The sequence below is a fragment of the Hippopotamus amphibius genome, chromosome 1 (assembly GCF_030028045.1).
Source record: "Hippopotamus amphibius kiboko isolate mHipAmp2 chromosome 1, mHipAmp2.hap2, whole genome shotgun sequence".
Lineage (NCBI taxonomy): Eukaryota > Metazoa > Chordata > Mammalia > Artiodactyla > Hippopotamidae > Hippopotamus > Hippopotamus amphibius.
The window spans coordinates 181,913,445-182,201,802 of NC_080186.1; the positions used below are offsets into that span (position 1 = coordinate 181,913,445).

The following is a 288,358-nucleotide window of genomic DNA, read 5'->3' on the forward strand; positions in this document are numbered from 1 at the left end:
TGGAAGAAGTGCATCTCTCTTGGCACTTTTCTGATTTCCCACGTAGAGGTGATAGGAATGGGCATCTCTACAGAGCAGGCCACACCAGGGTCACAAAGATGACAAGTCACCATCAGACTGTTGGGCTGATGCCCAGGCACCCTCTGGAGAAGTGTGACTCTGTGTCCTTCAGATCTCTTAAGAAAGTCCAGAACAACTCCCTGCAGCTCAGCAAACTCATCAACCCACATCTGCTTTGGGAGCCAAGTGGCCCATAAGTGCAGAGCTGCTGTGTCTCACAGACTCTCCAGGCACAACTCAAAGAGCCAGGCCCCACTGCTCAGGCAGTTTGCTTCTGCCTGATCACATGCAGGATCAGGTCCTGCAGTTTTAGGCTCAGCGAAGGCCAAACAGCCATAGGCCTGTTCAAGTCATCCTCGGCTTCTAGACAGAGAGTAACTCTGCATCAGTCCTAGGGGCCCACGCTGACTAGGATTGATCATGGAGGCACCCTCACTGCCAGACCCTGTGAAGAAGTTCCTTCTCAGTCCCTAGTCTTTATGTAGCCAGTGTCCACTGGATGCGGAACACCAGCTTCAGTGCTTGGGGAGGGTGAGGAGGGGCTGTTAGAAAGGAGTTACAGATCTTGCTGTCCATGGGTTAAAGAATAGAACCTGCTTATGGTTCTTAGATTAGAAGTGGATCGAGAGACCAGACTGATGAATTTTTTTCCCTTTCTTTTCTTTTAACTTTCTATTTTATATTAGAGTATAGTTGATTAATAATGTTGTGTTAGTTTCAGGTGTACAGCAAAGTGATCAGTTATGTCTACACATGTACTTATTCTTTTTCAAATTTTTTTCCCATTTAGGTTGTTACATAACACTGAGCAGAGCTCCCTGTGCTATCCAGTAGGTCCTTTGGTTATCCATTTTAAATATAGTAGTGTGTACAGGTCAATCCCAAACTTCCAATCTATCCTCTTCCCACCTTTCCCCCCTGCTTACCATAAGTTTGTTCTCTAAGTCTGTCACAGACCTCCTTTCTTTTCATATTGACTGGATCAATTACAGTTTGAGCAAATATTTCCTTGGCTTTCCCTCTACATCTTCCATTGTTACTTTGGCCTCACAGGGCTCGTATGAGGAAGTATTTGTTTGCATTTCTCATTAATGCAATAGTTCTATTTACTAAATTCTAGAAATCAATAGTGTCATTTGAAGATGTGGCTCCTGCCTTGCTCTCCTGAAGATGGTCTCTCAAAGCACAGGGATGCCTCGTGCACACACACAGCTCTGTCACGTCTTCGTCCATGGACACATGCAGTCTTAACCAAACCAGGTCAGGCAGTGAAAGTAACTACAAGGAAAATGCTTTCCGTCAGAGCATGCCAGTGCCAGGCTAAGACACGTGGGTGTCCCAGAGACTAATAATTTGCTTTCTCAGCCAATGGGTATTCATTAAATTATTGACAAAAGAACACCCGCTGGATGAATTAAGAGGAGAAGAGAATCCCTGTGGCCTCTTCCCACCTCTCCGCTGGACTGAGCAATTCACCTCTGGCCTCAAACTTGCACTCACAACTCGGCAGAACAAAAGCCCAGCAATTAACCAAATCTATGCTCTTTAGAAGGCAAATTAGTAACTTTAGGACCTGCTGAAGGCCCTTAGGTTCCTTACCCACCTCCACACAAAGCACTACACCAAATTATTCCAACAATTCGATCCAAACAATTCTCACCCAGAAAGGAATTCTGGTCGTTATGAATTTCCCCCTCTCATTACATCTCCAGGGATGCTTTTGTGTCTTCATATATCAACACCCCAAACAGCTCTTCAGCCCTGGGCAGTACAGAATAGGAAGCACGTGGAAAAAAGGAGCGGCCGTAAGAGGGCAGCTGTGCTCAGCCTCAGAATAGGCCCTCTGGTGAGGAGGGCAGGACAGAGGCATGTGTCCTGTGAGAGTGAGGCCATTTTGCAAAACAAAACAAAACCCTTAAGAGTCTAGGAGATGAAAGGGACCAAGAATGTAGAGTTATGGTGAAGTGGCAGCTTCAGTCATATGTAACACCATTCATAGAACTTACAGGGATTTAGTTTCCAGTTTTCTAACTTTCTCCCTTTGCAAGCTCCTTAAAACAACACTTGAGTCGGTCTCAGGGAAGAGTCCTGGACTCCCCCTTCTCAAGCAGTGCTGTCCAACAGAAACAAATAAGAGCCACATCATGTAATTTTAAGTCTCCTAATAAACACATTTTACAAAGAAAAAAGAACCAGGTGAAATTAAACTCAATAAGCTTTGTCACCCAGTATATCCAAAACAGCATCATTTCAACCTATAAATAATATTAACATTTATTATTTTTTTCATACTGTGTATTGGACAATGCAGTTTTTAAAGCTCCCTGCTTCCAGGGAGTTTTCAGTCTGAAGAGACAGTGAAAGTCTGAAGACCATCCGCCTATGAGGTAGAGTTATCTGAAGGCTTATTCCAGAAAAAAAGAGGTGGGATAGTTTAGTGATTTATGGTCGAGGAGGCTCTCAAGTCAGATGTAGAACCTCTACTCTGCCTCTTAGTAGGGGTGTGACTTTGGACAATTTACCTAACCTCTCCAAGCTTCAGTTTCTTCACCTCATAGGGTTGTTTTGAGGCCTGGCCCTAATTAGCAACAGAGAAATATTAGCTCTAATGACATAATTATAAATTCTTTACTATCATTGATACTTCAATTGAGAATTTGGTATATTCTCTTATCTCCAGATCCTTGAAAAGGATCTAATTGATCAATGGCTGACAGAGCGCTAGGATGAGAGAGAGAGACAGATAAAGAGTCAGATGAGTAGGGAAAGAGAAGATGGAAATGGGAACCAGAAGTCCAGCAAAAGGAAACAGGGATTCCCTGTAGATAGAGACCCAGACACTGGGTTTGCCCTGTACTACGTCTGAAAACATTGAAGAAAGAAGAATTCAGGGTTTAATGAGTAGGGGCATTTCCTGAGTGCCATATGGCTGGCACACGGGGAGCAAGACAGCCACATCAGCTCAGAGCACAATTCCATGGTTTATGGAGAAGAAAGGAAGGGAAGGAGCAAGGAGAGCGGAGGTATGCAGGTACCCCAGAAGGTACGTCACAACTCAAGCGCTTTCTCACTGGGCATCAGAGGGCTCCTCCTAATACATTTCCTCTTTCCTGCCTGGATTTCCTGGTCATAGGGTCTGTTTTCAATACAATATAATAAAAAATGGTGTGAATGAGGACATGAATGGAGGGAACATCCAAGTCTCTGAGGTTGTAGACCATAATCTAATCTCCCATCTTATCCCTCAAACCCCCTTCTATGGGTCCTAACAAGATCTTTTACTCTCTACTTGGCCTTCTGTCCTAGTAAGCTCTTCAGGTGACAAGGCCACTCACAACTGTCTAGAAAGGTCCCCCCGTACGGAGACACAACATGCCTCAGCGGTAAGCACCAGCTCACGCTCAGCTGAGTTTGCCCTCTGGACACGTGTAATATCTCTTCTACAGGCCAGTCTTCCAACACATGAAGCAGTCATCACCTCGCCCCTTGACTTTTTTTTGGGTGGTGAGAAGCTAAACAACTCTGGTTTCTTCAGTCCATTTCTCAGTAGTCAAGGTTTCCAGGCCTCTTCCTGGCCCTTCGCAGAACCTGCCACATTTTTTGAATGTTCTTTTAAGTTGCAGCACACAGCCTGTGCTGAGCGGTGTCCCATACAGTGGCCTATTGTTGGGAACACTCCGCCCGGCAGCCGCACTGCACGCCCGCCTTACCATCCCCCAGCTGATCAACCCTCCCTCTTCCTCTCCCACAGTACATGCTGTCTGTTCTCCGTCCACGATGCTTCTCATGTCTTCCCCCACCTCGCCCGCCCCCTCCCCAGCCCTGCCGCAGCCCAGGGCCTCATTATCGCTCACCTGGATTATGGAAGTGGTCTCCAACGGCTTTACTATTTTCAGCCTTTCACCCTTGCAATCCATCTTTCATCCTGTTCACCCTTTCTGACCCATAAACCAGTTCATATCACACTGTTATAAAGAAACAATCCTTCTGGCCTTCATAATAAGTCTTGAACGCCACAGTCTAACCTCCGAAGCTCTCAGTGATCGAGCTTTAAGCCATTTTCATTGTCCTCTACGACTTTCCAGCCATGCCAGCCCCTTTGCCCTTGCCCTCAGCCTCAAATATTTCATACTTCCTCCCTGGCTGTAGAAAGTATCTGGTTATCCTTCAAAGCCCAGAGAAAATATCATTTCTCCATGATTCCTTCAATGATCTCCTCCTTGGAAATCCTACAGCATATTAGTTGTATTTCCTTCCTGAATCTTTCATGTATTATTTCTTTTGCTTTTTTTTCCTTTTCAGTCAGACACTGTCCCTGTGCTTGAGGAGGTTCCAATCTAATGAGAGAAATAAACAAGCAAAGAGCAAACAGAATTATGATGCTCTAAAGGGAGATGCCGTGGGAACCCGGGGTGTGAGGGGTGGGCATTTAACCAGGCAGACTTTGGGTTCAAGAAACACTTCACAGAGAACAGGACATTAAAATTAAGTCCGGATGTGAGCGGGAGCTCCAGGCAGAGGGAGTTATCTGTGAAAAAGCAACATGACAAGTGAGATCATGGGCCATTTCGAGAAGTGAATGTTTAACTTTGTGGCTGCTTTGTACCATGAGGATGGGGTGGTGTGGGGATGAAGCCTGGAAACTGGCTGAGGTCAGCTCAAAGGTTATTCAGTTAATGTGTGGGAGTCATTGCAGGGTTTAAGCAGGGGATTGACTTGCAGAGATTTGAACTTAGAAATACTGTGTTAGCAACAGATTGGAGAAGAGATGAGAGCCAGTTTAGAGTGGACACAGAGAGACCTGTTATGAGGCTAGAGGAAAACTACAGATATGGCAATGGGTCCAAAGATAGGTGATCAGATTCGACATCTACTAGGTAGAAACTTCAAATGGTGGACTTGAATGTGAACAGAGAGGAAGAAGGATAAATGCTGGGTCTCTATTTAGCTTTTACTTTATTTTGTCTTATTTTGTATAAACTGCCCCCAAAGAGGTAGCACTACCCTCAACAAAGTTTAAAGTCCCTGATAACAGGCAGATCTTTCAACCAGCTATAGACACTTCATGTTGCCTGCAACAGTGTCTTACCTAAGTACAGTCTAAATAAGCTTCACCGAATTTGCCAAAACACCTAATTTTTGGTAGGCAAGCTTAATTTACGATGTCAAATAGGGCACAGTTTTTTCAAAGGAGTACTTCTATAGGAAGATCACACCGAGAAAGGCCTACTATTGGATCATTCCACGTTCATCCATCCACGCCAGGCATTGTTTCGGGTGTGGGGATACAGCAGCAAACAGAACAAGTTTTCTGCCTTGAGCTTATTCTACCAGGGGAAGACAAAGATAAGGAAGCAAATACAATATAAACGCACATAGGTATGATTGCCAAGGGAAGAAATGGAGTAAGAAGTGAAAGCAACCGACTGAGGAGGTAATAATTAAGCTAAAAACTGGGTGACAAGAAGGCAGCAGAGATACATGAGAAGAATATTCTAGGCAGAGAGAAGAATGACATGCAGATAGCATCTGTATCTGAGACTTATAGGGGAGGGGAGGATAGAGCCTGGAGGTGAGTTCAGAAAGGTGGGAAGCTCATGTAGGGACCCATAAGTCATGAAGGAGAGTTTGGATGTTTAGCAGGAGATTGGCATGATCTGACCATGAGATTTTTTTTTTTCCCATAGAGTTGTCCAAGCCTGTTCCTTATACCCTTGGAGGAAAAAGGAGCAGTTTTCCGTGATTGTGCCTTTCCTGGGAAGGTTCCACAGGGAGCAGACCAAATCATAGCTGTGACCTTCCTTTGGCAACATCTCACTGGGCTTTGCTCCAGCATCTTTAGCAATCTTAGGTATTATTTATCCAGGTACAGGAATGTACACAGCACTTGGTCCAACAGGGGGAACGGAGCCTAACAAAGAACAAAGTCTCTCTTGTGCGCCTGCTTGTGTAGGGAGCCCTTCCCACTGTCACCTGTGTCTCCCTGGAGCATGAGGGCCAGGGACATGGCAGTGGACCAGGGTAGAGCCAACAAGGCCCACTGTGACTGCAGCACCATTCAGAGGTGCTAGAGAAGAAATGGAAGGCAGAGCTCCAGAGATGCCAAATGGCAGCAAGGTGGAAAAGCAATGCTTATAGATGATGAGTGTGAGGTTGCAAGATGGGGAAATGAAGGCCAAGGAGAAAATTTGGCTTTGAGATTCTTACAGTGAGAGAGTAACAGCATTAGAATCACAGTTGTGAGACACTGGTCTCTTCTGGTTTCCCCAAGAAACAGGTAATTATTTCTGAAACTCCAGTGGGAAAAAATTAAATAGCCAAAGACAGAAGTTAAATGATAAAGCAAAACTGGATATATCAAGCCCCCATTTACCTCCACCCCATTTTCACACCCGGTCTTCTTCTCGAAACCTTGAAGAGCCGAGACAACTTCTTAGAATAAGTAAAAGAGAACTCAAACTCATGTAAAGAGGGAAAACATCAATGGCAAAAGGGCCTCTGGTGAGCAAGATTTGTTTTATTTTCTCTTATAAAGATTTAAAATAGGAGGGCCCACTATGGTGTTTTACTCACTGCCATTCGCCCTCTGTCCTCTCCCCACAAACAAAAAAAATTCCCCATCCTTAGAAGAAGCCTGTCTTCAATTATCTGTACATTCAGAGATGATTGTTCCTTTTGCTTGTTATAAATGTGGTTGGGAGCATACCATCCACTCTGGGGTCTTGGGCTCTTTTGCCCAGTCACTAGAATTTCATCAGTGCCCTCACAGTGGACTGGTGCCCATGTGCTAGTGATCTCACAGATACATCATCGTAATGCTTCATTACGGTTTTCCTTGGAGGAGAGACTAAGGGATGAGGGTGTCCTGCACAGGTTCCAGCATGCACAAAACACTGCTGTTAGAACTTTTCCCATAGTAGTAGCCTGAGCATGTCACTCTAATCACAAGGGAACTGTATTGGCTCCTGGTCAAATGTTGAATTGATTTTAAAATTGCTTTGATGACTTATATATTCAGTGCACAGTTTGGGGCCTCTGTTTATCTCTCCATATGAGCCGAGTCACAGCTTGAGAGCATTTGAAGCTTGTTCTATTGGCCATTTGAAAATACAGGTTTAAGTCACATAGAGCATGTGCTTTCAGTTGCTGTCTCACATTTGGAGTTCATTTCTGGCTGGCCTCCAAAGCACTAGATGAACAGATCTCTTTAAGATGAAATTTCAGTTTTATCTTTACACAGAATGCTTTTGAATTAAACATACACATAAGTTGTGCATGGTTTTATTTGGGCTTATATGGCATAGGAGAGAGTGAAAGAATAGAAGCGGAAAGAAAAACAAAAACATCGCCCAGCCTACCAGTTACACTGCTCACATGTTACTTGGTTTCCCTTCCAAGTTCAGCCAGGTGTTCCAGCCAGCAGGAGGTCTGACTTTTGCCCAAGCCTCCCACCAGGATAGATAAGACAATCTTGCCAACATAGAGTGAAAATTCAGAATTAGACCAGAAAGATGAGACTTTTGTTCGCCTAGGAATTGATTCATGAAAGAAAGGAGGAGGGAACTGAAATAAAAACCAGGAGGAAATCTGAACTGCAGATCTGGGGGAATGGCTCAGCTTGTGCGCTATGTGTTAGATTAGTGAGGAGGATAATTACTCGAAATTAGGAAAACGAAAAGCAAGACAGGAATGTGACAGCCTGAAACACCAGAGTCCCCAGAGCTCTACTTGTCCTGTCTTGACTGCCTGATCTTGCATATTTTTTCCCAGGGTGGGTGTAACACAGAATTCTGTATGCTTATGGACATGTTTGATGGATTAAACTAAAATCTAACCTGGGATATCCATTACATTGCAAGATGCATGCTTAATACACATGGAGTTGGTAGAAAATGTTTATGATGAGAGGCAGAGGTGAGTCAAGCCTGCTTTTTAAAATTCATAAGGTTAAGGCTCATGTGATTCAAGATCCAAAGAGCTAATGATTTCACTTTCTGATCATGCTTAGTTCCTATCACCACTGGAAAGATGTCAGTTGTTTCAATCCTGTCTCCAGAGAATTAAAATATCCTTAAGTCATTGCCATGAGTGTAAAATGATAGCAAGCTAGCCCTGAATCAGCATTCCTCACCCCTTCCAGGGTTCAGTGTCCACAGAAAGGAAGAAAATGATGTTGCAGCCAATCCCGGCCATGCTCTATCAATACCATCATTTCATTTTCCAAAACACAGGGCCTACATGATGAATACAACAGAGATAAGTGTATTGAATCTGGATCAAATGACCAGAGACATGAGGACAAATGAAGTATCCACATCTCTAAGGTTGCCAATCCAGGTCATAAAGGGTGAAGACCTAAGGTCAAGGCAAAATGTGATTGGCCTGTCTGGGTCAGTCAACATATTTCAGAATAATGGTTTTAGGCCCGAGCATCAGAGGTAGACTTCCAGTAATACTGAGGGCACAAGGTCTGAAGTTGGGTCTTGAAGGCACAGAGTCTGAAGTAACTTTGTGATATGAACCTGTCCACAGTGCCCAGCACCAAAAGTTCATGGGTGATAAAGAAGAAAAATGTTTTGCAATGCATGAGGCCAGAAGGTATTCCGGCTTCTTTTCTGGATTTGTTGATGTTTCTCGTATCTGATAGCCTTTTGAAATGTACAATATAATTTGTTGATTTCTTTTTGCATTCTAAATAGAATCTCTTTTCATATCTAATTTATATTGTAGTTGTGTAGTATTTTTCCTAAAGAGTTCATCCCTGCCAATCACTCAAGGTGGTGTCCAAGAAGTCACCAGATAGCATAGCATCATAGACAGTAGACAAAGGGTTAGTATAGCAAAACTTTCTGGAACCTGAGATTTCAGAGGCTGAAAAAGGTATATGATCAACATTGCTAGAGATTCTGGGGTAGCTCTGACTAATTCTGCTTGACCAGTTCTTCACTGAATTCTGAAGAAGATCTTTCACTATGAACACCCTCTTCATATGAAGAACAAAGTATCCTTGAAGAAGAGCCCAGTTTCTCCTAGTGTCATAAATTATGTGCCATGTTTTTTTCCCACAAATGCTGTCATCCTCCAAGGGCTGGACAGAGTACCCTGCTGAAGAAACTGTAATAATCTATCACATACACTAGATTAAACTTCTATTATCACTGAAACTCAAGTATGAGGTGTCAAATCCAGGAGCTACTCCCTATCACCTCGAATCCCTGTTTGTACTCCACCAGGATGCCAAACTCCTCCTACCTGTCACGATAAAATAAGGACATGAAAACCAAGCTCATTATGATTTACTTAATCACTAGAACACATTCTTTCTTCCATTCCTTAAAACCCTTGAGTATTCTTCTGTATGAACACCTGGCTTTTTTAGTGTCCTAACATGATTTTATTAGATCTCAACCACTCTACTTCTTTCATAGCCCATCTATAAACTATACTCCACAGGATGTTAATTCACAAAAAAAGTAGCTGATGAAATACAGTGTGGTATCAGGACCTATTAACACACAGATTCCTTTCTGCTGTACAAGGCGTAATTGGGACACTGAGGTCTCAAGCAGTTTAAGTCCATCATATGGGTTAAAGTAAGGTATTTTCAGTACAGGCAGGCTATTTGTGTATTTATTCTTATGCAGAATTATAGCAAACTGGATACAATTCAAGAAAAAAAGATCTAATAACTCAGAAGGAGTGAAGAATAGGCAAGTTTAAATCCCACATATTAAAACTGACCAAAAGTTTCTGAGTATTTAAAGCTACTTTCAAGCATACACACAGTATATGGATACCTTACACCATTAATATTATGCATGTATCAGTAACTAGTTATAAATTTACCTTCTCTGAGACATGTCGTCAACTATTGGTTTAGTAAAATTTAATCATGTTCAAAAGCATCAGACAGCAAGCATAATAAAACATAGTTCCATTATTTCGAATGTCACAAGTAAAGACAACAGTCAACATGGACATCACTGAACACCCTATTCTTACTCTATCCTTTACCAACACAACACAAACACTAAAGTTTTACCAGAAAGTTACTCAAATCATAAACAGCATCCTATGATATCCAGTCTTCAGTTGGCCACTGATGATCCCTGCCTCCTGGGATTCACATCCCTGTGAAGTCTCATCCCTCATTATATCAGATTTGGTCTGTGTGGTCAGTAGAAAATGGCAGAAGTGATGATATGTTACTTTTGAGATGAGGATATAAAAGACGGTGGCTTCTTGGGTACCCTCTTGCTTTTCATTCAATCTTTCTCACTCTCTCTCTTTCCCTCCCCCTTCTCCTCATCACTTTCTCTGGGGGAAACAAGCTGCCAATGTTGTGAACAGACCTATGAGGGCTGCATGTGGTCATGAAACTGAAGCCTCCAGCTAAGAGCCAGCAAGGAACTGAGGTGTGCTAACACCCCCCTGAGTGGGTGGAGATTTGACTGGTACATCCTACGCTCCCAATACCAAGTCACTATTGGTAGAGGACCTATCTCTATGACTCATAGAGATGAGAAAAGCCTGGGTATGGACTTAAAACTGAGAAGGTCACACACTAAAGAATATCATCTCCCTTGTTCAACCAAACTATAAACAAGTGTACTTTAGAGGCCATGAGAATGGGATAGAGGACAAACAAAACCATCAATGGTTCGGTTCTGTTCCCACTTGAAGCTCACATGCCTTCTTATTCCAAGAGAAAACTACAAGCTCAAGCCCCACATTTTAGATGCATGTTTAGGACTCCCCTGGTGGAGCAGTGGTTAAGAATCCACCTGACAATGCAGGGGTCACAAGTTCAAGCCCCGGTCCGGGAAGATCTCACATGCCGCAGAGCAACTAAGCCTGTGCACCACAACTACTGAGCCTGTACTCTAGAGCCTGTGAGCCACAAGTATTGAGCCCATGTGCCACTAATATTGAGGTCCAAGAGCCTGTGCTCCACAACAAGAGAAGCCACCATGAAAAGCCCGCGCACCGCAACGAAGAGTAGCCTCCACTCTCCACGACTAGAGAAAGCCTGTGCGCAGCAACGAAGACCCAACGCAGCCAATAAATAAATTAATTAAACAAATAAATCACATGGCTGAATTTCTCACAGTAGATTTCTCTGAATATGACTTTGCATTTGCCGTGCATTTAGAGATTGTTTCTGATAGGTCAATTAGAGCTTTTCAGAAACTGTTAACTTGTGCAATATGTCAAGTAAGAACAGCATTTTTTAACCTACCAAGGGAACAGAATATGAAGCATTCAATTCTGAAAGTTCCCAAGGTAGAGGTCAATAGTCGCTAATTCACTGATATTTCTGGTGCTGATTCTATTAGACAAGAAATCTATATTTCTAACCCTAAACTTTGGAAAGACAGAGTAAATTTCTAAGTGAAATCAGAAATTTGATTTCTAAGCAGATTTCTTATATTTTAAGATGCCCTTTCCTTTTTCTTTCCTTCTTCTTCCTTTTGTATAAGACTCTCATTGGTGACTTTTCTGCTACTATAGTCTGGGGGAATAGATTATGTCTAGTCATTTCTGAATCCCTCTCACACTGCTTATTACAACGCAGGCATATATAAGATGTGTCAAATGGTTTGATCTTAAGCCCTTCCTTTCCAAGCCAAACCTGATGAGATCATATAAAAGAGAACAATACACAGTAAAATTTAAAAAGAGTAATATTCTAAGAAAGCAAGAGAAGTAACACGTAGGCAGACTGTAATATCCTCCTAATGAATTCTGGCTTGATTCAAAGATGAAATATACTCAGTATGCTGAAGTAGAACCAGAGCTGCCGTGTAATCAAGGAAGATTTAGAGCCAAAGTAACATATATTCCTTTATTCTACTAAGTGATCAGAGCAAAGCAGGGATTTTTTCTAATTCCATAGAAATTACCAATCTTTATACATTTTAAACAATGAAAATAAGAAAAGTGTTATACTTTTGCAGGTAACAGTGAGTAATTACTTCCATATATGTTCCCACTGAAAATGTTTTTCCATGAAGTATTCATTGCTACTCAGTCCTGGAAGTTGTCTCATAAAAGTCACACAGAAAGCCACTTCATCTTCCAGGAGGTAGTATAAGTCATAACTTCTCATTCTAAGCAACCAGGAAATAGAACTTTATTTACAAAGTTAAAATAGAAGCTGCAATAAATAATTCCTGCCAGAAATCTAAAAATATATTTTACTCCTAATTACTATAAAAATAATACAGGGAAATGTTGGAGCCCTATTTCTCAGCACTTCCTGGCTATGCAAATGTCAAAGTGTCACTTGGCAACAGTTGGACAAACAACAGAGTTTTGTGTCAACCAAGACAAAGCAACTGGCATCACTGGGATGTCTTCGGCTGAGGATGGGATGGGGGCGGGGAGCTTCAACTCCTTTATGAACAAGATGATTATCTGTAACCTACCCCAGGCCTTCCATATTTTTTTGCTTTCCCCAAAAGTCACTTGTTAATTTCCCATTAGACTGAATTGAAAGGAACCATTCTCAAGTATTGAATAAGCATCTGGCCATAACGCAAAACAACTGTGTCAGTGAATCAGCACCTTTCTAAAATCGAATTTGACCAATGAAGCAAGCAGTCTGTAAGAACTTTTGTGTTCAACATCTGTCACTAACTGAGATATTTCCAACTGCTCTAAATTTCCTATTCGCTAAATAGTTCCCACATCACTAATAAGTTCAATCTGACTTTGCTAAACTAATACTCTTCTGTGGAATCAGATGCCAAGTATTGGTGGAATTACCCAGCAGAATGGACTGCCTGGGTTTGAACCTCACTGTACCGTATATACCAGCTATGTGTCCCTAGGCAAGTAACTTAATCTGATTTCAGCAGTGGCAAAGAGGAAATAACAATGGAACCTATTTTAAAAGGTGGCTCTGAGTGTTAAGAGGCAATGAGCATGTCACATGCTTGGCATAAACTAAGTGCTCAGGAGGTAGTAATCTTCATCATTCTTGTTGTTTTTTCAGTCCTATTTCTACTGTTAACATTATTACTGTTGCAAAACTATGAGAGCTGATTTCCTAAAATGAATGCCCAGTGGCATACTCACATGTAAACGTTTGACTACTGTCCACGCATTAAAACACAATGTTATTAGAAAGCCCACTTATCAAGCCATACATGTGTATAGGCTTATAATAAGTACAGAAGAAACAGAGTATTGGCATTACATTGTCAGAATTAATCATGGGTACTCTGCTGTCCCATTTGAGTCATGGAGCCACTTCTCCCAATAATCTGCATGCTGATTATGTTACTTCTGCTATTAAAACCTATTCCAGTCTCTTCTTAAACCCAGACTCATACTCTGCATAGTAATTCTCAACTTCTCCAGTGATAGAATTCACAGGCTACATGATGAAAAGAACTCATCTCCACTCCAAAGAACAAAGCCATAGCCAACAGGGAACCTATAATTTACTCATGTCCATATTCAAATTAAGATAAGGAGACACCAATAAGGAAAACCCAAGAAAGCTGTAGGCTAAATAACTCTTCCAGAAGGAAAAAAAAAAGGGGGGGGGGCGCTCTGAAATGAAGTCTTCTTCATAAAAGCAAAATCCCTGCAGGGCAAGTCAGCTGATTGGTTTCTAATGGAGTGCAAAATTTAATCCACTTACAAACTAAATCACACCAAAATCAAGTCAGGATCCCTCTAGCTGACTGTGAAAAGAATCTAAGAGGGTGCCATCCCTGGTGCTTTCCTAAAGCTCTCACTCCTTCCTTCATGCTACAGTCATCATCCTATACAGAGATTATTTACAGGCAACTCTGAGTTAAGATGTACGTTTAGTTAACTGCCTTTTTGGAAAAATCCCTCTTCTCTTTCTATAGTTACAGAATAATGAAATAATTCATTTGAAGTAATATGAGGCAATACACTTTGCAAAAGGGTTATGAGTAATGCAAAAGTCAACTGTCGTCTACTTGGAGCTTAGCAAAAATAAACCAAATAATTGATGTATTTGAAGTTCTTACATAAGTAGAAGACTAACATTTATGTCCATGGATGGAACTCATCTGGTCACGGTTAAGAAAAAAAAAAGAGAAGAAGTAAAGAATAACCATTCGTTGAGAGCCATCATGAGTCAAACAGTTGTAACTTATGTAGATTAATTTACCCCTCATAACCATCTGATGGTGAGAATATTTTTGCCCCCATTTTAGGAAGATGAAAGAAACTGACATCGACGAATGTAACTGACTTGTCTAGTGTCCCACAGCTACTAGGGATTCAGCCACCAGAGAGCCAAACTGCTCACATTCTTTACACCACGCATACCATTAAACTGCAAGCGGGCCAAGTTATTTCACACATACACACAGAAGTCAACTTGGAAACAAATTTTTAAATTATTAACTTGGGTGTTGAGAATGGTAAAGTGTGTCTTCATATGTAAGTATCATTATAAATGACAGACTGGAGGACCAGTGTGTAAACAAGTAATGACACCAGAATGTCACATAAGTGCTTAATCGCTGCTGCATTAATCATTGGTTATTTTGTTTTTCTTTATTTCCTTGGATTAGGTGTTTGGGTTTGTTGTGGGAGAAGGAAGGCGAAAAATTGCAATTCATCACTCTAGATATTAGCCAGGGACCGTCTGATTACAAGGAATAAAAACTCATTTAAATTAGTTTAAGTAGGAGGAACACAAGGAATGAGGCTCAGATGGGAAAGCGAGCAGAACAGATATTCTACCTTCTAGCACTGGGGGGTCACTTCTGCCTTTGCTCTGCTCTGTGAAGCTGCTTCTTTCTTCTTTCTCTCTCTCTCTCTCTCCCTAAGGGTAATTTTCTCTGCCTCTCCATACTCAGGGGAAAAAATGTCCCACTTTATATCATGTCCCAGTTCAAACACATCCCTTAAAAAAAAAAAAAGCAACCTTTGAATAGGTTTGTAAATACTCTCTGGAATATCTGGTTCACTGGAAACTTGCATCTGTTTTTTGCTCCAGCAGCAGAAAGGGGCTCTCCAAACTTTCAGAGCATCCATGTGTGTCTTAGTCTGCTCAAGTTGCTATCACAAAATGCTGCAGACTGGGTGGCTTAAACAACAGACATTTATTTCTCACAGTCTCGGAAGCTGGGAAGTCCAAGCTTAAGGTGTTGGTGAATTTGACAGCTTGTAGACAGCTGCCTTCTCACCATGTTCTCATAAGGAGAGAGCGCTCTGGTCTCTTCATCTTCCTGTAAGGGCACCAATCCCATTATGGGGGTACACCCTCATGACCTCATATAAATCTAATTACTTCCCAAAGGCCCCATCTCCAAATGCCATCATATTGGGGGTTAGGGCAGGGTCCCTAACCCGCAGGATCTAATGCCTGATGATCTGAGGTGGAGCTGATGTGATAATAATAGAAATAAAGTACACAATAAATGTAATGCGCTTGAATCATCCTGAAACTATGCCCCATCCCCACTCCCTGCTGCTTGGAAAAATTGTCTTCCACGAAAATGGTCCCTGGTGCCAAAATGTTGGGGATCGCTACGTTAGGGCATCAGTCCGTAACAACTTGTGTCAATGCCACCTTGGTTCTCACATGCACTCCCCTACGACCATCGCCAGTGTCCCCACATTTCCTGGCCAGCTCCTTCTTCCATTCCTAATCTTTCCTCTGCTGCTAGCACTTCTTTTTCTCTGCTTCATTAACCAGCAAAGCCTTGGGAAGAGTTGTTGGCCAAAGACTTTGGAGCGAGAGTAGTTTGCGCACTGCAAGCTCTAACAGCATCTGTAGATCTTCTGGAGGGGTCCCTGATGGATGTGGCTCCAAAAGCAGCATCGTAGGGGCAGACGTAGGGATAGCCCATTCTGGATTCTACTTCAGGCACGACCATCAGGTACAGTGTCATGGACAAGCCACTTCTTTCTTTTAAACATCATTTAAAAAGTGGGAGGATCTGAGTAGATGACCCCTAAAGCCTAAATTTCTGTGACCAGGACACTACACCAGCTTTGCCATTCCTCAGCTTACTATAATTTAAAGTCTATATAAATATACTTGATGCTTATGCTACATTTACCCTCCTACTACAAATTACTTTATCTACCTACTTGTGAATACACTTACTTTTAGTTCTTCAAAAATCATGATCAATCACAAAGTTGTGTTGTTTTTACAAGCTCTTCACTGGTTTTAGCGCTTCAGGGGATTCATTTATTCATTCATTCTTTCACTGCTTAGTGAGCACCTCTGCCAGACATGAAGAAAAGTGCCAGACATGCCAGGCCCTCAAAAGAAGCTGAATCTCAAGAAAATTGATCATAAAACAACAGCAAAAAATACTAGCAGCTTCTATGAGGGCTAACCAATACGTCAGGCTAAAATATCTTTAAAGTTCAGTGTAATGGGAGGAAATATCAGTGATGGTTGTCAAGTTCCTCAACTGGCTGAGAAAGTTCATTCCTTACCAGAGCAGATTCATTAAGCTGTCTTCTAGACAATTAACAATGTCACACACAGCTCTAGTATAAATGTGCAGAAAGGGAATTGGGGGAGGAGGGGAAGGAGTTGATGACTGGTTGGTTCCTATCCTCCACATGCCTCCATTCTGATTTTCTTGCTAGAAGTGGGGAGGAGTGTGGCAGAGAGGGGAAGGGTGTCAGACATCTGTCATTCATTATACCAAAGCTATAACAAGGACAATCCCATGAAGTCCCAGACCAGCCAGCCAGCTGTGCAGGGTCTTCCTGGTCATTTCATTAATACCTGTCACCATCACCACCACCACACAACCCAGTAACAGAGACCTGTGTTTTACATGATCGAATTTTTCCCCACCTATATGAGTCATAATTCTCCAGAGAAATGGAAAAAAACTTTTTTTCAGAGAGAGGGAGAGAAAGAGATTGATTTATTTTGAAGAATTTGCTCGAGCAATTATTGGAGGCGGAGAAACCCGCATGATATGCCCTCTATAAGCCTGAGACCCAGGAAAGCCAGTGAGGTAATTCAGTCTGAGTCCAAAGGCCAGAAAATGAAGTGAGCCAATGGTGTAAATCCCAGTTCAGAGGCAGGAGAAGATGAGATGTCCCAGCTCAACATCGAGGCAGGGAAAATGTGGCATATTCCTCCTCCCCCCGCCTTTTGTTCTATTCAGGCCCTGGACAGATTGGATGATAGCCACCCACACTAAGAAGGGCAGTCTTCTCTACTGAGTCCACTGACTCAAGTGCTAATCTCAACCAAAAACACCCTCACAGACACACCCAGAACTAATGTTTAATATGCTATCTGGGCATCCAGTAGCCCAGGCAAATTGACACAAAAAGCTGACCATCACACCACCTATCACATTATGATGGGGTTGTGCTCTATGTGAATAGCTCATAAGGAGGGGTAAGGAGAGATGGGGCCCAGAGTAATTATAGAAATGTGATGTAAAAGCAACCACAGAATTCCCACAAGCAAGAAAATGTGCTGGAATTCTGATCAAGTCAACAGGAAGGATGATCTGCCCGGCTCTGCTTTTCTTTCCTAATGTCTTCATGTTCCTGTTTCCTCTCCATCCCCATGCCACCATCTTGCCTCATTCACAGCAGGGCTCCCAGCTGGCCTCCCTAAGGCTGTGTTTCCTGTTCTTCAATCCTATTTTCAAAACTTAGTTTATCTTCTCCTAACTGATTCCATCACATCCATCCCCTCTCAGAAACCCGATTCAGTCTATATCGAATATCTGGACCTAGCGTTCAAAGCTTCCTGCTCTCCATTCCTGTCAAACTGGTCTCACTCCCACACATGGCGTGCTCATTCCTGCCTCTCTGCCATACTCCTATTATTGAATATTTGCCTACCTCCCCATCACAAGCTTGAACCTCTCAGTCCTTCAAGGTCAGTCTAGTTCTACTCCCTTCACAGAAATCAGCTGTGACCACTCTGGTCCTCCCCAGTTGACAGTCCTTTCACTGAATACCTACAATGCTATGTCAAACAATTTTGCAAGGAATGATGTATCTGAGTATCTTTTAATCTTGCCTCTCCAGTTAGACTGTCAACACCTGGCACCATACCTATCATATAGGCTCTATAAGTTCTTAGTAAATAAAAGAATAAATGATCACACTGGCCATATCATCTATATTATTTATCTCACATATTAAAAGTCACCTGAGCTAGTACCAATTTTTAATCCAAAAGCATTTATTAAGTGGTTTCCAACTATAGCACCTGGAGGAGTCCTGAAGTGACAATAATGTAGGAAAACTCATTCCTTCACAGAGCAGAGCACATAAGAAAGATGACATGAAAAGCATAAACGGTCAATTGAAAACTCTGGATATATAGAAGATGATAAGACAGTTGCCATGTACAGGCCAAGGACTCACGTGAGTAGAAGAGTGGATTTTAGGGTAGTGTGAGACAGAGGCAGAGAGCAAGAGCCACTGGATTAATAATGAAGAAGGACATGGAGAAAATTGTCCACATCTCAGCTCAATTAAGAGAAGGGGTAATGTAATAAAGGAAACAGGCACAAGATGTATAAGTAACCTGGTACCCAATGAGATCTGTCCCCAAAATGTGATTATGTGCCTGTCAGAGTTGGAGCAGGGGCTTGGCTGTGAATTTGTTGATTCGAGCTCCAAGTATCAGAATACATAGTATCTATTCATCGATCCCAGGTGTTATGTGTGGGTTCTCTTGGTGATTCATTGGTTCATTTACTATTTTATTAGGTACGTATTGTTTGTTAGATTTCCTGCCAGCTGATATTAAAGCATACAAGACATTGGGGCAGCCCTTCAGGTGAAAATAAGACTGATGAAAAGGAATAAAAATGGTAATGCAAGAAAAGTAGTATCTGAGTCTCTGTGGGCGGAACAAGAGTAACCCTTCAAGTGTCCAGAGAAAGAATAGCCAGTTTCAGATGCAGCTTGTGTTGTGGAAATTGTTCTACACTAAGAGTTGTTCAAGCCAGCTTTTTTTTTTAATGAGTTTAAGGTGTACATTTTTTATTTTACGTTTCACTGTATCTGGTATCAAGCTAATAATAACAACAGATACTTACTGTGTGCTGGGATACAATCTAGACGGTCTTCAAATTCATTTAATCTTCACAACAACCCTATGAGATAAATACTACCATCAGCCCCATTTTACAGATGAGGAAACTAAAGAAGAGTTAAGGCCCTTGCCCAACCAAGGCCACAGAGTTTGACTGTGGTGGAGCCAGCACTCATGCTACAGAGCTGAGCTCCAGCATCCATGCTCATTAGCAATACATTTAAGAGAGTATCACACACGGACATCGAATATATTCACCCCCAAACACTACTTAAATCAAAGGTGCATCTTACAATCAACAGGTCCTAAAAATTCAAGAACTCTGTATGATACCTCCATACCTGATATAGTGCATTGAATTGGAGGTGGGAATTCAGTTTGATTTAGCAAATATTTATTTAGCTGTGGAGGATTAAGAGATGAGTAAGATGCAGTCACTCTCCTTAAGGAGGTCAATATGTAGTGGGAGATACAGATAAGCAAACAGCTTTTCCCAGTGTACTGTGCTAAGTGCTGTGGTAGTATTTCTATTGTGTCAACAAAGCTTGTGGGCTGCTGAAGACAAAGGGATTAATGCTGTCTGCCAGGTCTCACATAGGCGGTAACCACCGAGCTGAGGCTTCACAGAAGACAGGCTGCACTCATGCGGGGAGGGTTGTGCATGGGACAGAGGACTTTCCAGGGGCGGCTGCGCAGAGCTGGTAAGGGGCGATAATAAAAGCTTCCATCATAGTCCCTAAATTCTGCTTTGGCTGTGCCAGCCCTTTTCCTCAAGGTCCCTGGGGGGTAAATGTGCACAAAAAAGGGCAAAGTAAGGCCAGCTAATATTTTCTTTTTAGTTTCCTGAGCTCAGTAAAAACTCTGAGAAGCTAAATGAGACCCATGGAAAATGCCTTTAAGTTAGGATGGCTGAAACGTCCTAGAATCCCAACATAGTATAGAAGGCTTACTCTATCTTCACCCCAAACCCAAATCCAACGTGTATGGCTCATGACTCTGGCTTGAGGAAAAGCTACTCCTGAGTATAGCACTGAGTAAGAGGAGCCAGTTACAGAGAGCAGGACACAAGGACTTGGGCGGTGTGAGACACACAGAGATGGAAGCCTCCCAGGCTGTAAACAACTCCAGCCAAGGAAGGGGAAGCCAAGGATGCAGGAAAGAGCAAGAGAGGGAATCGGGCTGTGGCAGGGAGTGACCTCCGTCCCCGTTTCCACTCCTGCCTTGTGGGATCCTTTGAAGTGTTTACAATACATACACTGCTGCTTTTATTTTTTTAAAATACAGTGTAATAAAATCTTCAGCCACTGGCAGTTCTTACAAGGGACTGATTATAGCACCTACTCCTCCTTGGAGGGGAATAAGGGTAGTGAGGGGGAGACTGTGAGAAGCAACACATCACATCACACGGAGGCATAAGATTCCACAGTGGATTCAGGACACAAGTCTAACTCAGCCGTGCAGAGCATCAAGCTCACGATGAAGAGTCAAAGCAATGAGGTCGTGTCTCTCTGACAGTTGGTTTCCCCATTTGAAAATGAAGGACATTATCTTGGCATCTTAGTAGTCACCATTTATTTCAGACATCTAACCATTTTTGCTCATAGCTAGGGTGACAGGGAAGGCTTAAAGGAAGAATGGGATTTCACTTCCTACCCTTGTGGTCTTAGGCAATTTACAGACCTCCCCAATCCTCTATAGACAGAGACCTCAATAAAAGGGCAGTAATGTCTGCCTCCTTAGGTGGTTGGGATGAGTCAATGAGACAATGTCAAGGGCCTCACCAAAAGCCTGGCCCATGGAACTCACTGATGGTTACTGTATGAGGACCATCTTTGCCCGTAAACTCTATGGGAGTGGATATAATCAATGTTATTTATAATAGGGTCAGCACAGGAACCAAAATTCACCCCATGTATTTTAAGCAAAATGCGTTTAATACAGAGTCTGAGGGGTTTATAAAACCACTGGAAAGAGTGAGATATGAGCTTCTCAGGATGACTCCCAGAGCGACCCAGAACCAGCCTAGCAGAGCAGATGCTAACTCAAAGGCACAAGCAGAGTCATGGTCAGAGTCTATTCTGAAGCCCCTACTGCAGCAGGAAGCAGGAAAATGGACATGAGAAGCTGCACTCAGAGATTCGTCTTCAGATCAAGAGGGGGCCACCGCTGCTTCTTGACAACCAGGAAGCTAGAGGCGATGGGAAGCCAGTACAGGAAACCAACAGTCTGGCTGGTCAATGAAGACAGTCAGGATCTAAAAGCAGCCCGTGTCTCTCTTCTTCTAAATCTCCTGTGAGAACTTCTATCGGTGCCTAACTTATAGGCAGAATATTAGCTGCAAGGGAGCCTGGGAAATGTGGTTTCTAAGTAGGCAACCCTGTGCTAAGCCAAAACTCTCTAGTTATGAAAGAGGGAACACAATTGTGGAATTCACACAAGGTGGGAGGAGAGGACATGTGAGGGCAGAGAAGAATGTCACTAAAGACCCATGGCAAAGGGAGAGGAATCAGCAGAAATAACTGGGTAAGTCCAATGAAGAAGGATACAAAGGATCCTGTAAAGAAAGCTAGAAACTAGATATCTGACATTGTCTAAAAGCTAAGAGAGACCATTTCTGACTTTCCATATTTTCTCCCTTTAGAACAGTTAAAACTTACGATCCTTTCTTGAATGTGCTTCTTCCCCAGAAGTCCAAAAATCCTATTTAAAGTCTCATTAACTCGTCACTATTAAACACAGCATCATTAACTGAGTCTGGAGAAAAAGAGAGGTCCCTTCCTCAAATGCCAGCTCCACATGGAGATGGTCCCAGCAAAGCTGTACTATGTTGTCTGCTTAGGTTCAGTTAAAGCACAGAGTCATTAATAGTTACCTCCCACTAGGTTTTCTGAATTTCTCTTTTAAAATGCCATTTATTGCTATTGTTAGTAGTAGTAGTATTCAAGATGTACTCAAATCAAGAAGGAATTTGCTTAGAGTTGACTATTGAGTGAAAGGAGAGAAAGCAGACAACAGGTGATAATTACATTTATAAGTAAACGTATTTAATATCTCAAAGTGCGGCCTTTTTCTCTGTTCATGCCCATGGTTCAGGGAAGGGCTCTAGTTCTTTACTGTCAAAATAGGGTGGCAGAAGCCAGCAAAGAAGACAGTATTGTTTTCATTTTGCACTCATGTCCCCAAACAGAAGCTTGCATTTCTCACATTTGCTTTCTCAAGGCCTTTATTGTCCTAGCTTCCTGTTAAAAATCAAGCTAGTGATGGCAGACCCATGCGATCCCATCAGAATACTGAAAGCCGTGTATTACAGTACCAGGCAGGAAAGTGAGGGCCGGACAATAGATATAATAGGAAAGCATTAACCCCCAAAGAAATCGATAGTGAGCGGCGAGCCATCACCAGTGCACAGCCCAGGCTACGCCTACGAAACAAAGACACAAGTATCATTGACAGAGTTTCACAAGCAAGCAAACCAAAGAGGCTGCGGGCAAACAGAGAAGAGAGAAAGGCTGAGGAAACCCAGCTTTGTCCCTGCCAGCTCTCCCAGGGAATTTACCAGGTCTCTCTGGTTTAAACAAGCCTGTGTCACCAGACACAAGCTTAGCTTGGACATTGAAAGAACACTTTTGAACAAAGCTGTGTGAACAAGGAATGCTGGAGCCATCAAACAGATAAATATGCTTGGAGTCTTTGATTTTCTTTCTTGTTTTTTTTTCGATGCATGCCCCCTGGGTGCGTTAGCAGCTGTAAAAACTAATGATAACTCCTTTCTTTGCCAGAGCAGGAGGGGCAAGAAGAAAACGTTTTTCAAAAACACAGAAGATGAACTTCCGGGTCAGTCCTTACGGGCTTATGGCTAGACTCCCTTGACCCTTCAATGAATCTAAGAGGCAGCAGTCAAGAGAAAGAGCAGCAAGCAGATAAACATACAAGGTTAAGGATGAGTGCCTCTTCTGCTGGGCCTTGAGCATGTACCAGCAGAGGAATTACGCTGGAACATTTCCAAGTCATTATAGAGTGTGTTGCTCAAGATGCAGGTTTACAGCCATACATATATATCCTCTGCTCACATTCAACATTGTACTAGAGAAGGCAGGCCACCACTTGCAGAGAGATTGATTCGAAATTCTCCATCAAGGTATTTATTCCAATAAAAGAAAAATTTACCTTACCCACATCCTCCTGCCTGGAACAAATGTTGAACTTTTTAGAGAGAGAGGACACATCTCAATCATACCAACTGCTCAAAATTATCAGCCACGATATTCTTCACAGAGAAGATGGAACAGATATTTTTAAATATACACACAACTGAAGTCACGAAGTAAGAAACTCTAAGATAACCCAAGTCAAACAAAATACTTTTACCTTAAGATCTATGTGAATAAAAATATAAAACTTTACTGAAGGACATAAAAGAAGACATACAGCATTGAAGAAATGGAGAGATATACCACATTGCCAGGTAGGAAGACTCAATGTTGTAAAAAATGCCAATTCTTTCTAAATTTATCTATAAATTTACTGCAATCTCAAGTGAAACACCCACAGTTCCTTTCATGAAACTGACAACCTGATTCTCAGGATTTCTGTGGAAAAGAAAACGTACGAAAGGAATACAAAATATTTTTAAATGAATTAAATAAATAAAGCTATACTAATTAAAACAGTGTGTGATTAGCACAGGAGAAGTCAACTAGAACAATGGACTAGAATCACATACTGAGCCCCTGCCACATGCGTGTGTGTGTGTGTGTGTGTGTTATGAGGGTTTACTTTAAAGTAGTGGGGAAAGGAGAATAAATGGTATAAAACAATTTTTTACCCATCTAGAAATACAAGGTCAATCCCAACTTCATAACATACCCCAAAATAAGTTCCAAATGAATTTTAAAAACCAACTAAACAGGGATTTCCCTGGCAGCTCAGTATTTAAGAACCTGCCTGCCAATGCCAGCACACGGGTTCAATCCATGGTCCAGGAAGATACCACATCCTGTGGAGTAACTAAGCCCATGCGCCACAACTACTGAGCCCGCCACGCGCCTAGAGCCCGTGCTCCGCAACAAGAGAAGCCACCACAATGAGAAGCCCAAGCACTGCAATGAAGAGTAGCCCCTCCTCAGCAAGGAAGACCCAACGAAGACCCAATGCAGCCAATAAATAAACAAATGAAAAAACCTAAACATTATCATAAAGGCACAGAAGACACAAAATTGAGAAGAAAAAGACTGATGTATGTAACTATGCAAAATAAACTGATTATCAAAAAATATAAAATAAAATTAAAAGACAAGGAAGAGACTAGAAGAAAATGTTTGGAACATGTAACATAAGAAAGAATAATAACCACAATAGATAGATATATCCTACAAATCAATAAGAAAAAGAGAGCACTATAGTCAAATGGGCAAAAGGTCTGAAAGTCAACCACAAAAGAAACTAGGGAAACAGAGCCTCCCTTGACTCCTCTCTCTTACCCCTCACATACAGTTCATCACCAAGTTCACTGCTCTCCAGCTCCAACATCGCTACTCTAGTTCACACTAACAGCATCTCCCTCCCCTTACAATGACAGCCTCTCATTTAATCCCCCTGCATCCAATTTGCCCCTTTCAATCAGTTCTCCACACTGAAGCTGGGATACGCTTCATGAAACATGCACCACCTCCATGTCTGAATCACGGCTTCCGCTACTCTTAAGGCTGAGAACCAAGTCCTCTGCAAGGTCTACAAGGCCCCACAAACTCTGGTTCCCTACTCACCACATTGTGCGTGTCTCCCGCTGCAACAAACTTATTCTCTGGACGTTAGCCGAGTTTATTTTCTCAAATGTACATGCTCCCTGCTCTCTCAAAGTCTTTAATAAGCTTCTCAGCTACTCTGGATCCCTCCTTTCCCTTCACCCAATCTTTTTCTAGGTACCATCTATCCTCTGACTCTTCCTTGAAATCTAAACTCAGTACCATCACTTCCTCAGTGAAACCTTTTCTGACCTTCCAGATTAAGCCCTTGTCCCCTAATGGAAGGTCTTACACTATGTACCTCTTCTTTACGGCACTTGCCACATTCACAACATGATATTCAGTTACACGATTCTTTAATTAATGTCTCTCCCCTGCAGTACACTGTTAAGCTCCACGAGGGAAGGGACCATGTCTGTTTTTGCCCACCATGGTATCCCATAGCCAAACACATAATAGGTGCTCAATAAATAATGCTGAATACATGAATGTTCATTAAAAATGTATTTGCATATATTTGTATCTGTGATTTGTATACATTTGTGTCATATAGAGTGTGCTGGAAAAATAGGCATTAAATTTTAGCAGATTTTTCCACTGGGGATTTTTACCTAATTTGAATTTTTAATAGTATCCATTGCTTTTAGAGGCTAAAAAAAATAAAGTTATTGCCATTTGAAAAAAAATACTTAAAGGTAAAATTGAAAGCTCTATAACTATATAGCAGCTGGGAAATTTTAAAATATCCCAAACTTGGGATAATGAAGATTTTGTACTCCTTTATTTTTTATTTTATGTTAGATGACCAAAGAGCCACTGCTCCAGCAACTCTCTTATCTACACCTGCAGGATTTTCAGGCTACCTCATAGCTTACTAACATAGCTTCATTTCCAGGTTACTTCAGTTTTTTGCCTGCATTTGTTGTTGCTATTGTTGTTTTGCTGTTGTTATTATTAGTCTTTTTTTAATTCAGTAAATCCATTTTAATTACTTACTGCAAATACCACCCACTTACCTGGCAAAAGAGACTCCTCATTCTGTTTGAAAAAGCTTCCTAATTAGCAATACTGCCAACAAGAAATGGGAAGGAAGAGGATGGAAGAGACAAGGGGAAGAGAGAGAGAGAAAGGGTTTTACACAGTTGAGGGGAGGGGCTCTAGAAAGGAGAAGATGTCCCTGATTTTTGAGTGATTTTGGGGCTTCTGGAAGATGATGCCTCGTAAATAATTACCAGGTGGAGCCGGGAAAGGTGTAAATTGATTTCCGTGATTACAGCCTCTTTTCACCTTTGCATAGTTACTCAGAGTAAATGCAAGGCAGTTGTGGGCTCTCCAGGAACCCAGCAAGGGAATGAGGTTGTGATAGATGAGAGTTAATGAAATAAGAAATTTGAGATTCAAAGTTTTAGATTTTGTCTTCAGCACTTGTAGGCTTTCATTCTCCTTGAAACATTGAGCACTGTCAGGCACTGGACCACATTTTGACAAAATTAAACCCACGGACCAGTTTTAAACCTTCGAGACCCTTAGAAATCCAGACATTTGCTCTGATTTTTATAGCTATTATGAAATTATTACAAATCTCACCTTAAAAATTAATAAGTGACACTCCATGAGCATAATTACATTGTTCATCTTTCCATAATCCATCATTCCTCTGCATGTAATCACATGTGATCAGTCCTTCTTGTAACCCAGCGGCTTCACATAATTGCCTGCTGTCCTACTGAGAAAAACTTTTAATAACTAACACATTAAGCAAAAGAGTGCAACTCTGTTCTCATAGCTACAAAATCAGAAATGGTTTCTCCCCCAGAATTAAATCCTATGATTCTTTCTCCCTTTTTACAACAGCACTGGGTGGGTTGGGGAGCAGAGAGGATTCAAATATTTCACTTAGAACCCCCACAGTTCTTTATCAATACTACCAGGATTTTGCCACTAATTGAAGAAATATATAACACGTGTTTTTCCCTCAGTGGCTCTTATTTTCTTAATAGACATTTTTTTCAGCAACTTTAAGAAACGTTTCCCGTTGAAATACAACATCACATAATGGGTCCCATCTGGAATGGCAACTTTGCACACAAACGAAGAAATTGGAAGAAGAAAAATGAATATTTTTGGTCTTTGTCTTGGGTGAATAATTGCAGTTAGCTACTTCAGTCTCTATATATCTTATTGTTGCAGAAATCAGTCCGTCGAGAAACCAAGCACCACACTCGGAGGGTTGGAGAACTCAGGTTTATTAAGCCGGCAGCCCCAGATGAGGTAACCCTCCAAAGTTCTGGGCTCTGAGCTCAGGGTGAGCTTTACTTTTATAGTGCACATGTTTACAGAGCATGGAAGTTTCCAAACAGAAACTTACAAGAGCAGGTGCAGAACATTCCATTTTTTAGCAAAACATCTTAAAGTTACATTGGATTGTTAGGTCATCCTGTTTTTCTGTTTTTCTCCATGCAGCAAGCATATTTCACAAAAGCAAAACAAGCATCGGGTTATTTTTAGCTGAGTGTACCCCCTTTCTAACTTTCCTCTTCATTACCATGATAGAAAATGAGCAAAGCTTTCCAATGATTAGACACTCAAAACCTTGAAAAGGCTGATATTCAAGTAAAGAAACTAGTGAATTTTGTTTATTCAAACTGGAAGCATTTTGCTTTCTATTTAGTTCTATTTTACCTTCATTTTTTGATAGTTTGGCTTCTTAAAAATATCCATTTTTAAAGAAAGTTCAGAATAACATCTGAACTTTCTAATCCCCTTCTTGAAATTTGGATGAATTATTCACGGAAATATAAGCATTTTTTCTTTAAGTCAAAAACCATGGAGAATTTCAAAGGGAAAAGTGACCTCTGAAAACTCATATCCTAGTGCTGGGCTAAATGAAGGCTGGAGTAAGCAGAAGAATTCAAGACTTAGGGACAGGAAAATATTAAAACGAAGCTGCTGAATCGCTTCATTCAGTAACAATTTCCTAGGTCTGCACTCAAGGGAACATGAGAAATACAGGTATAATTTAAAACACTGAATACCCTTGTAATGCGTGAAAGCTAAGGCCCAACAAGGGAAGGTTATGGACCAAAGATGAGGGTTGCAAGGAAGCCATAGATAAATACATAATGAGATGGCCATTATCTTCAAACCAAACCAAAGAGGGGTTCCTAATCCTGTGTGGGAAAGGGCCCCAAATTTCAAATTATGTCAGTGGGATAAAATATTGAGTTGGGTTAAGTGAAATCCTACATCCCAACTTTGGCAGATATTCAAAGTTAGGACTGCACTAGTTACGACTTTAACACAATTTTGTGTTTGCTTTGCCTTTGTTGGCCATCAGCAGTATGTTTAGTGGGACCAGCCCTGGAAAGCTGTTCCAGGCTGAAGCAGCCAGTTCAACCCTTTCCTTTAGTTCTATTTTATGATATGATTCCAAATCAACCATTTTTCATCCAGTTTTGGCAGACTTTTCTCCCCCAAGAAATTAAGGAAAGGTATGTTCCTTGGCAAATGAAGAAGAGAAAAGCAGGTTAGTTCTAATTAAAAGCAGAACATGAAATTGACTTGAAAGCATTGGGTTATGAGCTCTCCCTGTCATTATATCTGAAGTCCTTTGTAAACCCAATCATCATCTATGACAGCCAGAATAAGGCTTCTTCCAAAGCTTTTCTATCAAACAGTCTCGGGACTGCTGACTGCTGAAATGTAAATCCTATTACAATGCCCTTACGTGGAAATAGCAAGTGTCTTCCAAAAGAAAACAATGAGTGCTAAGCTCAAGAAGCATTAAAAGGAAACTATCGGTATTTTCAGATCTCAAAGGACTATGTATCTTTTGACGATAATGACATTTTGGACACAAAAAGCACTTTACAATAGAAATCTCTGATATTCAATCTGCCTCTGTCAACATATATTTAGAGCCAATGCATGCTGCTTATTAAATCACTATAAATCTGGGATTGAAATCATCATACTGCTACATTACAATGCCTTTTTCTAAAGCATAATGTTCCCCACACGTGTTTACTTTCATTCTTTATTCTAGGCCTCTATCCTACTCCCCTCTCTATGGCAATTATCCATGACAATAAGAATTGCCTGATTGTGTCACTTTGTAATCCAGGAATTCAAGGGATCATGCGAAAGTTTTAGAATTAACTTTGGAGATAAGATCAAAGACTCAACTGTAACACTCTGTGACTGAACAAACATCCATCACCACAGAAATAAGGTAATAACTACCTTGGCAAAATGGAAGGCTTAACAAGTAAAAATTCCTCCATTTGTGTGTGGTTGGGATCCTCGCAAGGTGTTGTCCAGCTGCCAGAATCTACAGGCCAAAATAATACCTTTCCCTAAACAAGCAGTGGATCCCAAGGGGTTCCTTTGAAGACACAGATATCTCCTGAGGATGACATGCCATGTCATTAAAACTCACGTTCCCAGTCAACAGAGGTGACCCCAAGTAAAAGTAATGTTCCAGAGTCAGTCTTTCAGGAAAGGTAAAGCTAGAATCTCTATAATTAACATTTTGCAAATGTTTCCTTGGAGAAGAAAAGAATTAGATAAATACTCTACAAATTTTCATAAGAAAAAATGGAACTGGTCTGATTTCAGCCCACCCACCCACCACATAAACAACTGACAAACAGGGCACCATTAGTAAGCTCCTCTTAGGCTTGATTAAAGGCACTCTGCACTTTTCCTAAAATCTCCATGTTATGACACACTCTCTGGCAAACTCTGAACCCTGTCATTACCCTCCTTAGTTCAACAACACTCAGAAACCTTGGTCTGCAGCGATGTTGTCATGTTTCACAAAGGGCCACATTGTGTCTCTAATTCCTACTCTCTTCGTGGTTCATTTCATATGCTCTGTGTGTGCGTTTCGATTTTCAGAACATGACTCACGCCACTTAAGTTACTCTGCGAACTTACAGATGGAGAAAGGGAGTAATGGGATGGCTGATTGGATGTGAAAGAAGATGTCCTTCGTCCCCTGGACAATATGACTTTGTAAAGACGGCGCTAAGTGACTTCCTGGCTGACCTAAATCAATGGGATGTGACATCTGAGAAAGGACAGGAATCGTGGGTGTTCTCCTTACATTACTTTTAGGCAGATGATCATTTTTTCACTGACAGAAATAAAGCTTTTTTCCTCCCATCTTTCTCTCAATAGAATAACAGAGTAACATAGGATGTCAGAGCTCAGCTAGATCTCCAAAACAATTGGGTCCCACCGAAAGCTTTCACTGTGACCTATTTAAAGTTATAGTCAAAACATATTGGACATACCTTTAAAAAAAAAAGAACATTATTGGACATGACTCTGTAATAAGTCTTCAGCCCTGATGGGCCCCCAGACTTAGGTAATATGTAAGTATTTTACACTTTTGGAAGGAGGTGAAGACTGTTTATTCTCTAGATTCACTTAGGAAGATCCCTTCATTGTTTGAAAGAAGGCCTTGTGGAAGAGAGGGAGCCCCACCCACCATCAGAGCTGGCAGGGGGTGGGAGGCCCTGCTTGAGATGAGGAAAGGAAATCTGTTATTTGACTCCCCTAAGGGGTTAGGGATGTGGGGTGTCAGGAGGTAGAAAGAAGTGAGGAGAGGGAGGAAGAAGAGGAGGGCTTTGGAAACAGGTTCTCAATCTCCCCTGAAAGGGGGTGGTCAATACCCCCTGAACTGATTCACACTGTCTTCACTGTTGCCATGTGAACTCAGTCCCACTGCACACCCGCTGCCCTCTCACTCAAGCCAGCACAGCCTACTGGTATATTTGCGATGGATAATGGTGATTGTTTAGATCAGCCAGGGGCTGAGTTTCTCGGTGCTGCCCAGGTTAAGCAGCAGTCTTCCTACAAGATATGGGAACCCAAGGACAGAAATCAGAACTCGCATAACCAGAAGAAACCTGGGGAGCCTGCAGAAATCATGCAGACTTAGGATGCCTGGGGCTCCCCTGCTGCAGAGTTAGAGAGGGAGGTAATCAGATCCAGATCTATAAGAGCAGAGAAGTTCCAGCTACATCCGGATTATACTTTTTCCCTCTGTCAACATTTACACAGCATTTATGTATTTCTTACACGCGTGACTGGCGTACATGTAGGTGGGAGTCTGTATATCTGTGTGAGAGAGAAAATTCGGGATAGTGTATGACCCAAAATCTGAGCTCACTGCTCTTTTTCATTCTTCTTTTTCCCTAGCTGAGAAAGTGGCCAGTTTTAGACAAATCTGCTAAAAACTTGGGTGATAATCCTGGGGCCTGAAGAGAAGTTGGCTTGTCATCGACAGCCCTGACTGTCCTGGACTGCAGTGCTCTGACATCATAGCAATCATAGCACTCTTTGTTCTTTTATTATTTTGACTTTTGTTTTTATACTTTTCAAGGGACTTCCGTATCCATGATGTCATCTCATACGGATGACGTTCCTGGGAGGTAGAAGGACAGGTATTATTATAACTCAGCCACTCTCCTGCCAACGGTCATGCTTCATGACTGAAGCCATTTTTTTCCCACAGCAGGGAAAGCAACCCAACACTTTCTGGTCCTCTCAGAAAGGTCCTCCGAGGCTGACAATGTGTCCAGGCTTTGCAAATGGCTGAAAGAAAGAGTCCTGAGAAAAGGGCAGCCTGCCCAGCGGGCACACGCCAGCAGCTCTGTCTTGCAGGAGTGGGTTAGCTGGGGATGAGAGCTGGTCTCCTGCAGGACCACTTTCCCTTCTATCCCCTTTGGAGTCTATTAGGGTCCACACGGTTTGAAGCCTTAGGGGGCTCGCATGAGTCTTGACTGTCTTCACTCCATCTGGGAGATGATAATGCAATGGGATAGGATGAGAAAGAATGATCCCTCTTTTTTGTTTAGAGCTCTTTCTTTGGTAAAGCAGCAAGAAAGCAAAAATCTCTAAATCTCAAGGAAAGATGCATAATATTCTTTTTGTTATCTCAGCCAGCGATGGTCAGGTTTATATGTGCCAAGTGGCTGGACTATTTCATGGCCAGATGAGTCATATTATCTTCCTCAATAACGTTTATGTTTACAGCATGAGGTTTAAAAACAAGATATACAGTTATCGGTCTAGCACCTGGTACACAGTGCAAGTTCATTAAATGCAATCTATTATTGTAATATTATGCAGAAGATCTGCAACAGAGAGTATAAATTGGCATGTCTGTTGAAACGGCTAGATAGTACTTAAGTGCCTAGGCCTGTATAGATAAGGCTAATAGTTTTAAATATGCAAGATAAAGGTCCTGCCTGTCCAGAAAACTAGGTAAGCCAAGTGTGAATGGAGAGGCCAACATGGGTAGAATTACCATCAACCTTTCTCCAGCAATCAGTAAGTGTTCCTGCAAGCAGAAGACCACCTCTACCTGGCACTCACATGTGAACTAGCTCATTAGAATGAGGGAAGCAGCATTACTGGATCCAATATGCTTATTGACATTTGTTTGATAATCTCCCTTATCACACACAATTTCTAAGGCAAGAGCCTAAAGTGATTTTAAAATGTATCCAATTCACAGCCAAATGAAAATGTTTCTGTACCAAGAATAATCTTACGTTCAACTCTTTTTTCCAGCAGCCTAAATTTAACCAGTGGGAATTCTTTTTTTAGATGCTATTCTATTCAACCTTTCAAAAACGAAGGCTCTGATTTTAAAGTGAAAACTGTATTTCATCAAAGATGGGACACAGTGTCCTTGGCTTAATTATTCTTTAGAAATCAAACACCTTTACTACTGCATGCTTAACAGGTTGCAAGAAAAACAAATTGCAGAACCCATGATTCAGGTATAAAGGACTGAATCCACTGATTCCACCTGCCCTGATAAAACCCAGGGAATCTACCTTGCATTGCTATTGCTCCTATGCTGAAGTAGTATGTGGTGTAATAGTCAGTGATAATGTACTACATGCCTACACATATAAGGAGAATTAAGGGCATGGATAAAGTGATAATACTTCACAATTACATGACACTTTGCTTTATAACTCCCCTGTAATATCTATCCCTCCATCTTACTCTTATATCAGCCCTGGGAGGGACCAACCAGCAGGGCTCAGGTTAGAGAGCCTGTGATTGTGACCATCAGCTTGTAGGTGGTAAAGCCAAGCCTTGAATCCTCCCTTCCAAAGCACTTTTCTTCCCTCGTGAATGTTGAGACTTTAGTGAGTAAGAGGTGCAATCACCGTCCTTAAGGAAACTGCCTCATAAAAAAAGAGAAGGAGACGGATGGATGAATAAAAGTCAAACTCGGCTGGAGCTTTGACTGTTTTTAAGACAGGAGGGTGACCTGGGACAAATGCCTTAAACATCCAGCACCTCCGGTGTTCCACTCTCAAGAGGGAATGTTAATCCTAGTTCTTTCTACCTCATCAAGTTTTTAAGAAGGAGCTAATGCATAGGAAGCTATTTTAAAAGATATTAATTCCTTTCAAAACATGGGTATAGAGATGATTTTTAAAATCAGGTATATTGCTAGTTAACAGAAACACCTGGATTGAATGAATGCACTAAAAATCTATGGGGTCCAGTCTGCTACTGGCCACTGAGAGGACTCCAGAAATCAACAGTGGGGTGGACCGCTGCTGTCTGTGCTGCCTGACTTTCATTTCCCTTCAGATCATAAAAGGTACAGATACACTTAGGGAAATGCCTCCCACTGGATACAGACAAGAAGGGAGCTTCATTGAGGCACTCGCCCTCCTCGGGCCAAGTCATACTTCAGGGGAATTAGGGCTGTGAGCAGAAGAACATGGCACCCAAGAACAGTTGGAGCTCACTCACCTCCAGGGCAGGGCTTAGACGGGGTTTCCCACCTCCTCTATTCCTGGAGCTCCTTGCTCCTCAGCTTGCCCTGCCTGATTCTTCAGCCTTCCCTTTACTTCTGGAAACACTTTCAGATCCTTGCAGTAAATCCCATCAATGCCCTCTTGCTATTGATTTTTCCTGAGTTGCTAGTGTTGGGTCCCAGCTAGTTGCAAACAAAGCACCTTAACTGTGAAAGCAGCAACACTAACAGATCTATGCAGCCAGAAGAAGGTAGACAGGGGAGAGGAAATCAAGAAAATCAAACCAGTTGATCACCTATTAATCCACTGCACTAGGAAAGGTAGGGAAGGCTAGCCAGGTAAATGAGCCAATAAGTATACAGCCACCATACTTTAAATATCTCCCTTTCTCTTCTTTTGGTAAGTCAATAAAAAGTTTAAAAGTTCAAGACAAAAATAAAAAGATTGGTGTGGTTACAATAAAAATTAGTTTTAAAAGTAAATTATATAATCTATATTCTACCAAGTTTTTTCAGGCAACCATGTAAATAGTACTGTTTAGTACTGTTAGTTTTATAAGAAATATACTAGTAACTCTGTTAATGAAGTTGTCAACTTTTTGTATGAAAGTTACTCTCTTCAAGACCTAGGTTCTACTAAAGTGTATCTGATGGTGCTGTGTCATCACAAAATCAAATCACAAGGGAGAGCTGCATTCCAAAGTCTTCATAAATGTTCTGAACTCAAATAAATATCTAGAGATATTTTTACAAAAGTGTTTAATAGCCAGAATATCAAATGTGAAAGGGAAATTCCAAGCGTTTCCTCCACAATAAATAAAATCACCAGCCTCATTTACTATCACATTTTCTTCACATCTAAACACTGACTCGGTTCCAGTGTTCCCTCCTGCAAGAAATCTGCTATTAACTACTGCTACCCGACAAATCCCTCTAAGACACAGTGGTATAAAAAATCCGTTGTATGATGCTCAGAGAGCCTGTGGGTCAGGAACTCGGAGAGTGTGTAGCAGGGACAGCTTGACTCTACCCCATGATGTCTGGGACCTGAGCTGGAAAGACTTCATGGCTGGGGGTGACTCCGCAGCTGGGGGCGAGAATCGTGCGGCGGTGCCTTCTGTCACGTGTCCGCTGCTGATGCTGGCCACTGTCAACCAGAGCACCTACAGGCAGCCTCCCCTCGTGACCTGGGCTTCCTCACAGCATGATGGCCTTAGGGGAACTGGACTCCTCACACGGAGGCTCTGGACTTTTTACACGATGTCCCAGCAAACAGGGCGGAAGCCAAATCTCCTCTCTTGGCCTAGTCTCAGAAGTTACCTGGCATTTCTGCTGGGCACTGTATTTGGTTATGAATGAGTCACAAGCCCATTCTGGAGAAGACATCCGCTCCCACTCTGAATGGGAGGAGTATCAGTGTCTCATCCCGGAAGAGCATGTGGGATGGGAGATATTGTGTGGCCACCCTTGGGAGGGACACTGTCACGTCTTCAGGGATCTCTCATTTCCAGCTAGGAACAAGCTTTCCTTCTCTCAGTTCTCACAATGCTCTGTTTTCAAATTGATGCTCACCAATTTCCATCTTATAATTATCATAGACATGTTTCATCTTCACCGCTCCTCTATGAGCATCTAGGGTCTTTGTTTGTTTGTTTGTTTTGGTATCTTCATGGTACCTAACAGAGCTCCTGGCACTTAGTAAACACAACGTTTACTGAAGAAATGGGGATCGCTTTAAACTAGTTTCAGATATGATTATTATATACTTAGGAAATACAAGTGTTTTGGAAGCAAGGCAGGAAAGAAGGAAGGAAGGAAGGAGGGAGAGAGGGAGGATGCAGACAAATAGGTAGGCATAATTGTTTGAAGTGGCTCTTTCATTCACAAAACATTTAAATTGTTGCATTTTTAAAGTTTTCAAAGGAGAAAAGGTCCAATTCTACACCTTTTATGTACATCAGCTGTGCAGATGAAGATCCCTGGAGAAAAGCACACAATCATGCTGACAGGTTTCCTTTAAAATCCATGACCTTAAACCTCAATGCTGCCGGCAATTGTGCTGTGCTTCCCTAGTTCATTCATGTCCTACTTTCCCAGACGTCTGTTTCACACCTTCTCCCCTCTCCTCAATCATCAACATCTTCTCCTACATCCTCATTTTCAGTTAATGACCTTCTTACTTCTCTGAAACAACAAAGCAATTCAAAGAGAGGCCCTGCCAACCCCTTACCCTCTCATGTTCCAGGCACCAGCCTCTGCAGACGGGCCCTCTGCCTTCCATACACGGACCATACATGCTCCATTCGAAAGCCAGGCCCTCTGTTCTAACACTGGATTCTATTCCCTCCCACCACAGTGCCCCCAGCAGTGCAGCCCTCTGCCCCCATACAGACAATCCCATCAGCATATTAAGATGCTGTTATTTCCCACATCTTAAAAGATACTTCTCTTGACCACACTTCTTCCACCAACTCATTGATTTTCTCCCCTTCTTAAAAAAAATTACTTGAAAGAGGTGTTTACACTCACTGTTTCATCTACATCTCTTCACATTCTCTCTTAAATTCACCGCAATAAGGTGTTCACCCTCCCCACTCCACCAAATCTGTTCTAGTCAAGGTTACCATGAACCATCTCGCTGCTAAGTCCAGTTTCTCTTTCTCAGTCCCCATGTTGTTCTGACCCATCAGCAGCATCTGATGTAGTTGACATTCTCTTCTCCTTCACATACTTTCTTCACTTGGTTTCCAAAACACCACACCTTCCCCCAAGGACTTCCCTGACACTCCTATATCTCCTCTCTTGGTTCCTTCTCCTCTCCTTCTTTACCTCTTAATGTTGGGTGCCATAAGCTCAGACCTTGAATTCTTCTCAATCCACCCCCACTGCTTTGTTAACTTTCTAGTCTGACAGCTTTAAATACCACCTGTATGGGGGATATTTAAACTCCCAGAATATCCCTCGACTGAGAACTCTCTCCCCAGCTTCAGACTCAACATCTCTACTTGAGACATCTAACAGGCACCATGCACTCAACGAGTTCCAGCATGGAGCTACGAAACCACCTCCTGTTCCATTGCTCCCGCAGTCTTTCCCATCTCAGTTGATGGAAATTCCAATCTTCAAGTTGCTTACCGTGAACACACGGAAGTCATTCTTGGCTTCTCTTTCTCTTTTATTCCACGTCCATTACATCATGAAGTCACGTATCCAGACTATGATCACTTCCCCTCACTGTTCTAAGCTACCGCCATCCACCACCTTGGTTATCAAAATTGCCTCCTAATTGATTTCCCTCTCTGTCTCCCACCCACCTACTGCCTGTTCTCAACATGGCAACCGAAATGACTAGTTAAAATATAAGTCACAGCATGTGTCTCCTCTGGTTAAAGCTTTGCAATCCTTCCCTCCATGTCAATCAGCAGGAAAGCGAGAGTCCTAACAATGACCGGCAAGTTACTACTTGGTCTGACTCCTGGATATTTCTGTGACTTCACCTTTTATGGTTCTCCTCCTCTCTCGCTGATCTTCTACTTTACATCAAACATTCCAGGCGTGTTCCCACATTAAGGTCTTTGCCTTGGCTTGTCCCTCTTTGTGGACTGCTCTTCTTCCAAATAGCTGCATGGCTTATTGCCTTTCCTTATTGCCTGAAAGTCTTTATTCAAATGCCACCTTGTCAGTGAGTCCACTCGGAACCCTCCATCTGCAGTGACCTGCCCCCACCATTCCCTATCCTTCCTACTCTGCTGTTTTCCGTATCAATTATCGTCATCAAACAGACCACGTAATTGATGCACTTATCACTTATAATACTTACTGTTGGTTCTCTACCCTCCCTTCTAGAATATAAGGCTCACAAGATCAGGGACTTTTGTCTGTTTTGCTCATGGATGTGCCCCCAAGCCCTCAGAGTATTGGCCAGCACTTAGTAAACATGAAGACAAGATCCATACAGAAATGGAGTAGAAAGGAACTTACGTGGTGTGATTTTTAGGGACCTCATGGGGCTTTTCTTGTCCCAAAGTAGCTTTCCCACCATGATACCAAGGCACCACTGCCCCAAGTCCTACATGAGACTCAGTCATTATTAATCCAGAGTAATGAAACCAAATAGCTAAAACACACACTTATTGTGAGATGCTGGTAGAAGCTCAGAGAAAAGTCGGGTTGAGGTTGGCAAAGAGGTAAGGAAGACAAGAAGCAGGATGATGAAGTCAAAGGGCACTGGGCCTTGGAAAAGTTACAAAGTCTTCCTGCCCCGTCTGTAAAGTGAAAGTAGCGGATTATGATCACTGTTTCATCCATGCAGTGGAGTAAACAATCACTGGATTGGGAATCAGACTGCTAGATTCAAATTCTAGATTTCTCACTCAGAAGCCTGAAAAAACTACCTAACCCCCCCCTCCACCCTGAACAGTGAGCAACATGAAGGCCCCCAGGCCCTGAAAGATAATATTCAGGGTGTGTCCTTGGGAACAGAAATAGAAGATTCTGGAGGCACAAGGATGAACATGGCTGCCTCCATCATGAAGCCTGACTCTGTAGTGTGAATACGGCCATCACAAAGATAGTCTCCCTCTTCTTTAGAATGTCCTAGTGTTACAAAGAGGGTGCGTAATGTGTAAACGAGGTAAGATGCTAGTATCTTGTCATCCATTTATCATCTATCACTACAATGAAAACCTAGAAGGAAACGTGTTCCAACAGGGATTTCTTCTAGACCCTGGGCAGATGGCTGGGGTACAAGACTATAACTTTAAGGCAAAGGAGACTCACGGGCAGTACTGTAAAATCCAGCCAGGCCAACACCCTGGAGTCCTCTTAAGGTTCACAGGTATCAGGCCCACACGTCCACATCCCCACTGCACAGTCAAAGGAAGTCAGTTCAACAGTTTCATTCAGATCCAGTTTACTTTCTCACATAAACAGGATCTAAGGTAGTCAAAGACTGGCTAATACAGCTGGTTTATATTCTCCCAAAATTATTCATGGGCCGCATCACTTTCAGAGTAGCTACAGACAAATGGTACCCACACACATTCTCCCTCTCATTCTCTTCCCCACTCTCCCTTCTCCCTTCCCTGCCTCACTCCTTTCCATTCCAAGAATTGGTTTAGAAACCATCACAGCATTATTTGCAGAATTAAGAAATTAGAGAGGTGCTAACTGAAAGAAGCCAGATCCCATCAAGTGCACACTGTGTGATTGCATGTACATCAAGTTCAAAAACCAGCAACACTGGTGTGTGATGTGAGAGGTCAAGGTTGTAATTTACTAGGTGGGGGCTGTGATTGGGAGCTCTGGGGTGCTGGTAATGTGCTCTCTCTCCATCTGGGTGCTGGTTACATTACAATGTACCTTTCTGTATGTTTATTTTACTTCCTTTGAAAAGCAAACTGTGAGGCGCTTTTAAGGGAACAGACTCCATTTCATCAGCAAGCCCAAAGTTCAATCACACTAAAATGAATATCATGTTCGTTTCAATCCAAAATCGAGTATAGAAAAAAACAGTCACAAAAATAAATGAAAAATCTATTACACCATCACATATTTTAAAGTCATCATGAATGCCTATAATATTCTAGTATCAAATTATTCAAATATCTCAAATAGCAAACCTCAAATGTTCATATTAATATAGTAGCTATTCCCCTCTAAAGTTCTAGATATACGCAGCACAAGTTTAATTAGCATTTGAAATTTTTGGCGGAGCAAAAGCATGGTCTGAGGGCAAAGGAGAAATTGAATTCTAATAGATATTCTGAGATATATTTCTCAGGTAGATCCCATAGTCTAATATTTCAACAAAAACTGTGATATAGAACCTGCCTTCCCAGCCCAGATTCTGAACCAGTGAGTAAGGGGAGCGGCCTCTGCTGGAACAGAAGAGACCATGTGCTCATGGTAGCTGACAAGCCCCAGGAGAAAGAAGAAAGCAACAAGAAACTCACCAAATAGGTAATTTCATACTCTTCTCTTTCCTGGGGGCGGGGGGGGGGGGGGGGGGGGGGCAGGAATGAGTGCCCGCAGAGATACCACAAATAGCCCAATTCCACCCTCATAGAAGGAAACAGTGAGTCTAAACTTCCTCACTTACATATAAGATGTAATTAATAAATGTAAAAGTGCCTTTTAATGAGGTGGTTATTGCTAAGAAGACCCTTTATAAGCCAGAGAAAGCTGTGTTAGCCCACATCACAGGCCCAGCCTCGCACAGCAGTGATCCAGCCCCAGTGCTGCTTGTTCCTATGATTTTCTGCATGTCCCATGTCATACTGGGCTTCACATCCAGGACGCAGTTAAGGCACACAACCACCCCCAAAACACCGGTGCTATTATGCTCACGCTACACGGGAAGTAACTGACTTGCGGAAAAGTTAACACGCCCATAGGTACTAAACGGTGGGTCCTCTTCTCCTGTCTGTGGGACACACCAGCCGCTCTGCCTCACTGCAGCCTCAGCACCACTGTTTTAGGAAAGCAGAAATGAAGCAGAGACACTGTGCAGTGGGGTGGACAGCACGTTTGTGGGGTGATTAAACCAGGTGCCTCCACGGGGCCCGCAGGAGCACCAGCTCAAGAGAAAACTGACGATTCTTATCAAGGACCGTTTCTTTGTAGTGAGACTGGTACTGGCAGTTAGGAAGGATCAGGCTGCCTGCCTGAGGGCCCCCATTCCAAACTGTTGGGTGCAGGGACACCCTGGCCTCACCGCAGTTGGATCAACTCCTATACTGCTTCAAGGGGACCATCCTAGAGTACAGTAAGTGTGCCCCTGTGGAACCCAAACATATCAACTTGTCTGGCAGGGAAAAAGTTAGTAGGTCAGGTTATAAGAGGGCAGTGAAAGGCCTATCGTAACAGGGACTCAGGAGCCAGAACAAAGGAGAGGCAGTGTGATGTCATGGTTACAAGCCAGCCCTGCTTGGGCTCAGAGTCCTGCTGCATCACCTACAGCTGCACCAACACAGGCAAGATGCTGAAACTCTGCGCCCCTCACCTTCCTCATTTGCAAAGAAGACAAAGAGAATTATCTCATAGGTTTATTGGAAAGTTTAAATGGGCATTATATATTGGGATTATTATTATTATGCCATTATAAATGGGAATTATATAGTAATAATATATTAAACCATACATTGTTACTTAAATGGGCAAAGCATTTAAAACACCTGGCACATACAAAATGTTATGTAAGTTTTAGCTGTTATTAATATGTATCATAAATAATAGATAATATAATATAAAAGGTAAGGCAGATTTGGAAGCCTGGAAATACACAGACTTTAGTTGTGTATATTTGCTTTGATTTTTTTTCCAGTTGATCAAGCGAGAAAATTAAAAGTGATACCCAAAAGCAGTATTAGTTGAACTACATGACATTGCTGATATGCAGCCATTTTCTTTTTGCCTATGCAATAGCAATTTCATGTGGTTTGAGCTATTATTAAGAGGAGAACAAAAAGTTTGCTTCCCTGGTTGTTGAACTGTCCAGACCTGCCTTGAACATAAAGCCAAGAACCGCACACGGACTTGTAGACTGGGTGGGGGCTCATATCCTTACCCTCAGGTGGAGCACACAGACTCACCGGCAAACATACGTGCGATTGGCCATGGCAGAGTTGGGAGACGCTTTCCTCTCCTCTGAGCTTCCAGGTGGGCAGGGAGATAGAGAATGCTCGAAGGCATCAGCGGTGTCACCCAGGCTATCTGATGGGGCTTTCCTCAACGTCTGTACATTTACACAAACTTTAAACTGAAAGGAACCTGAGATGGCCTCCTTTTATCACAAATCCCAGAGCATTGCTGGGAGTGCCACCACAGTGCTCCTGAAAGGTAAATACCCAGCCTGTTTCAATGTGAACAGTTGTTTTTTAAAATATCCACCCATAAAGGTAAAAACTAAATACTGTCTTCCTCACCAGCCTTCAAGAACTGATCCCATCCCAAAATAACATCTTAAGAGCTTCTTAGATATTTTACCAGAAAAAAAGTTTTTACCTATATTTATGTTTATGCTTTTGAAAACTTACACAAACGGGTTCTTACCATGCATGCTGCTCCTTTACTTTTTTTTTAACTTCAAGATGGACTTGGACATCTTCCCACTGTGGACGCACAGGGAGCCATCCTGAAGGGCGGGAAGAATATCCCTGAAGAGTCAGAGAGACCAACATGTCTGTTGAGGAAACAGTCGGTCATGTTATGAGAGCAATGACAGTTCTATCATAAAATTAGCTAGAAGCTTCAGAGGAAAGAAAAAAAGAGAATTTGGTCATGATTTATAATTTTAGAGTCAGCAAGACAAAGAAATATGCAAAATACAAAAATACAGGGGACCCAATCAAACAATTTCAGATAAGCAATGAATAATTTTTTTTCAGTATAAGTTTGTCCCATGCAATATCTGGGGCATAATTATATTTAAAAAGTAGTCATCGTTCATCTTGAATTCAAATTTAACTGGTGCCCTTTATTTATCTGGTAACCCTACTCCTAGGTTTCTTCTCTCAGCTAAAAATGTCCAGTTCCTGTGGCTATTTCTCATATGATTTTATTCCTAGATGCTCTAGCACTGGAACATCCTTAAACCATAACAGAGAACTCCAGAGAGGCCCAGAGCGGGTCCCTCCTGCCATTACCCCATGCAGGACAGTGTCAGCCATTTCCATCCATCCCATAAAGCTTATGTCTCTATCGCAGACCTATGAGTAAAAGAGCAGACATTTGGATCCTCCCACATGGGAGAGAGGAGCATTCCCAGAGTAAAGGAGAATGAACATCTCTACTGTCTAAAAAATGTGTCATCAGAAAACAGCTGAACCAGGAATGCTGCTTTCTTGGGTCACAATTCTCTCCAATATAAAAGGAAGCCATTAGACTAGAATTCTTCAATTCAAATAATCTACATTCTCTAGTAACACAAAATACAATGCTACTTGCACTTTAATGCAAACACTAGACTTTTATTATTCAACCCACAGTTGAAGTTTCTTTCATATATACATTTTTTTATAACTTTGTCAAATTGTTGGTTTATCTTTGACGCTTTTAGAGTAGCCAAGGCAGGCAGGTTTCCATAAACAGATCATAATGCTGCCCAGTTAATTATTCATCAACGCGATCATGTGAGCTGGGGCACAGGCAATGCATCCATTTATTCTGACACTTTAACTACCAGTTTGGATTGGCCATGTTGTCCATCAAGTGAGTTCAACCGCTTGTTAAAGAGAGTAAACAAAAACAGTTCACAGGATGTACACTTGGCTCCAATGTTAACCCATGAAACGCAGTGATTGAGAGGGAAGAACGGGGGTAAAAGGGAAGCAGAAATGGTAAAGGAACATGGGAAGAAGTGGCTAAGAGAGGCAGGGCAGAGGAGAGGACCAATCACTTTCTAGACTCCCGCTCCTCTTTCCCCAACCCAGGTCATTTCTATTAAGCAATTATTTTAATGGCCCTGATAAAATAGAATCAGAGTACATTTATCATTCTGCAACCTCCCTTTTCACACCACAATACCTCCTGAAGATTTTTTCACATTAGCACTTACAGAACCACCTCACTGTGTTCACTACTGCACCCAGTGTCATTTTAAAAATAACACCACAATTTCTTTAGACCCCTAGTAAGTTGCCTACATTTATGGCTATTATAAACACTGCTGCCGTAAATATCCTTGCTCATTCGTTCTTATGTGTATTCAAGAGGCTTTCTTAAGTATAACTTCTGAAAAGTAGAATTTCCAGGTCAACGAAAATGAACAACTTTAATTTAAATAGATACTGCCAATTTGGAAAAGGTCTGGAGGGTAATAATTTGTCTTCTGGGAGGGGATTGGTGTGACAGCCAAAAGGAATTTTAGCCTTATCTGTAATGCTTTAATTATTTTTTAAACAAAGAGAATGAACTCACTTATTAATTATGCAATGAAAAAATAAATTTTAAAAGGAGAGATTTTAGATACAGAACACATCAATGTCTTAAATAACCTTGAGAATCAAAGAGATTCAATAAACCCGCTTATCCTACAGGGCCCTGTCTAGGGGGAGGGAATAGCTGTCCTACTAAAAGGAGGCCAAGCTTGCTAGATAGCCCTACACACACACACACACACACACACACACACACACACAGAGTTAAAAAGGTACCTTTGAACAGGCCAAACACTTGGCTGTTGCATCTAAATCTGGTATAAGTTGCACTCTTTGGGGTTGGGGTTTCTGAGGGAGCCACCAATGAGAATTTCCACACTTGTGTTATGAATAATTTAAACACAGAATTAATGGACAGGCTAAAATATCTCTATCAAGCTGATTTTTGTAGGTTTGAGAATGCAGATTCTGTCTGTGGGTAGGGAGTCCTACTGATACTGAACCTCAGAAATGGGCAGACTCACCCACTGGTCGGGGGATCCAGTCCTGGAGCAGGCCTGCCCCATGTTGCTGTGCCAGTCAGTGAGGCCCCAGCAGGGTTCACAGGGCCCATTCAAGTTAGGATAATTCAAGGAGATGCCACCAAAAGTGGAGGCAGGGAAAGTACTCTGAGGTGAAGAACAGCACTGTCTAAAGTCAGTGCCCCAGGAAAAAGGCTCTGAGAGAGATCAGCATGCAGGAAGTTTACTGGGGCATACACGCAAGATCACCACCTGTGAGGAGTGAAAGAAGTGGAATTGGTATTGAACTGCAAAGAAGTGGCCTCCAAAGCCTCATTTGACCCAGAGATTGGGATGAACCTTCCCAGATGTCCTGCTTGATGCAAGGAAGTTGGGTCTTTACACTGACCACACACTGGGTGGGGGCTGGCCCTGGGAGTGGAGTGTGACCTGGATACGGTGTGACCTGTGGCTCTCTTCAGTGGAAGGCAATTCCTGGGGAGGCCTCATCTGAGAAGCACAAGTCACCACCATTCTCAGAAGCTGGGAGGATGATCTCCTTCGTCCTAAAGGGGGATCTGAGCAGAGCCCCCACAGCACTCACGACGTCACCTGGATTCACTTTCTTCAATTGTAAACTCTGAGAACAGCTTGTCCAGGATCCTGGCTGGCCCGTTTTCTGGGTAAACTTACAAGAGGAAGGTTAGTGACGTGAGTTACAGCCCCTGTTGCTGCAGCTGCTTTCACGGTAAGGGATACACATCATCTCTCCACTCTGCTACTCGTTTTAGATTCCTCTCCCCCTTGGCTAGCACCTCTGTTGGTCTAAGTGGCTCACCTACTGGGGTCACCCTGACCTTCATCAGTAAGATGATCTGAGCCCCTGGTCACTATGCCCTTCTCAGGCTATGGCTACCCCTTTGTCCATTTATTGCTAAAAGTGGGTAAGGGAGTTCCAAGAGATACCCCAGGCTGTGACAGCAGCCCTACCTCCTCCTAACCATCAAGGTCAATTTCTCCTACTAGGATGGAGACTACTTCCCTTGTTTGATAGATTTTGGCACAAGGGTCAGTCAGCAGACACAGCTTAAAACTTAATGGGACCCCTACTGAGTTTCCTGGTAGACATGTCCTCCCACTGGAAACTAAACCCAAAAAGCCTAGAAAGGCAGTAAAGGAGGTACAAATTCCCTAAGTGGGTCCCTGAGGGCGACATAAGCAGAGCCACACCTCCTTCTACTCCTAAGTTCCCAGATTCACACTTGCTACCTACTGGGGACACAACCCCACACAATGGCTGTGGATGGAGGGTGTACACTCTGTCCTAGGGGATGGTGCCAATCCTCACAGTTTATCATCTCTAAGCTGGATCTTCGGTGGCTGTTAAGAAGCTGTTTCATCACAGCCAACAATTTCTGGATGATGCCGCATGTAATCAGGCCAGCAGACTCCACGGTCACGTGCCCACGGCCACACCTCCTGGTCCAGCACTAGGCTCCTCAGCTCAACGAGACCCTGTGGCAGGGAATCAAGCACTCTGCAAGCACTTTGCCTGTCATGCTGGCAGATGCTCTCAGGCAATCTTGTGTCTGGTGTGCATGCTGATTCAGTCAAGATGGATGGCTGCTCCTTCCAAGATGGGAGGGGTCTGGTGTAATCACCTGCCACCAAGTGGCTGTTGGTCTCCACAGTGGCTGGTGCTAAGTAAGCAGCTCAGTATTCATCTCTGCTCCTAAAAAAGCTGGGCTTTCGGCAGCGGCAAACCAGCCTTGGTGAGAGGGAGCCCATGCTGCTGGGCCACGCGTAGCCTCCATCCCTGCCACCGTGGCAGGAAGCCCACCTTGCCAGCAGTGGAGTATCCAAGCACTGACTTCAACTGACTAAGTCATTTCATCAAGTTGGTGGTTTAGTGCTTCTTCCATGGTGAATAAATGCTCTCCACTGAGCATTAATACAAAGTTTGTCACACATCACGCTTCAGCCCATACATGCTTCCTCATGCCTCTTCCCCAGACCTCCTGGTCCCTAATCCTCCAATCTTTCTCCTTCCAGGCCGTGATCAATCAAATAAGCCATTGATTACTGACCATGAGCCCATATTTATTGTTACTTTGGGCTACTTCTCTTCCCACACAATGTGAGTCATCAGATATAGCTCCCAAATCTCTGTTTGGAGGACTTCTCTTCCCTTCTTCTTTCAGGGACAGCCCTGAATGGAGCTGTAGTAGAGCGGCCCATTTTCAGTTTACACCAACATAAAGAGCCAACCCATCTATCAACCAGTTTGGCCTTTTCCCTCCTTCATCAGCTGGTCACAGGGGCCTAGTTAAAGGAGGCCATGGAGAGGGTCTGACCTCCGGTTGATCAGAGAGCTGGACGTGGGCAACGGGAGGCACCTCACCCCCTCCCCGTCCTTGGAATGTATGTTCTACCCACCATTCCCACAGTGGGAGCCATTTTCAAGGATGCAACCTTGAGAGCACAATGTGCTGCTGAGACCATGTGGCCATGACTGAACCCAGTTAAGGCCTCCATATAAGCTTTAAGATTCTGGCTGTCAGGTCCATAGATCTACTCGTCTGGACAAACCTCCTATGTAAATTCCCTTGCATATGAAAACTACCACCTACCAATAGGGAGCGGTCTGCCTCTTTCTTCTCTCTTTCCTTCTTCTTCCTGTTAGGGGACCAGTTTGTTAACCAACTGACCTCCCCCACGTGCCTGCAGACAGAAGTGTGAGCTGAGGGAGAGGCACCGGTGGAAGAGTGGTAGGTAAAATGGGTCTAGGTTACCTGCTCGCGTCTCTTCTGTGCCCCAACCCTGCTGGTGTCCACTTCCAGTTGTAGCCCTTCAGTCTTACCATAAATTGGGAGTGTGTGATCTTATGATGTGGTAGGTCTGTAGACCTCATTCATGGAGGTCACAGAGGTCAGCCTCCTGGAGCCCAGAGCAAGGTGGAGAAGGGTAGAGAATGGATTTAAAGGCAAACAGGAGGCATCAGGGCCCTCCCAAACCATGCCCACCACAGGGGCAGAGCCCTGGGGCAACAGCAGATCTTGTTCTCAGTAGGTAGCTCATTTCCAATTATTCTTCCCAAATTAACCAATCAGTAAAGCATCTCCACCTCCCCAGAGTAGACTGAGAAAAAAGAGGTAGACAGAGGTCATAAATGTGCTTAGGGAAAACCCCTCCCAATGGAAACCCAGAGCGGGGCTAAAATGTCTGCTTTAATAAGCAGGATGAGCTGGATCCTCAGGCCCAGGAGAATTAAGTGCAGCCCCGAAGGGGGAGGTCCCATCAACAACTAGAATGTTCCACCTCCACTGTTACCCAACAAAACTTTCTGTGAAGTTGAAAATGTTCTAGAAGCCTGTGTTGTCCAGAAAGACAGCCACTAGACATGTGGTTACTGAGCACTGACATGTGGCTAGTGTGACTGAGGAACTAAACTAGTTTATTTTACTGTAATTAATCTAAATTTAAATGGCCACACATGGTTAGTAGCCATGAGACAGCACAGAGACCAGGGTGTATGGAGGCCTTGACCCTAGCGGTAAAGACCTTTCGCACCTCAATCACACAAGGTCCTATGGAACTAATGAAGCCCCCGAACACTTAACCTAAATCCCTTGAACTTGACGGAGTAGAGCTCTTGGCCTGGGATATGGAATAAGCTCTGAAGACTAACAGGCCCCGGCCATACTAACCAGCTTTGTGATTTTAGGCAGGCTGCTTTATCCTTTGAGACTCAGTTTCCTCCCCTATGAATGAGAATACTACTTACTTTATAAGGCTGTTGTGAGTATATGAGAGGATACCTATAACGTATCTGGTTCACAGGGGTCCGTTCACTAGTGCGTCTTCTGATACCAGCCACCAGCCTCAACTCTCTCCTATGCCTCCTGATATCCTTTAGCGAATCCCCAGCACATCAGCCCCGTTCTTCCGGTCTGAGCTTGCTGTCCCACTGCAGAAGGGTGAAATTTTAAGCAAGGCGTCCTGCTTTGGATACTCACATTTATTGGCCTCAGAGAACTGGGGCATGGATTACTTACATGGAGGGCAATTTAGGTACTCTGGGGGAGGGGGAAATTCATTCTATTATCTCACAATCATGGCATTTCCTTGCAACACCATCCCAAGTACACTAACAACAAAATTACCTAATAAAAGTCAGCAGCCGGACTGCATCAGTGGAAGTGAGATTCTCACCTATTTTTGCTGCCAGCTCTCAGGAGTAAGTCTAAGATGAGAGGCTGAAATTCTGAGTCGAGGGCCCTTGTCTGGGAATTACGTAATTCCCGCAGGGCAAACGGCCAGAAGCCAAATTTGGCAGCTCACCAAGGCTTGCTGGAAGCAGAGCCGCCTCTGTTTGTTTGGCTGTTTGGTGCATTGCTTTTGTTTTGGTTTGGGATGTTGTGAGTGATATCTTCAGGCTGAGTATTCTCAGGTCTGCCTTTTTGCCTGTTGTTGGGGGAGGAGAGAGAGTTTCCTTTGTTTGTGGAGCTCAGCAATGATCATGTTATTTCCGTGGCAGGAGGTGAAATCCAGGGGTTCAAATGTTAATCTAGCTCCACTCTTGGTCCTGCCGATGAATTTATGTTTCAATTTCTCATCCGCGTCTCAGCACAAGAAATCATATAAATAAATGAATACATAAATAAAATTCATGAAGCTAGCCTGGGGATTTGAAGCTGAGAGGTCTTGCTGAGTTTCAGGGACGAGTTTGAACATCAGAGCTTTCTCATCCTGTTATTAATACCTATGCAAAATCCTGTAATGAAGGAACAAAGTAGGTCAGTCCCAGCTGTACCAAAACAGAACAGTGAAGGAATTATCAAAGAAATTAAAAAACCTGCTGTGGCCATCGAAAAGCACACTTTTATAGGTTTTCATCCAGTGGTCGTCCTGCAACTCGAACTCATGGCAGCTGGTTGACTTTTCGTCCTTGTCAAAGCAGCAGCATTAAGTCAGTACTCCTAACACAGTTTGTGAGGAAAAGGGCGGTGTGTTCATGATAATTAAGAGCATGGAAACCTAGAGAAACTTCTACTCCAGTCTGATGTTATTCTTATATCATTTTCTGCTCTTTCTTGAGGTTTTGTTTTCCTGTGTAAAATAATAAAATAACTGGTTTCCTCTGAACTCCAGAAAGTCACTTTGTATTCCCCTAAAAAAAAAAAAAAAAAATTCATGTTTGGATAGAATAAACCAACATTTCTTCAGATTACCCGCATTTAAATAGTTCTACCAGTTTGCAAACCTTTGGAAAGATGAAGAAAAAGTGTTTGGTATTATGCCATCTTAAAATGAGCTAAAGTCAAATCCCTGGAGATAAAGAAAAAGTGGGATTAATTATAGTCCCAATGTCTTAAAAGACAAACGGACTGAATGAAGGCCCAGATCAAGCAAAAGGAAAGAAGAAATTATATGCTAGCTAGATTATGGGTTTTCCTCTTCAGAGGTTTTCCTCCAAGAAAAGTCCCACATTAGAAAACATTTTCTCACAATCATCTTAGCGAACCAATGCAGAGCACTCGAGTCAGTCTCCTGGGCAGAGAGGAAGCGAGCACCATCTTCTCCGGTTCTGAAAATGCAGGTGAAGCTGCGCGCCTTGCGCCTGACACGCTGCACCCGGACAACACTTGTAAATCCCCTTCTCACTCATCTCCCTTCCCACCTCCATTCAGAGGGCCACCTGGGGAGGAAACCAGCCTCTAAACAGATATCCAGAAAAAGTGAACAAAAGCACTCAACAGAAGCACCTTCTCTGCTAAGGGCGTGAGAACTAGTGGGTATATTTGCCCAACAGGCCGGGGGGCTTGAGTTTCAGCCCCGTAAGGAGCAGAAGATGCCTGCCCTGTTGCTCTCCCCACCCCGATCCCCACCCAGGTCCCTGCTAGCCCTGTGCAATCAGGCCACTTATGCAGCATGTAACACTGGTGTCATTACTCATGACTCCTCTGCAAGATCCTTTTTCCTCCCAATGTCACTTCAGAGGGGAAAAACATCCTCAAAGTGGAAAGAAGGCAAGAACTAGGGCAGGTGGTTAGGAGTCATGCCTGCTGAACAGCAGAATAGCCTGTCTCACCTGTGTTTTTGTCCTTCAGGACTAACAAACATACATACATACAGCCCCTCCCCTGAATCAAGGATCAGAGATGCTAGGCACTGGCTGAGAGCACTGGCTCCGCCCCTCATCCCACACGCACAGCTTCCTATCTCTAGAGGCCAGGGCGGTGCTCCACGCAGGGCCCTAGAGATGTGATATAATGGCACCATCCTGGGCCAAGTCAGACGTAGATCCCGATGCCAGCTCCTCCCAGATGTGCAATCGTGAGCAAACCTCTTTGAGTCTTCATAACTAGGTGGATAATAATAGGTAGTTCACAAAGCTGATAGAGCTGATATGATATGAATGGGGGAGTGAAAAAAACACCAGGCACTGGTCAGAATGGCCATATCCACCCTATTCCCAGCAGTCCAGCTCAGGAGGGTAAGACAAGTCTTCCTACCTCCACCCCTGAAGTGTTTAGGAGACTTGAGGCCCTGGGTTTATGTTTATACACTTTCTACCTCAGTGTATAATATAGGACATGAAGACACTGAATTCATCTCTAGCTACCCCTTACGTAAGCTAATTCGTCCATGATAAGTGAATGCAGAATGGTCAAAGAAGGAGAATAAAAGAAGAAAACATGCCAGATGTCTTTTAGGATAGGTGTCTCTCCTTCATCTTGAGTTGGAGACTAGAAGATACCTGGGTGGTAGTCAGAGACTGGGTGGTCCTGGAGAACCGCCAGCGACCCACCCATTCAGCGCCCGGGAGATACCCTAAGCAAGCAAAATCTCTTACATTTTTGAAAAGGGTGTTGGCTTTCAATTCAAATTCAGTTTACTTCAACAACACTCTCTCCCTTGTTTTGTATGGTCCTGGCGGGGAGTTGAAGGTTGCATTTGGTGCCTTTAGTTGGAGATTCACAGAAGTGGGCGATTTTGTTTCCCTAACCCCACGCATTATAGGTGTTTGTGCTTTGGCGCGAATGCGTCAAGGCAGCTGCACTGGACTCACTCATCCTGAGGCTACAAGGCTCTGCACATGCGCTAATGAAGCCTGACTCTAGCCAACGAGCATCACACAAAAGGACGCCAAACAGTTTTTTGCTGGCAGGTTGAAAAAAAGAGGAGTGGTATTCGTTCTCAAATATATTTCCTACACTATTCGAGTTCTTTGCTTTTATCTCAGGTGAGATGGCTGTGGTCTCATTATGAAAGTGTAGGAGAGTGGGAAACACAAAGAAAACAAATTTCTGGTGAAAAAAGCATTGTGGAGGCGTCCCCCACCCATTCCCCATAGCTGTGATAGAAGACATGAAATATCTTTTACAATTTCCTCAAATTATAAGTCTGAGGCGGTTCACTTGATTCACTCAAAATTGGACCCCCAACCTGCATGCCCCACATTCCAACTCTGTACCAGACTATGTCAGCTGACAGCGTTCCAATCGTCACCCTCGAATGCTGGGACTTTGTAAGGAGCCCAGTGGCATGATTTTACTCTGCACGGTCTGGTCTTTCTTCAATGTGTACTGAATGAGAGAACAGTTGATAGAAGAGAGTTCCCCTCCTTTGTGTTACCTCCGAGGTCCTCTTTACTTCCCATCGAGGCTTGCAGAGAGGCTACGTCACATGACTGAAGAAACCAGATCAGGTACCACAGTCCCTGGCAGTTTTTCCCTCTGGAGATGTAGAAGGAACACACATGTTTACCATTCTGCATTTTTGCCAATGAGTTCTCCACACCCTCCCCAAGCAGATCGGACCATTGTAAGAGTGAACTCTGATTAGAATACCAAAGCCCAAAGCTGAGGTTTTTGCTAAAAGAGAATCCAACTCACAGACTCTGCAGGGTCTCAGGAGCCGCATGAGCTTGTTTGATTTAATGGCAACACCAATCTGATCCTTTAAATTGTTTCTTAGCAGAATGTAACCAGCTCTTTTGAAAGTCAGTCTGACTGTAATTTGCTACTAATTGTAGTTTAAAATGAGCTACTCTGGGCCCAGCTAATAGCAAAGCATAAATTCAAGTGGCTGCTCTTAGGATGTCCTTGGATTAAGGTAAGCTTGAGTATTCTCACAACCTGAGCTTCTGGAACTAGATCATTTCCATGTCTATCATATATATCACCCTACTCAGCAAATTAAGGTTTAAGTCCCTAGATGATGGGAAAGCTAAGAATTATTTGGGTACTGTTTAAATTTCATCAAAGAGCAATGTCACAGTGGCTAATTGTGCAGTTTACTTCTATTACACATGCCTTTTGCTGGCTGCCCATCTTCTAAGTTTTGTACTGCTCCTTGGACCACTTATTCCTTAGGGCAATATTTGCAAAGTGTGGTCTATGGAGCACCTTGGGTTCTTGCAAAAATGCAGCTCCGTAAGCCCCTAGTCCTATTCTAGGGAATCAGAACTTGGGTGTGGGGTAGGGGACAGGTCCCAGGAATCTGTATATAAAATAAGATCCCTGAAGTGTGCTGGTGCACACTCAAGTTTGAGAACCACTGCCTTGCAAAGAGATCAGGCTGGTTCATCAATGGGAGTTTTCAAGTCAAAAAATTGAGTGCTGACTGTAGTGAAATTGAAACCAAGAGGAGAGTGTGGCATGGAGGTGCTATAATGTGCCCAGGTAGCTCCCTCCAAACTCCACTACTGCTCCAACTATTGTCACTGCCACCCTGGGCACCAAAGTCCCAGCCTGACCAGACTGGGTCAAGATCACACTCGGTGTTGATCTCCTCCTCTCTCTCAAGTACAGTCCACTCTGGTCAGGTTAGTGGCCTCTCTTGTCCTCACAGAAGCCATGCTCATGCCAGTCCCCATGTCTCCGCTTTCCATATAGAAAGTCTCACTCTGCCCCTTGGTAATCCCAATCCTACACATCTTTCCTGCCTAAGTCCTAACTCCATATGAACCTTCTCTGTCCATTTCAGAATACCTTCACCTCTCCATTCTCTGAAACTTTACTTCCCTCGGAATCAGTCTCAGTTTTTTGGTTTTTTATCTTTTTGATTAGCCTGTAATTATGATATTTGTAAGAGACGCATCTTGCCAGCTAGGTTTTGAAATTCTCCAGGCAAGGAGACTATTATTCTTTTCAATATTTCCCTCGATTTTTAGCACGTAAGCATATGGTGCAAATCTAATAAATTCTTGTTAAAGCTGCGACTGATGGGACACTTCCCCGGCTGCTAGAGGGTTATGTGGTAACATCAGCCACCCCCACCCCCCACGTGTCTGGCCTCAGTCAGCACCAGCTGAGTCAGTGGTATTACAGACGACGCTGAGAATCGGCACAACAAACGTGTACAAAGATGAGCGCACTCAACCAGTCATTATTTATTAGGTACCAACTGTATGCCAGGCACTGGATTGGGTATTGAGAACAGTGATTAGTAAAATATTCTGCTTATAGAGTTCTAGCCCTCCAGGTAGAGATAATTATTTGGGTGATCACAGAAATTAATATAAGATTACAACATGATACATGTTAGAAGACAATGATATACGTGGGCTCTGAAAGCAAGATACAGGAGGACCTGGCCTTCCCTGTGGGATAAGAAGGAAGGGAACCATCCTGGAAACAGAACTGTGAGCCTCCAGGTTAAGACTGTGGAAACCTCTCCCCCGTATCCACCTACCCCAGAAATTCAAGTCATATGACCTTCCCTTTGGGGGCTTCCAAAGGATTAAAGAGCTGCTTGAGTCCACATGGCCAAATTGCGGCTGCTGGGGGATTAATCTGCCAAGATTGGCTAAATCTCTAGAATTCTCCTTGGACCTTCTGGCAAGAAAATGGGTATAATAGAGCCCTACTAAATGCACACTGTGAAGATTAAGGAATGGTTGTAATGCATTGGAAATGTAAAGCAATCATGGCCCTAAACTAGCAGAGATTTATCCCCAAATTTCTTTGCTAACCAATCCCAGAAAAAATGTAAAGGAATGAGGCACAAGGACTGTGTGTGTGCACATGTGTGCATACATGTGTACACAGAATAAATCTCAGTTGCACAGTTCAGCTGCTCTCTTGTGACTTCAACAAAAGGACGCTTTAGGGGGTTCCAAAAGAATCCTCTTAAGGAAATTTGGCCATCTATCAAATGACAGAGGATATTGTTTAATCCTGAATAGCTTTGTCAGCAATAGGCAAATTTAACAAGATAGTTACCCTGAAAACTCAGTGTATAGAAAAAGCAACAACATATGGAGACAGAGATGTGTTTTTATTATCTTTCTTTCCTGTAGAGCTTGCATAACATGTGCTACATGTCCCTCTTGAGAGCATGTGGGAAGGGAGGGAAGGGTGGGGGGGAGCCCCAGGGAGTCTGGCCAGCCACTTAATATAGCCCTATTCAGTCAGATGGTTGTATTATGCAAACTCACACGGTGAAGACATTCTCTTCAACCTTTAAAACATGACATTCAAAATAGCATTGTAATACGACCCAGAAGATTTAAATAGATAATGCCTCTGATTTAAATTTAACCACAAACAAAACACTTTCAGTGACTAAATCTAGGATCACCTTTAATTAAATCTGACTTGCTTCTCATAGCCATTTTAATATTAATCAAACCATAAAAGAGAAAGATACCTGTTTTTACAAATATATGCTTTCCTGGTCCATCTGGATGTCTTTTTTTCCAGTACTCAAATATTACACATTTGCAAGACAATTTAATAACAAGAAGATGTACTTACATTTTGCTTTCCATGCGTCAAGCAACTTCTAAAATCTTTGGGTATCTTGACTCATTTACTACTTGCAACAACCCTGTGAGGAATGTATGAACTTTACTTCGATTCACAGATGAGGAAACTGAGGTACAGAGGTCAAGTAACTTACCCTACGTCACAGAGCTGATAAGTAATAAAGTCATCATTTGAATCCAGGTATGTGGATGCCAGCGTCCACACTCTCGCCCTCTCTGCCATATTTTCTCTCCAAGGCTTATGAAGAGAGATGGCTGGTAATAACTATAATTGTCTTGGCATAGGTTGGAAAAATATAGTGTTTCCCTAGGCTTTGCACAGGTTAATTTTTAAAACTCTTGTTTAGCTAGATGGTTAATGATAAGGTAGTCACAAGTTAACATCAAACTAAATGTCATAAATAAATCACAAACAGCTCATTCACACTACCTAAGTCAGAATGTGCAATGAAAGCGAGGAGGAGAAAATGAGAAAACTATCTTCAGAGAAAAAAGAAGTAAGTTAAAATTGACTCCCTAAGGTAAAAAGACTTTACTCTTTGCAATTTACCCAAGTGCTCGAGGTGACTTACAATTCCCAGCCTGCGCTCAGATCTGAGTTTAAAAGCGCTTCTTTTAGCAGCTCTTGCAGGATGAATTATGACTTCAAAGCAGAAATGTCTCCATTCACAAAATGGGTCGCTGACAAGAGCTCTAGGGTGCAAAGAAACTATAACAAGCAAAGAAATATGGCAACAAGAAAAATGGGTTTTTACCCTGGGTCCTGCTTCCTCTTATCTCTTTCACATTATATTATAGTGAGCCTCGTTTTCCCTCTCATCACAGTGGGAGGAGCACAGGAAAGGGAGCAGGCTCAATTAACACCCACAGGTCTGGTCCACATAGAACGAGGCTGGGAACGGAAGAGGCATCATGTACATCTTCCAAGGCCTGTGTGACTTCCACAGTGAGAGCTGCTGCCCCATCACAGTGGCGGACCAAGACCTGAGGACCAAGCTTGAGGCTGGGAGTCTTGGCCCCATACAACACGGAAACGCCCTTAAGAGGCTTCCCGTGGAGTCTCTCTGAGATAAGAGATTCCAGGTCAGCTGAGGATCGGCATAGGCCTACAGCCATTCTTGCTGTATAATGCTGGCTACCTCTATGTCAAGGTGTGTGGGAGAAGCCAGTGTTGAAATTTTTACGTTGCACACACAGAATTAGCTTTGGAAATGCCAGTGTCTACATTCTCTGGGCTTTATCTGGTTTTGTATTTGTTTTTGTTTTTTTAAGAACTTTTATTGAGATACAGTTGACATACAATAAACTGCATATATTTAAAGTGTACAATTTGATATTTTTTTTCTTATTAGTAATGTATACACGGCAATCCCAGTCTCCCAATTCATTCCCCCCGGGCTTTATCTGTTTTTGAGTTGCAGCTCTCTCTGAGAATTGGAGCGTAGCTGGGACTCAGACCACTTGACTGAGGCCCTGACATCCAAACTAGGTCTTATCATCTTCCTCCTTCATCCTCCTGGGAGTATGAACTTTCTCCTACCCCAAACTCCAGGGAAGAAAATTTGTTGAACCAGAGCTGCGATTCATGACTTCTTGGTTCAGAGAGAATTTGTGAACCTTCCCAAGAACCTATGTCCTGCCTACTAGTGCCACTCAGAGACAATCGTAACTACCTCCAGGCTAGGTTTTGTGCCAAGCACGTTAGTTAATCCTCACCTCTAACCTGAGAAGGAGATATTTTTGTCCCCCTTTTGTAAATGAGAAAACAAGGCACAAAGGGGTCATGGCTTACCCAGGCCTGCCCTAAAAGGCAGAAGGGCAGGGGATCCAGTCTTGAGAGTTTCCTCTTAAGTGGCACATTTCTTCCAAGACATGCTAGATACATCCCCCCACCTTGCACTGCTTGCCCCAGTCCCCCATCCTGCTTCTCTCCAACCGAGACGCCTGTCTCGAAGAGCAGGTCACTGGGTGAGGCAGTGGAAAGAAAACATGATCTGATCCACAATTAGTTCTGCAAGGCAACTGATGCAATGGGAAAACCTCCTCTTAGAACCAGGAAGACACTTCTCCAAAAGAGACATACAAATGGCCAAAAAGCACATGAAAAGATGCTCAACGTCACTAATCATCAGAGAAATGCAAATCAAAACTAAAATGAGGTATCACCTCACACTGCTCAGAAAGGCCATCATCAAAAAGTCAACAAACAATAAGTGCTGAAAAGGTGGAGAAAAGTCAACCCTCCTACAATCTTGGTGGGGATGTAAATCGGTGCAGCCACTATGCAGAACAGTACAGAGGTTCCTTAAAAAACAAAAGTACAGCTACAGTATGAATTAGCAATCCCATTCCTGGGCATATATCCAGAGAACACCGTAATTCGAAAAGATACGTGCACCCCAATGTTCACTGCAGCACTATTTACAATAGCCAGGACATGGAAACAACCTAAATGCCCATCGACAGAGGAATGGATAAAGAAGATGTGGTACATGTATACAGTGAAATACTACTCAGCCATAAAAAAAGAATGAAATACTGCCATTTGCAGCAACAGGGATGGACCTAGAGGTTGTCATACTGAGTGAAGTTGAGTCAGACAGAGAAAGACAAATGTCATGTGATATCACTCAGACGTGGAACCTAATTTTTAAAAATGATACAAATGAACTTATTTATAAAACAGAAAGAGACACACAGATTTCAAAAACAAACTTATGGTTACCAAAGGGGACACATGCTGGGGGAGGGATAAATTAGGAACTTGGGATTAACATACACACACACTACTACATATAAAATAGATAACCAACAAGGACCTACTGTACAGCACAAGGAACTCTACTCAATATTCTGTAATAACCTGTATGAGTAAAGAATCTGAAAAAGAATGCATCTATGTATAACTGGATCACTTTCCTATACACCTGAAACTAACACGACACTGTACATCAACTATACTCCAATAAAACTTTTTATAAAAGGAAAAAAATAAAATGAGACCTGGAAAAAAAAAAGGGAGGGAAGAGTTTCTTACCATGATTTAAGATTTCCCTCCCCACCATCCTACCTCCCCCAACTTGCATGGTAAAATAAGAAACAAGACAAAGTCAACACTTCTACTCTTCCTGCTGTCTTGATTCAGCCAGGAACACATTGAAAACAGATCCATCTCCCTGGGAACAGAATAATGATAAGAAAGGATGGAAAGAGTTATCTGGGAGCCCAGTGGGGGGAAAACTGGATGCATCAAGAGAAATAGAAATGAAAACAAAAGTGAGTTCTTTTATCACTACTAATATACACAGTGTCAAAATACAGATGAAGGAAAACATATGGGGAAAAATAAACAAAAAAAGCAAAGAAGGGGGAAAATTTTTGTAACCGTGTCTCTTTCGCCAGTGGGAAGACAACCCACTGGCAGTCAGAGTTGACAGTCTGATCTTGGTTAGGCTACGAGTTGGCTGTGCGATACTGGCCAAGACACTGCCCATTTATGGCCCTCAGTTCCCAATTTTGATCCAGCCACCATCCAAACAAACACATCCAATCAGTTAATCAATTCACTGGCACTTACCCATCATAAATTGTTCCTATGTTTTTATGTCCATAACATACAAAGAAGCAAAAGGGAAAGAAAACAGTTATACTAAGTCACCTGCTTTCTTACAGGAAGATTATTTCATTTCAATACTCTTATGAAATAATTTAAAAGTCGGCTTTACATATTCTCACACACAAATGCTTTTTGAAAAATTTTGTTTGTACTGATATTCAAAAAATAAACTAGTAGGTGATGTACTGTAAAATTAATATTACTGTGCTTCAATTCTGCCATCATTAACTATAGTCAGGCAGGATACAAACAGAGCTGACTAAGCATATGGGCTTGTAAAATAACAATGCAAATTTCACTTCCAGAAAGAGCACAAATCATTTCTTGCAGATAAAACAATGACTCGGGGCCTTATCTTACCTTCTTCTCCCTTTCTAGAAATCAGTGAATAATCTAGGCACAATCACGAAGTCTAAGGATATGTCTCCAGAACACACTCTTTCTTAGCTAATGAGACTAACACCCACATTTTTAAATGTTAAATGCACACAGTGTAAAGGGGACAGGCATAACTATATGGTCTTGTTTCCACAGTTAATGGGAACTCTGAAGATTCTCTGAACTCTGTGAGTAATTTTTGATGGAAGCAGAAAACTTGAAAATGGTAGATGATGTCCATACTCTCCACCCTCACCTACCAGATGCGACGTGGAGAAACCCAGGGAGTCACTGATAACCTCTACAGTGACGTGCTCTTGATTTAATGCTCGCAGCTACTAATTAGTATGCCAATATCAATCTTTAACAAACTGTGGGTAGAGTCAGCAGGGGGTCTTAGTCCTGATGTTATTTTTCCTACAGCTGAGTAAATGATCTTCCCCACCACCACCGCACTTGCAGGCTTGTCCTCATTAGTATGTATGAAATGAGTGGAATAAGCATCGAGAGATTTATACTATACCATACCCAACTTAATTAATAAGAAAGGGAGCTGATTTCCAGAGGAGGAAGTACATGCTCACAGGTTCCTACATACCTCTGTTTGATTAATAATATAAATCCATCATAAGGAGACTCTAAAAGCGGCCTCTGCATTTTCCCTACCGCATTTAACTATCTACTAGACTTTTCAGTAACTTACAGATGTTCAGGTGCCATGATCCTCAGGTTGAGTTTGCAACTTAATTACATCCTTAGCATCCCTACCCCACACCCAGCTCAGTCATTCAGGGAACAGTAAATAAGTGTCAACCCTGGCCTGGCAGTGTGCTGGGTACACGGGACACAAAAGTGAACAGGAAGAGACTGATTTTTAAGTAACTTTCAGATAAGCAGAGGAGACAAGGATATAAATAAATGTTATACAGGGAGGGACTGTCTGAAGGGGGATGTATGTATAAGTTGCTCAAAGAGCCTCAGGCAATTGTGATAGGGAGAGCAGATGGAGAGGAAGGCAGTTGGGGAAAGTTTCACAAAGGAGCTGATATCTGAATAAAGATTTAAAGGACAAGTGTCCATCTCCCTCTCAGCCCTTACTGCCAAGAAGGCAGGATTAAGTCTGGTCCGCCAGTGTATCCCCAGCACCTAGGACAGAGTACGTGCTCAATAAGATGTTCTGAGTGAATTAACTAAGTCAGCCAGGCTTAGAAGGACGTGACAGCATCTCAGGGCAGGCAAGGGTCAAATGGTCCTGGTATGTTCTGAGAATCACAAATAACTTGTTCCAGTGGAGAATGTGGTTTGAGTGAGGGAGAGATGAAAAGTGGGGCTGAAAGGGGATTATAAAAACCCTGGTTTATAAAATCAGGTAAAATAAATGGCCACCTTCCCAGAATTTTTACTCCACTAAAACCTAGAAGCGTCTGAGAGCACATGTCAACCTCACACATAAGTAAAGCCTAATGTGAGCAGTGCCTCGACAGCCATCCTGTATTGTTTCTTCACCTGTTAACACGGCCAAAAGAAAACAGAGCCAGGAGTCTCAACATTAAAAACATATTTCTTTCAGCTTGGAATAATGAAAAAGTTCCAGAGATGGACAGTGTTGCTGGTTGCACAACAACGCAAATGTATTTAGTGTCACTGAATGGTACACTTAAAATGATTTAAATGGTAAATTTTATGTTATGTATATTTTACCACAAGGAAAAATGTTTTTCGAATACCTACCATGCACAAGACACGCAGATTTTACCTACAGAATTTTGGTAACGATTGACACCAAGCTCACTGGGCTTAGCTCATTATTTTTTACTGAGATATCTCACATATACACAAGTCTTAAGTATACAGTTCAACACATTTTCGTATGTGTACTCACCAGTGCCGAGGTCAACTGCCCACAGCAAGGTGTAGACAATTGCCAGCAGTCCACAGAGCCAACTGCAATCCTGATTTCTAGTTGAAGAATTTTTTTCTTCTTTTGAAAATACTAGTTCATCTTCACTTTTTCCTTATTTTATTCTGTAGATTTTTTTGGCAGTTGTTGACATTGCTGTTTCATTTTCTATTCCAGTATAATTAATGACCACTAACTTAGTGACTTAAAACTACAGAAATCTATTCTTTCTCCATGCCCAGGTGTCAGGAGTCCGGGCATGGGTTCGCTGGGTCCTTTGCTCAGACATCACCAGGCTACAAGCAACGTGTAGGGCAGGGCTGCCATCTCCTCAGAGGTGTAGAGCCCTCTTCCCAGCTCACTGCAGTTGGCAGACTTCATTTCTTGCAGCTGAATTCCTGAGGCCCCTGGTTTCTTGCAAACTGTCAGCCAGGAACGGCTCTTGGTTCTCAGCTCCTAGAGGCCGCCCTCCAGTCCTGGCCACGTGGCTCCCTCCTCTCCAAATAGGGCAGCTTCCTTCTTCAAGGCCAGGAGGACACAGCTGCTGCTGCTGCTTCTCCTCTCTTGTAAGGGCTCACCAGACGGGCTCACTTCCAGCCAGGATCATTTCCCTTTTGATTCAGTCAAAATCAACTGATGTGGGGCCTTAACCACATCTGCAAAATCTCTTTTGCCATATAACATAACGTAATGATGGGAGTGATATCCTGTGAGAGTCACAGCCCCACCCACCCTCGGGGGAGGGGACGGTACACAGCACGTGCACGGAGGGCGGGAGACTTGGGGCCATCTTGGAATTCTGCCTACCACGACTGCTTTCCAGTCGTCTCGCCTGACCAGGCACTGAGAGAATTATTTTTCTATTTAAGGCAGTATACAAAATTCGGAAGATACAAAGAAAAGTAAAATAAAAAGTGTAATGCCACTCATTATTATAACTAGATATAATCACTCCTAGCACTTCAGTGAATCTGTTTCCAGGGTTTTCCTACGTATTATACATACACATATGTGGGTACTTATGGAAAGGAGATCTCACTGTGTGGACTGTTTGATAGCGATTTAAATTGAGTTTTCCGGCTGGTTCTTCATTGTGTTCTTGATGGACTATGTTCGTCTTTTAGGTTTGAGCATACATTATAGAGTAGCCCTATGTTTATCTATGCAATATGCTTGTATGTGTGTGTATATACACATACACACATACAGTTCTAAATTCTGCTAAACCAGAATGTGCAACAAATCAGCATCAGCAAAATATCTAAAAAGTTCATCTTTCCAAGTAGCAAACGTAGAGAAAATGGTGCAGGAAGCATCTTCCTCAGCTTCCAGGTTTGTCCAACAGAGTTTTATTGGATAGCAGGAGGTGCGATTAATGAGCAAGGCAATGAGGTGTGACAGGACTCATTTGTTACCAATAATTTTTCTTTTTAAACCTATAGTGGTCATTGGGCTTTCACATCAGCGTATGATAGGACCACTTTTTGCTGTCGGCACACTGCATGGCCTATGTGACTCATCTTGGTCATAAAATGGGAACGAAAGTGATGTGTGTCACGCCAGGGCAAAAACATGAAGAATGACTTTGTGCTTGGTGATGCAGGCTTCACCCAGCTCTGTGACTGCGTGAGCTGCTTTGAGATGGCATCTGTGTCAGTGGGGTCCCTGGCTGATTAGCAGGGACCCCTCCACTGTAAGCTCACACTGAGAAAGAAGCAAAATGTGTTAAGCCACCACAGGTTGTTTCACACGGTAGCATAATCTAGCCAAACCTGCGTAATGCAAAGACGAAAGTTTAAGAATCACTCTTCTCTTTGTATAAATTAGAGCAGATTCAACTTTACACCTGTAAAAATGCGTCTCACATTTACTTGCATCCTGATGAATTTTTGTTTCAGTGGAAGGGAACGGTTAAGGAAGCATCAACGTACTGCGAGGGGCACGTGGGAGCCCGTCCTCAGGGTGAACATCTCCCTTCACGTGTGACTTGGTGGGTAAACAGTTGAGAACAGCAGATAATCACACTGGGGCTGGCAGGCCAAAGCGCTGAAGTGCCTGCCCCCTCGATCAGTGTGTAGCCACTGCTAATTTGTCAGCTTACTTAGCATCTGAAAATGAACTGTGTCTAAACACATATCCAAGCAGTGAGAGCCTAATTCCACCAACATTCTCTTTTCAAAGTAGGACACCATGAAGAATGACTTTAAAAATGTATGAATAAGCCTTTATGGGCACTCCATTAGCCCTTTAAAGTTATGTCTAATTTAATTAGCGAGGGGTAGAGTCTTCTAACTTACTGCTGTGGCCACTTACAATTCCAGGTGGTCAAGACAGGTATGAATCATGACATTGGCTGTTAACACAGAAAACAAACAGGCAAAAAAAACAAAAACAAACAAAAACAAAAAACTCAGTCCTTTTGAACATTATGAGCTGAAATGAGATTTTTAGCAGAGAGCGTTTAGAATGCTTTTAAACAAACTAAAATCTAGATTCTAGGCTTTCCCCACCCCATCCACATTCATTCCCCTTTCTTGGAGTAACATTTCTGGCTTTTTCCCAGGTAGCCCCTCCTCCCATGAGCACACGTGCTTTGAAGGAGTGAATGCCCCCTGCTCCCACCAGAGTGGGGTGTGTAGCACAGGCTTCAGCTAATCAGTGTGATCTCTTCCCCTGGCTACAGTGATGGGCTTAAGTAGGGATGGACAATGTGGTGGCCGAGAAGACCAGAGGAGATGTTTTCTGTACATTCCAAGAAGCATCACTGCCCTTCTCTGAGAGCTTCTGAATATGACCATCTCTCAGGCTGTCTCCAAGGATACATGTGAAAGCAAGCATCCTATGAATTTGTTAGCAACCAAATTACCACCATGAGGCAAGATCCGCTCCAAGGTGAATCCACCATGGTGGTGGGCAAAGAGAAGTGGAGAGAAACCTTCATGACATTGATGAGCTACTGAATTAAAGAGGTCTGTCTTACCTGCAGATTGCCGGTTATGTAGACCAACGTACATGCTTCTAATGTTTGTTTAAGCCAGTTTTTGTTGGGTTTTTGATTCCTTGCATCTGACACACTTAAACAGATACAATTACAGACTGATTGGAAACCCAGCTTCCTGAAGACCTGGATGGAACACAAAAACCAGAAAGCAGTTGCCCATTTCAAAGCAATGGCTTTAAGCAGACCACAAGCCCAAGTTTCCTAAAATGACAGATCATAGTAAGTCACTCTTACAGTTCCAATCATGTTGAACAGAATGGTAAACTGTGAAGAACTTAAATAGGGTCTTTCTAGTGGTTTTTTGGGGTAAAAGGTGTGATCAGGAAGGGAACAACAGACAAAAAAGAATATGGATCTGACAATAATAACACTATATTATGCTTACTGTATGCTTGGCAGTGTTTTAAGCAGCAGACAAATTAACTCATTTACTCTTCATAATAGTCTTATAATACTATTACATATATCTCCATTTTTTCAGAGAAGAAAATAGAGGGACCAGAGGTTAAGTACGGTGCCCCCACCCCAGGTCCCACAGCTCATAAGAGCTGCGACTCTCAAGCCAGAGGTTGGCTCCGTTGCTGGCCCCATCACCCTCTGCTGCCTTTGCCTTTTTGGTCCTTAATTTAAGGCTGTGGTAGAAATTTCCCACTAGTGATACTGGGCATGCCCTGAATACTCTTTGTTTATAACTTCCTTTGAAACTCAGCAGGAGACATACCTAGGGTTCAACTGGATGAAGCAAGATGTTCAGACAGGGACGTACCTGGCAGAGCTAAGTGGACAGTGTTTGCAAGTGACTCATGCCAAGGAATCAGGTAAACACAGAGCGAGTTCTCCTGCCAATTACTTGCACAGACTTCGCCGCCACCTACTTACCTGCTGATGTCATTGAGAGCCCAAGCTCTTCTCTGTAAGCAGATCCTACCTTTCTTCCTCACTCCTCTCTACAGACAAGGATGTGGTATGAGGACGAAAAAGCACCCATTTGGAAGAGGATATCTTTTTGCTTACATGGTAACAATGTTAGTTCAACCTAATCCAGCTATAAAAGTAAACAAAACAAAATAATGCATTAAAATGTCAGATGCTAGAAATGGATGCTCCTCTTGTTTTCACTGTACGTGTAAATCATGAGCTCCATGGGTTACATGAAATAGTCTTTATTAAGCTCTTTCTGCGTCATCACTAATGTTGGGAAAGCAGGATAGAAAACAACAAAAACTGCCTGTGGATGGTTACTATTTTAAAATATTCACTTTTTTTCTCTGTATTTTTCATTTTCTCCTTCTTTCCCAGTAAACCTTTCCCACCCCACCCCATTCCAGCACCAGATCAGATCTCCCCTCATTCAGAAGAGGCACACAATAGAGTGGAAAACAGGGCAAACCACAAGCTTTTGTGTCTTTGTTTTCCAAAAGTCTCAACCTAGGGAGAGATTCTCTATTCACATCCTGAAGAAACAGGAATGGAGCAGTTCCTCTAAAGTCTCCCAGTTTCCTGGGCTTGGGGAAGCATGGAAGAGGCAGGGGCTCGGGCCCAGTCCCAAGAACAGAGAGTCGCGCCTTGCATTAAGCAGCCCACTAGGAAGGCTGCCAGCCCCGAGAGGGATGGCTGCATTGTGCACATTGACAGAAATATAAGCAGCCTTCACGAAGATTCCTGGGCTCCCAGCATGACATGGGAACAGCAGAAGACCATTAAAGCTGAGGACAGAGACGACAGGCTCTCAGGCTTACCCTGTCTGGAGCACTAACAGAGGGCCCAGTGTCCCCTGCCTCCCCAATACTCAGCTCTGCGGAAGCTCCCAGAACTGTGGCACAGTTCCAGAGGAAGGGTTACAGCAGCCCAAGAAGAACTAAAATTTAGCTGTGTTTTGCTTGTTGGCTTGATTTTCCACAGGCCCAACAGAACAGGCAAATCACAGTCCGTTCTCAAGTTAAGCTGCAGAAGGCGAAAAGATGAAGTACTGCTTGTATAGCAGAGTTTGTGGGATGGATCCCACGGCTGCTGAGGCAGAATGCATTACTCTACCCTAAGGCTTTATAATCTTCCAGCACACAGAGTACAGAGACAAAATGAATCCGAGACCAACAAACACAGAAGGTAGCTACGTGAGAGAACGTGGGGTAGGAGATATGATTTTGAGCTGGGCGCCCAAAAGAAGCTCCCTGGAGAAGGCGGGTACCTGACGTGGTACCTCAGCAGGGTGTGCGACAGAAGGATGCATGGGCCTGGAGGCAGGACTCTCCAGGCTACGGGACAGCACGCGCTGGACTCAGATGGAGAGCAAGCATGTGCACTCAAGGGTGACGATAAGAAGGAGATGATCTGACAGAATGAGTTGAGGGAACAGTGGATAACTAGAAAAATAAAGGTGAGCAGCCCTGTGGAAGGTCTTGCGAGCCTGGCTCAAGTCTGTACTGGACAAGACGCCAACACAGAGTCTCAACCTGGACTGTGAAACTGTTTTGCTTTTTTTTTTTTTTAATTATGTTCTAAGATGAGCATGAAATGGATATGAAAGATTATTGATCGTCAGTGAGACTGGAAGGCGGCAGAATATACGAGATGCCATTTCAGTGATCCAGGAAAAAAGGGAGTAAAGACCTGCACTGGAGGTGGATGGAGAAAGAAATTAGTGCAAAAGATAGTGGAAGAACACAGTTGGAAGAGTGGAATTCCTTTCGGCAAGTTGGGAACTATGATGTAGCATCCTCTCTAGCTGAGCCCACAATCATCTGAGCACACTGGGCAGAAGATAATTCACCCTATCTAAGTAATGTTACAGGCCCAAATCGTGTAATACGCTGTAGTTTGCTATTTTAAGCTGCTGTTCACCTCAGTCCCCATGGGAATGTGTTGTCTTGGTTTGGGCTGGGATGAGAATTACAGAAGTGAAGAGAAAACAAGTCTTTCCATCCTCAGAATGTTTTCATTCTTGTAACGTTTGGTGCTTACTGCTGTTTTACCTCTTCTGACACTTTGACACACTGCTGCACAAGGCAGCTACGAAGACAAACAGAGCTAATTGCAGGAACAAAGCCACCTTAGAGTACTTGCATCTGTTAGTTCTCGGGAAGGAAGACAGAATTCATAAATAAACAAGCAAGATGAGTGCAAAAATTACCTCTGGAACATAAAAATCTATTGAACAGGACACAAGGAATTGTTTCAACAGTATAGCAGAGTGTTTAGAGGGAAAGTCCTGGGTTCAAATTCTGATCACCCACTTAAACACCACGTCAACTTGAGCATGTTACTTGAAAGACTGGCCCTTATGGACAAAGTAGAAACAGGCACCCCTCTGGGCAGATGAAATCCCAGGGAGGCTGAGGACCCATTTCTGACTCACACCCACCCACTCACGTGACTAGGTGCCCACATGCAGTAAGCAATCCACACAACTGTACACAGTGGCTCTATTACTCGAAATCTCAGAGTTTTCATCTCCTCTTTATCTACTGAAGGAAATGAGGGTATCCATCTCATGGAGTTGTTTTCAGGATTAAACTGCCAAAGAACAAACACGGAAAATGTTTAGTACAGTGTCTGCACATTTTAAACACACTGAAGATCTTTACTGTTATAATGCACTTTCATTCATCTAAATCTCCCCTATTTTAGGGCAGAGGTGAGCAAACTACCCTGCTTTTATACAGGTAAGAATTGTTTTTATATTTTTTAAAGGTTGGAAACAAATCAAAAGAAGAATATTTTGTGACATGAACGTTACATGAAATGCAGATTGTATTGTCCATAAGTAAAGTTTTCCTGGAGCACAGCTACTCTCATTCATGTACGTACAGCCGACAGCTGCTTTTATTGTGCAGCAGCAAAGTTTAGAAGTAGCATCAGAGATAGTAGGCACCACAAAAGCCTAAAATATTTTCTCTCCGGCCCTTCGCAGAAAGGGTTTGCAGATCCTTGTTTTAAGGTGGTTTTTTCACCAGCTCCAGGATTTGCTCTTCAATCTTTCCCAAGGATTAGAATTAAATCAAAATGATTTTTCAAATTCTTGATCACCAGTGAACATCATGCTGTTGAAAAAGAGGCATTCGTATTCTTTCCAAGTATTTTGCAATATCTTTCAAAACACTGTCACCTCTTTTCATGGGTAATGACAATGTGCTTAACATTAATTCTCCTTCCGATATACAAAGATAGTGGCAGCACAGTGCTGTGTTGGAGCCAGAGCAAACATGTGCCTATAGAGCCTGGCTAAGTGTTGTTATATGTTAAACAGGTTCAAGTTGGAAACCTATTTTATATTTTACGTGGACAGGCACCAAGCAATCTTTGGCCGTTGCATGATGTCAACAGCTATATATGCAAAGCAAAAAATTCAGTAGATCATTGAGATGTTTTAGCTATTTGGTGCCAAAAACACAGATATTTGGAAACATCTGGATAACTCAGGACATTTTTCACTTTTCATCTGGATTTGGCAGTCAGCCTATTTCAGCTAATGAGAACGGCCAAATATTAGCTATTTTCTAGACACTAACATGGGAAAAGAACTGCTCTCTTCCTAGCTTTTCCCAGATAAGATTTTTGGTTCTACTTAGTCCTTTTTCAGTGCATTCACTGTTTTCTTCTATTTCCCCCTTTGTTTCTCACCTCCTTTCTGGATCTTTTTTTATTTTTATTTTTTGCCTTGAATTTCTCTCTAGCACAGTCTCTACTGTGAAACTTTTAAAGTGTCATCTTCTTTCCGGTCCCTTTTATGCCAAGAACAAAAATGACTGGCTTCATGATCATTGAAATTAGCCGTTAAAATCCAGGGTTCAAGCCTCTGAAGGTGTAAATGGTTTCTCCGCTGCTGGAGCCTGCCTTGTGTCCAGTTGACCAGGGTGTATCCATGGCAGGATTCAAGGGAAAGGTCACAGAGACAGCTTTTGATTCATACTTTTTCTATTATTCTCAATTGATCTTTACCAATCTGTTCAATGTTATAAGTGTATGTAAAACCCCTGTGATATAATACAGAGTTCTCTGGGCCACTTATTTACAATTATGGCAATTACACCCTTTCCTTGACTTCAGCTATTCTGGGAGGCACGGTTATGGTTTACACTGGCCCACAGTCTTCTTTTGTGATAACATGGACCTTGCCAAGACAAATGCAATCCTCTCCCCCTGCTCCCCTAAATTCCTGATTGGTGCTCTGCCTTTATGAAGTCTTGCTGTGAACACAGCATTTAATCCATGACGCTCCTGTCAGGATGTCTTTTGCACATTCCCAGTGAGAGCATTTTCTTCTCTAAACAACACTGTAGGGTTAGCTGTAGCTCCAGATCACATAAACGCGGATAGCAGCTGCAAAACTGTGAGTTTTATTGTCTTTGGTCCTAAGTTGCCAACTTCATATTTAAAAAGAAAGAGCATCAAAAAGAAAATGGAAAACAATTTTAAAATAATTATTGCATGATATCTGTAGGCAGTGAAGTGTGTTATGTTCATATAAACACTTGGTTTCACTTCTGCTTAAAGATCACTACAAAAAATTCCATTTTCCTGAAATCCTTTATATTTAAAAAATTATGCTTACAAAGCTAGGTCAACTGAATTTTAATGCTGGCCAAGATGACAGAAAATATTAAATACAAATATCCTAGAGAAATGTAAATAGTGATGATGAAATAGCAACCAATATGATTGTGTAACAGGAAAATCATAGCAGATCAATTTAACTTGCAGGTAAAATTACATTACAAAGTATACTGTTACTAAAATATTTCTGTATAGCTAAATTGCCTTAATATCTTGGGGGATAAGCCAAAATGACAGTGATTTTTAACTAAATTAAGAATAATCCTCTATAATAAACTATTTTATGGAATATACACTTTCTCTGGTCTCTGCCAGGAAGATTATATACCCAACTGTAAGCATCCTTTTGTCCTCTACCTATGTTAGAAAAACGTAGAAATAAAGGAAGACAGTCAAGATTATCTCACTTCTTTAACTCAGGTTTCTGTTAGGAAGGCGTCATTTTCAACTCTCTTTCCCACCCAACCACAGCCCTCAACACAGGAGGGAGGAGGAGATCTCACTCTTTTTCTGGTTTAAAATTTATGCCCTCTTCCCTCACTGATTCACCAAAGAGCCTGGGAAGCAGTTCTGTTGTTTTGAGCCATTACGTTTGTAGTTTTGCTACAGCAGCAAAAAAAACTTCTGCATACCCTACCTACAGTAACTGCCCCGCCCCACACCCCACTGGCTGGCTTTCAACACCTTACTCTGCTTTACTTTTCTTCACAGCACTCGCCACTACTAAAAATTATATTACTTTCTCATCTATTTGTTTGCTCACCTGTCTCCTGCAATAGAATGTAAGCTTCATGAGAGTAGAAACTTTGCTTTGCTCACCTCTGGATCTAGGTAGACAAATACCTTTGTTCACCTAGGTATGCAAATACCTACAAGGTTACTACTGCAGAGTAGGCGCTCAACAGGTCTTTGTTGAAAGAATGAATAAATGAATGGGCAAACCAATATTCATTAAAATCAGACCCCACTGAAACATAATTTGGATGGTTGTGGAGGGGGGGGAGGGGTGTGTGTGTGTACACAGTCAGAGTGGAGTAGGACTAGGAAAGAGCAGCAGTGCTGGTAGCGGTCGTAGCAGCATCAGTAGTGGAAGTGGTAGAATTGTGGAATTTGACCTATTTCTTGATGGAGCAATAACTCTGATTGATTAAAATGCATCAATATTCCAAGGAGACTTTTGATTAGATCACCATATAAAAATGTCCTCCATGTGTAAGCTCAAAATTGTTCTGGACTATGTTGTTACCCCTTAGAAAACACCCTCAAATGACAGGTCCTGCCCACAGGGCAGTATCAGTAATTCAGTGCCCACAAGGATTGCAAACCTTGAAGAATCTCCCCAAATTATATAACTAAAGAAGTCAATCTAGCTGTGATCAAAGCTGTAAAGAAAAATTAACTTCAAGAAAAATGTAGGTGAGTATTTACACGCTTGATTTGTAAACTAAAAGATGGTTCCCATGTGAAAAAAGAATAGAGAAAAAGGGAAATAAATAGTTGAGAATTTAATTTGTATTAAAAATAGACATTAAGGGAGCTTCCCTGGTGGCGCAGTGCTTAAGAATCTGCCTGCCAATGCAGGGGACATGGGTTCGAGCCTTGGGCTGGGAAGATCCCACATGCCAAGGAGCAACTAAGCCTGTGCGCCACAACTACTGAGCCCACGTGCCACAACTACTGAAGCCAGCGTGCCTAGAGCCTGTGCTCTGCAACAAGAGAAGCCACAGCAATGAGAAGTCCACAAACCTCAACAAAGAGTAGCCCCCACTCGCCACAACTAGAGAAAGCCTGTGCGCAGCAATGAAGACCCAACACAGCTAAAAAATAATTAATTAATTAATTAAAAAAAAAAAAAAAAGACCTTAAAAGAATTATAGGTCCAGTTAGTAAACTGGATCTCAGCTGACATTTCAGTTTCCAGTATAACGGTGTATTTATTTAACTACCTTCAGACATTCTTTGTACTTGGAAAACAACAAATTTCTTTAAAATACTGATGATCCTTCAAAGAAATAAAATGATAAGCTGTAACTTTCCTCTGTTCTACGTGTGCCCTGTCACTGTTCGTGCCACCCCAAATGAATCCTGGTTCCATGGGTTCAATCAATCTGCTTCATTCACTCATCATTCCATGCGTTTGGGCAGTGTGCTCAGTGCGAGGGATTCAGAATTAAAGGGCATAAACCCTGCTTTTAAGGATCTCACAAACAAAACGGCCACTAGGATAATACACTGTTATATGGAACAGCCAGACAGTGCGGCCCAGCCCTGGGGCAGTGGGAGGAGGAAGGTGGTGGTGGGAAGGACAGTGAGTCAGCGAGGCTTTTTCTAGGAATGAGGAAGCAGGAGCTGTGCTGGAAAGGGGTGGGGTTGGGAGATACCCAGGGAAGGCTGGGAGCACAGTGGGAGACACCCAACATCACTCTTCAACTTACACTTGATTTTTTTTTCTGTACTTAGGATATGTGAGGCTATAACGTATTCTTCTAAGATCTGTGTTAATATATATATACAGGCAGTTCATTCACGCTAAGTGCTGCTATTATTCTGGCATCTCAGGATAGTCTTCCCTCCCTATGGGTGGCAGGCTGGTTCCAGGACCCCCTCGGCAACAAGACTCTCTGTCAGAGAATGTGTTAAAGGTTCAAATTATCTTTAGCATAACCAAACTTATTAAGCAGAAATGCCCTTCTTAAAAGAGTTCTACCTGGATTATGAATAAGACATCTCAACATTTAACAAAGTGATTTTCCTTAAAGCTTAATCACTATATTTTCAGAGTATAGTTAAAATGCACCTATTTATTTGCAGTAATTTTCAGGAAATCTTAATATTTTTTCTACATAAATACATTCACATCAGTTTAATGACAACTACTTGAAAGAAATACACAATACTTAATTTTACTTAGAATGTGGCTAATTTTACTTTCTGAATCAAAAAGCAACAAGTTCGCGTACTGAATTAATTTTTTATTTACCACATCAGTGGTTCTTTTTACTACACGTGATGTTAGCCAAAAGGCCAAGAAGTGATCATTAGTGGTTCTTTTTAAATGGCATATATTAGGATTGGGTTCGTTTTATTAATACTTAACAAATATGTAGACCTGAGGAAACCAAATTTTCTGTCATTAAACAAAATGAAATAAAATGCTATAGATAACATAATCTTTTGATGTTCCCAGAAATGTTTAAACAATGCTTTTTAAAGACTATCTAAAAGATTATCACCTCAGAAGTTTCTATAGACCGTCCCTCAAAGAAACAGATGCAAGTTTAAGTGATATAGAATAATCAGCATTAAATTTAACCTATAGAATTGGTAGAATTGGTAAAGAGATATTATAAATTCTCAATTAGTCGCAGTGTAAGGATAAAATAAATCCACGGAAAATTTTAATTTTCAGTCTGTATTTCAGACCCCTTGGTCCACTGATTCTCTTGCAATAACTACTAAAAAGACTCAATACACTCATCGTGGGTGGATGGAAGGAATGAGCTTTGCTTTATCTTCATTAATATACCAACTTCTTCTTTTTTTTTTATTTATTTATTTATTTTTTTTCGGGGGTACACCAGTTTCAATCATCTGTTTTTATACACATATCCCCGTATTCCCTCCCTTTCTTGACTCCCCCACCTCGAGTCCCCCCCACCCTCCCTGCCCCAGTCCTCTAAGGCATCTTCCATCCTCGAGTTGGACTCCCTTTGTTATACAACAACTTCCCACTGACTATTTTACATTTGGTAGTATATATATGTCTGTGCTACTCTCTCGCTTCATCTCAGTTTCCCCTTCACCCCCCGCCCCCTCCCATACCTTGAGTCCTCCAGTCCATTCTCTGTATCTGCTTCCTTGTTCTTGTCACTGAGTTCATCAGTACCATTTTTAGATTCCGTATATGTGAGTTAGCATACAATATTTGTCCTTCTCTTTCTGACTTACTTCACTCTGTATGACAGATTGTAGTTCTATCCACCTCATTACATATAGCTCCATCTCATCCCTTTTTATAGCTGAGTAATATTCCATTGTATATATATGCCACATCTTCTGTATCCATTCATTTGTGGATGGGCATTTAGGTTGCTTCCATGTCCTGGCTATTGTAAATAGTGCTGCAATAAACATTTTGGTACAAGTTTCTTTTGGGATTATGGTTTTCTTTGGGTATATGCCCAGGAGTGGGATTACTGGATCATATGGTAGTTCTATTTGTAGTTTTTGAAGGAACCTCCAAATTGTTTTCCACAGTGGCTGTACCAACTTACATTGCCACCAACAGTGCAGGAGAGTTCCCTTTTCTCCACACCCTCTCCAACATTTGTGGTTTCCAGACTTTGTGATGATGGCCATTCTGATTGGTGTGAGGTGATACCTCATTGTGGCTTTGACTTGCATTTCTCTGATGATGAGTGATGTTGAGCATCTTTTCATGTGTTTGTTGGCCATCTGCATGTTTTCTTTGGAGAAATGTCTATTTAGGTCTTCTGCCCATTTGTGGATTGGGTTATTTGCTTTTTTGGTATTAAGCTTCATGAGCTGCTTGTATATTTTGGAGGTTAATCCTTTGTCCGTTGTTTCATAGGCAATTATTTTTTCCCATTCTGAGGGTTGCCTTTTAGTCTTGTTTATGGTTTCTTTTGCTGTGCAAAAGCTTTTAAGTTTCATGAGGTCCCATTCGTTTATTCTTGATTTTATTTCCATGATTCTAGGAGGTGGGTCGAAAAGGATGTTGCTTTGATGTATGTCAAAGAGTGTTCTGCCTATGTTTTCCTCTAGGAGTTTGATAGTGTCTGGCCTTACATGTAGGTCTTGAATCCATTTGGAGCTTATTTTTGTGTATGGTGTTAGGAAGTGTTCTAATTTCATTCTTTTACATGTTGCTGTCCAATTTTCCCAGCACCACTTATTGAAGAGGCTGTCTTTTTTCCATTGTATACTCGTGCCTCCTTTGTCAAAGATAAGGTGCCCATATGTGTTTGGGCTTACTTCTGAGTTCTCTATTCTAGTCCCTTGATCATTCTTTCTATTTTTGTGCCAGTACCATACTGTCTTGACCACTATGGCCTTGTAGTATAGTTTGAAGTCAGGAAGCCTGATTCCACCAACTCCATTTTTCCATCTCAAGATTGCTTTGGCTATTCGGGGTCTTTTGCGTTTCCATACAAATCGTAAGATTTCTTGCTCTAGTTCTGTGAAAAATGCCATTGGTAATTTGATCGGGATTGCATTGAATCTGTAAATTGCTTTGGGTAGTACAGTCATTTTCACGATGTTGATTCTTCCAATCCAGGAACATGGTATGTCCCTCCATCTGTTTGTGTCGTCTTTGATTTCTTTCATCAATGTCTTAAAGTTTTCTGCATACAGATCTTTTGCCTCCTTAGGCAGGTTTATTCCTAGGTATTTTATTCTTTTGGTTGCAGTGGTGAATGGGAGAGTTTCCTTAATTTCTCTTTCTGCTCTTCCGTTGTTAGTGTATATGAATGCAAGAGATTTCTGTGCATTAATTTTGTATCCTGCTACTTTACTAAACTCATCCATTAGTGCTAGCAGTTTTCTGGTAGAGTCTTTAGGGTTTTCTATATATAATATCATGCCATCTGCAAAGAGTGACAATTTTACTTCTTCTTTTCCAATTTGGATTCGTTTGATTTCTTTTTCTTCTCTGATTGCTGTGGCTAACACTTCCAAAACTATGTTGAATAACAGTGGTGAGAGTGGACACCCTTGTCTTGTTCCTGTTCTTAGAGGGAATTCTTCCAGTTTTTCTCCATTGAGAACGATGTTGGCTTTTGGTTTTTCATATATGGCTTTTATGATGTTGAGGTAATTTCCTTCTATGCCCATTTTCTGGAGAGCTTTTATCATAAATGGATGTTGAACTTTGTCAAAAGCTTTTTCTGCATCTATTGAGATGATCATATGGTTTTTATCCTTCAAGTTGTTGATATGATGTATCACATTGATTGATTTGCGTATATTGAAGAATCCTTGCATCCCAGGGATAAACTCCACTTGATCATGGTGTATGATTTTTTTAATGTGCTGTTGCAGTCTGTTAGCTAGTATTTTGTTGAGGATTTTTGCATCTATGTTCATCAGTGATATTGGTCTGTAGTTTTCTTTTTTTGTGACATCTTTGCCTGGTTTTGGTATCAGGGTGATGGTAGCCTCGTAGAATGAGTTTGGGAGTGCTCCACCTTCTGCAATATTTTGGAAGAGTTTGAGAAGGATAGGTGTTAACTCTTCTCGAAATGTTTGATAGAATTCGCCCGTGAATCCATCTGGTCCTGGGCTTTTGTGTGTTGGGAGATTTTTAATCACTGCCTCAATTTCTGTACTTGTGATTGGTCTGTTCATGGTTTCTATTTCTTCCTGGTTCAGTCTTGGAAGATTGTATTTTTCTAAGAATGTATCCATTTCTTCCAGGTTATCCAATTGATTGGCATATAGTTGCTTGTAGTAGTCTCTCATGATGTTTTGTATTTCTGAGGTGTCCGTTGTTACTTCTCCTTTTTCATTTCTAATTCTGTTGATTTGAATCTTTTCCCTTTTTTTCTTGATGAGTCTGGCTAATGGTTTATCAATTTTGTTAATCTTCTCAAAGAACCAGCTTTTAGTTTTATTTATTTTTCTTATGGTTTCTTTCCTTTCTTTTTCATTTATTTCTGCTCTGATCTTTATGATTTATTTCCTTCTGCTCACTTTGGGGTTTCTTTGTTCTTCTTTCTCTAGTTGTTTGAGGTGTAAGGTTAGGTTGTTTATTCGATCATTTTCTTGTTTCTTAAGGTAGGACTGTATTGCTATAAACTTCCCTCTTAGAACTGCTTTTGCTGCATCCCATAGGTTTTGGGTTGTTGTGTTTTCATTGTCATTTGTTTCTAGATATTTTTTGATTTCCTCTTTGATTTCTGTAGTGATTCCTTGGTTGTTTAGGAGTGAATTGTTAAGCCTCCATGTGTTTGTATTTTTTGCAGTTTTTTTCCTGTAATTGATATCTAGTCTCATGGCGTTGTGGTCTGAGAAGATGCTTGATATGATTTCAATTTTCTTGAATTGGCTGAGGTTTGATTTGTGACCCAAGATGTGATCTATCCTGGAAAATGTTCCGTGTGCACTTGAGAAGAAAGTGTATTCTGTCATTTTTGGATGGAATGTCCTATAAATATCAATGAAGTCGAGATGGTCTAATGTGTCATTTAAAGCTTGTGTGTCTTTATTTATTTTCTGTTTGGATGATCTGTCCATTGATGTAAGTGGGGTGTTCAAGTCTCCCACTATTATTGTGTTACTGTTGATGTCCCCTTTTATAGCTGTTAGCATTTGCCTTATGTATTGAGGTGCTCCTATATTGGGGGCATAGATATTTACCATTGTGATATGTTCTTCTTGGATGGATCCCTTGATCATTATGTAGTGTCCTTCCTTGTCTCTTTTAATAGTCTTTACTTTCAAGTCTAATTTGTCTGATATGAGTATTGCTACTCCAGCTTTCTTTTGACTTCCATTTGCATGGAATATCTTTTTCCATCCCTTCACTTTCAGTCTATATGTATCCCTTGGTCTGAAGTGGGTTTCTTGTAGGCAGCATATAGAAGGGTCTTGTTTTTGTATCCATTCAGCCAGTCTGTGTCTTTTGGTTGGAGCATTTAATCCATTTACATTTAAAGTGATTATTGACATGTGTGTTCCAATGACCATTTTCTGAATTGTTTTGGGTTTGTATTTGTAGGTGTTTTCCTTTTCTTGTGTTTCCTACTTAGAGAAGTTCCTTTAGCACTTATTGTAAGGCTGGTTTGGTGGTGCTGAATTCTCTTACCTTTTGCTTGTCTGGAAAGCTTTTGATTTCTCCCTCAAATCTGAATGAGATTCTTGCTGGGTACAGTATTCTTGGCTGTAGGTTTCTCTCTTTCAGGACTTTCAGTATATCCTGCCATTCCCTTCTGGCCTGCAGAGTTTCTGTAGAAAGGTCAGCTGTTATCCTGATGGGTTTTCCCTTGTATGTTGTTTGTTGCTTTTCTCTTGCTGCTTTTAATATTTTTTCTTTGTGTTTAATTGTCGTTAGTTTGATTAATATGTGTCTTGGTGTATTTCTCCTTAGGTTTATTCTGTATGGGACTCTCTGTGCTTCTTGGACTTGGTGAATTATTTCCTTTCCCATGTTGGGGAAGTTTTCCACTATAACCTCTTCAAATATTTTCTCAGACCCTTTCTTGTTTTCTTCTTCTTCTGGGATGCCTATAATTCCAATGTTGGTATGTTTAAGGTTATCACTGAGGTCTCTGAGGCTGTCTTCTAGTCTTTTTATTTTTTTTTCTTTTTCCTGCTCTGTGGCAGTTATTTCCCCCATTCTATCTTCCAACTCACTTATTCGTCCTTCTGCCTCAGTCATTCTGCTGTTTATAGCATCTAGAGTATTTTTAATTTCAGTTATTTTGTTATCCATTGCTGTTTGTTTTTCTGAGTTCTTATGAACTGTTTCTTGTACTTTCTCTATTTTGTTATCGAGATTTTGTATCATTTTTACTATCATTACTCTAAATTCTTTTTCAGGCATTTTTCCTATTTCCTCCTCATTTATTTGGTCTTGTGGGTTTTTTTCCTGCTCCTTTGCCTGCATGGTGTTTCTTTGTTTCCTCATGGTTGTCCAAGCTTTTGGGGTTGCTTGTCCTGGCGATAGAGGTGTTTATAGAAGACTGTCCAAGCCTCAGACTAATGTCCAAGAATTGGATTAAATGAGTATTAAGTCTAGGAAACACATACATGTATAAGACACACAATTACTGAATCCATTAGGACATAAGGCTCTAGAAAGACCTGACAGAACCCCAGTGTGCTATCAGATATTCAAAGAGAAACCCAGCAGAAATTGACAACTGAAACAGAACAAATCAGAGACAAAAGCAAAAGCAAACAAACAACAAATAACACCCTACACATACAAACATCAATCCAGGGAGATTTTATAAGCTAGGATCAAATATAGAAATGAGCTGGAGTACCACCAGAGAGAATGGAGATTCTCAGAATGTAATTAGACAACTGTACTAAGAACTAAGATAAAGACAAAAGCCTAATATTAAATACCAAGGCAGTGCGTCATCTGGAGAATAGAGCAAGGAGTCTGAGCAGACTGATAGTGTTGCTTATATGTATGTTAAGATAAAATAAACTTAAAAAGGCTGGAAAAAAGGGGAACAGAAGAGCGTAATGTGGTTGGAAATATGCAAATAAAAAGAAAGGAATAGAAGTGTATAAAAGATAAGGATGAAAGGAAAGTATGAGAGATATTTTGTCCGTACTACCAAAAACTTAGCTAGATATAGAAGTATATAAAAAGGCAAAAAAAAAAAAAAAAAAAGAATAAAAAATATCATTAAAAAATTATGTTATAAAACTTGTAGATCCCTTAGGGCTAAGATCGTATTTAATAAATAAATTTAAAAAAAAAAAAAAGAGCGAGAGAAAGAAATAAAAAGAAAAAAAAAAAAAAAAGTCCAGAACTGATCCCAGAATGGACCAGTTCAATAGGTATTGATACTATTATTTCTGTTTCCTTAGCGTCTCAGCTGTAAGTGTCCTCCTTGCCTTGGGGTTTTTTTTGCGTTATTCTGTGACCAGCAGAGGTTCCTTTATTGTTCGTCTGTAAGCCTCGGTGTGTGGGGAGGGAGAGGGTACAATAGTGGCTCCTTCTCCTGGGAGTGAGTGAGCAGTGGAGCACTGTTGTTTCAGTCAGGCTTGGAGATGCCTGTTGCAGAGGGCACTGGTGGCTCAGGCGTTCCCAGAAAGTCTTAGAGTTCTGCCTCTCTCTGGGTTTTTTTCTTTTTGATGCTGGTTTTTTTTTTCTCTCGGCAGCCTCCCTGCTGCTGGCGTTGCAAGGAGTTTTAATCTAGCCCCGCCCGAGTGCCTGAGGGTGCTTGTTATCCCTGAGCGCCTTAGGTGGCCTGCAGGGCGTCTCTCCACTGCCTGTTGCAGAGGCATGGAAAGAGAGAGAGAGGCTACGCGCACGGCTCCTCCTCCCCGCCCGTGAGCCTGCAGCCTCCAGCTGCCATCATGGCCGGGCAGCTCTCAGGGACGGGCACTCCTCTCCGCGGACCTCCTCCCTCCTGTCCTCTCGGTCTGTCACCCTACCGGCAACAATGTTTCTCACCCTGAACCAGCTCTCCGGTTCCCACGCTCCCGCTCCTGGACCCTCCGTTCAGCCGCAGATCAATGTCTCGGTCCGGGAACGCTGAGCTGCGCTGCAGACCCTCCGTATGTTTCTCACTCCCTCCCGTCTGCCACAGCTCCGCCGCTTCACCCTCTTTGAGCCCTCATAGATGCCTCCCTACCGGCTATGTCGGGCTCCCCGCAGCCCTTTCTGGTGTCCGAGGCCGTCTGCTGGTGTTCAGCTGGTTCTCTGTGGGAATGACTGCGTCCTTCCGTGCATTCCCAACGCATCTGTGGAGAGGGATGCACTCCACGTCTCTCTACTTCGCCGCCATCTTTTCTCCTCCCAACTTCTTTTAAAAGCTCTATTGAAGAGCAAAACAACCAAAAGAAAGAAGTGAACTGCTGAAAGGCTGATAAAGATTACATAATCCACAAATAAGATCATTAGCTACAGAAATATCAAGTTTTAAAGCGGTATTAAATAAGTACAGTTGCATCTAGAATTGAACTAGGCAATAACATCTGTGGGAGGGCTCGGGCATGCAGGCATCACTGTGCTCTGATTCACTCAATTAAGACTTGTATTTACAGATGGCCGTTGGGCACGCAAAAAGATGCTCAACGGCACTAACCATCAGAGAAATGCACATCAAAACCACAACGAGATATCACCTCACACCTGTCAGAATGGCTGTCATCAAAAAGGCCACCAATAACAAATGTTGGTGAGGATGTAGAGAAAAGGGAACCCCTTTACACTACTGGTGGGAATGTAAATTGGTGCAGCAAGTATGGAAGACAGTATAGAGGTTCCACAAAAAAAAAAAAAGAAAAGAGAGAGAGAGAGACAACTAATATATGATCTAGGATCTCCACTCCTGGGTATATGTCTGAAGAAAGTGAACAAAAACACTAAATTGAAAAGATACATGCACCCCAATGTTCATAGTAGCATTATTTACAATAGCTAAGATACGGAAGCAACCCAAGTGTCTATCAACAAATGAATAGAAGATTTGGTGTGTGTGTGTATATATATATATATACACACATACACACACACACACACACACAATGGAATACTACTCAGCCATAAAAATATGAAATTCTGCCATTTGCAACAACATGGATGGACCTAGAGGATATTATGCTTAGTGAAATAAGTCAGACAAAGACAAATACTGTGTCACATGTGGAATCTAAAAAAAAAAAAAGAAATGAATGCATGTAACAAAATAAAAACAGACTCACAGAGCAAACTAATGGTTACCAGTGGGGAGAGGGAAGAGGGAGGGACAAGATCGGGGTAGAGAAGTAAGAAGCACCAACTACTATGTATAAAATAAATAAGCTACAAGGATACATTGTACACCACAGGGAATACAGTCAATATGTTATCACAACTTCAGATAGAGTACAATCTTCGAAAATACTGAATCACTATGTTGTACACCTGAAACAAATATTGTAAATCAACTGTAGTTCATTTTTAAAAAGACTTGTATTTAAAACACAACATTGTATTATTAACGGTGAGGTAAAGCTTGGACAGAGGGAAAGAGAAAGGACATGTATGGCTGGAAGCTTCTTAAAATGACAGACTAAACGAAGAGCTGGGCAGACTCAACTTCTCAATATTTTCAACTGAGAAATCAATCTGTAAGGACTTGTGATCTTTCCTCTGCCAGCTTCTAGAGGTTCCTTTTTTTTTTTTTTTTCCCAGTGGTTTCTTATTTAAATACCGCTTTCTCTTTCTCCTCTTCAGGATCCATTTCCTCAAAATATCTAGCCCCCGCAGGAGCATACACCACTGTGAAAATACATGGCTATTTCATGCTACTTTGAGGCACTCTTAAGTAGAAAACTATATGGGGAGAGGGAGTTGTGGAAGGAGCCTGCCAGGGGCCCGCAATTGTGGGTCTGTTCTATTGATTTTGGATAAATTTTTTATCCAACAGAACAGCCTGCTCCGTGCCAACCCTTGACTGAATGAGCCACTTGAGCACGTTCAGTGGTTTTCTGAAGAGGACAGCCCAGCAACTCTGCAGATAGACAGCCACAGACTTACATCCCGGCTCCAGCTCTTCTCTAGTAGCTGCGTGGCCTATGAAGGCAGTTAGTCTCTCTGAGCTTCAATTTTCTTATCTCTGAATCTGCCTTTCAGCTTCATGGTGCAGAGTAAGAATGGTGAACGTCAAGTACCTGTTTGGCGTAAAGAGCGCTCCTAGAATCCAGCTCCAGGCAGTGCATGGGGAGCCAAGGGATCCATGTCTCAGGCGGGTCAAGGAAGTTCAGTGCTTCTTCCATCCCCGGAGGCAGTGTACACAGATGGCACAGTCATAAGATGAAGGAGGGCTGCCCGCTCACATGGGACTTTGTGAAAGCAAGAGACAAACCTTTGCTCTGTTAAGCTCCTGAGATTTTAGTTTATTTTCTACTGCAGCATCACCTGGGAACTGGCTAGAAATACAAATTTTCAGGCCCTACCCCTGACCTGCTAACTCAGAAAATCTGGAGATGGAGCACAGGAATCTGTGGTTTAACAAGCTCTCCAGGTGATTTTGATGTACTCTCAAGTTTGAGAACCACTGCATAGACATCCTAACCAACCCATCTCAGCACATAACGCGTACTGGAGAAATGGTATTAGTAAGTCAAACCACTTGTGACAAACCAGTATTACAACTAAGTAAAAACACTCTGGGTTCTATTCCTCATGACAAAATATGTTGGTCATGTTTTATAAATGGAATCTTGATTCCCAGTAAATATCTGCTCCTTCCTCTATTTGGAAATGAAGATGGGGGGACTCTTTGGATGCTCCGGAAACCTGGGATGTGGAAATCCAGATGTAGAAGCCAGGTTTATGATTATAATCAAGTCGATATGTGAGATTCCTTGCTGAAGTCTAGAAATCAAATCCCCCAAAGTTATAAATATTTCATAATCAATTATGCAACACAACTGAAGTTACCAAACAGTAAACTTATAAGAAAAGTTGTAGTTGTATAGTGTTTTCAGAGTTACAGTTGTCTTAACTTCTACAACAAAGTGTGAGTGTGCATGTCTATCATAGTGACGTTGGCCTTCTTTGATAAAATACTTAAATTATGAGATTTATTTTAGTTTTGCCTTCTCACCTTTTCTTTGTTTATTAATGTCCGTTTAGACTTTCAAATTTTGTTTTGGCTGCACCAGTGCTTTAGGTGCTGGAATCACCAAACTGTGATTCTCAAACAGAAAAAGCAGGCTTTACATGCTCAGGCTGAATCATGAATCTATCATGTGATGACCTTGGAAATTTTTTAAATGGCCTAAAATCTTTACACTGTGTTGATTTCAGGACGATAGTGCCTCACTTATCATGCCCAGCCTCATTAATTTGATATAATTCATTTTTCTCTTAGAAGTGCTGCATAATACGTATTTATCTGTCCTTATTAAAATGAATTAAAACAGAATTTCCCTGGTGGTGCAGTGGTTAAGAATCTGCCTGCCAATGCAGGGGCCGCGGGATTGATCCCTGTTCTGGGAAGATCCCACATGCCGCGGAACAACTAAGCCCCCACTCCGCAACAAGAGAAGCCACCGCAATAAGAAGCCTGTGCACGGCAATGAAGAGTAGCCACCACTCACCACAAGTAGAGAGCGCTCACGCCCAGCAACAAAGGCCCCAACGCCCCAATGCAGCCATAAATAAATAAGTAAAATAAAATGAATTAAAACAAATTTTGTTTGAAGAAGTTGGTGGCACTCATGGAGCTTTCCTGGAGATCAGCAAAATCAGATCTGAAAATCACTTTTCTGAGGACACTGCAACTTGACCATTCTTAGCTAGCATGCACAGGAGGAAAGAACAATGGAACCATCCCCTTAAGGACTTTTCTCCTTTAAGAATTAGCGGGACACGAAGAATCAAGATGGTGGAGTAGGAGGACGTGTGCTCACTCCCTCCTGCAAGAGCACCAGAATTACAACTAACTGCTGAACAACCATCGACAGAAAGACACTGGAACTCACCAAAAGAAACCACCCCACATCCAGAGACAAAGGAGAAGCCACAATGAGACGGTAGGAGGGGTGCAATTGCATTAAAATTAAATCCCATAAATGCTGTGTGGGTGACTCACAAGCTGGAGAACAGTTATACCACAGAAGTCCTGAGGGTTCTGAGCCCCACATCAGGCTTCCTAACCTGGCGGTCCAGCAATGGGAGGAGGAATCCCCAGAGAATCAGACTTTGAAAGCTAGCGGGATTTAATTGCAGGACCTCCACAGGACTGGGGAAAATGGAGACTCCACTCTTGGAGAGCACACAAAAAAGTGTGCTCACCAGGACCCAGGGGGAAGGAGCAGTGACCCCATAGGAGACTGAACTAGACCTGCCTGCTGGTGTTGGAGGGTTGCCTGCAGAGGTGGGGGGCAGCTGTGGCTCACCGAGGAGACAGGGGCACTGGCAGCAGGGGTTCTGAGAAGCGCTCATTGGCGTGAGCGCTTCCAGAGTCTACCATTAGCTCTACCAAAGAGCCTGTAAGCTCCAGGGCTGGGTCACCTCAGGCTAAATGACCACCAGGTCATTGGCAGACCAGCAGATTAAAGTGTCACTGAGCTCCACCCACCAAATCACATTAAAGTTTTACTGAGCTCCAGGTACTCAGCCCAACCCACCATCAGTCCCTCCCATCAGGAAGCACCCACGAGCCTCCTAGATAGCTTCCTCCACAAGAGGGCAGACAGCAGAATCAAGCAGTATCAGCACTATTCCATCTTGTGGAACTGAAAACCACAGCCACAGAAAGACAGAGAAAGTGAAAAGGCAAAAGACTTTGTACCAGATGAAGGGACAAGATAAAACCCCAGAAAAACAACTAAATGAAGAGGAGATAGGCACTCTTCTGGAAAAAGAATTCTGAATAATGATGGTGAAGATGATCCAGGACTTTGAAAAAAGATTGGATGCAAAGATCGAAAAGTTGCAAGAAAAGTTTACCAAAGACCTAGAAGAATTAAAGAACAAACAAATAGAGATATGCAACACAATAACTGAAATGAAAAATATACTCCAGGAACCAATAGCAGATTAACTGAGGCAGAAGGGCGAATAAGTGACCTGGAAGACAGAATGGTGATAATCACAGATGCGGAAAAGAATAAAGAAAAAAGAATGAAAAGAACTGAAGACAGCCTAAGAGACCTCTGGGACAATGTTAAACACACCAACATTCACATTATAGGGGTCCCAGAAGGAGAAGAGAGAGAGAAAGGACCTGAGAAAATATTGGAAGAGATTATAGTTGAAAACTTCCCTAACATGGGAAAGGAAATAGCTACCCAAGTGCAGGAAGCACAGAGAGTCCCAGGCAGGATAAACCCAAGGAGAAACACACCAAGACATATAGTAGTCAAGCTGACAAAAATTAAAGACAGAGAAAAGTTATTAAAAGCAACAAGGGAAAAATGACAAATAACATACAAGGGAACTCCCATCAGGTTAACAGCTGATTTCTCAGCAGAAACTCTGCAAGCCAGAAGGGAGTGGCATGATATATTTCAAGTGATGACCGAGAAGAACCTACAACCAAGAATACTCTACCCAGCAAGGATCTCATTCAGATTCGACACAGAAATCAAAAGCTTTACAGACAAGCAACAGCTAAGAGAATTCAGCACCACCAAACCAGCCCTACAACAAATGCTAAAAGAACTTCTCTAAGCAGGAAACAGAAGAGAAGGACCTACAAAAACAAAAACAAAACAATTAAGGAAATGGTAACAGGAACATACATATCAATAATCACCTTGAATGTAAATGGACTAAATGCACCAACCAAAAGACACAGACTGGCTGAATGGATACAAAAACAAGACCCATATATATGCTGCCTACAAGAGACCCACTTCAGACGTAGGGACACATACAGACTGAAAGTGAGGGGATGGAAAAAGATATTCCATGCAAATGGAAATCAAAAGAAAGCTGGAGTAGCTATACTCATATCAGATAAAATAGACTTTAAAATAAAAAATGTTACAAGAGACAAGAAGGGACACTACATAAAGATTGAGGGATCAATCCAAGAAGAAGAGATAACAATTATAAATATATATGCACCCAATATAGGAGCACCTCAATACATAAGGCAAATGCTAACAACTATGAAAGAGGAAATCGACAGTAACACAATCATAGTGGGGGACTTTAACACCCCACTTACACCAATGGACAGATCATCCACACAGAAAATTAATAAGGAAACACAAGCTTTAAATGACACAATAAATCAGCTGGATTTAATAGATATCTATAGCACATTACATCCAAAAATAGCAGATTACACATTCTTCTCAAGTGCACATGGGACATTCTCCAGGATAGATCACATTTTGGGTCATAAATCAAGTCTTGGTAAATTCAAGAAAACTGAAATTGTATCAAGCATCTTTTCTGACCACAATGCTATGAGATTAGAAATCAATTACAGGAAAAAAACTGTAAAAAACACAAACACATGGAGGCTAAACAATACGCTACTAAATAACCAACAGATCACTGAAGAAATCAAAGAGGAAATCAAAAAATACCTAGAGACAAATGACAATGAAAACACAATGATCCAAAACCTATGGGATGCAGCAAAGGAAGTTCTAAGAGGGAAGTTTATAGCAATACAATCCTACCTCAAGAAACAAGAAAAATCCCAAATAAACAATCTAACCTTACACCTAAAGAAACTAGAGAAAGAAGAGCAAACAAAACCCCAAGTTAGCAGATGGAGAGAAATCATAAAGAACAGAGCAGAAATAAATGAAATAGAGACAAAGAAAACAATAGCAAAAATCAATAAAATTAAAAGCTGGTTCTTTGAGAAGATAAATAAAATTGATACACCTCTAGCAAGACTCATCAAGAAAAAGAGGGAGAGGACTCAAATCAATAAAATTAGAAATGAAACAGGAGAAGTTACAACGGACACCACAGAAATAAAAAGCACCATAAGAGATTACTACAAGCAACTATATGCTAATAAAATGGACAACCTGGAGGAAATGGACAGATTCTTAGAAAAGCATAACTTTCCAAGACTGAATCAGGAAGAAATAGAAAATATGAACAGACCAATCACGAGTAATGAAATTGAAACTGTGATTAAAAATCTCCCAACAAACAAAAGTCCAGGACCAGATGGATTCACAGGTGAATTTTATCAAACATTTAGAGAAGAGCTAACACCCATCCTTCTCAAACTCTTCCAAAACATTGCAGAGGAAGGAACAATCCCAAACTCATTTTATGAAGCCACCATCACCCTGATACCAAAACCAGACAAAGATACTGCCAAAAAAGAAAACTACAGACCAATATCACTGATGAATTTAGATGCAAAAATCCTCAACAAAATACTAGCCAACAGAATCCAACAACACATTCAAAGGATCATCCACCATGATCAAGTGGGGTTATCCCTGGAATGCAAGGATTCTTCAGTATACACAAATCAATCAATGTGATACACCACATTAACAAACTGAAGGATAAAAACCACATGATCATCTCAATAGATGCAGAAAAAGCTTTTGACAAAATTCAACACCCATTTATGATAAAAACTCTCCAGAAGGTGGTCATAGAAGGAACCTACCTCAACATAATAAAGGCCATATATGCCAAACCCACAGCAAACATCATTCTCAATGGTGAAAAACTGAAAGCATTCCCTCTAAGATCAGGAACAAGACAAGGATGTCCACTCTCGCCACTACCATTCAACATAGTTTTGGAAGTCCTTGCCACAGCAATCAGAGAAGAACAAGAAATAAAAGGAATCCAAATTGGAAAAGAAGAAGTAAAACTGTCACTGTTTGCAGATGACATGGTACTATACATAGAAAATCCTAAAGATGCGGCCAGAAAACTACTTGAGCTAATCAATGAATTCGGTAAAGTTGCAGGATACAAAATTAACACAGAAATCTCTTGCATTTCTATATACCAACAATGAAAGATCAGAAAGAGAAATTAAGGAAATAATCCCATTCACCATTGCAACAAAAAGAATAAAATACCTAGGAATAAACCTAACCAAGGAGGTAAAAGACCTGTACTCAGAAAACTATAAGACACTAATGAAAGAAATCAAAGATGACACAAACAGATGGAGGGACATACCATGTTCTTGGATTGGAAGAATCAACATTGTGAAAATGACTATCCTACCCAAAGCAATTTACAGATTCAATGCAATCTCGATCAAATTATGAATGGCATTTTTCACAGAACTAGAACAAGAAATTTTACGATTTGTATGGAAACGCAAAAGACCCCGAATAGCCAAAGCAATCTTGAGAAGGAAAAATGGAGTTGGGGGAATCAGGCTTCCTGACTTCAGGCTATACTGTAAGGCTACGGTGATCAAGACAGAATGGTACTGGCACAAAAACAGAAATACAGATCAATGGAACAGGATAGAAAGCCCAGAGATAAACTATGGTCAACTAATCTATGACAAGGGAGGCAAGGATATACAATGGAGAAAAGGCAGCCTCCTCAATAAGTGGTGCTGGGAAAACTGGACAGCTACATGGAAAAGAATGAAATTAGAACACTTCCTAACACCATACACAAAACTAAACTCAAAATGGGTAAAAGACCTAAATGTAAGGCCAGACACTATAAAACTCCTGGAGGAAAACATAGGAAGAACACTCTTCGACGTAAATAACAGCAAGATCTTTTTTAATCCACCCCCTAGAATAATGGAAATAAAAACAAAAATAAATAAGTGGGACCTAATGAAACTTCAAAGCTTCTGCACAGCAAAGGAAACTATAAGCAAGAAGAAAAGACAACACTCAGAATGGGAAAAAATATTTGCAAATGAATCAACAGACAAAGGATTAATCTCCAAAATATATAAACAGTTCATCCAGCTCAATATCAAAAAAATTAACAACCCAATCAAAAAATGGGCAGAAGACCTAAATAGGCATTTCTCCAAAGAAGACATACGGATGGCCAAGAAGCACATGAAAAGCTGCTCAACGTCACTAATTATTAGAGAAATGCAAATCGAAAGTACAATGAGGTATCACCTCACGCCAGTTAGAATGGGCATCATCAGAAAATCTACAAACAGTAAATGCTGGAGAGGGTGTGGAGAAAAGGGAACGCTCTTGCACTACTGGTGGGAATGTAAATTGATACAGCCACTATGGAAAACAGTATGGAGGTTCCTTGCAAAACTAAAAATAGAACTACCATATGACCCAGCATTCCCACTGCTGGGCATATACCCAGAGAACACCATAATTCAAAAAGACACATGCACTCCAATGTTCATTGCAGCACTATTTACAATAGCCAGGACATGGAAGCAACCTAAATGTCCATCAACAGATGAATGGATAAAGAAGATGTGGTACATACATACAATGGAATATTACTCAGCTGTAAAAAGCAATGAAACTGGGACATTTGTAGAGACATGGATGGACCTAGAGACTGTCATACAGAGTGAAGTGAGTCAGAAAGAGAAAAACAAATATTGTATATTAACACATATATGTGGACTATAGAAAAATGGTACAAATCGACCAGTTTGCAAGGCAGAAATAGAGACACAGATGTAGAGAACAAACATATGGACACCAAGTGGGGAAAGCGGGGAGGGTTGGGGGGGGAACGAATTGGGAAACTGGGATACCAAATTGTACACTCTAAATATATGCAGTTTATTGTAAAAAATAAAAAAATAAAAAGTTAAAAATATAATAAGAATAATAATAAAGGGGACTAGGATTACCAGGAAAACAGAACAGAACAAAAAAGAAAAAAAAAACAAAGAGAAAAGGACAAAGAATCTTTTATGGTAATATGGGACTGCCAAATAAAAATACAAGAAGCAGAACATGAGCCCACTATGCCACCTTTTGCATAAAAGAAATAGAAGGTAAATAAGCACAGCTGTATTGGTTCATACATACAGATAATGAAGTCTAGAAAGATAAAAAAGATAGAAACAGCTGCTTTCTGTTGGAGAGAACAAAAGTGAAAGAGGAGATTTATCACTATATACCTTTTTAAAAAGTTTTAATATTTATACCAAGGAAATAAAATAACTATCCAGAAAATAATTTTTTAAAATTTAGTGTTATAAACTTATACAGCAGAATCAGATATTATACAAAATGTTTCTAAAAACAATTCTTCCATGATGAATTAATGCATTAGAAACTAACATAACCACTTACAATGAAACAATCATACATCATTCCTAACTGATATTTAGCAAAGTGTAACAAGAAGAATAATTTGCAATGTAAGTGGGGCAAAAATACATTAATAAAAAGCTTCCCATTTGAGAAAAAAAAAAAGAATTAGCGGACAACTTTACACTCTTGTTTGGAATGTTTGATGCTAGCGGGACTCAGAATGTTCCTATTTTGTCTGTGCTAAGGACTTTTGTCTTCTTAAAGTACCAGGCTATGAGAGTCACATTTCCATCATTATTCTCAAAACGTTGGAGAGAATCCCCAACGAACAAATGGATTTTTGTAATACCTCTATGCTCTGTTTTGCGAGTCCTCAAAAATCCATGCATCTTCACCTTGGAGTTTCAAACCACCTGCAGCCTCCATTCATCAATCATTTAACAAACGTATTCGGCCTCTCTTACTTTAGGTATCTTTCTCTTTTATCTTATTTCCCATGCCCATTCCTCCCTTCAACAAGCAGCCATTCTGGTATGTTTAATGTACACCTTCTTATTTGTATCCTGAAAAATGTGTATTGCTGTTCTGCATATAGGTACTTGCTATTTTTTTAAAGGGCCTTGTGTTGTACGTCGAATTTTCTTTCACACCGCTCTCACTCAGCACTATGTTTTTAGATACAACTACAATGCCATATATACAGCCAGTCCATTATTCCCAATTCTTTCGGAGCCTTTTTCTAGTTATTAGGTACAAAGGCTCAAACAACAAAATTCATGGTTCCTGTTTCTACAGAGTTTGCATTCTAGTTGGGAGAACAGACATTAAGCAAATAACCGCGCACAATATGGTAAAGTGTTCACCATTCATCTTTTCAATGTGTATTTATCAAACGCATTCCATGTGCTAAATATTATGTTAAACACTGGCACTGAAACAGAGAATGAGAGAGAAGAGATGTTTGCCCTCCTGAGGCTTACATTCCAGAGGATTAGCAAAGACTTGCAGATGGTGGTTAGGACTTAATAAGGTCAGTGGCAAATGATTAAATGGTTTTCTGTGATAGAACAATATGATGACATTTGTATCTTTATTCCAGATGCAGTAGCAGTAATGGATTAGAGGGGTTTCTGGTCTGAAAAGTGAGAAGAGGAAGACTGAGTGTGGGCTGAGTTTGGGGAGGAAAGCAAAGCCCTGCCTGGGTCCTAATGTTTGCATGGCATTTAAATGGAGGTGTCAAGCAGTAGTTGAGTGTATGAATCTGATTTCCAGAGAAGAGCTGTAGACTGAAGATGCATACTCAGGACTCACCACATATGGATGGTCTTAAAGTCACAGAAATGAAGGCATAGGCAAAAACAAAAGGCGGTGGGTGGGGGGACACACACCGGGGGCATTCTAGGGCCCAAATGAATCCCAACATTTACAGATGGGATGAAGGAGGAAAAGTTATTCCATTATCAGCAGGAAGTGATAATGGGGAGCTCAGGATGGTTCTACTGTGTTAGAGCCACTTAGAAGGGAAGTTTGGATTAAAAAAAGGATTTACTTAGGTGGGTGAGCCTTGAGCATGATTAGAACATGATATATAGGTGCAAGGGATAATGGAGAGTGGAGAGTTGCAGAGAGGCAGCAGATGGAGTCCATGCCTGCACGCAGAAGAGGGCCCCTGCGGAGGAGAGGACGGGTGGCTCCCCTTGGATGGCACCTACTCCACACCTTCCCCTGGCTGCTCCTGCACCGACACAAGGCGGTAAGAGGAGGAGCCAGTTTGAGAACTCTGCAAGAATGGGTTTCACCATGAGCATAAGGAAAGGGGCCTAACTCCTTGAAAAGTAATTTGCTCAAAGGTCACTGTCAAAGAAAGTAGGCCTCAAAACAAGAAGACATCTATAGAATTTGGCAGAGAATCTGATTTTACATTGTTACAGGGCAAATTTGGGTAGGAGGAAGGCTGCCTCGCGGAAGAAAATTACTCTCTTCTGTCTGGGAAGAGACCATAACAGGTTTTGACAGAAATCCAGAGAAACTGTGCAGCCTTTACTTGTGCATGTCAAAAAGCTGAACGCTCCTTCCTCTTTCCAGCTTAAAGAGGCATACAGAGCAGAAAACAGATTCTCCAAAGGAAGTGAAATTCAGGAACGTCAGAATAAGTAGGGGGGATGAGAAACCCAATGAGTGGTGGTCAGAAGACACACGAATGCCTTTCAGCATCTGTTGGGCACAGGCCAAGGTGAAGTGCCCTCTGAGAACTTGTCTATGACTCTCAGAAGAGCTGTGAGAAATTTTCTACTTAGGCCTTCAAAAAGACCACGCACAGATTTAATATCTAACAACAGTATTTAATAACAGCTAAAGGATAGGTACAAATATAGTTATTTCTTTAAAGTGTAGGCTGAAGAGTACAGCTGTTTAATTCTCCTAGTCATAGTATTCAAAGCATTCTGGCACCTTCTGAGTTGACTTCTCATCCATAGTAATAAATTTACTGAATCACATCCTACCGTTTATTTTTCTGATCTCTGTGCCATGGAGAAGTGTAAGTAGTTGGATCACAAAGCCATAGCCAAGAGGCCAACACTGATCAGGGGCAACTACGTGGTAGGCAGAGTAGCCGAGAGGAACTATGCCATCCTACAGGGCTAGACTCTCAAACCCAAGCTTACAAAATAGCATCACAGGTAGCAAACAGAGGAGCAGTATACTATGTTGCAAAGAATGCTTACTTGGGAACCAGGCTTTTAGGCCCGCCACTAACACAGTGGTATAACATAGCGCCACTAACGCGCAGCCTGCCACTTGCCCATAGTGACTTTGAGCAAATTACTAAGCTCCCCATCATTTCATCTGTAAAGTACCTCCAGGTACTCAGGAATTTTTAAGGTCCATCCTAGTTTTAAAATCCCTTGATTTGATATATTAATCAGGATTAGTTTGGTTTCAAGTGACAGAAGCAGACCTCAGACTCACTTAGGTAAAAGGGGAGATTCATGGGTTCATATAACTGCAAAGTCATTGGCAGCCCACACAGCCCCTTCTGAGATATGGAAAAAGGCACTCCTGAGTGAGTATGTGGTTTAGCACGCAAGGAGACCCTTTGTGTGAAAACAACCACAGCAACAAAGAGAACAAAAAAACACGTCCTTTACTCTAGGTAGATGCCAACTGGCTCCAAGATCCACAAAATGGACTTCAGCCCCCTTCCCCGCTTTGGCTGAATTCCCCTGAATCCAAGGGGAATCTGGTGTCAAGCCCAGCTGATCCAGGGACTCAAACCCTATCACCAGGACTTACTCTCATTTACTCCTTCTTTCTCTGCTTGCCTTTTTATTGAATCCAGTCCTCTGCGTGTGTGCATGCGTGCCTGGGGCGAGGGGGAGGGGAGGGGATGTGAGAGAGGGGATGCACGTGTGCACGCTGTGTCACGTGCTGGTCTCTTGCATCTGCATGAGGGCGGGTGGCGGTCTCATCAAACCACGTGGATTGAGAGAGCTGAGGAGCTCAGGGAGCTGTTCCTAGAGGGGGGTGGGGGCTGAGTTGGGAAAAATAATCCTTTTCCTTGTATCCACCTCTAGAGGTTCAATCCGCTTACCAAGTAGGCTTGGAAGAGCCGAGGAAGCCCTCAACTTATTACATCCGCGGAAACCTTGAAATGACACCAGCCAATGCTGACAACACTAAGGTGAACATGGCATATGTGTACATCGCTGGGGCCATCATTAATCGGCACAAGGCTTTGGAAAACTATTGAGCAATTCCAATCAATAAGAATAAAAATTGCATGTATCATCTGGCCCTTAGTAATACCTCTGAGAACGTACCCAAGAGAACGAACTCAAATTTAAAAATTCATGTGTGTGAAAATGTTTATTCAACATTATCTACGATAAGCTGGAAATGACCTAGATGTCAACCACAGGGCAATGGATAAGCAAGTTCCAACATAACAACTGGATGAAATCTTGAGTAGCCATTAGAATGACAATTATGAAGAGTATATAACAAGTCTGCCACATGAAATAAGATATGAACAAAATTATATAACCCTTTAGTGACAACAGAAAAATATGTAAGCGTATAGATGAAGCTGAGAAACACACACCTATGGATGGAAATCGCGTTTGTGTTTACAGTGGAAGGTAATGGAAAACTATTTTGTCTTTAAGTTTTTTGCAATGTTATGTAGTATTGTTTTCTAATAAATAATATTTAGTGAGCAAATTCTGTGATTTAAGAATAATTATTTCAATTTCCTCAGAGGGGGTTTGTGAGGATTAAATGGGGTGATACATATACAGTGTTTATGGAGTGCGTGCCACATTCCAGGGATGAAATAAAGGTTGGCCATCAGTATTAAGGTAGCACATTTAAGACACTGTGTGCATACAATGTAGTGTTAGATGACAGAAAGTGACTTTCTGACTTGAGAGTTCTCCTTTAATTCTAAGAGAAAGCAATTTCCCCTTACTGTAAATCCCCTTCCCAATTCACACTGCCTTACTTTTTTGATCTAACCTCAAGTACCTTCTATGGCGTCTCCTCAGAGGTTTGTGGTGGGGGATCCTGACCTGAGGGAGGCCCTCTTGGAAAATTTTGCTGGGAGGCTCAGAACGTAAGTCTCTGCCTGGATTAATACAGCTCAGAGGAAGGTAAGGAGAAGGCGAGAAGGGCAGTTACAAGGGAAGAGGGGAAAAAACTGACTCTAAAAAGTCAGTGTTTTAACTACTGTATATAAAATAGAAAAACAACAAGGTCCTATTGTATAGCACAGGGAACTATATTCAATATCTTGTAATAAACTATAATGGAAAAGAATCTGAAAAAGTTTGTATATGTGTATATATACATACATATATATATATACATACATATATATATATATACATATATATATCTCTCTACCTGAATCACTTTGCTGAACATTTCAAACTAACACAGCATGGTAAATCAACTATATTTCGATTTTAAAAAGTCAAAGTTTTAATCACATAATATGTAAATACATCCTCATTCTAAAATATTAGAACATTACAGCTAACATGTCAGCTAAGGCTAAGACAATTGTCTTAGTCAGCTTGGGCTGCCGTGACAAAATACCAGACTGGGTGGCCGAAAAAAAGTCTTCTATTTTCTCACAGTTCTGGAGGCTGGAAGTCGAAAATGAAGGTTCCTACAGGGTTTATACGGTTTGGTTTCCGGTGAGAGCTCTTTTTCTGACTTGCAGAGGGCCATCTTCCTCAGCACATTCTCGCATGGTGAAGAGCGAGAGCGAGAGCGAGAGAGAGAGAGAGAGAGAGAGAGAGAGAGAGAGAGGCAGAAAGAGAGGGAGAGGGAGAGGGGGAGGAGGGGACAGAAAATGAGGGAGGAGGCCTGAGTGGGGAAGAGCTAGCTCTCAGATGTCTCTTCTTACAAGGACACAATCCCATAAAAGCAGGGCCCTACCTTTATGTCTCATTTAACCTTAATTACTTCCTTACTCCAAATATAGCTACCCTGGGGGTTAGGGCTTGAGCATATAAATTTTGGGGACACAGACATTCAATCCATAACAATATCGTCCCCTCCCTCCCCACCTAAAAGCCTCTTCCTCAGTTATGTCCTCTATTATCAGTTCTCAGGTACAAGAATGTTCTCGACTTTTTTCTTAAAACAACAACAACAACAAAAAGCCTATAGATTTTAGGAGGTTAATTCTGTCTAGTTTTTCACATCTTCCTGTGTGTAGATTTCTTCATATTTAAAAATAAAATATGTCTTGGTGAATTCTCAGAGTGGTATACAAGTATCTACTATATTATTTTTAGATGCTGCATGATATCCTAAAATATGATTACCAGATCCTATTAGCTATTTTAAATAACTATCACCATATTGATAACGTTTAAGTCATTTCTAGTATTTTTTCCCAATTACAGACTATCCTGCAATGAAAATCTTTATACCTGCCTCTCTGTGCACAAAAGTGAATGAATATTTCTGCAGGTAGATACCCAGAAGCTGAACTGCTGGATCATGAAATATGCACATTATCAGTTTTAATAGATACTGTGAAACTGTCCTCCAAGAAGGCTATCCCAGTTTACATTCTCACTAGTAATTTCTGAGGCTGCTTGCACATCCTTGTCACCATGTGAGATTATCAAACTTTAATATTTTTTGCCAATCTGATGAGTACAAAAGTTACCTTATTGTTTAAATTTCTACTTCCCTGATTAATGTGAAGTCGAGCATCCTTTGGGATACTTATTGGCCAGCTACATTCCCTCCTACGTTCTGCTTCTGTATGTATTTTGCCCATTTTTTCCTATCAAACTGTTAATCACTGTCATACTCAATTTGTCTGGCTCCTTTATATGTACTATATCCTTTGTTAGTTAGGTTGCAAATACTGTCTCCCAATCTGCCATCTGCCTTTTTATTTATGGTACACATTGTCTCATAAAAATTTTTATTTTGGAAATAGTCAAAATTTCTAATATTTTCCTTTAGAGGTTTTGCTCTCAAAGAAGGCCTTTTCTGTCCCAAGATTACAATCACGTTCTCTTATATGCTCATCCAACTCTCTTATGTTTTGTTTTTCTTTTAGGTCTTTAATCCATCTCGAACTTATTTTTGAAAGTGGTCTAAGGTAGGAACTAACTTTACTATTTTCTGAATGGATAGCCAGTTGTCCCAGTGTAGAAAATTGACTCTTTTTGTTAGAAGCTCAAGCTCTAAAAAGAGAAAACACTTCTGTGTCTCACTGTTCTGGACCCAGCTCAAGAGGAAAATGCACTTGTGTATAAAGACATACCCAACACGCCCCAGCAGAACAGGAACACCCCCTTGGAAGCATGGAACCCAGGGTGCTTCCATTCCTCATGCAACATAGGCAGTAAGTGATACTTTAGTAAGGTTAAACATTAAACTTGAATTGAGAGCTGACTTCAATATTGATGTCTCTCAAAAGCACATCACCTTTTCCACAAATCAAATTATCCACCCCTGCTTTATTTCTTTTACAATTAAGATTCTCTTCTAATTTTGTTTTGATTGAACAAGCACACATTTAAATTTAAACAATTTTCTGAAATTGTGTTAGAGGGAGATTCACCAGAACATTACACACATCAGAACCTCACTCTCCTTGGTCAAGTTAGCAGCAGCATTAAACACCACACGCCTTAAGGCTGTTTGGGACTTTCACAGTATTTCTTGAAAGGGCTGAAACAAGGAACCAGCTGCATGTAACTCACAGGCTTCCTCAGCCTGACTGCACAGTGCAGCTGGTGGCTGGGCACCCAAGGCCTGGCTCTGAATTCTGTCTCGGCCACGTCACAACTACAAGACACTGGCCACGTTTTCTTAATGTCTGTTTGCCTCCTTTGCCTCAACTGCTGAATGGGGATAATAATAATACTTAGGTATTAGAATCATTATAAAGACTAAGTGGGTCAATATCCACAAAACTCTTAGCAAAGCCCCCAGCATGACCAGTGTTCCACACCAGGGGGAGATTTCAGACCTGCAGGTTCTGCTTTCATAATGTTCCACTTTCCTCCTTCTTAAACGTTGCATGTTTTCAGATTCATTTCTCTTTTCCATTATCAGGACTTTCCTGTCTATTTTCAAAAATAGAGCCTTTGGCCCGAATGAATTGTCAAGGAAAGCTGGGAGGTGCCTTTGCCACCAGCCTGAGGAGGAGAGAACCCTGATCCCCACAACCAGCTTGATCCCAGGGGGTGCGTGTCCCAGCCCTTGACCCTTTCATAGTCCCCCAAGGCCAGCTCCAGGCCCACAGCCCTCCCCCAATGAAGCGTCAACAGCATCTCACCACGTTTACTGTCTGAGGTCCTTTTCGTGAGTGGCACTTTACTAGATTTCAGATATCTAGTCCCAGATTAAAAAACAAAAAAAAAGTAAGGCTCAGGATTGCCAGGGTCACCTAGGTGTCCTGGGTCCCACCCCTGTGCTCTTTTAGAGACGTCCTCCCCATGCACCAAGCTGTATCTCACCAGAGGCCCTCATGATATAACCCAGGCCTCAGTTCTCATTCAGGGGCTCCCCTGTCAACTGATCACCCGGCAGGACGATCAGTCTACGGAAAAGTTTGCATGTTTGGGGCTCGGCCCTGAAGCTAATGAAGTCCTCGTCACCCAAGAAAGCCTTTAAAGCCTGCAGGGTCCTCTGGTATGCCATACTGGGGGAGAACCAGAGGTGGAGGATCCGTCAGAAGAGGCTGAGGATATGGGGGGCACTGTTTATTCTGCAGAAGTCCAGAATGCGGCAAGAAAAGGGACAGGGAGGTTTGGAAGGAGGAGAGGAGTGGGAGACCCAGTCAGGGGAGAAGTACAGAGCGGTGTGGACAGTAAGACACAGGAAAGAACTGCTGGGAGGAGGGGCCAATGTCTGGATGACAACCAAGAGTGATAGGGATGGCTGGCACAGTGCATACAGTTCCCCAACTCTAGAAGGCAGTCCTTTTTTCTTTTTTAATTTTAATAACATTTTATTTAAATCAATTTATTCATGTATTATAATGTCAACAGGCAATCCATACAAATATTTATTAAAGAGAGAGTTTACATCACAGTTCACACCAGCCACACTTCAAGTGCTCACAGTCACATGTGGCTCCTGGCCAACATATTGAACAGAGCGGTTCTAAATGCTACGGGTACAGCAGTGAACAAAACAAAATACTTGCCTTTGTAGGGATTAATCCTTGTGGGGAAGACAGACAAAAACAAATAAATATAAAATGCCAGGTTGTTAACATGGCCTAAAAGGCCATGTGTGATCTGGCCCCAACCACCTCTCCAAACTCACCGTCACCATCACCATCTGCCACTGGTCCCCTGCACTCACTGGGATGCAGCCTCACTGCCCACCTGCCTGTCTGTAAATAAGCCTAGAAGGCAGTCCTTCTGATGTTGATAGAGGCTAGATGTTCCATTACACTAAAAGTAAGAAGCACTAAACCAGGCTTATAAGCGTTGTGCAAATATTTAATTTGTAAAATAACTATACAGTGAGGAAGGGATCAAGATGGCAGAGCTCACCTCTCCCACAAGCATATCAAAAATGCGTCTACCACAGACAAAGAAAACAAACTTACGGTTGCCTAAGGGGGAAGGGCGGCGGAATAAATTTGGAATTTGGGATTAACGGATACACACTATTATATATAAAATAGATAAACAACAAGGTCCTACTGTATAGCACAGGGAGCTGTATTCAATATCTTGTAACAACCTATAATGGAAAAGAATCTTTAAAAGAATAAATATATATACATATAACTGAATCACTCTGCTGTACACCTGAAATGTAAATCAACTACACTTCAATAAAAAAATTAAAATTAAAAAAAATACACCTGCATGTGGAGCAATTTTCACTGAAAACAAACTAGAGACTGGCAGAAAGACTCTTTTACAACCAAGGTTATAAAGAAAGATCCACACAGGGTCAGGGAAGAAGGGAAGAGCAGCGATCACAGGACCTGTGCTCCTAAGAGGGGACACAAAAGAGGAGGGGGATTATACATGCTCAGAGATCCTCCCCGGAGAGTGAGGGGTTAGAACCACACAGTGGGCATGCCAGCCCTGAGGTCTACACTGGCAAGACAAGTCCGCTTAGCTGGTTTGAAAATCAGTGGAGTTCACAGGAGGGCTGTAAGAAACTGAAACCCTACTCATGAAGAGTGGTCCTATGCCTCCTTCCTCCCAGGAACAAGGCTGAGGAAGCAGATGGACACTTCCCTGGGCTCAGGCTGGTTTCCTGCAACCATCCTAGCACATGCCCTTGCGCCTCTAAGCTCCAGTACAGCTCCCCACTAGGGTGAAGGCTGCCACTGCCAGAGAGGGTGCAAACTTTGGGCAAACAGAACTAGCTCGGTATCTAGCACTGCATCTGAACAGGCGAGGACAGCCATTACTGGTGCTCGTGAAGGCAGTGGATTTGGAGATGTCTGGAACTTTGATTAGCATGCCGAGATCATTCCAGCATGCTCCCTGGATCACACCTGGCACCTATTCCGGCTCCTCATGCTTCAGCACTGCTCACCTCTGGGGCAAAAGTGTCATGCCAGGAGATGAGAGAACACACACTTAGCAGGAACAGGACCAGCTCAGACCTGACCTTCAAGGCTTCTGCTCTAGCACCTTGGGCTCTTCCCCTACCCCTAATAGGGCAGTGACATCCACTGAGCATAGCAGAAGACCTGACTCATACCTGGCTCTGCCCTACCCCTCCATCTCCAGCCCCGCCTCCCCCCAGGGTGACAGCTGCCAGTACATACTGGGGAAAGACATGACCCGTGCTCAACTCAGATCCAGCTCTCCCACCAAAGCCAGCAGGCACACACAGACTGCATAGGGACATTCCCACACAGGACATCCCTTCAAGACAGGGAAAGGTAACTGGTTCACCTAATTTCACAGTGACAGAGAGAGTAAACATAATAAGAAAACAGGATTTGCTTCAAACAAAAGAATAAGAAAAAACCCCCAAAACAATTAATGAAACATAAATAATTTACCAGATAAAGAGTTCAAAGCATTAGTAATGAGAATGCTAACTGAACTGGGGAAAAGAATAGATGAACAGAGTGAACACAGTAACAAAGAACTAGGAAATAAAAAAAGAGCCAGTCAGAGCTGAAGAATACAATAACTGAAATGAAAAATACACGAGAAGGAATGAACAGTAGACTAGGGAATACAGAAGAACACATAAGTGATCTGGAAGATAGAGTGATGGAAATCACCCAATCATAGTAGCAAAAAGAAAACAAATTTATAAAAACCAGGATATTTTAAAGGATCTCTATGTTAACATCATACTAAAATTCACATAATAGGGGTCCCAGAAGGAGAAGAAAGAGAGAAGGGTTTGAAAATGTATTTGAGTAAATTATGGCTGAAAACGTCCCAAACCTGAAGAAGGAAACAGATATCCAGGTACAGGAAGTACAGAGGGTCCCAAAAAAGATGAACCCAAAGAGACCCACACCAAGACATAGCATAATTAAAATGGCAAAAGTTAAAGAGAGAATTCTAAATGCAGCAAGAGAAAAAAAAAAAGAGTCACATTCGAGGGAACCCCCATAAGAGGCTATCAGCTGATTTTTTTGCAGAAACTTTGCAAGCCAGAAGGGAGTAGCATGATATATTTAAAGTCTGAAAGGGGAAAAAAAACTGCAGCTTAGGATACACTATCCAGTAAGGTTATCATTAAGAATTGAGGAGGAATAAAAAGGATTTCTCAGACAAGCAAAAATTAAAAGAGTTTATTAATACTAATCTGACCCTAAAAGAAGTGTTAAAGGGTCTTTTCTAAGTGGAGGAGAAAAGGCTACAAGAAGTAAGAGTATAGGAAAGAAGAAAGTCCCACTAGTAAAGGCAAATATATAGTAAAGGCTGAAGATTAAATAAATAAGCTAGTATGAAGATTAAAAGACAAAAATTGCAAAATCAACTAACTATAATAAACAGGGGATAAAGATGAAAATGTAATATATGACATCAAAACACAGAACATGGGGAAAGGAAGCAAAAAAATGTAGACATTTTAAAATGTGTTTGAACTTAAATGACTATCAGTTTAAAACACGTAGATATAGTCAAAGGTCAACACATATGAACCCCATGGTAACCACATATCAAAAACCTACAATAGATACACAAAAACTAGAGAGAAAGGAACACAAGCACACCACTAAAGAAAATCATGAAATTATGAGGGAAAAACTAAAAGAAGAAAAGAACAGAGAAAAGCTACAAAAACAATGAGAAAACATGTAACAAAATGGCAATAAGTACATACCTATCAATAATCACTTTAAATGTCAATAAACTAAATGTTCCAATCAAAAAACATAGAGTGGCTTATTGGATTAAAAAAAATAAGATCCACCCATATGCTGACTAGAAGAGACTCAAATCAGAGCTACACACACACACACACACACACACACACACACTGAAAGTGAGGGTATGGGAAAAAGCTATTTCATGTAAATGGAAATTATATGAAATCTTAGAAACACTCATATGAGACAAGATAGACTTTAAAACAAAGTCTAGAACAAAAGACCAAAAAAAAGGACATCATAAAGAAAATCCATACAAAAGAGCATACAACATTTATTAACATATATGCTCCTAAATATACAAAGCAAATATTAACAGACATAAAGGGAGAATTTGACAATAATACAATAATAGTAGGTGATTTTAACACCCCACTGACATCAATGGACAGATCATCCAGGCAGAAAATCAATAAGGAAATAAGGATTTTAAGTGACCCATTAGACCAGTTGGACTTAACAGGTATCCATAGGACATTCCATCTAAAAACAGCAGAATATAAATTCTTTTCAAGCACACATGAAATGTTCTCCAGGATATGTCACATGCTAGGCCACAAAAGACAACAGAATTTAAGACAACAGAAATTATATCAAGCATTTCCCCAACCACATTAGTATAAAACTAGAAATCAATTCCAGGAAGAAAAATGGGAAAACACAAACACATGAAGACTAAACAACATGCTACTAAGAAACCAACAGGTCAATGAAGAAATCAAAAAGGAAATCAGAAAATACTGCAAGACAAATGAAAATAAAAGCACAACTTTTCAAAATCTATGGGACAAAGCAAAAACAGTTCTAAAATGAAAGTTTATAATGATTAAGGCCTACCTCAAGAAATAAGAAAAATCTCAAATAAACACCCTTACCTGCCATCTAAAAGAATTATAAAAAAGGGAACAAACAAAGCCCAAAGTCAGCAGAAGGAAGGAAATAATAAAGATTAGAGAGGAAATAAATAACATTAAGACAAAAAAAAAAAAATCAATGAAACCAAGAGCTGGTTTTTTGAAAAGATTACCAAAATTGATAAGCCTTTAGCCAGGTTCATTGAGAAAAATGAGGGAGGACCCAAATAAACAAAATAAGAAAATGAAAGATGAGAAATTAGAACTGATATCACAGAGACAAAAAAAAAGCATAAGTGAATACTAGTAGCAGTTATATGCAAACAAATTGGACAACCTAGAAGAAATGGATACATTTCTAGAAACATACAATCTTCCAACACTGAATCAGGAAGAAACAGACAATCTGAACACAATGATCACTAGTAGTGAATTGAATTAGTAATCAAAAATCCCAGCAAACAATAGTCCAGGACCAGATGGCTTCACAGGGGAATGCTTCCAAATATATAATGTAGATCCAGTACCTATCCTTCTCAAACTATTCTAAAAATTGCAGAGGAGGGGACATTCCCAAATTCATTCTACAAGGCCACCATTACCCCAATAGCAAAGTCAAAGACACAACAACAACAACAAAAAGAGAAAATTATAGGCCAATATCACTGATGAATATAGGTGTAAAAACCCTCTACAAAGTATTATCAAAATAAATTCAGCAATATATAAAAAGGATCATATACCATGATCAAGTGGGATTTATTCCAGGGATACGAGGATGGTTCAATATCTGTAAATCAATCAATGTGATACACTACATTAACAAAGAATAAAAATCTTATTATCACCTCAATAGATACAGAAAGAGTATCTGACAAAATCAACATTCATTCATGATAAAAAACTGTCATCATAGGTGGTATAGAGGGAATATATTCCAATATAATAAAGGCCATTTATGACAAACCCACAGCTAACAACATACTCAAGAGTGAAAAGCTGAAAGCTTTTCCTCTAAAATCAGGAAAAAGACAAGGATGCCCACTCACAGCACTTCTGCTTAACATAGTATTCAAAGTTCTAGCCACTGCAATTAGACAAGAAAAAGAAATAAAATGCATTGAAATTGAAAGGGAAGAAGTAAAACTGTCACTATTTGCCAATGACATGATACTATACATAGAAAACCCTGAAGTCCTCAACAAAAAACTATTTGAACTAATAAATTTAGTAAAGTTGCAGAATACAAGATTAATATACAAAAATCTGTTGCTTTTCTATGCACTAATAATGAACTATCAGAAAGAGAAAGCAAGAAAACAATCCCATTTACCACTGCATCAAAAAGAATAAAATACCTAGGAATAAATTTAACCAAGGAAGTGAAAGACCTACATTCTAAAAACTATAAAACACTGATGAAGGACATTGAGGGTGATACAAAGATATGGAAATATATCCTGCATTCATGGATGGAAGAATTAATATTGTTAAAATGTCCATACTACCCAAAGCAATCTACAGATTTAATGCAATCCTGATCAAAATACCCATGATATTTTTCACAGAATTAAAGTAAATAATCCTAAATTTACATGGAATTAAAAAAAAAAAAACAGAATAGCCAAAGCGGTCATGAGAAAAAAGAGCAAAGCTGAAGATATCATACTCCCTGACTTCAGAGTATACTACAGAGTTAAAGTCATCAAAACAGTGTGGTACTGGCACAAATGCAGACACATTGATCAATGGAACAAAATACAGAGCCCAGAAATAAACCCACACACCTGTGGTCAATTAATCTTTAACAAAGGTGGAAAGAATACACAAAGGGGAAACAGCAGTCCCTTCAACAAATGATCCTGGGAAAACTGGACAGGTACACATAAAAGAATGAAATCACAACATTTTCTCATAACATATACAAAAATAAATTCAAAATGGATTAAAGACCTATATGCAAGACCATAAGCCATAAAATTCCTAGAAGAAAACATAGACAGAACATTCTTTGACATAAATAGCAGCAATATTTTTTTGGATCTGTCTCCTATGACAAAGGAAACAAAAGCAAAAATAAATGGGATCTATTAAACTTTAAAGCTTTTGCACATCAATGGAAACCATCGATAAAATTAAAAGACAACCTACTGAATGGAAGAAAATATTTGCAAATGATAGGACTGATAAGGGATTAATATCCAAAATACAGAAACGGCTCAAACAACTCAATACAAAAAAATATTAAAAATGGGCAAAAGACCTGAATAGTCATTTTTTTCCAAAGAAGACACATAGATGGCCAACAGGCACATGAAAAGACATTCAAAGTCACTAATCATCAGAGAAAGGCAAACCAAAACCACAATGAGATATCACCTCACACCTGTTAATGGCTATCTTCAAAAAGACCACAAATTACAAATATTGGTGAGGACATGGAGAAGAAGGAACCCTTGTACAGTGTTGGTGGGAATGTAAATTGGTGCAACTACTATGGAAAATGATATGGAGGTTCCTCAAAATTTGAAAATAGAACTATCATATGATCTAGCAATTCCACTACTGGGTATACATCCAAAGAAAATGAAAACACTAATTTGAAAAGATACATACACCAGAATGTTCATAGCAGCATTATTTACAATAGCTAAGATGTGGAAATGACCTAAGTGTCCATCCACAGTTAAGTACATAAAGAAGCTGTGAGATATATATGTAATGGAATATTAGCCATAAAAAAGAATGAAAATTTGTCATTTGCAACAACATGGACCTGGCAGGTATTATGCTCAGTGAAATAAGTCAGACACAGAAAGACAAATACTATATGTTATCATTTGTAAGCTGATTCTCAAAAATGAAGCAATCAATATAATAAAACTGAAACAGACTTACAGATATAGAAAACAAACTAGTGGTTACCAGTGTGGAGAGGGAAGGGGGAGGGGCAAAATAAAGGTAAGGGATCACGAGGTACATACAACTATGTATAAAATAAGCTACAAGGATATATTGTACAGCACAGGGAATATAGCCAATATTTTATATCAACTTTAAATTGAGTATAAGGTTTAAGAATACAGGATCACTGTGTTGTACACCTGAAACTAATATTGTAAAGTAAGTGTATTTCAATAAAATAAAATGATAATACAGTAGTTTTATGTATGTTATATATATTTAATGTACTATATATCTTATATACATATACGTATGCTATATATAATATTTTTATGCATGTGGTTATTTTTATGGATGTGGTATATGTATGTATATGGACATTACTTGAAGACAAGGTTAAAACAGATCATGTGAGAACTTTCCTGAATGTGAGACCAGAACCCAATGGCCCTGCTGGACACTCCGTTATGTAAGCCTGCCTGGAAGACAGTAAGCATGAGATTTCCCAGGATTCGGCTAACCCTGGAAGGGAGGCTTTTAGGGACTAAGTACTTGTATTCCCCAAAATTCATATGTTGAAGCCCTAACCCCCAATGGGGCTGTATTAGGAGTGAGGAGGTAGTTAAGGTCAAATGAGGTCATAAGATTGGGGCCCTGATCCAATAGGATTAGTGTCCTTATAAGATGAGACACAAGAGAGCTCACTCTCTCTCTGTTCTCTGTTTGCACGTGCCCAGGAAAGGCCACATGAAGACACAGTGAGAGGGAAACATCTGCAAGCCAGGAAGACTGCTCACCAGAAATCGAATCAGCCAGAGCCTTGATCTTGGATTTCCAGCCTCCAGAATCAGGAGGACAAATACATCTGTTGTTTCAGACATCGAGTCTGTGATATTTCATTATGGCAGCCCAAGCTAATACAGAGGTCCACATAGAGGTTATGATGTGAGGCTAGCTGTCCTTTACCTCTTGGTCTTTGAAAGTGATCATCTGAAGTAACCAGCAAGTAGCAAGAAATAGACTCATCATCATACCAGGTATTTCTCATTCAGAACCTCCTAGCTCAGCATACCCATTCTTTACTCTCACCACCTAATAGCAGCACTACCCCAAAGAAAACTGTATTAAATACACAAACAAAAATGCACCAAGTGCTGCCTACTATAACAATAGACAAAGAACCCGTTAAAGAGAACTATGTATCTGGGAGCATTTCTCGACAGAGCACTACTCACTTTGCTTTAAATGTTAACGAGTATAGTCCGTGCACCCAGTGGTTCTAACATGACTGACATTAAACCTGGTAAGGTGTGGTTATTCATTCCCTCACTCAACAAATATGTATTGCATTTCTAGGATGTGGCAGGCACTGTTCTAAGTGCTGGGGATAGAGTAGTACATGAAAGTCAGTTCCTGCCCTGTAGAAGCTTAGTCTGAGTGGCAGGAAATAGACACTAAACAAATAAGCAAGTAAACATACACATGGTCATAGGGCAATAAGGCTATGAGGAAAATGAAGTAGGGTAAGGGTTATCAGAGGAAGTGCAATAGGTTGAGGATTTGTAATTTTATATATGGTGGTCAGGGAGGCCTGACATATGAGCAAAGACCTAAGGACGGTGAAGGAGTGAGCCCTAGGTATATCTCAGGAAATAGTGTTTCGGGAGGAGGAGAAACAAGAACATGAGGTGGGGTATGGAATGCATGGGGGGAAAATAGGAGATGAGCAGGAGAGGCGGAAAGCAGACCACAAGGCATGGGCTTTGGCCTGCACCTTGAAGGACGTGGGAAAGAAACCACTGGATGGTTTGGAGCAGAGGAGTGACGTGACTTTATTGAAAATGTTAAAGGATCATTCTGGTGGCAACATGGGGACTAGATTGCAGGGTACAGAATATAGCAAGTTCAGGAGCAGGGAGACCAGCTAGGAGGAGAGTCCAGATGAAAATGATGGTGGTGTGGACCAGTGTGATAATGGGGGAAATGAGAAGTTGTCAGACTCTGGGTATAATCTGAAGGTAGAGCCAACAGGATCTGCTGATGAACTGGATGTGACAAATGGGAGAATGAGAGGAGTCAAGATGACTTTAAGTTGCTGGGCCTGAGCAGCTGGAAGGATGATAAGGACCCTGTGACGTGATCTGGAGACAGCATGCTGATAACTAAAGCACCAATGCATCTGAGTCACCATCATCCAATAACACATTGATAGGAACCTGAGAGCAGAAGGCTAACTCTCCCTCCATGTGAGTGAGTCAATACTACCATATAACATTCTTATTACAGTTTAAATGGTGTGCTTTATAAGAAAAACAGCTAAACAGTTTTCTCTCCCCTCCAAAAAAAAGTGCTTGGAAAAAGTAATGTATTGACCTAGGAGTTAAGCAAAAGGGGAAAATTGCCTAAGGTAAGGCAATCTAGCAAAACAACGTCAACACTGGGCTATAATATTACAAAAATCTGCACTTGCAATCTTGTTCACAGAGTAGAGACGGTAAAGAAATGGGAAGGAGAAGGCGAGGGTTAGGGCCTTTCAAAAGTTTGCTTAAACAAGAACAAGGACTATTTGGAGAAAGGAAATGACTCAACTGCTTTGAGGCCTGGAGAGAAAGGGAGAGGAACTAAGAGGAAATCAACGTGTGTGTTTTTATAAGAGTCTTAATAATACAGTTCATGACACAATATTTCTTAAGAAAATGGGTGGGTAGGTTTTCAGTTCAAATGTTAAAACGTAACATTCTAGTTTAAATTAATAAGTACCTGGTTATGAATAAAGGTATATTTAAGAGGTTTCACAAAGAACGTGACATCAATTGTTCCACTTGTCTTAAATTTTGAAGTAAAAATTAAGCGCTAGTAGCTTGTGACTGAATCATCTGAAACTTTGGGGAAATGCTGAACAATATGTTATTTATTTTATAAGGTAATATTTAAGCTCATTTCCACCTAAAGTTATCTCTGAAAACATTCTTAAATCTAGCTAGTTATGTGTTGTCACAGTGTTTTATAGGACTATTAACTAGAGACTTGCCCAGGTACAAAATCCAAAGTCAGGTTAAGACATTGGGAAATCATCCTTTTATTTTATAATTATAAGTATAGAGGAGTTTTCAGAGGATAATTTTATATTCAAAGATGTCACTTTTTTCTACTTCATTTAAAGAACTACTTGAGCCAAGCATATCATTTTTTTAAATACTTTCATTGTCCGCAATTATCCAGCCTAAGTTTGATGTTTAAAACAGCTGTCTTCTGTTTCAAGGTTTCGATATTAAAACAAACAAAACACCCTTGTTGTCTCCATCTCTCTGGTTATAAAACTGTTCTTAAATATACATCCATCATAAACAGCCTGGAAAAAGTCTTTCAGTTGATATCAGTAGAGTGTTTTCTCACATAATCTAAAAATTAGACTTTGAGTGAATTTGAAGCTAATTTTATATTTAAACATAGAGAGACCTTCCTCTACCTGGAAGCAAAGGCCTCAAAAACAGTTCTCAAAAAATAAGCATATTTTACTTTTCATCATTCTTTTCGCTAAACAGCATATTCCAAAGTGGTGTTTCATCATCTGGTTTATCTGGTTGTGAAAATTATAAATCACATTCAGCAAACTGCATTTTTAAACAAACATCTCCAAGCAGATAACTTTTAAGTCTAAATGGTAGTAGGAGGGACAATTAAAAGAAGTTAGGTTGGAACCGAAAGATGAAAATAAGGTCAAAAAACGCAGCTTTTGTTCTGCGTTACATAACTAAAGAGTTCGATTAAATGTAAAGAGCTCTTGTGAGGGAAAAAATGGAGTTCTGGTTTACTTAACATTTATTGTTCATTCATGACCTTATTTCTAATTTACCATTCTCTTCATTTCCCAAACAATGATTTGATATCAGAACGGAATGGAGCCCAAGAGGTCCTGGGGGACAGTGGCACGATTGTTACGCAGGGAGAAGGAGCCACCCATGAAACTTCATGGAGGCGCAGACAGTAAATCACTGTTAGCACACTCCAGCCTGCTGGGAGAGTGGCCCCCAGGGACTGCATGGTCCCCCGGGAATTGAGATTGCAGTTTTATCTCCTTCCACTGGTGGTCTCTTAGCATTGTATTTACATTTTATTGCAATTTATTTTCAGGCATCTTGTTTGGGAATTGTGGTATTTACTCACCACTCACATCTGCAAGTCCTTCTTTCCTCACTCAGAAAACAAGTTAGACACCGTACTTTGAAAGTTCTACGTTGGGGGAAAGCCTAGATGTTGTTTATCTTGAGAAATGAAATCTCAAAATAACTTTCTTGTGGGTTTTTCTTCCTTTCCCTTTTTAAATGGTCCTATCCCATCCAACAGTCTATTTCTTTTCCTACTGAATCCTTAAAAAAGAACTCACTGCTTTCACTAATTCACCCCTGCTCTCAGGTACCAGGCCCCTACTGTCTGCTAGGTGCTAGAGATACAAGAGAAACAAAAGAGATGTAGTCCCACAGCTCAAGGAGCTTCTGATCTAACAGGAAAGAGAAGCATTCAACAAGCAATCGGAGCAAAACTTAACTCTAGCTTTGACAGATGCACTAATCTGGCAGGGTGCTCTAAGAACACAATGGAGGGGGTATGATGTCTTCTGGAGTATCAGGGAAGTCTGTCTTGAGGAAGACACTTTCAGGCTGAACCTTGAAGAATGAGCAGAAGTTAGCCAAGTAAAGAAGTAAAAGGGGGAGATGACCATGTTCCAGTGCAGGCCTGTAGTTACAAAGGAGCTTGGAACGTTCCATACGGGCAATGTTGCAGAGGGAAGAAAGTCATGAGAGCCTGGCACAGAGATGAAACCAAAGAGATAGGCAAGAACCCAATCATGCACAGCCTTGAAGGTCCTATTAAGGTTTGGGAATGTCGAAGTGTTTTAAGCAGGGCAGCAACATGAGCACATGTGCATCTTTGAGAGATTACTTTAGCTACAATGTGGAGAATGAACTGGAGGACGAGAGTAAACAAGATATTGTTTATGTTAATTTGGGGGAAAACACCCAAAACACTGCTCTGGGTATTGGTTCTGCGCACATATGATCTATGTAAAAGTATAGAAAATGAACTATAAAGATGCACGGGAAACTCATGACAGTGCTACTACAAAAAAGTGGAGAGGAATGGGAAAGAGTGTTGATTATAAGGAAGCTAAGCTTTATACACTGTCTTATTTCTTGCAATAAAGACAGGAAACAAATAAGAATATTAACAGTTGCTAATTCTAGGTGGTACAAATTGGTATGGTTTACTATTCTTTGAAATTTTCTGTATCTTTCAATGGCCTCCAAAGAAAAACAAGGTTAAAAAAAGGAGAGACCCAGGAGCAGAACCAGGAGCAAAGGGCATTTCCCAGAGGAAGGCATGGTCATGTGCATCCTCACTGGGATGTCAAACGATATGAAAACTTTCAAATGTCCACTGGGTTCACTGTTATGAATGTCACTGAAGACATGAGCAAAAGCCTTGGCAAACGCATGCTGGGAACAGAAGCCAGACAGCAATGGGCAAATGGGAGAGAAGGCAGTGGCGATGGTGACTGTCAACAACCCTTTGTCTTTAGAAGAAAGGAGAGAAGGGGTAGCTTAAAAGGCGAGGAAGGCCCAAGGAAGGCTTGTTTCTAAGATGAGAGAGTTTAAAGCCTGTTCACATGCAGATGGGAAGATGCAGAAGAGGTGGAGACAGGAAGGCAGAATTTCTGAGAATGTGTAAAGGACCTAAAAACAGGTGGAGGCATTGGCTTCAGACTGGAGGAGGGACACTGCCTCCACTGTAAAAGGAGGTAAGCAGGAAATGAGTACAGACGCAAGAAGTTCCCATCTGATGAACCCTTTTTTCAGGGAAGTGGGAGGCACTGAGGGCGAAATATCTGATTAGGAGAGAAAGTTAGAGACTAACGGAGAGAAAGGGAAGATGACAGTGAGGTAGTGTTGAGGGCCCAGGTGAGGCTGATGACTGAGCGTACAGCCTGCCTAGATGTGTGCTTGAAATGTTTTTTCTAGCAGGCTTCAGCTGCCCAGTGTAAGAGCCAAGAAGGCTGGTATTTCTGTAACTCAGGACGGGTTTTCACTCTGATGGGTGTGACCAAAAGAAAGAGGAGCCGGGGAGTTGAAACTGTTTGCCAGAGAGACACTGTTATTATGAAGCTCTGCCGGACACAGAGGGGAATGAAAGAGGCAGGTCATGGGTGGATGGAGAGAGTGGCAGGACCCACGGCTTGGAGGGCTTCCTGCAATTAGAGTGAGTGCAGGGAGATGCATGGGCAAGTAGGCTGGGATGGAGAGGAAGCTATGATTGGAGAGGGGACGTCAGAATTAGTGATTTAGAACATTGAGCCTTTTCCGATTACAAGGCCCAGCATGAAGCCCCGGGGTGGGGGTGGGGAAGAGGTGAGTAAGAACAAAGGACACTGTAGATGAGGCAGGCAAGAAGCTGAGAAAGCACAGGGTTAGTACTTAGGTGGGCGCTAACACTCCCATAAAAGGGGACAGGCGGTGGGACAAGATAGAAGGACAGTAAGCCTGGTGCTAAATCTTTAAAAAGTGAGGTAAAATGAGGTCTATGGAGGACAGTACCAATGTGCTTGTAGGGCATAGCCTTCAAAGATCTCAGAGTTTTTGAGAGAAGGAGAAGTAGGCTGAGACACAAGAAGGACACTAACCTCACTTCTTGACACTGGGATAAACGGGCAAGAGGGAAAACAACCAGCCTCATCAAAAAAGGCTGGGGTGAAGGGGAAACTGAGACGAAGCGAGAGAGTAGCACAGACATATATATACTACCAACTGTAAAATAATCAGTGGGAAGTTGTTGTATAACAAAGGGAGTCCAACTCGAGGATGGAAGATACCTTGGAGGACTGGGGCGGGGAGGGTGGGGGGGACTCGAGGGGGGGGAGTCAAGGAAGGGAGGGAATACGGGGATATGTGTATAAAAACAGATGATTGAACCTGGTGTACCCCCCCCAAAAAAAAAATTAAAAAAAAAATTAAAAAGGCTGGGGAAAAGCAGTGTTCTAGAACAGAGCCGGGATCATGGTGATGGTGGCTCTCATCCCTGGCTACACACCTGAGCTATCCAGGAGGCTTTAAAAAATATTCATGCCCACATCCCCCCACCCCAGATCAATAAGTCAGAATCTCTGGAGCCTGGGAATTTGTGCTATTCAAAAGCTCCCACCTAATTCTAATGTACAAATGGATTTTAAAGCCACTGATTTAAGGCAAGCAGGTGAAGGGAACTTTGGAGAAGGGACTCCAAAGATAGATACAGAGAGGTTTCCTGATCATAAGCAGTAATGCCCTGATTGTACAAATTGCACTTAAATGTCCTCCAGGAACTCATACCCACAAGGAGTTGAGCGATAAACACCAGCAGACACTTCTTCCAAGTTCACTACTCCCTTGTGGTAAAGCAGAGATTCTGATCAAATAGCTAGATGTGGTCTTTAAAAGGATCCTGGGTGAGTTCACCTTTTCACTTCCTCTTCCTGCATCATACTTTTTCCAGGTAATGTGGGGGAAAGCAGGTGTGGTCTTTTAGGCATTGAAGAGGAGTTGTTATGGGCTAGCTCCCAGCCCTGACACAAAGCAAGCCATGTCTTTCTTCTGCCTCCGTCTGACCCCTGTAAAACGTGGTGGGAGGACTGACATGGAGGATGACAAGGGAGACAATGATGCTAGTAAACCTTTACAGATGCTAGTTAACCTTTATTACCAGACCTGTGGTTTACACTCACCACCTCATTTAACCCACACAATCCCTGGGAAGAGAGTCGTAGCTGAATCCCTAATTACAAGTGAGTCCACCGCTCCAGAGAGATAAGGGACCGTCCCAAGGTCACCAGCTAGTAAGTTACCCTAACAACAGCTGGCCTCCAGAGACCAAGGCGTTCCTCACTCCACTTCATACCACTTAACTACAAAACAGTCCCAGCTCCCTTCTCGTTCTAACACTCGGTGATTCTTTAACTCCCATTGGCTTTCCTTCCCTGAAGAGACAGGGTAGGTTGCAGACTTCAAAGGCTTTGGAAGGGCAGCGGCTTTACTGAAAAGTTAAGGCAAGCTTCTGGGAGTGAGTCTGTGGCGCACAGAAGGGGAAATGACATCACGGGGTTTCACAGGGCAGCCTCCCCACGGGTGCTCCCCCGAGGGCTTCGGGAGCGACACAATAGCTGGCTTTTCTTCCAGCTCCGGGAGCATCTCTCCCCCTCCCCTGGCAGGTGGAAATGTAATCTCACCTGGTCAGGACGGTGGGTGCCTAATTGGATGGTGAGACTTCCGGATCTACTCATTGCCAGGAAAATTCTGGGTGGTATTTCTCAGCCGTGCAAAAGTTAACTCAAATTCTTTTCTTGTATTCCATAATTTTAAATTAGGTAAATTCAATCTCTTGCGTCTTGGCTCAGCGTTACTGCTAATTAAACATGCAAGTATTAATAAAGAAAATAATTTTCGTTTAAAAACATATCCTGAAACGTGATGTGTGGCATTTCCAATATATCCATAAAACAAACAAGACAGTTTAATTGTTTGTTTCTCCAAGGGAAGACGCTAAACCCGGAATTAATTTGGTTCAGCCTGTGAAACAATTCGTTTGCTCTGCCTAATTCTGCCAATTAAAGAACTTTTCCCAGACACAATCAGCATGTAAATCAGCGGCAGAGAAGAAAGAAGGGGCCTCGGCGACCAGGCCGGGATGGAGACACCGGGCGGAGAACCGCGGGGACCTCTTGGGCTCGACGTGCGTATGCACCGACAAGCTCAGGATTTAACGCCGAAGTCTGGGTGTTAAATAGCGCAGTCGAGGGCCGAGCGGTCGTGGCCCGCCAGGGCCCTTCCCCCGGGTCCCGACCACATTCAAAAGGGACGTCCACGAGCCAGTCCCCACCGGGGCCTCGGGAGCGCGCGGCCCGCCCGCCGCCCCCACGCCCCAGCCCGCCGCCCCCACGCCCCAGCCCGCTCCTGGAGCTGGCTCCGCGTTCCGCGGGGGCTGCGCGCGCATCTACGGCCGCAGCTGCCCCCACCCCCCGCCACCGCGGATCTGTAGTTGCTTTGCTTGCGAAAGGTGGGAATAGCGCCCCCTGCTGGCATCTCTGGCGAACAGCAGGGAGACGGACTTTTTCCCCCTTACCCTTCTCCTCACCTTTTCTAAACGGTTTGTGGAAAATATATCATGTATACAGTGTTGTCGCATGTGCACTTACATTATTCTTCGTGAGCCCTCTTTAGCAGATGTCTGTATGTATTTTAGTTCCCTGTAAGAAAGGCAAAAAAGGGGGCTTGGGGAGCTTATTAAGGGCCCTAGCCCCAAAGTAGGGAACAGGTACAGTTTCTAATGCATTTATATGAGGGCATTCGGCCTAAGGGCGACTGAGACCCTGATCTCCCTCCCAATGCTTTTCTCGGCCGACACCATGACTAGCACATACTGATCGGAGAACTGCTTGGCCGCCCCGTGTTACTTTCTTTAAAGGCTGTGGCCACGGCCCGAACCAAGTGAGAAGCCCACCCGGGGAGCAACGGGCCGTTCCGCGCAGCCTGCGGCGTGAGCAGGCGGGGAGCGCGCAGCGGCCGGGGGTCGTGTGGCCTGCCGGGTGGGCCCAAGCCTGTAACAGCAACGCCTTTTGACGACTGAACTTTCAGCGCGGAGGAAGGCTGTCCCTTCCATCCTTCTTCTAATGGTAACAAAAGCGCCTTGGAAGAAGCTGCGATTTACTTATTCCATGAAGCTGTTGGAATCTCATTGGAATTGCGTCTTACCTCTGAAGTTTATGTAATTATTTCTAAGAACACTCTACACACTTTCTAAGTTTAAAAGCAGATCGTCGTTAACAGCATTCTTTGCACTAGTTTATTTGCTTATTTAACATGCTTTATTAAGGTGTTGTGTTGTGTGTACGTTAACTTATCGCTGTGTTCACATCTTCGAAGTGTATTTTTAAGCGCACCGGCTTCTCTCCAATTCATCTGGGTGCGTAGAGCGTCCATCCCTTCGGGAACCTACCTCTTGATACAGTAATCAGAATTAGAAAGGCTCGCCGTTCACTTACCCTCATCCTTTAAAACTTTTCCATTTAAGAAAATCGATGAACAAATCCTTTCTTGTAACTCGCTCCTGCACTACCTCTATTTTTATTTATTTTTCTGACTTGGCAGGGCTCAGCAATGCTGTCCGGGATTTTTTTTTTTTTTTTTCCCTTACTAAAGCAAATGCGGGGGTGGGAGGGGAGTAGGCTGGGGCTGGGCTCCGGCCGGCGTCGCCCCCGCCGGGACCTCCGCCGAGCGCGCGGCGGAGCCGGCAATAGTGGTGGAAGGAAGCTGCGCTGGCTAGTTGGTCCAAAGCTCCCCCCGCGGCCACAGCGCGTAGGTTCTCCGTCTCCCCGCCTCTCCCGCTCGCGTTCACACACATAGACCACAGCTCTCCTTTGGGTCGGAGAAGACGCCAGCCAAAAGAGGCGGGGTTGCAGAAGGAGAGTCCGCTCTGCGCAATCCAGTCCGGGACTTGGCTCCGCCCTGGAGCGGCGGCCTCTCCGGTGACAGAGGAGTAGTGAGCCGCACGGGGTGAGGCTGCAGCCAACTCCGCTCCCCGCGCACTCGGCTGTCCAGGCGCTCCGGACGCAGCAGCGGCGCTTCTCCGCGGGGCCGACCGTCCGCGATGCCAGCTTAGGAGCGGCGGCAGCGGCGAGCACTGCCACACCCGCGGCGTAGCGCTCCCGGTCGTGGAGCGCGGCTAGAGCGCGCACCCCTGCCCCTGCCCCCACCCCGCCCCCCACCCTGAAATGACTTGTTAATCGGCGCAGACACGACCGAAGGGACTTGCCGAGTGGAATCCAAGTGGAATTTGGATTTGGAGAAGAGTTTCTTGAACATTTCCTCCTTTCTTGTTGGTTTCTTTCTTTCTTTCTTCCTCGCCCCTTCTCCGCCTGTCACTGGAGATGAATACAGCGCGTTTGCATCCCAGAAAGTAGTCGCCGCGACTGTTACCCCAAAGAGACAAGCACACATGTAGGAATGACAAAGGCTTGCGAAGGAGAGAGCGCAGCTCGCGGCCCGGAGAGATCCCCTCGATAATGGATTACTAAATGGGATACACGCCGTACCAGCCCGCTCCGAGCCCCGGCCGCCTGCCCGTCGATGCACCGAAAAGGTACGGCTGGGGCGCCCCGGCGCGCCCCACCTCCCGGGCGGCTCGACTCCCTCCTGCGGGTCCGCACGCCCTATCTCGGCTTTGTGGTGCCTGCGTTTTATTTTGTCTTGTGTCTGTCTGCCGAGCGTTGCCCGGCCCTGGGGGAGCAGTCGCGAGCCCTGCCCGCTGCTCCTCTTCGCCCTGCGCCCCAGAGACCTCCGGGCTCCGTGTTGCGAGCTTCCCCACCCGCGCCGCGCACACGCCAGGCGCCGCCCGGGACCCCAGTCGCGCGGATAACTGCCTGGCCCTGGGATGTGTGTGCAGTACCCGGGGGCTTGTCCTCACTTTAGGGCCAGCCGGCAGCAGAGAGGCCCGGAAAGGGCGAGATTCTCGGAAGCGCCCGGTCCTGGTGCGAAGGCAAGGGAAGAGGTTCTGCCCTCGAGGGCTGAAGGAGGTTGCGTAGAAGAGCGCTGTTTTCGCTCGGCACTAGGTTTGGGTTTAGGGGTGGGAGAAGGGGTTCCGCAGATACGGTGGGGAAGCAAAGAGGATCTTTTGTTGTCGACGCGGGGTTTGTGCTGGGCTCAATGGAGTGCGGGAAACTTGTAATCGCCCTGGCACCCGCGCACCCTGCCACTTGGTGACATCCCGGCTCCCACGGCCGCTGGCACCAGAGGTTCCGGGCTTTGTTTGCTCGAACGAGTTGCCTCCTCCCGGTGTGGCGCGGCGCGGCGCCCCCGCCCCGGGTCCTGTTCCCCGCCGCAGCTTCCTCCAGAGCGGCGAAGACAGCATGCGTCGCGTCTGCGTCCCCCTCAAGCACAGAACTCGCCACGCGGGGGCTGACGCCCGCTGAGCCCCCTTCCAGAATCTAGGAGGTCTCTCTCTGGAAAGGAGGTGTCCCGGGAGGGGGAAGGGTGGGAAGACCAGGCAAGAGATGGCTCAGTGCTTGCTAACCAGACAAGAGCTCTGCCCGGGCCCCAGGTTCTGAATTGTCCGGACTACTTGCTGCGTCTAGAGCGCTGCCTCGACTGGCAGTGGGGCGCTCTGGAGCAAGCCCGGCAGTGCCCACCCACTCTGCGTGACCCTGCTGGGGTGGGAAGTGTCTCCTCCCCAGATGCCCACTTTTTTCTCAGCTCCCCACCGTGTTACACGCTGCATAGCGTGATCCTGAGGTCCGTTCCCTCCTCTCACGGCCGGGACCCTACAGGGGAAGCCGGGGAGCAGTCCTGGACTTTGGGGTATCGGAGAAGGAAACGGGACTCCTCTGTCTTTCCCGCTCCCTCGCCTCCCCTCCGCCCAGCGCCTCCTCCTTTTTTTTTCCAGCGCGGGGTCACTCGACCTAGCGCTTCTGGAAAGTTTCTCTGAAGGCCAGGGGTGGGGGGCCCGGCAGAATTGGGGCTTAGCATGTGCAGCCCGCGGGAAAACGAACCCCAAGGAGGTGGGCGGACCGCCCGGGATACGGCTAGTAGGTAGGAGCCGGCCCTTCGCAGAGTGGCACCCCGGCCTGTGGTCAGCTTGGCTGGGGTCGCGGCGCTGCACTTGCTGGCCCAGTCTCTTAAGCAATCTAGTAAGGGGTGGGTGTGGGGAGGAGCGGGAAGGGGAAGTTGAGCGCAGTACTCGGGAAGCTGGTGCGGCCACTGTGGACAGCGGCTGGCGCGCAGGTGCGTGGAAGCGGGCCGGGGCTCGCTGGCTCCAAGCGCAGCATCCCCAGCCTCCTGCGCGCCGCGCGCCGTTTTCCAGCCAGCGGGTGTTCAAGGAGGAGCCGAGCGGGGAATCAGGTGTGCGTGGAGCGGGGGAGGGAACCGCTGTTTTCACAGCCAAGGCGAGCACCTCCAGGGGCCGCCTCCTGCCTGTATGCAGGGAGTAGCCCCGCTACCAGTGCGCGTCGGTCCTTGGGAGAAAGGCAGCTGCTTGGGGAATGTGGTGGCCAGGGACGGCCACTGTGGGATCGCTCTCTGCCTAGCCTGGGTGGAAATCAAGTTGCAATTGAATATGATCCATGAAAGGTTTAAAACATAGGCGCGCAAAGACACACACACATACAGACACACACTCTCTCACATGTACGCCCAACTTTCTTTGCCTCGAATCTGAAAAGACGTTTAACCCTGTTGCAGTGTTCTGCCAGCAGGTCACAGGATAGCTATTTAATGCCCCCCAGCGCTGGTTCTTGTCTTTCTGGGTAGGAAAGTCGAGTGCCTTTGCCTTGCCTTGCCTTTCTCTAATCCTGATAATTGTCTGGGCTTCCTTTCAACATACATTTTAGGCATTAAGTCCATGGCCTGCCACTCTGGTGGCAGGAAGAAGATTGTTGGTTCCAGATAACACGAATCCTTTATTAAGGTTTTCTTCCCCAAAGTAAATATACCGGTGCCCATTTCTGAATGAAAACACATTTTTTACACCTTTTCCAAATAACTACCAGAGGTCAAGATTGCAAGTATTTTGTATGTTTTTTTTTAATACCCTGTTTAGTCTGCATGGAGCAGTTTTTACAGTAAGCTTTGAATACAATACTCCAGGCACCAAAGTTAATTATTAACCTAACCTTAAATTACAGTGGCAACACTGTCTCCGCCTATTAACCTAAACTATCTGTTAAAAAAATAATTGCACTATTTGAATTTGACTTACCCATGCCTGTTTATATGATGACTTTTGACTCTTGAGTAACCTCCACTCTCTTGTTATTATTTTGGTTTTAGGACAGTCTTAACTTTGCAAACCATTCCAAAAGCAGAAATGAATGACCATCAGATTTAAACCTCCTTTTTGTGTTATGTCTTTTTTCAACTTGATATAAAGAGACATTCTAGTTCATGTTTCTTCTTTACATTCTTTGGTGACAATCTTCCCAAAGTGTTCTGCTTTGCAGTTACCACCCTTTAGAGATAGACCACACTCTCATGGTGCATATAATCCACGTATGTAAATGTTCAACAGACACCCAAACTCACAATCTCACTAGCTACCTGTAGAACATACTTATTGCATGAAACATCTAAGTTTAAATAGGTTAAAAACTCATGTAAGAACCAGTGTAGAAACTCAGGTAAATGTTGAATGAATAAATGAATGAAAGAATAGTCTCAAAGGGTTCACATTTCTCCACTTAGAGTAGACCTGGACTTTTTTTCCCCCTACCAGTGAAAAAGAAAATCTATGCCTTCGAGTAAGTGGTTGTCATAAAGTGGCAATAAGTGCGACTCTTTATTTACACACACACAGACACACACAAACACACAGCCCTCAAGTTCTTTCAAAGTCTAGTGAATGCCTTTTCCCATCATTAAAAAAAGATAGCATTTACATTCTGAGGAGATGGATAACATTGCCAAGTGTGTTGAATCAGAAGAATGGCAAGAATTAGGAAGACTGTTATCTTCACTGAATAAAAATAAGAAACCCAAATTAAGAACTTGTATTAAGTTCAAAATAAATCCTCATGCTTTAAAGGCAAATGGGTAGTTGCACCCCTTCATGAAATGGAAGGAAAAATACTGTTTTGGACAAGGAGGTAAGTTAAATACTTTAGGATGTGTACATAGTGCTTCAGCTCTTTTCTGAGCAGGACAAAAGAGTAATGATGGGAGAAAAAGTTTTTTTAGAACTAGATTGCCATGAGCTAATATATTCTCCCATCATATTTGTTTGCAGAAGGAATCACAGAACAAGCCAAACTAATTGCAAATGCTTTCATTAGGCATCTGCCATTTGCAGCAGTGGAAAGTCTAGGAAAGCCTGCACACACGTATCTCCGCACTGCCTCCCGCCCTCCACACACACTTTAACTTTCGACAGTTCATTGCCCTCCTCCCAGAGCAAGTGTTCCTTGGGTGTTCACATCTCCAGGGGAGAGGGAAGCCTGGAAGCATCCTGCTGGGTCCTCCTGTATCAGTGCCCCCCACTCTCTTGGGGTGCCGGGGAACCAAGTTGCCTCCGAGAGATTTCTATTCAAGAGTGAAGGCTTTTCTCCTCTGCCTTAAAATGTGCTGCAAAAGCAACTGAGCTATTCTCTGCTGGCAACCACACAGTTGCCTCTTGGGGATATGGTAAGGTAGAGAAGGGAGGGAGGCATTTAATCCCTTTGAAATGGGCAAGCAAGATGTCATACCACACAAACCTCAAGGGGAGAAGGGAGTTCAGAATACTTCTCAGCATGGGATTATTACAATATAGTTTATACACAAGGGTATCTTGCTTTGTGAAACAGATGAGTGCTTGCAAAACCTTTTTATTAGAATAATTCTAATTACAGTAATGGAGAATGTCATATACAGCTACCAATACTGTGATGTTTCCCAAATAACCCCCTCAGCCCAGACCTCTCTCCTGGATGTCTCAAATATTCAGTGTCACCAGGGGGTAGGATCTAACAGACATCTCAAACTGAAATGTTCCCAACACCTAGTTCTGGATCTTTCTCCTCTACATATGCTTTTCTTATCATCTTCCCCATCTTGGTAAATGGCAATTCCACCCTTTGAGTTGCTCAGGCCAAACAACTCCACAATTTTTCTTTTCTCTTTCTGGTGTCTGCATCCATTCGAGTTGCCACGTTGTTGGCCCCACCTGCAGAAAGCATGCAGACTCCCTCCAGGTCTTCCACCTCCGTGGCCCTCACGTTGGCCAAGCCACTGTCTCCTCCTGCTGGGGAAGCTACCAGGCTAGCCTCCCAGCTAGTCTCCTGGCTGTGCTCTTGGCCCCCTACAGTCTTTTCTCAACACAGCAGCCAAAGTGATATATTTTTTTTAAAGCAGAACCAGATCAGGTTACACGTGCTCAAATGCTTTCCGTTCTTAACCCAAAGTCCTTTCAATGGCCTTTGAGGCCCCACGTGGTCTGCCCTCGGGTCCCCACCTCTGTGACCTCCACTCCTCCTTGGGGTCACTTGACTGTGCCAGGGCATGCTCTCCCTGGGGCCTTTTGCAGGGTCTGTGCACTTGCCCTTTAGAGATTTGGAGCAGTCCTTTGCCCAGAGAGTTGCAGGATTTGCTCCGCCCCTCCTGCAGGTTCTCTGCTCACGTCACTTTCTCAGTGAACCTTTCCTGATCATTTTACTTACTTCATCCTTTTTCCCCAACACTCCCTACCCTCGTGGATGACCTCAGGTTTATTTCTTCCTTAGCACTTTTCACATCCTGACAAACTGTCTCCTGTCCTTGTTTATTTTCTGTCTTCCACTAGAACATACTGCCATGAAGGTACATTTTTGTTCCTTTCACTGCTGTATCTGCAGCACCTAAACCTGGCACATCACAGGCCTTTCCTAACAAGTATTTGTTGAATGATTGAAGAGTAAACCTTTTTGCAAACAACCAATCTTTATCTCTTTTGCCTGCTCTTGTTTTTCCATGTCACGTGCCCATCAAATGAGACCCCCCCCTCTGCCTGCATGAGTGTGTGTGGGTAACACTGTCTTTCGTCTGCACAGGCACTGTGTCTCATGCACCATCAGTGGAGCATTCACTCTGGGTTGTCTTCCCAGTCTTGGTGATGGATCGGAGCCTGCTCATTCCCATACACACCCAGTCAGTCCCCTTCTGTAACCAAGAGCATACTCATCTGTGGGACACCTGGTTGAAGCTGGAGGGAACATGAGTTAGATAGAATCAACCTTCCAAGAAACAGAGCTAAGAAGACAGCCAGGGATGGAGCTTTGACCTTGGACTCACTGGTTCTGCATTCTAACCACTGGCCACAGAACCTTTTCTTTTTGGAGTTTGCTATTAGTAGTTTTTAAAATTCCACTTTCTACCAGGAAGAAACAGTATGCCTGTTAACCCACATTTCTGCCCCGTCCAAGTGCAGTGATAACTGTTGTTGAAGATGCTGTACTTTAAGTTGGATCCCCTGGGTTCCAGACTCACTACCATGGATGGACAAGCCACTTCACTTTTCTGAAGCTGCGTTATTTTAAATAAAAATTGTGAACAGTAAGCTTATACTTTCTATCTAGGAAGATTGCTGGGAGAATAATATAAAATTATGACTGTGACTACTGTAGTTACTAAAATATAAAATGCACTCTGGAAATTTGAACAGTTTGATGCTAACTCCCTCCTGTACTCCTGAGACCCCAGGCCTAGCAGAGAGCCTGCTTCATTGTCTTCTAAATCATAAAAGAAAGATTATAGTCTGTTGATGTCATTTTAATGTAGACCACACTATGAAATTAAATGAGATCCTCAGGTTCACTGAAAATGCACAATCTACATAGTGCACGGATGGCAACTTTATAAATCAGGATGCCAACCGTGTCAACGAATGATTCTTTTCAATGTGACTGTGAAATCAGGTGAAGTCATAGGAGTGGCACTCTACCAGGCATTATAAAAAAAAAAAAAAAGTAAGGGCATTGTTTTTGTTCAGGTAAGTCCTAAAACAGTTCATGTCAACGAAAGCATTACTGTAGAACAGGCACGTTAGGGTGAACTAGGAGTATAAGGAAAGACGTTTTCATCTTTGCTCTTTGCTGCTTTCTTCTCCACCAAATGCAGGGCAAATTCATTAGGTTTTCTGGCATAAAGTTTATAAAAAATGTGGAAGGACTGTCAGAGGGAGGGCTGTAGACAGCTCAGGAGACGATGCAGAGGTCACACATCTTAGGCAGATGCAACACAGACTTGCATCACGTGTTTTGCCATGTACAGATAGTGTGACTTTGAGCCAGTTACTTTTCTGCCTCAGTTCCCATTTGTAAAATGCTAGTGTGATGATGATATTACAGTTGTCGAGGACAGTAAATATGACATCTGTAAGATTCATGGCACAACGCCTGACACACTACACACACTCATTAAATGTAAGGTGTTATTTTTATTTGGGTGATAGCTGTCATGGAGAGGGCCCTGGTGAGGCGAGTACGAAAGGAAATGGCCTTACAAAGCTGCAACATAAAGAGATGATGCAAAGGAAACGACCTTTGGACTGGAAAGGAACATTCACACCACAAGCTGGCCACAGTGTCAGGGTTTCTAAGCCGAGGAGTGTGTGAAAGAGTCACTTGTGTGGGAAGAGGAGTCACGATCCTTTTCCTAACTTTGGGAGTTGAAACATCACACCCAAAACATGGAAGAAGAAAACATTCTACAAGTAAAACAGTAGCGAGCAACTCAGGACCCTACATCAAATAAGAACCCAAAGAACAGTTGTTTTTTAAAAAAAATGATAGCCTTCAGTTGCTAACAATTTACAAGTAAAATACACAATCTGCACCCACTAAAGAATCTGGGAGCACCCACATTTGGAATCTGAGAGCTGCCCATAATGACTGTTTCAGGGATGAGTTGAATTGACCCCAAGGACCACATAACCTGTCACAGGGGTGAAGCTTGGCTGTCAAATCAACTCCTCCAGGAGGCTGTGGCTGGGGCTTCTGCCTGAGGGTCTTCATGGTGGCCATACACTTGCCAGGTCACTCTTCCCTCATCAGGCCTGAAACAGTGACCATTTGGGAAGACCTGAATCTCCATGCAGAAGCAAACCACTACCGTCCCCATCAAATGCAGGAAATAGTCAGCTGACGCCCCTGGAGACAGCCATTACTCTACAGCCGTTACTCTACTGCTGATACACTGCTGTACAACCTTAAATTTGATTCAAGTGATAGTCATACATGTCCTTATCAGTGAGAAGAATGCAGCTCCTCAAAAGCACAGCAAAAGGGGCAATAAGTTGATATGATCACTCCAGTTCCCTGAAGGAATAGGAGTCCTTCCATGGCTTAGAGTTACAGTTACTTGCATCTAGGAAGAAAATTTTCTCTTAAATTTTATACATGGAAAGAGGCTGTAGAGAGAGCAGAAGAAATCAGCAATTCACACACCGCAAAGACTGAAGGGCCAGGTCCCACGGAGCAGCCAGCGTGATGACTGTTGCTTTGAAAGTATTTCCACATACAGCCTTTAGACCTGAGGCTTTCATTTAATATGACTCAGCGCTTTCTGGTGGTTTCCAGCTAACCTATAATTGCCATCTGCAGAAACTGTAATTCATAGAACCCACGCCAACGTAAAAACCTTAGCAGAAGAATCTCTACAACTGATGCCATTTACCCTCTCTTAGCCCTTCTGCCCCCGCACGTGTGTAAGACCAAGCCTTTGGCCATGAGCGGATTAGAAAGTTTTATAGAACAGAACACAACATGGCATCGAACCCAGTGAAAACATGCCATTGGAAAATAAGCCTTTGAGGGACTGGGAAATAAGGAATCTATTCATTACAGTTGGATGTTATATGAGTTTTAAAGACAAGCTTTCGGTGGATCCATTCTTTTTTCCTTTCTCCTATTCCTGAGTCTTATTTTTCAGGAGTGTATTCAATCTTTTCATTAATATTGCAGCGGCTCCAGCGTTCCCCCCGCCCCCTGCCCCCAGACTCCTACCGTCCTTGAATGAGGAAACTTAAGAGAATACTGATGGAGCTGGTGAGTGGAAACGTTCCTTTCCTGAAAATGGAATGCTTTATGAAAAATTGCACTCCAAAAAAAAAAAAAAAAAACACCACTCAGAACAATCCAACAACTGTCTCTCCTCCTTTTTACCCCGAGAGCCACTTGAGTTCATTCACATACTCTGGTGTTTGAATGCATTTGTTCTTAGGCCTCAAATACCCAGGTGGAAAACCAGCCTATTTAGCCTTTCATTATTCTCAAAACGTGAGCATCTGAGTTACTAAGAACATTCTCATCTCTGCAGAGTGAGTGATAAATAGAAACCAGACTGTTCCCAGCATTCTAAACTGGAGTATAGGTAGCAGAATGGCAATTGGGTGGATTTTTACAAGAGGAATACTTGTTAATGGTTTCCGAGATAGATTCTGTGCTGATTCTTCTCGCATCATGAATGATGGCCCTAGCTAGACACTGTCGCTGGGATCTTCATCTATTAATCATGGAGGCTGCTTTCTTATTCGGTTGCCATAGTTTCAGGGCCTCAGATAGTGTTGGGGCGTCTTGGGAAAGGTTTGAGATATACTAGGCTTGCGAGCCTTGTGGTGATTTTGGCAGCTGTGGTCTTCTGAAAGCACTGAAAACTGCTTCTCGTATAATTCAGCACTTGGATTAAAAGAGGCAACTTTTGAGAGTGTCTCTCTGGACCTTGTTATGTGCACATCCAGCTGGTATTTACTCCAGGATTTGCCTCTTCCTCAGCCTTACTGGTGAAAAATTACGGTCCAGGGGCTGATGTCACTTTCATCTGTCGACAAGAAAGCCAAAGGGTGTGAACTCTTCATTAAGGCTGTTCCTAAATGTGGAGGTAAATGAGGCCATTCCTGATGTCGCTCAAATTTCAGCTTCATGATTTGGTTTTGGCTCTGCAGATGGCTAAATAAATAAAATGACCTCACAGGTGTTGTATGTTGTGCTTTGGTATAGCCATATAAATACTTAGTGCTTTCATCAGTTTTCACCTTTATTTTTTTAGATTTGACACACATTACTGAAGGGCTAGAGACCATTTGACTGTTTTGCAACAGTGGCCCAAAGGTCTACTGTTTTGCCAGCTCTTGACTGTATGAGCATTTTTTTCTTCCTGTAATTATATCTTGTTACTCCGGGTTGATGAGGAAAAGCTCTCCAGTTGTGGACATATTGTGTGAACTAGTCAAGAAAAGATTTGGAGGAGTAAACTGCTACAAGGGAGAGATACATGCACTCTGTGATTTATGTGCTTCGTGTGTGATGGAGAACACAGCGCTCCTTTGTTAGGCAAATTTGGCCTTGTGTAACAGATATTGGTACACTTCTTAACATTTTACTTCCCATTTCTCAAGTGGACTCTCAAGGACTCCTACTAGTCTAAGCCCAGCCATTTAATTCCTTTGTAGATTAAAACATAAAATAAAACTATCTCACACTTGAAGCAGACAGCACTGATTTCAGGATGTGCAACGCAGCGAATGAAAATCCAGGCAGATTCAGAAGAAAACCTTGAATTCATTACAAATGGGCCTCATCTAAAAAATTAGTCTTTTTTTTTTTTAACTAGAAAATGACCAGTTTTTATTTCAGGGTGAGCTTCAAAGCAGCTGTTTTAAATTTCCCCAGATCCAGCATGCCAAAATTTTTGTGTAAAATCAACTAGCGTTTTTAATGCACGTGCCTATTATATCGACCCCTCCCTTACTCAGCCACACTAAATGATTGATTTTAGAGGCCAATAATTTGAAGTAAATTAAAAGGATAACATGGCCTTAATTGCTACTGGCTTCACCAAGCTTCTGGGCACCGGAATTCCTTGTGGAGAAACACTTTTAAGGGTCACAGCAGTTTTTGATCATGTGGTCTAGCTCACCCATAGGCTGCAATTATCCACCGCCCCCCCACCGAGCCCTTCCCCACCTCCCTCTCAAATATCTCCACAAAGCACAGAAAATATGCATTAGTAAATTCAGTATTACAGACCCTTGATTATTTGGCAGGGTCAGAAAATAGGTCCTGCTTGTTTTAGAGCATCCTTTTAAGATAGTTGTTTAAAAAAAAAAAAAAAGGCATGGAGTGGGGAGAACAAGGGGATTAATATTTCAGATCAGAAGCTTTTTTTGTTCAAAGAAGAGTTTGCGGGAATTCAGTTTGCTGTCCTCTTGACAATGACAAGACTGTGATTACTCTTTGGTGTCTGGTCAGACACGACATTGCACACCGGAGCCTTAAGAAAAAGTAAGCAGTGCTTTTGTAAGGCTGTCAGTCAAATACAGTGTAGACTCTAATTAACCTTAATTAATGATTTCTGATTACAGATTTTTTGCTGCCTCCAAGGCATCAATGCCTTGGAGGCTGCATTTCGCTGGAATATTTTCAGACAGCGCTGACTTGAACGTGCTTCCATTATCTTGCCATGCAAACCACACTAGGTTCTTATTTTATGAGAAATGTGATTCTGTATCATTTGCAGAATGGTCATATAAAGAATGAAATATCACTTGAGGGACAGCTGAAATTTATAAGTGATGCAAGTGTTCTGAATCTTTAGAGGAATCATTTTTTATTTTTAAGGAATTTTTCCTATCAAAATTGTTGACTCCTCGCTGGATTTGAGGGCATGCCTTCCAAAGATTGAATGGGACTTTGAGCGGTGCTCCAGTTCTTTCAAATGAAAGCCACTTATGCTGGGGATACTGGACCACGTGCGAATTCCTTTGCCCAAAAGTACCCTTTACCGAGTGCTAACCATAACGACTAGAACACGACAGGCACTAGAGAGCAATAGGCCTTACTTTTGGTTTATGTACTCTGCCCTGTGTCATGAGCTTAGAACAGACACCAAGAGGCTGAACTATAATACTGTTCATATGCTGTTTACATTCAGCTTTTAACTAGAGGGCCGAATGAAAGTTACGTATAATACGTTAATGCCAACATGAATTACATTTCTGAGAGAATAAGCACTTTGCAGCTTATACAGAATTCTTAATAGCATATAACCTATCTAGTTTAGCATAATTTGTGCGTATGAATTATAAATGCTTCGCTTTTACAATTAAGCTTACCAATCTATAAGCATCTTAATGAGAAATTACATAAATTAAATTGGTATTATTTGCTGTACTGTGTTCTAGGGTAGTGATTATCTAAAATAATCGGCAAGATGGTTGTCCCATTGCATGCAATATAGTTTCACTTTTAATAGAAATAAAATCAACCCAGTGTCATGATCCCATGTTTGCCCACACAAGAGGAGATGCTACTGTTATCATCTAGAAAGAACGGAGTGGCTTCGCGTGTATCCAAGAGGAAGGTAACAGACATCCTTTGGATACCTTTCTCCTTTAAAGGGATGTGCAGCGTACAGGGAAAAATTTTCTCTTAAAAAGTCAACGTTTATCTACGAGGTGTTTCCGCTCGTTTGTGATGAGGGGAAGTTCAACATGTTGAATATGCTGATTAACTAATTCTCCTGGGAGATCTTGGAAGGTGGAGCTTTCGTTTTCGTATTTTGTCATGTCCAGAACACAAGACCTGTTAATATTACCCAAATACATCCATTCCCAAGAATGAAAAGGACACCATAATTGCCATTGCTGTTAGAAAACAGCCATTTCCAGTTCCCCAAGCAGATCCTGCCACATGCCAGGTGTGCAAGAGAAGGCTTTGAAATGTTGTGAATAGCTTGACATTATCACATTGTTATTGAAAGGCAAATTCTTCTGAGCAGAACTTGCAAAGGTTTCCAGCATTAGGACGCTGGCAGCATCTTTTCTTGCTGTCAACCACACCCCGTCTTCACTGGAGGGCTCCTTCTGTTAAAAGTAATCATAACGTATCTGCATATTTCATTGCTTCTCATTGCCTGTGTTTAAAGTGCCCACACGCCTTCCCAGGATGGCACCTTGTTGGCAGAGGACAGGCTGGCTTGCAGCGGTGAGGCACAAACCCAGGACCGCACTGCCCAGGAAGGAGTCTTGCCAAGTCCCGTACCAGATTTAGAAATCAGGCTTAGTGATGGTTTAGAAATCAGGCTTAGTGATGGTGATCAACACAACAGTGTTACTGCTACTAAGACCTCGTCATACAGTGCTTGTATTTTTCAAAGCGTGTTTATAACCACTGCCTCATATCATTACAACCTGGGTTAGGTAGGGCAGGTGTTATTATGCCCAATTTAAAGATGAGATAACCGAGGTTCAGAGAGGTCCAATAATTGGCATAAGAGTACATATCTCTGGTAAGGGAAGCGCTTGAGTCAAGCTCCCCAGCCTCCTGAATCTGAGTTTTCTATGCGCCATGTCACTGTACAGCTTACTCAATACTTTGAAATTTTTTTAAGCAATTTACAGTCTTCCAGCTGAAGATGTTTTTTTGTTTGTTTGTTTACTATTTGTGTTGGTTTTAACTTTTTTTTAATTAATTTATTTTATTTATTTATTGGCTGAGTTGGGTCTTCATTGCTGCACACGGGCTTTCTCTAGTTGCTGCAAGCGGCGGCCACTCTTCATTGTGGTGCGCAGGTTCCTCATTGTAGTGGCTTCTCTTGTTGTGGAGCATGGGCCCTGGGTGCGTGGGCCTCAATTGTTGCAGCACATGGGCTCAGTAGTTGTGGCTCATGGGCTCTAGAGCACAGGCTCCACAGTTGTGGCGCACGGGCTTAGTTGCTCTGTGGCACGTGGAATCTTCCCAGGGCAGGGCTCGAACCCGTGTCCCCTGCATTGGCAGGCAGATTCTTTACCACTGCGCCACCTAGGAAGTCCCTGAAGATGTTTTTACATCATGCCTACTATGCAGATTGATTACTGCCACGGAACAAGCTTAGAAGTAGCTTTCCGAGGACTCCACCCGAGGGTTCAGTGCCATTGGACCTAAACTCCTCCTTCTGGGTGGAATGCCATTGCAGGTCATTGCCTCTGGCAGCTCTTAGGGCCTTGAGTCTGTCATCCGAAAGGACATCATTTGAAAAACGGAGGATGTTGTTACTTAGCATTCTAGTCCTGTTTTATAGTAGGGACAAAAATAAACAGAACATAAAAGTGGAAACTTTGACCCTGGTGCAGGATACAACTGGAGGGAGAGAGGGGTGAACCAGATATTCCAGCAGGAATATCCTCCTGGGGCTTGCAACTTGAACCTATGAAACAGAAACACGCTTTTAGCAAGGAGGAAAGTGGATCGGATGGCTCAACATAAATGGATCTTCCCTCTAACCAAGGTCATTTTACTCCTCTGGTCCACACTGCTTGGTCTAGTGAAAGTAGCAGTTCCATATTTAGCACCTACTCTAGGCAAATTCTAGATACTGCAGAGACACAGTGATGACCTAGTTCAGAATTTACTGATTAAGTGCATACCCACTCAAGGCCAGACACTGGGCCCACGTTCTATAGAGGAATTTAGATTTGCAAAAAATCACAATAATGTCTGGGGTCTGACTATTCTCCGTCCCCAAAGCAGAGTGGTAAGGATGCTAAGGACAGGAAGGAGTGCTCTGTCCAGCTGGGGAGGAAGCATTTCAGCTGCATCCGAAGAATGAGTGAGATTTTGGTACACGGAAGGCAAAGGGCAGAAGAGCAGTGGGGCTAAGGGAGAGGCAGGCGCAAAGGCCAGAGGCAGAGAAATGCAGGACGTGGCCCCAGAGCAGCCAGGGGGTCTTCTCGTGACTGGTGATGTGGCCTGGAAGTCCACAAAAGAGGGATGGAGAGCAGCCTGTGGAGGGCTCTGCCCTTCTGAAGAGTTGGGACTTGGAGCTGCAGGAGTTGAACTTTTCAGCAAGATGATGATGTCATCAGATGTGTGTTTTAGAAATATAAATCTGCTAGCACTGTGAGTGGAAAAAAGGAAACAGATTCTGAGTGTGTTGGCAAAGTATAGCTGTCAGGACTTAGGGACCAGTTGGACGTGTGGGGTAAGGGGGTGGAAGGAGTAAAAAATGGTTCCAGGATGTCACATCTGGGGAACTGAGTAGATCGTGGTGGCACTGGCCGAGACGGGAACCCAGGTTTACAGACAACATTGTTAATATTTAACAGCTGTCATAAGCCATATGGAAATGACACATAAGAAGCCAAAGACCAGAGCCTTGGATTAGTTCTACTGTGCTCTTACCCAGCTCTGTAAAATGAGCGCTAAAGATTTTAAAATTAAGAGCATTTAAACTGTTGCATTTGGTCTGGCAGCTGGGACCACTTTCTCCAACATTAGTGAGGTTAATGCCATGATATGAGGTGGATAATAATGAGAAAGACTGAAACACCGGCCAGCGCATCTATAAAAACTGGCTACAAAGTGCAGGAGGAGCAAGAGCTGGTGATTCACTCAGATAAGAATCAGGGCCTAGATCGAGCCACCTGTTTCCTATTTTTTTCATTCTGAACAGTTTTACTTTATGCAAGTCTTTGAATTCTGAAATTAAATGTACATGTGTTCGTCCCTTCCTCCCCCCCCCCCCCCCAACCCACTTCAGGCATATTTATATGAGTGTTTATCTCCTAAGTTGCCTTGTGCAACTGAAATGTTACAGATGACGTAATTCACAAAACACAAATAACACCTCAATTGTGTTGTTTATTTAATAAGACAGTGTTAGCAGACAGCTAGGCCTTTTTTGCTGCATTGTGCTAAAACTGAACACTGCTTATGTAGTAGAAGAATAAAATGTATTGAGTAATATCTTATTTAAGAAGAAATCTTCAACACATGGGTGAATGAGGTATTACAGATTTCATTTTATGGTTTCAACCTTTAAGTAAGTACTGATATAGTATAGTTGTCCACAAGAATCCTCCAATGCCTTTAATAGTTGAAAATAACTAACATTTATGCTATAGAAAAGAACTCTACAAAGATGGATATTCTGTCTTTACCCTTCACATTTCATTTTTATTTCAGAGGTTTCCAAATGAAACTTGTAACAGGAAAGTTTTATTCTAAAATAAAGTTTTGTTTTATATTTTAACCAGAGGTTGAATAACAGAAGTGAAACAAAACAAGATTGGAAACATCAAGTATCTTCAGGGAGCTTTAACAAATAAGGGAGTTTCTAGAAGGGAGAAAACGTTTATGAAATTGCTTGCTTTGAAGTCTTCTTTTAAAGGCACATTCAAATTAAACATTAAGGAATGATTTGATGATTTTTTGTTTATGCTGGGAACACCATATTTGAGTTAGTATTATCTATTGTGCTATGCCAAATTACTGCATTGGTGTAGGATTACTTGTTTCTAACTTGTAGGCTGCCCTCTAGTGTTACTTAATCTCAACACAACAACTTTTGTTTCAATTTCAGGAAAGGTGAAAATACATACAGAGAACCTTACCACCTATTGATAGTTAGCAGCTAACTTAGCCCAGCTAGACACTGTCTCCAAATACAGTGTTAAGAAGTTTGATACCTGGTTTGAACAGTGGTGGACAAATTTAAATATGCCCATCACCAAAGCTCTTGGAGGCAAAGAGGACAATATTGTGTGAAAAAACATACACACTCATGACTGGGAATTGAAGTCCCACCCCATATACCAAGTTAAACACTGAACGAGAAGTTTTAAGACTACATTATCCAGTTAATTTCCCTTATATTTTCTTTTGGGTCGTGCCAGAGTGACATATGATATAATAAAGCTCTGTTAAATAAGCCTAAAAGACCTTCTTTAGTAAGTTTAAACTAAAATTATAAATGTCAGGAAAAGAATTTTCAACCACCAATGGGTGGGAGATGTTTGACTAGATAGCCTCACCTCCAACTCTATGGCGTAATTAGCCCACAGGGAAGAGATCTCTAACTTCAATACACCATCCTATTACAGACCTTCAAAGAGTAAATTTCAGCACTTTATAGATTATCCTCTGAATATAGTAAAATGTGTCTGCACTGCAGCCTAAACTATGGCATTAAGTACTTTCTGACAGTAGTGCCAGCTCTGCTTTTTCTCAGATGAAGAGTAAGCATACTCCAGAGTCTGCAATAAGTGGAAAGAGTAAATTTCAGTCTCAGTAGCTATTTTTTGCATGTGTATTGCTGGCATCCTCAGTGGGTTACAGAGGTAACGTTACAATGTCCCAGGTCCATCGAGCTCATAGCAGCAGAGTGACTGACATGAATTCAATAGAAACGTTGACTGACGATGATGACGTTTTCCCTAAAGTTTTGAGACTAAGATCAGGAAGAACAACTAAGATCCCATCACTGCTAGAAACACATAGTATGAAACTGAGGGTTAAAATTACATTGGCGAGGCAACGTTTCTTCTAGAGGGGTGACGTGATGAAGGAGTTAAAAGTATGAGCTCTGGAGTTTCCTGTTCTGTTGGCTGTGAGATCTTGGGAAAGTCACTTAACCTCTCTGTGCCTTGTTTTCCTCACCTGTGAAACGGGAATACGATTAGTGCCAACCTCATAAAGCAGTTGTGATGACTGAATGAGACCATATGTATCAGAACGATGTCTGGTACACATAGTAAGCACACAATAAAAATTATGTTATAATTTGACACCAAGTTCTCCTAATAGAACTGGCTAAATTCAGTGTTTCATGTCACCAGGAGGGCATGGTTGTTGGCATGTAGGTTAAAACTGAAAAGACAAGATGATAGTGTCCAGATGAGTCTTTCTGCCTGCTTCTGTCTCTTTCTCTATGTACTTTTGTGTGTCAGGGCCTGATTTTAAATAGTTGATTGAATAATCATTTATTTCTTCATTTTATGTAGGAAATAGTACACACCAACAGTATGCATCGAGCTATATTATATATTAGATCCTATCAGATAATTCCAAAATATTAAGTAAGGTGTTAGGTGAATAGGTTTTGATCCCATTTACATTTGCCTTTGTTAGGTCTCGTCTTCAGTGGGGAGCCTCTGTTTATCTGGTTCATGCCACAGCCTTCCTGCAACGCTGGGAACAGACCATGTAGGAACTCCAAGGGAATGATACTGAAGGGTTTTCTCACTGAGGGAGTTTTCTGTTAGACTGTAGTTAATGTTATATTTGGAATCACGATATTTCAAAGAGGGCGCAAAGGTCTCTGTTACTCTAACCTGACTCAAAATCAATGTGTAAATACAAAAAGTTTATACTTTATACAATAAAACTTTAAGGCATCTATGGCATTAACTACTTACACCAGTAAGCCGAAAATGTCAAATTGATTCACTGGCTTTAAACGCTTGTTTTTCACAAAACCCAAGAACTGAAGCACTGGAGAGCAAAGTAGATGGGTTCAAAAGTGAATCCCTATTCCGACCCAGCCTTCACCCCTTCTTCCCCGAGGTGCAATGAGAGGACAGAAAAGAGGTTGGGTGATTAAAGAAGAAACACAAGGGCCAAGCTGATCATTAGCTCTCAAGCAAACACAAGTTAATTCTGGCATTATCCATGCTAAGTACTTACTCCAGTGGGCAAAGCCTAATTCACAGAAATAAGGGAATTGCCGGTCAGGAGTTAGGTACTGTGTTGGAGACTGGGTACTTCCCGAGCCGAGGGATACTGGGAGCATCGGCCCCTCCTCCCCTGCGGCAGGGAGGAGTGTTTGGTGTTCATCCAATCTCAGGACCATCTAACAGCTGTTTGGTGTTTCTTGTGAAATGGACTTGGGCCCTGGCCAGATGCTAGTGGACAGATGCTCACGACACAAAACTATCATCAAAATAGGCACTAATTGACACCCTCGTAATGATGTGAACACACAAGATAGGAATGGGCTGGATCTGCCATGACCATCTCAAGGTCCAAGCCTGCCCCTCCCGGCTCAGGGAGGAGGCCTTGTTGCGAAGCCCAGCTTTCTCTGAGCTCAGGAATTTTGGGTTCTTGGGCTCTGTGACATAAAACCTCCACAATGCATATTTAGTGTTTGCTTTGTGGGTATGGATGCTTGCATGTAGGTGCTTAAGAATTGAAACCTTTCAAGAAGGTGAGCAGATCAGTCTTAAGAGTGCAAAGTTTTCTGCACAAATTTGGTTTCTGTGCAGTGTTTTCTTGAACAAATACTTGATAAAAATTAGTACCTGTTACCTTCACGTGACCCCTCAAACAGAACGTGTGTGCTTCACTTCATACCTCTGCTTGTACCTGGTTAGTAATAACTGCAGCGTCATTTTGTTCAAATATTTTGGATAAAATGGATTTTTTAAAAACTAGGTTAGAGTGAGTATTTCAGGGGCAAACTGGCTTGACAATGCCTCATTCATAATTAGGTGGAGTTGTTCCTACTTGTACAGGCTACAATTAACTGTCTTTGATTTCAGCAGTTAAACTGTCTTTTTAGTACCTGGGGCACTTTTTGAATAGAAATTCTCCCCTCTCTTCTCTCCATTTTGCAAACTGGGAACAAACTCTTAACTCCTGATTTATTACTAACAGAATATTACCTATCTGGAGACTGACAAATAATTCCTTCTAAGGCAGGATGTAGTTTTATGGTAAGAGAGTTAGAACATTTTTTTTTCTGCTCTTTCCCTGTTTTCCCTGGATTCAGCTCATACGCAGACCAGGACCCAGAGCAGAGACCCTGCCTAATGCTTCAGCCTCTGCAGCCCCTACTCCCACCCCCATGCAGTAAAGCCTTCTTTTCTCCACCCCTTTCCAGAGCTACAGATCCAAGACAGACTCATCCTCCACCCAGCTCTTCCTAAAACATGCTCTATACTAACCCACCTAAAGAGGCTGGACACATTTTACTAGTCCTTTCCATAGCTGTTTATCCAAAACATCATAGACTTGGTTGAGTGTGAAAAGGTTCTTTACCACCGTATTCATCCTGGTTGAAATTCTCTAGGTTTTTATCCCTAAAACCTTACTCTCCGGATTTCTCTAGCCCAAAAATACAACCCCTCCTTTACATTCTCTAGCGCCGCTCCTGCCCCCTTGAATGAAAGGCAGCGCCAACGAAAGGAGCTAGAATGTGCGCAGCAACCAGTGCTGGGTCCTACTGAGCCCATTGTTTGCTCCCAGCACTGTGGAGCCAGATCTCATGTGACAGCACAGTGTGTTCTAGGAATTCCACTTCATCAGTACAACAGGCCTTCTCTAATGCTTTCCTCTCTCCCCCATTTGCTGCTGTCACAGACAGCATCACACAGCCCCACGGCTGGCAATGACAATGCACTGCTCTCTGAGGCTCTGCTCGCCCCCATTTGCAGGGGACCACAGGGCATCAGCTGCCATGTTAAACAGACGCTAAGGACACCGGGCGTGATCAGCCATAGCAGTCGACGTGACGGCGTGTTTAGATTCAATCCCTTTGAGGGACTGGACTTGGAGTTCAGAGGTGGTCTCCCCACAGTGGTTACACGGAGGTTCGTAAGAAATCTGGCTAAACTTATACTTGGTGGATTTTCAAGCGCTTAACAGTCAATGAGGTGGCTATTTGTGTTCAAATTGAACATATTAATGCAAGTTTTCCAATGCAGTCACAAAAAATAGGCCTGATACAAAGTTACAGAATGTTATTTGAATGTCCTATATGCATTATTTTTAATCTAGTTTTCAAAGCAGTTTGCAGACTCGTAATATTTTCCTCATTTTCCCAATGGAGAAGTATCCTTTGCTTCACAAGGATTCTTGGGAAGAAAGAATGCTCTCCAGAGTAGTCAACTCCCCCTGGATCCTCATCTCAGGGAGATGCTTTTCTCCTGGAGACAGGATCTCCATGATTTCGTATGTATCCCTATATCCAATCCACATAAAGTTTCACTTTTTAACTTTCAAGTACATCTTGGCAGTGCTTGAATGAAAATGTTTTCATTTTTGTCGCCTCTGGCAGCACTTATGAAATAATTTTCTACTGGATGTGTAACACCACCCCATGAATAACACTTCCTGTAAGCAAGCATGAGTATAAGCAATCATCCGCCACTGATGTAAAAGGTTTTGAGAGAGGATCCGATCTGCACCTGAATGACAGGTGAGAATGCCCCTCCCAGTAGAGAGGATGCCGCCTAATGCCCCACCTAAAGTGGAGGCCAGCTCACTTCTCACCTTCCAGCTCCTCAGGCGCTTACCTGGCTTGCTCTATGGCTCGAGCAGCCGTGCTGAGAGACGGGGAAGAGCAGCATCCTCATAAGCCCAACCTTGGAGGATTTCATTTAGTACCAAGTCAGTAATTGACCCGGAGGCTGACCAAGTAATTAGTGTAGGGCTTTTAACACTCTTTTATATGCAGCATCTCACTGGATTCTCACAATACACTATGGCACCTGTCTTTGCCCTGGTTTGGAAAAAGAGAAGAAACACTCTCCTCTTGAATAAAAAGGCAGTCAGTGTAAAGTTACGTGTGCTTATTATTTTGCCCAACTCTTGTGCTTTATAATTTTCAGCTTGGCAAACTAAAACATGTTGAAAAGTATGATTGGCTACAAGATCCCTTTTTTAAACAGAAGTGTGAACATCAGAGGAAGCCTGAGGCCATGGCTGCAGTTATTTTACACATTCTGGGAAATTTTTCAAGAGCAGGAACAAAGACCATGGCTCACCTCGCAGTGCTCTCCAGGTTAATCAGTAATTCTCTGACTGCTGTCAGTGACGTGTGGTGGGTGCTGGTGGCCTGCCTACGTTTTTTATTGTCACCATTTTTTTAGGTTAATGTAGATCACTGAGTCAGAATCCACAGACAGGATCCTGTGAGACTCTCAGGAGAGTCCTTGTGGCAAACATCAGGCAGGTATTTTTAAAAGCCCTACCCTAGCTGTCAGAAAGTTGATGGCTCCTGATACTTTAAGTTGTCAGTTCAGACATACTAATTCCTCAGTGGGACTGTTGATGTTGTTGCTGTAGCGTGTCTGCATTTAACTGCAAACATGAAGCTGATAGAGCAAGCTTGCTGTGATTACATCCTCTGAGATACCTATTCTATCTGAATCCAATAATCAGGTCAAAACTTAGGGGTGGGTGGGAAGGAAATGACTTCAGCAAACGAAACCACGTGCGTGAGAGAAGAGAGGGAGCATGTCAGTCAGTGGTCACCGGCAGAGAGGCTGGAGCTAAGATGCAGATTCAAAGTGCGTCACTCACTGGGGTGTGTGACCTCAGGCAGACTTCTTAACCTCCCTGTGCCTCAGTTCACTCCTCTGTATAATGGAATAGTAATGGTGTCTGCCTCACAGGGTTGCTGTGAGGATTAAAGGAGTCAATGCGTGTAAATTACCTTAAGGGTCTATTACATACTAAGCAGTAGATAAGTGTTTGCTATTTTTACTCCCCCGCCCCCCAAATCTTCTGTTTATGTAAGCATGCTGATGAGGCATGAGCTACAAAGAATGAGAGTGAATGAGTGAGTGTGTGTGCACACACGCATGTGCTAGAGAATGTGATACAGAATTGATGTGACACGAAATGTAACATGGGCAAGTTTGCCCTTTTTGACCTGCCTTATCTGCTTTGACACCTTCCCTACACCCAAAGCTCCTGCTCTGTCACTCCCCTCCTGCACCTGCCCCTTTCAGATTCTTCTACCCATGTTCTCTTTGGTCATGGCCTGTATCTCATCTACGTGACATTGTTTTTAAAAAAGATGAATTGGCTTTTTTTTTTTTTTTTACAATTTACTTCATTATTTATTTATTTTTGGCTGCATTGGGCCTTCATTGCTGCACACGGGCTTTCTCTAGTTGTGGAGAGCGGGGGCTACTCTTCATTGCAGTGTGCTGGCTTCTCATTGTGCAGTGGCTTTCCTTGTTGCAAAGCTTGGGCTCTAGGCATGTGGGTTTCAGTAGCTGCAGCACACGGGCTCAGTAGTTGTGGCTCGAGGGCTCTAGAGTGCAGGCTTAGTAGTTGTGGCACACGGGCTTAGTTGCTCCACGGCATGTGGGATCTTCCTGGACCAGGGATCAAACCTGTGTCCCCTATTTTGGCAGGCAGATTCTTAATCGCTGAGCCACCAGAGATGTCCCTAAGTGACATTTTACGAATTCCATAAAGCCATTCAACTTTGAGGTCCTCAAGAACAGACTATACCCTAATCATCTTTGCATTCAGTGTTACTTGTCGAATGAGCTAATGGATGCTAATATTTTTAAATGGAGCTAACCTGAGTCCTCTTTAGATAATGTCGGATTTCTGTCCTTAAAGATGAGAATTTTAGGCAAGAGGCTGTTTGGGGAATTGAGTTGCCAAAGACCTACCTAATCAGAATCTCCAGGATTGAGGCCTGGGAACCAATAGACGTCAACTGTCCCTCAGATGATTGTGACGACTGGTCAGTTTGGGGAGCCTCTAATTTAGTGAATTGTTCTGAGAATAATGTTCCTCATGGTGTAAGATGATTAGAGTCAGACTTTTCTCCCAAGGTTTTCATGCAGATGTCATATCTGTTTTCACCCAGGGTGAAGCTCCAGGTAAACCGAAGGCACTATTCTTACTGTTAGATACAGAGCCCCTGGGTGCTCTGGGCGGTCCTCATACAACAGGACACAGAGGTGTCTGCTGGGCACACTGATAGGGCCTTCGGAGGCTGGTCATTGGCAAGAGTCTCTCCTTTGGCATCTCCTTGGCTTTTTGCTGTGATTCAGGAAAGCCAGTTAAAGGCAAGGTTTCAAGCCCATGGAATCAAACATGGGGTTCTCTGGATCATTAGATATTGTTAACATTCGCACTTACAGGGTATTATTTCACAGAGCTGGTTTCAAGTTCAAGAACTAAAAGGTAGAGTAATGGTGTCAGATAACCTTGGAGGGGATCATTCTCTTGGTAATCTCTCCTTTCTTAAAATAATTCAGACATTGCTGACAGCATGAAATTTGTGACTAACTTTCAGTAGGTATGTTTATTTGCTTTTAAAATAATTAAGGAAGCTTAGAAGTAGTCATGGAAGGAAATATTAGGAAATTAATGCCTTGAAATAATTGAGGGCTATGTATAAGAACATCTCTATATAAAATGCCTTCTAAAAAAAATAACTCTTTAACCATGAACCCCTTTCTATTCAAAACCTAAAGAGATACAGTTCCTTATCTTCTATTTGTACCAAGTTAGCCTCCATCACTGACTTAAACATGATCATAAGATGCTCATTTAGAAGGCCCATGAACAGTGGAACCAGTCACTGCCAAGTGAATTGAATGTGTGCTGTCACCTGTCCCAAAGCTAGCAATGGCCTTTGGCAGGGAGGTCTTTGTGATAGTGTATGAATATTGGTTAAGCATTTTATATAATGTTTGTATACTTTTAAATGCTCTGAAAATTGATAATTTATACACAGTATGAAGGATATGGGGGAAACTGTCTTGTGCATTTTGCATAAATGGTGTATGCATCCCTGTTGTCAGTGGAAGAGCACTCACGTGGCACACTCATTGCTCACAGGAATTGGATATTTATGCCTCACTAGAAGAGAAAAGTGTAATTTCTCACTTATAAATAAAATTATTTTTATTTCATGTCTCCAGTTTCCATCGCTGTTTACATTTTATTTCTTTGGTCAATGTTGGCAGCAGTGAAAAGAAAATTAACCTCTCTAACTCTCAGTCAGAGGGTGGGCAAAATGGGTCACTAGGGGTTCCAGCTGGAGCTCCGCCCGTGTCGGCTCCCATCCTTTTCCTCCCCTTCTAAATGTCACAAGGGTTTCACAGTAGTCTAGTCTCCTCAAGGAGATAAACATAATCATCAAGATCCTTCTGCTTCTTATCTCTCTTCAGGCTTTAGGCTGAATGGTGTTCTAGTATCTGAGATCTCCATATGCTGTGGGATGGTACAAAACAGAATGTATCTCATTGTTAAGGCTAACTCCTCAGACTCCAAGAGAAATTTTTATTTCTTGATTCAGTCCTCAAATGGTAGAGGCTTATGTAGTAACCTCTTAGTAGGTCCCTGGCTATATTAAGGGAATGTAGCATGTGATTTTTTTCCCCTAATTTTCAGAGACATTTAAAAGATGATTGATCAGGTCCATTTTCTTGTTTGCTTATAACGATTTTTGACTGTATTTTTAGTTGATTCATCAAGAGTCTGAAAAGTGCTTATTTGATCTTCCCATAAGCTAGTTCTGATAACCCTCAAATTAGTGGTGTACAATACTGTATCTACAAGGTAATGCTTTAGTTACTGTGCACTTCTTTCTAGAAGTAAAAACTGCCAACAGAGAATGGCAGGCCTGTTCCATTATTCCTTTAGTTTTCAAGACAGCATTCATGTAAGAACAGAGTTTTAAATGTTTTTGGATAGTGACAAAACCCTTTTGGTTATCTATCATGGTTTACAGAATGGAATTGTGTAGAGCAGTACTGTCTTAAGGTGAACTGAAGCTGTACATACAAAGAGAATAAAGTTGCCTTTGTATATATCTTCTGTTGACTTGGTATAATCTGTAAACAAGCCCATTTGTTCCCTGGCCTAAGTTTTCCCATAGAAAAGGGGATTTTTGGAAACATATCTTAAAACTCTTTATTTAGCTGAAGAAGCTATATTAATGAAAAATGTATTATTTAAGCACAACAGTTTTTGCATGGTATACACCATTATATTTCTAGATTAAACTGAAAAGAATGTTTTGTAATTCTTGACCAACAAAAACCCAGAGATATATTAGCAGCCCACAACAACCCTCCAGAACCCATTTTCAAAGTAATCTGTGTTAGAATGACACGCACAGTTTCTGCCCTACACGGTAGGAGCTTAAAACTTTTCTCCGTACACCACCCCAAAGCGAGTTTTCTGCTCCAGTGTGACAAGAAATGTGATGTTTACTGAAACACACCATGAGTCTTGAGAAACACTGTTGAGCTGACTCCGACATGGCAGCTAAGTGGGCAGTACTGGGAGCATGCCAGTCCTCCCTGGAAGCAAAAGCTAAGGTCCATAAATCAAATCTCAAGTATGGAAAAGAAAGAAAGAAGAAGGAAGGAAGGAATGAAGGGAAAGAGAGAGAGAGGGAGGGAGGGAGAGAGGGAGGGGGAGAGGGAGGGAGGGAGGGGGAGAGGGAGGGAGGGAGGGAGGGGGAGAGAGAGAGAGAGAGAGACAGAAAGAAAGAAAGAAAGAAAGAAAGGAAGGAAGGAAGGAAGAAAGAAAAAGTTGTCAAGGAGGGTGAAGGCATTATAACTGGCTCTCGCTGTTCTGTAGTGCCCAGCCATGTTGATACCCACGGAGCTTTGGAACCAATTCAAGACCAATCAACCACAAAGTAGACAATTAAGTTCCAGGGCTGCCAGACATCCCTGTCTGCAGGTGTGAACGTAAGTGATAGGGTAGATGGTCTTACACAATAACCACGACAGCCATGGGGGCCAGAGTCTTCCAGCACAAAAGGCATGTCCAGAGGTAATGATCAGCACTTTTGGAGATGGCATTAATTTGCAGCCCCTAAAATGCTTCTCACTCCTCCCAAAGAGAAGCTTACATACCGCAAGGTTCTGGTTTTAAGACACCTTCATTAATTGCGTTGATCACGTTCCCTCCTTATCTGCAGAATGCTTTACATTCATGGTGTTGATTCAAGGGATCATTTGGCTTCTTTTATTAAATATCAGATGTACAGGAGTTTACATCACTGGATTTCCTCCTCTGGTTTAGATCCAAAGACATTATCAGCCAGCCTGCATGCTGGCCTCTTAGTAATACTGTTATGAAATAAACACTTCTCTTCTAGGGGCTTCCTTAAGAGAGAAAACAAAGGCCTTTTCTTTATCAGTACATTACTTAAGAGAATACTAATTAAATAGTTAAGTAATGAGAAAAAATGCTTTTAAAACATCCCTTCCACCTTAAGAATACATAAAAACCACTCATTTCTGATAACATACATCCCGGATTGGCTGGCATTTTAGGAGTTAACTCTTAGGAGTTAATTTCATGTTTGAATATTGAAAAATAAACAAATACAAATATAGTGTGAATGTATTTCGAAGGTTTAGCACACTGGATGCCTCAGCTGGGAACCCAATTGGGATGACCTGGAAGTAAAGGATCAAAGCAAATATTTCCATAAAATGGAATGTGAGATTTTTCAGCCACATCAAAGCTGTATCTCTTTAGGACACTTGGTACACATGTCCATTTCTTTAATGCCACTAGAATAAAAAGGATAGACTTTTTTTTAAGGCTAACAGGTTTTTTTTCAGAATCCTTTTAATGTCTTTATAGAGTAGCAGGAAAAACTGATGCAAAGGCAGAGAGCAAACAGGATGACTTAATGGAAATCAGGCAATAAGCCTCAGGGAAAAAATAGGTTTAGAACCAAAAATAAATTGAACATCTAACACCTCTCCATTCTGTTCCCTTTTCTTTTTGTTTTTCATGAGAACCTATATTTATGGAAAAGTCAGTTGGTTGCTTATCAGGCTGAAGCTTGTGTTTGCTCAGACTAATGATGAGCAGTAAAAAGAGGTGGGAACGGCTAACGTGCGGGGAGATGGAATCAGGGAAAATGGGTGGACTAGGGATAGTTTTCTGAGCCTGAGTTTTGAAATCTCTTTCACTCCCCCTTGTGCTGTTATGCTCACTGGAAGGGGTCAGGATAAGGATCTGGGTAATGGTATGAGGGCTTTCCAGGCAATCTGGACAGTCTTCTGGCTGCAGGGAAGAGCTCCCAGACATCACCTACTTCCAGGCCTATGATCCAGTTGACAGGTGATCTATAGCCTTGCTCCTGGAAGTGTGGCCCACTGACCTTTAGCATTAGGGTCCCCCGCGAGCTTATTAGAAATGCAAATGCTCAGGCCCCCCACCAGACTGACCGCAGGTGAGTCTGTATTGTAACAAGATGACTGTGGTACCCAGTAATGTTGGAGAGGCTCTGGTTGAAAGGATTCACGGACATGAGCTATGAGGACACATAGAATATGGGGTGCAAAAGGGGGGTTGTCATAGAAAAAAGTGGAACAAAAAATTTTTAGCTTGCTAGCTAACTGTATTGTAGAGATGTGATGATATTTGTCGGTAGTTTTATCTTTCAAGATTTTGTAAAGCAGAATGTCTCAGGGAAGTCATTAACTTGGACCTTGACACGCTTGTACCTGTGGAGTCATGAGGGCCCCATATTTGTCTAATCGCCCCAAGCCCACATGGGCAAACAGAAGTGAGGTCAGAGTGCCGGGTGATAAGAAAAGAGACACTAATCTCAGTGGCCTTTAGGATTATGGCTGTCCCCAGGTTTCAGAGCTTTGACTCTAGGAAACAAGACTCTGCCCTTGGTTTCCAGCATGTACTTATTACTGAAATGACATCATTTTATTAAAACTTCCTGCTTCCAAAATGCTTTACAGCCCTTTAAAGACAATCTTCATCATCATAATAGCCAACCAGGATAGCTCGCACTGGGTTCCCTGATCCTAAGGCAAATGAGGATTTCTGCCATCACCTCCACGATTTTGACGGATGGCAGAACTGGATGGGACTGTAAAGATGGCAAGATAAAAGGTGCTCCTCTTCAGAGCAGACTGTCACCACATCTGAATGGACACTGAGAGACTAGATTGACCCTTGTCTCTTACTTTCCTACTCTGGGCCAGAGCAAGCCCAATAGATAGTATGTGAATAAGCCTCTCACAGTTTCCTGTAACAGCGGAGGGTGAGGCTGCAGATAAACCCTTGCCACTTCACCTTTTATGCCAAAGTCTAAAAGCTAGAGAAATATTGACTAGGAATGGTGATATCACAGTAATTGCAAATCTGTTTTTTTTTTGTCCTTATAGCATTTTGATGTCATTATCTCAGTCCTGTTTGGCAGGCAGAATCCATTCTGAGAGTCACGGGAGAGCTCTCCCAGGAAGTACACAAGGAAACTGCAAACTGCATCCGTGTCCTAGTCTGTGTCTGATCCCACGCTCGGGAAGGAGGGTTGGAAAGGAGATTCCTTAGTGATCTCAGAAATCAACTCTCATAAGGAGGGGCCACCCCTAGTGACAGAGGTTAGAAGGAATGCCTTCAGCAGTAATAAAACAGAAGTGTAAATATGCTGCTGAAAGAAGGACTGAAGTCCGTTCCCAGCTTTTCCAGTAGACAAGTAATTTCTTGGAAATATGGGGGAGCAAAGAGAATTCTTTTTTTCTTATCTCTACCAAGGCCCATTTAATCTGCATGAGAAGTACAGCAGAGAATACTGACTGTCATATAATCAAAGACCAGCCAAATGTATTTTAAGAGCTGCCTAAAAGGTTAAAGAATTTAATGACAATCAAAGGAGAAGAGAGAACCTATGTAGTCTACCACAGATGTAAAAAGGGTTAGTTAGGCATGGATCTGACCACACTGGAGACTCGACCAAGAGCACGGCGGCTTAACTGCAGTATCTAAACACATCTGTTTGCCTTATCATATTGTCCCATTTACTTTCTTTTTTCTTCTTCCAGCACAAATTCATGTCAGTATGTGGGAGTGGTATCTCTGCTGCCTAATCTGGGTGCAACAGCCCTGCAAAGCCAGGAAATTAGTAGGATTATAAACTTTGGGAAAAGATCAAAAAATTAGCACATGTTGGCCAGTCTTGACCATGCGGAATTAGAAAGTGAAGTTTTGGGCCTTATTTAAAAGGTTAATAAGTCTAGAGGTTAAGGAAGTTTTGTTTTTAGGTTAGAGGGTATTTCTATAGTATTTCTACAGTAGAGCCTATTAGGGTTGAAGAGGAATGAGAATTATTCTAGGGAAAAAAAGGTATTTTCAGCAGAAACTAGATCAAGAGAAAAACAAAAGACTGAGACACATCTGCAGCTGCAAAGACGATCTGAGAAAAGGTGAGAGTGGAGGGGTTCGAAGCGGGAGCAAACCTCTCCTGACCTGGCTTACCTGGCTCTCAGGCTCCATGCACAGGAGGGCACTGAGGGGGGGGGGGAGGGTTTACTGAACCACGGTTAATTTCTAAAGTCTTTCCAAAAACATTAAGTGAAATTTAATTAGGTATGCAATAGAAAGGCACCACTTCCGTGGCTTAAAGGAACGCAGGTATAGCCAAAACCGAAAAACCAATCATGACCCCAGTAGTTGAAAAATGAAATTGACATCACTTTAAAAGAGAAAAGCTAGTATTTTCAGAGCTTAGGGGGGAAAAGCTTCAACCTGATGATATGCTGCTTGGGCTTTATGAGCATTCAAACAGACCGACATTCATAGAATCTCAATGTTACAAATGGAAAATGAGGCTCTCTTCAACACGACAAAAAATATCAGGGAAAAGGTTCAAGTGGTGTTGAAGCAGCAGCCTCCGGAATAAAGGAAGCGGTTGCTAGCCTAGAAGAGTGAAGAGATGGAGAAATGAACCAACAGAAGAGGCTCTGGTGCCCTCACTTCCTTGCTCCTCGGAGCATGCAGCCACAGACGCTTCCTGTTTCTCCAAGCATGACACAGGAACCAGCTTTATGCAAAGTTTTAAAATGATGCTAAACCCTATAAGTTTGGCCTGATCACTAGTATGTGCAAACGGCCAAACTTCACCTTCAAAGAAATCCAAATCCTTTTGGCATCCAGTAGAGTGTGTTATTTGCCTTTGAAAAAAAAAAAATTTTTTTTTTTTTAGTTTCTTTGATACAGTAGATGTATAGATGGATATTGCTTTTAAATTCCCTGTAGTCTAAAGTAAACGAGAGGGGAGAAAATAAATATTTCCTTAACCCTGTTAATGAAAGACAAAGAGACAGTCAGGGTCCTTTAAAAAGGCTACTAAAATAGTATCTTTATGTAAAGAGGTTGGGGAGGCATCTCTTGGGAAGAAATAAAACACAACAGAGCAACAAAGAGGAAATGCTGTGCTTTAGAAAATATTTTATTTCTCAAAGAAGTGTCTAGATTTCAGACTTACACAAACACCAGAATACTGGTCAGTTATGGTAGTGGATTAGATGCATGGTTCCTAGACCTTAACACCATTTTTGGTTAGCAAAGAACAATGATAAAGGATATAAGAAATGATGATGTCAAACTCTATCCAAAGTCTCCTAAAAAAATCCCACAGAAACTCCTGTATCTCAAATAAAGATGAAATATAAAGAGACTCAGTTTTTGATGGCTCTCCAGGCTACCCTCCCAGCAGCAGGGACTGAATTTTCAGAAAACATAGGGAAGAAATGGAGTGGGCGTTTCCCAAGATACAACATGTGTTTCTGCACATGAGAAGCTGGATAAAGAACGCATCTTAAAAAGCTTAAGGTTTCTTCTGCCCTAGAAACCCATTCATGTGTAAGATGTTACCAAGTTCCTCTAACTATTAATTAGCATTTGAACTTGCAATGACAACAAAGTGAGCTTGGTACTGACAGGATGAACTTGTGTGGGTGGCCTCTTAGCGTAAGATCATGCACAGCAGTTAACCCATTGTTTGGTCACATCAGTCTAGGCTTGCTACCTTTTAAGAATGTTGCTTTCAAATGTCCCTGAATACTAGTTATCATTTAAAACTTAAATAATAATAATTTTGGTGACTCTACCTCCCCCTCCCCCACACACAATACTCATAATAGGACTTCTGAAAACAAACACAACAGGTTTACATCAAAGACCTGTGGTATGAATTTGGATTCTTATTTTGAATATTTAACACGCACTGGACACAGTGATCATCACTAATTAGCATTCTGCGCAGCCAGGCCAGCACATGATTCAACTGTTTTTGTGTTCACCCTCCACCCGCACCACCCACCAACGCTGATCCACATGAATGTTATCAAGCATTTAGAGCTTGAGAAAGACGTGATCCAGATGTGACTCCTCTATCCTGCCCCAGTTAGGATCAAGGGGGGCACAACAATCTCCACCGTAAGCCATTTACGTTGTCATCTTCCTATTATCATGCTTGTGAATGTCATTGTCTTGGGATGGATCAAGAGCTTTAACATCAGTTCAGTGCTGCTAATGAAAATATTATTTACACAAGACGTTTTCCTGTCTGCATGCACCCATGCAGAAATATGCTGTCGTCTAAATGCCAAAAGATGCTGACATGAAGGAGAAGTTGTTGGCTGGTATGGGTGCCAGTCAGATGAGAATAAACTGCCAGGGAAGACACAAGTGAAAAATGTTAGCTTGGGCTAAGTTTGTTTTTCTCTCTCTCTCTCTCTCAATATTAGGCATGTAACATGTGCATACACACATCGGTCTCTGAAATATGAGGGATGCCTGATTACACGCAAACGGGGAAGCGTGGGACAGAACTCTCGTGCACCCTCATGCCTCACCCCCTTGTCTTGCCACATCACGGTTCTGACAGGGAGACGTTAGAGTGACCTGTGGCAAAGACGGGGGAGTTCATCTCTTCTCTGTTTCAGGGAATAACAAGGGGCCAGCCTCTTCTAGTAGAAGTGGCTTGAAACAGAGCTACAGCCTGAAATTAGGGGGTCTTTGTGAACACCTGAAGCAGGAGTTTATCCAGGCATGATGGAGGGCACAGGGCAGGAAGTGGTCTGCGTGTTGCAGTCTGTGGTGACGACAGAATCCAGTTTGGCCTGCATTTACCATAATAATTTTTCACTCACGTACTTTACAAGTGGCATTTGAACTGATGGTGAATCAAAAGAATGATAATGGATACTTTTCCAAGTTAAAAAAACAAACTATATATATATATATAATATAGTGTTACAATAACTTCATGCCCTGAAAAGAGTATTTGGATCCTGTCTCCTTATCTGAAGTAAGTCAACCCAAGCATATAAAAGTAAATCTGAAGTTATATCAGCCTAAGCATATAAAAAAGATCCATCTTTTACCTAACCAAGAAGTTACAATATAAGAAAAAAAGTTTTGTAAAAATACAGTTTAGCACAAGAAAATGAATGTGATGAAATGAACTGTTAATGGAAAGAAGACTAAAAAGAACAATCAATGAGATCAGAAAATTTTCAAGAACACTTACTCAACAAACTAAAAATTCACCAAAGCAATATAATACGTTCTATAGCTAATGCTAGTTTAAGATACATCAGAAAGAACAGCTGATGGGACCAATGACCTAAAGAATTAAATTTTTATATAAAAACCAAGAGGTTAAGAAATTCCAGGACAGAAGTAAAATAAAAACTAAAATATAAAGTATCTAGACTTCAAAGACCTGTAAATCATTTAATCTGAACATCTACTATTCACGGAAATGGTGTTAATTCTAGCAGTGAAAATCAAGTTACTGAAGAGAAATCCATCAGTTTTATGTTTATGTGAAATTTGAGGGGAATTAATCAGGCACAAGTTAAAGAAAGGCCACACAAGTCAGCATTTGAGGAATTATGGAAATGTACTGTAGTGAAAGGTACAAGGTTACCACATTAGAATACTTGGAGCCATTTTCTGGCGTATAACCTAAGAGTACGGATGGCAGCTCTGGGCATTGCCCAGCACAGCTGCAGGGGCAAGACGATTCTTACAAGTAAGGACTATCAATGATTTGTTTTGTTCTTCGATTGCAAAACCAGGAGAATGCTTTTCATAGCATGTCAGACTGTGTGCACACTCCACAGTTCACAGATCTTTAACGCTCTTAGAATTAGGAATATGTGACATATACTCCAGGAAGAAAACCAAAAACTACAAAAAGCACCCAGTATTGCCTCCAGCGTCAGGAAGCGAACTACCACATAATGCTTGCCCAGATCATCACAGCTAAAACCCCACTGTAAAAAGCTGTCTAGTGCTGAAGAAGGAAATGCCACTTGTTCTAACTTCCATAAGTTGGGGTGTTGGGTTGTGGTATGTAAGGAAAAGGTGTAGCTGTTTAAAATTGCACTTTATATATAATGAAGAAAAATTTGCCTAGTTACAGAACATACAATTGAAAATGATATTTTCTTGGTTGTTATGAATGACTTCCATCAAAAAACACTACCAACTCCAAGTTAATATAAGTACATGAAAAACAGCTATTAAGTATAGTCTAACATATACACAACAGGTTAAATAAGATAACAGACAAAAATATTACTAACTGTTGTTGAGAGCAAAAGCACTATGAAATTCTGCTCCTCTGAACAGAACTATCCAGCGAACTCATGCAAAATGATTGTGTTAGAAGAGCTTTGGAAAACTTGGAATTTGAAGGACCTGAAAGTCATTCATTATCCCAACAGCCTGGGTGGCTCCACATGTGTGAGGCTGACTATCTCAGGACAGTAAGCGGCATTGCATCCTGGCCATCCAAGTTCATTACTTCCGATATCCACCCGTCATCAGGAAAATAAATGAAAATGCTTAGCAGTAAGTTATTTTAGGAAGGTAAAATGTTTTTAAAGAGTCAACAAATACCTATTACTAACACTGGGAAATAAACCCTCAAACCACTGAGCCTAAGTAGATGGATAAGAGGAAAGATACTCGTGTGAAGACAGCAGGTTGTTATTCCTACAGAGCCTCTGACCTAAGTTTTTTAAGAGCAGAGAAAGCAATTAAACATGCTGCTTTTGTGACCTGCCTGCATTTATTTCCCATATGCTAACTCATATACTCTTGTGGGTTTTCTTTTAAATATCTTCCCTGTTATTTTTTCTAAATGTACTAAAATTTCCAAGAAGGTGAAAATACAACTATTAACAATAGCAACAATCACAGCAACCAGTATTTTTTTAATGCCTGCTATTTGTTCACTTAATCTGTGCAGCAACCCTAAAGGCACTTGTTACCATGATCCCCATTTTTTAGTTAAATTAGTTGAGATTCTGGAGTAAAAGCATATTTCCCTAGGTCACACAACTGGAAATGAGCAGTGCTAGGCATCCGAGCTCAGACTGAACTGATGGCAAAATCCATGATCTGGTCTCCACTGACCCCTGAACACTGTCTCACACGCAAGGCATGTGAAAGTTTCTTTGTGAAGTATCTCTGTGTCTCTGGCCAAGCCATTTAACCTCTCCAGAAGCCCGTTCTTCCGGAAGAAGGCTTCTTCTCTGCAGGCGGAGGGACCGGATTAGATGTTTTCTTAGCTCTAACTTTTCTGTGATTCTGCCTTCTATTATCATACAAAAGGAATGCATTTATTATGACTACATGCTGTAGTTTCCTATCGAGACAGGTCTCTGAGTGAGTGAGTGTGTGTGTGTGTGTGTAAGACTGTTGCCAAAAGATTTTCATCAAAAGCACAGGAATCAAAATACTTACCTTCCAACGGCTGCTAGAGCTGCTTCTGGACAGGCAGATGTTCCAAATACTGGGCTGCTCTTATTATGGACTTGATTTTTAGGAACGCCTGTTCTTTTTCACACATGCTAATACATTGTCTATCTTGCCTCTCCTAATAGCCCATGAGTCTTGAACTTGGAGCCGGAAAAGTACTGCCTTTGTAAAGCACAAAAGAACACCAGTTTTGGTGGTTTTTTGTGTGACTTTTTTGTTTTTTTAAATTGCATGAGGCCTGACTAAAAAGCCCTTGGACCATTCAGAGGCCGCTTGCATTGTGCAGCTGTTCCTTGACTGCTGAGAACATCTCGCTGCCGACAATGCAGTACCTGAAGGAAACACTGCTCAGGGAGCTCTTCAGGAGTTGCAGGACCTGGGATTTTTGCCAGTGACCTCAGAATACTGGGGTCCTTTTTCTTGGTCAAACCCCAGTAAGCATTTTGCCATTTGTTGTTGATTGTTGTCTGCCAGCCAGCGTTTGTTTCACAATTTTATTGCAACCATGTCTTCCCAACATGCTGACACTTGGCGACTTTTTCTTTCCTGTTTTGGTCCCACCTCCGTGAAATGTACAGTGAGACTTTGATTGGTCATAGTCCACGCCCAGTTAGCAGTGCATCACTGTGTGAACTGAGTTCCCAGGACTCTGGCTCCTTAGGACAATGTCTCTTTCTTCACCAAGCTGATGGTAAATATCTGCTAGCCTCATCTGTTTAAAACCAGCCAAGCAGAGCTTCTAGTGCCGGGGAGAGGACTCTTTTGTTTGTTTGTAAGTAAACAATGGGCTCAGCTCTTCCTAACTAAAATTAAATTCCAATCACTCTTAAAATAATACAAGAAAAGGAATGTAATTCCAATAGGGGGGTGGAGGAAGAGGAAGGCAAATTTGCTGGTGCTGCCTGCTGCTTCCCCACGCTGCCTAAGGTGTGTTTTCTAACTGATGATTCCGGAGAACCTGTCTATGCAGAGGAAATAGACTGTTCCACGCAGGTAGACAGGGCTGGGAGAACTAAAAGCCAGATGGGCATCTTTATTTAAAATCATTTCCTTTGGGACATATAGGATAGAGTTAATTGAGTTATTTAGTACTGGCATTTAATTTTTCAACAGTTTTTTTTTAATGCCTAAAAACTAAAGGGCCATGCAAAATGAGTACCGTATGTTCTTGCTTTGGAATGATACGGAAGTCCCCTGCTGTCAACAGTCTTAGTATAGGAAAATCTGAATTGGAGAAAAATCGAGGGGAGTGGGTGTAACCTGTTTTACAAAATCATTTATAGGAGGAGTCTTAAGCAGAAGCTCCACTCCTATAGTTATAACATGACTTGTTTAAAGCCTGAACATTTATTGAAAGGTGCTGCGTATTTCCAACTTCTCCCTCAGCTCAGCTTCAGCCTGGCTTTTCAGGGTATGTGGCCCCGCACCGGCCGAGCAGGAGGTCAGTATGCACGGGAATGTTCTGTGGCTCCAGCTGAGCCCCAGCTGATGGGCTGCTCTCATTATCTCCCTCAGGTTGATGCCAGCTTTTATTCCTGCAGTTCACATTCCCATCTGATACTCGAAACATCATCAACCCAACGACCTGTGTTTCTGATTGGAAACAGAGTCAGGATAACTAATATTACCTGGATCACAGTTTCATCTTGTTCAAAATCCAAAGATCACGTGTCTATCACAGAATTCCTGCTGCTCACTCATATGTGTTCACAACAGCCTCCTTATGCCGCGAGCTTTTGCGCGTCACTGCAGTTTCTATTCATCTCCACCCAAATCCTTCCTGTCCTCTCTCTCTCGCCGTTGCAAAGGCAACTTTGCATTTGTGCAGATGTGTGGTTCTGCATCCCACGTGCTCCCCAGCTTCCCTTTCCCGGCCAGGTCAACAACCTTATTACTTGGTCCAACGTCAGTCACCCGGCCAGGGAACATCACCCCCACCGTCCAGCTCCCTTCTCCTTTGTGCTCCACTCGCCTCTCCTTTGTGCTAGCAGCCGTCCTGCCACCACGCTGCCCTCCTTCCTTCCTTCAGGCCACCCTAGTGCCTGCTCTCAACACAATGTCTGTGCTTTTCTTTAGACTCTCGCCTCCTTGTAGCAGCATGTGTACGTGTATGATGCTGAGTGCTTGTCCCTTCCTGGCTGAGTGGCCTGATTTACGTATAGATAAAGATGAGTAAGGCATTTCAAAGTCTAGAAAGCTGAAAATGTGAATTTTTTCAGTTGCTCTTTATTGAGTTATATCTCTGGTTAGGTTTCTATAACCTAGAAAGGTCCTACGTTGTAAGAGCAGAAAGTCTTCATTTGTTCATCCCAATAACTAGGCGCCCAACGCGGGCACAGCACTGGGTGTCTAGTGGTGAATAAAAAGGACGTGATCCAAGGACTCACGAGCTCAGAGCCTAGTGGGCACAAAAGATAACCTAACCAGTGAACAAATGAGTACACTGCCCACAACAGCCTGTGGTCAGAAGCACAGAGGGAAAGAATGGGGCTGCGTGAAAAAGAGCATTGTGCTGAGGAGGGGGTGTCAGGAACCCACATAGATGGTTTGGTCACAGAAGGTCTCAGAGGAGGTAGTATCTGAACTAAGGCCTGCAGGAGGAGGAGGAGCCAGCCAGCAGGGCCGGGGGGGAGGGCTCTCTCGCTAGAGGGAACCACGGGTGAAAACAGCTCCAGGCAAGAGGCAGCTCTAGAATATCTGAGGACCCCAGAGCTGGCTTGGGTGGCATGTGGTGAAAGAGGGGGCAGGGCTCTCAGGAGCTGAGCGTGCCGGCCTGTGGGTTCAGGAAGTCTGTATTTTGTTCTAAGTGCAGTGGAAGCAGTGAAGGGACTGACACGACCTTACTCATACTCCACACACTGTCAGCAGAACACGGATGGCAGCACAGGTGGAGAGAAGGGAAGGAATTCTAGCTGCATGTAGGAAGAATCAACACAGCTTGCTGAGATAAAGCCATTGGATTCCGGAGTTAGTCCCTGACGGCTTTTGCGAGAGCAGCTCTGGTGGGGTTACAGGTGAGGAGAAACAGGTCGCTGGGGAGCGGATGGAGGCCGGGAGGTAAATGCAAGCTGGAGCTGTACCAACCTTGGCGAGCCGTCTGGCAGTGAAGGTTAAGACTTTCAAGGGAAGGACAGATGGAGAGAAAGGTTTGTTTGGAGTAGGGAGACAGGCATGTTAACGGGTACGTCAGTGGGTTCGGAGAGAATGAAACTTCCAGAGAAGGGGCAAAGAGATGGGCAGCCTCCTTGGGGAGGGTGGAGAGAATGAATCTGGAACAAAGTGAAGGATGGGTGAGTCTTGCAGGCAAGTGGAGACCAGAGAGGGAAGCCTGGAGGTGTGTGAGGAAGGGCAAGAGGGGGCTAGTGGCCACCTGGCCTTGGTGGTGTGCCCCCGATGGGAAGTGGGGCCTCCACCTAGGCAGGGAAAGAGGTTTTGAAGAGGGTAGTAAGTGTCTGCAATCTGAACTGCCTCACCAATCCAGAGAGGGGCTGCTTTCAAGTAAGGACGGGAGAGCAGTTAGCAGCGTTGCTAAATTTGTTTTGCAGCCCTTCCAAACAGCTATGTACAATTTTTCTCCAGCAGAGCTGCCTCACTCCAGAGAAAAGTGTGCTGATGTACTTTGGAAAGATTTTCAATAACAAGAGCTTTCTAAATAACTTTCAGTTTAACCAGGAAACCATTCAACCAGAACCCCCCTCCCCCAAGTATTCCAGTTAGTCAAAGTTTTACTGAGACATGTCAGCACTGAAAAATGCACAAGGCAGCTAAGTAGGACCGACTAAAAAGGCATCAGAAATCCAACATCTGTGCACAGAGCAACAACAGACAGTCGCTTTAAAGGCTAGCCATTTAAAACCTGCCATCTCCAACGCATAAGAACACCACAGGTTCAAAACAGGAAAAAAAAAAAAAGGAGGAAATCCACAGCACAGAGTAGAAAGACAGTCCATTCAGAGTATTCCAAGGCACATGTGTTTATTTAGTTGACAGGGCATTTTGAAATGTTAACTTCAGAATTAACCAATAGCTTTGCATAGTTTGCATGAACAGTCAAAGAATGGCCAAAAGGTTACTAAATAGGTGTGACATAAGATTTATTTAAAAACAGTCTTGTAAAAATGTGTACAGTGCATATACAGGGCCAAGCTAAGGTGCTTGTGAGATGTTGGCAGAGGGTGTGGAGAAACCCGATCTCGCACTTTGTAAATTATAAACTGTTTACACCTGTCATCTCTGTCTGGGTCTCTGCTAATGACACTTTAACAATTGGCTTATGTGTGACAGAGTGCTAAGAGCCAGTGGTTTCAAGGCAACCGGATCCAAAGGCATTGTGACCGATGTCCACTAGAATTTGAGGGAAATTAACAAGGCACCACAATGTTACCACCAGGTTGCGGGTGCCTTTAGAAGGGTAATCCTGTAAATATCTCCAGTGGCAAAGTAGGCCTTTACACAGGTATACCATCCCAAGGGACTCAAGTGCCTCGACACTAGCCTCTGGGTCCCACAGTTCCCCAAACCGGAAATGCCAACTGGAAAAGGCAGGATTTATAATAGCAAATTACAGTCATTGAGTCATGTCCATCTGACCCACAAAATTGTAGGAAAAATTGTTTTTCTAAAACTTTGTCCCCCCTTTTCTCCACTCTAGACCGGAAGGGTCTAACCCCCAACCTCCAGTACAGTGCCTTGCACTTAGATTAATAGGCACTTATTAAATGTTTAATGAATTTAAGATTTAGGAAATGACCATGATTAGAGAACAGTATACAACAGTAATTAAGAACAGACTTTGGAGTCAGCTTGCCCAGGATTCAAATCCTTGCTCCTCAGCTTACTAGTGTGTGACCTTGGGAAGTCTCCTGACCTATAAGATGGGGATAATAATATAGCATGTGTCTGGAGATGTTGTGAGGATTAAATGAGTCATTACATACAAAGAGTGCCAAGCCTGATGCATGGTAAATGCATTAAATGTTATTATTTTGCAAAAATAAATTACTCTTGTGCAGAGGGAACCCTTCTGAAACTATACCACCTACAATAAAGGTAAACAAGTATTTTTGGTCACTGATTAAGAAAGATTCTACAACTGCTGCATTTTCAGTATCCTGTTCCTAAAGGTAAAGGTCTTAGATTAATATGGGTTTTTTTACTCTTCAGAAGTCCAAAGGTTTTTAAATAAAATTATGTACAATTTTATCTTTTTAAAAAAAATCAGTATGAGTCTTCTTTTAAAATAAGTTAAGCTTCTAAAATATTTTTTCCTCTAAAAAACAAAAACTTACCAGATTGTTTCTTTTTGGAAACAAATTCACATCTAAATTGCCAAATTTTACTCTTAATATGGCATGGGATAGCGAAGTTATAATTTTTTCACCTCCCAGAAAACACAGACTTGTGATGGGAACATGGGAAAGGACATTTATCTTTTCAGCAGCATGAAAATGCAACCCATAATATTTTAGTGAATTCAATGAAAAATACATATTAAAAATTAAGACCATGCGTAACAGGGAGTGTCTATACAGCTACAACATTGGAATCTGTACAGTTATCCTACTGGACAGATTATAATGTCCTTTACCAGTTACTGGAAGCAATAGGGTCTTTTATATTAGAATGAAAGCAATGAAAACAGTGATTATTTTCATTGTAAGATATTCAAGATTTACATTTAGCGCAAATGAATGTGCAGCCATATTGAATTACAGCCCCCTGGTGATTAGGGAAACAAACGCACTGGAAGAACAGGGGGAAATGCTGTTTAAAATGGCTCACCTAATCCCTAGGTTTAGGCCATACAACAGCTCTCTTTCAGATGCGTCTCCAGATACCAAAATAACGGGTTGAAATATAAAGTATTTCATTAATCACTATTCACACTAAATAGGTTCTTTATATTCACACTCACCAGATTCTTTTTTGTTTTTGTTGTTTTGTTTTAATCCCCGAAGTTAGTAACACCCTTAGAGACTGTCTACATGTCCACCCAGTACAGCAGAGCCTTGGTTTATTATTATGATGCCAGTTTCACAATCAGAATCCATTAGTTAATTTAACATAGAGAAAAACTCATTTGTCTCCTTCAGTGTGTTTCACAGTCAAAGTGACACAGGGTCAGGCATTATCTGGTGGAGGGGGACAATGAAATTGAAGTCCCAGGGTACCAGCCACTCACAGCGGTGAAACCAATGGATGATTACCAGGCTGGATATAATTATAGAGACACAGCAGCCCCCCACAATAGACTGGCTATCTGCCTAGCACAATGGTTTAGATCCTTCATTTGTTGCCAGCCAGAATATCTATGAAGTAGCCGTGTATTTTTGTGCACCATCAATCACAGCTTAGATAGGCAACTGCTGCTGTTTGCATTTTGGAAGTTTGGCAGCTGTAAAGCTCCTGCCTAGTTTTCAGACAGAAAGACAGGATGCAAGGCTGTGAGAAGGCTTTTAGTGGCAGAAGGATTACACCTCTGCCAGGGTCCTATGGCAGGCTCATTAGCTGAGTGGATATTTGAGCCTAGTCAGTTTCAAAGGTATACTTACATAGAGAGTCATCTGTTTCATTAAGTTAATTTACCTGACCTGGCTTTCCTGGTAATCAGCTGCATCTGCAGTATCAGCTCAATACTATAAAGGCAAACGAGGATGGGGTTGAAGTGGGAGACGGTCGGATCAGCCTGGTACAGGGGTCTAGGTAGGTGCACTTTCCCTTAATTGGGCATTTCCAGAAATCGGCGTCACAGCCGTCAGCAAGCGAGAACCATGGCAGGAAGTTTAAGAAGACTTGTTATTCACTTTTGGTTTCAAAGGATAGAGTTGGAAAATGAGAAAGAGATCATGAGCTATGTTAATCACTTAAGAATAGTATCCAATTGTTAAGAAAGGAAATGAAGAAAGGAAAGGGAAGCAGGAAAATGGCTACACATTTGTTGATTAGGTGTTTAACCTCTAGTGGTCCTGGAGAGGGTAAAGTGCTTTCCAGCTAGATTCACTTAAATGATAGGGCCTAAAGGAAATGGTATCTGCAACTTACATCCTGCAAGAAGTTGTTAATTAAAGAAAAATCCACATTTTCCTCCCCCTCCCTTTTTTGGTTCTCCAAGTTGCTGATTTTTAATAAGCTTTTGCTTTGTGGTATTTAGACTTGAGTATTATTAAATTAATGACACGCGTTGGATTTCAGCCTGTTAGATGAGTTGAGAGCTGTTTGGATGTTAAATTTTAATCTTATCTAAGGTTTTGTGGTTTCAGGGTTGACTTTTAACTGGAAGTTCTTACCAAGTTTCACGCCATGCAGTTAACAGACTAAGACTAATCATTAGACTTCATTAGAACCAACTGGTTGACAAGGACAGATGAAACAGCCCATGTTCCCTGCCCCTTTCTCCTAGCACAGAGCTACAGCATCAGCTCACAGGAGAAAGGTGGAAAATTCCTCCTCCAATCTCATTTATACTTTCACTTTTTCATGGCCTACTGGGTATATAAAAAGCCACTTTCTGAAAGTACTTTCGTGAGAAATATTTCCCTCCATATAGAAAAACATCTCGTATATTTGCATGCATTGGCTCCTTAGAAGCAGTTTATTTTACTTAGCAAGCCCCAAATCTATTTGTTTAATTTGGCAATAGTCATCTTTTGGCCACGTTCAATAGTCTTGATCCAGCATACTGGAAGACTCAACTCCACCCATTTTTAGGGCAGAAATGTTCAACTGCTTAGTTCTGGTGACAAAATGTTGAAAGCCAAGTATGACTGTGAAGAATTAACCTCTGTTTGAGTCGATATTTTGCTGGTAGGAGCTTTATATAATAATTTAAACTTCATTGTCAGGAGTAGATAAAATAAATATCATCTTTTCACACCCAGGGGAACCTGGGCCAGCTACCTCTTTCTCATTTCTTATTTCATTGTCCATATAATTGAATAAAGTATCTACTCTAATGCAATATTAAGATCACAGATTTAATAATACAGAACTTGGGGAATGCAAAATTTACTTTTCTCAAGATAACAATTTCTTTCACGTGCTGGGCATTACATGCACTTAAGCTATGCTTTCAGCAGTGTAACTAGGTCAGGAATTTCATAGAATATGGAGGTGTTCGTGTCACTGTGCGAATATCAGCATCTTACATTTCATGTATATTTCAAGAGCCTGTATTTGTAAATAGAAAGGCCAAGGCTGTGTTAGTCTGCTGCTGTGTGTTACCAGGGCATGTATACACAATAGGGTTTCTGAGGCCAGCTAGCACTAAGGCCTTTAAAAAAGGTCGGGTGCAATCTATAGTAACTCCTTCATGGCTCCAATCCATTATGAAGTGAACTAAGCTAGTAAATCTAAGCCTTTCTGGAAGAACTCAAAATGTGTGGCATTTTCCTTATAGTACATTTGTATTTGTACTTTACTTTGCAGTTTGTTATTGACGTATCTGTCTCCCCCATAAATTGTAAACCCTCTGGGGATAGAGATTGTGTATTCAATCGACTCATTCGTTGATCCATTTATTTACCCATCAAACCTTTGTTATATCATTAGCCCTTGCCAGGTTCACTGTCTAGTGGTGTGGGCAGATCAGTAAACAGATAATGTCAGTTTGATTGTTATGATGGAACTCTTTCATGTGGAAGAGAGAGACATTAGTGAGTAACTGTCAGTGGGGATCAGGAAAGACCTCACAGAGGAGGCGATGTGTGAAGAGCCTCTTAAGGGAAGAGTAGGAATTCCCAAGGCAGAAAAAAGAATGGGATAGAGAAGTGGGCTTGGCAGGGGAGGGGGTGGACAATGAGGAAACCATTGGGGGAAAAAAAACACCCCTAGTGGAGGGAAGAGCAGTGCAAGACAGATACAAAGGACGGAAAGGAGAGAAGAAAGCAAAAGAAAAACCAATAATGGCCAGTTCAGTTGACTTGTTGAGACGTTCTCATCCTATTGTGAGGAGCAGTTCATTAAAACCCTGGTATATATTCTTAGTCCTGGGCACCGGCAGGAAAACCAAGGCACTAGGGCAGGGCACTCACCGAGGAATGTTAGGTGAGAAGATGCCAGAAAGGTTCTTAATGCTGCTTCCTTCCCAAGTTCTTTCTTGTACATCAGCCATCCCTCATCTCTGCACTGTCCACAGTGCCTGAGACAGGACCTTGCTCATCAATATGGACAACAAATGCTCAGTGTATTGTCTGTTATAAAAGGGCTCCTTCCTTTGAGGTGTTTGTAAAGTAGCTGGGAAGAGGGTTATGAGCCTAGCAGATAATGACTGATACCAGTGACCATAGGCTAGTCCTCCTTTTTATAATGACATGGCCCTGGAAAAAAATGCATCAAAAAAGTACAGCACTCCCTCCCCCAAAGAAGTAATTTAAACCTCCATGACATTTTGGTTAAGCACCAAATTGCAGTTACCGTCTTCTCAGAATGGCAGCAGTGCGGAAGTAAATCAAAATGTGGGCAGCTCCAAGGCAAGACACAGGAGGTTATGTGTGGTTGGGAAGTTTCTGGGAAAGGGAAAGATTGAAACTGCAATGAGGAAGTATTTTTAGGAAACAAGTGATGCATAAGCACAGTATACAAAATTCAAAATGCGGAAACATGAAGATACCTGGAGTTTCCAAATGCCAACCCCAAGCACAAAGGGGACAGAGAAGAAAATGGAAGCATATATTAAACAGCTCTTCTGGGGCCAGAGGCTTTTAGTCCTAAATAACAACCGGATGAAGAGAAAGCATCACTGTCCCACTTTACGGAACCAGAGGCTTACAGAGATTAAACAGCCAACCCAAGGCCACATAGTCATTAATGGAAGGAATGGGCTGGAAACCCACTAGAATATACCTGAAAGCAGAGGAGTCCTCAGTGCGCCTGGCACACAGTACATGCTCAGTAAATCTTTTCTGAAACCCGTGGTCAGGGTGGAGTTAGTCACAGAGAGACAAATCCTGGGATAGAACAAGTGGGCAGACATTATAGACAAGTGGGCATTCAGTGGGAATAAATAACAAACTAACATCAGTAAAAGCGAACAAGATAAGGAAGATGAAGAGTTAAAGAGATAGTACTGCCTAGGTTTTCACCCAAAATATTTTTTCTTGTACTAGTCTAAAAATGCTGTCCTTGTCACTGAAACAATAGCGACGACAAAGAATAGAATATATGACCCCTAAAGGATATCTTCTAAAAATTAAGTATGTGAGTGTGTGTGTGTGTGTGTGTACAAGTAACCATATGCTCATACTATTGAGGTTGGGAACCTGTGAAAATAAGTGGATATGCTGAAAGCTGTCTTTAACCTTAGCTGTAGCATTTGCTAGTGGAAACTCTGTAATAACTGTTGTGTTTTTGGTGGTGACCGTGATTTTTTTCAAAAGTCTGACAGCTGCCCTCTTGATATTTATGTGTTTCTTGTTAGGGAGCCCAAGATGCACAACTCTGAGCTTGTAATGAGGAAAAGAAGACAATACAAATAACATGAAAAGGGGTATGAATTGGATATCACCAGAGAGACAAATCACATATTCTATGCTGCTTTAATTGGAAAACAGTTCTTTCAGGGGGTTACTTTCTCTTCAGCGGAGATAATTAAGTCTGGGCTGACACTGGTGACCAGCTCCTGATGATATATAGTCAGTTACTAACAATGCAGCAATCAGTAATCAAAATTTATATTTCCCAGGTTACCAGGGCACTGTCGAAGAGAAAAGCCGTTCTGATAAGGCTGCAAGATAGGCCTCCTAACGCAGCGTTCACGTGGCCTCTGCTGCACAGCATCTGGGTGGGTTAATTAGATCTGCTTTATTTCAACTCTGTCATAGAAGAGAACATACCTATTGTCTGTGTTTACACTAAAAATACTTTGCAAGCCCCATGCTGGGAAAGACGTTTCTGCGGGGCTCCCTGTGATTTTTAACGGATTAAATCACATTTTGCTAGTGGTTTGGCATGAGGGTTGGGTGGGCACGAAATAAACCTGGATGTTTCAAAAGCCACTCCATGTGGCTGGCACAAATACAAGTTTTTTGAATCGTGATTAATTATCCCTGGCTGTAGCTGAAGGCATTGAAATGAAAGGGATTAGGATTGTAATTTGGATACAATTTGTGTTTATATCAGCAGTTCCCAAACTTGTCTGCTGGCTTGAATCACCTGGGGATCTACTGAAATTTCCAAAGCACAGCTCACACCCCGCAGGCCAATTCAGTCCCAATCTCTGGGCGTGGGACACGGGCATCCTTAACGTTCGAAGCTCTCCAGGTGCCTGCAACGTGCAGGCAAGTTTGGAAACCACTGGTCTGTGCCCACAGTTTGGTCTATTTTCGCATATAGCTATGCGCAGGGCAGCAGGTACTAGTGGAGTGTGGAAAAGAGAACATGCACGTTCCAGTGGGCAACACTTGCCTCCCACGTTCAAGTTGGAGTTGAAATTTGAATCAGAAACTACTGTCTCCTACCCCAGTGAGAGATCTAGAGCCCCAAGAAGAGGAGCATAATGTGACCCACCCAGCAGGAGAAGCAACTCACAGTGGTTGTAATGGGCTCTTGGGAGAAGGGGAACCGAGGAAGGAAGAAACAAGCCTTTGTCCCCACCTCAGCACCTAGCTCAGTGCTTGCTGAGTAAGCAGGTGAGAAGAAGAGCGAGGAGGAGCCTGCCCCTTGTAACTCACCTCCTGGGGAGGGGTGCTGGGATAAGGGTGATGGACACTCGTCACCCACCATATTCCAGGAACCTCTCCACTCAACCCTCATGGCTCTTCTTGATGAAGTCTTGTTCTTTCTCTAATCCGTGACCTCTCTTCTCTGGGAGAAGTCATTCTGGGAGAGTCTAAGGTACCCATTCCCAGAAAACACTCATTCCACTTCTAAAAAGTTGGGTGTCCTTTGGGGATGCTTCAGAAGCAGCCTTTGGCCTTCTTGCTTCAGAGTTCACTTTGGAAGTGAATGCCAAGAAAGGGCGATGATGCCAGAGAACATGGGGACAGGAGCCTACCCAGATATGAACCTGCAAGTGGAGGAAAAATAAATTCCCATACACACCCCTGTAATCTTGCTCATGGAAAATAAAATTTTAAATATGACGGGTATTTGCTTGGAGCTCATCTGAGTCTCTGTATTTGACTTCATCATGTCCTGCCTTTCTGAGCTGGTTACATTTTTACTTGAAAGCTAATAAATTAGGCAGCCATTCACGTGGCATGCAGGCGGGTTTATGGTGTTGTGTGAACTGCCAGCCACTGTATATATTCATCTGGGTCACAGATGCGGTTACCACTACTGACACTACAATGCCGATAAACGTCCCTCACCCTCATTCTGTATTCTAGAACACTACCACTGGCTGAATATACTGTGAAGGGACGGGATCCCAGGGAAAACTGTGGGAATTGGCAGGTAGCAGCAGGCCTGCATTCCAGGTTTGCCTCTGGAGACACAGATTAAAAAAATAACTAGTTTTGTTTTGTTCCAAAAATGAAACACACACATAAGAAAAAAATTCAAAAAAAACATAAAAGGGTACAGCATAAAAAGTGAGTTTCTTCCCATATCTGACCCCCAGCCCTTCTCCCTCAGAGACAAACACTGTGAGTAGCTGCATATGTAACAGAACTGAAATAGTCACAACAATGTAAAAAAATCAGTCCTGACTTGTGTTTCTATTTTCATTTACAAATTTGCCCCTTTTACAATCACTGTAGCACTCAATGTACTGATATTTAAAAATACTCAAAGCCACTTGGATCAATATCAACAAATGTTTAACAAGTGCTTTCAGTGTACAAAACGTTGCCTAAGCAAGCCATTTCTAATGAGGATTTCACACATATATATTTCGTATTTTTCTGGTGTATAATCAACTCATCTAATTTTATGTCTTTGTCCTAAATCCTTTTCTCGGAAACAACGATCGTCTCTTCCTTGCCCCCCACCTCCACCCCCTCTTCTATCTTCTCATCCTTTCACACATTCTTTAATTTGAGATGTTTTAAGTCCAGACATCTGGGTGGGTGGTACGTTCTGGCCAGAGTACTATCTCTCATACCTTCTCCAGATGGATTGGCTCAAGGATCTAATATTCCCCAAAGGAATAAAACGTCTCTGAGTTGCAGAAGAGGAGGAGCTGCAGTGTTTTCTGCTCGAAGACACATATGTGTTGAAGGATGCGAGATGGCCCATGACAGAGCTGACATCTCCACCCACATCTTGTCTGCAAAGAGGGAAACAGCCCACTCTGTACCCCACCGACGCATTCTGGGCTGACTGCAGATGAGAGGCCCACAGCCCCCTCCAACTCCAGCCAGCAACATCTGTATGTCTTCTCTCCAGCTGGCTGGCCCAGCTGCTCTGGTGTCAGGAGAAAGTTATGAGTCACGGGTAAGGGATCTGAGACAAGAGTGGAGTTAAATCATCTCTTGGGGTCTGTACGTCATTGGCAATTGAGCCTTAGTAACAAGCCAGTGGATGACATGCATCCCCAGGAAGGCCACACACCAGAGCTTAACTCTGTATCCCACACGTCAAGAACTTCTGTAAGCCTTGCAGAGACGGGAAGCCGCAGGGCAGCGTGCACACGCTATGTTCCCAGCCCGCAAGGCTTCTCGTCATTGACCATAACGCTCATTAGGTTGTGACCATCTCTCCTTGCATGTCCTTTTTGGCTAATGACCTATAGCCTCTACAAACTGGTCAGACTGGGATCTTGAATGAATGAGGCTTGACCAAAGCCCGAGGATTTCTTCTTTGATCCTTTGATTGCGGGTACATTATTTCACCTAGAGAGCTTGAGTCAACAGCAGGATTTCGCTGGACCATCTGTGGTTTCCCGCTATAAGCAGTGCTTCCTCAGTACGTGGGAGGAAAGACTTGTCAGAGGATCCAAGAATCACAGGCAATCACGTTCTCCACGGGGACCTTAAACACTGTCTAGTCCAGCCCCACATCCGATGTCTGACTCCCATGGACAATACTCCTTCCACCCCAGCACTCCTCTGGCCTCCCGGCCCCTCAGGGGGCCAGTCCATGTTTGTGTTACTGGGACTACTAGAAAGTTCCTCCTTATTTTGAGCAGAAATTCTCTCATAATTTCTGCCCACTGATCTTAGTTCCACCCTCATAACTGTCTTCCAGGTTTTTCTTCAGATATCTGAAAATACCTATCCTTGCCCCTTGCATCTCCACTTTTCTTTGTTTTTGACACTGATCTGTCAGAAATTGTTCTGATGCTCCTCCTGGGACTACCATTTATTTATTATTCAATGAATCTTTGTTGGGAGTTCACTGTTCCAGAACGTGGAGATGCAGTACTAACAAGACAAACTTGCCCATACCAAGCTTACATTCTAATGGAGGGGAGGGACAGACAAAAACAAATGAGAATATAAGTGTGGAAATCTCAATCAGGGACAAGTCCATTACAGAAATGTAGAATAAAGTGATGAAAGAAAAGACACTGCGCTGTTTGCAGGGTCAGGGAAGGCCTGGTCAAGAACATGGCATTTTAACTGAGTTCTGAGGGACAAAAGTGAGCCAGCTACAAGGAGAGTGGGGCGGGGGGAGGACCATTCCGAGAGCAGGGGGCGGCAGGTCCGTAAGGCAGGAATGAGAGCTGTGCGTTTGTGGAAACCCAAGCTAGAGGTTGGAGCAGAGTGGGCAATGGTGGGATGGAACAAGATGGGGTCAGGGAGGTAGGTAAAGCCCTCCGCGTCCAGGGTAGAGAGTGAAACTTTGTTGTAAATGCAGTAAGAAACCACTAGAGAATTTTATGCAGGGGAGGACATGATCAGATCTATGTTGTTCAAAGACCATCGGTTGCTGCATGGAGAGTAAATGGACGGAGGGCCAAGTGGAAGCAGGGAGATTCATGAGGAAGCCACTGCACTAGTCCAGGCAGGAGCTGATGGCAGGTGAGATGATCATAGGTAGCACACAGAGAAGAGGACAGATTTGCCACGTGTTTTGGTTGTAGAATCAATACCTGGATGTTCTCTCTCAGTCCTAGGAACTCTTGTACTTCCTTTTATGTTTACATGCTTTCCATCAATACTTTGTTATAGCTGCTCGGGTACTATCTCCTCCCTCGGTCTGGGGACTCCTCAAGGGCAGAACCCATGACTGACCGGTGACCTGGGTCTCCCCCACCGTCCCAGCACTGTGCTTTGCTCGCTCTTATTAGACTCTTGAGTGAATGAATGGATTACAGAATGAGTCAAGGTGAACCACCAACAAAGGCAGCTTCTTATTTTATTTTCAATGCCTACACGCTTGTATGATATTTTCTCATGTCTCATATTCTTACTGGTAACTCCCAAAACATTAAAGAAATAATCTATGATGTACAGAAGCAATGCTCTCTTGGAGTAAAAGTACTTGCAAAACATGGAAAAATTACTAGTAACGACTCTCAACCTTCAAATATACCTTCTGTGTGAGAGAGGAGGAGGAGGCGTCCGTATGTCCCTCACTTTCAGATGGGGAAGCTGTGCCCCAATGGAGGTAACCTTGCCCTCGTGCCCTACAGCACCTTGCTCCCTCCTCACTGAAGATTCTGGAGACTCAGCCTTTCTTGCCCGTCTTAGTGCTGCTGGAAAGGGCTGATTATTAAATAAATATTCGAGGAGCACGTCTGCCTATTCTCGTCTAACACTTCAGAATGACTTTTCTGTCTTTACTCTGTGGAAAGATGAAGACAATGTTAACTGAACAGGAAGAATATTGCTATTTGCGTAGAGAATTATTCTGCCTTAGTCTTTTAGCGATTCAACGTGAACCCGGGGAATCTCCCTTTCAAGAAGAGGTTCACGCATTATCCCCTCTCCCTGTATTCCATAGCTGTGTTTTTTCCATCTCACTGCTCAGAACGTAGAATTCTCACCAGTGAAAGCCTGGGTGACCCAGATGGACCTCTGTACTTTCCAATAATAAGGGGATGAGGAGCTTTCAGAGCCATTTATGCATTTCCTGTGCCTCCACTTCCTCCCCGGAAAGGTGGGCCTGTGCGTGCAGGGCTCCTGGGGTGAGCAGCCGCCCGGGCACGCCTGCTGAGCTGGGCACAGGTCACACACTCACGCTCTCTCTGATTTATCCCATCCCTTTTGTCTAACCCTCAGCGCTTTAATTTGGTTTCTGCCTGTCACACTCAAGCTTATTGAATAATTTCACTTTCCCCCCTGATTCTGGTCTCTCTCACAGAAATGGTAATTATACGGATTGTCTGCTGTGCTATTAATTATGGGAATTGTGGTTTATTTATTTATTTTTAGATTCATAGGCTAATTGCTGATGGCCATGGGCTGTTTTCCCTCCAGATACTTTGCACTGCAGCAATTAACCTGATGTCCAGGTTATCTGCTGTTAACCATTTGCTTCCATTTTATCCCAGAGTTAGGACTGATTAGCATTGTGCCTCATGCCAGTACCCCTTTTGTGAGGAAGAAAGGAGAGGGACGGTTTGTGGAAGAGCCCCTCAGACAAGAGGGGAAGAGAGTGTGCTTTCCTCCTCTGCCACCCTGCCCGTTGCCCAAGATAATAGCTGTCCTCCCAAAATAGTCTTGAAATTCAGATTCTTCATTGTATTAATGGATCCTTCAACCGACTGGTGTTCTCCGTGAAAAGAAAATCGCAGGTAATTGAAAATTAAAGGCAGGTACATATAACAATGCAAAGGATAGACACTGCCAGCCCACAATTCCCTCTGATGACAGGGATTGGTGAGAGGGTCATTATGTGGTCATTACAAAGGTCATTCCATGGGGGAGAGCAAGATTATAGGCTGCAGACATTATGAACATTCCTTTGGAGAAACCACCACCAACTGCACAAAAAAGCCCGTGAAGTCTATCCATTTAACCTAGAGACAGGAAGGAGTGCTGAACTGCCGGCAGCTGGCTGTTCAATGGGAAGAAAATCCACATCCAGGCAAGGGCTGCTGTGCCTGGTGAGGCGATCGCCTTCTGCTACTGCCGGATGTAACCGCTCACTCACGAGAGCCTTGGAGACCCTCTCAACCAAGATCACCTCTGCTTTGTGAGCATCACTTATCTTACGGAAGCCTGCTCTTGTCAGTCCCTTGTATGGATAGGAGCCTGGAAGCCTGTCATTATGTGCACAGAATAGAGGAAATTAAGAGTAGATGACTCCATCAGCAGTTCCTAATCTCTGAATTATTCTTGCAAGCAAAGTATAATAGGATACATATTTTTTAAAAAATGAAATCAGATTACATTCTTTTAATTCTATGAGAATCTCACAATACACAAGGGATAATGAGAGAGCTCCTGGGCTTTAGCAAAACCGGTGTTGGGGATTCTGCTCTAAAGGGTCTCCTTTTCCCTCGTTTTTTATCCTGTTTTTAAATCTCTTCAGGAACAAGAGAATATAATTCCAGAGTCTCTTTTTTCAAAGCCTTTGGAACAGATTGTTTCAAAATTTAAAATTTTTCAGATTTTAGAAAGGTAACATGGGACCTATCTCCCAGTGTGGGCAACATCCAGTAATCAAACCCATGAGTGTTTGTGCAGTGAAATGTATAAATATTTATCCTAAGAGGAATAAAATGTTATGCCACTGTAGGCATGGTCTGTCACCAAATGAATAGGAAAAAAAAACGCTTGGTTTTTGGGATGGAAGGGAGTTTTTCTTGTTTTTATTTTGTAACTGCAAATGAGGGAGGGTGTACCTGTATTCCAAACACCAACTTGCTGGTTTTTCTTTACACTGAAGGAGACGTGAGGCATTTTTAAAAACAGCTACGACCACCAAAATAGTTCATCTGGATCTGCCCACCTAAATCTCCGTGGACGGGACTTAAAGTGTTTCTGTGCAGTGACTTAAAGTGACTTAAAGTCACCTGTGTAAGGAATCAAGTCACTACGTGGTAGAGACATTTAAACAAATCCATAATTTCCTGGAACGTACTCTCATTAGCCTTAAGGAAGCATATCTTCAGGGTGTTTGGAAATAGTTATTAATTTCAAGGGTAGGATTTCACATTAAAAACAAATGAACACTCTAGGAAGTGGGTAACTTAGTAAATGGTGTTCTCTCCACCCCAAGTCGAACTGATATTGCTCTGAGTAAATCAAGCCAGTCTAATGAGTAACTTTTTATGTGTCAAGGACAGGAACAAAGCCAATAAAGAAATCATTAATTTCAGAAAAATGTAGCGATATCTACCAGATGCAATAATAAATTGAAATAGGTTTAAATGTATGGCTTTGCAACTTCTTGGGGCATAAAGTAGACTTTTCTTTCCTTTTAATAAATGAAATGAATTTCCTAAAGAATATAAGAAAATTGTGGAAATTCAAGAGACAATGCTTCCATCTCATTTCTGTCCTGGATGTGTCTAGACAAAGAGACATACAGACAGTCCGCTGTGTAAGCAGATCTTCTACTGATGATAAGTACCAGTCAGCAATATCATGCTTTGTTAGGGAACAGATCCTGAAATGATATTCTCTCTACATACATACAATCAGAAGCTTGTCGTCAAATATAAAGTCTATTTTTAGCTTTCAGGGTACTGGGAGAGCATCAGAGCTCATTCAGAGAGACAAGGCATACAATGAAAGATGGCATGCAGTAAACACCAGAGAAACTGATTCCAAAGGTTTAGTTAAAGGACATGTTTTTCACTCCCTGATCTTGAGACGTTTTAGCAAAAAAGCAGTAAGAATTTGTAGAGTTCTGTCAAAGTTTCCATCATCCATGCTTGGTGATATTGTTATCTGGGACTGTTACTCAGAGCTCAAAGAAGAGACGTGAGGTTGTTTTTAATTCTCTCTGAGCCATGTCTGAAGTTGACTTCCACTCCAAAACCAGGAAGGATCACATTCCTGGAGCCACCTGAACCTGAGGGGTATGGCTGGGAGCTTCTGTTTTCTGTAAACTACACTGAGAGCAAACAGGAGAAATAATAAGGGAGAGCCATTGCTCTGCTTTGGTTTAAATCAGCTCAGGATTTTGACAAAGGTTCATGGAAAACTCCAGTCACTAATACCCCTTGTTTGTTCCCTTTAAAGTTGCTCTGCAAGTATCTTTCTAAGGGCTTGTAAAACGTGCCTTCAGTTTTGGCAAGTTATTTTTGCCCTCTTTAATTTTTAATGAAATTACAAATGTATAGAAAACTTGGGAGAGTAATGTGACAGTAATTCACAATACTTAGCACCTTGAAAGAATAAATAGCAATATTCTGAGCTTTACCTCAGAGTTTCCCCCCCACACCCCTTTCTTCTTCTGTCATATTCTTAGAAGGAAAAAGTAGTCAGATACCATCTTTACTCTGAGTTACATTCTTTAAACCGAACTTTGGGTGAAGTGAAAAAATATCCATCCGTTACTTCAGACAAATATTTGAAATTCCTTAAGCAAAGGGTAAAATGGTCCAGTTTGAGTGTCTGCAAGTCCAATGGACATGGAGTTGTCCATTTCAATGCCCTGCTCTCCAGACCTGGTTCTTCTACCTGAAACGTCCTCCCACCTGCCTCTCCTCTAAGCCCCAGCATCTACAGTGAGCAATCACGCAAGCTGCCAAGGCTTTCTCCAAACAGAGGCCTTCACTGAGCATCCCACCCACGTCCCTCTGCAACACCTTCACCCTCAGGGTAATATTCTCCCCAATAGAATTTTAATTTTTTTTGGAAAAATTCATGTTGATGTGTCCTATTTTTGGACAATAATCTGGAAATGTCAGGCCTACCTACAAAACAACAAAGTCCTGGGGGGCAAGGGGATCTATTTTTTCCATCTCTGTCTGTCTCAGCATCTAACACAGAGCCTGGCTCCTAGCAGAAAGCAGGGAATCAGTAAGAGGGAAAGCAAGCAATGGAAGGAATGAACATCAGGCAGCAAGCCAAGGAGAAATGAATGAGTCTTGGCTTCCTTTCTGAAAGCTGCGTAATGTAGGGACAGAGCTCGGTGCTGGAGTCAGGAGTCCTCAATGGCTGCTCAGCTTTGCCACTTTTGAGCTGCACTACATTTGGCAAATGATCTCACTTCTCAGGGCCTCAGTTTCCTTAAGAGCAAAACAAAGCGGGTATTTGTTTCTGTCTCCGGAGCAGATGTGTAAGGTCAGCACAAGTATAAAAGTTGAGAAAGATGGAGACGGCAAAAAGCTGGGGTGTGATGTGGGTAAACGTGGTTGGGACTGTGGCAGCTTTTTGAGATCAAGGTAGTTTGCCACAGTATTTTCTGCGCGGAATGCTGAGATCATGCCTATAACTGCAGAGCCCTAATGAGTCATGAGACTGTATCTTAAACGTCCAAGCAAAGTGCATTAAATGTATCGTCTTAAGCATTTACGGGGTAGGGAGAGCACTGGTAGAAAGAACGAAAACATCATAACAAACAATCACCTGAAAGATAGGCTTGTCTTCTTGCCTCAAAAGATCATCGGTTTATAACCAACGTTTATTTTCCTAAAAAAATTTTTTTTCTCCGAAAGGACTTCTGAATTCACAGCTGTTTTCCTGCTCCTTTGTGACAGTGGTTTCAGATCTAAAATGGAACATCTATTATACAATCGATATTTATTATTACACTCCATTGAATGCCATAATCCTTCTCCAAAATGTGTTAAGTTAGGTCTATGGCATTTCCCTTTCCTCTGAAATGGGAGCTTTTATGTCTCAATTAATGGCTGAGAAGAGGAGGAGAAAAATATCAATGCTTTATTTATAGACTAGAGCTGTTTTTCTCATTTGTATGAAACTTACATCTTAACGCAGCATCACCAAACAGGTAGCCAACATGGCCCCTGAAGACTGGGTACAGTGGAGATTTCAACTAGGATCAACAGGCCCAAGTTATTCCTAACTGCATCTGGGAGGGGTCCTTCTATGGCCTAGCCATGCAGGCTATGGACAGCAGCATCCTCTTAACGCTGCAGTCCTTCAAACAGGGTGGTCCAGGCCAGTGAAGGACACCTGCTGTTTAAGCACTCCTTGATTCTTGAACTGTCCTCCCTCTGGTGCAGGAATAACCAGCAGTCTCCAGTGTTCAGCGAGCTGGGTTTTCTGCACCCGCATCTGCTCTCCCACCTCTCTCTGGGCAGAGGTTCCCTACTTGGACTTGAGAGGTGTCCAAATCTGTTTATCCTCTCAGCTCCTAAAACAGGCAGCTTTGTTTTTACCCTTCCAAACAGACGTTGTTCTCTATAATGTATTTATTTTAAAACATCACTCTTGAGGGGGCTGCTAGCAGGCAAGTGCTTCCACTTAACACAGTGGTGTCACAAGATAATCAATTCTTCCTAAAACTGTGGTTGAGAAACATTTGCATCTTTCTATCACCTTAAGCCTGCAATCACAGGGCCATAAAGTGGAATGAGCCTTTGCATGCTTACAGGTTTGCAAGTGACTATGTACTCCTTTTATAGATTTTTTATTACTGAAGCCATTAGGGACTTTCAGCCACTCTGTTCACGTAAGCATAGATGCATCAACCTATATTCAACTACGATCTTAAGTGCAGTTTCCATTTATGCCAGCCTCTCTTTCCAACCTTCCTTCTGTTCCCCTTTCCTTGACATGCTGGCAAGGACATCAACTCTGGCATCACAGAGCCCTGGCTTGGCATCCTGGCTTTCCATTTTTACTGATGTGCTGTAAATATTGACTGGTCATATAACAACCTCTGTGAGCCTCAGTTTCCTCGTACGCACAATGGAGAGGATAAGGCCTGTCCCTCTGGATTGCTGTGATGTTTAAATAAAGTAACACACATGTGTATACCAGACATAGAAGGTGCTCAATAAATTTCCATTTCCACCCCACCCTTTAACCAATGTCCACACCCATGCTTTCCTTTGCACTTGTGCGAGTGCTGTGATTCACATTTTTTAAATCACACAATGTGAGCTGCGCCGTCCTGAGACAGACTCTCCTGCCTCTCCCAGACACCCATCTCCAGAGATAGGAATCTTCGGGGCCTGGAAGGAGGAAGGGAGGGAGGGAGGGAAGGAAGGAAAAGGTAGAGACAGCTGCTTCTCCCACTGAAGATGCAGAACCCCAGTTGCTAACCTGAGAATTTAAGGAACTCTAAGAAAAACTATTACAAGGCAATTTTAGTATCTCAACTGAAGAATAAACAGACATTTATGGAGGGCTACCATTTTCACGTGCATCATCTTACAACCAGTCTTGAGACACTGTCTTACCCACTGTGAAGATGAAGAAACTGAGGTTCAGAGACCTTCGGCATCTTGCCAGAGGCCGCAGCTAAGAAGCGGAGCCGAGGCATTCAAACCCCGTGTCTTCACCCTCTGCTCCCACTGCTTCCCGGTATTACTGGCAATCACTTGATTTCGTGGAAAAGCTTTTACACCAGTTTCAATTCAGATTTTTAAAGACAGTCACATTGTAAAGACAAAGATGATGAGGTCAGAGAGTAGAAGCAATAAAAATGAAAACGCTGCCCTTAGCGTAAAACCCGACTAAACTCCAAATATGATTCAGCGGTAACAACAGCGGTCTCTCTGGCCAGGTGAGAACTACTTATGGGACTGGACCTTTGTCCTGATGTTGAAACTAGGCAGTGTCACAGTTCTTTGCTCCAGCCTGAGGGACTTCCCACAACTTGCATGCTCTGTTGCAGTCCCCCAAGAACAAAGCTGAAGAGAGCCTATCCCATCCCTCCTGTCTGCCACACACAGTACCACATAGTGACATACTGATGGCGCCTCAAGGTTCCAATCCACATGCAGTTTAGGGGCAACCAGGAAAGGGTACAGAAAAAACCCAGCCCTGTCCTCTTTGGAAAGAGCACTGCCCAGGTGCATAGAGCTTGTTCTGCCCCCACCTCTGCCATCATCTCAAAGGGTGGCTGACACAGCTGCCACCAGAGCATCATCAAGAGCGTTTTGCATTTCCAAGTTTCCAGATAAATTTTTTTTTCTCATCATTACCACTTACTATTAAAATGTTCATTGGATACCAACATTCTGGAGGAATGGTTGTACCAAATCAGACACATGCTATATCCATGCAGCCAAGTCCAAGTGCAAGTACACTGATGCACTGTCTGCTGCAGCTGGACACGTAGACAGTATGTGGAGCAGCCCAACTGGGTCTTTAAAACAAGCAATGTCCATTCACTTGTGTGTGCAGACAGTTAACTGGGATTTCTATCTAGCCCCATACCCTTGCCGTAGTATAGAAGTCATTGTGTTAGCAAAGCACAAAGCGAAGGGGATGTCATGAGAACCAGGAATGATTTTGAAGTCAGAGAATGAGGTCACAAATGGCCACATCTTACTTCTGATCAATCAGGTTAATTCCACAAGAGCCACTAGTACCGAGAAGCCATGACAAGCCCGCCCAGTCAGAGTATGGCTCACACTTCGCCCAATACCAGTTCTAATCCTCTGCCCACTACTGCCCAAATCCTGCCCCAGAAAATTCTACTTGGGCTCACAAACTGGTAGGACTTGGCCAAAGCTGACTCACAGAGAAGAAAAAACTAAGTTCGTTGCCAACATTTAGAGAGGAAAAAAATAGATTTAACATACATCTCCAGATCTCTGGCTTCTTCAGAAAAAAAAAATCAGAGATCTGGCTTTGCAGGCCAACATTGCACAGGGCCAGCACTCCAGAGCTGAGCAGATGGCCCTCCCCTAGTGGAAACAGTCCCACCATTGTCTTAGGAAGCCTTTTTCACCCATTAACCTCACCTGCCTGTTCTTAAGATTTTCCAGTAAATTTTGTGTGGTGGAGAAGACTAGGAATATCACTTTTTAGTGACAGTGTATTTTACAGAGGCCATTTCTCTTCAAGCTAAGAACAATGGAAGGTTGAGACAATTTAGATGGAAAATTCAGACGTAATGAGCTTATTTTTTAAGTAAACATTTTTGTTTAGAATCCTCATATTGACAGACTTCCCATGATCTAATTTTCTGAGTAGCTGATTAAGTCTAAGTCATTTTTAGCCTATACAAGCACAGTCACAGAGAGGGAAATCGACAAGTGTCTGCAGATGCCTAGAAGTATGCTGTATGGGGGTACCACTTTACAAAGTTTCGGGATTACTTAAACAGCCTCATAGCAGCAGCCCAGTCAGCTCAAGATTTTGAAACGCAGTGGAAAGTTCTTGTTTGTTTTTGTTCTCCTGGGCTGGTGCAAGTCTGTGTGCTCTGGTTTTAGCTGGGAGACTCAGCCCGTGATCCACAGGATAGAAAATGACAATGTGATTGAATTGGGATCGCTCCACAAAGTAATCATTTCAACAGGAAAATATATTGTCTACATATTTACAAGGGTTAGAGCCCAAAGTTGTGTAGGAAGGGAATAATACATCAAAACCTCAGCTGAAGAAAATTATAAAGCGTTCATGTGGACTGGCCAAGATTAACCGGGACTGCCAGAAAACTTTCACCCACATGATGTACATGTTAACAACCTGATGGTATGATGATAGGAAGACACATAAAACAGATATTTTCCCTGGCATAGAGCCCTCCTGTAAACCTGGAGATATTTAAATAACCCATCTCAGCCATGATCCTGGCTAGGTATAAAGATTGAAAAAAGACATTGGATTGCATAATAGATTTCTTCTGCCTGCACTGCTCTTCCTGCCAGCTTCTGGGGTTGAAAATGTTGCATCAATCCATGCAATCTTAAGATGGAAAATTTTTAATTGGGAGAAAGACTGAAAGCAGGACTTTGTCTTATTAGCTTTAGGACATCTGTACAAAGATGATTGCAACTGTGGGAGGATGCAGACTCCTTTGTCATGTCAAGAAAAATTAATCTTTAAAAGTATACATATATTCCCAAAGATTTCTAAAGGAATGAGAATCAGCCTTTTGAGTCTCCATTATCCCTCCACAGCACGCTGTAAACTCTCCGAGGTAATAGGCTTCTGTATAATACTATAATACTGCTCTTGAGCCCTTGATAAATGTTGTCACTTCCTCTTTCCCATACACTTTCTGACTGGTGTCTGGTTTATGTTTTACTTACTCTTGTTATTGATTTCTCCTCTTTAATGTTATACTGAACAGAAGCCACAGCAAGCAAAATCAGGGCACCTCAGAGATTCTTCCCTTTGGGTTTAGATTCTCCAGAATAGGAAGAACTAGCAAATCAATGAATGAATAGACCAGTGCTTTTCACCTGTCTATAAATACATGTTTATGACTCTTGGTAACGGACTGCCCTTGTGAACAAGTAATTATTTAAAGTTTAATTTTAATCTACACATCAGAGATGGAGATATGGAATTGCTTAGGCTTTTCTCTCAACCTCTCTCCTTCTTTGATTTTCAAGATAAAGCAAATTAATTAATGTGCACTTTTCGACTGAAGAAATGATTAAGACCCAGCTGTGTCTGTGAAATTATCAGTTGCGATGCAACACTCAGGACTTGTTAATGCTTTTTTTGGCAATGAAGAAGAGACACACAGGTATCTAATATTAAGTGTGTTCTAAAAAGCATAAGTTAGCAGTTTGTTTGCCAAATTAACTTTCAAAGACATCTAAGTTACTAAGTTTGACTTTATTACACACCAATCTTAAATGATTGATGGACTACTGCGAAATAGCTTTGTTCAAAAAAGACAATCTTTGGCAGGCTACTTCAAAGGCCTTACTAAGATAAAAAGATATCCCCACTTTACATTAGTTTCCCCGACAGATCAACACTTATTTGAAATATGCCTGAGAGTTATGCAATATGTACTGTCTTATGAGTTTCCTTTCACAGTATCCAGCAGCCACGCATGGGAATGTTTTTACTTCTAAGAGTTAGGAGAATTTTTGCTACACATAAAGAGCATCTTTAAGAAAATGCAGATGGGTAGAACAGTATATCTGGCATTTTTATTCACTACTATTTCATTGCAAGGTAGTATTTGACACGAAAACATACAGAGATAGGATTTTTTTAAAAATCAACAATACTATTTTAGGATGTGGTTTCAGATGCTCCCTATGACATCCTCCACAGAGTCTGAAAGGATCCATTTATTTCTTTTTAAATGTAGATTCTGTGATTTTATTTACGTCTAAGGTCACTACAGAATTACTACAGACTTACATAAACCAGGAGGGAAAATCTCAACTAAAGGGTCAAGCAGGTAATGGAATCAGTGAACTGGGCCAGTAGAGGTGTTGTGGGGAGAGGGTTGAGGACCGTGGATGAGAGCATGGTGCTTGAAGGGCACTGTCATTTAGGTCACTATGTTAGATATTCTGATTTTTCTAAAGAAGGTCAGAAACCTAATTTTTCAATATTGGGAAACTACTTCAAATTTTTGAAAGATCCTGACAAAACAAAACATGTCTGGGGCTGGCATGCTGCTTGCTATAAACCTGCTGAGAAGAAAAAGACAGATATACCTTAAAGAGAAAAAAAAATGCTTTCTCAATCATCCACATTTTTTGGAATGCTATTTCGTGACTGTGAAATAGCCACCCATGATGGCCTAACTATGGCTCAGGACAAACGAACGAAGGCTCTGAGTCCCTTGTTTGGGAGAAGCTTCGCAAAAGGGCTCAGAAGCATGGGAAAGGAGGGTGCAGGGGTGATGCACACAGGTTCCTTATGCAACACACCATTATTGGTGAATTCACGATGGAAAAGACAGGAAACAGAGGCCCCTTTCTCTAAAACTTATCTTCAAGGCCATTTCATTTTATAAAGTGGAATCAAGCTGACGTGCAAAGAAAAAAAAAAATCTCTTCTTTGCTCTCTGGCAGGGTGAAGTAGAGAAATAAAGTCTCCCCGCTGAACTACTATGAGGTCAGAAGCCTTGCTGCTATATTTCACACTGCTACACTTTGCTGGGGCTGCTTTCCCAGAAGATTCTGAGCCAATCAGTATTTCGCATGGCAACTGTGAGTATCCAGTCTCACTCTCCTTCTCTCCCTCTGCGGGCACTTGAGCCTGCATCAACCGGCAAAAGATACAAATTAAACATTTCATAAAATAGGAAACTTGTGAGTCACTTTAACTTGTGTGGATAGCAAAGGATAATTCAAGCTTAGCTAGACTGGTGGGATGACTGTTCTGTAACTCCAGTAAACGTGGTCGTGTGGACACGTATGCATGAGGATTTGAAACATCCCTCAGTACTGCCGATGACGTCTCAGTTACTACAAGGAGACTGTGATCACGCCTGGAAACCAGCTGTGGGAGAACATCAGTGTCATCTGGGTGTTGCCAGAATTGCACAGTTTTTAGGTAATTAGTACAGAGGCATTGTTACAAGATAACAGAAAAGAAGAAGACTGTTTTGGAGTATTTAAGGGACAAAAATTAACTTCTGTTTAGACTTAGAAGTTATATCATTGCTATACTTGGATAGATTCTGAATTCACAGTGGACCTATTTTAACTGTTCATAACTTGCTTTTGATCTCTGCTTCACTGGCAAGGGTAGAAAACAGTGTGATGAAAAAGTCACTTGACTCCTCAAAAGAGGAAATTTCTACCTGTGTGTGGGATGAAATAGACCAATTAACTGCTTTTTTTCCTTCTCTCCAAAAGACAAAATATTTTATCCCAGTAAAGGTGAAAGCAATTTTACCCAAATATCTATCTTCACAGTAATTATCCCCAAACACTGAATGAACCATAAAAAGGCATTTGACAGTAATATTAGGATACTAACGAGATCTACCCAGCTTTCTGCTGGACAGTCTAGGTTGTAAAAGGAAATAATTTTACATGGAGGTGAGGTGGCGAGACTTAGCTCTAATTGAGAACAAAACTCAGGGTATGACTAAGGGCCAAACTGTGTAGTTTGAAATTATCATTCCTGAAGTGGAGAGTCCACCTAACTCAAGATACCAAACCTTAATAAGTATTTATTTGTATCCATTTGAGATAGGTTATCTATCTTTGGTGCCCCTGTACAGGAGAGACCCTAGGCACAAATGCACTGCTGAAAATCATACTTCAGTGAACACTCAAATCTTTGATAGGAGAGAGACATGAATTAATTGTTCTAGCACCCTCCTTGATGAATGGGTAAATGAAATTTCAGAGTACTGGAGGGGAAAGCACAAGATACTCCCATTCCAAGCTTGGTTGTGAGTAAAATACACTGACGCTCTCTAATAAGAGTGAGTCATGCGCAGATGCTACAGGGGGTTAAAATGTAGGGTCCTGAGCATAAATCTGTGAATGGATTTCAAATCATTATTTACACCCTTCTCACCCCCAAAACAACTGCCTTTTAAATATAACTCATCTTTCTTTCCTCCTTCGTTTATTTGGAGGGCTGCCAGTGCTCTGGAGATTGTAGATTTAAAGGCAGAGAGATTTTTGAGATGTAGGTATTTCCAAAGGTCAGATATTATTACAAATTGCCCACTCTCAGCTAAGGAGAATTGCAGAAAAGGAGAAATATGCTCTCTGACTCTCCAGGTCAGGGAAAATTCCAGATCACCCAACTGGCTACACTCAGTTTGACCCTGTCCTGTCAAAGCCCCCATTTCTGTGAAATCAGCCAATTGCTCAACTCAAGAGCGAACTTCCCACAGTTCCTAGAATGCCAACCAACCTAGCAGGGCTGCCTTCAATAGTAGATTATTCCAACTGGACGCCTGTGGAGACTGTATTTTTCTTCTGGCTCCTGGATGAGGGCTCTTGCCTCCAGACCACATTGCCTTTGTGGTGATTGATGGGAAGGCTGCTTTGAAATAGTTTTGTCCGGAGACAAGATCTTTGGCAGACTGCCTCTCAGGCTTAGCACTCTAAAGAAGATGAAAAGAAAACTGTGGAAGAAAAGAGCACCTTCATGTAAAGGGTTCAGTGGCAAGTTTAACCCCCAGAAAGAAGGACAAGTCAGAAAGAGTGACACTTAGAAATCTAAGCCCAGGCTTATTAGCATCAGGAAATGAAACTGTAACGTGATCATCCTTAAAGAGGACTCTTCTATCACAGCATTTCCTAAAATAACAGACTCAGTGGAGATGGAAAAAGGTGGCGTGGTCGGACTTAAATATGGTTTTGTTTTGTGGCCGCCCTCCCTCCTCTCCCTGCCCTGTCAATTCTTGGCTTGATTTCCTTTTCCCTTTCTTGCCCCATCTCCTCTTTTCACAGATACAAAACAGTATCCGGTGTTTGTGGGCCACAAGCCAGGACGGAACAGCACACAGAGGCACAGGCTGGACATCCAGATGACCATGATCATGAACAGAACCCTCTACATTGCTGCTAGGTGGGCCACCTCTTCCTCACATCCGCCTTCGGAGCATCCAAGGGTCCTGATACCTAAATGTCCCCACTGTGCATCATTTTAAAGATCATGATGTCCCCAAACAGAGTGTTATTTAATTTAAAGGCTACTTTAGTTTGTCAAGCAATCATTCTTTCAAGATTTTCTGGTCTGTTTAACTTCATTATGTAGATTCAGGTAGAAATAATTGCATATTTTGAAGCTTAGACTCAAAGAACCCACTGTTTATCTTGAATATTGTGTGTATATTTATATATATACACACACAAATATTTATTCAAGCACAGGGTAAAGTGCTTCTCTCCTTGATACTTGCTAAATTAAGTTGAATGTGTAAACATGTATCAAATTAAGTTGAATGTGTGTGTAGGTTTGTGTGTATTAAACCTGTATTTTTGCAGACAATATATAGTATATATCATTACTTTAGCAGAATGGCAGTAGCCATCCATGTTAGAAGTTTTTGATTTGGATCTAGTCAAGAAAATACTCACCCACTGGGGAAATGTCATTTAAACCAGCAGTCCCCAACCTTTTTGGCACCAGGGACCAGTTTCATGGAAGAAAACTTTTCCACCGACCTGTGGCAGGGATGGGGGGCGGGGGATGGTTTCGGGAGGATTCAAGCACATTACATTTATTGTGCACTTTATTTCTTTTATTATTACATTGTAATACATAATGAAATAATTCTACAACTCACCACAATGCTGACAGGAGACGGAGCTCAGGCAGTAATGTGAGCCGTGGGGAGCGGCTGTAAATACAGATGAAGCTTCACTCGCTCACCCACTGCTCACCTCCTGCTGTGCAGCCCGGTTCCTACCAGGCCACGGACCAGCAGCAGTCCACAGCACAGGGGCTGGGGACCCCCTGATTTAAACAGACCATGTCTTAAGGCTGGATGGCATGGTAAGAATACAACCCAGACAGGGATCACATGCATTTAGGCTTTTGTTTTAACTTTACTCTTAATTTACCTGGACCACAACTTCTCTGGCCGTATGTGTCCTCTGTTAAATGAGAGACTAGATTAGATTATCTTAATGACGTCCCTCAGGATTTTAAAAATACATGATTTCCCATTTGGGGCTGTGTGTAGCTCATTCAAAATATTTCTAAGTGAAGAGCAACAAGGAGCCCTATCTTGTGGGGTTCCACCGTGGTACCACCTGGGTCTAGACTGATGAACTGTTTTACACTGGGAAGGAAGAGATAGAGATTATATTCGTGATACCTGTCTGACTGTGAGCACAGGTAACAAACAGGTAAGTAAGAGCACTGCTGGATTCCTTCAAAGCATTCAGATGTTCTGAAAATACAAGCTATAGAACATAAAGTAAAAAACCACTGACTAGATTAAAATATCCTAAGAGTATGCTACATTTGGTCACGGGGAACAATGCCAAAGCACTTTCTAAAAATTTTACTTCACAAATACTTAAATAGTGTATACTGGTTGTATGTGCTATATAAATTGCAGATATAGTCATAAATTCTTTATAAATGTTAACCCACTCTATCCTGGAAAAAATCCTATGAGATGGAACTATTATACCCATGTCTTACAGGAGGAAACCAATGTACAGAGAGGTGAACTGACTGGGTCAGAATGACAGAGGCAGGATTTGAACTGGAATGGTCTTGCTCTAGAGTCTGGGTCATTACTCGCTGTACTCTGCAGCCTACTGAGCCATAGTAGAAGTGGTATCATTTGTCCTGGTAATAACCTTCTAATAGCTGTTGTGCAAGAACATAGCCACTGTGGGTATTCACTAAAAAGCAATCCGGTGAGTCCTCAGTAGCCACCTCTCTGGGAGAGTATCAGCTCCTTCTTAAATACCGTTTTTAGTTTCCTAAATGTAAATGTGGCAGGACTGGAAGATTACATTTGTACCCAATTAGCTAAAGGCTGGTCAAAACAAATGATTAAACGCTGCATCTATGAGAAACATGTTGACTCAAGAATCTTCTATGAATTGTTCACTTTGCAGTTGACTCTTTAGGGGAAAAGAAACTTTATAACAGACTGTGCTTGTGCCTGGTGATTTAGCATGGGTGTGACCTGCAGGTCCAGGGTGGCACCTGAGTTATGAGCAAGGTGCTATGCAGACTTCAAAGTGACCACTATCACAGCTTGTTAAAACCAAGACCATTTTATCCTAACTCCTTACCCCAAGAAAAGGAGAAAGAAGAGAAGGGGGAAAGAAGGGAGAAACACATTCACTTTTTTAACACTATAAAACAGACTCGCCTTTGGTTAAAGGTTACATTTGTAACAGCGTAGCAGTGAGGAGCTGGTTTTCACTCTATATGGAGCCACTTCCCTTCAATACACACCCATGGAAAAATTCCTAAATGATTTCTGTGGTCGCGTATTTAGGGTATCTCCTCTCCCTTTAACTTCAGGTTTCCCAGCAGTGCCCTGAGAGATCCACATTCTCAGGCAGCGGAGTAACACGATTTAAAGTGAAATCCTTCCCTCAGGCTCAAGTGCTGGCAACACAGTTCAGTGGTGCTCACTGGAGGGGGAAGAGGAAGTCCAGGATTAAGTCAGTTTGTGTTCAAATAACTTAATTCAGGGAGAGCAGCATATGAACCCCGGGACGCACACACGGGTGCTGGAGAATAACCTCTGACCCTGGTCTGTGGTTTAGCATAAAGCATCATTCTGTTTGCTGGGCAATGTGATCTCTTGGAGATTGAAAAAGATTGCCATTGTCCAAAAGGAGATTTCATTCATAGAATTTTATTTTTAAAAGGCTCCCCAGTTCTTCTAGACAATGGGTGTCAGCTCTCGGAAGCCAAGTCCCATCCAGAACCCAGGGACTGAGTGAAGCTTGATGGCAAGAATGCTTTTCAGTTCTGCTTTATTATTATCCATTTTGTAAATTCTTCTCTTTTTTTTGTTGTTTAATCTCTGAACTACTAATTAACATAAACAGGCCATGCCAAAAAGGGGCAATCCAAGAGCTTTCTGAGGAATTGCCAATGCATGTTAATCAGTTGTTAATTTACAATTCATATGTTCAGCTCCTACTTAAAGTTTTGAGGAAAGGCAGGGCCAGGGAAAACCTTGAGTCATCTCAAACCTGATACCAAAGTAATAGGCAATTCCATTCCAATAATGAACCTGACCCACAGCACCACCAATAAAGTCAAACAAGCAATGAAGGAATGCCATAAAACTGCCTTGGAATTAAAGGGCAGGACGATTCTGGCACCCTGCTGGAGTCTGAAAAACTTTCCAATTCAGCAATTTAGAAAACAGGCTCCCCTTTCTCCACCTCACCACCCTTACACTTACACTTGCACGCACGCATGCGTGCACACGCGCGTGCACGCTCTCTTTCACACACACAGTCCGGTAGCAGGAAAGGGAATTTGCAGGCCAACTGCCTTGCCGCCTTTTATATTTTCACAGGAGAGAACCTGTTTTTATTTCTGTTTTTCTCTGTTGTACTTTCCCTAAAAGCAGTAGCAAACAGATTTCCAAAGAACTGGGGCGGGGGGGAAGAAGCAAATCCTGACAGCAGATGATTTCTTTATTCTTTTCTTTCTTTCCTTCTCACCTCTCCCTTTCTTTTAAGTAATGAGAGGGCTTGAAAGTCTGCATGGGAGCCTTGAGGTCTTGTTTTAAAGCTGTGGGTAATTTTCCAGCCCCAGAACTTCCTGCATTTTAGAAAAAGTCAATGTTATTTCAAGGGAAAATGAGCTGTTTTGCTTTCCCTCGCTAGCCCCCCATTTCCCCAGTTGAGTGTGCTTCTTTTCTTTCATTTCTTCTGAATTCCAGACAAAAACACCCTTGTACTCAGCTCACACAGAAGGGGATGTTTAAATATAGCCCCACACCTGAGCCGCTGATTCTGTATCTCCCCTTCCAAGGGGAGATTGGCAGCAAATCATAAAGACAACCAAATTCTCAGCAAAACAGGGAGGCGAACAGAAGCAAGAAATGTAAACTTTAGCTCAAGTACATGTCAGACCTTAATTGACCATCATCGTGTGAAAAAAAGAGTGGCTTCTGGAAATAATCTTACTTTTATCATCTTCCATCTTGTCACTCAAATCATCAACGCTAAGGCTGAAAATATGTTTTCTAAGAAGAGATGGAGATGGAGATGAGCTTTTTGTTAGCTCCGCTGATGAACAACTGCAGCATGCCGAATACCAAGTGAAAGGGCATGCGAACCCATCTGTGTTCTGGTTTTTGGAAGCCCATTTAACTTTCAGCCGTCTCCCACCTAGAACATCTGTACATATACATAGATGTTATAGTTTGGGGATGAGAAAGACCACTGGAAAGTTTTCATAAAGGTGTCCCTTTTATGAAAGAGATGAGATGCCGCCATGATTGTCAGGAGGTGCTGAATGTGACCCAGAGGCTGAACCCTGCCCTTTTTCTTGCACGTGGATGTCTTGTTTTTAATAACATGGATGTGGATTTATCTGCCTTGAATGAGACAGGAAAAAATGAACTGTCTTGACTCTTGTATTTGACACTGTATTAATTTTTCTTTGTTTATAGGGACCATATTTATACTGTTGATATAGACACCTCACACACAGAAGAAATTTATTGTAGCAAAGTAAGTAGTTTTAAAACCTGCTTTCTGAAATGAAGGAACTTAGGATAGTTCTTGAAGAGAATATGTATTTTAAATCCATTGATTAAGATGACATGGCTTATAATAATTTGGAACATTCTGTGAACTCCTAATTGGGGGGTAAGTTAGGGCTTAATACATACTCAGAAATTGTTACGTACTTCATATTTTATTATTTTATTCATCAATTATGTGTGCATATACACTTTGGAGTTTTAGGTAATTCCTAAATTCTTTTAATAAAACACTGGATGTTTGTCCAGGAAAATATCAGTTTTCATATGTAAACTTCTGTCCCACAAATGTTTCACTGTTATGTTTCCATATCTGGCAATATTAAGTGAATTGACTGTTGTGGTACAGGAATTTGATCATTATTCATTTCAGACAGACATAAAATATAACCTGAGCTTCCCTTATAACTCCACATGGAGGTATTTTAGTTAATAAAATCTGCCCCAGAAGTAGATGATCCCTTCAGTCCATGAATTTACGCAAAGGAGTGTAACCTGAATTAAATCTTTGTCCACCTAAAGTGAATGTCCCCTTTATGTTTAAGAAAATGACTTCCATATTTTAAGAAAAAGGCCTGCTTTATGGAAACTGATTTATCAAGGGAAAGGAAAGGGCAAGGACATGTATTTTATCAAAATGAGCATAATTCAGCAAGTTAACGTGGATATTTTATGTGAAATTTCCACACTGTTGTGTATTCTTTCCTTGCTCCTTCATCTTTATCTCAAAGAGAAGAAGGTCATTTTGTAGTTTAATGAATAGAAAGGGGTTCAAAATTAAGTGAACATTTCCATTTCTAATCTTTTGTTGTTATGGTGAATTAATCATGAAGAAAGGGTGCGGACAGCTTTCAATAAATATACTGTTCAGCCTCTAGTCTCCCCCAGGGAGCTCTTACTTCTAAACTCAAATGCAACAATCTCTGGGCTCTAATTGATTTCTTTCTTGATCCCTGCAGAAACTGACATGGAAATCTAGACAGGCTGATGTAGACACATGCAGAATGAAGGGAAAACATAAGGTAGGCAATTTTCACTTCTCCTGCTGCTGCCACTTTGGGTTACGTTCTTGACTGTTATCTCCAGCCTTCAACCGTGGTGTGGAATGGATCACGCAAGTCCCTTTTCCCCCAGTAATTGCTTCTTCCATCAACTTATTGAAGCTTTAATTTGCAAAGATAGTTTGCTTTTAATGTGATGAAACATTACGACAGCCGCCAGGGCTGCATCATGAACTATTTAGGGGCGCCAGGGATTATGGACACCGAGCTGGCTGCCCCGACGCTACTGAGCATGCCGTCCGGGAGCCCACCTCGCGGCCCAGAGCCCTCAGGGAGTCTGCAGAAGAGCTCAGAAAGGCTGCCGCAGAAATACAGGAGTCTGTGCCTTCAGTCACAGAACAACATAAAAACACACTTCAGCCAGGAACCTTGTATATCAAGGGACCCTGCAGCCTCTGGCATTAAAATTAATGGGATGGGAGGCTGGTACTTCCAGGCTTGCCTTCCTTTTGTGGCCTAAACACATACTCCACCCTGTGCCCTGTTCTTATTTACTGTTGAAAAAGCAGCTGTTGTTGTCATCATCTTGCGGTAAAGATCAGGAGGAGCTGGAACCTTCCACAGGGGAGCTCCCCAGCCACCTGCATTTTAACCTCGCTGTCAGCAGATCGTGCTACACGGTGAACGGGTCTCTAGGCTGAACGGACCAGATACCAAAACGTCTGCATTATTTTTCAGGATGAGTGTCACAACTTTATTAAAGTTCTTCTGAAGAAAAACGATGATACTTTGTTTGTCTGTGGAACTAATGCCTTCAACCCTTCCTGCAGAAACTATAAGGTAAATGTTATTTTGTCTGTTGGAACCACACGGGCCGGAGGCATTTCATAACTTACTGGGATTGTGCCTGCAGTCACCTAAGAGGGTTAATTCAACACCACCTGGGTTCCTCTCACTGGTTGGACTTAAGGTATCGCTCCACAGGAGTAATCCTGAGCAGGCCTCTAAGCTTCCTGTTTGTTCAGGATTGACTGACGCGGCTTTAAAGAGCCGACCCAGCAAAGTTCGCTCCTGTAAAACCCTATCTTCTGTTGTTCAGAACGCTAACATGTACCCAGAGACCATGTGGATTTCCTCTCTCCCTTTCTCTTTTTCCCTCCCACCCTACCATCTCCTCTCTGAGCACAGAAACACCCTTATATTGCGAACGATTCCTATTTTAAAAAGGATCTCAAAAGCAAGCCATTGGGAACTGTAGACTTTCCTCTAGGTAAGATTTTCAGGAACACAGGAATTTAATTCCATTCAGCACTCGGCTTACTTGATGATGGCCTTACTCATCTTGGCCTTTATGCAAGGGAAAAAAAATTAACCCTCGCAGCTTTAATAAATCTAGTTAGTTCTGATGCAGCTGACAGGGGTGTTGCTGAAGCAGCAGAGGTGGCAACGATCTGAGGTCTTGGCTCCACATCTTTGGCTTTCCTTGTCCCTTCTTTCTGCAACTGTCTGTCATTCAGCAAACACATACTGAGTTTCTCCCATGACCAGGCATTGACGTTGTAAAGATAGATAGAAGGCCTCCATCCTTAGGGAAGCCAGACAGGGAGAAGAAAACTGCAATCCCATGGGTTTGCTGCCATGGTGACATAATGCAGAGCATGATGGAAGCATCACACAAAAGTGCTTATGTCAGCCTGAGACGAGGCGTCAGGGAAAGCTTCCAGGAAGGAGGTAGACAACTCCTCTCTTCAAGTGTTCCCTCCTGCCGTCTCCACGTATGGAACACGAACATCCCAGCCCAGGAGAAACCCAAGCATGTGTGATTGCCGAGAACCCAACCTACTGTCTCCAAACAGGTGTTCAGTTAATTTTTGTGGGGTAAATAGTGAATGAGACAGTGCCTAACCTCAGCCTTAAAGAAGAGGTTACCTAAGAATAGACGGGCATTCCGGGTAGGGGAACAGCGTGAACAAAGGCACTGAGTAGGAAACAGTCTACTGACCTTGAGAAACTTCATTTGGTTCTGAAGTGCTGGACTGTGAGGTGACAAGTGACAACAAAAAAGAGGCTGGAGAGGTAGGTGGCCGCAGGGGTAGGTGGCCGCAGGGATGAAGAGAAGAGATGCAGGAAATACCTAATGGACAAAACTAGGAGGATTTACTAATTAAAAAGAAGCACAGGGACTTCCCTAGTGGTCCAGTGGGTAGAACTCCCCACTCCCAATGCAGGGGGCCCGGGTTCAATCCCTGGTCAGGGAACTAGATCCCGCATGCCACAACTAAGAGTCTGCATCCTGCAGCTAAGAAGCTCGCACGACACAACTAAGACCCAGCGCAGCCAAAACAAATAAATAAGTTTAAAAAAAAAAAAAAAAAGAAGCAGCACGGGATAAGGAGAGAGGAGAAAGAACAACTGCAAGGCTACCTCCTGGGTGGGTGGATGGAAGGGACGGCCACAGTCTGGACAGGGAGTAAAGGAAGAGCAGTGGGGTTGAGGGGGGTGGTGAGGACATGAGGCTTCCGTTTCGCACACTGTGCGTATGCCTGGCACCATGGATGGCAATGCCTATGGCATGTGAGTAGAGATCTCCAGCAAGAAGGTGGACGGGTCAGCCTTGCTTTAGGGAGAGACATGGGGGGATATCTAGATTTGGGTTTCACCAGAATAAAGTGAAACTTTAGGGTGTGAAGAATGAGAAAAGAAATGATGGGCTGATATCAGAACCAGAGGGCTTACCAGCCTGGGTTTGACTGTTTTAAAAGACCCTGCCTTAACACAGACACCGGAGGGAAGGTCTACTTTACCCTCACGCTGCTCTTCCATCTTATGTCTGGAAATGAGCACCAGCAGGGCCAGGATTAGGGTGAGGCAAGGGAGGCACTCCGCTCACGTACGACGTGTAAGGGAGCCACCAAAAAAAATTCAATAATCAAGATAAATGATATTTTCTCAAATATGTTAAGTTGGTTCTATTAACATTTCTACACAACGTCATTTAACGAATAATTTATTATATGTGCATAGGTTAGAAAATGTATTAAAATAAAAGTACAGTAAAACACACACAAAAAACTATAATGCCCCCCCAAAGAAAGTTAAATGATATTTTCAGTGCAGTATTTTTTTAACCTAAATTTAATGCAAAAAATACTATCATCAGATATCAAAATTTTAAATAATGACAGGAGCCAATTGAGGTTGTAGGGGAGGCAGCCAGTCCAGTCAAACATTCAGCGAATAACGGTATACTGGAGCTCTGACTTTAATTCTACCACTTAATAGTCCATCCCTGTTTGTCATTGTTTATAACTCATTAAGATTAATGCTTCTAACAAATCCTAACAAATTCCCTAGCTGGAAAGCTACCTTTTATGACAAATTACAGGTTTTCTTGGCACTGTGATACCCGGCCTGCAAGTGGTCCAGCTCATTCTTCCTGTACATGTTCCATTCCCCAGGATGCTTCACCTCTAAGGGATGCCTCCACCTCTCCCTTGTTTTAGCCACACCTACTGAGACATGTTCCAGGAGCCTGGGCCTCACAGAAACCACAGACAGGATACACCTAGTATCGCGAATGGTAGCGTGAAGCCTTGGCATAGCTCAGAAAAGTGTTTTTACACTCTTGGGGCACAGAGGGACTTTGCTGAGGATATGGGACATAATGTATTTGGCTGCAGGGAGAACGGACAGCCTCTCTCTTAAGTGCTTTCTATCACCCGATCAGGACCAAAGAAAGTGTCAAAGCAAAAACAATGACCAGTCTTCCACTAACCCAAGTCTCAGAGCACAGAAGCATCAAGTTCAACTAATTTGAAGCAGGATGGTGACAAAATTTTTGTCTCTGCTTCTGCACCATGCCCTGACTTACACAATTTTTGTAACAAAAGCTGAATATATTAGAGAGATGACGGCCCCAAATAAGATTATCTGAGGAAGAATTCTGAAGGCTGCCACTATAAATCTCCAACTACACTCCATACCTTTTCCCTCCTGTTCTCTAAACCTCTTGAACTTCTGCACAAGTCAGGCTGGATCTTAGTATAATTATCTGTACCCTGTGGTGATTTAATTTCCCAGGGGCTGCCGTTAAGTCTGAGATTTGATGACTGCTACTAGGATCAGTTTTTACTTCATGGAGGGAGGATTTCACCATGGCATTGTTTTGTCTCTGGACCTTTCCAAGTTCACAAACCAAAACATTAATTCTTCATTGCTTCCTGCCCTTGAGTAGCTATAGCTATGGCTGTTTTTTTAGAAGTAGGTACATTTTAAAAAATATATCCCCCTTGTATATTATTATTTCCCCATTGCCAGGATTACAGCATGCACTGCTTGGGATAATGACATTTCCGTTGCATCACTGTTTACCAAGCATCACTTTGAATACTTGCCACAGACCGCACAGTCTGTCACAGTTCAGCAGGAAGCTCTTATTGGGATAAAATATTAGGAAAAGACTTTCATAAAAATGTGCTGGGGGAAAGAGCACATTTGCCTTAAGGGATGTCTAACTTGAACATCTTTTCCCTAAAAATACGTTGTTAACACAACTGTTTTATGTGTTTCTCGGCTACTGTTTAAACAAATAGGATGGCTTTGATGGGGGAGATCTCAAAGTGGTTGCACACAGAAAAGACCTGTCATATCCCTGGAAAGGTTTCTGTGGGTTGAGGGCAAAGGGCACAAATGACTGGACAACACTAGCAGCTGCTCAGTAGGAACTTGGCGCTTTCCTCCTGGGCAACAACTCCAAGCACCTTGGTTTAAGGCACCTTGATTTAGTGCTAAAGGCCTTTTTGATGGCCAACAAACACATGAAAAGATGCTCAACATCACTAATCATCAGAGAAATGCAAGTCAAAGCCACAATGAGGTATCACCTCACATCGATCAGAATGGCCATCATCACAAAATCCAGAAACAACAAATGCTGGAGAGGGTGTGGAGAAAAGGGAACTCTCCTGCACTGTTGGTGGGAATGTAAGTTGGTACAGCCACTATGGAAAACAGTTTGGAGGTTCCTTAAAAAACTAAAGATAGAACTATCATGTGATCCATGTGATCCACTCCTGGGCATATACCCAGAGAAAACCATAATCCCAAAAGAAACATGTACCATAATGTTTACTGCAGCACTATATACAATAGCCAGGACATGGAAGCAACCTAAATGTCCATCAACAAATGCCTGGATAAAGAAGATGTGGCATATATATACAATGGAATATTACTCCGCTATAAAAAGGAATGAGATGGAGCTTTATGTAATGAGGTGGATAGACCTAGAGTCTGTCATACAGAGTGAAGTAAGTCAGGAATAGAAAGACAAATATTGTATGCTAACTCATATATACGGAATCTAAAAATGGTACTGATGAACTCAGTGACAAGACAAGAATAAGGATGCAGATGCAGAGAATGGACTGGAGAACTCGAGGTGTGGGGGGACGAGGTGAAGGGGAAGCTGAGACGAAGTGAGAGAGTAGCACAGACATATATATACTACCAACTGTAAAACAGATAGCCAGTGGGAAGCTGCTGTATAACAAAGGGAGTTCAACTCAATGATGGATGATACCTTAGAGGACTGGGACGGGGAGGGTGGGGGGGAGTCAAGGGAGAGAGGGAATACGGGGATATGTGTATAAATACAGATGACTGACCTTGGTGTACCTCAAAAACTGGTACAAGAGTGTAATGCAATTATATTCCAATAAAAAATAATAATAATAAGTGCCTTTTTGCAGATCCCTCCTCAGCACTAGTGCTGTCTTAGGTTTTTCTTTCTGTTTTCATATATGTAGTCAAACCATGCAATTGCCAGATGATAAACCAAAATACCCTGAAACTATAATGAAGACTGAACTACAGAGAGGATCAAAACATAAATCATGTGGAGGCAACTGTTCTAGGGACTCTGTGGTGCTGAGATTTAAATAATAGGAAGATCCACGGTGTAAGGAAGAAGCCTGTATGGTAGGAATCCCTGAATTACTGGTCTATGTAAGTCAACCACTGACCAGTGTTAGTGGCTAATCAACAGAGGTTCATTTCCTGCTCACATCACAGTCACGTGTGGGTCAGTGAGAGAGGTTCTAAGAGGAGGTTATTCAGAGAGAGGGCCAGCTCCATCCTGCTCATATGTCTGCCATCTCTTTGGATCTTAGAATTCTCCACTGGATTCTATCTAGGGGAAGAATGTGGAAAGAGAGCAAGAGGGGAGGACTCTGGAAGGTTTTTAGGGGCAAGACCTAAAGGTGGTACAGAGCCTTATACTCACACCCCGTTGGCCAGAGCTCAGTCATGTGATCACACCTTACGTGCACGTGAGGATGGGAAATGTAGTTTAGTGTGAGATGGAGGAAAGGGAAATGGAATTTAGTGAACAGCTAGTAAGGCTTTGCCTTACCTGCAAACACCCACGTGGAGCCAGAGAGGTAACTCACAAGAGGGAAGCAAGCAGACTGTCAATATAATCTGTGGGTGAAGGGATCTTGGTGCTGGAGACCACATGCCTGTTTGAAGAAAATGGCAGGAGCAGCCATTACTCAACTAGAGCTTGCTGCCGCTTAGGTAAGAAGGGCCTGAATTGACTTTCCAACTTGTTAAAAGAAGCGAGAAATCCAGGTTTTTATATGCAACCTCCCTGTTTTAAAACAGGCAGGCCAGTGATAACCTCTAGTGCACAGGAACAAGGCCAGGGTTGGGCCCTAGGAGATGGAAGTCAAGTAGCAGCCTGTGGCTGGGGGGAGCCTCTCACCTTCTGGGCCTTTTTCATCTACACAGTCTGAGGCTGCGACACGTTTCTGAAGTAGGTGCAAAGGCCGCCTGAGCTCTGCTTGCATCCATGTTTTTGTACCTTTGCTGATGCTATACTATTCTACCAGGTAACCTGAGAAAGAATCCCAGAGTTTTCTCCTGGGATTTAACCCACAAAGGCAGGACTTCTCCACCAAAACAAAACCCAAACCAAAGTCATTCTCTGTATAGAGTTCATGACTCAGGAGATAATTCATGGGGACTAAAGAAAGGAGGGGAATACGTTTTCCTGGTGATTGCCTCAGAAATTCCTTTTCCAAGGAGAAAGATGCTTATTTCTTGAGAATTCTAGAAGGATGTAGGAATCTCTTTATTGTAACGGTTCAGAGTCAAGCAGTCATGATTGAATTTCTGACTCTCCGACCTGTAGAATCTTGGTCAAGTGACTTAATCTCTCTTAAACCTCAGCTTCGTCATCTGAAACCAAAAGACTTACCTCCAAGGATATCCAAGCATTATGTGCACCACGCCTATGAATTGGCACATTAAGTGCTTTGTAAATATCAGTTGCTATTACTACTGTTGGTGGTGGTTGTTCTTAATTAAGTCCTCTTATTTCATTTAGATGGATACTTTGGAACCTTTTGGGGATGAATTCAGTGGAATGGCCAGATGCCCTTACGATGCCAAACATGCCAACATTGCACTGTTTGCAGGTAAACGACCTGATTTCTTGTTGCATTTGCGTTCGCGTGCTCAGCCTGTGGCTTCAGGTCTGCTCTGGAGGCGTCAGAGTCACAGCTGCGCTTTGATTCTCTGGTGAATACTGTAATGAAGAATGCCTTTTCCATTTGAAATTCATATGGAAATTGTACTTCTGCTTCTTAAGAGAAGTCTTTGCCATGCTTACCCCCACTTTTGTGCCTTCGAAAAGAATCACAACTTTGTACTGAACATGTGACATGCTGGTTAGTCCATGTCTGGGCTGCAACAATAGAAAATCCCACCTCGAACCACCAATGTGGATTGAGTATTTAAGGTAGGGTAGATGTGGGGGTTGGTTTGATTCAACGACTCAATCATCTCATCCGGGACGCAGGTCCTTTTCATTTCTCTGCTGTGTTTCCTTTCTTTCTCTGAGAGAGACTGACTGTTCTCACAGTCATAGGGTGGCTGCCAGGGCTCAATGAGGGCTACATGTCCTCTTGTCTGCATACAGAAGGGAGAAGGACAGAGACAAAGGAAGCTTCTGGAAGCTCTATCAGAGCAGTGAGACCACCTACAAGTTACCAGCAAACATCTCAGATATCACTGACCTGATTAGCTTCCATGCCCATCTTTGATGGAAAAATTGTGGTGACCACAGGGATGATGCTCATTAGCTGAGGCTGACCCAGAGTCCCCATCCCTAATCCTTCCTTCCACTGCAAAGGATATAAAACAGCAGCGAATAAGCCGTGACTTTCCGAGTGTGATTTTGTGTGTGTGTGTGTTTTAATTAGAACTTTATTTAGCCATTCACTGCCAGCTGTGCACACGGAGGTGGGTGTAGGAGGAAGTGCTGGTATAATAGGGATTGTTATGGCATGTCATAAAGCAGTTAGCTATCATTTTCGTCACAACAGCTAAACACTGGCACATCCCAGCTAGATGAGGGACTTCCGGGCTTTGAATTACGAGAAACGATTAGCTCCTTGAACCTCATCCTCAGTGTCATCCATTTGTGGACCTGAATCTGCAGTCAAGGACTGAAGCACCAGTTTGTGCTAAGTTAGGAAGGAAGGGTTTCTCAGCTCTTCCTCCAAAGGTAGAGCACAGTAACGCTGGGAAGCAGCATTGTGAGAAACACACAGTCTTGCAGACCTGTTTGTAAGCGTGGCCAGTGGAGTGTTTGAGGTTGTTCTTCAGTGCATAACTTCTGCTGCAGCACTTTTCTGACACCTGGCGCCTACACTAGTACCACGGAGACTGCGGGCTGCAGAGGAGAACGTAAATGTAACCATTAACTAAAAAGAGGTAGCCGGAGGTAGAAAGAGGAGAATGGGCAGGGTGTTTACCAAGGCCACCGACCTTCTGACAGCAAGCCAGATGAGACCATGCTATGCCTGCCACTCCTCCTCCCCCAGCACGTGTGCTTGAATCAGTGTTCACTGAAATGCTTGCAATCTCATAAAACCTCAGCCCTTATAAATAGAAGATACTTATCGCACCTGAATGGTTGTCATATTACCAACAGTGGCAAAGTAGTACTCTATTTTACAAGGAAAAGTTCTGGTGAGCTACCCCGTGTAGAAAGTAAAACAAAGAATATTGGGGCGTGTCCGACAGCAATAACCGCCCCCCCCCCACACACACACAGAGCACTCCCCCTGCCCTCCACTCCTCAGGTATATCTGTATGACCTGGGGCTATGATTCTATAAGAAAAGTTGTGATTTTTTGTAGATATATGTTTATCAGTAGAAAGGTTTGCTGTCTGCAGTTAAAATCTAACCCAAATGGTCAACACTTACTGAAATATGACTGCTAATAATGTAAATGTGAAGACAGATCTATTCTAAAACTGAGTAATGTCAGTTAAGATCAGAAGTCAACGTCAAGAATGTTGCTTACGTATGTTTGCATAAGACTTTTTTAAAAAAAACCATATGCTCATCTCACACGTGGAAGAACTTAAAGAGTGATGTATTGTATACAAGCCACTTTTGAAGATGCTTTCAAAGCCACAATTAATGAAGACATGTGACCCATTAAAAATGAGCCAAGGAAGTAACTTTTTATATTGAATATAATTAGTGTTTTCGTTTCATCTACATAGATTTTGCTATTCCAGAACAGCCCATTTGATTATTTGTGTAAACAATGCTTGCTAATCCAGGAAAAAAACCAAAAATTTTAAGGATTCACCTTCAGTCATCTTGGCTCTCTTCTGCCTTGAATGTATATCCTCAAGCATAAGTCCCAAAGAGCATGAATTCTTAAAGAAAGACCAGTTTGAACTCAGTCTCATCCCTTCCCCCTCTTTACTTTGGCTTCCTATGTATCAGAACATCCTCAGTTTGTGACTTTGGAAATACTGAAGCAAACACCTCTTAATCGTAAAGCTAGACTGGCAGGGCTTAGTGGCTCTCCTGACTGAGGCAAAGAGGAGCAGAGACTCACAGAATATACATAGCAATTTTAGTCAGCTCTTTTCTGCTTATGGATCCCTTTTCTTCAACTTTGCTCACCTGCTCAGGCCAAGGACTCTGTTACTTCTGCTGGTACTTCAATTTTCTGGTGATGCAGTCAGCCTCTGTCTTTCCCTGCGCTCCCACTTAATCCAGTTTACCACGGTGTGGTGGCAGTTGCAGTGTCCAAGGGGCCTTGGCCTTGAGATGTCAGTCAAGGTCTATCTAATCAAGTGAAGCCAACCGCATTGTTCATTTACCCTGTTCCCTGAGCTGCTGCTGCTTCGAAATTGCCGTGCAATTTAAAAAATGAAAAACGTTTCATCTCTCATGATCCCAATTTAAAATGGTTAGGAACGTGGACCAAGTATTTTCCCAGCGACTCCTGGACTTTTCCCAGTGGTCCTATCTTATTTGCCTGATGTGTGAAAGCCGGGTGGGGGATGTCTCTATTATTCCCCCATTCCCACTGTCTTGCTCCAACCCCGTTCGCCTCTTCTCTTTCTCTTCAAAGATGGAAAACTATACTCTGCTACAGTGACTGACTTCCTTGCCATCGATGCAGTCATTTACAGGAGTCTTGGAGACAGCCCAACCCTACGGACCGTCAAGCATGATTCCAAATGGCTGAAAGGTGAACAGTTAAAAAAAGAAAGGAGGGGAGGTGGGCGACATACGTATCCTGAGGGAGATTTAGAGTCTGGATGCACCAGACTGTCGTTTCACTTTAGTAATGGCTTCTCACACACAGGAAGGTGGAAATTGCATCTTTTGCCCCCAGTCGATTTATTTACCTCCCCTTCTCACTCCCCATGAGTTTCTGGAGTATTATGAAAACTACCAACGCCACTATAATAGAATACATTACATTCATCTTTCCTGCTTCAAGCTCTCATTTCAGAGCCCCATGTGAAAACAGCTAAACACTCCATTCATGGAAGGGAACAGGGGATTGGAGGTGGTGGGGAACAGGAAAAAAGCTGTCCACAACCCTGTATGAGTCAAGGTTGACAAAGAGATGTGTACAGAATCCATTCTGTAATATGAGCATTGTATTGTGGAAAATAAAATTACAGAGATATGCAAAACTCATTTATTCTTCATTGTTCATTGCAATCACCTCTGAAAGATCAAATCTGTAGGCTTAAGTGCTTTCTGAAATCACCAGCACTTGTATGTGTGAAGTCACTAGAAATGGTTAGTGTTAACCAAATGTCTAATGGCCCTATACTTTTAATTAATAACCTGTCTTCAGTTGCAAGTGATTGCAGTTCTTTTAACTCTGTGTGACATGTCCCCAATTAAAGTGCCCATTTGTCCACAGAACCGTATTTTGTCCAAGCGGTAGATTATGGAGACTACATCTACTTCTTCTTTAGGGAAATAGCGGTGGAGTACAACACCATGGGAAAGGTAAGAGGGGAGGATGTCTCAATTTTGGGCCAATATGGTTATGAATGACTTTGAAATAAGAACCATAAATCTAACGACAAGGTCACCGTTTTGAGAAGATCCAGCCAAAGACTGATGGAAGTGAAATATTTTGCTTCCTCGAACCCCTCTTTTTCTGAGTAGTAACAAATTACAGGGAAACCTCTTAAATATTTATATTGAAAATTTACTAGATAGATGTTGGGCTGATTTCATAGTGAGTTTCAAGTATCTTAAGATGTGGTTTCCAGGTCTACTCATCAGGGTTTTTTTGTTTGTTTGTTTGTTTGTTTGTTTGTTTTAAATTGAGTTGCTCCTGAGGGAGAGTAAATATTCAGTATCTTTAAGAAAACCAAGGGTCTTGACTGTATTTATTACAAAAAAGCAATAGAACACTTAGGGGATGTCTATTTTAGTTATTTTCACCAGAGAGTAGATCAAGATCACTAAGTTGGAGGGCACAAATTCAATGCCAGGGTGGCTTGCACAGTTAGAGGAATTCAGAGTATTAGATGCAGAGCCCAGAGGCAGCTAGTGAGGATGGCAGAGATGGTGCATACAAAGTGTGCTTTTGTTTGAGGAAATAAAAAGCTAAGCAGTCTGTATGGAAATGAGTTTATGTGGCTGGGAGCTGATCCCCTTGAAGGATTTATGGCTCTGTTTTAAATGCCACAGCCTTATCTTTCAAAACATGCTGTTCCAATGCTGAGTTTTTCCCTTTTTTTTTTCTTTTCGTTTGCTACTGATTTTAGAAACACAGGATTAAATTAAGCATCTTGTTGTTCTGTTTCTATTTTCTAAGAAAGGCAAATTCTACTAATATCTCCATGAAAAGTAAGTGCATTTCATTTTCTGCATGTTTTTCTTCTGCAGGTAGTTTTCCCAAGAGTGGCTCAGGTTTGTAAGAATGACATGGGAGGGTCTCAAAGAGTCCTGGAGAAACAGTGGACATCTTTCCTTAAGGCTCGCCTGAACTGCTCAGTTCCTGGGGACTCTCATTTTTATTTCAACATCCTGCAGGCAGTTACAGATGTGATTCGTATTAATGGCCGTGATGTTGTCCTGGCAACCTTTTCCACACCTTATAACAGGTAACCATGCCCTGGCTGTGTGGACTTAATCAGTCCTTACTGGCTTCCTTTTCCCAAGGGGTTCTTGTCTAAGACACAAGGTTTGCAACTGATGGAAAAATTGTCATTCACTATTTGTAGCTAAGAAGCACTTAACACTCAGTTTTCATCAACAAATTAACAGTCATTTATAAGCACTGTTAGAGTAGGATTTTGGAGAAAGTAATTCGATGAATTATAACAATATCATCTTTTCATATGCCTGGCGTATAAACACTATTCATGTGTTATTTCTCAATCCCTCTAGTAATCTTGAAAAGTGAATACTGTTGCCTTCTTTTTAACACTTAAGGAAACCGACTTCAAGTATACCATCGGGTCCAGGTAGTCAATAGACGGAAGCAGCAGCTTTGGCTCTCAAGAATGTGCCTCCTTTCCCGTCTAGGGAACGTTTTATTTGCCTATTAATATTTCTCTGACTGGATCAGTAATTTTTGAAGTAAAAATACTGGAAATTTATCAAAATGCCACAGAGTGAAATTTAGGAATTAAGGGACCCTGGTTATTATCCTGTCAGAGGAGCAGGAGCCCAACCGCAGCACAGTCTGACTCTGGAGGGTTCTACGGAGGATTTACAAGTCATCAAACATTGCACCGAGAATGTCTCAGTCTCTTCATCCCTATTTTTGTATTTATTTAAGCTAAGACACTGAGCTATTAAATGGCACGCTAATGACTGTCCCTGGAGCAGTGGAAATGGGTGGAGACTAAAGAACATAAGGAAGAGGGTCCCTTTGTTCCCTGGAACGCGGCTCTCCCAGACCGTAGAGTACTAGCACTGTAGCGTGGAAACGATCCTAACTCTGGCCATGGCCGTGAAATGGAAACACATGCACTATATTCTCACTTCTATGTAGAATTGTGTAAGTTCTATGTGATCTTCCGTTAGGAATCACTGTTTTGTTTCGGATTATACTTTTTACAAAGACTTGGAAGAACCTGATGAGTGGCTCGTTGACAGGCACACACATGATGACACTGGAGGATAGCAGCTAGGAGGAAATGCTTCAGAACTGGGTAGAGCCCAGAACAGAGCAAGCTGAAAGATGAAATCATGTTCCTCAATTATATGGAAGGCAAGAGTCAAGTGTTCCCCCCTGAAGAGAGATGAAAACATGAATCCATATTGCAGCAAGGAGTATTCAGTTAGGTTTAAGCTGCAACCATCTGAAGGCATTTTTAGACTTGAGAATAGAAAAGATATAAAAATTCAGGCCTGGACTGCTCATGCTTTGGAACCCATGTATCTAGTAGTGTTGAAAAAGAACACTATTTTGGAACACGGAATGTAGGTGCGTGGAATTTCAGAGCACGTTTCTAACTTTTCCGTATGTTTCTGAGAGGGTGAGTTACTTTGTGATTACAATAAAGTAGAAGATTCCTACATATTTTGTATACTCCCATTTCAAGAATTTTCTTAAAAAGTCCCCAGGAAACATTCAGTTAGTGCATGCTAATGCAGTCTCAGAAACCGTATTTGTTTAGTAAAATCAGAAAATGGCAAAACTATGCATAGCAGTTTTCATCTATAAATTACAGTCCCTCTCTAGTTTTACTCCCTCTGGTTTCATCCCTCTCCACCCCATCCTCCGCCCATGCACACCTGGTCGTGTCAGGTTGCTTCTGATCCTTTAGGTGCTCCTCTTTGCCCGAGGAATAAAGCCGAGCTGCCCTGGCATGACATGCAGGCCCCCTCACGGTCAGGCCCGGGCTCCGGCTCCAGCGCAGAGGGCTTCTGGGAGCTTGCTTATTCATGCCCTGCTCTCTGCCAGGTCTGCCCACCCAACCCACATCTGTGTGCCCACTGAACCCCTGGGAATGCTCCAAGCCTCAGCTCCACTGCCTCCCATGGGCCCCTGCACACACCTCTTTTACATACCGCTGTGACCGGATCGTCTTGGAATAGCTGTTGTTCTTATCAATCACTATCACTGTTGCTGTTGTCTGCCTCCACACTGCACTGTGAGCCAGCCGACAGCAGGACTCTCTCATTTATTGGGCATTTACTGCTTGAGATTAGGGATTTCATACACATATGTTGAATGAACAGAAGATGGGAAGAAAGGGAGGGAACAAAGTAGGGAAGGAAAAAGAAAGGATTTACAGATGATTCTAACCTTCGGAAGATTATAAGACCCTAGGGTGACTTTAGTTATTATGAAGTGCCTCATAAATCACTTCCATATTTATCCCATTTTTCTTAATATTGAAAGTAAACGTGTCCACCTTTTACTTCTAGGAAAGTGAGATGTGCAGAGTGTCTTACAAAATTGAATACTGCTAGGGGATTCTGAAATGTCAAAACAAATGGGGATCATTGTCTTCCTATAGACTCAACGCTGTGAATAATACACACACATGCTACATACTTTAAAATTCATCCTGCCACCTTGTTTTAAATAAGCTTTCTAATCCTCTATTTCTTGCTTTATTAGTAATACTTCCTAATTGTATTAGGAAATTAAAGGTGGCATAAAATCCTTCTAATCATGTATGAAGTGATTTCCTTATCCTTTCAACATGTGCAGGATCAGGACTAAATCATTCTCTCTCCCTGGATGATGTTCACGCTGCAGAGAGCCTGGGTCCTGCCCTGGCGGCTTCTGTGTGCAGTGACCCACTACCCAAAAGCCTGATTAAAACTGTTGGCCAGCCAGTGCCTGAAATGTATTTGATCAAAATCAAGGAACAACTGTAGTCAAAAACAAACATGGGTTCAAGCAGTGTACCTAGATGAATGAATAATTCACGTCTTTTCACCACTGATGAAAAAAAAAAATCCCCAAATCCTCCTAGGAGTGCCAGGCAAGAATGTAATTATAGGTAGAGATTACTGTCATTATTATTATTTAGCACTTAATAGAGCATTTTATTTGCAAAGTGTTGGTGCTTTAGAGATTTAAATTGTTTAGTTTTATGCAAATAAACAGGAAGTAAAATTTGCAATGTACAGCGACTAACATAAAACACAGTTGGGGTCCTCATACAGACCTCCTCACTCCTGAAGTCCTTGGCTTGAGGAGCCAAATTCAAAGAAGGAATATGTGGACAGTAGGGGCAATTTTACTTCAAATTTTCACCAGTATTAGAGATGCAGAATGTTGTCCAAACATTTTATCTTTGGTTTAAAGACTGATAATGAATTTTAGGGAATTCATGAAATTTATACATCACCAGCTCAACCATTCCTCCTTTATAAACAAAAGCGGTGGCAGACACAAGACCTAAAGAGGTATTTTTCTATGATTTTGCTATAACTAGCCTTTTCTTTAAGGCCACTAATGCAAATTTGATTTCACAGAAACATTCTCCTTATGTGCGAGGGCCCCTTACATTTAAGTGTTGAGGGTACGAACATTAAAGTTTCTTTGGCGTATGTTTTCCAAACTGCATGCATAACTGTTGCGTGAGTAACACTTTGTGTGAAATGTCCTATTGCAGCATCCCTGGGTCTGCAGTATGTGCCTACGACATGCATGATATCGCCAAAGTTTTTACTGGGAGATTCAAAGAACAGAAGTCTCCAGATTCCACGTGGACACCAGTTCCTGATGAACGCGTGCCTAAGCCCAGGTATGTGCAAATATTTATAGGACTCTTTTGAATTTCTAGAAATGATGCAGTTTGCTCCCCTGCTAATGAGCATCTTATAAACTGCACCCCAGTGCCTTCCATGCTGGCCACGCAGATACAAATGCGACGCAGCAGAAAGGCCTGTGAGGCCATTTGCCTTCATTCCCTTCACCAAAACCCCAAGTTACCTATAGTTGTATTCAAAACAGTGACTCTCTAGTCTTTTGCTTAGACTCAGTATCTGTGGATTATCCCATGTAATTGCAGGATGATAGGAACCGTCTGGTCCAGCCAGCCGCTATGGTCTACAGTTGAGGAAACTGAGGCCCAGAGACGTATACCATGCGTTGTGCAAGTTCACGTCGCTGGGGAGATGATTTCCACCGCTCCTCTCTGCTTCCCTTCAGTTTTACCAGAGACCCACGCTGTCTTTCAGTCTTAATAAAATGTGAAATATAAATGGTGTTCCCTGGATTTTGTGACTAGTCTGGGTCAGAGCTGATCCCAGATTCCAGGCCTCGGGCAGGTAGAGACCAGCAGGTACAATGAGCCATTAGGATGTCCCTGGTCTGCCAGGTTCTGGTCTGGATGCACTGTTGATTCCCCCCTCCCCAAAATGTGCCCCAGAAGTGCTTTCATGGGGAACCTGTTGTCCAGAGACAATCCAGAGGCCTTTCGGTCCTGTGTAATCTCTATCAAATCCTCACACTAAACCAGTTAATTCACTCCTCCTAACTGGGACAGGATGAAATTCTCTCCCAACCCTGTGCCTGCCCTCTTTATGTGGCACACATGGCACACCTCCACTACAGCATTTGAAATTTAAGTTATATAGAAACATCCGTGTGTGTTCAGCTTCCTCGTCTTAATTTGTGGAAGGAAACCCAGTGTTGTCTAAACTTTTTTGGTTTCCAACTCTCTCCTCCAACGTCCAATCCCCCACACAAAATACCTAGCCCAATTCACTTAATTGAACTAACAGATAATATGAAACACTATACACCCTGGGGATAAATCCCTATGGTTCATCCATTTTCATCTCCTGAATTATCTGGCATCTACATTCTCTGTTACTTCCAGAGAGCAGACTAGGTGCAGAAAGCATACCCTGGCAACCTCAGATAGATTCTCTAAGTCATTGCCTGGGATTGTTAGCTACCTTCCAGGTAAGCAGGAAGGGGAGTTAAGCCTTGAGGGATCAAGTTTCAGGGAGTACTTATGTAATATCTTCCCTGGGTGTTGGAAAGGTGGTGTCACTGAGCTGTCACCAGGACACATACTTGAAGTGACTTTCTACTGGTGGCAGCGTGTGTGCCCTCAGCCTTCCATGTTGCTTGCCTGCTTCTCTCACAGACATCAGGATGCTTTCACCGGCTGTCTGGGTTAGCGCCGTGAAAGCATGTGCCTACGGCTAGATTCTGCCACTGTTGTTAGGGTCCATTTTTCTCTCCTGTGCCAGCAGGCAAACCAGGTGTTTCCCTGATCTAACTTTGCTGAGATGTCCTTTGACTCCTGAAACCATGTAATTTCTTGTAGAAATGAAGTGTCAGTGTCATTGTTCAGTCATTTTAAAAGTGACTTTTCAGGCAAGAATTCCAGTGTGATTGGCTTTTCATACTTACCCGAATCAAATAAAAACAGTAAAAAACAAAACCCAAATGTTCTCTGACCCCCAAGTAGTGAGAGATGGTTATACAGAGTCTAGCAGGTACATAAGGCTGGCGGCTTTTTGAACGCCTTTGTTTTCTACATTTGTGAAAAAGTCAGCCCAGTTGTCTCCTTATGTGGAACAAATGCCTCCAGAACTTCTAGCAGGGTTTTAAGACAGACAGAGCAGTCCTGGAGACGTGCCTACCAAACCCTCACTTGTTTCAAGCTCCATCCCTGTTTACAGGGTTTGTTTGTGCTTCTGGCAGGGAAGCCAACCTGCTCCCAGCCAAGGCAGAACCGTCGTGGCTCAGGCTTCTCTATGGAGTGAGGAGGAAATCTAAGCATATTTTTTGGTGGCATTATGCATTGTTTAGCTTCCTCTTCTCAGCCTACAGGATATTCTCCCGCACGCGAGATGCACAGAGAAGCAGTTCATTCAAAGAATTTGCCATAAAGCATGATTATAAGCTCCCTTCCTTTGTTTCTTTTTAGGCCAGGTTGCTGCGCTGGCTCATCCTCCTTAGAAAAATATGCAACCTCCAATGAATTTCCTGACGATACCCTGAATTTCATCAAAACGCACCCGCTCATGGACGAGGCCGTGCCCTCCATCATCAACAGGCCATGGTTCCTGAGGACGATGGTCAGGTGGGTGCCAGGCAGGCCACGTCCTCACTGGATTTCCCCTGTTCCCTCCTGTGCTTACAGAACCGATCATCAATGGATCATGATTTGAAATGCCACAAACATCTTCTGTTATCCTGGGAATTAGTTCAGCTCTGAAGTCCTGGGCACTTGGGTGGATGCCACCAAACCCCCATAACCACACTCCTAGTGAACACAGATCAGATAGTTTCAGGCTATTTGGACACATGCCAGCAATCGGGGCAACAAAGATATCTCCTTCCAAGTTAGCCCATTAGTCCCCTGTGTGTAAAAGTAGAGGAGCAGTGAAGAGAATCAGTCAATGCATGTAGATACCTGTTTGGCTGGATGTGGTGGCAAAACATGCTGCAGATTCCATCCAAGCACTGTCCCTGGATTGTCAGCTGTCATACGGAGCATGGACTAGCGGTGCATTTGCACAAGTATATCAGCATGAAGGGTTCATACTTTAGCATTTGTTGTCTGAAGTGGTGGCCAACGGGGAAGGGATAGCTGATTAGAAATCTGTGATAGGATTAAATATTCCTCCTTCTCACATTTTTTTAGGGCTTATTGCCAAACAGTTCAACAGGCTTTCCCAAGTACCATCCAGCTGTGGCAGTCATCAAACAAAATGTTAATTAACTCTACCACCATTTTTAAATGGTGACTTTATGGAAAGATATTAAAGTATCAGTACTATAATGGCTCTTGCCCATAAGATGGAAACCATGGTATGTAACTTGCAGAAGAGTCCATGTTTTCCGGTTCCAGCCATGATGCTTAAGGAGAAAAGGGTATCCACGGAGTGCTGAACGGCTATGGGATTCCAGAGAAGGAAGATGCCCAATAAGACTGATCTAAGCAGGTGATAGGACGAATGCTCTTCACCTTTGGCTTTAAATGGATCTTGTTTGACATGTATATCCTTTTATTTATTAATAGTGCCATCAGCACTCTACCTCCCCATCCTTCAGAACTCTCAACCCCTCTGTACACAATCAGAAAGCTTTCCAGTCTGACATTTTGTTGACAAGTCTTGGCACCTGAGAGAAAGCGTATGGAAAAATGGTAGCCACTGCTTTTCTTTTCAGTGTTCAGTGAAATGTGAGCTGTGATTGGACAGTGGTTAGTGCTCTGCACTGCAGAATATTAAATGAGTTCACTTATTATTTCCTCCCCTCTTCCTAGGAGACATCAGTCTTTCTTTGCTGCTCATGGAAGGGATAACTGCTGAGTGGTTTCAGCTGGTAACGGCTGCGTATTTATCATGTAGCTTGGCCTCCACGTGTACATACCTCTTTCCTCCCCCCTTGGAGCCATACTGATGCTCTGCATATGGAAATAAAAGAGCAGAACAGCTTGAGAGCATTATTTATACACACATATTTTTCTTGAAGTTATTACTAGAAAGCTCTATCATAATTGTTTCGAGTGGAAAGGGGGACACTTTAATGAAAGACCAACAAAGAGGTAAAAAAATGTGATGCTGTCATTTTAGATACCGCCTGACCAAAATCGCGGTGGACACCACTGCTGGGCCACATCAGAATCACACTGTGGTTTTCCTGGGATCAGAGAAGGGAGTCCTCTTGAAGTTCTTGGCCAGGATAGGAAACAGTGGTTTCCTAAATGACAGCCTTTTCCTGGAGGAGATGAGCGTTTACAACCCTGAAAAGTGCGTAGACTATTTGGTTCTTTTCTAGTAATTATTTTGTTACTTTATCATCGTTTCCATTCAGAGAAATCATGGCAGACTTAGATTTTATGCATTTAGGTGACTTTTAGTATTAATTGTGAAAATCTTTTCATACATTAAAAGCATTATTTTCTCTTTGCTAATAAGGTGTGTGTTTATATAAACACATATATTGTGTGTTTATGTGTACGTGTGTGGGTACACACAAAAGGATGCCTTTCCCGTTCAGTTAGATCAGATTAAGAGATCTAACCTTGTGGGCTGAGAGGTGGGGGGTGTAAGGGTGGTGGTAGGAAAAAGAGAACTCACCCAAGACAGACTATGAATGATATTATCCTGCCTTATAAAACTAGGTGCAGCTATGATGGAGTAGAAGACAAGAGGATTATGGGCATGCAGCTGGACAAAGCAAGCAGCTCTCTGTATGTTGCATTCTCCACTTGTGTGATAAAGGTTCCCCTTGGCCGGTGTGAACGACATGGGAAGTGCAAAAAGTATGTATTTGCCTCACTGATCACTGGAAAGTCCACAGTGTTTAGAAAAGTCCTAGGGAGCTCACAGACATCCTCTTCCCACAGAACCTGTATCGCCTCCAGAGACCCCTACTGTGGGTGGGTAAAGGAAGGAGGTGCCTGTGCCCATCTGTCACCCGGCAGTAGGTAAGGAGCCCAAGGTGTGGGAGAGTATAAAGTGGCCTAGACAGACGATTAATTGCGCTCACACACACCACTGCCACTCGGCCTTCTGTGCACAAGCCTCATCAATGCGACTGCCAGCGGTTCTCCTTCCTTTTCCCATCTCATAGAACATCGCACGTGGCAGATTTCCAATTGATTAATCATCCATCCTCAGACTGATTAAAAACACAGAGAAAAACAACACAGTGGACTTCTAAGTATTCCCTGGAGAGAGGGACAAGATGGTACATGCCTTGATCATCACAGTGTGAGAAAAGCAGAGAAGGGAGCAAGAGGGTACCAATTAGATTAGTGATGTGGTTTGTCCGGCCACAGCAAAACTGGCTCCTCTAATTGACCATCCAGGGCTGAGAAGAAACTGCAAAGCATTCGTTAAGCGATGCATTTGTACTGCAAGCATGGTGTATACATCCAATAAACCTCTCCCCTGCACTGAAGAACAGTTGACCCTATTACTCATTAGGTAGGCAATCAATTCTTGGCATTTCTCCAGCAGATCAGCTAGATCAAGCTAGTCTACCATGCATGTGATTTTGGTGCTTAGAATTGTTACCCTGACTTTACATGCTTGATGGTATTAGTTCAAAGGTTTTATGCTTTTACTTCAGCAGATGTGAAATCCAAAGTAACATTTGGAAAAATATTCAATGCATGTCCTTGACAGGTTATGACAATTCAAGGAAGGTGCCAGATGGCAGCACAGTTCTTCCTTAGCCATTTCTTCAACTTCCCCTGATCCAAAGGGCGAAAAGAATCATCCTCACATCACTCTGAGCCTCCTCTGCCATTTGAGAACAGCTAGTCAAACAGACACAAGGGCGTATCTGATGACCATCACCTGCATAATTTGAGGGACAGTATTTCCAAATACAGAGCTAAGGATAACTGCAAAGTCTGACCTGGAAATTTGACTGATGCCAAGGGTTGACTCATCAAGGATTATTAGATCAGCTTTGCAAGTAGTGATATTGACATGCTACAGTGTTAAAGCTTTATATCTTCTCACGGGAACCTTGAAGTGAAGGAAAAAGGATCACAGAGCACAGTGAGGGAAGCTGAGAAAGGACCTATCTCCTTTCTGTAATCAAGGTGTGACCAAAGGTAATAAGACAGACTTTTAAGAATCATTTTTAAGTCAACACGAGAACATTTCATTGTTCAAAACATGTAGAACTCTCCTTGGGAAGTGGCCTTCAGGGCCTGGTGAATATTGTCTTTCATCACCTCTAGAAATCTTTATCCTTTGAGGATGAACTGGATTTTTAATACAGCATAAAAACACTGGAAAACAAACATGGTGCATTATTAGATCAAGATGTGACTTTCCATATAGTTTTCCTATATGGTTCATAAATAAACTCTGCAGGCAGTTGCAAAGCAGGAGTTTCAGTTATGGTGCAGGAAGAAGCACGAAGTTCCACCCAAAAAGGACAAGACTCCTTTGTGTATTTATTTAAAAATCAAAATAGACACTATTAGGATCGATCTTATTAATGATATAATCGTTCATACAGCCCAAAGGTGACCTAGTGGACTTCAACGAAGAGCGAGCCTGTAGAGGAGCAGGAGGACAGTACTCCTGAGCACTGGCGTGGGGCCAGGAGTGTGCGGAACACCGGCGTGGTCTCAGCTAGATGTACCGCTGTGTCCATTCCCTCAGGGGGCCCCGCCTACCCACTGACCATTATCCACTGACCATTTGAACACTTTGTTATACAAAGTTATTTCTAAGCAAAGAAATAGGTAAAGGTCTAGGAAGGTAAGAGTTGGGGGTGAAAGAGAAAGTAGAAAGGAAAATACTTTTTAATTTACAGACTGCTGTATCACTTATGTAAGAAGCATATGTTAACATTTAAACTTTTTAAATGTTTAAGAAATGCTCTAAATAGATGCAGTTTATTGTATGTCAACAACAACAAATAATAAATGCTCAGGGCATCAGAGGCAAAGAGTGATAGAGGTGATCCACAAACTCCCTGAGTGATACCTGAATTCACTGCCTAAACCATGGCTTCTCTTTGGAGATTCACAAAGGACTCATTTCTGTAAACTTCGGAGATAAATTTTCAAGCTGTTAGCTACTATTTTTGCACCTGCCACTCAATTTATCAAACTCTGTTAGTTGCTTTAGTGAAACAAGATGCATCCTGGAATAGACTCACATCCTTGAATCTGTGTCTATCTTTTTTCTCCTCCCTGCTTTTTTTGGAAGACTGACTTTTGAACAGGACATAGAACGTGGCAATACAGATGGCCTGGGAGACTGTCACAGTAAGTAGAGCTTTTTATCCATTTGGATATTTATTCTATAAAAGATGCTTTTATAGAATGGCCTAGAAACATGACCCCACATGTGAAACTGAGTGCAGCTGCCTCTAAAACATGCATAAATAACAGAAATCACTTTCTAAATATCAAAGAAAAGTGTGTTTTGAAGCGACTGCTGTCAATGCTGTTGCCATAAATGCTGGCACCCATTTCATTATCACAGTGCTGAGGAACAAATTCACTCTAGAGGATGCTAACTACAGCAGAGCAGTAAGTTATATCCGCATTTCCATTTAAAACCAGTTTTATTGTTTTTAAAAATGTTATTGCCATAATTTTCAGCCAAATAATAAACACTGATCACTGTACTCTAGCTTTTTAATTGAATGGGACTACTTTATTTTTCTTGAACATATTGACTAACAAAAGTAATTTTTTTTTAAAATTAGATCTATTACCATTTGCAGTAGAAAAAAATTTCAGAAAGAACCCACTAAGTACAAGGTGATTCAAAACAACCTTTTCATGAGAACTGACCTACTATGCCAATCTCAGAGTTCATTGCAAAAGTTCTTACATGCTAACCTTTTAGTTAGAACTTTATATAAAGGATGCTGGTCAAAGCTCTGCCCAGTTGTCCAGTCATCTGGTTAATATCAATATTTTGAAAATGCTTTATTAATGCTAATTTAGAGAATAATGCCACACTCTTGGAAAATGTTTAGTTTGCCATATTTTAAATGTTATATGTGATGGATTTCAAGAAGCTTGCATTCAGAATGGCACCAAAGAACAGCTCCTAAGGGAATGAAACTATACTACTTCTGATATTTGATTTGATAATGAAAATCATGGATATAACTCTAAATCCCTGAGCCATGAGTCCTTAAATTACAGACTCTAAGGTGCCATTTAATACCTCATCTTTTCTGGAGAACAGGCATAATCAAACAGGGCCACAGACAGCCTCATCTCCAAATTCCTGGTTATATATATATATATATATATTTTTGTTTACAAATATATACTGGTAAAAGTTTCTTTATTATGTCTTCACACACAAAATCTGAATTAAGAAGTTAGCATAGGAGACAGTGTCATCACCAAAAGATCTGTTATGTGTGTGCAGTGAAACAATTTGACATTTGATTGGTGGATCTTAATCATGTTGGAGCCTTATGGCTCCGTTCTTAGGGAAACAGGTCTTGGTTTGTATGTATGTCTACATGAGTAAACGTAATGTGCTGATTTTAGCAAATAATTTTCTCCATAATTTTATGGTTCAATGATACAGGCATCTGTAGAAAAATAGGGGTGTCGATTTGCGTTGAATAGGTAAATATAAGAAAAATGTGAAAATGTTACTGGCTCTGTAAAGCATCCACTACGCCAGCAGGCTCACACAACACCTGGGTCCTTGGGCAGAGCCTGACTCCTGCTGAGGCACATAGGGTGCCTGCTCCAGGCAGGAGGTAATGCTTCTCCTAGTGGCTTCTCCGCTCCTGGGCACCCACTGGAGCATGGCCTACTTCTGTTAGGCTTATCTAGTCACACGTGGGCATTCAAAGCATTTAGGTATTTGGTGCACAATGATTCTTTAACAGGAGTTTTCGGGGAAATGAGGAAACCGTAGAGAGCCAGTGTCAGAGGCTGAGTAGCATGCTGAGTGACCCAGTGACATGACCCACACACATGATGCACAAGCACGCGTGCGCACACACACACAAATATGTTCCCTATAATGCGTGATTTTTATTTTTGTTAATTTCCTAACTAAAACCCCCGCTGAGTTCAAAACATTGTGATATTGGACACTTCCTCTCAGCATGGCTGAGAGGATGAAATGAGAGAGACAATAAAGAAAAAGTGCTTTGTAAGTGTGGTCCAGATGTCACTCACTTTATCCACATACACATCCCTCTGTATGGAGTAGGGCTTGAATATAATCGCAGTTACCATTCCTTCCACTGACTCTCACTTTTTCTCTGTCTCGTGGCAACAAAGGCATGACTTCAAGGAAGCTCACTTGGGAAAGAGACAGTATAAGGATGTGAAATCAGACCAAACATAAAGCATCTTCTATTACAAGCAGAAAGCAAAAAGCACTTACTTAATATTGGGGATCACATGTTAGCACAGCTCTGTATCAGCTCACTCCCACTTATTATGTAAGTCACACTGAGCAAAGGGTTAAACGTTAAGTAACTTACTCCTCCCTTTTGTCTTTCAGATTCCTTCGTGGCACTGAATGGTAAGGAATATACGACTCATAATTTAATAGCAATGGAAATATATTTGAGAAATCCTGTTTCACTAACCCTCTTGAGTATTTTCGACTCCTACGTTTCATTTTAAATTAATTTTTTAATTCTCATTATTTTTTATAGACATTTCAACTCCTCTACCAGATCATGAAATGTCTTACAACACAGTATATGGTCAGTTTATGGTTTGGTTTTGTTTTTTATTCTTCAAGCCACTCATCCTGTAGTATTTCATAGTCTTCATTCTTCAACATCATCGACCAGATTCTTTGCTACTTCAGGGCCCCAATTCACTAAAATTATTCATAGATTTCATGATGCTTCAAAAATTACTCTACATATATGAGACAACTGATGTGTGAGAATGAGTCCTACATTTTTAATCCACAGAACATGAAATATGCCAACCTTAGGGAATTTGGTGAATGCATTTAATGAGTTCTTGAGGGAGAAGAAATTGCTTTTGGACATAAGTACATCCAAGATAAAAGAATAGTGCTTATAACTAATAGGCCATAACTCCTTAACTGATAGATGGTACCATTCCCCAAAATGCTGATTTTCAGAACAATACCCTTTGCAGGGAAATCTATACAGAGTGCAGATACCAAGTTCTTATTAGGCAAAACTTTCCAATGTAGGCACCAAAATTTAATCACACAAAGAGTATGAATATTTAGACCTATCTTCAGTGAGACATCTTTAAATGTATACAAGGAAGAGCGACGCAGTGGAAATTATGTGCAAACAGGATTTATCCCATTGTTCCTGCTCTGAAATATACAGATGTTATACTAAACAAAGCCATTAAGTCCATAAGCAGAATTTTCTGAGCTCTTTATAAGAAAAGTTAGGACTTCCCTGGTGGCTCAGTGGTTAAGAATCCACCTGCCAGGAGAGAGTGTGGAGAAAAGGGAATGCTCTTGCACTGTTGGTGGGAATGTAAATTGATACAGCCACTATGGAGAACAGCATGGAGGCTCCTTGCAAAACTAAAAATAGAACTACCATATGACCCAGCAATCCCACTGCTGGGCATATACCCAGAGAACACCATAATGCAAAAAGACACATGCACTCCAATGTTCACTGCAGCACTATTTACAATAGCCAGGACATGGAAGCAACCTAAATGTCTATCAACAGATGAATGGATAAAAAAGATGTGGTACATACATACAATGGAATATTACTCAGCTGTAAAAAGCAGTGAAACTGGGACATTTGTAGAGACACGGATAGAGCTAGAGACTGTCATACAGAGTGAAGTGAGTCAGAAAGAGGAAAACAAATATCGTATATTAACACATACATGGACTATAGAAAAATGGTACAAATCAACCGGTTTGCAAGGCAGAAATAGAGACACAGATGTAGAGAACAAACATATGGACACCAAGTAGGGAAAGCAGGGAGGGTTGGGGGGGAATGAACTGGGAGATTGGGATACCAAATAGTACACTCTAAATATATGCAGTTTATTGTCTGTTAACTGTATCTCAATAAAAGTTCTTAAAAAAAAAAAAGAATCCACCTGCCAATGCAGAGGACACAGGTTCAATCCCTGGTCTGGGAAGATCTCTGCAACTAAGCCCATGAACCACAACTATTGAGCCCATGTTCTGCAACTACTGAGCCCACACGCCTAGAGCCCATGCTCCACAACAAGAGAAGCCACCGCACTGAGAAGCTCATGCACCACAACGAAGAGTAGCCCCCGCTCTCCACAACTAGAGAAAGCCCGTGCACAGCAACGAAGACCCAACGCAGCCAAAATAATAATAATAATAAATTAATTTTTTAAAATTTTTAGAAAAAGAGAATAGTTAAACTGTTCCACTTCTCCAGTTCCATTTCTCAAAGCTTCCCCAAATGTTTATTAAGGTAAACTATTCCTGTGTTTTTTAAAGATAATGAACAACATGTATGTGATGACAAATCTGAGCCTCTGCATTGTGATGGGCACTACAAGTTTCACTGATACACAGACATTTTTAATTCTTATGTTTAAGACACATAACAATAACAGCTCTGCATCAGTCTTTAAATGTAGAGTAAGTAATAGAGGAAGGGGTCAAAATAAAAAAAAAGAGGGAAGAAAAGAAAGCAAGGTGGATTTAGAATTCAAAGAAACAGTTCAAGATGGCTACAAAGATATCTGACACTTTGTGGAAACACTCACTCTTTTGTCTAATTAGCATCAATAAGAAGGCTCTTTGAAACTGGGGCTGCCCAGATAGGGAAAACAATGCCTGGTTTCTCCTGTCCTGAAGTGAGGCAGCCTGGAGTAGATAAGCCCACTGAATTCATCCACCTTTAGCATTCTGTCGTCTGTGATTCAAGCCAGAATACTGAACACCAACAACTGGAAGAAACATTTCTCAGGAGGCAAGTGTCATCTAGCTTAGCTTGCCCTTCAGAAAGAGAACCTACTTAGCATCTGTTCTTCTCCAATATCATACTTTGCAATCATTTCCTATAATTGAATAATCTTTATCAGTTATTGAGAAATTCAGGTCATTAATCTAATTGAACCAGCAACCTCCCCAGCATTCATCAATCGTACTAAGGCCAATTTTGACTCCCAGGTAATTTCTCATATAGATAGAATAATTAAACCATGAGATGCTCTATATGAACAAAAATCACTCTTCAATTTATGGACCTCTTACTGCCTTTACAAAAGGAAAGGAACTTATTAATTCCTCCATATTAACACTTGAAAGGACAGTGCCCATTTGCTCGATCAGTGGTTTCTGTGAGGAAACTAAAGAACAGTTGGAATTTTCCCTTCAACTAATGATCCTGTCCATTTCAGGCTCAATCTCTCCAATGTGAAATGGTTAGATGATTAATTGACCATCAAAATGAGCGCTGGTCCAGAGACAGTACTTACAAAAACACAGGAGACTTTCTTTTCACAAACTACTGCATGAGATGCTTCTTTTAGAGCTAATAAACCTAGAAGAGATTTAACTCATTGATTTCCAGATATTAGTTTAGTGCCGACTATGTGCCAGACACTGGACTACGTGCTATATTTGAACCACCAAAGGAAAAACCACATTGCTGTTTTTATGAGCATGGATGTAGACTAGGAAGCCAACCGCAAAGTCCAAAGTGCACCCACTGTGTCTAGCTGTGTCCTTTGCATGTTCCCATAAAAAGTTCAGTGGCTGGGCTTCCTAGGTGGCGCAGTGGTTAAGAATCCGCCTGCCAATGCAGAGGTCACGGGTTCGATCCCAGCTCCAGGAAGATCCCACATGCCGCGGAGCAACTAAGCCCGTGTGCCCAAAAAAATAAAAAAATAAAAAAGTTCAGTGGCTGAGTACAGACTCAAAGAATGACCCGCAAAACCAGAACTGCCTAACTCTGAAAAAGGGATCATTCAATAAACCGTGAAAACTCTCTGTGTGGCAAAAGCTCTGTGCATCACCAGTTACATATACAAGAACCTCTTTTTAGTGAATTGGACCCTGATTATCTTCCTTCTCTCATTCTCCCTTATATTGATTTAGTGTCTCTTCTGTGTCTAACTGGCTACAATCACCGTTAACAGGGTAGAGTAGCTTGAAGGATCTCTAACCTCTGGAATTACAAAGACTTGTAGATATAGAGAAACGATATGATGCATAGTAAAGTTAACTTTTAAAATCTATTTCTTTGTATATTATAAGAATAATACATCATAAACTCCATTGATTAAAATATGGCTTTTCATATTGGATTAACAAGACAAAATTATAGGTTTCAAATTGTTGACATGTAATATCACATCCACAAATGACTGCCTATTTTGTAGCATTATTTTGGTAACAAAGTCTCTTAGGGGATGCGCAAAAACAATATAGCCTGGAGAATCAGATTCTAAGAAGGAATATAAGTGATTTTCTTTTAACAATTGGAGAGGTAATAATAATACACCTCTTTGATTTCAAGCTAAGGACAGCTGCTTAATGGTGCTTTTCCACGGTCGTCCTAAAATTCTTGAGAATCAAGCATTGCTTTCTCCGACTGTTTGCTTCACCCGTGACACACACTGCCTGTCCTCAAGCACAAGTTTAAAAGATCACAAACCTCATGCTGCTCTATTTTCTTTTCCATTTAAGTACATCAGATGCATGGTTTCTCTAGATTTACATGTAGACGATGGAGATGTGGTGGGTATTAGACTAACACTTAAGCAATAGGCAGGAGCTGATTTCTCACATTTGTGTGAAACATTTTCCTACCTAACTACCCTCTGGTCCACATTAACTTCCTCTCACAGCCATAGCTTTCCATTACCAATGAGTTTTCCATGTATTTGCAGCATATGGTCCAGGAAATCTTTCTACAAAGAATGTGTCCCTTAGGCATATATTTCCCCTAGATTACCATATTAAGAAATGTTCTCCCTAAACCATACTTATGGCATTACCATAAAATTGCCCCTTGAACACAGTTGAATTGAAAGTGTTCAAAATGCATATCAATTCAGGTAAAAGAAATTCTTGCTACTTGGAGGAGACGCTTCTTTTTTTCCTAATCCCCCGCCCCACGACTTCCTGCAAAGCTATTTCTAATTGTTTGCTGAGGCTGGGTGCTGAAGTCTCTCTTAGGTTGACCATATATTTCACGAGAGCATTGCCGAATTCAAGAGTAGAAAATAGAGGCTATATTTTAGACCTGAATATAAGTATTCAGGAAGTAAAAGAAACTCTGTATTTCCAATTCCAGGTTAATAATTTTCCGACCCTTGTTCTCTTATCAGTATTGGGAGATGAGATGTAAAGCCCAGAAATGTAAAAACAAGGATTCTAGACACAAGAATTCTTGAGTTTTAAATGAACATGATTTTAGCAGCTGGATATGAGCTAGACTATTTGCAACAAAGTGGATATTTGAAGCTATGTAGGAGCCAAACAAGCTCTACACAGAAAGGGGCCTCTTAAATGTTACCAAAGCTTTGTGGTAACATTTTAAGTGTGGAGCTTCCATGGAAATCCTATAGCTTAGATAAGCCACTTGGCTGGCTTGCTTTTCCCCCCGCTTTATTCACTCACTCTCTCTCTCTCTCACCCACACCCACACCCACACACACACACACACACACACACTGTAATTTACAATATTAAAGTCTCCTGGAAATCCAACTTCCAATAATAATTGTAAAAAAGAAGAATGCAGTGCATTCATTGTAATCTCTCTTTCTGGTGGCCAGTATATACTTATTTATCACATACGTGGTGATCACAGCCCGAGGCCAGAGCCACTCGTGAATCTGTCCTACTTTCTACCATAGCACCAATCACACATTCACAGTAGTCACCCTGATGTCTTTTTAAAAATTGTTCAAGAGGTTGCTATAGGTAAGATGGTTTAATAAGCCAGACCCTCTACTTGAAAATCACAGAGAGGTTATTTTTTATTTCCACCCGAGAGAACAGGTAGTGGGGCTTCTTTAAATCACTGTGACAGTTTAGATCAAAGCACCAGATACGATCTGCATTTAACCTTGTGGAATAATGGAAGGGAAGGCTTAGAAATGTATTCACAGGAAACGTCCAGTTTCTGTCATAACTCCCAACCTAGCCATTCTTCGGCTGGCATTATCCTATGGTAGGCTACCCTGGATCTCAAAAAGCTGTCCCTTTCCCTGCACTGTATCCGTCAGTGTGCCCTCAAAAACCACCTCTCACTAGTGGGAGTCATAAAACCGTGAAACTAACTTGGTTGGAATAAGACACAAAAGGCGCAGCCATGACAGCGTGGAGCAGCTGAGGCCTCTATTGCAGGGAGGAGGGTGGGAGCAGATCCCTTTAGAAAGCAGTCCATTCCCCCACAAAGAGGAACACCTGTGAGGCTGAGCTGCAGCTGAAGACTAGACACATCCTCCACGCGAAAGGCTCAGGGCAGCTGAGCTGTGTGTGACGGGGCCAAGGCTCCTCCACTATCATAACCCTGCCTCATCAGTCACAAACGGTGTGCCCAGAGTGGACACATTCTGCCTCCGTGCTGCTATGGGAATACCAAAGAAGGACTCTGATATTTCTTGAGCACCTACTACGTGCCAGGTACTGTTAGGTAGTTTCGGCATGATGTCACTTTATCCTCCCAACACTGGGAGGTAAGCGACATCATCTCCATTTTGTGCTCAAGAAAAACCAACCAAGGCCCAGAAAGGTTAAGTGATTCCCTCAGGCTCACCCAGCAAGCAGCAGAGACAAGATCTGGCCCTTCGTCCTCTAACTACAAGTTCAAGGGGTCTTCTGCTGAATCCTGCCCACCAGCCTTTTATTTCTAGGGCAGTCTCCTCTGAGTCTTTTACAGCCAGCTTGGGTGTCCCACCTCCTGGCCTCTGAGCAAAGGGAAGTGGATGTCTCCAGTGATGTTTTCGCTAACTGTATTTGTGATGAAAACAGGGCACTCCAGTTCCCTCCTGCCCAGCACCACCACGTCTGATTCAGCGGCTCAAGAGGGGTATGAGTCTAGGGGAGGAATGCTGGACTGGAAGGATTCACCTGACAGCACAGACTCTTTGGGGGCAGTGTCTTCCCATAATCACCAAGACAAGAAGGGTAAGGCCTTGGAAGCACCTCTTCCTTTTGGGCGAGAGGGAGGGAAAAGTGGGGAGGACTGTGTAACTGCTTCCAGCTGAATCGTAGCAACATATACGGCACGAACCTCCAACACACTGTGATTGAAAGCGTCTCAAAAAAGACTGCAACCCAATCCTCTGTGCTAGGCTTGATCTGAAATGATTCCCCAACCAAGGAGAAACCACACAAAACAAATAACACATCCTCTAAGCTTTCTCTACCCAAGAGAGGCGTGGCTTGGCCCAAAGCGGATGCTGGCTCCTGAGATCCCTTTCCACTCCTCTTAGCTCATTCAGTGATTTCTGGATCCTCTTTTCCCCCCATAATGGGATGGAATGCGGTGTGGGCTTTGGCAAGTACATGTAATCGAAGTAAAAGCCCGTTTAATCAGTGAATGGAAAAATAGCAGAGTGAAGTATTTTCTGGCTGGTAGCTTCCCTCGCTCCTGCGTGGTGCTGAATTTGAATAGAGCTGAGGTCCTGAGATGCACTTAATTGCCCTTAGAGGACAACAGCTAAAACAAAAATATGTTATTTAATCAAGCAGAATTGCTATGCATTTAAAATGGAAAGGAGGCTGCACTAAATGAAAGGGACTCTACTGTGAACTGTCCTAAATTCTCCCTGGCTTTCTTTGCTCAACTAGAGACAGGAAATGTCAACTCTTTTCTCGCCATTTGCTGCTTCTGGTAACACATCCTACTTTAGTTGCAGCTGCAACCAAAGAGGCCTTTACTTGTCCAAAAAACAGTTCTGTAAATCAGAGACTGAAAAGCTCAGTTATGTTGTGAGCTGTTTCCCCCCATTCAGCATTGTTTACTTCTATATGTTTTCAAGAGTTTCATCCAAGCGGGGGTTTGAGTCTCAAGGGCAGACCAGCCACAGTGACCCTTGGAACACAGCCTCTATCATGTCCTCCCCCAGGGTTTTCTGTATACATATTTCCATTTCTACTTTTAGAGAGTGTTTGCTAGGCAGACTCACACGCTACATTTTCATCCCTTTTCTTTTTTTTTTTTTTTTGGTTTTTTGGCGGCTCATCCCGAGAACGTCGTACATCCTGCTGCTACGTGCCAAGCCCAAACGGGAAGATGCAGCCCTTTTAACTTGTTCTTTAACATACCCCCTTAATCGAGTTTATTACTCTTCTATAACTTCTTATTGTTAACATGTCCTGCCCCCCACCCCCGATCTTCTTTTTAGTGGCTTTTGTCTCAGCAGCCTCTAAATTGGTGGTATCCCTGCTCTTAACCATCACAAGGAAGCACCAGGCTGATCTGTGATGAGGCAGAATTATCACAGCAGGCCACCAGCCCTCGCATGTGCCACTATTTGTTATGTGTGGCTCCCGACCGCAGATGTGTTAGTCTTGGCCGAGTTCTCACGAAGAGACAACACAGTAGAAATCACTTTGTGTTTGCCCACTGGAACTTTCTGAAAAACCAAATAGCCTTTCCAGTAAAGCATTAAATATGTCAACCAAATATCCAGCTGTTGGTTACAGTCATTTCCTCTTCACTTCACTGAGACGGATGGCGTGAATTTTCTCCCACCGTCAACTCTCCCGAGGGATGGAGGTTATCAAAGAGTCCAATTAACACTTTGACAGATCAGTGTGAAATTCGGTATTGTGAGTTCTCTTGGGTCTTCTTATGCATATTGACCAAGCTGGAAGCAGTCTACAAGCTGTCAAACAATGGTGGCAGAGGGGACTGCATGTGTGTTTAACATGATCACTGTTCTTGTGCTATTAACTCCTTGCCTTGCCCTGTCAAATTTGAGCTCGTTTCTGACAACCGATTACATATATATTTGATGGGGCAATGACAATGAGGTGTTATGCAGAAACTTTAAAAATAAAAAAGTGATGTAGCTTAATGTTCCTTTTGCCATGATTTTTTATGATTTTAATTTCCATTTTGCTCTGGAGCGTTTTTCTGTTTAACGTTCATGATTTATTTCGAACTTTCGTTTTGTCTTGCCAAGCACTGTGTGGTATGACTTGGTGGTGGCGTTAATCCGTTACTCCGTTGGAAAAGTCTTGTTTCTTTGCTGACTCGTGATTACGTCCTTTAACTTGACCCAATCTGTGATCCCCTCGCTTCTTTTCATTCCCTGACGTGGGTGCCTTAATGACGTCACATCCGTGTGTGCAGCATCTCCTGGGATGCACGTTTCATGGGTTTTCTGGGGCCTCTGGCGGGTGCTCTTTTCCCTGGGCCGACTGTCTCATGGGAATGTGACATTTGTGTGCCCCGGCTTTAGGAGCTAAATATACTCTGGAATTGTTTCTAAAATACCGCACATTTCCCCACTAAGCAGAAAATGTGTCTGCTGACCAGCTAGCTGAGGAGGAGTCAAGTGTCCCATGCCCTTTTCATTTTGGCTGCTGAGAAAAGACCAGTGAGCAAATGAGCCCAAAGCCCTGCTCTGCAGAAATGGTGAGCACCACTGGGCTGGTCCCACTCCTGGTCCCACCTCGTCCTCCAAACAGTTCTGCATTTCCAGAGTATGTTTGCTTGCCTTTTTTCTTTCTTTTCCTTGCTGTGTCTTTCGTCTTGATTTAATCCTGTGCGTCCCTCACATTCTGTCAAAGCACCGTTCCTCACCTTGCAATCTAACCCCCTTCTGCTACCATTGTTCTTAGCCTCCCCCTTTCAAAATAATAGACCTAAGCCCTCTGCCCCCCTGCGGTATGTTCCAAGGCTCTTTCCTTCTACACAGGGGGTAGCATTCCAGTGCTGTACGTATATACACGGTCACGCTAGCAAAGCGTGAGAAGAGACCTGCAAAGCACACAGAAGCACTATCACAGAAAATGAAGTAATTTTCTCTCTCAGTAACCGGCCTTGCCCCTTCATTACCCTACTGGCCTTGTCTAATGTCTCTTGTCCTTGCCGCTTTTCTTTAAAATTGCCCGATATCTTTCAAGCCCTAGATTCATTAGTAAAAACACAGCCAACGGCCCTGTTTTATCTCTGGCTCCCTAGATGTCTGGAGCCTCTAGAGCCAGCCCTTTAATCACCAAGTTGATAAATTAGAAGCAGCCCTGGCTACTTCTTTCTTGGTTTTGCCACATTTAAAAATATATATTATTTAGTCATCCTATAACTATTGAGGTGGTAGTGAGTAGTTACAAAGGGGCTCTAATTACATATGAATAAGAAAGAAAATCCCGCTTATTTTTAGATCTGGCTTGTCTCCCCTCACCCCGCTTCCCACAGCAGAAGAAATAAGAGCTTTCTTTTCTAGGTTAAGCAACACTGAGAATTAATAGCCACTCTTGTGCCTCTTGTTTCTGACCAAAAGTAACAATCCTCTAAAACCTGATTTCCAAGAAGACTGCAAGATAGGTGAGGAAATTAGCCAGGAACAGATCTGCCAAGAGAGCTGTGTAGCGTAAATGTCTACTGTCAGCGTGGACCACTGGCACAAGGACACAAGGATAAATCAGATTAGAAGAAAATCCCCTGCTTCAGAGTTTATTTTCTAGAGTTCTTGTGAGCTCTCAGAAAACTGATGAAATAGTCGATATATACAAAGATGTTCCCATTTGATTGGAAATGCCAGAGCTGTAGTATGCTTATATATTTTGGGAAATCTTTGAAACAAGATATTATCACATTATTATATTTAGTCAAGAAGATATGCTCATTACAGATGAGGAAAAAGATGTAGAAACAGAATTTAAATTAGAGATCAAATGAATAATTTAAACTAAAATGTACAGCACACGCTGAATATATTTTAATCAATGTACAAGCTATTTTGTGAGCAATTTTTAGTTTGGGAAATAATATTCCAATGAGATTCAGAAGGTCTATAAAGGATAATGAGTATACTGTCCACACTTCATAACAGTCCTGAATGGAACTGTATACATCACAGAGTGTATCAACAGTCATCTTTACAGTCAGTTATCTATTCCTCAGATGCATCACAGCCTCCAAGCAGGACACGTCACATCTTACATGAGATGCTTTAGATGGCTCAGAGGCACCGTGGCCTTCAAGAATACTGACTCTTGTGGTGGAAAGTTAACGCCCTTTTCATTTCTCTTTCCATCTTCTTTGTGATGTCAAGGCAAAAGTCTCAGTTTGGAGCTTTATCTTTAATGACTCCCGAAACTTGCTGCTATCCTTTTGAGAAGAAAGAACAGGCTTTACATTGGGGGCTTTGCCGTGCAGCTGGAGCTAGCTGGAAATAACACTGTTTTGCTTTCAGTTAATTTTATTTTTATGGTTATCTTCTGTGAAAAGTGACACTTTTTTCCATTTATGATGATATAAAGTTTCCACTCGAAACACATTTTAAAGGTAATTTTAATAAAATATTAAGTAACTATTAATGCAGGACGTAGAGGGATACAGAAATACTAAAAGTAAATGACATGGTAGGTGAGACTCATTGATTTCACTAGAATTATAGCATTGGTAGCTGATGACTAAACTGTGGGTAACTCTGGTCTGGAGCAATGAAGAGTCCAGTGAGGATTAAACTACCACCACAACTGTGCTCCTGGCATCTGGAAGAATGAGACTGAGTAACGGCCCTACCTTCTGTTGGCTGGGCTCTGAGCGCTGCAATTATATGATCTAGTGCTCTTCTGATTTCTCTTCCAACTACTGAGCTTTGTGATTAGGGATGAGAAGTTTGGTCAAGTAGGAATTGAGAGTAAAATGGATTTAGACTAAAAAGAAATTAGTCATTCTAGGCTTGTTAAGCATCTGGCGAGATGCTTCTCCAGACCGGCAGTGAGCATCCAAGTGTAGACTGCAGCAATTTCCCAAATTGTGGCTCAGGGAAAGTTTACCTCCAGCACTTCTGCTTCCCACCTACTGTTCCGAAATCTATAAGGACTCTTGTGCTTCAGCATGTTCCCCTGGCCCAGCAATAACCTACACTTGACCCTTCTTTCCCTCTTCCCTCTTTCAAACTTTACCAATTCTGAGCCCCAAACCCTCAGAGCCAGGCTTTCTTCACGAATAGGCTAAGAAATCCCATTTTAAGAGAGTGTATTTGGTAACAGAGCCTGGCCCAGTTGCTTCTGCATGTTAACAGTCTGCAATGCTTCAAATCTAATGGATGAAGGATTTTAAAGCATCTCAGTTCTCCCAGTGGGGAAAGTGATTTCTTGGCTCCTATCAAGTCATACGCAGGTGATCTTATGTAGAGAGAAAATTATTGCTGATGACGGTAATAAAGGGAGAAAAATAAGCTTCTCTTCTTTTCCTGAATCCTAAACCTGGACTGCATTTTCTCTGCCATTTCTTCAGTAACATTAACATAACAAAAATGTTTTCTGAGGTGTCTTCAAGCAAAATTTATTACTGGCTCCATAGCACAGGATTGGATGCCAATAGGAGTTAGAGGCTACACTAGAGATAGACATAGTTCCTGTCCAAGAAATATCAAACCGCCAGACACGTGAAGTGCGCAGAGACACAAAAATGCACCGAAAAGCCTTTACAGCCACTATTGTCTTTGTGAACAAGGCAAAACGGTGCACGGCAGACTTTAGGAAAAGATATTAGACAACTGGAGACAGCTTGGCTGAACACATCAAGGACACAGCACTTGGAAACAGCTTCTCAGCCCCTTTTAGTTGTCCCCTTCAGTACCAATATGATAGCAGTCATATATCACTGGACAAGGAGGATGAGAGAAGTGAGTACACTTGGCACAGGACTCATATTTAAAATTTTTGTGGAAATGCTGGCAAACTCAGGCTCTTTTTGAACATCCTGAGCTTTATTTCAAAAAAAAACTAACTCCATGGTAATCGGCATAGCTTTTGTTAGTAAAACCTATAGGATCACAGCCATTTTTTAATGTGATGGCAGAACAGGACAGTCTTAGAAGAGGACTCAGAGAAAGGGGCCGAGAGGGGTTCTGTTTGATGGAGAGGGGCCTGTTAGCGAGGGGACAGAGGGCTCCATCTTCCACCTAACAACTGACAACTAACTAAAGGAGGTAGGAGTGTGTGTGGTCAGGAACAGGGAACACCAAGAGATGGGGGATTGGCTGCTGTTGTTCCAACAACCCTTATGAATTAGGCTACACTGATTTCTGGTTTTGAGGGTTAGAGGAAAGGTATCCTTCAAAGTTCATATGAAATTTGGCATCTAAGTTGCCGTTGTTGCTGATGAAGAAAAATAAAACACAATTCTTGACATTTAGTCCATTAGTGTATTTTTAAATTTCTAAATTGTGCTAAACCTGATTCATAAAGGTTTAGTATCATTTTTATTACACTCTGTCAAACTATTTCAATTTCTAAAAGTTTAGAGTGAGTCTGAAGAATATTCATGGGAACCGTCAGAAGCCCATTATTTGGGGGTAGAGGAGTAGGGCTGCTACATAAAATACAGAGCACTCATTTAAATGTGAATTTCTGACAAACCGTGAATGATTTTTCAGTATAAGTATGCCCCACCCATTGCATGGGACTTACTTACACTAGAACATTATTCATCTGAAGTTGAAATTTAACCAGGAGTTCTGTATATTTATTTGCTACCCGGCAATCCTATTGAAGAGGTTGCTGGTAACTTCTTCAGTGAGTATATAAGATCTAATCTCTAGACTACATTTGCCCTTTAACTCTCAGAAAATCTAGAATAATCCATATAAGAGGAATTAAAGTAAAAATTTCATCCTGTGAAAAATATTATCATTACATTTAATTCCAAAGAAATATCACTAAAAGTTATATATGTGTTTGAACTCTGTTCGAGTAATTTAAAACATTACCACTGAAAGCAAGCTTTCAAATGCCACTTTTAAGTGAAGAAGGCTCAGGAATCTAACTGTTCCTAAACAAGGGCACGATTAAAACTACTGTTTCTTTCTAATGTAGTCTAACCTCAGGTTTTTATCAACTGTTATGTAAACTCTACGGGGTTGTTGTTTTTTTTTCTTCTTTAATTATATGGCTGCCTTCTTGTTTTCATTTCTCATTTCCATGACTTTGAAGGAGATGAACTGGAATCCAGGGAGTACTAGAAAATAATAGTTAATTTAATAGTTAATTTAATTTAATAGAAAAAGTAATAATGGCGACAATAACCCTAGTCTCAAAGAAAGGCAAAATGGCAACCTTCCTTCATTCCTTTCTTCATGCATTCAACAGAGGTTCAGCAAACATGCCCTATACATAAGCCTTCTGCTGAGTGCTGCGGTACACACTGATCTGATCCAACACAAGCCCTGCACTCAAGGAGCTTGCAGTTTAGCAGGGGGTACACACAGGTGACCTCCTGGCTAGCAGTGGGACACAGTGAAGTCTGAGAGTAAGAGAAGCATGTACAGGGCCAGAAAGGGAATTGAGATTGAAACGCTCGTCTGGAGCCTTAAAAGTCATGCTAAGGGGTTTTGGTTTTACCTGTAGGCAGTGAGAGATAGGAAGATGAGTGGGAGCGAAGGAAATACAGAGATCAAGAGATTGACAGATGATAGGTGCATAATAAATTTTTGATTATTCAGTCATACTAGGTTGTTAATTACACATACATGTTTGGGAAGTGGAATTTTGCATCAGTTTTGAATCTAAAGTATTTTTCTACATGTTACTGGCATTTTCTATAGATGCTGCTTGCCAAGCTAAGACCTCTATGCTAGGGTAAAGCCCCAAACAAGCTAAATCCTAGATTTGGCCTTCTATATCACTTTAGTTAAAACACTGGGGTGCAGGGCACATGGCAGACTTTTCATCCAGAACAGATTTTGAAATTGGTGGGGAGACAGAGAAAGAAATGGTAATGTCATCCAGGGTGCCACCATTTACTTTTACTAAATTAATATTTCTTTATCACCTGCCAGAAAATGAATCTATTTGTAGTCTCTGGCTTTTTCTTTGAGACATCAAGGAAAATGATGTATTGTGAGCAGGTCAGGTGCTGGGCTCTCTACTGGACGACAGGGAAGTTTCCCTGTGAGCGTGTGCAGGGGAGGACGCCCACATGGTCGGCTGTAATTGTTCTTTCAGCAGTGCAGGCAGAGATGCAGATTTGATCTAATTAATTTTGTATCCTCTTGACAACTTGCTGAATTTATCTAAGGTCTTGATGAGATTATTGTGGAAAGGGTAGAAGGAAAAAAAGTTAAATGTCAGCCATGTAGAAAGCTGTTTCATCTCCCTTCCTGCCTGAATCTGCACACCAATGTTTGAATTTTCTTTTCTAGAGATACTAATTAAACCTTTTTTCTTCACCTAACATCATTTTCTCAAAAAAATGAAGGACTTAAATTATGATTATACAGACTTTAATTTTTCTCTTTTAAAATCAGCAACTTAAACCTTGGGGTGTTAAAAAAAATCAAATCACCTTCTAAAAGTGCTACTTGCTTTAATCTGTAGCGGCTTTTACAAGCCACATCACCCTTGACATGAATTCATTTTGCCCCCACCCTTTTCCTTCAGTCTTTTTTTTTTTTTCCATTCTCTCATCTTTTGCACAAAAACACACACAAATGACAAAGTTTTCTGACAGCTTAATGGAACTTTCGAGGACTACAGGGACTAGGTTAGGCGTGACTGTATTAACTGAACATCTGGTGTAGTTAAAAATGTGCTCTTTAACTGGTTCAACTGCACTGTGTTCATCTAAAATTTTTGTCCTAACAATAATAATTGTGAAGAGTCATGTGTATTTTGGAGCATGTGTAATAATGCGAAAATAATATTAGTTTTGTCTCAAAATTTCCTGATAGCCTCATTTCTTGGAGTTTAAAAAAAAAATGCTTGTTACATATAAATTTTACTTTGCAGACCTCGCTGCTCCACAAACAAAGTAGTCTAGCAAAGGCAAAATAGTGGAAACCTGGAAATTTCTTGAGGACAGCCTCTCTTTTCTTGACCTTATACATGAGAATGGCCTCAAAAGCTGTAAGAGTTGCTCAGAATATATAATTCGTGCCAAGCCATAGAAAGAAAGAGGACGGAAGAGCTGTATCTACTCACTGGTCCCAGGGAGACACAGGCTGTGCAAGTAATAAATAGGTAAAGTCCTGCAAAGCACGTGGACTGAGCTGCAGGCCTGGGCAGACCCACAAGAACCACATCAGACGTTGGTCTCCCAGCACTTTAGTGGTAGAAAGGCCCTGAAGTCAACTAGTGAAATGCATCTGGATAAATTCACATACACTGGGTACAGAGTACACGGGCTCTTAATCGGTGTCAGAAAGCTAATTACAGGCGGTATGAAGGTTTGTCATCCTTAATTAGTATTTCTTAAGCTCTTGTAAGTCTAGAGCTGGGCACTATCTTTGTACAGAGATTCCTTTTTAATGGGATAATAGGAATTTGCCACTGCAATTATTTTTTAAATTTGTATTTTTTTAAAGATGCGCTCTTTTTCAAATATGTATCTGCAATTAGATTTCTTCGCTGAAGGCAAGGGCAGCCATTATGAACTGTATAAAAATAACGGAAGTTCCGTATAGTCACCACTGACAATGCTTTATTAGGAGGGAAAATGATGTCAAAAAATTTATAGAGCAGCAAACTGCGTTATGCCTAACCTTTTGGACATATTGGAGCTTGTTGCTTCCAGTCCTACAGCCTCTTGTTATTCATAAATAGTAGATAATACTGGACACACTCCTCTGACATTTGTTAAGGTAATAAATATACCCTAAGTGCTGATGGGTCTTGCACTCCATGATTTAAAAGCACACAGCAGAAATTTAATGTAACTGAAAATGTCTTATATAATTCTATGGATTTGCAGATTCAGTTCAACTCAGCAGATGTGTAAGCACAGAGCTCTGCTGAGTGCACTGTTGTGCCAGGCATTTTTATTGCTATAAAGCAGGACCTTGATTTGGGAAATGAAACATGAGCTCAGGTCCCTCTCTCCATCCAGAAAAGAAAGGAAAAGAATCTTCCTGTGTATCTTACTCTTTTGTCTGACCATGGAGAAGTAGGGGGAAAAAAAAAAGATCCCCTGAACCCTTATCAGATGTTGTTTGGTGGCTGTGCGTTGTTTGAGTGGAGATGATTTCAAGGTAACATGAGATGCAAGCTTTAAAGGAGGCTGCTTTACTCAACAGTGAGTTGCTACCAAGCTTCTGCTCCTTCTGTCCTTGGGACCCAGTCTTGACTGGGCTCTCTAGTACCATCCACTACCTGATGGCCCCTGGGACAGAGATGGAACGTATCAGAAATTCCCCCATCTTTACGCTGGGGCAAATAAAGAGACCATGGGCATTTTTCCAGCAGCTTTTGGCTCTAGAAAATTGGGTTGATTCTGTTACAGAAGTAGTGGCACAACATTTTAGGCCACAGGTCAAGCTTTTGTCAGGTACCAAAGGAAGGTGTTAGGGATGTGTCTGTCTCTCCGGTAAAATCACATCAATTTTGTATTCTTTGTCAGAATATGACAACTACAAGAAAATGTCATACACAAGACCCGCTATAGATTCATACTTTAGTGAACATCAAGGAAAATTGCATTTATTTATTTTTTTACAAATAATCTTGAAAGTCTGGCTATACACTTTCTCATTATTGTCTGGGGTTGGACTTTAAAGTGAAATACCTTGATGTTGTTTTCTGGAATATCATTCATATCATTTAGAGCAGTGCCTCTCAAGCTTTCGTGAACATACATATCACCTGGAGGCCTTGTTAAAACATAAGTTTTTGAGCCAATCTCCAGAGATTCTGATTCAGAAGGTCCCAGTAGGACCCAAGGCTTTGTATCTCTAGGAAGTTCATGGTGATGCTGATGCTGAGTAACACTGATTTAGGACACTTCCCAAGTTACATGGGCTACCTTATTTAAGGTCACGTTCCAAGAGTTTGTTGTAGTTTTAAATCCTTATTTCTCCACTCTTGGCTAACACACTTGAGCCCAACCAAAGTGTTGTATCAAAATAGGCTATCTGGGACCGTGCAGAAGGCAGGTAACTGGTTAGGAATTCTAGAAACACTCCCCTGACATTAATTGAGCATCAACATATGTCCTGCACAATGCCAGACGCTTTACACGCATTCATTTATTTAATCTGTTTAATCCTTCCAACAACACTCATCTCATAGCCAACACTACTGGGGCTTAGAAAGACTGGGTGACTTACCCAAGACCATGCAGCTAGTTAGTTATAGATCCAAGACTTAAACCCAGGTCTTGATAATTTCAAGATTTAAATATCTTAACCAGTAACACACAGCCTCATCTATAACCCAGATCCCAAGAACTATACGTCCAGCAAGTTTTAAGTTTTAGGAGTATTCAAACAAACCTGTTTTCTTGTATTTGTTTTATCTTTGCTTTGCAGAGGAAAAAATAAAAAGCACTGCCAGTAATACAAAAGATCACCCAAATTTCACAATTTTATAAGGAGATCCACTTCCTTATTTTGTGGCTTTGATGTCTCAACACCAAAGGAGGAAGATGGGACCAGGAAGTTGGAAAATAGAAATGCTTTGTCTGGTTTCAAAAACTATTTAGGTGTTGGGTTTCTAGTCTTATTAGAAAGAAAACCTCAAAAAGAAGGAAAATAAACCACGCAAATTCTGCTAAAACTCTGCCCATGTGAAATAGTCATTACCTTCATAAAGACAGTGACAGCCCTAACACAAGGAACCACAGAGCAACACTCCAGAGCATGGCTTTGAAAAATTACCTTATCATGACCCCCAGTCTAGACCTCAATCTCTGCTCTGGGTGCAGCGCTCCCACTGGCAGTGCCGAATCTAAATGAGTGGAGCAGAGGAGGAACAGCGAACCCAGCACTCCCACTGGCACAGAGGGGAAAATGAAGTTTTATGCTCACTCTCCCTTTTCTTCCTGTGATGTCATCCCAACAACAAGTTAAAATGCATCGGTTTCAAAGGTGATAGAACTGGAAGTGGATTCATCCGCGGACGACCACAGTCAGCATTTATTTCAATATGTGAGTTTTAAAATAGCTTCTAAACTGAGGATGTTAAACAGCCAGGAAGCTGCCTCTACTTTGGCATGGTCAGTCATTAACTTGATACATCTTGAAGACCATGACCCCTCCCAGTACCTAATCTTCAGCCTGCCAGGAAAAAAAAAACTGAAAATAAAAGAAAAAGGAAAGTTTGAGTTATAAACTCTGAGCCCATTTCCATGGCTGCTGGCAGTTCAGTTTATTCCTGAGCCATCTGGTTCCCATTATGCCCTAAGACAAGGAGAAGGCTGCTTCCTGCCGAGATAACCACAGAGAGCTCCCACTGCACTGTCCCTGTGGTCCTCTCCATGGGCTGGGGTGTGGCTTTGAGGATAAATTGTCTCCAGTTAGGGTTTTTCCCCTATTTGTGTTTTCCTCTCTTTAACAGGGATTCCAGCGGGCCCTCCGTGGTTAGCGGCCGTAATGCTTGGCCTGTGACTCCATTCACTCATACTGCCTTGCAGGATTGTGAGGCTGGCATTGTGTTGCAATAAGATTTTCAAACAAGAAAAACTGGGTTGTTAGATTCCATTCACCCAAGTTGTTATGAGGATTTCAAGGACATTACAAGCTTGTCTTACTATAAAGCAGAATCAAGAGTCTATTTTTAGGGGATCCCACTCTCAGGCTTTTCTTGGTATTTTGCCATTCTTAGCTCTCAGACCCAACACGAACCCCGCTCTGGCTCGATGGTGGAGGAAATGTCCATCCTCCTTTTTGCCTTTGCATATTTCTCTAAAGAACACAGAGAGGCTTTGTTGTCTTTGTGGTCACCGGGTCCGCTTTACACAGATGCCTATTAATCACTTCACTATGGAGACAGACACATCCATCATATCACAGCAGCTCTGAAACAGGCAGTTCAGTGAACAGGGGTGAGAGGGGAAAGTGTGACTTAACCATTTCAAGGTACTGGCTGCCTAAGGTCTCACATACTTAGCAAGGTAACTGGGATAGGGACGGACAGGGCTCTTCCTTGGGGACTTGGTTTAAATAGGCACAATAGATTTCATGTATTTTTCTGTCTGTTTGGCTTCATTTTTTAATAGGACAGATAACATCTCCCAGCTGTGTCTGTATGATGCAAGGGATAAGTATAGTTGAAGACAGAGTCTTAATTTTAATAACAGTAATAATAAATTCAAGTAGACTGGCTGTGCTTTTGATCCAAAGGTACTAACTCTTTGAAACCTGTAGTTTTTCAATAATGGATTCAATGTGGAACAAAGTAAGCTGAAAGTCAGCTTTCTCAGGCAAGAAGACCCTTGAAATGACAGGTAAATTAACCAAAAACTTTCCTTCCAAAACTGACATGTCTTATAAATGTCTTTTTCAGACTTTCAAGGTTTTTCACAGCCTGCTTCCAAATGGTGTTTCGCTCTCACTGCTGTTTTCCCCTGCAAGTACTCATTCATTCATGCATTCATTTACTATTTATTTAACAGCTATTTACTAAGCAACTTTATGCCTGAGGATTCAGCAGGAAATCTCTCCTTCCTGGAGCTGTCTGGAGCAGTTCAGGTGTAAAACACAAACAGAGAGCAAGTCTCATAAAAGTGATGACTTTAGGATAGAGAAGTGCAGAGCTCTGGGAACACTTATAGAAGGAAGACCTCACCTGGCCTGAGGGAGTTGGAGAAGGCTTCCTCATGTAAGCTGAGACCTAAAGGAGAAGGTCAGAGGGATGGGAGGTGAGCAGGGATATTCCAGGCAGAGGGAACAGCCTGTGTGAAAGCCCAGAAGCAAGTGAGAATGCGGCAGAGAGGCTAGTGCCTAGAACTTAGAGACTAGAAAGGAGTCGGATCATTAGCCATTACTGAACACAGCTTTCACTTTCCTCCCTTCCATGCCTTGGTTCTTGCTGCTCTCTCCACTTGAGCTGACATCCTATGCACCCTTAAGACTTAGCTCGAATGTCACTTCTTACAAAAAGGCCTGCCCATCCATATTAGTAGCAGCGATGCATCTCATGATGCTTCTGCACTTTGTATGTAGTTCATGTGTGCACGCCTGCCTTCTCCCCTGCTGGATCACAGGGTCTGTGCCTTCTTCACCTTTGTCTCCCCAAAACCCAGCACGGTACTTTCATCCATGCTCAGTAAATGTTTGCTGAAGGCAGCCGCAAGATGCTTGCAGCCAAAACTTTGTTGGCCCAGGAAAGTGACACTCAAGGCACCAAGAACATCACAATCCAGCCCTGAGATAGGAGAGCATCTTTTCTGAGGTATGTTGTCCCAGAGCCTGGCTCTGGGCTCCCTGTACAGACTAGAGGCAGCAGTAGAGAACTCAGGAGCTACTACCAAAAACCATTATTTAAATAAAGAATTTGATGTTTGAAATTTCAAAGTGCACTGACACAGTCACCCTAGGAAAAATCAGAACTGTGTTGGGTTTCCTCTTATTTTGCAGTTTATAATTGTTCTTATTTTGAATCACATATTGTAAGGTTTGGAGGGTGGGGTCGTTTGTAACCTTTTCATTGCTTCAGCCTCTAAAGAGCTTCAGACTGGCCCTCTGACACCTCCTTCCAGCAGCATCTGAAAACTCAGGAAAAAAAAAAGTGGAGATTCTATTCTTTCTCAGTTCTGCCAATTTAAGGCATGATTTCAGAGGAATCTCTAAGCCATTCTGTGTCCTGCTTCCTGCAATAGGAAGGTGGTAAGAATAATCATTTAGGACCTCATGACTAGTGAGAAATAGCTGAGGTTAATGAATCAATGCAAAGGGTTTTTCAGACACTGTTTTCATTACTAATGCCCCATTTTCCACTGGTGACAGCAGAAGGCCAGGGGTTGGCAGAGGAAGGCATTTCAACATCCCAGAGTGGAGCCAACATCCCCCCTCTAGAGTACGGGAACCTGGGGAGCAAGTGTACCACCCTACACTTCCCCAGGGTTTCAGTGCAGCACCTGAAGCAGCCATGTTCCTCCAGCTCTAACCCTACCGCCCTTCGTAAAGATACGCTTGTTCCGAATTAGTCAAATCCACTGGAACGCTCAGTTGTCAACAAATAACCCACTTACCCTCACCTTCTCTTTTGGAATTATCCCAGAACAAATGTCTTTTCCTTTTTAAAACAGTTTATCCTGGTATTATTCTGAATACATCCTGAGCACCTTTATAGATTTCTTTGGTCAATGGATGTCAGTATGGTTATGTTCTGCATGATTGGAGATATGTTTCTGTGATTTCAGAAGCACGGTTACAGTCACTCCAAAGATGACCACCAAGTTTAGAAGTCCATTTAAAAATGTCTCTGTGATGTGGTGCAAACCCATTTATTTAATAATCACTTATTAAGTGCCCAACTAAGAGCCCTGGGGATGGTTAGAATTAAAATTGCATATAAAATATGGTCCCTGCCCTCAAGGAGTTGATTGCAGGATTATTACTCCACTAGGAGTCTAGCTGTAATCACTCTGTTTTCCTCAACATCTCCCACTGTTGTTGTTTTACTTATTTCAAAATTCAGGAACTACAGGCAGTCCTGAAACAGAGGTACATGTTCCCGGATGTTGCCTCATCAAGCTTTGGCAACCCTTTGGCAACATTTGGACAGCTGAAGGTTTGGGGCTGGGAAGAACACGTCCATCCCTCCTCTGGGAGACCTAGAGCAAATGGAATCTAATGGCAAAGCTATGACTGTGACTGTTAACTCTTAAGCCCGCGGTGAGCTGCTAACCCACCATTTCTCTTTTGTGGCTTCCTCTGACCTTTAGATTTGTCCAGCAAAGTACAGCACTTAAGCTTTTAATCATTATTTCAACTGATTCTTGTAACTATGCAGTAAGGCATTAAAATTAAGTGTGTTAACCCCACATTCCAGATGAAAAAAAACTGAGGCCCAGAGATGTTAAGTCACTTACCCAAAGGTCACCCAGCACTAAGTGGGAGCTTAAAATTGCAGGCCTTTGGAGATGTCTAGTACTGCACTACCCCTGGCCTCACTGACAAGGTTGGCGTGTTCAATCCCTCACAGTGACCATGGGCACAGAGTTGATGTAATCATTTCCATGGATGCTGCTTTGCCCTTTTTCATGATATACGTAGAAAGCTTTAAGTTTGGATGACATTTTCCAAAAATAACTTTTTACATCTTATCTTCCTGACTTTGCTTTCAACTTAATCTCTGACCTGTATCTAACTTTGGACATGGGGTTTCTGAATTTGCACAGGCAGATGAAGGAAGCCACCTGCTTCATGGTAGATATCTCAAAGCAGAAAGGTTTTTTTTTTTTTTGGCACACGGGCTTAGTTGCTCCGCGGCATATGGGATCTTCCTAGAGCAGGGATCGAACCCGTGACCTCTACATTGGCAGGCGGATTCTTAACCACTGCGCCACCTAGGAAGCCCAGCAGAAAGGTTTTTAAGGACACTATTTACATAACAAAATGAGCCAGAGAAAGCTGTCTGAGACATTATTTTTCTCAAAGGTCAGACCCTGCTTGATTTGTTAACAACCAAAAACCTGAACTCAAGTATCATTCACTAAAAAAGAGTTTTACCCAGTGAAAGAGCAAGCAGGGTCCATGAGTCTAAGATAGTTAAGGACCTTCTGACATGAAAGAAGCTATTTGGAAGCTAAAAGTAAAGTTAAGAAGCAATGGATAAACTTTAAAATTCGGAGGTTTTCCCAATTAAACAATAAATGAAACAAATAGGTTACTCTAGCTTTATTCTTCCTATGGTCCTCTTAAGTTGAGATGGTAATTCAAATTGTTAAATGTCAAAGTCAATTGTAGATAACTACCTATCCCAAGTATGAATTTATTGAGGAGGTGCAGCCCCCATAAATACAGCTGGCTGGAAGGGATCCAGGAAGCCATGAAAAAATTTATCTAGTAGCCCGCATCAGTGACATCACCAAGTCAATAAGCAAAATTAAACCTATTTTATTCACAGGTGCATATTTTTTGTGCCATTATATGTAGATGGCTAAAAATGTTCAGTAGAACCCCACGTAAAACCAAAATTGAAGGAAAATTAGTTGCTATTTTAGCATTACAACAAAGAAATGCAAATTTAAGGAAGAAATTCTCATCGGCACAGTTCCTTGGTGAGTAGGTATTAAAACATATTTGGAAGCAAGGCATCCCACTGTTTGGGGAGCTCCACAACATAAAAAGGTGTGAGTTATAGCTGAATTTCTTGCTGGTTTTTTGCTTCTCGGTTTCTACTCCTTAAAAGTTCACGGAGATAAATCTTGAAATATTTGACAAGTGTCACATTTGGAAATTATTCAGTGTCTTACCATCTCTTCCCCGGGGTGAACTGCCTCCCCTGCCCTTCACTACCAAGGGCATTTGTTTAATCACAGCATCTCTGTTTCTCAAGAGAGATTGGCTGCTTCTATTTATCCCCCCACCTGAAGTCACAATCCTTTGTCACAGGACAGTCATTTGCACAGCAGCCAACTGTGATGTCACAATTGGGGAGAGGAGGAGAGTTCACAAAGAAAAGAGAAAGACAACGATTTCTTCAGGATAAGGTTTCTGAGTTTTAAAACCACTGCTTTACCCATCAAAATATTTTAGCAGAAAGGCCCTTGACAAAGCTGCATTTCTTCAAGGTCTCAGCTGTGACACACAAAGTATTTCAACAGAAGTGTGAGGGTTGTGGGTTGTGGGTTTGGGAACGGGTAGAGATTTTTATTTCATTTCATTCTAATTCTGTGCCACTTGATATCTGCCAGTAAAACACATGAAACATATTCCAGAAAGCGTTGATTTAGTTGATGAAAAATGTGTCTCCTGAGACCAGAGAAGGTACATTTTCTGTCTTACTATCATTTCCATAATAGGAACAATGTTTACATTTCCTCAGCCCATGCAGAGCCTCTAATGTATTCATGTTCTTTCACTCTCCAGAGGCAGGAATTGAGGTATTTGAGATTTTATTTTTTTTAGCTACTGCATCAAGCACTTAAGATCTGACAATTGTGATGTATATTCTCACTTGGTATTAAAAAATAAAAGCTTCAGTGTTTGCATTTGATTAGAGTCTCTCAGCTTGGTAGCTGATTAAGCAGGAACAGGGAAAGCCACTTTCTTCAGAAACAGTATCTTGGTTAATGTAGCGTAAGATTATGGACGGGTAGAGTTACATAATTTTTATTAAAATTTAAGAGATTAGCTCTGCTGAAGAATCTCACCATGATAGCAAACTCTAGCCTTAATAATGAGACCTGACACTTCTCAAACCCACTACAGGACCCCAAATGGTCTCTTTTTTCTAAATATTCTTTCAGCTCAAGTAAGAGAAGAGCTTCATTCAAATATTCAACATATTTACCTGAAATTGAGTGTGCACGGGCTTTTTTGTTTCTTTGGGGAGGTGATGCAAAATCAGCATAAACATTTGTAATCTGTGAGCTTTAACTATTCTTTCACTATAAACAATACACACTGTCTTTCCCCCAGTTGCTTGAAATGCTAATCTAGCTTTTCTCCAGATAGAGGCCATGCTGCCCACAAGGAAGTCATCAGCAAAGTCCCTGGAAGCCTGGAGTGGTGTGTGACTTGTTCATTTAACATGCATAAAATTGTTGCCTCCTCCCCCAGCCTCAAAATATCTCGCAGTATTATGATTGGGAAGACTGAAAAGAGATGAGAGGGAAAGAAGGATAAATTCTGGAAAGGAAAAACTGCCATGTTCCACGGAGTGAAGCAAAGTAGAAAGAGCCCATACTTGAAAAGTGGGAAAAGCACTTTTTCCAAAACACAAAGAAGGCAACAATTGAAGTTTATTTACATACTTGGGGGGTGGGGCGGGGAGGATTAATTAGTTAATGTTTGGCAAACGACGCCTTGAAGACAAATTCTGCAGAGGTGCTATTGTCACTTATTACTGTTATTAATTAACAGGATGAATGCCAAACAAAAATAAGCTTCGCCGTCTGCTTTCACTTCTTAACACCATATGCGATGTCTTTTGCAGGAGTGATTCGGGAGAGCTACCTCAAAGGCCACGACCAGCTCGTTCCTGTCACCCTCCTGGCCATCGCGGTCATTCTGGCTTTTGTCATGGGGGCCGTCTTCTCCGGCATCATCGTCTATTGTGTCTGCGATCACCGGCGCAAAGACGGGTCCTCCGTGCAGCGCAAGGAGAAGGAACTCACGCACTCGCGCCGCGGCTCCATGAGCAGCGTCACCAAGCTCAGCGGCCTCTTTGGGGACACCCAGTCCAAAGACCCAAAGCCGGAGGCCATCCTCACGCCACTCATGCACAACGGCAAGCTCACCACCCCCAGCAACACCGCCAAGATGCTCATCAAGGCTGACCAGCACCACCTGGACCTGGCCGCCCTGCCCACCCCAGAGTCCACCCCGACGCTGCAGCAGAAGCGCAAGCCCAGCCGCGGCAGCCGCGAGTGGGAAAGGAACCAGAACCTCATCAACGCCTGCACCAAGGACATGCCCCCCATGGGCTCCCCCGTGATCCCCACGGACCTGCCCCTGCGGGCCTCCCCTAGCCACATCCCCAGCGTGGTGGTGCTGCCCATCACGCAGCAGGGCTACCAGCATGAGTACGTGGACCAGCCCAAAATGAGCGAAGTGGCCCAGATGGCGCTGGAGGACCAGGCGGCCACCCTGGAGTATAAGACCATCAAGGAACATCTCAGCAGCAAGAGTCCCAACCATGGGGTGAACCTGGTGGAGAACCTGGACAGCCTGCCCCCCAAAGTCCCCCAGCGGGAGGCCTCCCTGGGCCCTCCCGGCGCCTCCCTGTCTCAGAACGGCCTGAGCAAGCGGCTGGAGATGCACCACTCCTCCTCCTACGGGCTTGACTATAAGAGGAGCTACCCCACGAACTCGCTCACGAGAAGCCACCAGGGCACCACGCTCAAAAGAAACAATACTAACTCCTCCAATTCCTCCCACCTCTCCAGGAACCAGAGCTTTGGCCGGGGAGACAACCCGCCCCCCGCCCCGCAGAGGGTGGACTCCATCCAGGTGCACAGCTCGCAGCCCTCGGGCCAAGCCGTGACTGTTTCGAGGCAGCCCAGCCTCAACGCCTACAACTCACTGACCAGGGCAGGGCTGAAGCGCACGCCCTCGCTAAAGCCGGACGTGCCCCCCAAACCTTCCTTTGCCCCCCTTTCCACATCCATGAAGCCCAACGATGCGTGTACATAATCCCAGGGGGAGGGGTCAGGTGTCGAACCAGCAGGAAAGGCGAGGCGCCCGCTCAGCTCGGCAAGGTTCTCGACTGCTGAGTACCCACCCGACCAAGACGGCCGCCGCAGCGCCCCGGACGCTGGGTCCTCCCCCGGGACGCGAGGGGGACTCTCGAAAATTGGGCCACGTGGTTTGGTGAAGGTTCACGACGCGGGACTCACCTCCATTCTCTTCCTTCACGCTCCTCCCACACCCCGCAACAGGTCGGACTCACGAAAGACTTCATTCAGCATCACGAACACGAGCCAAAAGCACATACCCACCCACGCACGCCCACGTGTGCGCCTGCGCGCCCGCGTGCGCACAGGTGCACATCTCTCTCTCTCTCTCACACACACACACACACACATACACACACACACACACGTGAACAGCGACTGCAACATTGTGTCCATGACTGCACCGGGCGCTGCCCAACTGGGCTAGCGTTCCAACCTGCAAAACACAAATACATTTTTAAAAATCATGAAAATTAAAAAGACAAAAAAATAAAGAATTCATTGATAATTCTAACTCAGACTTTAACAATGGCATAAGTTTACTATGCGCAGATACTGTGAAATGCCCACCAGTGTTACAGCTTTCTGTTCTAGCAGATGAATGCCATGTTGGGCATCTATGTCATAGATTTCTGCTCCTCTCTTTTAATGAAATAACGTGACCGTTAACGCAAGTAACTTTATTTATTGTTTACCCTTTTTTTCCTTAAGAAAAGGACTCTTCCACATACCATCCTCTGAACAGCTCTTCAGAAAGCCCCTTGACAGTTAAACTATTTAACGTGAAATCCATTAACTGGAATAATTGAGTTTCTTTATTTTTACAATAAATTCACTGAGTAAATAAGTTGGAGCTGGAATTCTGAGCTTTGTGTTTGGACTGTCTGATATCTAGCTAAAGGAAAAACTTCAGAGGGCAATATTTATTTAAATCTTCCGGTTTAATTTGCTGGTCCGGTCCCTGGCCTATAACATGCAAAAGAGTAATTAGTGTAAAAGTCCTTCCAGATCCTAACTTCTACAGCAACCGGGAGAGGAACTTTTAGAATGGAACATCGTGTCCCATTGCTGCCAACATGGCTTTGTCAGTGGTTCCTACTTTCTGTGAAGGCACCAGCTTGTGATGCGCCATCTTATTTCACCTTGCATGTGAGACGGCAAACAAAATCCACCAACGGTGTGGACTAATTAACATGCTGGCTGCTACCTTGCATAAATTAATGGTTTGATCACACAGGTTTTTCGTGGGGTTACATCTGTGAATAGCCTGTTTTCCACATGTAAATTTGTGCCTTACACCCTGAGTTGTGTACACGTGTAAACTGTCATTATGGTAAACTTTTTCCCCCTTTTGAAATAAATGCAGATATTTATTTAACACTCCCTCCCCCCACCCCCGCTCCAGCCCTCTGGAAGATTAGCATCCAGCAGATGGAAGAAGAATGCGGTGGTGATGGTTATAATCCTGCAGCCTGGGAACGCTGGGTGGCACCACACCCGCCAATTCACACTTCCTTCTAGTCGTGCCAACTCCAACCACCCTTTGGCCATGCTGCCAAGTGTGGGCCCCAGTGTTGTGGGTAGCAAATCCCCTTTCTCCCTCCAGAGCTCTCTGCTTCCCTTGTAGTCTCAGACCATTTCAATATGATGATATCCTCATTAGCCAGCAGAAAAGGGACTAATATCCCAGTCCTCATTTCTGCTGTGTCCACTGCCTGGAGAACACGCTGCATGAGGTTGGGCAGGCTCCTGGGGGGAGTCTCCAAGCCATGTGCTCAGCACACACGTGCAACGCACACAAAGAAGTGACATGGAAATAGATGCAGGCAGGCTGGTCCCTGCTGTGATTAATGAGTAACTCCAAGTACAAGGCCAACCACAATGGATGCTGCAAAACATTGACTGAGGCAAAAGGTTTTTGATTTTTTTTTTTATTTCTTTATCCTTTCTTGGTTATTGTTTGCAGGGGGAGGGGTGGAGTGTGTGTTTTTCCCCTTGGTTTTCCTTAGCTCAAGCACACACAAGGGACTTTTGTTTACTCTGTCATGAACAAAAAGAACTGTCAACATACTGTAAACCCGTGAGCGTTGTTGTTGGTTGTTACTGTTTTTTTTAAACAGCTAAACAGTATATTTGTTGGTCTCTTTGTCTCTTTTTCATTTCCAGTTTGATCTTCTGGGTTTAGTTTTGTCTTTAAAAACAAAACTTTCTTAAAAAGATAAATGGGGATAATTTTGAACTGGCTAATGAAAAGTGGTGCCTCTAATCAGGGTGAGACCTCGGTGTATAACAAAGGCACAGCCTTTTATTCCAAACACCCCTTGCAGTTTTGCTGTCGTTTGCGATAGGTGTTTGCTGTTTTTGTGTTGTTACGTTTTTGTTTTGTTTGTTTTTTTCGTGGAATCAATGTTCACACTCCGTGAACTCTGTACCCTGAAACCATGAAACTTTGTGACAAATGGAGATACTGTCTTTTTCCTTCTATTTTCTTTAGAAACGTGGAACTTATGAAGGTGATGGGTATATGTCACCCTGCTACCTTCTTCCCCAAGCTTCGCTCCCAGGAGTAGTGAGGTTCAGCTCCCGCTGTCTTGTCCCCATGTGTGGGCATCAATGCCTCAGCTGTGTTACGGAGACCCGTGTCAAAACTTCCACCCCAGTCCCTGCATCCCACAACCCATCACTTGCGGTGTTAACCCTAAAATGTCCACAGGTATTGAGCTGGTCTTCTGCATTTAAGTATTTCCCCTTTTTCTTTTGTTCCCCACAGCGTGTGGGGGGAGGGTCCATAAACCTGAGTGTGCCTTTGCTTTCCACCCTTGCTAGATACTGGTAGATGCAACCAACTCAGATTTATATTTGTTGTAAAGTTGTAAAAATATTGTGATGTCACCAGTTTTCCTTCCACCTCCACATCCCCTAACATCTGATTCATGATTTAATGTACGTTGTAAAAAAAGAAAAGAAAAAAGGGGAAAAAAGACAAAAAGGCAAGGAAAAGGCTCTTTATTACTTAAAAGTAATAAAACAAGACTGTTCTACATTCTCTTTTGTGTCTTGAATGCTTTTATTTATCTCATAATTTCTCCCTCCCCCACCCCCACCCCTTTATGGCTAGGATGCGCCTCTTTTCTTCCATCTCTATGTGGCTTCCAAAGCATAAATCATAAATCACAACATATTTAGACCCAAATGTTCACAATACCCACACCCTGCTCCCCAAATTATTGATGCGTTCTCTCTGCCTGCACCCAGCCTGGAGCAGGATCAGAGCAGAAGCCACTGGTAATTAAAAGGCAGAGCACGCGTTGACTCCCTCGATTCATTTTATACGTTTTCTTTTTATGGGCTTGTTCATCATCAAACATTTATGGTGGGCTTGATAGTTTAAGAGATCAAGGCTAGGATCTTAGTATGTAAGGTCCACTAAAAATAGATCCTTGCGCAGATGTGACTTCAGCCTTTTTACATATTAATAAGGTGGAGGGTGCTGGATTTCACCCCTTGTTAGCGTCTATCTCTTGAAACCCAGAAGACACGGTCGGAGGTATATTGCAATGCAGCACTTGATTTTTATTTTGCAGGGTAGCATTTTGAAATGCCTAGATCAGGTTCTTTTTCCCTCTGGAATATTTATAAAACAGTTATTTAAACAAGCCTTCCGCTGTAGTATTTTCCTTTTGACCTTCTGAAATAACTTTTTTCAAGTATTTTGGATTAGTTTGAGTGAGGGAAGCTACGGTTGGACCTCAATTTACACCTACAGCGGTCTAGTCACCTTTTGATAACTCATTTCCAATTGTGTTACTTGAATCCCACCCGTCGGGCCAGGCGCTGTCAGGCACAAAGTTGACGAGAATATAGTTGCTGCCTCCTCATTTATAAGGAGAGGTAGACACTGCCTCCTTCATTGCCGTTGGGAGACAGGAACAAAGTGCTGAGGAAGAGGCCCAGAGGTTTGGGGCTCGAGGCTACATATGAGCTGGTTCTTATAGAATCAGTTCTCTGCACAGCTAGCCCAGGCAGAAGGGTAACTTGTACAAAGGTGCCGAGGGTGCTGTGATTGGGACACAGAAGGTTTGTTGGACCTTAAGCAGTGTCTATGAGAAAGCCTGGCGGGCGCAGGGCTGGGCAAAGGGGTTGGAGTCAGATCAGGAAAGGCCTGTGGACCGTGTGCTAGGATCTTAGCTGATGGACAGTGGGGCACATCTGTAGTCTGTAAAGCCACAGGCACATGTGTTTGTGCTTTAGAAAGCTACCTGGCAGTAATGTGGAAAGTGAATTTGTCCAGGAAGAAGTTGCTGGGCAACATGCCAAGTGGCATGCCAAGTTGGTAGAAGCAATGTGTGTAAACCCCACATCCAATTTCAGATTCTTTAGGAAACAGAACTGAATCAGCTCTGTGACCATTCCTTCTTTTGCTGGTCAGAAGAGCTTCCTTCTCCTTATGTGACTGACAGATTGACCCTGCCTGGTTATACCCAAATGTCAAGTGAAGAGAATGGCCAACAGTTTGCCTGACACTTTAATTTAAAAAAATGAGGAAATTGTGGTCCACTGAGTGAAAGGACTTGCCCATGATCCCAAGCTGATGGTAGAACACTCTTCCGAGGACAAATTTATTGCCTTTTACCCTCTCTTCATTCATATTATTAGAGTAATGCTAGCTAAAAAGACCTGACACTCGCTCTCCCAAACAGCATCTCCAAATCACTCGGCCTTCCTTTGTCACAGGAAGCCCTTCAGACACGCCTCACTATTCCTCAGCTGGGCATCCCAAATTCCCTCATTCGGGCTGAGGCAAGGGGGTGAGCTGGAGCTCAGATCACACTGTAGACAGTTCCTGTAGTGCAACCCGATACTTGGGATGGTGGCTTTTGCTGAAGTCAGCTTTGTTCTGGTCTGGAGAAGAGGTGACAGAAGCTGAAGAGGTGCAGCCTGTATTTTAGCTGGGGCCCCGGACGTCCCTGCTCAGGCTTGAGACGTGCCTCAGATAACCTAGCTTTTTGCTTGTTGTGTTTACTTGCTCGCTTGCTTGTTACAGGGTTGGTGGCTTCTGCCAGATGTTTTCAGACTGTTGGCTCTCAGGAGTGGCTGTCCCAGTACAGCCCACAGGCTAGGTATTTCATGGGGCCAGAGCTGACGTCCTAGACCTGCCTGTTTTCCTTAAGTGCAACGTCAAGCAAACGCACACTGGTCTCGTTGTGCAGTCTCGTAAGTTGGCAGAAGCCAAACAAGATGCCCAGAACCACAGAGCCTAGGTTTGAGTGCCTGAACAGAAGCTCGTCCCAAAAAAGTCACTCAGCAAGTAAAATAAAAGTGTCAGAAAGGTACCCACAATTTCAGACACTGGGACATTTTGCTTGAGAGAAAGGGGTGAGGCGAATTTCAAAGAACACTTTGGTAACAAAATAACACGATTAAGAGCATAATCCTTGTCTTGGCTGAGCACTGTGACAGCTGGGTGCCTGGACCCAGTAACCCTTAGAAGCCCACATCTCATGCCCGTCTTAAGCCCAGGCGGTGACGTGTCTCTTGTCAGAACTGGGAAGGAAGGGCTCATAGCTATTGATTGAGCCTGCCAGACAGATGGGGATCTTCAATATTCCATTTAGACTATTGTGTATTCTTAGCGCTAACGCCCCAGGGATGCCAGGAGGTGGGCGGCGGTTGACCTCAACAGAGGGTTACAGCTGAACTGATGTGCATTAGCTGTGACTGGGCAGAAAAATGTGCAGATGTCCCTCTAGCAAATGGAAATGAAATTTGAGCAAATCAAGAGAGGCAGCTGAGTGGTGGGGAGTTCCCCATCCCCCTCTGCAAACACATCCTGCACACACGTGCACACAGCTGCTGTCATGAGGCTTTTTCCTCTTGGAGTCTAATACCAGACATGTCACAGGGGTCAGAACCAGTGTCCACCGAAGGTGGACCCTTTGGGAGGTTTCTCACCCCTTTTCCTGGTAAAACATGCGTTCCACCTTGGCACTTTCTGGTCAAAAGTGAACTGTCATAAACTACAGTCTCAGGAGTAGGAGCCAAGACCTTTGCAGAGGGGCCTGGACACAGGTCGCTGGCAGCCCGTGGACGTGGACCAAGGTGACTAGCAGTTTTTGTATTTGTCCTAATCTCCTTCAAATAAAAGGAGGTTCTCCCTTAAAAATCACTAACATCATCCCCAGAGCATGTTATTGGTCCCACTGATGGAGCTGCAATAATGGTCCAAATAAGGGCATGCTAATGAAGGGGAAAGGAGTAACCATGAACTTGGAAGCATTTTTCTCATTGATGATTTTCAGTTTAAAAAACAAACAAACAAACAGATGAAGGTGACATTGGACACGACACCAATGCCAGGCAACCAACATGAAAGAAACTCCGGCAGGATTCCCAGGGGTCTCCTAGGATAAGAAAGATGATGAAAACTCTGTCTGAGAGCCAAATGCTCTCTTTTATCCTGTTCATTGTGACACCTGCCCTGACCACGTTAACAGGTTGGTAAGAAAGTGGGTGACCTTGGCAAACTTAGTTCTCAGGTGTGGATGCTGAACATTTTGCAGACCTGGTCCATGTCAGTGCAGAAGTACGAATTTCAACAATAGGGCTAACATTTGCTTCATAAAAGATGAAAAGTGGAAGGGTACCAGGTAAGAGGAGCAGGGCTTCTGATTCTTGATGAGAATGATAATTTACCTTGGGGGTATTTTATAGTTTGCAGACATAATCTTGTCCGTTATATGATTAGATCCTCATAACAGCCTAGTGGGGGTGGGTAGTACATGTATGATTATCCTCCTTTTACAGACATCAGACTTTGGAGAGGAGGGATCTATTGGAGCAGTGATTGACATAAAAATGTAGTAATGTTTCCAAAACCTGTGTGTTGACATCATCCCCTTAGCTCTCTCGGGGACATCTCAGGTTACACAATTATTCTGCTTCACCAAAGGGGAAAAGCCTCCCATAGCATTTCCCAGGAGAGATGGTTACAACAATAAAGTCCCTGAAATAAGGGCCAGGCACACACATTCTATTTTAAGGGCATTGTGCTCTAATACTTTTCCATCATTAAAGAACACATCTCTTCCTTCCTGCATCTGCAAAATCCTGGTGCCAGCAGTGTTATGAGGAACTGTCAACAAAGCAGGAAAAGAAAGAGCTGAAGCCAGATTTCACGACCTCCCTTCTTGAGATGCACCCCGCCACTTCAGGGGCAGTGACACAGGCGGCCTCAGTGGAAGAAAAGGATGAAAGACCCGACTTTTATAGCTTCTTCTTCCTATCTGAGCCCCACAGAGCACAAGGGAAATTTAAGAAGTTTAAGAGAATGCAGGATTAATTGGCAACAGAGAAAAAGAAATGCCCTATTCCTAGAAGGGTAAAGAATTTGCCTATCCTCCCCTTCACAGAAGAATGAGTTAAAGTACGTATGAGAGGAAGAGGTAAGTAAGAAATACCCCTGTTGACGTCTCATGTTAGACCCGTTGGCAACTTTGGCAATATGGGTACCAACTGAACAATTTGACTTCACCTCTGATGTCAATGGTAGGATGATTCGGTTGCATGCCTAGAAAATTCTCCCAATAGGAGACAGAAGGTAGAGATGGACTTCCCCTAGGTACCTATCTTCCTCTGCCACATCACTGCCCATGTTCTATGTTGCTACTGCTGCAGACTGGCCATCCTGGAGTTCATAAGCTGCTTGGTATGAGGGTACATGGTGGAGAAGAGGCAGGGCCATCTTGTCTGGAGTGGGATGCTGGCCTCCCTCCTGCCCTGGGGGCAGCATGGCCCGGCCAATCGCCACGTAGAGCTATTCCACTGCACCCTGAAGAAGCCAGCATCTTCACTTGCCTCCTTGACTAGTAACCTCAGACAGATGCCACTCGGAGGGAAAGGAAAATCATCCTTTTTCTTAACCCCACTGTTCTCTTTCTGCTTGGTTGGAGGGTTACTCTTTGTTTGTTTATTTGGGAACAGCTGAAGCCTTGTCCAATCCACAAGCCTTTTCTCAGTATATAAATACGCTTTTTAGTAAAAATGAAGGCTTGGCTGGCAACAACTTTGGTAGCTCTTGTAAAAAATATATACATAATTCTAACTGCTGGATGCTATTTACTTAATTATGTACTCAATAAATGGAACAACATTCAAAGCGATTAACTTTCCCCAGTCTAAAGGGTCTGAATCAACAACCTATTAACTTTGAAAAGGAAGTTTTCTATTCCAAAGCATGCATTCCAGGACAATACCAAATGTAGCAGTTCTGGAGACCCGCCTCCTCCATTCCTGGAAAAATGATACATTTCTTTTGTGAAACAATATTGTCTATTGAAGTCTGACTAGGTGTTGGCTGATTTGAGTTCTTACTGGTGTTTAATTTTAAGAACCAAAGATTTATCCCCCTCTCTTTCCAGGGTGAAGAGAATGCCTGCGAACACATTTCTTGCTTGGGGAGAAAGATGATGTGTTAGACTTATATGTATGAATAGAAACAGGTAAATAGTCATATTTCCGTCTGACTTTGTAATTTAAACAGTGTCAGTCAGTAGGAAAGGGCTGTAATTGGAGCCAAAGTAAGTGAGGTGAAAATTACTAGGTGTTAGAGCATCTGCCTCTCATTTTAATTAGGTGACTATAATAGCAAGATCAAAAACTTTTCCTTGTCACTCAATCCGTTGAGCTTTCTAATTGAGAAAGCAAAAGGCTTGTTTTGTCCTCAGGAAAGAGTGACCCAAAAAGATCTTCTCTAATTACCTGCCTAGAGCAGCAGACAAGCCTGGGCCCAGGGACAGAGCAGAGCTCCGAGGGAGCGGTGTCATGAGGGTGAGGTGCTCTGAGACCAGCCCCACAAAGGCCAGCCCCTGGAGGCTCTTAGGGACGGTCAGCCATCATTTGGCAACTTGGAGCTCTCACTTCTCACAAGGCGAAGCAGCTGAGAAGGAAGTGCATCTCACTGTACGTCTGTGGGTCTAGTCTGAGCTGGCCTCCCTGTTTGTGGGGTAGTCGTTCAGTGTCTTGCATCTGCTTTGCCCCACCTGCAAAGTAGACAATGAGGGCCGTCCCATCTACTTCACAGGAGCGCATAAAAGTCACACGAGGTAAATGTTTACTGGGGCTTACAAAACTCGAAATCCCACTGTGTTCTTCTTCTCCAACTTGGCATCCAAAATGAGATCCTAGTCCTTTAAATCTTTAAATTAAATAAATGACTTTGAGTCCCCATCCTGCTGATAATGAAAATGTCTCTTTTTTCTCTCTCCCCTAAACACTCCTCAAATGCCAACAAAAGCAGCCAGCCAGACCTGGTTAAACAAAAGCCCTGCTTGGCCCAATATAGTTCTGGCTCTTTCTCACTGGTGCGGCCATCTCAGCCACACCAAGCCTGCTCGGAAGCCTGGGGCCTCCAAATGCTACAGCGCTGTGCTCCTCTCCCTTTCCCGGGCAGCCGGCTGGGGAAGTCACGTGGTCCTATCACTGACTCTTGCCTTCCCTGCTCCCAGGACTCTTCCTGTCTGCTTGGCCCCAGTGGTGTCTCTGGGTAGGACTCTCTGGCCTCCAGAACGGGCCCCATAAAGCACTGCCAGAAACACAACTGTAAGTTCACTTACTGCCTTTGCTGCTGAGGCAATGCTCGTGGCACCAGTATGACACCTGGTGGCCTTGGATTGCCTGTCTGCTTTGGTGACGTGTACTTGACGCCAACACCCTCACGGCCATTTTCCCTGAGCACATCCTGCAGTGCTGCCCTGTCCGGGTCCAAAGCATTTCCAATCTCAGCTCCAGTTAGCCTGGATGCAACTACTGCTCACTCAGTCCCAAGCCCATCCCTATGTCTCACCCAACAGTGTGTGACATTTCTTTCAAGAGAAGAACTACTTTGTTACAACTGTAAAGCATTACACCACAAATGTCAGTGAGAGTCATTATCATAGATCTCGTGGTGCTGAAAAATCTAGTTCAACACCCTTCTCCTTTTGGAGAAGATGAAATCATGACATGAGAGGTGGCTCAATAATACACTGCTCATTCTTGGCAGAGCTGAGGGCAAGAAGCAGGCGTCCCAGTTCCTAATCCACTGCCTGACACCGTACTCTATGAAGTACAGATTTAACTTCTGAAAAAAATGTAACAGCAGAACTTGGAGGCTGAAAGATAGAAATTTATTTCTCCCTCATGTAACAACCCCAAGCACGTGATCCAGCATTGGTGGGGCAGCTCTGCAGTTTTCAATGTCTGCCTTCCTTCTTTAGATCCAAGAAGCATTTCTAATTGTGCCATTTTCTCAGTCATCAGGAGGAGCAAAGGAGAGAGTGGTGGAGCATCCCCAGCTATTTTTAAGAGCTAATCCCAGTAGTTGCACGTAAGTCTTTAGCACATCCCAGGGACAGGAGTAATTGCACGGCTGCATCAGGCAGCAGTGGAAGCTGGGAAACTTCAGAGGCTTGTGCTCTGCTGAAACTCAGGAGTGTGCTGGGACTAAAAAAAAGAAGGGGGAATGGATACTGCAGGATATCAGCAGCCTGCCACATTCTGTACACATAAAAACATATCAATCTTATTGCACAGAGCAGATATAGATATATGTATATATGTAAGTTATATACATGTATATGTACATGTGTATATGTATATACACACATTTTACACACACACATTTACAAAAATGAAACGTAATCAACCATCACAATTCCTACATCAACATCTGGTTTAGGTACCCTGCCTCCACCAAGCCTTCTCTTAGTTCCTAGGCAGAACTGGGCTTTCCTTCTCTCCTTCCCCACAGCAGCTTGTGCATAAAGGTTTCTACTTTGTACCACAATCCATTGGAAAGATTTGCTTCTCCATTAGACTGTAAACACATCAAGGGCAGGAACTGAATATGTTTCACCTTTGTAAGTCCACAGTCGACACTGAACCTGATAAACTGTAGGTACACAAGAAATTATTTGCTAAACTAAATTATCATCAGAAGTAAGATAGTAAGAGTTGAGTCTCCACACACATCTACACAGAAACAAAATTACTGCTAGCAGTTGCCACATAATAGCTGTAGCACTGATTACACACTCACCAGGGACCAGGCACTGGGTTAGGTGTTTTCCAGCATTAGCTCATTTAATGCTCACAAGAATCCTACCTTTGTCATTTCCATTTGACAGATAAGGTAACTGAAGCACAAAGAAATGAAAGAACTTCCATCCTCACTGAGCTGGTGATTGGTAGATCTGGGATGTACATTTGGGTGACTCTGTAGCCAGTGCTTTTAACCATCTTGTGTCTTATTAGGTGAGGTGGGCTAGCGGATGCTTTTTTAACATGATAAAGAGTACCTATCAGAAACCAAGAGACAGCCAGCACTGCAGGAAGCTAAGTGATTAATGACACAAGGGATGGGAGTCAGACGAATCCCTAAGCAACTCTCTTCCAACAATACAGACAACCCTGAGCAGCTCATCCTGCAGATATTCCATATGTGCCCGCCCACGTCAGGACTACGGAGACGCTGCTCCTGTTTTCCAAAGGGCCTTCATATGTTACATAAAGTTAGCAACTGAAATTTCAGGTGTCAGAAACAAACAAAGCTTCCAACGCTCTAAACCCTTGACCCTCACGAGAGACCCACCCCAGTACACACTCAAATACTGCTATCGTTCGCAAAACCCCACGATAAGAAGTAAACATGCAATGATAGTGGAATATAAATCAGAGATGACCCAAGACAGCAGAGTGGGCATTAGGGGATTGTGACCTGGTGGCGACACTGGGGACACAGAAGCATATCAGCTTTGGACACCAAGCACATATGTGCTGAATATGGGGGGAGTGGGTCATTTCTCTCTTCTTTGATTCTCTGCTGTGTAAGTACTGAGAAGAATCTCCTAAAACCACCTTAGGAGATTTTTTAATGCAACTTGGGTATGTTGGGGGGAAAAAAGACATGATTTGGAGGAGGAAAAGACAACAAGATTTGGTTTCACAGACACTTCAGAAATAATGGCATAATCTTATCCATTTTCAGCAAATACAATCTGAACCATTCAAGCCTCCGATAAAGGTGTATCACCTTCACTGGTGCAGCAAACTGCAGATTAAGCTTTTTTTAATGCTGTTCAAATTGCCGGTGGAGCAACCTTTTATGAGATATGATGGTTCAAACAATTTTGCAAAGAGCAGAAGACAAAGAATACGTTTTTACACTGAACTGGTTTCCTAGGAAACATTGAAAAAATGTAATAGGATATCTTTTAGAGGTAGTTCAAGGACCAGGGCTCTTCTTTACTTATTTAATTTTTTTGAACGGCGTTTAATATCTGCCTCTCCCTCTCTCTGCAGTGGGAGCTAGGAGGGTAGAACAAGCTCTCTCATACCCAGAAGCCCGAGTGTCCTCTTGTTAATTGAGTGCCCGCTCTACATAAAGGAAAAATATTTGAGCCAAGTCAAGCCTTTGTTACTCTCTGCAGCAGTTTGAAGTAAGAAATTAAAGAGAGAGAATTTGAATCTTTTGCTCAACCATTGATAAAAGAAAATCTCCAAATCCCAACTAAGAAATTAAGGGGAAAAAAGCCAACCCACTCTTTTTCAAACCATGTCTAAGTTAATCTGCTTCAAGGTCTTCAAATACCATTTATTTTAGGTTTATTTTTACTCTGGCTCTTCATTCGCCTCTGAGATGTGTCAGCATATGCAAGCTGACAGCGGGTGCCCGAATTAGCAGGCTCACAGATTTCCCAAGTTCAGATGCAAGACCACCAGGGTCTCAAGGTGGCAAACAAGCTCTGGGTGAAGAGTTAGGGGAATCCACAGGTCAGGAACCTTTCAAGGAGACAGGGCTGTCTGCAGTGACACCTTCACTAGCCCTCATTTCCATCATTCATCACTCATGTCAAGAGGAAGTCAAAATAGGAAAAGTGCAGGAACATCTGGGCTGTGTGGGAAGAAGTTAAATTTGATTTTAAAATAAATAAGGCATCAAAGCTTCAAGTTCCACTTATTCAAAAACTGTAGATGAAAATGTTGGTTTAAAGAAGTTTGGGATTTTTTTGTGGATGGGCAAGGGTGGGAGGGGGCTGTAGCCTCATGAGAACTTCCTCACTTATGGGTACTCTCACGCCACTGCTTCAGGCAAAGGACTGGGCAGAGCCCTGAGAAGGCAGTGGGGCCAGGAGGACAGCTGGTGATGGTGGACTCCCTCTCAGCCTCAGCGGGCTTCGTACACCCTACCTTTCTTCACATCCCCTGAGTCTGGGTAAGCGTGACATTCTGGGAGGAAACCTCTTCAAGCTGAAAACATTATGACTGTTCCTCTTTCAGGATCTTTCAGAATTGATGTGACAGTCTTAAGGATCACCAAAACACTTAATAACTGCCTTCGTAAACGGGATAGGGTGAAAACTTACCCAGGAAAGGGAGGAACCCAGAATCTGAAGCCTTTTCACTAAGATAAGAAACTGTAAGATGCTTAACCAACAAAAGCAAGCTGACAGGTACAGTGGTTATCCTTAAGGCTTTATGAGATCCAACTCATGCTAAAGGACACAGCAGGTCCCAGAGGGACCCTAAGACCCCACCCTACACATTGTTAAATGCAGGTTGAATTGGATGATGGTGAATATAAGGAACCTCACCTGAAGGTGGGAAATTCCATTTTTAACGCAGCTTGTGGGGACACATGGGGAGGGACCAAAGCAGCCCTTCCCAGTTGCTCTGCTATAATGAGCAGGCAGGTGAAAATGAAAGGGCTAAACATGAAAGCCTCAGGTAGTGGCAGATATGTGGATGCCACGCTTCCTTGCTTCTTTGTTTTTGATAACAGCATCTTACTTTCCTTTTGGAGCGTTAATGCCCCCTTTGCTGTTTGTCCTGATGGGACCATAAATTAAAGTTGATTGTTTTCCCCTAACCAAGAGATGGACAGGTGACCAAAGCTAAATCAAAGCCTTTTTCCCAGAATCTTAAGGAGAAGGATGTTCTTAGTCATTGGCACTCACGCCTGAACAAAAGGAACACCAACGGACGTACCTTCAAAAGCCCAGGTCCAGGCTTCACACCTGCAAGCTGCTCTAGATGCAGACAGTAAAATACCCATGAGTCCTAAAGCCTAGGATAAGTGCAGTTTGAAAGGGAGAGCAAATGCTGGTACACAAGAAGGTGAGACAGAAGGTGGATGCCACTGAATGAGCCCTCCATCTACAACAAGTGGGCCTACAGGCTGCACCATTCAGATGAACCATCCTGGAAGACCTTCTGGAAGGCATGGTAATTAATGGCGGTACGCACTCGCCTTTGGTGAATCATGAGGCTGGAACACTCAGCCTTCTGGACAAAGTGTACAACTTGGGGACCAAACTAACATGACATGTAGTCAAGATTCAATTAAGTAACATGGGAGTTTGTTATCAGGATATGAAGGATATCTCAAATACTGGAAGCAAGAGTTCATTGGGCTTCACGAGGGCCCAGAACCCAGAACCAGAAAGTCAAGAAGCAGGGTGCTCTCTGCGTGTCTGGGGCCCCTCGGCCTCTGGCACCCTCTCTTAGTTTAGCCCCGAAGACTGCTGATCTCTGACTCTCTGCACGAGGGTCTAAAGTGGCTGCTTCACAAAGGCAGCCTGAGCTACCAAAGCGCATCACCTCCCCGTTCAAGCACCTGGCAGAGACTGACCACACTGAGTCTCAGCCTTGGGCCTTGGCGTTGGAGCCCAGGGTCTGGAGTCTCTAGCTGGGGTGGACCGTGTCAGTGGAGGCCTGGCAGCCATCCTGTCTGGCCAGATCCTAGCCCACCTGTGCCCCACGGGAGCCTCCCTGCAGATTCAGGCATGGGCTGCCCACTGGAAAATGCCTCCTCCATCTAAGGACAGAAGGAGGGGGCACAGTCTGATTTTGGATCTGGATACTTATTATTTTTAAGTTTGGCAGCTTGGGGACAATTCCTTAACCTTTCTAAGCCCCAGCTTCCTCATTTGTAAAACAATAAGTTTTTTTGGAGAGAAGTAAATCACATAATTTAAGAAAAATGCTGGCACACCCCGGCTCTCAATAAATAGCCATTCCCCTCCACTCCCCACCCCCATCTTGCCTTGCCACATAGAGAGCCACAGGGGGATCGGAGGACAGGGACCCTTTCCTATGGTTTCTGCATGGTCCTGAGGTTTCAGACACAGGTAGGCAGTGCTGGATTTTCCTGAGCTTTTCTGAAGGTCTGTTTCGACTGTAAATACAAATCTGTCGAGCTTGCTCTGACATCCAGACTCCACATGTGAGAGCATTAGGCTGAGTGACAACACTATAAGCAGCCTCCAGGCCCTGAATGTGTTTAAACAAACATGACATTCTACAGGGTTAATGGGACTCCATAGGTGCTCAATGTATTTTTAGTCTTTAATGTTAAAAACTGAAATATACTTTTCCTGGGATATCAGGGCCCCAGCTGTCAGGTGAAGAGGGAAAATCTCAATATGTGTGCTGTATTCAGAGATGAGGGTGGGGGGGGGGGGGGCTTGAGCGCCGTGGGGAGGGATGGGAGTTTTAATGATATAACCTCTCCCCTTGGCTAAGCCCCACTCTGGTTTAGCGTTATGTTGATAAGAATTGTGGCATAATTCTAGTGGCCACAAGAAAACAAATGCATTTTCCCCAAATGCCTGTCAGGAAATCGGAAACGGATTCATTAGTGAGCAGACACTGACTGCACATCATGCTGCATGTTTCCACTCGAGGGGCTGGAAAAGTGGGCAAGAGCTGGTGATGTGGGGCCCACTGAGACACCAGAGGAGGGGCCCCTACCCAGACTGTGGGGCTGGAGGGGGCTCTGAGAAGGCTTCTTGGAGGAAGTGGCTCTCAAGCTGGGTCTTAAAAGATGAGTAAGAGTTAGCTTCATGAATGGGGCTGATAGTTGGGTCTGAGGGTCGGGGCATGGAGGGGTTGCTCGTGAAAAAGCAACAGCATATACTGACAGAGGCCCAGCAGAGCCTGGCGCCCGTAGGAATCTGCAGGCACCCAGAGTCTTCAGATCTAAGACAGACATATTTCTTCAGATGCTTAACTCTTTGAAGTCAGCACACATTATACAGCCAGTATCTACACACAGTACTGTTTTTCCCTGGGCAGCCTCCTCCTCTTACACACACACACACACACACACACACACACACACACATTGTAATCACTATTGACAGTTTGACATATGCCCTCACATACTTTCCCTTTTGCCGGATTCTTTTCAAATATGGAATCTATCTATATTTCCGTTATCCATATGTTGCTAATCACATTATTTGCATTAACCAGATATCCAAGTTAACAGTGGAATTGGACTTCACAATATTTTAAACATGGTAAGTATACAGCATTATGTATTTAGTTGTTCCCATGTCAACAAGGCTATAATACACAAACTGGAAGCTATATCATTAAAAACTGACATTACTTTTATTTATCAGATTCCCAGAAGTTGGGTTACTATTTAGAAATAAGTATATATTTCAGTATCAATGATTATTTCTGAAAATCACTCAAAAAAACTCCTATGGAAAAGGGAAACTTCCTACACTGTTCATGGGAATATAATTTGTACAGTCACTATGGAAAACAGTAAAGCAGTTCCTCAGAAAACTAAAAATAGAATTACTATATGATCCAGCAATCCCACTCCTTGGCATATATATATCCAGACAAAACTCTAATCCAAAAAGATATCTGCACTCATATGTTCATGGCAGCACTATTCACAATAGTCAAGACATGGAAAAAATCTAAATATCCATCAACGGATGAATGGATAAAGAAGATGTGGTACATATATACAATGGAATACTACTTGGCCATGAAAAAGAATGAAATAATGACAATTTGCAGCAACATGGATGTAACTAGAGATTATCATACTAACTGAAGTCAGAAAGAGAAAGACAAGATATATCACTTATATGTGGAATCTAAAATATGGCACAAATGAACCTATCTATGAAACAGAAACAGATTCATGGACATAGAGAACAGACTGATGGTTGCCAAGGGGAAGGGATTTGAGGGAGGATTGGATTGGGAGTTTGGGACTAGCAGATGCAAACTATTATGTATAGAATGGGTAAACAACAAGGATCTACTATATAGCACAGAGAACTATATTCAGTATCCTGTGATAAACCATATGGAAAAGAATATAAAAAAAGAATGTATATATATGTCTAAATGAATCACTTTGCTGTACTGCACAAATTAACACAACATTGTAAATCAAGTATACTTCAAAAAAATCAGGAAAAAAAATGTCCCTATAATTCACAGTAATATCAATGTCTTAGCTTGGGCAGCTATAACAAAATACCATAAACTGGGTGGCTTGTCAATAACAGATCAGGTGCCAGCTTGGTTAGGTTCTGACGAGGAGCCTCTTCCAGGCTGCGGACTGCCAGCTTCTTCTTGTAGCCACACCTGGCAGAGAGCAGAGAGAGGATGCAAGCTCTCGGGTGACTCTGGGCAAGAATCCCATTGATGAGAGGATTCATGACCTCATCTAACCTTCATCACAACCCAAAGGCCCCACCTCCTAATACCATCACACTGGGGGGTAAGGTTTTGACATGTGAATTCGGCAGGGGACACAAACTTTCAGTCCATAACAACCAATGACAGATGTAATTCTCCTTCTCCCCATACTGTGACCACCCTTGGAGGGCCTCCATCTTTTTAAGCTGGGTCAATCCTGTGGGCACAAAGGCTTATGCTTTTAGTGTCCATGTCCCTGAATATTGGCAAAGTTACATTTATAAGTGTATAATCCCTCAGAAATAATAAATCCTTTACATGAGGGTTTCTCAACCTCACCACTATTAACACTGGGCTAGAGAATTCTGTGTTATGTCAGGCTGTTCTGTGCATTGTAGGATGTCAGCAGCTCCCTGGCCTCTATCCGTTAGATGCTAGCAGCACCTGCTCCTTAGCTGTGGCTACCAAAAAATAAGTCTCCACACATTGACAAATGTCCCTTGGGCCCAAATCACCTGTATTGAGAACTGTCACTCTATATCACTGATACTGGTTCTGCTTCTGTGATTGAACCCTGAGTGACGTCATCACCTTTATCACATACTGTCTCCAAACTGACCTGGATCCCCTTCCTTATTCTCTTCCATTCATCAGTTTTTATATTTGTATTATTCCTTTTTTAGTTATGCTAGTTTTAAAGCAGGGGAAGCAAAACCATCATATTGTTCTGTTTTCAACATTTCCTTGGCATTTAGCACATGTTTATTCACCCACAGATGATGTGGCTGTGATTAGGTTGCAGCCATCCCTGACTGCGAACAACATCCTATTGAAACCATCCTGCAGAGAATGGGTTTTTAAACCAGAGTCCCCGACCGCCTTGAAGTTGTATGTAAAACATGTATATGTGTGTATGTGTCCAGAGATGCTGATGAAAGGTGGTCACTTTGAGGCATAATATTTTTCTAATCACCCCCACCTTTTCAGAATCTCCTACAAAGCACGTGGCAGGCAAGTCAGGGTGATTCATCCACAGTAAAGATGAATGCATTGCATGCACAGAATTCCTTCTCTGAAATATGTGGGAGGTGCTCTGGAGAAGGACACAGTCAAAGGACTTTCTCCCCAGGTCCAGCTAGGGATGATATAAACAATGACATTGCCTCGTGAGTGTGACCAAGAATCCAGGGTGTGCACTGGAGGAGGGTAGGAGCACACACCCACAGATGGAGTGGGAAACCCCTTGCATTAGCAGCAAGGCTTTGTGAAGCAACATAAGAACACCATATCAAATGTTCATTTCTCATTTATTATTTATGTCCCACCTGCTTCCAAAAGGATGTGACACGGCTTTCAATGAAAAGTACAGATACGAAAGAACCATGCCACCTCTAAAACTAAAGTCAGAAGGCAAGAGCCAAGAAGGAGAAAAGGCAAAAGGGGGAGGAAGTTTGTAGAATAATTATACCAGGAAGTACTGGCTTCGCTCCGAACTTCCTGTCCTCCAAGAGAGAAAAAAGAAAGAAAGCAAACACAATGGTATATAGTTTCCTTTAGCTAGTAACAGGAAACAGACCATCAGGAGAGGCGTTCGCGACCTCCTGGGAATTCTGGCCCCTCTGGCCAGCGGAGAGCCAGGCTAGGGGAGGAGAATGGGTATGAATCCCTCCCCAAACATCCGGCCCCTGCAGGGACCTGTGTCCATTTAAAAAGGGCTAACTTCCTGGTGTCTAAGGGAAAGCTGCCCTTGCAGAACTGTTTGTTCTGCTCATCAAATATTTACTGGGCACCAGCTCTGGCCAGACTCGGTACTAAGGCTTTAAAGGTGAGAATAAGAACCTGGTGTCTTCAAGGAACTCATGGTCAGGGAAGGTAGACATGAGCAAATAATTAAAATAAACCTTGATAAATGCCCCAGAAGAGGGATGACCATCAGCACGGAAACACAGAAGGGAGACACAAGCTTTACTTGGGACGGATGCCAGCGTCCAGGAGACCAGGATGTGGGAAGAGGAGGGTTCCCAGCTGAGGGCCTCATGTGGGTGAAGTACAGAGGTGTGCAGCCAGTTTTAGAGGAAAGGAGCAGGGTAGCACGTCTGGGGTACAGAGTACATGGTCATGGTGGAACAAGAAGAGGCTTGAAAATCTGGCTGCAGTTAAATTGTGAAGGGCCTTTGATGTAAGAACCTGAGCTTTGGCATGAGAACCAGCAAAGATGTTTAAGCAGGGAGTGATGAACTCACATCATGGGTTTCATGTATTTGCTTAAGATTCTCAAAGCCCGCAAGGCTTATGGAGAGTCTAAAATTGGCCAACAAAACCTCACCTGAAGCAACCAAGAGCTGAAACAAGGGCATTTCCTACAAGCTCAGTGTTCTTTTGTGAAGCAGAACTTCACGTCCTTCCTCATCATAAAACAGATAAGGAGGGACTCTGGCTCAGGGATCCTACTTAGGCATAACCAAAAAGAGGCATCAGAGCAGGGGGTGCTTCCAACAATAAATCTAGGCATTTGGGGAGAAAAAGAAAGAAAGAAAAGCCACACTGAGAACCATCTAAAAATGTTCCTTGGTGAAGGACACACAGGTACTTTCCGCTTCTCTGTGTAGTTAAAAGAACAAAGACAATGGCCTGTTCCTCTTAGTGCAGCAGCTTCTAGTGGGATAAAAAGCCAAGGGCAGCGCAGCTGAATGAGAGACAGGAGCCCAGAATGGATCAGGAACCAACGTCGGTGGTTCCAGGTAGAGCCCAATGGTTTCGGGAGTGAGGGGGCATGTGGACACGAAATATACCTGTTCTAAAAGTGGGGGGAGGGGAGCCTAGGAAGCCAAGAGGCGACAAGAAGCCACAGAGCACCCAACTTCCTGCTCTTTGCAGGAAGAGAGACAGGGCTGCTCACCTCTGCTCCTCTTCTGACAATAACCAAATGCCCTTCTCCTAGCTGGCGAGCCTCCCTTTCAGAGCCCACGGTCCTTCACTGGGACAGCCACTCTACAGTTTTGCTCCCTGCATGCGTTCTGAGCCTCAAGAGTCTGGTGGGAAAAGGGAATATTTCCACAGTTGACAGTGCATGTGATGTATGATCCCAGAAACCCTGAAGTAGGAGTAGGCTGCGATCCTGCCATGACACCCTCATTTTATGACTATCAAGCCCTCGGTGTGTAGATCTCGAGCATCGGTTGTGACCTGCTATTGGATACAGTAAGTCTTTCCACGGGGCTCTGTGATGTCATAAGTTTGTTTGCCTTTTTAAAACCCAAAAGTGGTTCATTTGGCCTCTGCTCTTTCTGAGAAGCAACCTTTCATAGTCTCCCATGGCATTTATGAGTTCCCCACAAATATCTCCCAGGATCATTCAAACCTCAGAGCTCCCGGAGGCCCTTGCAGAGATGTTGCCCAGAGCCCCAGACGCAGCTAGTAAAGACAAAATTGCTCTCTCCTCCAAGCTTGCCTGCTTTACTCTCTGACCCGCCTTTTGGCTGAGATACCTGGATACAGTTTGGAAAATGACTACCATAAAAGGATAGTGCTTCGTTTTAGGAAAAACTTACAGAGTTCTCCCGAGACAAACTGGTGAACGGAACACAGTTTCTGGTTAGGGCCCATCACCCCCCTGGTAGCAACCCCATTTCATTTGGCACTAACCTCCCACACTTTCCAGGCCTCTCTAGGGCTCAGATTCTTCTCTCCCTCTCGGCTCCTTCACCCAGGCTTGCCTCTGATCACCTTCCCCGTTCCAGACCTTTCCTGAAGCCCAAGCTTCCATCAAATTACCCTGTGTCCCATCTCCTCACGCCCTTGAACTCTGTTAATTAATCTAATGGTAAAGTGACAGTGCTGCAAAAGTCCCTTCAGATGGCAGATTGCAAAACAAGGTGCTTCTACTCTAGAGTATACATTTAGCACATGCTCTACCCTGCACCCCTCCCCCATTCTCCGTAGTAGCTCTCAGCGCCCTCCCCCCCCCCCTTTGCAGAACCTCACCTCCTCATCTTATGCCATCTTAACAGGACCATCACTCAGGATGACCTGATCTGTCAGGAATGAGAGGTCAACACATGACCGTAATCAGGCCCATTAGGCTCTTCTTGAGAGAACTGACAAAAGGATAACCCAACAGCTGGAAAAAATTGATCTAAAAGTAGGGCTCCAAAAGCTGTGCACGGATTCAGGCTATCTAGAGCACCACACCTGCCCTGGTTCCTTTCTTGTCCTCTCTGAGGCCTGAATAATTACCCAGTAAAGTCTGCCCACGCCTTGGCTTTTTTGTTCTCCCTTAGAATCGTTTGCAGGGCAAAACGCCCTAATACCATTTCTTACCTAAAAGAATGGTCTACTGTGGACATTTTAAGAAAAGGAAGACTTAGAAGAGACTATTTTAGACAAAGTGGCCTTTGGGGAAGTTGGGTGTACACCTTGAGAAAATAGGAAATGCCAGTAGATGTTTCTGGTATATCACAGCGTCTCCCTGTTCTTCCAGTAGGCTCCACTGAGGGGATAATCAAACGGATGAGGGTGACATGTGACATGTGTCAAGACCTCTGCAGGAGGATCCCACTCACACTATGGTCTGGAGGGATGAATCCGCCCCCGCAGCCTGGCCAGGCCCTTGCCGGAGCCCTCCCGAGGGGGACACCACAGCACATGGTGAGCAGCCTTGTCTGCAGGGTGCCCCTGCCCAGCGGTGCAGGCCGAGGACAAACGGAAGGACATCCCCACATGGAGCCCGGGAGCAAGCTTGCTCCCCTGCCCCGCTGAGGAGGCTCTGGCTCCTGGCTTCCATCCTCCTAGACCAAAGGGGAAGAAATGAAATGAGCTGTGGTCAGAGGCAGACTGCCATGAAGCAAAGAAAGCCCAAGCTTCAGGACCAGGTCCTTGCACCCGCCCCGTCCAGTCTCAGATTAAATAAAGCTCCACTTCTACACCTAATTCCACACTGTTCTTTTATATTTTTTCATAAAGCAGGCCCTTCAGATTGTGTCAGCCCTGGGCCCCACAAAACTTGGATCTATCCCGAGTGTAATACAAACAGAGGAAAAGGAAATAAAACTAGGAAACTCAGAGGTGGGAGTTCTCTGGACAAAATTTTTACTTTTGAAATAGAATAGAACTGTAAGCAGGGTGAATCAGGACCCTCCCTTCTTTCTGTCTCACAGGGGGCTGTCCCTCACTACTTAATGGGGGCCCCGGGCAAGCAGAGAAGTAGGCGTGATGGTCCCTCGAGCTGAAGGAATTACAGGCCAAAGTGGAAGGGCCGGGTGCTGCCAGGTGATCAGGAAACAGGTGCTTCCTCTTTGGAAGGAGCACCACACCCGTCTTCCTCAGAAGGAGCTGACTCTGAACTCAGCAGGACGCTTTACCGAAGGTTCAAGAAGGTACCTACGGCAGACACCGTAGACGGGCCGGAAGAAGTGGCTTTATCAGACTGACTTTGTTTCCTGCTCCATGTACATTCAGGGCCAGAAGTACAAGACCTCAGAGCTCAGGCCTTCGGACGATGTCCCACAGAGACAGGCCCACAGAAGCGGTGCTTTGCTCTTACCCAGAACAGCTGCCAGTGTATGCTGTGCTCCTGTGAGAATCAGAAAAAGAAAGCAAGCGCCCCCCTCTCTCTCGATGGTGCGCTAGGCACACATAGCTCATGTCTGACACCTGGCTTGGTAAGTGCAGCACATCTGGAATTCTAGCCCTCCCTCGCCCACTGGCTCACTAATGCTCAACCTGCTCTGCGGGCCCCCAAATCTCCTAACCCTGTCTCCAGGACACCTCCGTCCCTCTTCTCCTGTAGCCCCTCTCTGTGCTCTGCTGCTTCCCATTTCTTGCCTGCCTCTGTTTGGATTCCACCCTCCCATGGGAGACAAGTCTGCGGGCCAATGTGAACAGTGTCTCCGGGACTTGTGTGAGGCAGTGCCCCTTCTCCTCTGCCTTCCTTCCCAGGCTGCAAAGTAGAAAGAGGGGGGCTCTGTCCCATGCATGACAGGGACCCGCTTTAGCTTCTCCACCATGACAGCTCAGCTTACTTTATGATTATCTAAGAGCAAACAATCTCACCCCGTAATAATTAGTTTTCTTCTAAAGTCAACAGAATCTAGTTTTGCGCAAAGTATGTTTATTTTTTCTATTAACGATAGTTTGAGTCTCGTCTCAGAGAAACAATAATCCTGGCATTATTACTTAAAGAAAACGGTGCCATCTCCAAATAGTTTCATTTTGATATGAAATCCCCTACCTGCAAATAAGGATGGAGGGAAGGTTGCAATAGGTGACACTACAAAATGTTTTTCCGGCTTAGCAGAAGAAGAAAGCTCTAGTCCCTTTTATGCACCATTGATTCACTTTGTTCTACTGCTTCGGTAGAAAAGTTACTCTCTCTGCTACTTAATATATGCAGCATTTATTATGGATGGCGAAAACTATAAGATAGTTATCAGTTAGCTATTGCTACAATAATGCCACATTAACTCAGAGACCTATAACCAGAAGCGTGTACTTCTCTCTCTGAAGATCAGCTGGGGTTCAGCTGATCTAGGCTGGGTTCCACTGGACTTGATTCCAAGCTGCAGGCTGGGTTCAGATCTCTGCACAGGTTTCCCATCCTCCTTGGCCCAGCAGTTGTTGTTGTTGTTTTTTTTTAATGGACATTTTTAAAAATTGGAGTATAATTGCTGTACAGTGTTGTGCAGTTTCCACTATACAACAAAGTGAATTGGCTGTTTTTACACATATATCCCCATATCCCCTCCCTCTTGAGCCTCCCACCCCTTCTCCCTATCCCACCCCTCTAGGTCATCACCATACAGAGTGAAGTAAGCCAGAAAGAGGAAAACAAATATCGTATATTAGCACATATATGCGGAATATAGAAAAATTGTACAAATCAACCGGTTTGCAAGGCAGAAATAGAGACACGGACATGGAAGGCAGAAATAGAGACACGGACGTGGAGAACAAACATATGGACACCACGTAGGGAAAGCGGTGGGGGATGAATTGGGAGATTGGGATTGCCATGTATACATTACTAATAAGAAAAAAATATCAAATTGTACACTTTGGATATATGCAGTTTATTGTATGTCAATTGTATCTCAACAGAAGTTCTTAAAGAAAAAAAAAGTAAAATCAACAGAGAATTAAAAAAAAGAAAAAAAGTGGGAGTGCAAGTGAATAAGCTCAACCATAAAGACACATTTCAATCCTCCACTATGTCACATCTGCTAACACGCCACTGGCCAAAGCAAGTCACAAGCCCAAGATCAAATCAAGTAGCCAAGCCCAGCATCAGTGAGGCAGAAAAATATATTCTGCCTCTTGTAGAAGGAACATGGGAAATGGTACACAGCGAGGGGTGAAGAACTGAGAATGGCTTCATCTACCATGAGGAGGGAGAATAAAGGGACGGGTGGCAAAAGAAATAATATTTTTAGAGATCTACTTTGTTCCAGGTGTTATACTATGTGTTTCAGGCACAAGAAGCCTATATTGTAAACGGAAAACTGACATCTAGATGGGAAAGTTGGTGAGCACCTGAGCCCCAATTCACACGTGGGTCCTTCAGACCCCAGACTCTGCCAATGGATAGAGAGCTGGAGAGAGCAACCTCTATCTTACTCTTGCAGAGTTACAGATGGATGTTGAGCCAGGAAAGAGGTAAACAAACTAGGATCTTTTCAAACACAGGCTTCTCCCAAAGGCCTGAAGCAGGGGCGTTATGTTTGAAGTCCAATGACCTGAGTCTTTCATCATTAGACTGCAGATTCACTGCTTGCTTGTTTCAGAGCTCTTGCAGGCATTGAAGTTAGTCTTGAACTGTAAGAGTCATACAATCGTGCCCTAAAATCTGTTACAATGGAGCCAGGAGCCATTTTCAAGTCCATTTTTAACAAGTTCTGATTTTTACATGTTCTAATTGCTTTCTTGCATTTGACTCATGTGTTAATGCAGAAGTTAAGTATGGGAGGAAAAAGATAATGTCATCAGGCAGAGCCCCAGGTGTAGCTGTGAATCCATAGGATGCTCTTACGAAGAACAAAGCAGGACACAGATGTGTATGGATCTGGTGGTAAGTTAGTTGGTGCTGAAGAAATATTTGTCAAAAGAATGAATCCATTAACAAGGACTTTCCACCTGTGCAATGCAGCCATATTGTGCCATGGGTACTGGGGACTGGAAGGATGATAAGAATTCTTCTAAACCATCAGTACACCTCCATTCAGAGAAAAACACTACCTCTGAGGTTTTTTTTCCAGCCTGCCCTGTCACCCTCCTCCTTTTAGACATGGAGTGACATCCTGATGATTCCGCTATATTCACTGATGACTTGGGCTCATATATTACAACTTTCCCTGCTCCACTAGTCCCACCACTATCCTGGGGAACTTGGATACCACTGTGAGTGATCATGTAGTACCTGAGCTTTGCAGTTCCCACCTCTGTCAATTCCAGCAGGCTTACTCTTCTCCCCGCCCACCCACCTCCATGGTCCAGGCTTTTACCCTATGGCATCACCCGCACCATGTTTTCAAACTGCCAATCAGAGCCAATGGTGAGTCATGAAGTTAATTTAGTGAGCTGAAGCATTTTTACAAAATAAAATAGAAAAGAAAATATCCAAGATGATTGCATGTAATCAGGGTATTTTTTCACAAAATGTTTGCCTTCATTATATATAATATTTTATGGGTGTACAGGGCTGGGTGAGTGTCAGATATTTTTTCCTGAGAGTTATGGTCAAAAAAGTTTGAAAAATATTTCCCTTGGCTTTTTCATTCACAGAACATTCCATTTTTAAAATGTCATTCTCTCATAGCCACTGATTATTACATCTGCTCATTCTCTACTCTTCATACATCCATTGTTGCAGCTCTTTGGTTTCCATGTGGCCCATTAGCATGGCAGGTAAGAAATTTACGAACAGGAATAATGCCCCATTATAAATCTCCTATTCCATCCCAGTCCCCCCCTACACACACAAATTGTCTAGTACACATGAGGGGTGTGTGTGTGCATGCTCACACTTGAATGGAAATTAACACAGAAGGTGAGATTCACATATGAGCTGACATGGGATAGAACAGACACCACATGTGGTGAAGGAAGATGATCAGAAGCTCACACATGGGAGTTTGCAGAAATCTTAGACAGGGAGGTATGGACTTGGAATTTGAATTAACTTCTTGAAATTAATTCAGAATATAGGGAGATTTCAGCTGTTATCTGGATTACAAAGTCATAACCCAGAAAGAAAAGCCCAGTGTTAAAAACTCAAGCCATAAACTAAACTTTGATTCAATGTAGATTGTAAATGCAAATTTTCCCTTGGGCAATAGGATATAGCAGGACTTCTCAACCTAGGTACTACAGAAATTTTGGGTTGGATCATTTTTCTTTGGGGAAGAAGCAGGCAGTTCTTCACACTGACGGATGCTTAGCAGCATCCCTGGCCTCTATCCACTAGATGCCAGTAGCATACTCCCTCCCCACTTGTGACAACAGAAAACATCTCAGACGTGGCCAACTGTTTCTTGGGGATAAATTCATCCCAACTCAGGATCACTGGGAGATAGCAATGGTACCAAAAACAATGTCATGAAGTGTCTCATGGTTGATAAGTTCCTCTCCAGCCTTGATCTCCTTTGGCCCACACAGAAGACCTGGGGGTTAAGAAAGGCCCCACGGGAACTTTCCATGGCCTCATTGCCCGGGGCATCTCAGTGCTCTTGTGAGCTCAGCCTCAGCCTTTCCACTCTGAAGCTCAGAATCTGTGACTTCACATTGTTGAATCAGTCATAAAATGAGCCACCTCTTACTCTATTCTCAGTCTTCTAGCAAGGCTAAGATGAGAATCAAAATACCAGGAAACTGCACTTCTGGTGGGAATGTAAAAATTGGTGCAGACACTATGGACAGCAGTATGGAGGTTCCCTTAAAAACTAAAAATAGAGCTACCATATCATCCAGCAATCCCACTCCTGGGCATATATCCAGACAAAACTCTAATTTGAAAAGATACATGCACCTCAATGTTCACAGCAGCAGTATTCATAATAGCCAAGACACGGAAGCAATCTAAGCGTCCATCGACAGATGAATGGATAAATAAGATTTATACACACACACAAACACACACACACAGTGGACTATTACTCAGCCATAAAAAGAATGAAATAATGCCATTTGCAGCAATATGGGTGGACCTAGAGATTCTCATATGAAGTGAAGTGTCAGACAAAGACAGATATTCTATGATATCACTTATATGTGGAATCTAAAAACAATGATACAAATGAACTTATTTACAAAACAGAAATAGACTCACAGACTTATAAAACAAATTTATGGTTACCAAAGGGAATGGGGGGATACAGATAAATTAAGAGTTTGGGATTAACATATACACACTAATATATATAAAATAGATAATCCACAAGGACCTACTGTATAGCACAGGGAATTATATTCAATATCTCGTAATAACCTATAATGGAAAAAGTCTGAAAAAGAATACACACACACACATATATATCTGAATTTTTTTGCTGTACACCTGAAATTAACACAACATTGTAACGTAACTATACTGCAATCTATAGAACTCGCAGGAGGGAGGGGATATGGGGATATAGTATAAATACAGCTGATTCACTTTACTGTACAGCAAAAACTGGCACAACAGTGAAAGGCAATCATACTCCAAAAAAGAGCTAAAAAAAAAAAAAAACTAAAAATGGTTAAAAAAAATACCAGGAAAAGAATTTGAAACTGGAGCAAAATGAAAACCTCTTCATTTTGACCTTGAAAAAAAAAAAATACCAGGAAATAAGACACTGAAAGTGCTTTGGGGAGCCATGTTTGTACACTCCCATCCTGCAGTGCATCACAAGAACACAGATTATTAACATCATTCACTCTCCTTATTTATAGGAGGCTGAGACCCAGAAAAAAGAAATAACGTCCCCTATCTTGAACATGTATCAGGGGTGTCCCCTGCTCTGGACCTGAGGTCCTCTGACTCAGAGACAGTACCCTGGGTCCGTCTCTGTAAACCCCAGCCAATTACAGTCCCCGTCTGCCTGCATCCCAATTCTGAATTCCTGGGAGCAAGTCACAGTGGGGCTCTCAGGATGGCAGCACGGAAGACATCCAGGGGGCACTATTCACACAGACCAAGGAACTCCCATGGCACCTAGCTCGGCGGCACGAACGGGGCTTCAGGGGTCACCTCGTGGATAAAGAGCGAATCTCAGAGAGGGCGGTAGCAACTGGACAGGCACCTCAGAAGGTGTCTACTGAAGTGGTCTCAGGCAAGTCACTGGATTTCTTGGGGCTTCAGTTTCCTCACCTCAATTTGGCAATTTTAAAACATGGTCCCCAAATTCTTTGCCACTCCTCCCACTGAGAAGTACAGGTCTCTGGGCCTTCCCCTGGCATCTGGGCTTTGTGATAGCTTGGCCAGCAGAATCCAGCACAAATTCTGCTCTGTCAGTGTCCAGACCCAGGTCTTGAAAAAAATAAAAATGAAAAAAGGTAAAACTTTATGTCTCTCGGGATGCTCACGCCCGAGACCCAGCCGCTATGCTGTGAGGAAACCCAAGCAGCGCCTGGGGACGCCCACCCGCACGGCCAGCACCAATTTTCCAGACAGGTGAGTCAGCCATCTTGGAAGTTCCCCCTGCAGCTTCCGGTCAAACTGTCTCAGCTTATCCCTTGCGGTGTTTATGGGTGTTTTCAGCCACTGTGTTTCAGGCTGGGCTGTGAGGCAGCAACCACCTGGAGCACTCCTATTCTCAGCCTTCCTCGTGGAAGTGTTACCGCAATCTAATGAGACAGAGCGCGTGAAAAGGGAAACCTCTTGGTACACCCAAGAGAGTCACATCAGCTTTATTTTGTATTATTCCAAAGCAAACAGGCAGCAAAGCCATGGTTCTCCCAGCCAAGTCAGCTTTGGCCCACGTTCAGGGGAAAGGAGATGGCTGCTACAGGCGGCGACCAGGCTGGGGGAGGAGCGGGCATGAAGGAAGAGCAACACAGGACAGGATGCCACAGTTCCTCATCTCACGGCTAAAGGTGACCCTGCGAGGCTGTCTGAGACCCTTCCTCCAGACAGACACGTGGAGAATATCGATTTTATTATAAAGGTTCTATGAGGAAACAAATGTCAGTGTCTGGCAGTAAGTTTGAGTTATTCTGTATTCTCTGTCAGGAAATTCTAAACCAAGTCCCTCTGGTTTCCTATTTGGCCCGTACCTTTGGGTTATGGTGTCAGTTACATTAGGGAACAAAAGTAGAAAGTCTAAAGGGGAATTAATTCAGGGGGAGGAGCCAATCAAAGAGCCAGCCTGGTTCACCAGGCACCTGTGTGTGTGAGGATGTCCTTGGCCACGGTGAGCCTGGCCCAGAGAGTGTTTCCAAGAGTCTCAATCACCGCAAAGGGCTGTTGTATTGCTGTCTTTTAAAAAATATTTTCCCCATCTTTTTAATGTTTACTTCATAAATTGAGCATAAATCTTATAGCCCAAATGCCAATTGGATGATGGAAATCCATAACCTACTTTGTACATCAAGGTGCAAATATCACCAAAGAGATCTTTCTGAACTACGTTCAATGCCTGGCCATTGCCCTTCAGTTTTGCAATTCAGAGCTAGACCTGAACTCGATGCAAAATGGCTTTGTACCTCCCTGCGACCCTGGATCTGCTGAAAACCTGCAGAGGAGTGAGTTGCACCTGAAGACATCCTGGGAACCAAAGACAATGTAGGCACTGGTGCTCCTGCAGCCATGTTAGGGCCATGTGAAGTCAAGACAGAAGCAAATGAACTTACTTACAAAACAGAAACAGACTCACAGACATAGAAAACAAACTTATGGTTACCAAAGAGGAGAGGTGGGGGATAAATTAGGAAGTTGAGATTAACATATACACACTACTATATATAAAATAGATAATCAAAAAGGACCTACTGTATAGCACAGAGAACTCTACTCAATACTCTGTAATAACCTATATGGGAAAAGAATTTGAAAAAGAATAGATACATGTATATGTATAACTGAATGACTTTGCTGTACACCTGAAACTAACACAACATTGTAAATCAACTATACTCCAATATAAAACAAAAATTAAATTTAAAAATAATAGATGCTGGAGAGAGTATGGAGAAAAGGGAACCCTCTTACCTGGCTGGTGGTAATGTAAATTGATACAGCCACTATGGAGAACAGTATGGAAGTTCCTTAATAAACTAAAAATAGAATTACCACATGACCCAGAAATCCCACTACTTGGCATATAACCAGAGAAAACCATAATTCAAAAAGATACATGCACCCCAATGTTCAGAGCAGCACTCTTTACATTAGCCAGGACACGGAAGCAAGCTAAATGTCCATGAACAGAGGAATGGATAAAGAAGATGTGGTACATATATACGATGGACTATTACTCACCCATAAAAAGGAATGAAATTGTGTCATTTGCAGAGACGTGGATGGACCGAGAAACTGTCATACAGAATGAAGTCAGAAAGAGAAAAGCAAATACAGTATATTAACACATATATATGGAATCTAGAAAAATGGTAAAGATGATCTTATTTGCAAAGCAGAAATGGAGACACAGACGTAGAGAACAAACATAAGGATACCAAGGGGGAGAGAGGGAGATGAATTGGGTGACTGCGATTGATATATATATATACTATGAATAAAATAGAGAACTAATGAGAACATACTGTATAGCACTGGGAACTCTACTCAGTGCTCTGTGGTGACCTAAAAGGGAAGGAAATCTAAAAAAGAGGGGATATATGTATATGTATGGCTGATTCACTGTGCTGTACAGCAGAAACTGACATAGCGGTGTAAAGCAACTATACTCCAATTAAAAAAAAGAATACAAAAAAAAATTATTTTAAAAAGATGGAAGCCCACTTGGTAAAGAGAGCTGAAAAATGAAGAGAAAATTGAGTCCTGAGGACACTATCTGAGGTTCCCGCCCAGCCATGCCTGAAAGCAGTCTACCCATGCACAGTGCAGCCTGCATGAATCAATACATTCCAGTTTTGCTGAAGACTATCTGAGCTGGCTCTGCTGTCACTTGCAATCAAGAGTCCTAACTGAGCGAGACACACAAAGAAAATTTTCTGAGGTGACTAAGGCAGGAAAAGCACGTGGTGAGTGGTTCACTCTGCCCCAATGTCATAAAGACACCCATCCCAGTGGGAGCTTTTTTTCCCTTCCAGCCACCTTTTCCGGGCCAGAAAAGGGCACTGGCTGGGGACCCTTGGGCTTCCATGTTATTTTCCATCTCAGTGCTGGGTCTTATGCTTTTCACATCACATCAACTCACCTGCTCTCATTCCCTCCCTCCCTCCCTCCCTCCCTCTCTCCCTCCCTCTCTCCCTCTCTCTCTTCAGTTACTTTGGACCACAGCAATGCATGCTAGAGAAAGAGCCTGAGGGTATAGAGTAATATGATACAAGGAATTATTAAAGTTTTGGAAAATGTACAGCTACATTCAAGCCAGCCCATGAAACCCAGTGGGGCAGCAAAGGGCACAAGTTGCCCCCTTGTCCCCAGGTGGGTCCACTGTAACCCTAAGCACCAGGCCCACAAAGGGTTGGGAGAAGAGTCACTCTGCGCCCCCACTCCGGAAGCTCTGTGACTACCACAACCTTGTTCTCCATATTTTCTGGAACAGTTTCATTTAAAAATATTCTATCTTGTGACCAAACCATGTATCTTGATTTGGGGTTCTGAAAGCATGGCTACTGTTCACAAAGCAGCAACCAAGCCAGTCCGGGTTCTCAGCAAATGAAGCTCCCGTGGCAGAGGGTAGGCGCTGCCCAGATGTCACTCAGGGCCTGTCTGTGCCGTCGCTGTCCTTTCCAACACCAGGGAGGGTGGAGGCCTGCAGTTTCCAGCTCTTAGACCCCCAAGAACAGAGAGAACCGTGCAGAGGGAGAAAGCATTCTTGGTCTCCTTGTGCCTTGATTACCAAAGAGTGACCCTCAGATGACTTATAAATGCCACACAAATACTTCCTATTTCAGTTATCCTAATTTAAGGGTGCTTTAGAAAAAGACACAACTGGTAAGTAATTTCATGGATATGATTGCTTGAGAGGAGGCCAAAATACAAAATAAGTCAAGTTAAAATACAAAATAAATAATAGCTCGGTGATCTACTGTAACAACAAAAATTATAAAGGTGGCAGAGAAAGGGAGGAAGTTTGGTAAACTCTGCCCTTGGGTCTCGCTTTAAGGCCTTCAAAGAGGTCCGCTCCTCTGGACCACATTCCTTCACAGGATTTCGTTTTGTTTTTCTTGCCTTCAGCTCTTACCCACCCCTCGCTGAGCCCAAGAATGTCGCATTTGGCTACGTAAAAACAGTGACCAGGCAGTTGGACTTACAAGAACCTCTCAACGATGCTGAAAGAACAATCAGTTACATGATTAAATGTGCCCCAGTGGTTACGTGATTCTAACACACACTTCACAGGCAGACTTCACACTGGGCCACATAATCAAAGGCTCATGGGCTCACAAGTTTATCTTGACTGTGGTTCAACACTTTTCTAACTTCCACTAAAGGGAAGAGCAGTGCTGGGCACAGAAATGGGAGAGGAGGAGTGAGGGGCTGTGCAGGAGACACGACACTCTCCATACTCGAGGAGGTCCGCGTCCACAGAGGAAGGATGGCAAAGCCACATGACCCCTCTCATCTGCAATTCTCTAGCCTAGGGTGGTCTCCCTCCTGTTGTCTTGCAGGACAACACTCTATGAACCATATATCTGCATCTCTTTACGCATATCGCAAAGCCAGGCAAAAGACCCTCTCAGCCCATAGAAGTAAATTTTAGGAAAACATAAAATAGACTCGGAGTCTTAGAACTAGCTGTTAACCCTGCAGGATGCACCAGAAACAAAGCCACGAGCCTGAATTTCAAAGTCAGAAAACCTGGAGTCAGATCCTGACTGTCTCTCTCATTGGCTACATGATGTTCGAGGACTCACTTTTTAGATCTATAGCCCCAGTTTCCTCATTTTAAAAAGCAGATTACCTCCCCAATCCTTCCGAGTCCTTGTGACAACTCAGATGGATTATTTCATGTAGAGCAGTTGGCTCACAGTTGACAGATACTGACTGTTCATCCCCTAGTTCCTCGCCCTCCCTCCTTCCAACACAAAGCCCTGGGAGGAAGGTGTTGGCTGCCAGAGGGGGCTGGCAGGACACTTAGATGTGGATTTTGCAGGCAGAAAGCTGCAGCTCTACTCTCTCACCCCTGCCCCTCCAGGCTTAAAGACACAAATGCTTTGCTGTGCTCTCAGGGAAACCAGCTCCTTGCATACCATCTGGCTCTGGGGAGCAGACCTCACAGAGGAGACGGGTCAGGCAAGAGGAGAGAACACAGGGCTAAGACAGGCGGCCAAGGCTGTGCTTCCCAGCCAGCTCTGCCCAGGCCCTCTCCTTTGCCAGAGGCTACCTTTTGGAGTTTCCCTCATATGGACGCTCTCTCCAACACACAGGCCTGTTTGGCAATCAGACTCCGAGGGATGGGCTTGACTGTTGGTGGGTCACGCTGCTCGGATACCATCCCAGACTCCACGCAGTTTGGATGGATGGTCTGCCACAAACACGAAGCAGGACATCTGATTCAACTGTAGAAAGGAGACATTTATATGCTTTGTCTCTTTTATTATTATTAGAAAATGAATATAATGCTGCTACCAAAAAATGAAGCAGAAAACTGAAAAGTTCCTGGTGACATCACCCCTTGGAGATAACCACTGTAAGCGAATCTTACCTGTAAGCATCTCAATTCTCCCCTGTTAAAAGCTAAATTACCATCACTCTGATTTCTCATTAAACCGTTTTCTTTCAATATAACAAGACACCTGGCAAGTGATTTCTATAAAGAACATTCCAAGACAATCCAAGGCTATAGGTTCTGGAGACGAAGGTGGAATCTCTCTGGAGAGTGGTGCTGGGCACATCCACCCATATCCCAAGTCCAAGTGTGCCCTTCAGAGGCTGCTGCTTGTGAAGGGCATTGATACTGTCCGAAGGCAAACAGCTGTCTCTTTCTTGGACTCAAAAACTCAGCAGAGAGAAGGAATGGGGGTTGCGCAAGCAGATTTCTGCAATCACAGGAGGAGAGGCAAAGACAGGCACAGAAATGGACTAAAGAGACATCTCTCCACTGCCTCCAATTAATACACTCTGGGCGTTTGCCGCCAACGGCAAGTCATCTCAAGGGCAGTCCATTCTGCGCCCCTCTGCATTTTGAAAGGGGATGGGGTGGGGTTTGTAATGACTCCACATTGCCATGAATTAAAGTGATATTCAATTAGTACCTTGTGCATTTAAATGACTTCTTTAAGATGCATAATTGATAAAGTTTTGGGTACACAGCTCTGCTGAGTCACTTTAAAAGTTTCAAGGCCTCAGATGACAACTAAGCTTTCCCTTGGCACTTGGTGTCCTGCCACCTGCTCTTTCAGGGCCTGTTCCACCAAAGGGGCAGTAGTTCTGGTAGCTCCCAGGTTTGTGACTTTCAAAGCAAAAATGGTTGCCTCACCGCTGCTGAGAAGCCAGGGCAAGTCCTTGTAGTCCCGCTGCCAACTCGGGAGGGAAAGACAGTCAACAGCAGGCGAGGAAAGCAGACCTCATCCTCCAGGCGCTAACGGAGCAGAAAGGAGTGGCTGGCTGACAAGCCACCGCAGCAGGGGTGAGGGGAGAGCTCCTCCCACGGCTTCTGCCTCCAGCCACAGTTTCAGGGAGAAGTGAACACCTGGATGGTCTGACTTCCTGCCTTCATCAGGCACAAGTCTGCAGCCCAGGCAGGCTGAGCAGACAGAAAAAGTGAGCCTGGGGCAAGCTCATCTCTGAGGGCTGTGTTAGTTTGCTAGGGCTGCCATAAAACGTACTGCAGATGAGGTGTTAAACAACAGAAACTACTTCCTCACAATTCTGGAGGCTAGACATCTCAGATCAAGATGTCTGCAGGGCTGGTTTCCTCTGAGGCCTCTCGCTTTCACTTGTAAATGGCCATCTTCTCCTGTGTCTTCACAGGGTCTTCCCACTCCGCATCCTGATCTTTTTGTAAGGCCACTGGTCATTTTGAGCTAGGGACCCCCCCCCCGCCCCCGCCATGACCTCATTTTATCTTAATTACCTCTTCACAGACGCTGTCTCCAAATACAGTCACATTCAGGGGCCCTGGGGGTTAGGATTTCAACATATGAATTTAGGGGAACAACACTTAGCCCATAACAAGGGCCCTCTCTTCCCAGCGGCGTGATTTCCTCTTACTCTGTACACCTCACCTGAGCTTCTTTCTGTGCTCTGTGCAGGACCCAAACAATAATTGGATGTTGTTGGGACTTACAAAGAGAACTGAAGGAGAAGCGTGACGTTAGCTGGGCCAGTATGATCCCATCTCTCTCAGGAATATAAACAGGAAATCTGGGGAGTGGCTACCCATTGGTTGTGAGTGGAGAGAGAAGATGCAGGAACAGGAGCTGGTGAACCATGTAGACTGAGGATCGTTTCTGACCCTAGTGCTGGAGGCCTTTGAGCCACTGTGGACCCAGGAATACCTCCCAGATCCAGTCACCCTGAGTGACACACCACCCACACTGGGGTTCTGAGGTTTCTGAACAACTTCACGTGGATCCGGATAATAAAACCCCCTGTTTGAGCTGATCCTGTTGTGTATCTACCTCTTGCAATGGAAACAGAAGATCCCTCCAGGGCAGTATAGATATAATATAAAACACATATGTAATTTTTAATTTTCTAGTAGCCATATTAAAAAAATTAGAAAGAAGCCAGTAAAATTAATTTTAATAAATACTTTAACCCAAAAAGTCCAAAATATTATCATTTCAACATGTAATCAATATAAAAATGTTTAGTGAGAATATATGTGTGTGTGTATCATACACACATACACTCACACATTGGACTGTGCAATTCTAAGGGACAATCCCCGTCAGAGCTTCAATCCCACCATGTACACAGGTAAAGCCACTCTCTGGATTGTTTGGGTCCTAAGCTCAGCTTTCTCTCTATTGCCTCAACTGAGTGATTTTGTTTCTCTGGAATCCCAACCAAAATGGAGCACAAGGACGTATTTACCTAGGAACTGAGGGAGCACCCTTGCTTTTAGATTTGGAAATAAGGGCAAGATTGCGATGATTTGCCAGCCTGGGATAAAGTGCCGGGGATTCAGCATCACGTGAATTTACCCAGCTTGCACCGTGGAGGTAGGGCAACCCTGGAAACATAAAATGGTGTCCAAGTCTGTCTAAGAGTGGACATTATTGTCCCCCTGCCCCTTACAGGTGAGGAAACTGAAGCTGAGAAGCAATGTGACTTACTGGAGGCCACTTACGAGTGGGTAGTAAGAGCCAAGACTCAAACCAGGGTCCCTCTAATGCCCAAAGTGGTGCTTTTCAGGGTCCCCAAAATTCCAGGCACTTGGGTTTAAGAATAACTGTTTTAGGAAATAAAATCTAAGGTAAAGTGGGAAGTATTGTTGTCGTAGCAGATTATTCAGGTCCCAACCTCAAGCACTTTGCACATAAACCTCCCTCCCTTTCCGCCACCCCCCGCCCCCCCAACCCGCGCCATAGAGCAAGTGACCCCACCACTGGCAGAAACTCTGATTCCTTCACCCTCCTGCTCTGCTGAGAAGCCAGCCTGGACTTTGCTAGCCAGGGTGTTGAATAAGAAGCAAAAGCCATTCTCCTTGATGGGTGGAGTCCGCTGAATAAGATGAGGCCTCTTAAGCACATAGAGCGTCTCGGAAGAAAGGCGCCCTCCCAAGCTTTGTTACAGACTGGCCTCTGCCCTCAGCTTGCCATGCTGCCGCCAGGATGATCATTCTCCAGCCTCCGGAACTGCGGCTGCCTCAGACCCAGCCCAGGCCTCCCCATCCCTAAAAATGTATTAAAAGACTCACCTGTGTGGGTCTGAGCTTAATTATACTCGTCTGGCAAGGGATTTGGGGAGCTTTAATTTAAGGCTGGTGTTGAATGCTTTTACATTATTTTAAATTTTCTGAGGCACCCAGGTGCAACACACATCTTTTATAACTTACCGAGCAAACGCTGGGGTGGCTGGGTGCACAGAAGGGCCAAGGATCAGAACAGATCCCCAAAGGAGGAAATATATTCCTGGCAACGAGGAAGAGCTTAACGCACACCTCTCATTATTGTTAATGGGAGCGGGGTGTTCAGCTCACTCTTGGGACGCCGCACAATGCAAATTTAGCTTTTGGTATTCAGTTCCTCACGGCTCCCTGCCCGCCCGGTAGCACTGAGCGCTGGTGAAATGTGTGTCAAGTTCTTCAAAACAATTATTGCTGCTAGAGGAAAAATGATTAGCAAAGTACTCCGAAGTTAACACCTCCTCAGAGCTGGAAATGGAAATGAATTCTGGAAATGTTTGCATTCTGTTTAAAATGAATCTGCAGACATCTCTGCGGCTGTGTGCAAAACGAGAGAAGGGATTTTAACGGATGATAATGAGCTTAGGAAGGAGCGTCTAAGGTCTGGAGGCCAGAGTAACCGGATAGGCTCACAGCTCTGCTGCGTGACCTTGGGTCAGCTACTCAACCTCTCTGGTCTCCTTTTAGGAGTCTAACTCACGAAGGTGTTCAGACCAATAATTTATGTTAGAATCTAAATAATGATGCGAATTTCTGGTAAGAGTGGCTGGAAGTCGCATCAGGTATGATTGAAATCCTCCTAAATGTGCAAAGTGGCAAGGCATCTGAATGAACACTCCTGTGCAAAGGTAAGCTCCTTTCTGGGACACTCCTGGGACCACTGTGGCCCAGGTCCTTTTGGTTCTTGGACAGAGAGATGATTCAGCGGAAGAGCCCGAGAACGGGATGGGAGACCCCTCTACCAAGAAGATTCCACTTACACTTAGAACTGGAATCAGAAAATTCTGACATGAACCCCAAGGCATGTACAGGATGTTAATATGGGACTCTATTTCTCGATTTTGATTAAGGTCCCAGAGGTTTTAAGGTCCCAGTGTTCCCAGTGAACACCAAGGAGCCAAGGATGCCCCAATCTAAAGTGGGGCGCTCGACCATTATGAGGCCATTGTGAAGATTTGTCCACGAGTCATCGTCTTCCTGGAGGACTCAAAAGAGTTGAGGTGAAGGAAACTGCAAGACTTTCTTTGGAGAGAGGTGAGAGTGTGCTCTGAGTCTGCAGGTGCTCCGTCCTACATTGGGTTCGTGAAGGAGGGGTGCTCTTTTCAATTCAGCTGACATGGGCTTCCAAAGAATCACTTGGAGAGTCTGCCCTGTGTCCCCTGGAGTATCTGGGGGACAGAGGCTGGGTCTGACTCACACCTCAAGAAGTCCGCAGGCAGAGGCTGGCTGAAGCAGCCTGGTGGCAGAGCAGAGGAGTATTCTGAAATCCGACTGCACATCTACAACGGCCATCTCTCCAGGATTAGATGTGGGACCCTAGGAAGGAACTGGCTTCGCAAAATCTTAGACCCAGTCCACATAGGCCATCTTGAGGGAAATGGGATCCAACAGGGCCAGTGTGCTGCAGGGGCTGAAGCAGAAAAGGTGGTGCCCACTGCAGTTGAAGGCTCCCAAGAATGTCCCCCACAAAACCCAACAGAATGGTCCCTGCTGGGAACCTGTCAACCCAGGAGGCAACAACCTGGGTTACAGTGATGCCAGCCAAGTATGAGCTTGCCTACCCGCACCTCTCCTCCCTCCACCATCTCCAAGCCCTGCAGGAGCCAGAAGCAGCCTGGTGAAGTGAAGGGGAGGAGGAGGAAGACAAGGCAGAGGGGAATGGAAAAGAATCCAACCAACCATTATTCCTCTCCCACTGCTCAAACCTAAGCTGGGAGGACAGAGGTTTCCTTCTTAATTAAGTTTGAGGTTTTAATTATTATGGCAGCCTAGGTATTTTAATTATTGAACTGAAACGATTCTTAAAACTTAAAGCAACAGGAAGAATTGTTATTATCTAAGAAGAAAGGAGAAGATGTGGGATTTGTCTGAGCGCTCATCCCACGGGTGGGTAAAAATTAGTCCACAGAATGCAAGAGTCAGCAAGGAGAAAGAGTAAACTTCTCTCCCTGCATCCCACTGAGTTCAGGTCAATGTGCCAGTTACACAGACTTCAGGGGTTGCCGTGTGCTACCAAGGACTAAGTTATCACCCTCCAGACAGGTCTAATTTGCTGAGAGCAGTCCGTCTGATCTCAGAAGGCCTCGGCCCACAGTGGCTTGAAGTAGGGTTTTGGTTCCCAGTCAGTGATTGAGGTCGGGCTGCAGAGGTGAGAGCACTGAATTCTAGCCACTAGCCCAGTGGTCAGTGACAAAGCCCTGGCCCTACGGCTTTGCAGAAAAGAATTCCCACAAAGACAAAGTAGTGAAACAAGTATTTATTAGGAAAAAAGTAGTATATGTGGATAGACACACAGGCAGGGTCAGAGAGAGAGTTGTGCCCTCGTGACAGTTTGAATCACTTTTATGGGGCATTTCTTCCATGTTTCCTCTGACCAGTCATTTTGATTTGCCTGGTTCAGAGTCCATATTTGGTATACCTCAGGATTTTCCCAGGTGCACGCTCGCATCTCTTAGCCAAGACGGATTCCACCGAAGAGGCCTAGGGGTAGGTTTGGTCACTTGGCATCACTCCCCTTTTGACCCCCAAGGAGGCTTTCTGCACATGTGTGGTTGGGGGAGGTCTCCTGACTTCTAGAACGAAGACTCTCATCTTCTATCCGGGCAGCGGCCAGCCTCCTCTCCCAATTGTCTTGTTATCCCTATCTCAGAGTCCACAGGGAATGAACTCAGGCTGTTTGCCCTGGGGGCCCATCTGTCTCCTCACCAGCCCAGCAGGACGTACCAGACGGCCAGGGACACAATAAAGCCACTGCTCCCTGGAGCCAGAGCTTAGAAAGGTTTGGAGATGCACTGTCTTTTTCCAGTCCCTGAATGTTTAGTTGGTGTTCCAGGATAAACATACTTCCAAAAGTGCCTCACTGTATCTAGAATGTATATTTGAGTCATAAATACTCTTAGATAAAAGGAATATCATTTCATTTAATTTTATCAATTGTATACTAAAGCCCAGAGAGGTTAAGGCATTTGCTAAAGTCACTGTTGTTTTGGTTGCAAATGACAAAAACCAAGCCAGAAACAAAGGAAAGGCAAGGGAGGGGAAGGGCAGAAGGGAGGGAAAAGAAAAAGGCAAATACGTGGAACATGGAACGTTTACTAGCTCTTGTTTCTGAAAACTCCAGGCATTATTTGTGCAAGTAAGACTGTATCCCGGTGCTCAATGAATGTTATCCCAAATGTATGTTTCTCCATTTCTTGGCAATGCATTTGCTTTCCTGTGAACAAAAATGGCCACCAGAAGCTCTAGCCTTATATTCGATCTATCTTACTGGGCAATCCCAGCAAAAATGAGTAGTTCTAGTAAAAAGTCACAGCTACAATTTCATTGACCTGGTTTAAATTGCATGCCTGATGCCCAACTAATCACCACGAGTCTGAATGTCCTGGCCTTGCACATTCCTTGGGGCTGGGATTTGGGATCAGTCTCAGGGCAAACATGATGTGTGAGTGAGCAAGAGCTGCTGTTACTTGAAGACAAGGACATGGGTGATGGGCAGGCGAAGACAACAGATGTCCACTCTGGACAGAGAGCCAGTAAGTAAATGGCAAAGCCGGGATTAGAACTTACATCTTTTGATTCCTAAACCAAAGATTTTCGTAGGTGCAAAGAAATTTCATTGATGTGCCCCCCTTTTTATATTAGCCAGTCTTAATAGGTAAATTTGGGGTCCAAAAACTCAACTTATCCTGCACTCCTGGTTAAAGGACCTGCTAAAAATAAACCCACGTAAACAATATCATTTCATACACAAAACGGTAAATGAGACCATCGGTCTCATTTTATTAGTATTGTTCAAGAAAACAATTTGTGCTCTAATTTACTCTGACACTAGAGAAAGCTCTAATTTGATAAACTACTGATTCAGGATTGCAAAGTGCTGTTGCTTTCATGTGAGTGAGACCAAATTTAGAGTAAGCTGGCAATAGAGCCAAACGTATTCTTCAATGCTCTCTGGAGTTCTGTCAACCTATCACAATTAATTCCAACGATGAAGAGCTGAATATGGCTTGTGGAAATGACAAAGTTGTTAATTTGTCAGACAAGATCAAGAGCATAAATAGGATGTCTAATGTGAAGTGTGGGGGTTTTCTTTTGTTTGTATTTACTTGTACATAAGAAAAGAAAGCTTTTCTTTTTTTCAGAGGAATGACACCTAGATTTTTTTTTAAATCTTTATCTTTGCTACACAAAAGTTCAGAAGCTTCAATGAAATGAGTGCATTCTTGCTGGTGGTTGGCCAGTCACTAATTCTAATCATGCAAGGCTTTGCCTAAAGCACAGAAGCACAGAAATGGGAGGAAGGAGGGCAATGGAGTGGTGCTTCCATCATCTCTCAGTGACTCCCTGCTTCCCGGATATTAAACTTGGGACTGGAAGTCCAGACCCTGCTCTGCCACCATCTGGGATGAAATGCGAGGCAGCTGGGAGCGGGAGGGTCATACACCTTGAGTGCCTTCAAGCCCCTGAATGTGAGTTACGGTACCTGAAGCAGACAAATTGAGGGTGGTTTGTGTTGTTCGAGAGCGTGGGGATCAATGGATATAATTTTCAATGCATTTTAAAGAAATCATTGTGTGCACATAAAATTCCTGAGAAAGATGGGATTTCCCCGAGGAGAAGCCTGCCCCTTAGAGGGGCAAGTGATGTACATATGGTCTGTCAATTACCAACTTGTGCAAAAGTCTGGCCTAGGGCCAAGCACTCCATAAAGGCCACTTTAAAGCTTTATAAACGTCCATCTGTCCATCTATGTGTCCATCCGTCTAAAAAATACTCCCACGTACCCATGTGTGCCAGGCTGTGCACCTAAGATCCAATCTGGAGGCATCGAGCATCAGGGAAGCACACACTGGACCACAAGTGGTTTCGAGGGGGACGAGTATGACAGGAGCCCAGAACCAGACCACACCTCTGGGTCCTGCTTTCAGGAAACACTGCTGCCCCAGGTGTGGGCCTCTAAGAGGGTCACAGCCAAAGTGGGACAACAGCTGGAAGGAGGAGGACGCCCAGACGCCCCGCACAGAAGGCAGGCTTTGTGCTGGCTCAGAGTGGAAACTCTGACTCGGGGCAGTGCTGGCTTTCAGATGGATTTCCTATCATTTATCTTCTTATCAAAAGGTTTAATCACTTCCCGCTCTCCTGACTGTATAGGAATAATGAGCTTATTCTATCCTTACCAATACAATGCACAATAGAAGCAGTTCAGAGACTACTCAGCCTTCTAAAATGAATGTTTTTATTGTACGTACATCCTTAAAACCACAGTAAAAGGCATGTTTAAAGAAGAAAAATAAATCTCAGGCATCCCATGCACAGCTATTGCATGTGGCATGCTGTTCTTTGCGAAGATGAATTTTATGTGAAAATTAGTTGTCAGGTAATTTTCTCCAAAAGCTGAATCTGTTCTGATACGTAAGGGACCTGCGGCCTTTGGAGAAGAAAGTATGCTCTTTCAGGATTGTCTGCCTCTTGGTCCAGAATGAGAAGGTGCTTAGAAACTGAAAACTAATTGTGGTGGTTTCTGTGCAGAGTTGGGTTACTTCAGTCTTGTTCTGTAAACAGTTAAAAATCCCATTACATTCCTGGACGGCAAGGTCTATATCATATACCTTGATGCCTCAATTAGCTCACCCCCTCAACAAAGCCCCTTTCTGTGAAGTCAGGCGTAATAAATAGCCAAAGCAGCGTGGAGCCGGAGCCGCTCTGAGAGACGGTGGCTGCCAGGACTCCCCTGGCCTGCCCTGTGCACAACAGTCAAGTCTTCAGAGTGATTCTGGCTTCCCCAGACTCCTTTTTCTGTCCTTTCTCCCAGGTCAAAGTCAGGGCCCTCATTCTCTCTCCACCATCAAAAGGTGCCTCATTTCGTCCTGTGGAAGAATTCATCACTGATACTGTCACTTCAACTGTGTTTAACCTTTTCTCTAGTGGTATAAGCAAGGTGAATTTTAGGCACTTGCAAGTGGGTGAAGGGGTATGAGGGGTGGGAACTGATGGGCCCTAAAAGGACCTGCAACTCAAAATGTGGTTCCTGGACCAGCAGCATCTGCATCCCCTGGGAGCTTGTTAGGAAGACAGACACTCAGGCCCCAGCAGCAGTACTGGATCAGAACCTGTGTTGTAGCAAGACCCCCGAGTGGCGCTGATGTGGCTGATCAGGGACCACAGTTTGGGAACCACTGCCCGAGAACTGGTCAGGGAATCTACATACCCGGAGTATCCCCTGGGGTGTTTTCCAGTGGGGGTAGAAGAGGCAGTTAATGAGCTTTCATTTCCTTGCTGGCAGAGGCAACCAATTGGCAGGGCAACACACTTGGGGTGGAAAACTCACTTCCCATTCATCGCTACCAGCTGTCACCCAGGTCCAGCCTCCCCTGTACCCCATCTCCCCTCACAGCTGCTCAGGCCTGCCCCTCCACCTACAGGATTTCCAGCCTAAGATGTCAGGCACAAGGGAGAGGGATCCCAATTAGTTACCACAGCATAATCGCAGCAAATCCACACCAGGTGATATAAAGTAGTACAGACGTGAGTCTTATGTTATACACAAAACTGGAATTAATATGAATCCTCCAAAAACAAAATCCATCAAGAACTGCATAATTTCAAGACCAACAGAGGTCCTTGGAAACAGTCTGTATTTTTTCTCACATATCAGGCCATAGAAATGTCTGCCATCCTTTTTCAGGATCTGTAATCTGTGAATCTTCTTATTGTTTACATATACCAAAGAGTCTGTTAGTATCTTGGTGATTATTTTGCTAATATTAATCGTGATTGATACAATTTATTATCTTTTAAAAATTTATTATAGCAGTATCACCTAAAAGACCTCTGAATGGGAATGCTAGTGCTAAGGCTGATAAAAGGGGCCCCCAAATCAAAGTCTTGGCAAGAGAAGTTAGATGTGGTAGAATGCCATGATGAAATCTGTCCATATACACTGACGTGCTGTTAATGTGGGAAAAGGCTGTGCCAAATATTAAAGACAACGCTGGGAGGAAAAGCAGCTTTAATGCAAAGGGCAATACAGTAATTACAGATTTATGCTCTCCTGGAACACATCCCTCTGACTTTACATTTGCTGCTATGGGAAAATGTATCTTGAATTATGCAAGATCTTCAAAAAAGCATCCGTTGCATAAAATGTGACCATGACATATATGAGAATACTTTACTCCTCAGGTCACTGAAGCCAAAAATGTATCCTGATGTGTCCAACATGATTTCTCCCCTTCATTCTGAAACTCATCCCCTCTGCTGGGAGAGGCCTTGAAGTCTCCATCTGTCCCCTGGGACCCCACACACCGTATTGCATGAGATACCAATAACATACTAATTATGCCATTACCAACGAGAGAGCTGGTCTGTAATTCGTTCCCCTTTTTGTTTTGTTTTTTAAATCCAGGCTGATAATATTTATTATTAAGCTCTGGCTTTGAGCAGGACTCCTGTCTGCTCTGCTGGATGGGTGTTTTACTGGTGCCTCAGTTTCCCATCTTTGCAAAGAGATGTGCCCTCAGCCTGACAGTCACTGGTTGGAGGGAGCTGTACAAAGGACAGCTGATGGTGCCCTTCAGAAGCAAGGAGGGCAGGGGCCTCAGCTGTATCTCCAGCAGTGGAAAAGGGTGTGCAAGCCCATCCATGCTCCTGTGCCTGCTCTCGCTCTGGGGTGAGGGGCCATCAAAAGCGTACACAGCCGTCACATTCTTTTCCTCTCTGTGAGACCCATGGCCTATGTTTCCAGCAGTGGGATACACAGGGCTGTATCTCAGAGGAGAGGGTGGGGTTTGCTCCGGGGTCTCTCTAGGAAGTGGCAAGTTGAAACTGTGAGTGATGAGCTCTGAGGGTTAAGAGGTAACAACGGATGGAGGCTGAACGTGGGAGACACCCTCCTCGGGGATCAAGAGGAGGAGGAGCAGAAGATGACACGGGAGGTGGCGTGACAGTGGCCCTGCTCTTATGCAAATTCCTCCTCAGTCCCCGCCCCAAAAGGAGGGTCACAGAGGGCAACAGAGATGTATTGAGTCGAACCACATGAAACTGCCATTTTTAGGTACAAAATGGTTGACTGTTGGCAATTCCATACAGTTTAGCCTAAAATCACCTGATGGAAAGTCTTGAAAGGGAGGATACGGGAGCCTCTGAAATTTGCCTGTGGTCGGAGGTGGGCGTGCGGAGGGTGGTGAAGAGTGAAGCTGAGCTGCGGGGGAGACCTCTGTCTGTCCCCCACTGCGGAGAGGCAGAAAAGAGGCAGGAGTGGACTTCAGAAGTGACCCTGTCCCTCTGAGTGGTCGGGGGGATCATTCCTTGGAATGGCCTCCATACGCCACATCACCATTGCCCTCATCACCCTGCCTGGTGATGATCTGTTTTCAGGTGTCCCCAGAGGGCGGGGACGGTGTCAGTCTCCCGTGCGTTCCTAGCGCCTTGCCCGGGTGCCTGACACCCAGGGGAGCCTCCAGTAAAGGGTGACTGAATAAAGCAGGAGCCTACTCAATAATACAGCATTCCTCTGGAGAACTAGCAGCAGGGAATCTTATAGAGAAAGGAACAGGATACCATATATCCTAGAAGTACTGGATGACAAAATATGTTGTTTTCATGGAGCTTCTCCCAGGACTGATGTTTCCTAGAATGTTCTCTGGACATTCAGACTGGAGTTGGGCTGAAATATATATACGCACGTGTATGAACGCGAAATTAATAGTGTAAACTAGATTTCAAGGTAGAAATAGTAAAATTAATCAGGAAGAAAAAAAAAAATGTTTCCAAAGACCTGAGAAGTATTTCAGAAGCACCAAGTACACATCAATAATTGACATATTAATCATAATTCAATTATTCATTAAAACAGGTTTCCCTAAAGATATCGATGACGCAAGACTACATTAGCCTAGCTGGAGATGTATACTTGAAAGTAATGTGACTACGTGGCTTCAACTACATTCTAACTTTTCAATAATTCAAACTACTTCTACCATTTTCTTCCATACTTAAAAGATTTTAATCTATCCATTCAATTCACTCATTCATTTGAAAGTCTGTGAAAGATATTGTGCTTGGTATCATGGGGCTACAAAGATGAATCAGGAAGGGAATTTGCCTCCAAGGAGATTTCTATACGAGGTACTAAGCCAGGTAGAGGAGATTAAATGAATATTCTTCAAAGGAGAAAGTGATAAGTGGTATATGAAAGACAGAGACAAGTGTTAGGGGCTTCTGAGGCAGGGAGGCTGCTTCCAGCTGCGGGGTGAGAGGTGTCTTTGTGCAGAGAATGCTCTCTGGGGAGGAGGGCTGTTGGTGAGGAAGAGCAGAGTTGGCAGGAGGAAAGAGCGTCCTCTACTGGGCACCCTGGGTCATGTGGAGACACTTGAGCATGTGTGTACCCCAGCAGCTGAGATCTGGGATTTGACTCTGTGAGTGGTAAGGAGCCACAAAGTGTGGGACCAGGGGAGTGACAGAGGCTGTGTCAGAGGGAGAACTGACAGCTGCAAAACCCGTCGAACAGGAGGCTGTAAGAGGCTTTAATGCCGAGTTACGAGTTAAAAGAAATAATGTGTATACTGAAAATGTGAAATCCTGGCCTCAGCTGTGTCTGCCTGGGTATTAACATGTTCCGCTAATCCATACCTGACAGGAACCAAGGAGTTTCTGGCAAATGCACCAAGTGGTTTGCCACGGGAACAAGAATGGAAAGTGCCCTTTGGATTCAAGCTATTTAAAACAGCACAGGAACAAAATTAATGAGCCGGGTCATTTCAGTGTGAGGACATTGGGAAATGTCCTGGCCGTATGACGTCAGCCTCACATTGGGTCATCATTAATGGAAACTGGCTCTAAAGCGATGCCACCACGTGAGTGGTATACAAGCAAGTGAAAAACAAAACATGATGCACGGGCTTTCCATAGATTGTAGCCAGTATTTCCACCACCAGTGAACACCTGCCATGTGTTCTCATTCAGTTTTCCTATCAACCCCTGGCATTATGTTATTCCCACTTAATACATTCTCTAAGGAAACTTAGGCTCAGAATGGTCCCCAAAACTAAAAGAGGCAGATGTGCAAGCCAGTAGCAGGGCCTCAGTTTGAATCCAGGTCCTTTTGACCCCAAACCCAGGGCTCCACAGAAGTCACACCTTTGCTTAATAAACACCAAGTCCCCACCTTCGCAGACTCTGGGATCCCTTCTCTGTAAATCAGGGAGTGAAGCTGGGGCAGAGGTAAGTCTGTTCACGTCACAGGGCCTTTCTGAAGCTCAAAGGAGAAAGTACATTTTCAGCTCTGAAGGGAGGACTTTATTAAGGCATGCTTTGATTAAGAGACAAGGAAGTGCTTTGATTAAGAAACAAGGAAGCTGCAAAAAACACAGGGTCTCCCCTCCAAAGCAGAATTGGCACCTCTGGGCCATAATGGGAGGGATACACCTTTAAGGGGGTGGTGGAAGGAAGTGGCCTTAAAAGAAGCCAGAGGAGTAAAGAACAAACTCCTCAGCCTCTCCGGTTTTGTCCAAGGCCATCTCTGGGTCCCAAGGGACTCCAAAACACAAGGGCTTGGCCTGCAGAACGTCTTTCACGCTGCCACCCGCACTGGCCTGGCCCCAGGCCTCTGGCCAGGCGCTGGAGCTGATGGACAGCTCAGAGCCAAGGCCACCAGCAGCAACCCTGCAGAGGAATGTGGGTCCATGAGGCTGTCCTGCCACCCAGAGAGAAACGTATCCAAACAGCTGAAGAAGGGAGAAGGAAGCCTCCCTTCCTCTACTAGCTGAGTGGCTCTGCAGCTCCCCCCAAGTCTGCACAATAAATCAGTCTAAACGCACCAGCTTCCAGGCCCTACGGGGCCTCTGTTACCATAGGCCAAACCCAGAGTCAGTACTGCAGGATTTATTTTCTGGTTCATAAATCCTGGTTGATCGGAGCATGTCCTCCCGGCTTTGCTGAATCCTCTCTAGCGAGAGCTGTACACAAAACCACAGCCACGGGTCTCCAGGCCAAGAGTCCAGGGCTGGCGGAGAAGGTACTACACACTTAGCAGACCACACATTTTTGGTTTGACTTTCCCTTGTAAAGAAATATTGGGATAAGGGAAGAAGGGGGTCTACCCGAATCACCCAGAAGATGGCCTCTGCCTTCTGCTCAGCTCGGGGGTGGAGAGTCACTCTCCAGGGCTTTGGGCTGCCTCCACTAGAAGCTCCAACCAGACGTTCTTCCTGGGCTCGACTCCCAGCAGGCCTTTGGCTGGGTGTTAGCGGATCCGTGAACTTCCTGAAAGTGTCTGTGATGTGTCTGCATTGTACGTGTACGTGGCAATGAGGATCCCTGCTGGCCCCCATCACTCCCTACTGGGGTCTTATTACTCATTTCTTTTTTGAAAAAAATAAAATTTATTTATTTATTTATTTAATTGGCTGTGTTGGGTCTTCGTTGCTGCACACGGGCTTTCTTCAGTTGCGGTGAGCGGGGGCTCCTCTTCCTTGCGGTGCGTGGGCTTCTCATTGTGGTGGCCTCTCTTGTTGCAGAGCACAGGCTCTAGGCGCGTGGGCTTCAGTAGTTGCAGCACATGGGCTCAGCAGTTGTGGCTCACGGGCTTAATTGCTCCACAGCATGTGGGATCTTCCTGGGGCAGGGATCGAACCCGTGTCCGTTGCATTGGCAGGCGAATTCTCACCCACTGCACCACCTAGGAAGTCCTTATTACTTATTTCTTGAGAGATCCATGATCCAAAAATAGTTAAGAACTGTTGCTCCAGGAAGGTAAACCTCCCCTGCTCTTCCTCTCTGATAAGCAGGGTCCCTTGCTGCCAGGCCTCCAGGAACTATTTTCGCCTGCCTGAAGCACTAGCTGCAGACAGGGCCCACGCTGTGGCTCTGAAATTGGTATTTAGCTCTTCAGAAGCTGGCAGCTCTTTCTCCTTGACTCTTATGGAACACTGCTGCCCTCCTCAACCTCATCCTTCCTGGCCCTTCTCCCTCATAAAGCAGGTTTCTACAAGAGTGGAAAAGGACACTCAGTTACCTCCTGGAGGAGGGACCAACCGGATGGCCGCAGGGGGCCTTCCCGGGGACTGAGTGCAGTCTGCCGAGAAGCTCCAGAGCAATCTCTGCATTCTGCTGCTGACCGGCCTGGGAAAAGAATGTAACAGTTTGCACAGAGCTGAGTGTGCTACATAATCCTGTCTTAAAAGAACAAACACCCCCTAGAGGTAAACAAGAACTATCTGACGGCTGCAGCAGCAGCAGCCACCCCAGCCGAGAGAGACATGGCAACAGCAGAATGGCAGAGAGCTGGCTGAAAACAGCACGAGGAGCCATCTAGGAGGGTGAGTCAAAAATTATCCACACTCTGGTTATATTAAAATTTATGTTGGCCCCACTGTCTTATCAGTGCCTTCCGTTCAAGGCTACTGTTGCCCCAGTCACTGCTGTGCAGGCGTGAACGTGTCACAGCAGTTCATGTGTAACTGTGGTGCGAGCAAAAATGGATGCCCCACGTGTGCACAAAAGAAGAGCAGCGTGCGGGGGTCTTTTTTTGTGGTCTGAGGGTGTACCTGGTGCCGTTATTTATCGAAGACTTCGTGCACAGTATGCAGGAAGTGTTTTGTTGTGAAGGAGTGTGTATGAATGGATAGAGATGCTTACTGAAGAGCTGAAGCCTAAACTTCAGATTAAACGCAGAGGACTGCTATCCAAACGCAGAGGACTGCTATCCAAGGGCATTGTGATCTTGCATGACAAGGCATGTCTGCACACTTCTGCCCACACTGCCGACACTGCAAAACCTTCATTTTGTGGTGTTAAAGCATCTTCCCTATAGTTTTGATCTTGCTCCACTAGACTTTCACCTGTTTGGTCCCCTGAAAGGAGCCCTACAAGGAAGAAAATTCAATTCTGATGACGTGAAGACAGCGGTGCACGTGTGGCTCGCAGCTCAGCCTAAAACATTTTTTAATGAGGGAATATGAAAGCTTGTTGACAGATGGACAAAGTGTATTGAAAAGCAAGGAGATTATGTCAAAAAATGATGTATTTGTCTTTTCTAAAAGTTAAAATAAATTCTACAGCCAGAGTACAGATAATTTTTGAGTCACCTTCATCGATGCAAAATATTTCCAGTGCAAAAACAAA

At 42.9% G+C, this 288,358-nt stretch overlaps 1 protein-coding gene and 1 pseudogene across 4 annotated transcripts; both read left to right on the forward strand.

Annotated features, from left to right (window-relative positions):
* Positions 1 to 115,594: 115,594 nt before the first annotated feature.
* On the forward strand, positions 115,595 to 237,535 carry SEMA6A (semaphorin 6A). Of its 4 annotated transcripts, none has more exons than XM_057736961.1 (20): positions 115,595 to 116,385; positions 177,495 to 177,632; positions 179,844 to 179,961; positions 184,508 to 184,568; positions 185,560 to 185,622; positions 186,340 to 186,441; positions 192,989 to 193,079; positions 196,047 to 196,166; positions 196,857 to 196,945; positions 197,837 to 198,054; positions 201,535 to 201,666; positions 203,809 to 203,964; positions 205,463 to 205,639; positions 206,014 to 206,154; positions 206,239 to 206,319; positions 208,571 to 208,629; positions 210,857 to 210,877; positions 211,014 to 211,064; positions 217,295 to 217,450; positions 236,330 to 237,535. In XM_057736961.1, exons 2-20 carry the CDS (start codon positions 177,533 to 177,535, stop codon positions 237,526 to 237,528), a joined length of 3,135 nt encoding a protein of 1,044 aa, XP_057592944.1. In that variant the 5' UTR covers positions 115,595 to 116,385; positions 177,495 to 177,532; the 3' UTR covers positions 237,529 to 237,535. The 4 variants fall into 4 exon arrangements, with proteins under 4 accessions (XP_057592944.1, XP_057592953.1, XP_057592951.1 ...); XM_057736965.1 differs by lacking the exon at positions 115,595 to 116,385 and adding an exon at positions 151,472 to 151,574; XM_057736970.1 differs by lacking the exon at positions 217,295 to 217,450 and having other exon boundaries at positions 115,798 to 116,385.
* A 1,487-nt stretch (positions 237,536 to 239,022) lies between these two features.
* LOC130854248 (uncharacterized) lies at positions 239,023 to 239,791 on the forward strand (annotated as a pseudogene).
* Positions 239,792 to 288,358: the final 48,567 nt, after the last annotated feature.

Excerpts from the sequence above, each read along its gene's own strand:
- SEMA6A (XM_057736961.1), top strand. The coding sequence starts at position 177,533 with ATGAGGTCAGAAGCCTTGCTGCTATATTTCACACTGCTACACTTTGCT. Across the intron at positions 177,633-179,843 it reads CAGTATTTCGCATGGCAACT|ATACAAAACAGTATCCGGTG; the intron begins GTGAGTATCCAG and ends CTCTTTTCACAG. Across the intron at positions 206,155-206,238 it reads CGACATGGGAAGTGCAAAAA|AACCTGTATCGCCTCCAGAG; the intron begins GTATGTATTTGC and ends CTCTTCCCACAG.